We start from the raw sequence: 288,358 nt of genomic DNA, 5'->3' as shown, positions 1-288,358 counted from the left end.
AAGAAACAAAAATTACCTCAGTTTGAAACAATGAATTGTACCACTGAACCATACATTTGTTTTGTATTTGTTCATGTGGGAAGTGCATATTGTATTTGTATCTGTCTTTGACTCAGTTACACGTGTTTAATTTTACTTCTCCAAATCAAATCACAAGTCTTGTTCTTTGACTACATGGTTCCCTTTTTGTATAACACTGTATAAAGAAGGCTCTTTATGGTAGCCTAAATCTTGGCTGATGGATTTTATATATTTACATTTAGAAAAACACAATCTAGCCTACCTTGAAAGCATCCACTGATAAATAAGAGATGGCATTCTGTAATTACTTGAGTCTTTTACCTCCCTGAAAACAATAATTTGCATATTATCCAGCCTCTTTTTAACATCAACAACTGTAGTGCTGATGAGCATGTGATAGACCTGATGTCAGCCGAAGGAGACTTGCAGGGACGGGATTTAAAAAAGAGCCCTACACGTCCAAAACAACGCCAAGTGGTCTTGACAATTTTACTGGGCTACAGCATATTATGGATACACTGGCACGTGCGACGCCTGTGGCCTCACCTACCTCCCTCGGTAAGAACCGACAGGACAGACAGTGTCAGTAAACGCAGAGCGCAGCCGATCCCGACCATCCTCCTTCCTCTGCTGTGAATCGCGACTGTGCAAAAGAAAAACTCCTCGGTATATGGTTTCACGTGATAGGGTAAGCTTAGCCTAATTTTTATTTTAAACTTACAGGAATCAACCCCTTTCATTTCCTACAAGGCATGTGAAACCTGCACAATGCAAGTAGCGACAGATCTGGACAGAGAATCTCAGCCAGCCTCTACCAGTTTGAGATGTAATGGATGGCAAATATCCACTACATCTCAGAGGGAAATATTATGGGCTACTTTTTAAGCTACTTCACTGCATTTTATTTAACAGCTTCAGTTAATAGTTCGTTTGCAGAAATAGTTACAGTATTGCACAGGAGACAGCAGCAATTTTATTTTTAAAGCAAAATTCTTTCTTGCTCCCCTGAGCTTTGATATCAGAGCATCTCTCTCATCCCAAACAGGGCAGAACCTTCACTGTTCAGGCTATCTGCAGGGTGTAGCTGCCTCTATGGCCTATTTATTAGGGGTCCAAGCCTGAAGGTGGCTGGGGGTGATGCACATATTTATTATTTGTAAAAGTCTGTAAAAGTCATACTGCAGCCTAAACCATAAAGGTATATAATAAGTGAAATTCACAAGATGGTTCAGACACCTCAGATGCAAAGAATTACTTTTTATTATTTTTTAAAATATATTTAATATTGTGCAAGCACCGGAGTTGTAACATCATGAGTTTTGGTTCCAGCAGATCCTCTAAAAAGAGTTTCAGTGATTCCAAATAGGACAAAAGCAGATTTACTCTGTCTGAACACCTCTAGCCCCCGTCTGATAAGTCTATTGTTATATTTTCCAAAACAAGCCACCATCATTCGTCCAAATAGGAAAAATCAAATCACCAAATCTGTGTTCTATCAAACCACCTGTAATCTCTCTGAGAAAGAAGACTTCAACATTCTTTAAGCGTGAAATATGACTTCATCCTGTGTTTTTATTTGCAGAGATAGATCTTTACTCTTTACTTCTTTACTTTGGAAAACGCCTTTTTGTTTTTAAATCTTCTTTTGCAAACATGTTCATGTATAGAAACAGAACGTACACGCTAGTGGATTAAAAAATGAAATGAAAGTTCTGAAAAGTTTTTTCTTTTGTAAGTATTTGTATAATTACCACACACTTTGGCACTAAAATGCAAACATGAGAGTTAGTCGAATCACTGATTACATTAAACACTTGGAAAAGTCAACATTGTGCTATAAATATATCAGAAAAAAGATACTAATTTCAACAGTAAGAGTTTTTATAGTCTTAACCAGATGTTTATGTGTCCCTCAACAGCATCTGTCTTGACCTTATATATAGTTTAGAGCCTCATGTTTGTATTTAGACTCAACGAACAACGTTGAAGGTTGTTTTAAGCACAGATAAATACCTCGAATAACAAACAAGTAGCCCACTGTGTAACCCACTCGAAGTAGCCTCGATCAGGGTGAACTTATTTTCTTTGCCTTGTCTTTTTCTCATCTGCAGTAGCTGTTTTTGTTCAGCAGAGGGCAGTGATGGAGCTGCAGAGAGAGTGAGAAGCAACAGCCTTTCATTTGGAGAGGCAGTGAAGCAAGAGAGCAGGAAACAAATGAGCAACACAGATCAGAGAGTAGAGATGTAAGGAAAAGAGTCAGTTTTGGGGGTTCTTTTGAACGCAGTCCGTCCTGAGGGGTTGTGGGGAGCAGCTGCTCAAGGTTCAGCAGAGGATTTTGTGACAATTAGAGGAAACTGGGGTACGCTAGTGTCAAGGGTTTTACATCTGCAGCAGTTAAGAGGACTGTATAGTAAGCCTGAACACTGTAAATCCATTTATTAGTTTGAAATCGGGTCTCAACTTCATTTAAAAGAGAATAATTAAATGTTACCTTGTGCAGGTAGTTTTTTTTGTGTCTGATGATGTCACAGAGAGAGAGTTTGTGGGACTTATCCAATCGACATACAACAGAGCAGCAGATGACTTTCGACAGAGGAGCAGAGGACACACAGCGGGTGTGCGTTGTACACGTTATTCACGTTGTACAGATAAGAGCTGAGATCTCACAACACTCTATTCAAAGAATATGATTTAAAAAAAATACTACCTGGGTAGATGAACATTGGTTTTATTTAATGAGGTTTGTTATTTTTCTCAGAGCTCTGAATTTATTTTGGTTTATTTGTCCTTCACATGAGTTAAAAAAAAGTTTAAAAACAAACTAAACAAGGAGACAACAACTAAACTGACTAAGAATCTTAAACTATTTTGAACTATTTAGACCAAGAAACATCTTGTCCTATTTGAAGGACTGGTTAACCAATTAAATTACGGTATTGTAGTGTATTGGGTAAAGGTGTAAATGCACCAAGTTCTCTCACTGTCATACTTGCATATCACTTTTTTTTACGTAAAGACAAGTAGCTCGGACCTCAGCACATATCAAACTTTTCAAACCCTTGTGGATAAAATAAATCAGTACGTCATCTACAAACATAATTTTCTTAGTTTGTGGAGATTTGCACCCGACACCAACAACATGATCTTAAACATTAAATTTAAATAGGACAAGAGGAAATAATTAAAAATAGATTTTGTGTAAAAAAAAAATACAAAAACAATGAATTGTTGACTACTAAAAGTACAAAAAAGCACATTAATCTTCTCAGACAGTAAACCATAGTAGTTAATCCAGCACCTCTGCACACCATCTGCAGCTGCAGCAGGTGTTTCCAGGTTCGCTCACTAGCTAGTTGCCTTAGTTTTGATGATTCAGTTACTAGAGCAGAGAAACCTGGAACCCCACTATAAAAACTACACTGATTGTGAAACACATAACTGCTGCCGAAAACTACAATGTCTCACTTTCATGCTTGTTATTAAGGTAATTTCTGAAAAGTCAGCGAAATGATAATGAGACTCAGTGTTGTTTTTCTTCAGCTGTCATTACAGATTGTCATTGCTTCTTTTTCGCTAATACAGCATTTATATTTCAGTGAATTCATTTTTCTTTATTATGCAGCAATCTTACTATTTTTCTTATTTACTATTTTACTATTTTTATTTTAAGTTATATTTAGGAATGATGCACTGGCTGGTCAGCCCTTTAACATTTTCGTTATACATGTGACAATGACAATAAAGTTTTCTATCTATGTATTTATCTCTTAAGTATGCGGCAGGTTCTTCAACAATACCTGACATGTAGAAACCCCTCCCAGCTTTGTTTACTGGTGAAAATGTAGCCTTCATTTTATTTCTTAGCAGCATAATAAACTACTCCATCATAAATAACCACCATGCTTTTTATAGACAAACCAGAGCTGCCTCTGCTCCAGTCCAGCAGCCTCTGTGAGTCTATTTTTTATATTACTTCATCAAGACACGAGGTACTGCAGAAACAGCAGGCTGTACTTCATCAACCAAAGTCTGCCTAAAAACATCCCTGCAAAGCATATTGGAAGCAGTGTAGTGCAGAGTCTTGCAGTCTCAGAACAAAGTGTCCTTAATCTGTCTGATCAGGACGTGTTTAAACACAGAATCGAAGGTCTTGTTCTCAAGGTTTTCCATATTATATGAAAGTTTCCGCTCAGTTGAACTGCTACCCAAACTTCTTATTTCAGCCACCAACTTAATACTGGTCTGTCTTGGCTTCCACAAGGTAAAGACCATATATTTAATCCTTCAGTCCTCAGTAAGTGCCTTCTGTATCCACTTCTTCTGCTTTTGAGTCGTCATTTCCCTGAGGCAGATGGTCAGTGGTTGAACTGTCATAATTCAAGGTGTTGCTCTGTTCTGTTTCTTCAGCAGGAAGTTCCTTTCTTCCATTGTTTGACCGATTCTGCTGCTTTCTGTTTACCTAAGATGTTCAAAAGACAATTTGATCAATAGACAGGTTTCAGAGCAACATTATCAGTGAGGAGGTAAAAAATACGCCAAAGTGACTGAGAGAGTATGGGGACATCGACACAGGGACATAAACTACAAAGATCATAAAAGTAATGGGTGGAAAGTGTGATTCTGGAAAAAAAAAGTGTAACATGAGCTGTTTGCTCCAGTGATCTGGTCAGAGCCTTGGGTTTTATATGGTGCAAAGTACGCAAAGGTGGTGGATAGTTTTACACAGTTTAGAGTGAGGCAGCTGACACTGTTATTGTGTGTTTAAATGAATTGTCTGTACTGTTGGTGAGGCTCTGTGATCAGTGCTTTGGTCATCAGTTTGAAGTGTGTTTGAGGTTCTGTGTGTGAATCAAAGCTGATAAAGGTGGGCTTTAGATGGAAAATCCTTCACCTCATTACCCCTGCTGGCTGGAATGGCATCCTGGCTCTGGTTTAACCTGTTGACTGCAAAGTTACTATCTACAACCTGGATGAGTAACTAATATAAATGAGTGTATTAGTACGATAATGTGACTTTATATACTGTACAAATTGTATTGTTGATATAATAATATAATGTTTGAATAATATTAATGTATTCATTATTGGTTACACTTTATATGAATAGTCTTCCATCAGATAGTTTATTATTTTTTAACAACCAACATTTATCATTTTTGTATATTTTCTTCCTTCATTAAATCATTGAGTAATAAAAATTGGCTACCAGTGTATTTAGTCTCTAATTTGTTAATGCTAACCCGTTAGTAATACGTGAAAGCCCATGGCGTTTCAAACGCTGAACGGTACCTTGTGCATCAGATACTGACGCCCTATGATTAGAACGTGTTGCTCAATAAAAAGGTAAGAGCAGCTATCACTTTTTGGCTATATTGGAAAACTGTATTTTATGGGTTGTAGGACTATTTAACGCTTCTACGATATTCGTTTCATGTTTCAAGAAATGCCTTTGCTATTATTCAAGAACATAAAGTTATGTGTAGTTGCACGTTACAACTGTTATATTCAAAACACATATGCAAAATTTATTAAATTGATTAGAAAATTTGTCATTTTACTTTTTATTGTACAGGCTGCTATGCCGACTGCTCCTACAAATAAAAAGGCTGCAGCCACCACGATGCCTCTAGTTCCTCGACCTCTGATTGAACTCTCTGAAATAGAAAAAGAGTCGGATATTCAGTAATAGAGATACAGACAGGAAATGAGGACAGAGAGAGAAAGAGTTATCCCATCCCATCGTATTGATATTACAGGTAAAAACAGCTATATAAACTAAGAGTTTGTGACTTATGCTAACTTACCTGGACTTTTATTTATCCTTAGAAAGGTGTCCATTATATGGGTCTCCTCAGCATTGCTGAGTTCACAGGTGTAAATTCCCTCCTGTTTCAAAGACAAGTCCTGTAGTTTGAGACTGCCTGACTCAGACATACTCTTCACCTGTTGCCTCCACTCCTCTGAGACTGTGTAGGGGACGCTGGTCCTGGTCTGGCTCAGGATGATCTCACTGTGGTTGAATCTCCAGACGAGGCCCGTTAGGGGAGTGTTCAAGGAAGTGCAGGAGATTGTTGTTTCAGTGTCTGAACCGCTGATAATAGCTAATAAACACAAAACCACATGAACAAAAGTGGTCAAATCTGTTTTGTAATGCGCATCTAGTTCCAGGAATATTATCTATTATTATAATCACTCATTTTGAGGATAGAGTAGCCTTGGCTTTATGAACACATTATAGCAGCTGTTTGATACAACCTTACCCACCACATAAAGGTCCACAGTGACTGCAGCAGGTTTTCACTTACTTCCTTTAGACAAAGTGGCTCTCCTCCTTTTTCTGCCTGTGCTAACGGTGCAGCTGTAGACCAGATCAGTAACATTATCTGAAAGTATCAGATAACTGCTGATGTTGTAAAGCTGCTGCTCAGTCTGCTGGACTGTGGTTGTGTTCTTGAAGATCAGAGTGGATGGAGGACTGGTGGACCAGGTGAGCTCAGGCTCAGGGTAGATCCCCTCTGAGCTGCAGGTGATTCTGTTTTCCACCTGCTGAATGTCGACTTTACGGATCGGAGCTGCAGGAAGAAAGGAAAAAAGAAACTTCATATCAATTCCTTTAAAGAGATAATGTGGTAGAAAACAGTTACCTGTGGTGAAAATATAGATCTATGGGCTCCCTGAGCTTGAGCTTCTGTAGTTTCAATGTTTATAACTGTTCATGCTAAGTACCACAGTTCTTCTTCTCTTTATTCTAAACAAAACTGAACTAATGACCTCTGTTAGTTGTAAAGTTTTATCTGACAATGATGATTTTTTGGGAGCTATGCCACCGAAAGTTAAGGGAACTGCAGCTGCTGTCACTTCAACCGACACAAACCTTGAACCCTCTGGGGAAGCTCCAGAGGAGAGCTTCATATCTGCTGCTCCATCTAGACAGTCTGCTGATGTACCAGATAGCAACAGCTCCGGATGTAACGCTACTGCCTCAGGTGCCCCAACTAGCCACGCTGTGTCTGTTGTGTCTAATTCAGCCAAGAGTAATTGCTTCATCTGCCTTTGTTCTAGCTAACATTGGCCTCTCTGCCTGCTGGTCGTTGTCATTGCTGCTCCCCCTGGTAACATATGCCTCCTTCTGCCTTGGACATTAACGCTTCTGTCAGCTCTAGCTTCCACTTCTGCTCCTTCTACAAGCCTGGCAGAAGGCCACTACTCCGGTGACTGTTGCAGGGATCTCACCAACCAGACACCCCAGCTATTCTCTCGGGAACATGGTGTAACACAGAAAAGCCGTTCTGTTCAACCGCTGTGGTTCAAAGACTTCCTGTGGCTAACATTGTGTCAAAAGCGAGCAAAAATGTTCTGGGAACTGGGTTCGGCGTTAAGCAAAACTAGTGAACACACCTTTTCTGTGCTTGGATTCCAAAACTGAAAAAAATGCTGTGTGCTCTTTTCGGAAACGGGACAACAGCAAATATTACAACTACAATATGTACAGTATTTATCCCAAGAGCAGTCAATTGTGTCCTAGTTTGATCCCAATCATTTATCTCATGGGTCAGGGTATGGCACTAGAACTAACAACAATCTTTACAAGTTGTTGAAAGTTACCAGTGGTTAGCTCACAGAAATTACATGAGCCATGAGATAATCAATGAACTGATTAATTCGGTTTCTCGTTCAGGACTGTTCCAAGTAATTTCACTTATTTGTGGGGAATTTTATGCAATATTTGCAGAAATTTCAAATAAAGAGCAGATAGTTATTCTCTTCCACTGGGTGGATGATAGTTGTGTCCCTCACAAGGGTTTTATTAACTATTTGACTTACCTCAGACTGACGCTTCAACCTTTCTCACTGTGCACTAAATGACATTCTTGCCACATACTGCAATATTTTGCCCATTATGTGTCGTGGACCGGCATTTAATGGGGTTGCAGTATGTCTGGACATTGAATGGACTTGCAGCAAGCTTTAAACAGGACAATGGCCCTGGGCTACATTAACCTACACACTCTCTGCCCAACAGAGAGACTTGCATGTGGCAGCTGCTCTAGAGCAAATGATTGTGTCTGCAGCTGAAAGGGCCCTTTTCTGTCTTCCACAGTGGATCTTGACATGAAGGATTTTGACTTTGACACTCACCGTGCACAGCTGGATATTTTGCCAGATTCAGACTTCTGGGGTTTAAGGAGGCCCAACAGTATCCTCAGTAGCATTGGCAATGAATGCCAATCCTGTGGCAAAAATCCACTGCCCGAGGTGCATAAGTTATAACAAGTGCATAAGTTGAAGTTATTCTACACCATCCATCAGTGCTGAGAGGTATTTCCCAATCCCCCGTTGTATAAAGATATATCTAAGATCAACAATGACCCAGAGAAGATTAAATAGCTTGATGTGCACACACAAACAAAGGGATTTTTTGACGGCAGTGGTGGATGCTTTGGGGTTAGACAGGGACTTCATCCAGCTTAATGACAGATGACACTTCTTCTCTAAAATTCTTTGGTAGGCAATTTTTCATTATAAATTCTATGCAGCCACATCTGTCATGCTCAGTGACCACAGCCTATGAGAAACAATAAATTCTGCTATCTAAAAATATATTGGCTTGTGTCATGTGACGCAAATCAGTTCTGTGATCAAGGGGATGATGGTGTTTTATGCTGGTGCATTTGTGTGTGTCTGTGTGTGTGTGTGTGTGTGTGTGTGTGTGTGTGTGTGTGTGTGTGTGTATGTTGCCTAATGGGCTCAAACAATTTCAAATGCATTCCGCTGTCCATGCTGGACAGAAAACACACAAATGTTAATGTACTTGCTTGTTTCTTTCTCTCCTTGTGTTTCTCATACCGTCCACTTTTAGGCTGATAAACGACTCCTTGTTTCCAGTGATGGTGCTGGTGTAGCACTTGTATCTGCCTGGTCCTGAACCTGCACCCCTGTCAGCTGGAGCGAGGCGTTTCCTCTGGAGATCTGATCCTTGAACAGTGATGTCCTGCCTCCGAAGTTCTGGCCCTGGTGTGTGAGTTGGTCTTGGTTGTGGTAGTAAGAGTGGACATTAGTGTCTCCTGTTGTCACCTGTAGCCAGTGGATGACCAAATCAGTGCCGCCCTGGAAGCTGCACGGTAAGATGCAGCTTTGCATGAAAACACAGGAGACCTCAACATCTGCAACACATCAGGTAAAGAGACATCTGTCAAAGTTCAGCTCAATAAAATGACAGCTGAATCCAACTCAGCTGCCTTTAAAGGCCTGGTTATTATTTATATTCACTAACATAACTGAAATGTGCCTTTTATTAAGAGACTTAAAACATTAACTTTGTTTTAATGTTAGTCCTTGTAGAAAACGGGGTGGTGATGGTGCATAGATAAGATGCTCGCCTGCTCTTGCCTCTCTTCATTGGCTCCCAGTTAATTTTAGGTTTGATTTTAAGATTCTGTTGTTTGTTTTTAAAGCCCTTCATGGACCTCCAGCCTATATCACTGATCTATTGAATCTATTAGATTCTATTGATCTATTCTATTCTATATGATCTATTGATCATGCTCCTTCAAGGTCATTAAGGTCAGAGAACCAGTCACTTCTTGTTGCCTAAAACACAGCTCATGAACGGGGGGGATCAAGCTTTCTCAGTCGCAGCCCCAAGACTTTGGAATGAATTTCCTCTTCATGTCAGACTGGCCCCCAGCCTTCCAGTTTTTAAATCGTAAATTAAAACTCATTTTTACTCTTTGGCTTTTAATCCGAGATGAGAGCTGTATGTATTTTGTGTATTTATTGATTTATGTCCATGTACAGCACTTTCGTCAATCTGGTTGTTTTTAAATGTGCTGTGGAAATAAAGTTTGATTGGACAATGTACACTTATAAACTAGTTCTGTATATTCATGCCTGTGTCTCACATGAAAAACATACAGATACAAATTGAATGCTGTCATATGCACATACTGTACACTTACAGTACATACAAATGGCATACATTAAATTTCAATGAAGAGATGTATAAAAAATATTGCAAGTATAAATATCAAAATGCTATAAGATGAGTGACACGGGTTGGGTCTTGATGGCATCATTACATGACTTTTGATGATTGTTCATGATGATTGACATTTTGTTTTTCAGAAATGATGAAATGTCACCCTCAGGAATTTAAAACCTCAGCTGCAGGTGATAAATAGTGCAGCCCGACAGGTTCTGCAGGATGTTGTGCAAGATGATGCAGTCATCTTGCACAACATCCATACTTTACAGCAGATTACTTTTACACAAATCTGACTCTCATTAAAATGTTTTTGTTGATTCTTATACTGATAAAAAACAGTCAATGTGGACTTCACCACTTTACATTAGACCTAAGTTAAAATACACCTATTTTATCTATTTGTATATGTTAGGCACATTGTTTTTATGAAACCTCAGATTACAGTATGAGCTTGTTGTATTGGTAAGTTAAATATAAGTCTGAGTAACTAAAACTGTTACAGGGAAAACTAATTTAAACCTCAAACCAAACATTGTTAAAGTGGAGCTAATTAGCAGAGTTTCAGGAGCAAGGCCACACATCAAACACATCATCGCCAGCATTTCCATAAATACCCACATGTTGCAGCTCCTCTTCTTCGCTCTCGCATTCTTGCTAGTGAAACAGAACTTTAATTTAAACTCTAGTGGAGATCCTTAAGTGCCCAAAGATCTAAAATATGTCAGACTGAATTTGAGGTAAATGTGTCTATGAACAAGACATCCAGAATCAATCATAAGAAGTTTATTAGAGAACAATTGTTTTGGTGTTATGTGCGAGATCTCTCTCAGACTCCACCCAATGAATGTTTATTGTTTTCAAACAGCAGCTTGTGTTATTTTTCATGAACGTCAGACAGCTGTGAACAGTTTTAAATGTGAAAATTGTCACAAACAGTAACACAAATAATTTTCAGATAATCTTCAGATGATATTTTAAAACATAGTAGCAATCTTAATGGCTGGATACCACTTTCTTCTTTCTGTAACTTTAGGTCAACAGACTTTTAAATTTTATTATAAATTGATCTTCATTTAAGGAGGATCTTCTAGTCTCTGGTGAAAGTAACCATGACAACAAAAGGCACCAAGTTTAAACATATCTGTGATTATGTTTAGAGTGTAATAAGATCAGACGGGCTGTGAACCCCTCACTCACCTCCTCTTGTGAGACTCAGCAGAAAGGCCACGACCACCACAAACACGACACAACTGATCCCGGTCATCCTTCTGTTAAACTTCCTCTGTCGACAATGTTTGATAAACTGAAAGAATTAAATCCACAGTGACTGTCACACTAAGGCCAGACTACTGGTCTAACTTCATATCTGAAAATCTCAGGTGACGCTACTCACTGTGCGGAAATCATAAGTCATCAATGACATATTTTAAATACTTGTGTGGGAGTAGGCTGAAACTAGACTTAGATGCCTGTCAGTCAACATCAGCAGCTAAACTGCTTAAGTCAACCAGCTAATGCTGTTTGAGGGGTAATATGATTATTTACTTTATGTTTTACTCATTTACAGGTTTGAAAATATGTTTCATGTTTAAGTTTTCTTTGTACTTTTGCAGAGAAACATATTTTGTTTTAATGTGCAGTGGAAAATGTTCACTGTTATTGTGGAGAATAAGATTTGTAGTCAGTTGTGTGAACGTGAGACTGATATAAACTGTATTACTGACTATTGTTGTTGACTGTATATATAAATAATAATAATCTTTATTTGAACTTTTCAAAAACAAGTTACAAAGTGCTTTAACAAGTGTAAAGGCAATAGCTAATACCCAAAAGACAATAATACAAATACAAATACATGTTTATGATAAATATAAAATAATTAAAATAGAATAAAATAAAAGGGATAAATAAAGTCAAATAAGATCGGGAAAGGCTCTCCTATAAAAGTATGTTTTAAGAAGGGACTTAAGAGTTCACTGACTCAGCTAAATAAAATCTATGCAGAATATTTGTTATTTCAGGGAATAGATCCTGTAATGAGAACGACTGCAGTCCTCCTTTCTCAGCCTGACAGCGCTGCTGTGTTTCTGCTGGTTCAAGTAACCTGTACCTGCATTATCTATCAGTAAACATAAAGCATGAAAGAGCCTGAAAGGAAACTGTAGTGGTAGATCAAAAGCCAACACGAATGTAACTATAATTCTACTGACATTTGGAAAGTATAAGAATATCCCAGCAAGCAATTTCACGGTTGTAAGACGTCTAATAGTCATCTAAACAGACCCCAGCTGAATTTGGGCTATATATTATAAATACAAAACAGTTCATATATATGAAAATACAAAAATTTTTTATAAAAACATGATAAAATAAATTGGCGCCAGTCTCTCGGGTAAATGGGATCCATAACTGTTGAATATGTAAGAATATGAATATAAGTAAACATTATAATTGACTATGTTGACTGTTTTCCCATAAGACATGACTACTATCAAATGATTTTAAATGAAAACATACAGTATATTTAATTATCATTCTAATGAAGGTTAAAAAAAATAATTTATAACATTTTTTTCTTTTAATTTAAAAGTATTTATTACTGACCCATTTATCTCTATGGAAAATATAAAGATACTTGAACAGGACGCATGTTTTAGCCATGTTGCATTAGAACAACCAAATAGAGAAAGCTGCTTTTATTCTTTTGAGAGAGCTATGTGTTGTGAATGTAAGAGCTCTGTTCTGAATATTTATGGTTGTCTTTGCTGACTGTATGCTGGAGAATTTGCACTAAATGTTTAGTGTCAAAAGTCAAAAACTCATATTTTCATATCATAATGATCTAGTGAGTAAAATATGTGTGGCTTTCATTACAAATTATAATAGGTAAGGTTGTACATGTTTTATTTTCACCCCTCTGAATTCAGATAATAATGTAAGAGTTTGTAAGGGCACGAGGAAACCTGTGGGTATCATGGAGTAACATTAAGTTACACTTGCACGCAGCATGTTAAGCTAACTAGTGATGGCAGTGCGACACTGAAGCTTCGATACACGCTTCAAACCCCTGGACTACAATCCCATTGAACCACTGCTTCAAAGCTTGCTTTGGTGTGAAAAAAATCACGTGACATGTGACGTCCGAAGCAGCAACTGCACTGACTGAATAAATCACCAACTGGTTCGCAGTCCAATCACGTGATTCACTGGCACTGCCTCGATCGTCTCGAAACCCCTGTCATAGTAACACAAGCACATCCAACCTGTGCCATATTTTCCAGCACTCTCTCCTCAATAACAAAATACATGCATTCATCAATCTTTGTGTAAACATGATGTTCAGTCTTAATGTGTGTGCATCAAACAATTTTCAAAGTAAATATAATTTAAATCCAAGGGTGATTAAAGCAAAAATTCTTTATAACTAATGGCCTTTTCTACAAAAGTAAAGTAGTTTCTCCAGTACTGCATTCATTGAGGGGCGTGCGAGTATGTAATTAAAAGCCTCCTGTCCACCAGCTAGCCTGTCTAATTTGCCTGCAGCCTTGAACTTCGTCAGGAGAGGTCACTGTAATTGAAGCTTCGAGTAATGAACCCATTTTTGAAACAATTTGCTCAGGTGGTTCAGTGCTTCACAAAAGCTTCATTTGTCCATCACTAAACACTGTTACCAGGGGTTACATGGGCATAGAAAAGCAACAACTCCTCACTCAGTTTATTTCATGATAACAATGAGTTATTTTGAATGATCTCTGCTCTGGGAGAAGAGGAGGGTTGTTGTTTTTTACCTCGAATACCTCCATCATCAGCTCCATGGATTGCACTGTGAAAAACTAACTAGCCACTATCAACAAAGTACTGCTCACCTTCTTTTCTTCATCTAAGTGTTGTGTACGAGTAGGGAGGTCTGACGGTGGGTTTGCTGAAGCAGCATCTGCATGATGAGGGCAGAATATGGATTAAAATATCTTTCTGGAGATGTTTCACCACCAAACCTCATGTTTCATGGCTTCGTGTTTTTCAGCTGTGAGTAGCTCCTTGATTATTGCAGAATAGTACCCATCGACACCAGTTAGTACAAACTACATGGTGTATATTAGTATGGAATGAGTGTGTATGATAGTATATAAATTATTCACATGTTATCGGGGGAAAAATAAGGTTTATGTGTGGCAGTGACAGCAAAACACACTGTCAACAGTGAGGACAGGCTAAACAACAGAAACATCCTTCAGACTGATCATATAGTTGAATCAACACGTCTGAAACAGTTTCATAAATAACATCACGACCTTTCTGAAGGACGATTTATTACAGGACTGTTACTGTAAAACACACACCGGTTGAATTTATTTGTATTTGACTGTTTATTTCTTTCCTTGTGTTTCTCATACCATCCACTTTTAGGCTGATACATGACTCCTGGTTGGCAGTGATGATGTGGTGAAGCACTTGTATCTGCCCTGGTCCTGAACCTGCACCTCTGTCAGCTGTCAGTATCCTCCTTGAAGCTGCACGGTAAGATGCAGCTTTGCAGGAAAACACAGGAGACCTCAACACCTGTAAAGGTAAAAAGACATCTGTCAAAGTTCAGCTCAAAATGACAGCTGTATCCAAGTGATGTGTTTAACCACATTTGTATTCCCTAACATTACTGAAATTTGTCTTTTATTAAGCTACTTGCATGAACAACTAAACTTTTTTCGGTCCATGTTAGTCCATGTTTTAACAATAAAACAAAATATTTATTGATCACTTGTTACAATGTGCTGTACAGAAATGAAAGAAACCAGCAATGCAGCATAAATGACTTTTCATTCGCTTTCCAAACTAATCATCTCGTAGACTGTCAGATTTATTGCCTGTTAGAGTTACAGATTCAGAAACAGCAGGACTGCATATGATGAAATGTGCCTTTAAGGTGTTAAAATGCAGTGAAGGGCCTGTCAGTTTCAGGAGTGACCGTAGGGCCCAGCCTACAAACAGGTAATGAGACTATCCAGTAATGTAAATCAGCAGTGTAATGGAGACCAGGGGCGTTCATAAGACCTAATTGTGTGTATGACTCAGTGGGAACGGGTTTTCTCAGTGAGTAATGCGTTCATTTTCACGCATGCATGAAGGATCTTGGACTTGAGTTGTGGCTGAGTGCCCGGTCATTAAAAGATTAAAACACAGCCACCTAGCAATGTTAGCTCTGTAAACAGCTAACAGCTGATCCAGGTCCGCCAGAGAACACAACATAACTTTTACTTTTAATTTACCAACAGAGCCGTGCTGTTGTTTCACAGCTTGTGACTGGTGAACAACCTGCAGTGTTTGAGAGCGATGTGCTCATGTGTGTTTCTCTGTCTGCAGAATCCGGACCTGATGTGGCCCATTCTGCGTCCAGACCTGCCAAACTGCTGCGTTTATATAATGTTTAATATTTCTCTGTTACTCTCTGTGTGCTGGAGTTCTTTGGAGAACTTGGTGGCTTGATCCAGATTATTATTAAATTGGTTGAGTTTTAATGAGTGTGTTTATTCATATGGTGTATCAAGCTTATTACTTCTATACGCAAATCTGATATTAATATTTTACTCATGGATAGGGACGTTAGGCTGCTGTATGAATGAGCACGTCAGAGATAATGATGCTGGTCTGGTTGTATACTCGGGAAAGATTGTGAAAATGGAAGGATTTAGCCGGAGTAGTGGATTGCATATAGACAACATATTTCTGTGGTTTTTACATGGTTGAATTTGGTTGTGGGCCCAAGGGGGTTTATATAATGATGATAGAGAGTGATCAAGAGGTGAATGTTTGCATCATACTTTGTCAATTAAAGCAAGCCAGGCAGCCTTCCATGTTTGAGAACAGCGCTGTTTTTTAATCGCCCACTAGAGGGCTGCAGCGCCACAATAACCAGCCTAGTTCAAATGAACGAAATGACTCAAAAAAAGATTAGTTCATTTTAATGAACGAGATTTGAATGAACGAGTCTGTCAAAAAAGTCGAACTTGCCATCACTACTCCGTGGCTTTGAGGATTACCCATAATCCTTCGTCATTACTAGAGTTTGCTGCAGGTACAACTTTATGACAGCAGGTGGCACAGTAATCCCATTTAGTAGAATTTAACCTGAACCTTTGTAACTCTGTTACATGTGCATTTACTCCAAATGGTTCAAGAACTACATTCAATTTACTTTGGATATGCCTTGAATAGGCGTTTTGCATGAATTTTACAGGACTGTTAACGTCCTCTGTCAACAATGTTTGATTAAATCAGCTGTGGTAACTTAGTGAATGTCACACTAAGGCCAGCCTACTGGTCTGACGTTTTATACCTGGCAATCTAAAGTGTTTGCAATACATGGAAACCATGTCTCCGCCATCTACTAATTGCCTCAATCTTTAACATCCATTTAATTATCACCTTTAAAAAAAAATATTGCACCTTTCAGAAGCAAAGAACATAAAAGATAAAACTATTTAAATTACCACATCAAATACCATCTGCTAAAAAAAAAAAAAGCCTTCTTCTCTCCATCTGTTTCTGTCTTTAACCCCAAACTCCTCAGACCTGCCATCCTCAATCTGTCCACCAGAAGCCCTCAGACTTCCCCTCCTTTCCACATCACCTGACTGCTCTACCCATCTACACACCTGTTCCCACTTCACTCATCAGCCCTGCAGTAACCTGGCATTTTACTGTTGTGGCTGCTTGATGTGGAGCTAGTTTCATTACTTTATATACTATTGATAGTTGTATCCAGTGGTTCCCAACCTAGGGGGCCATCTCACTGAAGGGTCACCAGATGAATCTTAGGGGTCCAGAAATGAGATAAGGTTCTGATACAATCTGTGTAAATTTTTTGGACTTTTCTCTAGTCTTTGCTGTTTTGTAAATTATTGCTCATTTGAATTTTTTTTATTTTTATTTCTAAACTGTTATTTAAATGACACCATGTGAGACATTTAGAGGGGAAGTGTCTCTTTGGTGGAACTGCAACTCTGACACAAACCAAAAAGGTTGGTGTTAAATTCAAACAGTTGTAATTTATAAGCTTATACAACTAAAAAAGTAACTAGTAACTAAAGCTGTTATATATGCAATGGAGTGGAATGAAGTAGCATAAAATGGAAATACTCAAGTAAAGTTTAAGTGCCTCGAATGTACTTGAGTAAATGTACTTACACACAAAATATGTTGGTTCTTTGTGGTGGTTAAGGTGCTATATAGTACCGCTACCATGTAAAGAACCAGCTCAGCCCCTGTAAGGTTCTTTAGAGGTTTTATAAACTCTGTTTTTAGTCTTTTGAAGAAACAACAACACTTAAAGAATGTATGTTTCCTGATGATAACATATTAAAGCAGTGGTTCTCAACCTTTTTTCCTGCAAACTCCCCCAACATGTCTAAGGAAATATTCCAGGGCCCCCACAGGAGACTCTTTGACCTCAGAAAAGCATTGGCTTTATGTTTTTTAGGCCTAAATTAAACATTCTGTAAGTAAAAGTTTTAAGTAATTTACATAGGCTGACATAATATATATATATATATAGTTTTTTTAAAGCAAGCCTTACTCTGCCTTACTGTAAAGCACTGCACTCAAATATTCAGTAGCCTACTAATTTCCAGTGTGGCCTTTAATGTCACATACAGGACATAAGAATAATTCCACACATCCCCAGAATAAAATTCATTCTCAATATCCTCAGATTCAGATTGAAATTACCATTGTAATAAATTAAATACATTTTATTTATCTAGTGCCGATTCATAATAGTGAACATTGCACTTTTGATATAAAGCAGGTTTACACAGTAGCCACATCGTTGTAATAGTATTTACAGAGACCACCATCAAGGACTTGCCATTAAACCATAGCATTAAAGTGAGTTTTTGATCCGGAACATTTGACCAGCGCACGCAGAACAGGCGCTACATAAAAAGAGAGCACGTCTTCACAGTGACAACAAGCAGACATTTTTGAGGTGAGTGTTTTAGCGCCAACTGCCACAGAAACAGACTATTAACGTTGAGTTACTTGCTTATCAGGGGAAATCTTTCGTTGGTATTTTAATGATACAAACGTTAAAGATACTCTAATGTTCAATAAGATAAGTTAATATTATGTTGATACGATTAGGCATATTTGTTGCTGCACAAACCATTAAGTGTAACGTTAAATTAGCGTAACGAGGGTTATTCAGTTCTGTAATCCTCCCTTTTAATCTCTTTTATATCCTGATAGTGGTGACAGGCAGCAGATGGTGGTGGGCTAACGGCTGATAACGGCTAGCTGTTGCTAACTAACATTAGTTGACTCCAAGAAGGGATGTTTGTTAGTTCCCATTGTAACGGGCTTTAAAGCTGCACGTGTAATAATAATAATAATATAATCATCTTTATTTGTAGAGCACTTTTCAAAAACAAGTTACAAAGTGCTTTAACAAGTGTAAAGAAAATAATACCCAAGAGACAATAATACAAAAACAATACAAGATAAAAGCATGAAAAACATTGAAAAGACTAAAATACACGTTTAAGAAAATTGTAAAATACAATAAAATAAAGTCAAATAAGATCGGGAAAGGCTCTCCTATAAAAGTATGTTTAAAGAAGGGACTTAAAAGAGTTCACTGACTCAGCCGACCTGATTTCCTCGGGCAGGCTGTTGCAGAGCCTCGGGGCCCTGACAGCAAACGCTCTGTCCCCTTTAGTTTTCAGTCGAGACTCTGGAACAGACAACAGACCTCTGCCCGAGGATCTCAAGGTACGTGCTGGTGTGTATGGGACTAAAAGGTCAGAAATATAACAAGGCGAGAGGCCATGAAGAGCTTTAAAAGTGATCAATAGAATTTTAAAGTTTCAAAATTCAAAAACATACTGGGAGCCAGTGTTATGAAGCTAAAATAGGAGTAATGTGGTCATATTTCTTTGTTCTGGTTAAAAGCCTGGCAGCTGTTTATGGATAATATGTCCAAGGGGAAGCAGATACAAGGAAAACATAATGGGTCCTAAGACCGACCCCTGAGGCACACCATATTTAACTGGACAGAACGAAGAGACATAGTTGTTTACAGACATGCAAAACTTTTATTTTACAGGTAGGAGTGTCAAAAGCAGTAGTTAATTAATAAATCCTTCAGACTGAGGTAATGGACTTGGAGACTGGATTTTTTCCATCGGAGATATGCTTCCTGCTTTCCCTTTTTAGGCTGCGAATGCTGTCATTTATCCAGGGTTGTTTACTAGCTTTAGACGTAGGCCTAACCTTTAGAGTAGCAGTAATATTTAGTGACGACAAGCGGATATGATTTAAGTGATCGACCAGATTGTTGGTGTTGGAATCAGACAGGTGTTGGCTTTGGTTCTGAAAGACTGCGCAAAACTTTGTTCATTAAAGATGCGAGAACACACGGAGCTTGGTGAGGCGGTATGAGTAACAGGCGAATCGCAGCTAAAAACAATACATCTGTGGTCAGATATGGTCATGTCCACTAATTCCACAGAGGAAATGCTGACACCCAGGGTAAAAACCAAGTCCAGTGTATGACCACGGTTATGTGTTTGCCCTTTGACATGTTGTTTGAAGATAAAAGAAGTGGCCATATTTAAAAAGTCAGTTGCATTAACATTGTTGGGGTCATCAACATGAATATTAAAATCGCCACAAAGAACAATTTTGTCATAATTTAAAACCAGAGTAGATAAAAATTCAGGAACTTCTGATAAAAATCCTCCAGGCGGTTTTGGGGGGCAATAAATTATAACAAATATGATAGGTTGCAGCCCTCCAACTTTAAGAGTGAGAACTTCAAAGGAGTTAAATTCATCACAGCGTACTTGATGACATTTAAAATTTTTCCTATACACGCTCACTAGCCCACCACCACGACCACTGACCCTCGGTTGACTAAAACAATCATATTGAGGCGGACACAGTTCAGCTAGCTGGTTATAGTCATTCATCTGCAACCAGGATTCAGTTAAAAACATAAAATCTAGATTTGCAGACAAGATAAAATCATTTAAGATAAAAGTCTTACTTGAAAGTGATCTCACATTGAAGTGAGCCATTTTAAATGAGTTTGTTCTGGGTGCTGGAGTTGTTGCAGTTGTCCTAATCCTTAAGAGATAACTATTATTTCTGTGTGGGATGTGCACATTTCAGTTTACTGGTCTATGCGTGATGATGACAGGAATAGAAGTCTGTGGAACAGCGCAAGAGGCATATGTTACATTAGCTAGTGTAGCCTTATGTCAAACAATTCTATACAAGTGCACTGAAATGGAAGCAAACAATACTGTAAAGTTAGGTTAATTGTTGCTTTAATTTATATAAGCTATTTATCATTATTTATTATTATATATTTTAGTGAATTTGTGAACTTGTATTTTTATAAACTGTTAACAATTTAACATTACTGCTAGTGTAGCTACTCTTCTTTTTGTCTGGTATTTATATTATGTTTATTAAAAGTTAGCAGAAATTCTTAATTTATGTTTCTAATGTTTGTCATCACTAGACAGCAGATAGGGCTATCGGCTAATATTTAATTTAATTTTTCTCTCTCTTTGTGTGAAACCACAGCTGTGTTTCAGACAACATAACAACATAAAACTCTCGTTAATTAAAAATATGAAATGGTATTAAATTTGGTGAAGAACACCATGACTAATAAATGTGAGATAAGATGTTAATGCTGTTGTCCTCTCTTCCCCAGGGCCATGCGTAGACCGGCACTCCTGGCATCTCAATACCTAAGATGCTGCGTAAAGGCTTCAGGGAAGGTCATCCTATGCAGTGTGACCACATTTGGCTCAAACTCGATGGCCAGTTTAACACAGAAGAGAGCGAGGACATCTCCATGGCTCTGGGCCTCCTCCTGTGCGTATATTTTGTTTGGAATCCAGCATCCTAAAGGACTGAAGAAGACACTGACCTTTTTGGAGTGTGTTGTATTGAAATTAAGGATGCAGTCGGACTTCCTGTCACAGTAAAGAGTATACAACTTAATCTCTGAGTGGACTGTAGGACTCAATATTCTCTCTTTCTGCATGGCCAGTTGAAGAGAACAAGGACTTTTCCACTTAACTGGGCCTCTTCCAGTTTCTATTTTTGAAATCTTGAAGGACTTTTAAACATGTTATTGTGCTGTCGACAATGAACGATACTGCAGGACTTCAGCTGTATCAGCCAGTTGCAGTAATTTCACTAATTTACTAATTTAATGTTAATATTTTCTAAATATAGTGAAGAACTAAAGTAGGCTTATACATGAATAGGCCAAAAAGAGACCTGCCTACTGGGCTACAGAAAATGTTTGTTTTTACTTATTTTAAAATGTACACATTATAGCTTGTTATCTATATAAGGGGAGTATATTGTAATGTTGTGTATATATTTATCTATTTGTTTTTTTTCCCTGACTTGTCAACTCAGAATTTAATTTCTTTGGTTTTAAAAGGGTAATTTTGTTTCTCAGTATTTAGTACAATTATTTTATTATATTTTTGAACCACGATTTGGTAACAAATGATTATCATAACACTTTAAATTATGAAGTTGTCATTTAAAAGCATATTGACTTGTCTCTGGTAGTATCTGGCATGACTTAAGGGCCCCACTAGCTCAAAATGTAAAAAATATTTATAGAATTTGACAAATGTGCTATAAAACTGTTAAACTGTAAAATAGATGCTATATAGCACCAAAAAATCTTCAATTAAACTAGTGTAACTTAACGGACTGGTAACTTTTAACAAAACCAAAGAAAATAAAACGCAAATAAGCTGCTGAAACGAGTGGCTTGTTTCCGGTTTCCCGAGAGACTGTCTTTCTTTAGACATATTAAAGTTAATCAAAAATCTATTTGCGTGTATTGTAATCAAATACATTCCCACAATCAAACCTTAGTTTTCAGCTTTTGATAAAAGGAAAACAATTGTCAGTAGTTAGACCTTAAGAGGTTAGCATTTCATAGGAATCACAGATGAGAGGAACTTAACTAGCTTCCTGGATATATTGGCGGTTACACATTCATAGAGAATATAGGCAAGATACACGAATGGCATCAGATTATTGGACATGATAAATACCGAGTGACATTTATACATTAAAGGCATTTCAGACGATGGCAATACTTTTGTCCACTTGGGGGAGCTCGGGTTACAGCACGATGGCTCTGATTAATCCCAAAACAATCTTCTTAGGAGCTGTGGAATTTAGTCATTTTTAACCTTAAATTCAAGCTTGAAAATTAATCGAGTATAGGATGACATTTCTTTATCATCATTTCTAAAGGAAGTGTCAGAAAGTGTTGTGAACAAAGCATTGGTTACAAAAAAATGAATAAAGTCAGGTGACCTTGCTGAAAATTAAAACACTGCAAAATTAACTTATTTAGATTCTTTAACAACAAATACACCAACATGGTAACATAACTACTCAAACGGAGGCAAACGTAATCAAGTAACTAAAAGATTATTTAATTAAACAAGGTAATGCTTTGAGTCTTGAGGGGAGTACTCTTTTGTTTACACAAAGGAGTTCAGGGCTGTCCTCCTGGTGTCTGGAGTTTCCTCACACCTGGGCGTGAAGAGGAGAATATCCTTTGATGTGAGGTAATTAAACAAAGAGCAAGGTCAGTTGCCGTGGTTACGCGTGTGGGGGCAGTTTAGAGTTTCCTGCCGTCTGTTGAGTTGATATCCCAAACCCCTCCTCCTTCTCTCAGGGAGAGAAAAGGATTTGGAGTAGTCCAAACTTATTTGATATAAAATGCACGAATCCACACTGTTGGTTCACAACAATTGTTAAAATCCTAATTTAACAATGGCAAAACAGCAGCTGACAACCTTAACACAGGGTGCTCTGTAAGGAACAATATATCACGCCACTCCAGACAGGGAACCTTGAAATCAGCCAAACCACATAAAACAGGCAGGCAGCAGACTGCTAAACGTCACAGAGGGTTCATGTGGCAACCAACAGGCAGGGAACTACAGCTAATGAGGGTGTTTGATCTGGGTGGAGCTAATTTGATGCTCTAGAGGTGCGTTCAAGAGCAAGGCTAAACACCTATAAGCCTGCATAGAAATACACACCACTACACATGCATGTAGTTTTTGAGTATATTTTAGCATTTTAGCCCTCTGACTGACTCAGGCTTGCCTGATCTGGTCTTGTTCAGTGCAGAGCTGCCTTGCTTATACAAACTGAAGAGGCAGGTGTCATCCTGAAGTTTATTGAAGGTCTTCAGCATAATCTGAATTACTGTATACAACAACAACAACACTAACACGTATTAAAATAACTGCAAAAAATATTTATGCCCTCCCCCAAAAGGGCGCTTGCATAAAAGGCCTCTCCGTCTCAAAGTCCCAGGCTGAATTTCATCCCAGTACATCCCTGTCTGTAACCTATTACATTTCCACAGTAACCTTCCCAACAACATGCATTCAGAGTGAAAGTTAGATTTACTTTGTCACTATGGGGCGTTCTTACATTATCAGTTAATGTGTGAAGACCTTGTAACTCCAGTTTTTACTTCATCTGACAGATTAAATAGTTTGTGGTTTGATAAACTTGTTTGTTCTTTCCAGCACAAATGAAACCATTTAAATTCCTCATGGATGAAACCAGTAATCTGCTGCCCTCATCTAAGATCCATGTGGAGATATGAGGTTTGCACTCAACACCAACAACATGATCTTTACCATTTAATCATTCAAACCGGGACAAATAATTCAAAACAGATTTTTATACAAGTAAAACAAAGAACAAAAGTTTACAACAAAATGTTCATAAAAATAAAACATTAACTGTTCATTACTAAAAATTTGAAAAACAAAACTCTTCGTACATATAATAATAAACAAAATACAACTTTTAATTAAGGCGTCTTCCTTCATTTTTGACAGAATAAGTCTGCAGGAAAGAAAAGTAGTTACATGTTCTGCAACTTTTATTTAAAGAGGTGGTATTCTGCTTTTTGGCTTTTCCCTCTCATTTATTGAGTTATATATATTTGTTGTGCATGTAATAGGTTTGCAAAGTGAAAAAGCCCAAAGGGAGTTCCCATCTCCCACAGAGAAACTCTGCTCTGAACTGCCTGAAAACAGTTCATTTGCAGTCCAGCCGCTTCCCTTTCATCCCTGTGACGTCACAGGGATGAAATATGCACCTCATATAACGCTCGCCAATCTACTCCAACACGCCCACAAAGCAAGAAGGTTGTGGGTTCAAACCCCGGTTGCCCCGGCCTTTCTGTGTGGAGTTTGCATGTTCTTCCCGTGTCTGCGTGGGTTCTCTCCGGGTGCTCCGGCTTCCTCCCACCGTCCAAAGACATGCAGGCTAGGTTAATTGGTGACCCTAAAATTGTCCTTAGGTGTGAGCGAGAGTGGTTGTTTGTCTATGTGTGGCCCTGATGGACTGGCGACCTGTCCAGGGTGTACCCCGCCTTTTGACCGATGCCAGCTCGGATTGACTCGCCCCCGCGACCCCGTACACAGGATAAGCGGTTGACGATGGATGGATGGATTGTATAAAATCCTGTTTTAGCCTTTTTGAACATGATAAGTTTGTCTCCTACTTATCTGACTTGTGCTTTTTATAGACAAACCAGAGCAGCCTCTGCTCCAGTCCAACAGTAGAGCAGGAACAGCATGCTGAACTTCATCAGCCAGAGTCTCATAAAACATCCCTGCAAAGCATTTTGTAGTGCAGAGCCTCACAGTCTCAGAGCAACGTGTCCTCGTCCTCAGTTTGGATAAAATGTTTGCCAAAGGTCTTGTTTCAGAACTGAAGGTCTTGTTTCTTTTTTATCCTTCAGTCCTCTGTGGAGAGGTGTATTCCATTTTTCTGAGTCAGCTCTTGCGATCTGTAAACAAAATTAAGTGAAATTCAGTGCTGAAACACATCAAGCTCAAAATAATCTCTCATTTATGTGTCTTGAGTATGAATCCTCATCACAACTGTGTCGAGTTATTTAGGTCGTCCTTTTAGTTGAGCTAGAAGAAAACTTTTAATATTGATATTAACTGAAGGGAAGGCTTAATCGATTATTATAGAATAGAGCTTTATTGTTGCACCAATCAAGACAATAAAGAATAATAAACAAAGTGAAACAATGGACAGAACACAAAATAAATAATAAACACAACTTGTATCACAAGTCATCAGCAATATAGTCAACATGTGTAAAAGTAATTGATTAATGTCTAATGTCCTAAAACATGTTTTTGGGAAATGTAATGTCATTATAGTAATTAAATGACGACAGGGCTTAAACATGGTCATAGCTCAAACGGAGTTCATTACAGTGCAGAAGAGCTATTGTTTTCAAGACAGAGGAAATACTTACTCAGGTTGGTTACTTGTTCCTGTCTGATCTGTGGTCTCTCTGCCTTTTTTACACACATTGGTTTTCTTGTATATACAGATTGCTGCCAGCCCTCCGACTGCTAAAACCACAATGACTGCGACGACAACGACTGCAGTTAATATGTTGTCCTGCATTTGTCCTTCAGCTGGAGGGTCTGAAACAGAAAGAGTTTGTTTTTGTAATTGAACTTCAACAAGTGCAATTAGACCTACTGAAGCGTCACGATGTTAGGTGGGTTTAATAATGTTTATTAAAAATCACAGCAAAGTAAAAGTTATGTTTTGGCTCCATCTCAAAATATATCTAGTATTACAATAATATAAAAATAGAAAAGCGGCAACTCCTCACTCAGATTATTTCATGATAACAATGAGTTATTTATTTTGAATGATCTCTTGCTATAGGAGGGTTTAATCAGCTTCATTGATTGCTCTGTGTAAAACTAACTATTTGCAAAACACTGCTCACCTTTGTCTTCTTCATCTGTGTGTTGGGTAGGAGTAGGGAGGGCTGATGTTGGGTTCACTGGAGCTGCATCTGCATGATGAAGGCAGAGTCTTGATTAAATTATCTTTTTGGAGCTCTTTCACCCACAAAACTTCATCTTTCATGGCTTCATGTTTTGCTGCCGTTAGTAGCTCCTTGATTTCTGTTGTGGGACACCAGTTAGTACATACAGTAGTGTATGTTTTTAGTATGGAATATGTATGTGTATGATAGTATGCCATTATTCATGTGGCATAGGGACAAAACTTATGTTTATGTGTGGCAGTGACAGCACAACACACTACCAGCAAAAACAAAAATAAATTGTTTCTGTTACTTTTTTCTACCCATATAGAGTACATCAGTGAGGACAGGCTAAAAAAACATCTTTCAAACTGATCATCCAGCTGAATCAACATGTCTCTAAAAAATTTTATCAAAAACATGATGACCTTTCTGAAGGACGATTTATTACAGGACTAATAAACTGGAAAACACACACCAGTTAAATTTGTTTTGTATTTGATGGTTTGTTTCTTTCCTTGTGTTTCTCGTACCGTCCACTTTAAGGTTGATAAATAACTCGTTGTTTCCTCTGATGGTGCTGGTGTAGCACTTGTATCTGCCCTGGTCCTGAACCTGCACCCCTGTCAGCTGGAGCGAGGCGTTTCCTCTGGAGATCTGGTCCTTGAACAGCGATGTCCTGCCTCCGAAGTTCTGGCCCTGGTGTGTGAGTTGGTCTTCGTTGTGGTAGTAAGAGTGGACAGTAGTGTCTCCTGTTGTCACCTGTATCCAGTGGATGACCACATCAGCGCCACCCTGGAAGCTGCACGGTAAGATGCAGCTTTGCATGAAAACACAGGACACCTCAGCATCTGCAACACATCAGGTAAAGAGATGTCTGTCAAAGTTCAGTTCAGGTAAAAAGGCAGCTGAATCCAAGTTATCCAAGCTAGTAGTCCTTAACTAAGAACTGAGGGTGTGCAACTCCCAACAAAGATCATTTAGAGACAAGATGTATCACTCTATGGTTAAAACAAAGCCTTCAACACACAGGGTGAAAAGAGGAGCTGCAGCAATGTGCAGTATGACAAAAAAATATGATGTTTTTTGAAAATTAAACCATGTAAACCTGTTCTGGTACAACACATTAATAAGACTTTGAACCAGAAAGTGAGCATAGTCCCACCTCTTTAAAGTCAGACAAAGTTCACAAGTCAAAACAAGCATGGGTAAAGCAAAAATAAAACACATTTTATGCAGCAAAAATATGACGTTTCGTCCTCTTTCCAAACTGATCATCCTGCAGACTGTCAGAATTATTGACCTTTGGGAGATCTCATCTTCCAGGTTGGAAGCCTCTGATTTAGAAGAAGACACATGAAATGTTTCTGTAAGGTCATAAAATGCAGTGAAGGGCCTGACAGTCAGTTTCAGGAGTGATTGTAGAGGGCAGCCTTGTGATTTTAATTATGGAGGTTGTTGCAGTTGAGAGAAAAGTGTAAAGATGGACGAATAACATTTTCGAGTGGCCTTTTATTGTGGCCAGCCTGAGGCACACCTGTGCTATACCCATGCTGTCTGATCAGCATCTTGATATGCCACACCTGTGAGGTGGATGGATTATTTCGGCAAAGGAGAAGTGCTCACTAACACAGATTTTGACAGATTTGTGAACAATATTTGAGAGAAACAGGCCTTTTGTGTACAAAGAAAAAGTCTTAGATCTTTGAATTCAGCTCATGATGAATGGGGTCAAAAACAAAAGTGTTGCATTTCTACTTTTGTTCAGTGTACATTGTTTTAAATATAAATTTTTGTTTACATATTTTGCATAGCAAATTAGAAACACTTTCATTTTTAATAACCATAATTTAAAAAATGCTGCTCACCATGTTTTCAAAGCCTGCTCAAAAATATACAGATTCATTCAGTGGACACAGTCATATACTGTATACACATTTACTTTTATTTACGGTACACATGCGCATTCACTTTACTGCATAGCTAAATAATAAAATAACTAAATAAAAACTGTTATTACTTTTGGAAAGACAAAAATATAAAACACACTGAAAAAGGATTTAAATATAGAAATGGCTGAAAAACATTGACACAGATTTGAAAGTGGGCAAAAATCATAAAATGCTAAAAGATGAGTGACACAGGTCCTGGCAGCAACATTTAATGAATTTTTATTGATGGTGTTTCTGCACTTTGTTTTTTATTAACAGCTGCAGATTCTGCTACGTGCTGGTTTCTCTTTAACTCAACTGGAAAACAAAAGTATTCAGTTCAGGCTTCAGTCTGTTTTGGAGGAATGTATCAAGACAGGTTCAGCAGGATTCCAGTAAAAGTTGTAGACAAGATGATGCTCTCAGTCTTTTCCTCCTTTACAACAGATTTGTTTTTACTATAGTATATAAAAATAATTGGAACCTCAGTGACCTGGTGGGTCAGTTTAAACAAAGTCATACTGTGGAGCAAAACAACATTCAAGCCAGCAGATCTTTCTTTTAAAGTCTAGTGGAGATCCTCAAGTTTCCAAAGATATAAAATATGTCAGGTTCAGTCTTGGGTAACTCTGTCCAAAAAAGGAAACGTAATACTTTTTATAAACATCAGACAGACCTGAAGAGTTGTCACTTGTCATTAAGTAGCACAAATAAAATCCTGTTTATCGCCTATCGTTTCAGAGGAAAATATCTTAAAACAGTGGCACATAACATCAAAAATCTGAACAGCTGGACACCTCGTTCTTCTTTCTGTGACTTTGAGTCAACAGACCTTTAAGTATTTCTATAAATTCATCTTTGTTTATTGTTTTTCCTGATGTGCTTCCTTTCTTTAGTGAAAATAATCATGACACTAATGCACCAAGTTTAAACACCTCTGTGATTTATGTTTAGAGTAAGATCAGATGGGCTGTGAACGCCTCACTCACCTCCTCTTGCGAGACTCCGCAGAAAGGTCAGGACCACAAACACGACACACCTGATCCCCCCAGTCATCCTTCTGTTAAACTTCCTCTGTCGACACTGTTTGATGAACTAAACAAAATAAATCAGCAGTGCTAACTTAGTGAATTTTACTAAGACTGGCTAACTGGTCTGACTTGTTACTGTGCTGATGTCATGAATCAGCTGTCTAGGAAATATTTCAAATACTTCAGGCTCCCCGTTGAAGCTTGCGTGGGTCAGTCAACACTCTTTAACAATCAACTCTTTCATTCTCACTCTTTTTTAAAAGGTATATGCCTATAGCACCTTTCAAAAACACAGTTACAAGGTGTGTTGCAGTAAAAAAAATAATAGGCTAAGTAAATATATCCAAAACATAAAAGATAAAACAATTTAAACAACTACAACAAATACCATCAAAAGCCATGAGCTTCAATGACTAGCTAAGATTTTGTTGCATTAGTAGGGCCCTGCTGGAGGATCTGAAGCAGCGATGAGGCTCATAGGGAGTTAGCAGATCAGATTCTCTCAACTCTTCAGACCTGCCATCCTCAATCGGTCCACCAGGCCACCCTCAGACTTTCCCTCCTTTCCACATGACCTGACTGCTCCACCCATCTACACACCTGTTCCACCATTCGCTCATCAGCTGTTCACCATTTATACCAGTTCACTTCCTTGGTTCCATGCCAGATTGTTATGTTGCTGTGTGTTGATGTCTTAGTTTGTTTCTGCCTAAATTACCTGGATTTGAGCTTCCCCTCTTTGTTGGGACTCTGGATTCTTGTCTGCTCCTGAGTGGTTTTCTTTGCTTATGTTTGACTGCTCTCTGATCTTGTCACCTTCCCATAAGGCTTTGTAGCCTACCTCCATTTTGTATGATTAAATAATTAAACTGCAGTAGATCTGCATTTGGGTCCTACCCTGACCCAGATCTACCATATGGGCAACCTGGGCACGCGCCCAGGGGCCCTTGGGCAGAGAGGGGCCCTCTGTGATGGAGGTTGTTTACAAAAATGAAGTCTCATTGTAGGAAAGCCAGATGTGTGTTCCCAGATCGCAGAATAGCGACAAACAGTTTCGTTGTCCAGCAAGGACAATTACGCTTCTTGTTAACATGCAAGCCTTTGTATATTTCTCAGTTTCTCTTTTTTTTTGCCGTGTCTTTCCATGTGCTACCTTGAATCAGTGAATGCTATTATGGGTTATGTCAATAATATACGTTATTTGAACACCAAGTTTAAGGAAGTTTTCCATCAGATTTGTTGGAATATTTAATATTTATAATAGAAAACCCTTATTTGGAAGTATTTGTATATATATTTCTCCTTTATTAATTTCCAGAACCACACCCATTCACTGATGTAACCTGTTGCTGGAATAAATAAAGCATCCTCTCAGAATCGATTCTCTGGCCGGAATCATTTCATCCATAGTTGTCAGACCCAAACCAATTGTTTCCCGAGGTCCCCTTCCTCACTCTCATTATGATTGTCTGTTTTATATGTCAGTTTGATGACTGGAAGCAGGCCACAATGCACTGTGTAGATTGGCTACTGATAAAGGTGGGTGGGCATAAAGCAGGTGGTTTACACCGTACTGATTCACCATCGGTTTTTGTAAGAACAAGTTGAGATTAAAACATAGACGATGCAATCAGTTTGTAACTGATCCATGGTCAGATAGCATGTGTCTGCGAGTGTAACGTTAGTTTTGTGGAAATCGTTGCAACCGAAAGAGAAAGAAGTTAAAATAGCCTGATTAAGGTGGGCCTTAGCATTTGTGTGTGTTGGTTTAGTCTGTCTGGTGGGGCGAGGGTTCTATCAGGTGCCTGTAGTTTCATGAGTGTCAATAGCTTTGTTATCGAAAGTGTGGGGGTTAGGGATGGGAGAAGGGCCCTTCGGGGCTTCAGTGCCCAGGGGCCCCTGGGGGTACTAATCCGGACTTGGTCCTACCCCCGTATTCCTGCAAACCTGCTTGCACCAGTAGTAACAATAAAAAAAACACAAGCGGTAAAATCTTCAAATCAATCTGATAACACACAGTGAAGGGCATCAAGGATGTAGTCACTTATGTTTCAAAAGCTTAGCAGCAATGTTTTGTGGCAGATGTACTCTTTGGTGTGCACTGCAATAGTTGAGTCTGGAAAAGATAAAAACTTGGATGACATTTTCTAGATCTGCAGATGAAAGGAACGAGTACTGTAGCACTCAATTCACCTGAGCACCAGAAAACAACTCTGACTCAAAGTAGGCTCCACCTAAATTATGGGGCCCTTATTAGATAAGTCGACCAGAGAGTATGATGCTAGTGCTGAAGGGCTGGAAAGGTAATTGCAATATAAATATTTTTGATTCAGAGTCATCTGCAGGAAATGTTTGCACACCTGTTATTAATTTCTGTAAGGCTGAACATAATAAAGGTCACAGTACCTGGCTTTAAAAATACATACAGATCATCCACGTAGCAAAGAGCAATATTTTCTGACTCAGAAGATAAATTAACAAAATCATTCAATAATCAAAAACAAATGCTTTCCTTCCTTGTTTCAGTAAGATTGAAACAGATATAGAAGAGGTTAACTGAGGCAACAGAAAGCAACGACAGCAGTTTGTGCCTCCATCTACTGTCCAGACTTGGTAAAGGATATGAGGTATTTATAGTACTAGTAGTACCAGGTCTGCTCGTGCTGTGAGTCCACGCCTGTAATAAAACCAACGAGATTAGAATCCTGAAACAGAAGTCAGTCTACCAACCAAAGTTACACAAATAGATTGATAACTAATGTGGATAATCAACAATATATATTCTGAACTCCTTATTTATATAAACCTAAATAAATATGGAAAATGGATCATCACAAAGCTGAAAACAGGCCTGTTTAGAGATAAAAGTTTCTCACAGGACAGCGACTCTACAAACATGTGATGTCCTTAAAAACCCACAGCAGGAAAATGCAAAATACACAAGTACATTTTTCTGATGTACTCAGTGCTTCTCAACATTTGACTCAACATTTGACTCTACTTTATTTCCACCATACTGCCGGTGTTCTGTTTATTTATGATATCTATCGAGATGTGCTATTTAGCGGTTCTGCGCAAGCGTAGGACCCACAATCGTGGTCTGTTTCCACGGCCATAAATCTGTGCAACCTTGCTGTTGGGCATGCCGTCGAGACAGTGGCTGATCGTCAGCAATATCAAAAAATAAAATCTTTATTAGTCCATCAGAATATGCTACCCCTGATATCTTAAATGAAGATGTCATAATATAGTATTTCAACATGCTCCCCATCTCCTTTCAGTACACATGGAGTGAGTATAGTGGTACAATTTCTGTAGTGGGAGCATTATTTGATATCAGTGTATCAGAATATGCTACCCCTGAAATGATGTTAGAATATAATCAAAAACAAGACGTCATAATACTTAGCGAGTTATACCTTTATGGGATTAGAAAAGGGAAGACACTTTTCGATGGGGCAGAGCAACTCCATAGACTCTGCAACCGACCAATCACAGCCTGGATGGAGCGGGACATTTAAAAGTGTTGACACATAGCCTAGGTGTCATTTTCATTGGGGACGCTGGAGACATGTCAGAATCAGGTCAGTACTCGCACCTTATTTTGTTTCCAATTTTTCACATCTTCAACCACTGCTTGTGATAGCACCATCACAACACTAGCTCGATTACCTCATTTGTGTTGCCTTTGTTTAATTCATTTTCTGATTTAGGGCATGAATGGCATTGTTTGCTTTATCTCACTGTTCAGTAGGAGACTATTGCTGTGCAATCATTAATAATAACCAAAGTTGTCTGTTTACGTTGTACATTTACTGTGAGAGAACTTTGAACTATATAATTTAGTTCCAGTAAGGCTGAGGAAGGGGGTTATAAATCATATAATTAATAATTTGAATAGCTGTAAGGCTGCAAATGTCCATCTAAAGAAAAGAAAAATATTGTTGATTTGGACATGAATGATAACAGGCTGTGTTGTGTTCCGATGTGACCTGCAGTCTGCGTTAGGGCAGATTTCTAGAATTACAGTAATACAGTACAAGTAGTATTTCTGAGTAAATATGAAAATACTCCTTTACTGTAGTAAAGGTAAAGGTGTAAAATAGGTAATTTTACATGCATTCAGAGTAAAAGTTGGGCTTATTTTGTCAGAGTTATTGTGTGAAGACCTCATAACTCCAGTTTTTACTTCACCTGACAGTTTGTGGTTTGAGAAACTTGGTCTTCTTTTCAGCACAAAAAATTTTCCATTTCAAACCCTCCTGGTTAAAACCAATAATGCACTGCCATCATCTAAAATCCATGTGTAGATATGAGGGTTGTACAGAAGAGGATGAGGGCCACACGTGAAAGGTTTATCTGCCTCATAATCTTCACATGTGGCCCTAAACCTCTTCTGTAGCTTTGCGCCCAACAACATGATCTTTACCATTAAATTATTCAAACAGGACAAAAATGAATAATTCAAAACAGATTTTTTTTTATTTGTAAAATAAAACTTCTCGACAAAAGGTTCATAGACTTTTTACCTCATACAGCAAATAACGTATATTATTTATATTGTCCATCCATCGTCAACCACTTATCCTGCGTACAGGGTCACGGCGGGCTGGAGCCAATCCTAGCAGGGCAAAAGGCGGGGTACACTCTGGACAGGTCGCCAATCCATCACACGGCCTTATTTATATTGCATTACATCATATATTTTAGTTAGGGCTGGGCACGTTAACGCGTTATGATCGCTTTAACATATGATTTGTGCTGCGCGTTGCTACAAAAAGACAATTCAACTATCCCGGCGTGTGGGCGTGTGCACGAGGCGCGCACAACCGCAACAGTTTCACAGGAATGCACCGGCTTGTCGCTGCACCTTGTGCTCGAGCACTTCACCTCACTCTGACAGGGAAACTTGCAGCTGAACACAGACTGTTTCTGCTGCTCCCTGATAAAAGATACCTGCTGAAAACAAGAAAACTGGACTCTGACGGTAACTTGATTTGATTACATTAATGTTTAAGTTGAGATTTACCAGAAATATTTTATTGCTACTGTGTAAAGAGAATACTGCTGGTAAAAAGCACCCTTAAGTGTTTACAAACCACATGTTATTGCACTTTTGTGTATATAGCAGTACATTTAGATTAAACGTGCGCAATATACTACTTTAGAATTCATTATCAATTTGCACATAACAATACTATTAATCGCGCTTAAACATTTTAATCATTGCCCAGCACTAATTTTAGTGAATCAATTTACCAAAGATTTAATTTCAACCTTTTTGAACTTCTGTTGTTTTGCCCCAAATTAAGTGTTTTATGTCTTGATTTCTATCTTTTATTCGTGCTTTTTATAGACAAACCAGAGCCGCCTCTGCTCCAGTCCAACAGTCTCTGTGAGTCTATTTTTAATATTACTTCTTCTTTAACGTTTAGTCTGAGTAGAGTATCGGGAAACGAGGTAGAGCAGGAACAATATGCTGTACTTCACCAGCCGGAGTCTCCCAAAAACATCCCTGTCTTCTATACGGGTCTGCATTGTAATGAAGAAGCAGTGTAGTGCGACTCCTCCATTGATCAATTTGGATAAGATGTTTGCTGAACGGCTCCAAAACGCAGAACTGAAGGTCTTGTTTCAGCATGAACGCTCTTTCTTCAGGTTTATGTTCCCAGAAACAAATACGGTAAGTGCATCAAGTGTCATTTAATCGTTAGTGGAGAGGTTTGACTATTTATTTGTCTTCTGCTTATATTTTCTCCATTTCTTCTAGCCTTTCAGTGGCATTAACTCTGATGATCTGTAAACAAAATTGAAAATGAAAAATTGAATATAGATTTTTACTGAAGAGGGATGATAAATTGATTATTATAGAATAGAGTTTTATTGTTGCACCAGAGCAGAAGATTTGTCTTCATCTCACCAATCAAGACAATAAAAACAATGTACGTTTTGTTTATTATTTATATAATTATAATAATAATTATAATATAATATATTATATAAATATAAATAATAAATACGACTTGCATCACAAGTCATCAGCAATACAGTCACGCATAAAAGTTATTGATTAATGTCTAATGTCCTACAACATGTTTTTGGGAAATTCAATGTCATAGTAATAAAATTATGACAGTGTTCTGCTTTAACATAGTCAGTTAATTTCAGTAGAGTAGTGCTATTGTATTAAAGACAGAGAAAATACTTACTCAGCTTGGTCACTTAATCCTGTCTGATCTGTGGTCTCTGCATTTTTCTTGTATATACAGAATGCTGCCAGCCATCCAATAAGTGCTAAAACCACAATGATTGCAAACTCTCCAAGTAATGTGTTTTCCTGCATTTTTGAAGGGTCTAAAACAGAAAAAGAGTTTGTTGAACTTCAACAAGTGCAATTAGAACTACTGAATCATCACAATGTTAAACACACTTACAGAGAAAACAAAGAAATTGTTTCTACTATTGTGTCCAACCGATATAGAGCTTCTCAGTGACGCCAGGCTAAATAACAGAAACATCCTCCAAACTGATCATACAGTTGAATCAACATATCTGAAACAGTTTCAACAAAAACCTTCTGACCTTCCTGAGGACTGTTGTTTTAAAAACCTAATAAACTGGAAAATACACACCAGTTAAATTATTTTTGTATTTGCTTGTATCTTTTTCCCAATGTGTTTCTCGTACCGTCCACTTTTAGGTTGATAAATAACTCCTTGTTTCCTCTGATGGTGCTGGTGTAGCACTTGTATCTGCCCTGGTCCTGAACCTGCACGTCTGTCAGCTGGAGCGAGGCGTTTCCTGTGGAGATCTGGTCCTTGAACAGTGATGTCCTGCCTCCGAAGTTCTGGCCCTGGTCTTGGTTGTGGTAGTAGGAGTGGACAGGGGTGTCTCCTGTTGTCACCCGAATCCAGTGGATGACCACATCTTTGCCACCCTGGAAGCTACACGGTAAGATGCAGTTTTGCATGATATCACAGGAGACCTCAGCATCTGCAACACATCAAGTAAAGAGACTGTCAAAGAGGAGGAAGGAGATCAGGAAGCAGGACAGAGAAAAGGGTGGGAGGGAGGTATGCAGGATACGAGGGTGAAGGGGAGGACTTAGGACGTGTGGGTATTTATGGAAATGCTGGCGATGATGTGCTTGATGTGTGGTCCCGCTCCTGAAACTCTGCTAATTAGCACCACTTCTGGAGCTGTTTCACCCACAAAACTTCATGTTTCATGGCTTCATGTTTTGCAGCTCTGAGTAGCTCATCGATTTGTTGTGGGACACCAGTTAGTACATACAATAGTGTATGTCATTAGTGTGGAATATGTAGGTGTATAATGTATGTAAGTTATTCATATGGCATTGGGAGAAAACGTATGTTTATGTGTGGCAGTAACAGCACAACACACTGCCAGCAAAACCATAAAGAAATTGTTATTTTGTTCAACCCATATAGAGTACATCAGTGAGGAGAGGCTAAATATCAGAAACATCATTCCAAACTGATCATCCAGTTGAATCAACACGTCTCTAAAACATTTTTATCAAATACATTATGACCTCCCTGAAGGAGGACTGTTGTTTTAATAACCTAATAAACTGGAAAATACACACCAGTTAAATTTGTGTTGTATTTGATGGTTTCTTTCTCTCCTTGTGTTTCTTCAGCCACTTTTAGGTTGATAAATAACTCCTTGTTTCCTCTGACGGTGCTGGTGTAGCACTTGTATCTGCCCTGGTCCTGAACCTGCACCTGTCAGCTGGAGCGAGGCGTTTCCTCTGGAGATCTGGTCCTTGAACAGTGATGTCCTGCCGCCGAAATTCTGGCCCTGGTATGCGAGCTGGTCTTGGTTGTGGTAGTAGGAGTGAACAGGAGTGTCTCCTGTCACCTGAATCCAATGGATGACCACGTCAGAGCCGGCCCGAAAAGTGCACGGTAAGATGCAACTTTGCATGAAAACACAGGAGATCTCAACATCTGCAACACATCAGGTAAAATGACTGAATCCAAGTGATGTGTTTAACCACATTTATTTATATTCACTAACATTACTGAAATGTGTCTTTTATTAAGCTACTTTCATCAAAAAGTAAACTTTTTATTTTGCCCACTTTGCCCAAATTTGTGTTGTAACAATACATAACAAACCAATATATTTATTGAGCACTTAACAAAACAATGTAAAATGGTGCTGTACAGCAAACAAAGAAAATTATAACAACAAGAACATAAATTACAACAAACAACATAAAAATAATACAACCAAGAATCCTCAATAAAAGCTTTTCACAAGACAAAACACGCATTGGTAAAGTAAAAAATAAACCACATTTTATGCAGCATATGACGTTTCGTCCTCTTTCCAAACTAATCATCCTGCAGACTGTCAGATTGGGGAATCTCATCTTCCAGGTTGGAAGCCTCTGATGTAGAAGAAGACACAGATCTGGCCTGACTGATCTTTGCAGCTTTTAGGCCTTTTTAGAGTTATAGTTTTAGAAGAAGCAGGACTGCATGTGATGAAATGTGTCTGTAAGGTGTTAAAATGCATTGAAGGGCCTGACAGTCAGTTTCAGGAGTGATTGTAGAGGGCAGCCTTGTGATTTTAATTATGGAGGTTGTTGCGGTTGAGAGAAAAGTGTAAAGATGGAGGTATAAGAACTATATTGTTTTAAATATAGATTTTTGTCTACATATTTTAAATATAATTGAAGCTCTTATAATAACCATAATAATGCTGCTCACTGCTGCCAGTAATGATGAACACAATATACACATATAAAGTCATATGTGCATGTTTTCAAAGCCTGCTTAAAAACATACAGATTCATTCAGTGGACACAGTAATATATACACATTTACTTGTACTTACTGTACACATGCACATTCACTTTCTTGCATAGCTAAATAATAAAATAACTAAATACAAACTGTTAGTACTTTTGGAAAGACAAAACTATAAAATACACTGAAAAAGGATTTAGATATATAAATGTATGAAAAACATTAACACAGATTTGAAAGTGGGCAAAAATCATAAAATGCTATAAGATGAGTGACACAGGTCCTGGCAGCAACATTTAATTACTTTTTGTTGATGGAGTTTCTGCACTTTGTTTTTTAGTAACAGCTGCAGTTTCTGCTACCTGCTGGTTTCTCTTTAACTCAACTGGAAAACGAAAGTACTCAGTTCAGGCTTCAGTCTGTTTTGGAGGAATGTATCAAGACAGGTTCAGCAGGATACCAGTTAAAGTTGTAGACAAGATGATGCTCTCAGTCTTTTCCTCCTTTACAACAGATTTGTTTTTACTATAGTATATAAAAATAATTGGAACCTCAGTGACCTGGTGGGTCAGTTTAAACAAAGTCATACTCTGCAGCAAAACAACGTTCAAGCCAGCAGATCTTTCTTTTAAAGTCTAGTGGAGATCCTCAAGTTTCCAAAGATATAAAATATGTCAGGTTCAATCTTGGGTAAATGTGTCCATAAAATTTCCATTTGATTGCCTGATGCGACCATAAAAACACAGAGGTGTAGTATGAAGTCATCGGCATACAGTGGCTATATTACGTGCCAAGATTTTGAGACCTCACACTCCACAGGCATAAAAGGAAACATAATGCTTTTTATAAACATCAGACAGACATGAGAGTTTTCATGTGAAACTTCCTGTTTATCACCTATCGTTTCAGAGGAAAATATCTTAAAACAGTGGCACATAACATCAAAAATATCTGAACAGCTGGACACCTCGTTCTTCTTTCTGTGACTTTGGGTCAACAGACCTTTAAGTTTTACTATAAATTCATCTTTGTTTATTGTTTTTCCTGATGTGCTTCCTTTCTTTAGTGAAAATAATCATGACACTAATGCACCAAGTTTAAACACCTCTGTGATTTATGTTTAGAATAAGATCAGATGGGCTGTGAACGCCTCACTCACCTCCTCTTGCGAGACTCAGCAGAAAGGTCAGGACCACAAACACGACACACCTGATCCCCCCAGTCATCCTTCTGTTAAACTTCCTCTGTCGACACTGTTTGATGAACTAAACAAAATAAATCAGCAGTGCTAACTTAGTGAATTTCACTAAGACTGGCTAACTGGTCTGACTTGTTATACCTGGAAACTACAAGTGTACTCACAGTACTGACATCATGAATCGGAAATCTTTCAATACTTAGCCAAGTATTGATTGTTGAAGCTTGGGTTTGACTGTAGGTCAGTCAACATCCTCTCACAGTCCTTAACATTTCATTAAAATCACTTTTTGAAAATGTATTGCACCTTTCAAAAACACTGTTACAAGGTGTGTTGCAGTAAAAACAAATAAGTAAATAAATCCAAAAGATAAAACAATTTAAACAACTGGAACAAATACCATCAGCTAAGAAAAGTCATGATCTTCAATGACTAGCTAAGATTTTGTTGCATTAGTAGGGCCCTGCTGGAGGATCTGAAGCAGCGATAAGGCTCATAGGGAGTTAGCAGATCAGATAGAAGCTGGAGGTGTCACAGTTTGCTTCTCACTCTCATCCTCATCCCTCTGCATTATTCTCTCAACTCTTCAGACCTGCTATCCTCAATCTGTCCACCAGATGATGCCCTTAGACTTTCCCTCCTTTCCACGTCACCTGACTGCTCCACCCATCTACACACCTGTTCCACCATTCGCTCATCAGCTGTTCACCATTTATACCAGTTTACTTCCTTGGTTCCTTGCCAGATTGTTATGTTGCTGTGTGTTCATGTCTTAGTTTCTGTTTCTACTCCGTAACAATCAGTAAATTAGTGGTAAAATCTTCAAATCAATCCTACATCAAGGATTGGTGTGATGTAGTCACTTATGTTTTAAAAACTTAGCAGCAATGTTTTGTGGCAGATGTACTCTTTGATGTGTGCTGCAATAGTTGAGTCTGGAAAAGATAAAAACTTGGATGACATTTTCTAGATCTGCAGATGAAAGGAACGAGAACACTCAATTCACCTGAGCACCAGAAAACAACTCTGACTCAAACTAGGCTCCACCTAAATTATGGGGCCCTTAAAAAACAATAACATTGTTTGATAGGTCGACCAGAGAGTACGATGTTAGTGCTGAAGGGCTAGAAAGGTAATTGCAATATATTTATTTTTTATTCTAAGTCATCTGCAGGAAATCTTTGGAGACCTATTATTCATTTCAGCGAGGCCGAACATAATAAAGGTCACATCTGTGGTACCAGGCTTTAAAAGGACATACAGATGGTTAATGTTAAATTCACGTCTGTGATGAAAACCAACCCTCCACCAACACACAAACCCTCCTTGGATCAGCTGGAAAATGCTTCATCACACAGGCATCAAAACAAGCTGTTTTTCTGATTCAAAATAGATTTTTTAAATAGTAAAATAAATAAAACTTTACAACAAAATGATCATCAAAAATAATAATTAATTGTTCACTTCATTACTTCTTCTATTTCACTTTGGTTATTTGCAAATCAAAAGTGAATGAAATGTGGCACTGATGTTCTCGTAAATCAAAGTATTTCTCTGTAAGATTACATATTCATGACTAAATAAGCAACAACAGTTAAAGTTTTTGGGGAAAACTGCTTACTTATTATTGTTTAAAGCTATAGTTCAGGATTTTTGAATTGGAGCCGTATGAGGTATTTATTCATAGTGTTCTACCTGTAGTAGAGGGCTGTCAGCATATCTCTTGTTTGAAAAAGCTGCTGACAATGTCACAGCACTACATTGCTTAGTTTACGTGTATTATTGCAGCTACTACACTGACTATGGATAGGTACTTCATTCAGCCTTATACGTCAACTTCTAAAAATCCCAAACTATCCCTTTAACAGTCATAAATTCCAAACAAACAGCAGCTGTTATCAGATTTTTGAGTCAAATGTTGCTTAACTCTAAGTAGTCCATCGAAACATGTGACCTTTCTACTTCAAACCAGTGAGGAAAGACAGACCAAAAACACAAACAAACATATCCTTCATGTGAAATAACAAAAACTGTTCAAACGTTAACAGAAAATTCTGTAAAACCCCATCCTGGCTTTTTGTTCAGTTGTAAAAATGCTCTGTAATTTGCCCAAAATAATAAAGTAACCACCAGCTGGAAGCAAAGCTGTATACATTCAGTCTATGCCTGATAACGTATCTGGCTTGTGCTTTTTATAGACAAACCAGAGCCTCTGAGAGTCTATTTTTACAACATGCTGTAGTCTCGCAAAAACAATCCCTGCAAAGCATTTTGCAGTGTAGAAGCACCGTAGTGCAGACCATAATAGTCTCATAGCAAAGTGTCCTCATCCTTCATTAATCAGTTTTGATAAGCTGTTTGCCGAACGTCTCCAAAACACAGAACTGAAGGTCTTGAACGCTCCCTGTCAGAGTCTATGTTCACAGCAGCAAATAAGTGCATCAAGTATCATTTTATCCTTCAATCCTCAATGAAGAAGGCCTCCTCATTTGTCTTTTAGTGGATTTGACTCTGGTGATCTGTAAACAAAATTAAAATAAATTCAGTGCTGAATTGAACTGAAAAATAATCTCTCATTTATGTGTCTTGAGGATGAATCAATTGAATGAAAAAATTATAATATCGATTTTTACTGAAGAGGATTAATTTATTATTATAGAATAGAGTTTTATTGTTGCACCAGAGCAGGAGAGACACAACTTTCATCACAAATCATCAACAATACAGTAACACACGTGTAAAAGTTATTTGTTAATGTCCCACGTCCTACAAAGTGTTTTGGGGAAATTTAACATGATAATTTAATTAATTTAACATGGTCATAGCTCATACAGAGTTCATTACAGTATTTTTTGTGTCAGTGTATAATTGTTTTCAATATAGAGGAATACTTACCCATTGTTTTGTCTGATCTGTGCCTCGCGTTTTTTACACCACTTGGTTTTCTTGTATATAAATAATGCTGCCAGCCCTCCAATAACTACTAAAATCACAATGACTACCCCGACTACAATGTATGTGGTTTCCTGCATTCTCGCATCAGCTGAAGGGTCTGAAACAGAAAAAGAGTTTGTTATTTGAATTCGGCAAGTGCAATGAGAACTACTGAAGCATTAAAATGTTTTTTTAAATTGTAGTTTTAATCTCTAATATTTCAGGTAAAAGTTATTTTCTATAATTACAATCCTATAAAAAGAGAAAAGCAGCAAATCCTCATAAATGATGTCACCTAAAAAGGTTTCTTTATAAATTACTAACTGACTGGTGCATTTGTTGTTGGTCACTTTTCTGCCTATCTAATAATTTATCAATTTGTCAGCTAATCGTTTCTCCCGATTTTGTGTTACACAGGGGTTTTAAAAATTAAACATAATTATGTGCTAGTGAATCTGATCAAACACCTTAGCAATGAGTAAGAAACTCCCTAGCAAGCACTATAACCACCTCAAGCTGTTAAATGACACAATGACCTTCTTTATTTGATTGTAAAAGAAAAGAATCTTTGCGGCTCTTTGAGTCTTATAGAGTCTGAACCCAGTCCTGGATTGATAGTTTATGGTTTCAAGAAGTATCTCATTAAAGTGAATAAACATAGTAGAACTGCTTAAGCAAACGGTTGGTTTCAGATATAACATATGACAAAAAAAATGTCATATAAAAAGGTGAAATATCATTAATACACTAACTCACAGACCTCATACTTGTTCAATAGATTTATGTGCATCTTCTTGTACTCCGAGACCTTTTTTCATATTTGTTCTCTTTTAGCATCGTTTCAATATTTACTGTAAAAAATATATATTAAGTGATTAAAAAAACAAATGTGTATTTTTTAATGTATCCCTAGCAGGCTGCAGGGGACATCTCTACCTATCAGAGGGTCAGTCAGTAGCTTGTATGTAGCCTGTAAGGTGAAATTCAGGGCAAACTCAGCAGTTCTTGTTAAGCGCATTGCCGTGAGCACAAGGTACTGAGTGAAGGCGACTCAGATGAGTGCAACAACATTTTAAAAACAGGTGATTTTATGTTGATAGTTTAAATTATACTAACAATTCTTGCGTCTATAGACTTCCCTTATTTTGACTTTATCTTACCTTTTATAGTTTTTAGAATAGTTACATATGTCTCTTCAGCATCACTGAGTTCACAGGTGTAGATTCCCTCATGATTTGAAGACAAGTCTTGTAACGTGAGGCTGCCTGACTCAGAAACACCCTTCACCTGCTGCCTCCACTCCTTCGAGACTTTGTAGGGGACGCCAGCCCTGGTCTGGTTCAGGATGATCTGACTGTCAATCTGACTGTTGAATCTCCAGACAAGGCCTGTTAGGGGAGTGTTTGAGGAAGTGCAGGGGATTGTTGTTTCAGTGTGGGAACCAATGATAGTAGCTGAAATGATAAAACACAAAAATGTTAAAAATATGTGTTCATTTCTTTTCACAGCCTGACCCACCACATAAATGTTCACAGTAACTGCAGGTCTTCACTTACTTTGTTGAAACAAAGTGGCTGTCCTCTTTTTTCTGCCACTGCTGATGGTGCAGCTGTAGACCAGATCAGAAATACTGTCTGAATGCATCAAAGAACTTTTGATGTTGTAAAGCTGCTGCTGATTCTGGACTGTGGGTATGTTCAGTACGGTCAGATTGGATGGAGGGCTGGTGGACCAGGTGAGTATAGGTTCAGGGTAGATCCCATCTGAGCTGCAGGTGATTCTGTTTTCAACCTGCTGAATGTCGACTTTACGGACCGGAGCTGCAGGAAAGAAGATTCACTTTATAGAAACATGTTTCTGAATGTTGATGTGGGAGATCTTTGTTGTGTTTTTTTGTGCATCTAGTGTGTGATGATACCACTTATTAATCAAACCTTATGGGCGCTACTTTTAATTGAATTTGTTTTTATTATTAAGCATCCCTTCATTTTTTCTCTGCGCCTGAACCTTGAAGATGAGGTTTTATGACATGGACAAAAACAATCTGTCATCTCATATGTTAATGTGTTAATTATTAAACTGAAGGGACAGAATAAAGATCATGAGTAGGCAATGTTGAGGGAATGAGTTGAAATTTGAGAGCATACATTTAGGATGTGGTAAATCATCACTTGTACTTTAAGCCTGTGGAATTTACTCTCAGAGGATGGATCAAATTATATCATATTTTTTATTACTTTTTTTATTATGTACAAGAATTGGTTGCCAGTAATTAAAGAAAAAGCCCTGCCCTTTCTTTCAAATTGGGAGTTTCTCTAGGTGACAGATATCACTGCTCATGTTCATGCAGATTCCTCCAAACAAAGCAGAAACATAGTTTTTTTATTGTCTTTTGTTTCTTGTCATAAAGGTCCAATTTGCTTTTTTAACAACATTCACCAAGAGAAGCAAAGCATTTTTTAATAACTGGTCTGGTGGACAAATCAGGGCAAAGTACCTCAGATACTGCCAATTAAGAAAATCTTTTCAAACCTCTAAATATTCATAATCAAATAAACTAGTGCTTCACCACAGAAAGCCTTTTTTTGATTGTTTTGGGGGTTTTGCAATCAGCACAATAGATTTCTCACAAAACTAAGATTAGGTGGTTTGCAGGTGCAGGTATCCCTAATCTACTAGATGACCTTATTCTCTAACATACTGGTATAAATATCTGGATCCTCTTCCTGGGAGTGAAATGTTATCAGTCAGATGTGTTGTAGCTGAGAGAGTTCAACAGTTTTCAACATGATGAACCAAAAGGAGAAAATGTACATTTTCACCAGTTTGACAACACATGTTCTGCATTTGCTCTCTTAAACATGTTTAGCTCTTTGAGTCTTAAAACATTCTGTAAACTCACCTGCTGCTCAGTTGTTTTTGTAAAGGTCAAGTTCACTGAACTTAAGATAACAGTTTCAAGGATCTGTCACATGTTGCAGTCTTGTGCACTTGAGTGTGTGTCCATACGTTACTGAGTAAGTTGTTGGGATGGAAAATGCCAAAGCAAGACAGACATAACCACTGACTAACACTGGTTTTCCACAGACACAGTGCTGATCAAGAAGTAAGCATAAATGTTTCCACTGAAGCTATAAAGCACTGAGCACTGAGACGTGCTATTATGGCACTGCTTCATTGCAGGGCAAACCAGGTCCAGGTCTGAGATCGTTTTGTTCCTTTAAATCAAGCCACGTTTTGCACTAAACAGGTTTAATCAACACATGTATGGCAGAATTGGTCACTGGAGAGAAAGCACTGTCTCTCTGTTTGGCTCTCAGGACCTTTGTATATTTTAACTGAATATCTGAAGCCTGGAGTTTAAATTCTTGTTTTACTTTTTACTAGTCGCTCTCCTAACTGTATCAGAGTTGTAATTAACTGATTTTACACAACAAAGTGTTTACAGGTGGAAATGTCAAACAAGTTTGAAAATGGAAATTTCCCAGTTGAAATTTTCTTCTTCAGACCTCAAAGCGTTCCAGATGCATGATGGTTCATGGCTCCGCAAGTGAGCAAAAACAAGGCTGACTGTGACAAACTGATGTGTCTTTGTCAAGTGTGCACAGAATTGAACCCTCAGCAGTGCCCTTGGTCTACCTATAATAACACTGACAACATATTTCTACATAAATTTATATGCAGAACGGGTAGTTTGTGTAATTTTCATTAAATACAGGAAACTATTCTACTTCTTTGGTTTACCCTTTACAATGTGTTCTTCCATGGGAGCTGCCATTGTTGTGTGACTTCATTCAGCTCCTTCCCGTGAAGTCGGGGTACATATTTTTTCAGCGAATTCACAAGTTGGAACTCCAACGTCAATTGGCATTTCATGGTACTTTTATTATTTGTAGGTTTGAAATTTCAAAGTTCCAAGTCGTCTGGAACGCAGCATTAGTTTACCAAACCTCTGTAGCCCTTAGTTCCTTTCTGCTCCAGGCTAGAGGCTCTAGCCTGCATTAGCCTCTACTTGCATAACACACCAGAATATCAGATCGAACTGTTGCCAATCAGACTGCATTGCGGAAAATGTAGGTGCCAGGTTTTGAAAAAATGTGTGGAATAAAAAAGACTATATCTTTGCATGTCTTGTACTTTTGGTTATAACCTATTTATAGTAATGCTTAGTAAGTTATAGATTCTGAAATCAATAAATAAATGAAAAAGAAAGTTAACTTAATGAGTTCTTAATAGACAGTTACTGATTAGAAATTACTGCAAATATATACAAAACTGCAGCAAATGGCATTTCTTGTGATTGTGTTTCCTGTTTTAACTATGGATGTCATACCTTCCACCTGTAGGTTAATAAAAGACTCCATGTTGCCAGTGACGGTGCTGGTGTAGCACTTGTATCTGCCCTGGTCCTGAACCTGTACATCTGTAAGCTGGAGTGCAGCATTTCCTGTGGAGATCTGGTCCTTGAACAGTGATGTCCTGCCGCTGAAATTCTGGCCCTGGAATGCGAGTTGGTCTTGGTTGTGGTAGTAGGAATGAACAGGAGTGTTTCCTGTCACCTGAATCCAATGGATGACCACGTCAGAGCCGGCCCGAAAAGTGCACGGTAAGATGCAGCTTTGCATGAACACACAGATTTCAGCATCTGTAAAACATCAAAGAGACATTAATCAAGGTTCAGTTCTCACATTTATGTGTTCTGTTGAGATTAAGTAGAGATGGACGAGTCATTGGTTTCTACTGATATGTATAACTGTGTGTCATCTGCGTAAAAAGAGAGCAATAAATTATGTTGGTGAATGATGTGATCTTAGCTGAATGACCATAATAATAATTATCTTGTGCTGATATGTTTAACATTGTGTTGTCTGCGTAATAGAAGAATAGATTGTGTTATAAAAGGATTTTGAAGCTGTTGCTCCTATCAATAAAATAATTAATAGTAATAACAATAAATACAACTTATTGAGCAAGTTGTAAGTTGCTGCATGAAATAAAAGAAAATATATAGAGAGGATTAACAATGGATTTATTGTTTTGTTTTGACATGAGAACTGTTTGGTGTTTTCAGATCAATGAGCATTTGTTTTTTATTTTTGACATAAGGGCTTTTGGTCCAATAGGACATTTTTCAAACTATTAGGGTTTTGGACACTAGTATGGCAACAAAATGCCTGCTGCTGCTGAGACGAGTTTGAGATTTATATTGTATCCACTGTAAAAAACATTTTTAAAAAAAACCCACATCATTTAAAAGTCAGCATTGGGATGAGAAGTTTGGGTGGCATTGAGATCAATTGTTTTATATGCTTAGACATTTAACACAGAACACAAATTCAGTGTGAGTTACAACATATAACTAGTCCGTCTTCTGTCTACAGTACTCCATAACTGATTTATTTTATTGTTTTTCCTCGTTTAATAACCATGGTCACTCCAGACTTTGCGAAAGTTCAAAGTGTGACTCTGCTAATAATCAATCTCAGGTTCTATCTGTTAGCAATTATATGTTGTTTTTAAGACCTTAAGGAAAGGATTTGTTTGTTGACTCACACACTTTAGAAAGACATATTTACCACTTAGCTCTCGTGGTAACCTATTCAAGTTATGTGAGATTGTCAGACACACAGTTAAAGTGTCATTTAAAGCTTAAACCAGTGATACTCAATAGAAGCTTATATTTCATTAATGTTGTTTTTCAAAGCTTGGACAAAAGAAAGAGAATTCTCCTGAGGTGGAAGCTAAAATTTCATTGGATATATATCTAACCTTGGCACATATAACCGAAACTGAAGGTCTCTGTGAAAAGTGAGAAAATATGTTTGTTCTTAGGTGGATTGACTCCATAGATTTAATAATAGATCTATTAATTCTTTATGTTTCCTAGTATTCTTGATTTCTTGGATGAAAACAAACAGTGCACCAAGTTCAGACAAATCTATGATTTATTTTTAGAGTGGAATAAGATCTGACGGGCTGACGCTTCACTCACCTCCTCTGGTAAAAGTCCATAGAAAGGTCAAGACCACCAAAAACACGCTGCTTTTGCCTGCAGCCGTCATCCTTTTGATAAATATTCCTTGGAGAAGAATGGCAATCCTCAAGGAGCGTGACAAATAACTTGTCTGACTAGTCACTCAACTGAACAGCTGAAGCTCTAACTTTAGACCTGGAACTGACTGGGGTGGGTGTGTGTGTATGTGTGTGTGTGTGTGTGTGTGTGCAGGGCTAGGTAAAGGACTGCCCAATGAACATTGTAAGATATTAGCTGGTCTCGAGAGAAACAATTTTAGATAAGGAATTTGTATGTGAACAGTGACCATGACCAGTGACCTACTTTATTATCTGTTGTCTCAGTAAACGCGATCTTATTTAAAGCCAAACTAACTTTCAATCAATTTTATCAATCCTTACAGGAAGTGAGATTTAGTCCAGTTTTAGTCATATGTGTGGGTGGCGACGGGGTAGTGGATAAGACACAAGCCTTTGGTGTAGGAGACCTGTTTGATTCCCACTGTGACACCTCCACCAATGTGTCCCTGAGCAAGACACTTAACCCCTAATATGTCTAAGTTACTTTGGATAAAAGTGTCAGCTAAGTGAATAAACTTAAATGTATCCAGCAGTCAATTATTCATTACTTGTAAGTACTACGACTGCTACTACTTGTGAGTAATTGACAGTTTTCTTTGTAACCTTCACCCACAAGAGATATGGTATGGTGAACTTTGCCTTTGATGGATTAATGATTGGTAAATTTTTTGGGCTGGGGCTATGTGTCACCTTTGTGACTTTGGACTTGGGCACAGCACAACAGAATTTCAACAGGCACACAGAGTAAATTTAAAATTGTGTAATCTTTGGGAAAATGGGTTAGTTTCCTAATTTGTTCCCTAGTCTCTCTCCAACCACAGCGACAACACCGCAGCTAACGGCATGTTGCCCACTAACACCACAGAACAACCGGCCCCCAACACAACACAGACTCCAACATAAACTGCACGTGAGGATAAAAACAACAATAAAGGTTTATGTGCTGAAGCCTGTCAGGCCAAACGTGATTCAGATGATCTCGGTGAAAACAGTCAGCATCAGAAAGGCTGGGGTCACAGAGAGACATTAGCTCGCCGGCTAACACCTTGCAGTTGCTAATGTTATCCGGTGTGTGGGAGATAAAAACCCCAGTCCGGGCCAGAGGCCTAACGGGCCCTCACACACATTCTTTTGGATGTACCTGTAACTTAGACCTAGATGAACTGCTGTCCTTTCAACATAAATGGTAAACCTTTCAATGAGACAGATTCCAGTAAAGTTCAAATTAAATCAAGTTTAATGATAATTTCAAGCAAATAAACAAATAAACTAATACATGTGCATCCGAGCTGGTCCCGGGAGCAGACTCCCTAAACTCTGTATGACATTGGTTAAGATGTCCCGTCTTGCTCCTCCTATTGTGGGTCTCATAGTAAGACCTACCTTTTCCACCCCCACACATATTCAATATTAAAACAATAGCATATTCTACCCTACAACACTTCTAAAGAAATAAGAGTGAAACGTGACATCAGAAATAAGACATCATCTTGTAAAAAGTGTATGTGCATAAGACAAACAAGAGTTAACATCAGCACAAGCACAGGTTTGTGTGCTGTGTCACAGGCTGACCTTCAGAGCTGTAGCCTTCTCTCATTGGCCCCTTTGTATTCATAAATCTAGTCTTCCACACTTATCAGGCCCTCCTTACCAAGGCCTCTTATGTTTATAAATCTTAGTTTACTCTTATCGAGCCTGGACCCAGGTGCTATCAACTTTATGTGACAATCCAACAAGGCCCCATTGTTTCTTGTTTGGATGTCTTAATCATTTTGGATCATGGTCTTCACCCTGACTTTCGCTTTGACCAATTCGCAACACTGTTTGACTAGCCGGGTGTGTCTTGTGACGTGTGTCTGTTCTTTACAAAAATGTGAAGGCCACAGCCTGAGAGCAACAAGGCTGAGCGAGTCAACTGCAGCCCAGAGTTCAGCGTATCTTTCAATAAACATCTTCTAATAAACATGCTAAACATATCCTAATCAAGCTAGGCATATAAAATATTCAAACATCATACCTAACTAAAATATCTTCAACAGGTGCAATATATAATATGTAACGTTATGCCCCTCCACATTACTTCACCAGCTAACTCTGTCCACATTACAATGTGTACAACCAGTATCAAAGTGTTGATTTAGCCTGCAAGAAATGATGTAATGCAAATGTGGAGTGATTTGTTTATACTAATCTTAATGCAGGCAGGAGCTGCTTTAGCACAGATCTCCACCATCTCTGTACCTTATATGACCCTCATAATATACAATAATGGACCATAACAGCGCAGGCCAACAACACAGTGGAAGAACAGTAATGTCACTTACTGCGGTCTAACTGTTATAAAGTGTAGCAATAGTCTCATTATAATATTGTGTCCAGCTCACTAACTGTTTCATTATCTGCCAGTCCATGTAGCTGTGCTCACATTGCTGAGCCTCTGGTGAAAGATACACAAATGGTAAGTTTTTGAAAAGCAGACAGGCGAGCTAACGACGATGTAGCACGTCGGCTAAATGCAGTAAATGTAACGTTATCATGTAACGAGCATGGATTAGTTAAACCTGCAGCTGATAAAATATTACTGTAACGTTGCAGTGGGAGTTTACCTGAGTTTCCAGCATGTTGTGTGAAGCTGTCTCCCTGTCTGTCTATAACCGCTGTCACTCTTTATTTCCGGGAGGATTGGGCCGATATGTGGCTCGCTGCGCTGAATGAAAGGTACGGCGGTGGTGTTGATCTGCATATGAGCCGGGAACGTTGAAGTAACAGAGTCTGAACATGTCTGGAGAAAAGCCACAGCCTGCATGCTGATGTTCCTGTGTTTATTGTGGTATTTCTGTATGAAAGTGGTTGTGTTTCGGATTACGCTCGCTCACGAGTTCAAGCCTATCATTCAAGTACCGTACAAACAACTCAACTGTCTCTGTCATAGAGTTTGTTGATGACATTTTCACTTTGTGACAACTGAGCCACCTTCTGCTGATAAAGTCTGTGAGATGTGGTTAAAAGCTCCAGAAAGAAGCAAGTGGACCTTGATTGAAGATTGTTCTGAGGTAAAAAGCAAACAACACAGACACAAGGTGATTAGCTTTTTTAATAATGGTACATCATTTATGACACATTTGTGAAAGAAGTCAAGTATAATTTGTAAAACATGATGCATATTTACAACAAAGAGTGGCAGCGCAGAGAGAAGACAGTTAAAGTTAAACGTTAATCTCTTCACGTCAGAATGAAAGCCTATATAGTTGAGTCACATCAGTGATTAACAGTCACATTCGTATTTAAAGTCCAGGAAAAAAATTCCCAGAAGGAGCTTGACCTTTCTCAGTGTCCTTTAAGTTCAGTGAAGGTTTAAATGCAGCAGGACAGCGTAGGTAGTAGAACATGAAATCAGTCTTTGATTTTGGAAACCCAGCCTGTGCAAGTGGCTGAGAGCAGGATGCTGAATCTCGACCAGTGCCAGCAATGATTGACACCAACTTCAATAGAAAACATAATTTCTTACCTGGTTCAAAACATCATAAAATTCATACAGAGGCATGTGAGGCTTTTATGGCACACAAGCGTAGTGATGCGGCTTTTTGGTTCTCAGCCTCATTGTAACTTTGCAAATGGTCCCTGGAGTTCTTCAGGAAAGCCTGTTTTCTGCTAAATACTGCCAAGAACTAAGGAACCACAGGACCTTAAGCGTAATTTATACTTATGCGTCAAATCGCCGTAGCCTCTGCATAGCCCCGTAGCCTACGTGTCACCTACGCCTGACGTGCACCTCCTGAAAAATTTAACTACACATCGAGGCGACGCGGACCGTAAGCACTGTGATTGGTCAGTTGGGTAGCCCTGCAGTGCCTCCGAGCCGACAGGAAGTGCCCCGTGCTTTGAAGTGACTTTTACTAGTGGCCAAAACGGAGGCTGTAACACGATGGATCAATATATTTGACCGTCACAATACGAGCGAAATGACTCGTTTCGCTATCAGAATGTGATCCACTCGGTCGATAACATTTGAAAAGGCTACACCAGCCGCACGTATACAATTTTACCCCGGAACGCTAAACTGGAAGTTAGCCTGCTCGGCTGGCAAAAGTCAAGACAGTGGACGCTATAGCGCTACTGCTGACTAGCTTTTGGGGGTGTGATTGCAGAATGACAGAGACACCCACGCACAAGTATAAATGCATGACTATGTGCGGTTTTTTTTGCATTCCTGTTTATTTTCATCTCATCTGAAGAACCGTGCAAGAACATAAAACTTTAAACAACTTTAAAAATTACAAAACATTTCCTCCTCTTGTTCCAGTGTTTGCTTAGCCTGCTGTCTGATTAAAGGCCTCATCATACCAGCGTTTAAAGCAGATACATTTTGCAGCAAATTTCAATAACTTCAGTCTTGTTCTGAAACTTTGGTGACACATTTGCATCACTGACCAATTAAACCGTCTAAACAGAGATGACCTTTTAAGGGGAAGGAGAGCCGGAGAGTTCGAAATCTATCGTAGTTTGTAAGCTGTGTAACATATTCACATTTATTTAACCTCATCTGTATCACTTGCTCCAAAACAAAGCAATGGTTTACAGACCATTATGAGACAGCAGTCAATGGCACATAGACTTCTTATCTGTGTGAACGTATATGTCTCAGTAAGCTAAGCTAACAAGGTAATGAGTCTGCTAACTGTAGAGCTTTGGAAACAGGCTTTTAGGCTCAGCAGGAGCCGTCGTTAGGCTTCTCTACAAGACGACATTCCACTTAGGGTTCCTGAAATAACAAAAGATTCATAGCTGCACTATCAGGGTTCACAAACCCCTCATAAATACATTGAAAGCATCTGTTCTGTGAGTGCATGTTCTACACTTCAGCATATACACTCTAAAAAGTAACGTTATATCAGGGTGTCAAACGTTCTTCAAAAACACCCAAATGTGCCCACATAGTACTTAGAAATAATATAATACAATTTTAAATAAACTTTTTTCTAAGAAGCTGTTAGTTCCTTGTGTAGCTGTGTGTGTATGCATGTGTGCTTTGTTAATTTGTTAGTCTTGGGTGTTTCGGTTATCATGTTAACTGAGTGCTGGTCTGGGGGCCTGATTGTCCGTTGGTGTCGCCTGCAGTCAAAGGGCTGCTCTCATTCAGGTTACTGTCTGCTGTCGAGTCTGTAAGAAAGAGAAAAAAAAAAGGTTCTGGATAAAAGGATGAAGAAACAAAGGCCTTAATTTTAAGCAGAAAAACTAATTCTGATTAACAAACCAAGAAAACCAAACCAAGAAAAGTTTCCTAAATGGAATAAAAAGAAAAATCTGTGATTTGTTGATTCATGTGAACCTTTACTAAACTGACTGAGTGCCGGTGTAGGGGCCTGATTGTCCGTTGGTGCCACCTGCAGTCAAACGGCTGCTCTGGGAAGAGACGCCACCTTGATGGCAACATAAAGTATGTCTGTCTGAAATCTCAATAGCCAATATGCCTCTGCGTCAGTGGCAGGCCTGCCCACAGAAATGAATTTTGGTTCAAAATAAAATTTGGTTATCTTTGCTTATATTTAGGATGAACATCATTAGTGCAGGAATGCATGGGCCCCCCATAGCAGCTGGGCCCCAGAAAGCTTTCCCCTTTTTCACCCCTTATGGGCGGCCCTGGTCAACTCACCCACGCCGTGGGCACTAATGCATCCCCATACCATCACAGATGCTGCCATCACAGCGGTTTCCGACTTTGCCCTTTACAGACTGAGATGTCTCCAAATTCCTTGAATCTGTTCACATTATGAACTCTTGATTTTGAAAGACTTAAATTCTCTGCAATCTTGTGTTGAGAAACGTTCCCTTTGAACTAACTAACAATTTTCTTCTGAATTTTGGCACAAAGGGGTGAGCCGCGGCCCATCCTTATTTGCAAACATTAAGCCTTGGGCGAATGCGACTTTTAGATCTAATCATGACACCTGACCTGCTATCAGTTAGTTATCAGTACTGTAAGATATTATATTTCTTAGGTTATCTACTAAAAAGATATACACTCAGTTGCCATTTTATTGGGTCCTCCTTGCTAAGTCTAATGCACTTTAATAGAGTTTAAACTCATGTAGTAATAAGCAGATATAAGTGTTTATTAGTGTATTTATCAACATCTGTAAGTCCCCCTGTTGGCGTTTTTATGATGTCATAACATAATCTCAAAATATTTTACAGTATTTTTAAACTACAAAATACAAAACACTCAAGTACTTTGAACAAAACATGAAGTAACCCTATCAAATATAAAATCCTTTTTTTAAAATTAATTAAAAATACATATTTTAAATACATTTATCATAAATACTGCACATCCCTGTCTGGAGTAGAAACATGTTTTTTCAGCTTTCATCTTCAGGTAATCATCACACAAGCCCTCAGATTTATGTGGTGAACCATAAAGGTTGCGAATCATGGTTGTCATTCCAAAAAAAATCCACTTTCATGAAGGTTTTAATATTCAGTTTTTGTAGAAGCTGTTTTAGAGAGTGGAGGTTGTACTCCAAAGATAAATATTGTTATCTTGAAGTTGTAAAGGCAAACAACCTACAGTCCAGGCAACAGAGCAAAGACTTGACCTACGGCTCCATCTGTTTGCTGGTTTTGGTAGAGCAAGTAGTATTTACGATGACCCACCTTTGACTAAATGCAGCTCTGTTGGCACCTCGGTGTCATTTCTGCACTTCAGGTTGCGTCCTGAGAGCAGAGGGGAGAGACATAATGTTTGAGAACAGCTGAAATCAATAACGGATTCTGAAATTGAAAGCACCTGAAGCCTACAGACTGAGCTACTGAGCACAAAAAGCACACCCTAAAATGTGATTAAGCTTACATAAACTAATCCAGAATCACAACACTGACCAAAGACATGACCCAGATCCAATTAGTTATAACTGGTGTGACTGGTTTGGGTGTAAAATGACAGGTGTAACAATGGATGCTAGATTTGGATTGCCTTTAGGATTTAGTTTCTATTTCTTCATTACCTGTATGAAGAATGTTTTTTACTTACGGTATCTGTTATTTATGAAGCGGAAAGGACAGTGATTTTTTGTCTATGTATCCTCAAACAGATTCAGTATTGGGATCTGAACATTTGTTTTATTCTCCTGTAACAATCTGTTAAAGTTCTCTGAACATTCACCACAAGGCAGAGAAGCTTAGATTTTGTTTTAGGACTAGTGACCCTGAATCTGAGAAGATATTTAGTACCAATCAACAGATCATTTTTGATGTCATTTATGTTTTTCAGAAGGTTTTTCAAAAAAACATACTGATAACTTTTTAATTAATGCTGACAATTAGATTTTTTGAAATATGTTTTTAGTTGTTTTTAGCTGCATGTTTCAGCACGCAGTGGTCGAAAAAAAAAGTACTGTGCTTGAGTAGAATTATGAGGTATTTGTACTTGACTTGCGTTTTCAGATTTTATGCTACCTGCAAAGCTGCAACATAAAAATGCTGCGTACACAGTTATGTATCAGTAGTAATAAATAATAGACAGAGTATAACACTGGTTAGGGGCCATTCTGGAGCATAATGAGTACTTTTGCTGATAATACGTAATATGTACTTGTCCAAGTAAGATTCTGAATACTTCTGAAGGCTTTTAGTTGTAACAGTACTTTTTTACTTTTTCTGGGTAAAATATTTGAATTCTCTCCCATCATTGAATACTTGCAGCAGGACCATTAACCATTTAGCAGTTAATTTCTGCAATAAAGACTTTTGAGACTTTACCTTTCAGTCCTTGTACTTACATAATGATAAAAACCCACAGTTGTGAATTGCATTTTTAATTCAAACTACAGAGTCTAATAAAATGTGTCACTGACTGAATGTTCTGTATGATTATTTAGGAGTTTGGTGAAGAAACCTACTGAATAGCTGCTGTATAAAGTGATGTAATGCTAAAAAAAAGAATCACATTTTTGGAAGATGTTTTTCTGTAGTGGCCGTAAAATAAACTTTTTTTAAGAAACTGAAAAATTATATACTGACACACAAGATAAAGTGTATAAATTGTAATAGCAATAACAGTTAATAAAACTAAAAACTAATCCCAGATATCCCAGACAGTTTCTGCCCACTCCCAGTTTGAATGTCGGTATGTTAATGCAGGTATTTGTGATGATTGTTGGGTCTTGGATCTTTACCTTTCACCTTCAGGTAGGCCAGCAAGCCCACCAGCGCGAGAACCAGCAGCGCAATCACCAGACCGACAATCCACCAATAAGACGGTTCTTTTGAAAGTCTTTGCTCTTCTGCACACAGGTAACAAATACATACAGATTAATTAAAAAATACACACTTAAATACATGAAACAACAACTAACAGACAGTTTTTTTTCTGTTGTGAAAATTGAACTTTTTACATGGATGTCGTTGTCTTTATATGTCAAAGTGTGTTATATAATGCATATATAGTTGTTAGTTAGTTGTTAGTTATTATTGTTAGTATTTTTCAACTGATTTCATACCAAAGTTACTTAATATTAATTTTTGATTTTTAAGTAATATTAATTAACAACAAGAATTACAAGAAAAATCTCAAATATTCTCTGAGATTAAAGTCAGTCACAAAGTAAGTTACAAGAAAAAAAACCTCCAAACTTTCAGATCTCTTTGTGTTATTAAATGCTCTGTAATCTGTATTAATAGCAGGACATAATAACAAAAGCTACTTTCACATGTCAGTACTATGAAAGCATAAAAAATAGGGAAAAACTTCAATGAAACAATCATGTTAATTAGTGCAATATAATTTTCCTCCATAACAATCTGCCATAATAAATGTCTGATTTAATTCATTTGAATCAACAAATTTATTTCTTGTCATGCATTTCTTAAAAAAAGATTTTATCATATTTGTTTTGAATATTCTACCTCAGATATGTGAAGTGATTCATTGTTTGGCACGTGTTTGTCATTGACCATTAAGAAAAGTTTAACCATCTGGTTTCTTTTCCTTTCACACAAGAGCAAACTTCAAGAAATAAAAGATGATTTGACATTTATCAAGATAATAATCGATATCGAATGATATATTTTTTATCGTGAAAACATTTTGGGCCATATCGCCCAGTCCTAGAAGAACTTTAGATTTAGATTCTTATTGTTGACATGAGGTTTTCCTTGGAATATTAGCCAGTTCTGAAATGTCTTTAATAATTAATTTAGAAATTAGTAATTTGTTTTTTATCTACAACATGCCATCTTACAATACAACGCTCTGAGCACCGAAACTGTAATTCTATTCACCTTCACTGTGTTGTTGCAGAGTCAGAAATTTCAATCCCAGGCAGATAAAACCCAACTATCTGTATATACAACTAGAGGCTAGTGACAAGATATTTTATTTTATAATTTTCGTAAAATGATTTGATAAATGATCTCTTTTTTTTTTTTTGCAAGCAAGGAGCTTCTAATGCACTATTTGTTCCTATTTTTTTATTTTAAAAAACTACAGGAAGCAGCTGTTTGAGAAAATTCCTGAGCTTTTCTTGGAATTAAACTATTTAATTAGTTAGGTGTTTTTAAATGGTTTACATCTTCAGTAAGAACCAATGGGCTTGCAGCTTGGAGAGCTACAGACAGAATGTCAGAAAGTATTGACAGACTAACACAGTCTGCACACATTCCTCTTTGGTCTATGACAGCGTTTGTGGCCTCACCGGCAGGATTCTTGATAGTGACTTCAGTGCGTTCGGTGTGAGTGGTGTACGGGATGGAGAACACACAGGTGTAGCTGCCCGTGTGCTCCGAGTGCTTGGGGTCCATCAGTCGCAGCGAGCCGTCTCCAAACGGGACTCTGAAGCCGTCCAGCTCCACGTGGTTGTCCCAGTATGACGAGGATGTGCTGTCCCCCGACCGGCTGTTGTAGGTGAGGATGTGGGAGGGGTCCTCGCTGTTGGAGAAGCTCCAATTGAGGGAGGGTTTGTTCAGGTAAGAAGGGGCGTGGCAGGGGATGGTAAGGTCTCTTCCTTCAGTTCCTTTAATTTCTACTAGTAACAAGGATGTAGGTTTTGTTTCATAAGAGAGTGGGACACAAAACATTCAGTTTCTCCAGTAAGTAAATAAACAGATACAAATTAAAGCATGTGAAAGATAACACGTTATTTTGAAATGTGTCACATCATGCCCTCCAAATTAGAGGTAGTTCTGAAATGCTGTGTAAATTGCTGTATTATTAAAACACAACCCCTACTTAAAATCCCATTTAACTGTGTGGATAGAGACCTCTCTTCACTAAAAAGAGCTTTTACCTCTTTCCCTGAGTGAGGCGGTCCAGGTCGGACCACCGTAGGAACTCGTGACTTTACAGATGTAGATGAGGTCAGGGTGTCCGTTCAGCCTCTTGAGGCGGCTGTCGACCAAGTACAGCTTCTGTTTGTTGGCCAGAATGCGCGTGACCGGTCGGAGGTCCTCGAAAGTGGGTGGTTCGGTCGCCCAGGTTACACGAGGAGCCGGGAAGACATTATGGACCATGCATTTCATCTCCTCGTAGCCGCTCAGCCTCGACAGCTCCACAGACAGGCCTCTGATGGGTGCTGCACACACACAAAGACACTCACAGCATGCTAAAATGTTTCCCAGCAGCCCCTGATGATAGACTCTAAATGCCAGGGCCCAATATAGCCTGACTGTGGGTGATATCATTCTCATGCAGATAACATTAGAGCTCTGTTAACACAGGAGAATAGTACCACAAACATTCTTACAGAAACACTGTTTTTAATTTAATTTAAAAGTCCCCTAATGTCCCTTTAACCACAAAGCCACCCAGGGGGGTTGTGTGGTAGAAAAAAACTATTGGCATGAAAATCTGTGTGCAGAAAGGCTTGAAGTAATTTTTAAGTAATTATGCACCTGGCAATGAGAATAAAAGCAGGGAATTATAAAACAAGACAAAGAGTCTGCAGCCACGCTGGCACCTCTGTGAGACTATAAGCAGTGCAGTTGAGCTAAATGTGCTAACATCAGCCTGCTAACATGCTCACAAGGCTAAAATGCTGATATTTAGCGGGTATAATGTTTAAAAATGTCACCATCATACATTTGCTAATTAGCACTAAACACACACAACATATTTCTGCATTTCTGAGTTTTGCACGGGAGTCCAGAGCAGCCACAGCGAGCTGATTAAGAGCTACTCAGCAAGGTTGCCAAGTTTCCTACGTCCTGCTGTTGTGTGGAAAAGTACTCGTGTTCAAGATTATTATTGACTGTTTACTTTATTAAAACATGTGTCACAGTTTGCCTCTCTGTCCCTTCTTACAGCCACACTGTCTCCTCCCCAGACCTGCCATCCTCAAGCTGTCCACCGGATGCTCACAGACTGTCCCTCCTTCACCCATCACCTGACTGCCCTACACATCCTACACACTGGTTCCCACTTTTAGGTAAACAATAGGTAGTAGATACGTGTTGCACTGTAATATTATGGGATAATAGTTGCTATCAGTTAGAGTGAAAGGGTTGGTTTACCATCTTGAAAGCAGAGAGAAACCTTTTAAATAATGACGTTCAAACCCGCCTAAACAAACTGGGCTGAATCATCACAGTTTGTTTAAACTGTACCTAAGAGTGCTCTTACGTCTGACCTTATTTATAAACTCACCTTCCACCTTCACGATGACCTTAGCATTGTGTTCGCCCTTCGAGGTGTTCACGTGACACCTGTACGTGCCTCTGTCCTTGAGAGTGCTCCCTTTGATGATCAGTGTGGCATTGCCCCGCGAAATCAGTTCTGGGACAATGGAGGCTCGGTCGTCATCTGTCTTGTGCTCTTCACTGCTGTCATCATCATCTTCATCTTCATCATCATCATCATCATCATCATCATCATCATCATCATCATCATCATCGTTGTCGGCCCGCTTGAATTTGTAAAACTCTGCGTCCTGTTTGAACCACTCGATGGTCTCTTTGCTGCCTGGTTGGAAGCTGCAGGGGAGCAAGCACTCCTCGGAAACAAAACACGTCACAGTGACATCTGAAACAAGACACGGAGAGTCAAGATGAGGTCTCAATGTACCAATATTCTGATATCTGATATTCTGTTTGTGTGTTTTTAATTTTTCCAGTTTTCATATGAGTTAGTCTGAGGTTGTTATGCTGCTGTAGTTTAGCAACATGAACGACGAATGCCTCTGCATGACGGTGACTTGTGTGTCTCTGTGACCATGGAAAACTTGGTCTCCCAAGGCAAAGTGTTCACAAGTGAGGGGCAAGACAGGGTGATTGAAATACCTCTAACTACAAAGAACAACCCCAGGCAGAATTAGGAAACCAAGGATCCTCCAGGAGGCGATCCCAACAGGGGAGCAGCAGGTGACCTGCCCTGCATGCATGGGGCCCTAATTGAGCTAAGGCCAAAGAGGTAGGGACACCGGCATGTAGGAACCTGCAAGTTTAGCTGCAGGGATCTGGTGTTTGGCCAGTTGGGTGGCAAGCAGAACCATGGGTCCTTGTCTTGCTGACCCCTATCAAGCTCGTGCAGGAGGTGTATACCAAGCACCAAGGTGAGTACCAACTATACAGTACATACAGTAGATGAATGCACAACACCTGCACTGGAACCAAACTCTCGGATAGGGGCTGGATTCTGGGTATAAGGATACTGACCTGTGTGTTATGTTTTAACAGGCTGGACTCAAACAGGGGGTTATAAAGATGAAGGTTTTTATTGAGAATAGGTAAACGATTATTGGACGAAAGCCAGGGTTGGAGCTGGCAGGGAGTGTGGAGGTAATACCTGTCAGAAGAGAATGGGTTGAAGTGTGGCTGGCACACTGGGAGGAAGCAAATGGGAAGCGAATGGGGCACAAAGAACACACATTTTTGGCAAACACATAAGGAGCCTGACAGAAAACTAACGAGAGTAACTGCTACAGAGGTTGAAATAAGGAGGTTGATGGTGCGATTTGAGGCACGTGAGCCGACTGATGTGTAGGTGCAGGCTGACAAACACACAGAGAGAAACAGACAGGGGAAAACAGCAGATGGGGGAAGGGGAGGAAGAGCTGGAGACAGCCTTTAACACTGTCTAAATAACTGCTTTGGTGGGAGCGCGTTGCTTCAGGGATATGTGAGACAATGAAATACGATCCTGGAAGTTAAAACACTGCACGACGGTTTGTAATACTCACAAACAGAACTTTACAAAGCTGGAATTTTCCCACAGCGGCAACAATTTCATCTTTCAGTGCGAAGATTGTGAGGTATAAAAATGGGCAATTCATGATACAAAGTTATCTACCAGATATGTGCGTTTCTGTATTTGTGATTGACCAAGAGCAAAAGTTGAGGCAGGTTCAACTTCTTAGCCAGAAAACCGTTCGTTGTTCAGCCTGACTTCCCCTGTGTTGGCACCCCCACCTCACTGACGGACTGGCTCCATTCAAAGGAATGAGAGGGCTGCATTTTTCACACATGCTTCAAGTCAGTCTGAACACTGCCTGGAGGGGACACATATTTGCTGTTGTGGCCCCAACCCCACCTCTTGCATTCAGTGCAGCAGGTACTGTGTTGTCTACATGTTCACACTGAGTACCCTGCACACAACAGACTATACATATGACATATAAGACCGTTCCCCAAAAAAACCTCATGTTTGGCATTTCCCCTTCCAGTCCAGCGACAGGCGTACTGGACATTAAGTACGGTTGCAGTTTGGTGGGGTTTAAGTAACAAAACTGCTTGGTTAGGTTTAGGAAAAGATTGTGGTTTGGGTTAAAGTCAGCACATGATGTAAGTAAGTCATCTACAAAAAGTTATCATTCACATCATTTCTGAATTTCTTCCACACAGGAAAGACTCTCAATTCTTGGTCTCCTGAGTAAAAGAGTTTTCCTTCACTAATCCGTACACCCCGCCACCTTTTTCACATAGACTTTGTCGCTCTTTATACTATATCACCTGACTTCTTCTGCCACTAGAGGTCGTGGCTTAACAAAAAAAAACATATACTGAACAAAATTATACACGCAACACTTTTGTTTTTCTCCCCATGTGGCATATGAAGATGCTGATCAGACAGCATGGGTATTGCACAGGTGTGCCTAAAGCTGGCCACAATAAAAGGCCACCCCTCCTGACTGCAACTTCACACAGCCATTGAAGAGGAGTGAACCAACACTCCACAGGTCACAATCAACAACCTGATCAACTCTTTGCGAAGGAGATGTGTTGCACTGCGTGAGGCAAATGGTGGTCACACCAGATACTGACTGATTTCCAGAACCCACCACAATACAGTGAAACTGCACATTCTGGAGTGGCCTTTTATTGTGGCCAGCCTAAGGCACACCTGTGCAATACCCATGCTGTCTGATCAGCATCTTGATATGCCACACCTGTGAGGTGGATGGATTATCTCGGCAAAGGAGAAGTGCTCACTAACACAGATTTTGACACATTTGTGAACAATATTTGAGAGAAATGGGCCTTTTGTGTACAGAGAGAAAGTCTTAGATCTTTGAGTTCAGCTCATGATGAATGGGGGCAAAAACAACAGTGTTGCGTTTATAATTTTGTTTAGTCTAAATATGGATCGCAAAAAGCTATATAATTATCAACCTGTACCATGTTCTTTTCCGTTGAGGACGTGCTGGGTAATGAACTTGTTGCTGGGTAGTGCAACACAACATATTCGCTATTATCCAAATGACCAAAATACAATGTGATCCGAGAGCCTTTGAGGATGCTGGGGAAGTTGTCTGGCTTTGCCAGTTGGTAGTCCAGCTTTGCAGTTAGAAACACATTGTATTGTACAAGGAAATGATTTAGTGAGCATCACTGATATATCAGATATCAGCATCACTTTCCGTTTAGTTGGTTCAGATTACAATTTAACAAACAACTCTGCGAAGACCAGACATTGTTCCCACCTGGACAAACAAACCACACTAAAGGAGGAAACACTCGTTGATGGTCATGTTTGCTTCTTTTTTACCACAGAATAAATTAGGAATGTGCCGCTGCCTGTTATAATGTACATAGGCAGTGGTTTACATTTACAACCGAGTGGCACTGAACACATTTGCACTGACAGTGGAAGCAGAGAAGTATTGGGTTAATCAGAGTCGGCAATCGCTTCCCCAACACATAAATGTAGTCTGAAAGCACTATCTTTAAATTGATAATAACCCAAAATGATGACACAAAAGGATTTTTAGGTTTTGTAGATTATAACCTTTATTTTTATGGCATTTGATGACTATATATTCAACATATAACCATACAAAACGTTATCCTTTACATCCATTGCACATTATTATACACAGGTTACAGTGATACAACAAGAGCATGATTTGTCTGTAGCAACAGCGGTGGAGGCTCAATGTTACTGCAGTATTTAGAGTTCAGCTAATTACTGGTAGCCATGATATAATCCGATGGCCCCACAGACGGCGGCCTTGGTACTCCGCTCTCTACAACTTTTTTTTCTTCCTCATTTGTTCTGATTTCTGTCCCTCTCTGGTCACCAGAGAAGAACTTTTAAACATTAGACTTTCCCTTGCTGTCTACAAATGTTGTTGTTTTTCTTTATGTGTATGTGTGTTTTTGTACATGGTAGTTTGTGTCTGTTTTTGTTGAGCTTGTTCGTTCATCCTTGTTCTGTGAATGTGCAGTGAGAGCAATGTAAGAGGGGAGTAAAATTCCTCGTATGTGTACACATACCTGGACAATAGAAGAGTTTCTGATTATGATAACAAACAAAATATGTGTTACATGACTCCAGTTCAAGTAAATAAGTAACCAGGATATCGTTTAAAGGAAAAATTCAAATAGGAATACAGAAAGAGGAAAAACACATCCAGAAGTGAAGTGAACAGAACGTGCTAATTCTCTTTAATCTGAAACAGGGACCTGTTTTTTTGGTGAGTGTAACACAGCTGACAAGTATTCACCCTCAACTTCCCTTTATTGCCACACATCCAGGGAGGGGGTGGATTAATAATCTCAGCAGTTAACAGATTAGTCACTCCTTATTCTTGGGAAATACAAGTGGGCAAATTTACCAAAACTTTGTAGTTTTTACACGGCTCCCTTTGGTATCGTGAGAACCAGTCAGCCTGCCCGACTGAAAACAGATACCAGGGTTGTGATAGCAGTATTATCTAAACAATCATACATTAAGTTTTGTTTTTCAACAGCACTGAAGCTAATAGCACTGAGGACTTGTCTGAGCTTGTGTGTAAAATAATGAATCACACAGAGGTATTCATTTCCATTGCAGATTAAAGTGCACAAGCCTTTCTGATTGGTGAGCTGCTTGAGACAGAAAAATAATCAGGTTTTTTTTTAAAAAGTGTAACCACACGACAATGACGCTGGAGGTTCAACAGGCTCATATTGCTTACGTAAATGTCAACAAACCTCATGAAAAGACCAAACCCTACAGCTGTAGATGAAAGATCCTGCTCCGACCAGCAACCTGATATTGCGTAAAGGTACAAGACTGTAAGTTGATAAAACAGCTTGTGTGAGTAAACATGACCTCTGGGAAAATGTAACTGAAGCAGATTCTCTTTGATTCTCTGTTTATGTTTTTTTGAGTCTTTTTCCACAACAACAGTGTGTTAGTCCGTCTCTCTATACATTCAGACTACCTGGCTCTTAGCCCCAAGCCCACAGAAATATTTTATGTATGTATAAAATTTTATATATATATATTTTTTTTATTTTTAATTTTTTTTAAGGCTCAGTTATTCCAAAATAGTGCATTTTTCTAAAATGAGGCTTCAGCTGTCTGAGAGTCTTTTTTACTACAAAACTCCCCTTTTATGTGTTTACCTGTAGAGCTAGTATGCAGGAATATTAACACAAACAGGGACAATCGTGCAAAAAACTAAACTTTGAAAGCTACGTACTTGATTTGACCATGTAAGCTTCAGATTTGGACACATTTTTTTGCACAAAGCGAGGACAGAGCATGATGAACCTTTGAACCTTTCCTTCAAGAATGTTAAAATGCTTTTGGCCACACCCTTATACAAATAGTGACGTCATAGCTAGTGTCCTCATAGTTACCTTTCTGACACACAAGAGTACACTTTTTAGTAGCTGTCAAAAGCAAAACACCTACTTTGGCATCACTGACGGGGGGCGTGGACAGCTTAAAACATGCCTCACTGATCCCACAGAAAGCAGTGTTGAATTAACTCGACCACTCGACATCATTCCTGGAGAAATGACCAGGTCTTCATCTCAGAGAACCACTCCAAACCTGGAACCAGATCACTGGTTTGTGCCAGAGGGTGTCAGATTACCATTTGTTTGCTGTACTGCAGATACACATCCATGAGTTTGCATGAGTGGCAGTTAACGGCAAGACAACAGCTGAATTGATTGCTGTTTTTTCACCTGTGTTGTTCTGTGTTCACAGTTGTTCCTCTCATTCTCTCTCTCCTTGTGAATCACAGTTTTGACAGCAGCAGAGTAATGACTCACGCCTGCAAGGTGTCACAAAGCAGCCGGCCTGGTGACCTCCCGGTCGGCGCCTGTCACACAATAATGTGACATTTGGTGTCCTTGCAGAAAGTCTTGGCATTTAGCCTTTGTGCTTGAACAATCTGCTGAGCAAACGCGATTTCTTCAAGGTGGCCAACACACAATAAACATTAACTTTTAACTTTAACCATTTAAACACTCAACTTAATCCATGTACGTACTTTGACTGATAAATAAGCAGATGCGTACTTCTACATGAGATTACAAAATCAGCGATAGCACAATCTTAACTTTCCAGCCTGAATTCTTGTCCAGGAACAAAATCTGATAGCTCCCTCAAACAGAGTGTTCTCTGTCGAGTCTGTCTGAAAAACTGTTGGCTATAAATGGTAATTTGCTTGACCTCCTTCCTTGAGTGTCTCTAATCATCTTGGGGATGATAAGGTAAATGCAATGTTTCAAGATCTCAGGATTCAAATAAAACTGGGGGGAAAGCCTTCAGTGAAAGACAGAAGGAAGAGAGCTGAAAAGTGAGAAAATAAATGTGATAAATATGTGCACAAACAGGCACTTACTGGAGGTTTTCTTGGATTGGCAGCTATTCTGGTTTGCAACAGGTTTTTCTTCCTCAGGCTGCAGCCTTTTTTGTGTTTTTCATTAAGTGTCTGTGTTTGTTTACATGTACTTAGCATCTTATATTGTCTTTAACATTCGACATTTCACAGCTTCCATCCTTTTTTTCTTTCTGTTCCAGCTCTCAGCAATGCAGTTGATGAGTAAAAATGTACCCCAAGTCTTAGGAATGAACTTGTTAAAACAAGACCAGACAGACTTTTCCTTTGCCTGTGAAGTCCAGCTGCTTCACAGCCTTTTTCAATTGATGTGGAGGGAAAATATTTCTATCCTGAGTTCATACCAGACGTCAGTTCATACCAAACTGAATAAGCCATCTGACTAATTAGGGACAGTTCTCTGTTGCAGAAAGAAAAACCTTCCAACCTTGCAAAAGTATGATGCACCGATCGTATTTTCTTCCGAAACTGTATCTGTGTGTCAGGTTCTGTTAAAAAAAACCTTCTTTGTTTTTAATCCCTGTGAATGTTTCCCTGTTTACGGATCAGTTGAGGCTGCTGGACAAAGAGGTATTTGTGTCTTACCTGGGGTTTTGTTCTGGGTGGCAAAGCTGATCCAGAGGAGGAAACAGGCCAAGGTGTGTATCGCTGACATGATTTCCTTTCAGCTACGCAGATTTACAACTCAAACGGACACAGAAACCCAGCGCAGACAGGTCTGTAGCTCTGTCAGTGAGGCGACTTCAGGCGAGGCTATCCCCTCTCAAGCAGGGTCTTCCTTGCAGCTGTGTGGGTGGTTTGGCATCACACACAAACACACACACACAAGGAAAAAGGAAGAGAAAAAAATAATTAGAGGCACATTTCTGATGAAACTGACATGAATATACACAATACAAAACGTGACGGCACATGTGCAGCCTTCAAGGGAGTGAGATTTGCAGCTGAAGCCCTGCACTCTTTCATCCACCGCAAAAATCTGGAACCATTTTCTTCCGCGTCAGTCCCCTCTCTCGTTCCTTCAGCTAATCCCCTGCATCTTCCTCTTATCTCTCGAGTGGTTTAAGAGACAGAGAAGAAGATACATCTGTTGTTCATGCACAATAAACCCTTATCTTGAACACTATCTTAAGTATCCAAAGCAAACACAGGTGAACTTGGTACCATAATTCAAAGAGCGCGTGGAAATTTGAGGTATATCCAGGCCGCTGATAAAGCAGTAAATTAGTCTTAAAGGTTGAGGAAGTTTTTAGGGGGGGGGGGGGGGTGAGTCAGCTTCATGGTGATGAAGTGTTGTGACGTTCGTTGGCAGGAGGTGAGTCAGGCGAGCTGTGGGTGACATTGTTAGAGTCTTCATGTGTTTACACTGGATCCTTCCTGTAATGAAGCTGAAGACAATTCCCTTTTAAAGTATTATGCAGTGCAGACGAAGCACATTATCTCATCCTCACTGCTGATGGCTTTACGTTGGCAGAAGAAGAAGGGCAGCATTTTTGTTGGATTTTCTCCAAATAAATCCTCTTGGTCACAGAGAAAAAAGCACTGCAGCGGTTGATCAAATGCCACACTAAATGAGAAATGACTTTTGTCTTGGCTTGAGTCCATTTTTCGAAAGCAAGCTGACAGACGACTTTTGTCTCTTGGTTTGTTGTTTTGAAACAAAACATAAAATTTAAAAAAAAAAAAAGATAAATTTGGTAAATGTACTTGTGCAAATGTGCAGAAAACCAAATCAATAAATTAATTCTAATTCCAAATGAGTAAACTTTTAACAGAGAGGCCATTTACTAATTGCTGGAAAACAGGTGCACTGAAGCCCCATCAGCCCAAAACAGATGACTTTGCAAGGTCAAATAAGGTTAAGCAAGGCTACTAGCTCCAGAGCACAGTTCATTACAGCTAAACTGTGTTAAATTGAGCTTAACACTAAAATGCACACAGCAACAAGTATCATGTAGAGAAGAATATATTAAATAAAATATGGGAAATTGCAACAAGACGTCGATAAACGAGTGTGCAGGGACTGAAAACATAGAGCTTTAAAGAGAGGACAGTCTGTACGGTGTGTTTTTGTAAGTGTTGTTCACTTAAAGCACACAGAGTTTAAGATAAACTGGGACAAATGAGGCCAAAGAGATGTTGTTAGTGTCTTAATAACTTTGCATCCAGCAATGCTTTATAATATTAGGTATTAGTGACACCTAGATATTCTTTAAACACTAATAATAACTCTTTCACCTCTGGTGCGCTCCTTTGTTATCTTAAACTCAATGAGCCTTATATTAATAATGTTTACATGTACATATAGCCTGTATATTTGTTTCTCACCTGAACTTAAATGTTTGGTATGTGAACAGCCCACTCCGCCTCTATGTGACAGGTCCTTTCATGCCTCCTGAGGTATGTGTTTATGTCATTCATTCATCCGTTCCTTGTTTCCTGTTTTATTTTGTTACTCACCGCTCCTCTCGTTTCAGACCACTTCACTTCCTGTCCTTTTGTGATTCCGACCTGCGAGATCGTTGTCTCCCTCCCCGCCACTGATTGGTTTCACCTGTCCAGCATCACCTTCTACCTCTAGTGTTTGTGTGTTTTCTGATCCTGCCTTTGCTGATTCCCTGTCGGACTGTTTACCTGCTACCTGACTGTTTACCTGTGTACCGAACCCTCTTTTGAAGAGTAAAGACTGTGTTTCTGAGTCGTGTATTTCAGTATTTTTGCCGCTATGCAACTTTAAAACTTTTGCATTTGTATAAAATAAATGTCTTAATTGTTTATGTAATTAATAAAGTATTGCACAGTTTCCACTAAAAATAGGCGACAGCAAATGAAACACTTTTTTTAAATATAAATAATGACTTATTAAAACCTTTATAGCACTTACTCTTTGATCTCAGGTAAGCTCTGAGCTTATCTCGTCAAAAGCGGTGGAGTGAAGCAGCTTTCATCATGGACCACATGTGATTTAAGTTTGTGTTCAACCAGCTGATTCCTTTCATGAACAAACTCTTTCTTAGAAATTTCTGGGCAGTTTAAAGCTCATCCCAGCACTGAAAGTGACCTTTTAGCTGCTGACCCAAAAACAATAGTTTGGATTCTTCTAGACTTTAGAGCATTCAAAGTCAACAGTATACTAACTTTGCAAAATGAATGTATTATTAATTGTAGTAGTTTTACAGAAAAACATAGTACTTACAGTTGCTCCTGGACATCAGCAGTAAAACATCTCTTGATAACTACAATAAGTCACCGCTTCATAGTCCTGTGATGCCACATTGAGCTGTTACAGCACTGAAATCTGTCCCATGTCAGGAAATCTGAGAAAACACTTACAGTGATTCAGCTGAAGCTCCTAGTCAGATGAAATCCACGAGAAAGAGGAACAAATGAAGAGCCGAGTCTGCTGCCTCCTGAGACTGAGTGACTGGATCAACAGGTTATTTAGAGAAAAGGCAGCGCACACACACACACACACACACACACACACCCTCACACACAAACATTTCACCAGACACAGAAGGTACTTTAGGGAGGGTAAGGTCGCTCCTCACACACACACACACACACACACACCCTCTGACTGGGTGGAGTTTGGTTGTGATTGGCAAACACACACAATTACACACTAACCCCTCCACAGGAGTCAGTGTTTCCTCTGCTGTCCCATCAAATGTCAGTGGGGTTTGCTTTCAAAGTGTAGAGCTGTTTTAGTGTGTGCTGTGTGCCTTGTGCTATGTGCCGCTATGTCAAACAGCCAGCCAGAGACCAAACACAAGCACACGAGACTACAGGCAAGAACTGTCTTTTTCTCTGTGTTTACTTGTAATCACACGTCGCACACAAAACAAACAAGAGCTGCATCTAATGAGGCAGCACATCCAATGTTGTAATGTAATGTTCATCTTTTTTAGCACCAGGAGACTTCCTTTTACTCATGTTTAAATCATCATGTAGTCACGTTTCGTTGCAGCTGAAAAGAAAAGTAAAACATTCACAGATGACTAACCTTCAGTTAGTTTAGTACATTGTTCTTCTTTTCAGAGAAGCCACAGTTACATTCATCTGGAAGCTGGACGGGAAAAAGTCTGACCTTCTGGCTGCTTGGGTTAAAGGCACAAAGTGGTGGTAATGAGGGAGGGACAGGTGCTGCTCATTTACTTTGACCTTTTACCTTTTATTGCACAATTATGACTGATAAGACTTCATTCTTAACAATCCAATAAACAAACATAATGATTTTTTCCACTGTTCTTGTTTCACACGGCGGGGTCAGGCGGGGACAGGAGGGGCATCCAGCGAGAGGGAGGTTAGGCATGTAGGGCCAGAATAATTTCACACTTAACTCTGTGAATTAAAGGTTTATTTCTATCAAGCTATACTTAGTTACTGTTGGAACAGTTGAGATACTAAACAAGGCGGTTCTGGTGAGTTTTATTTTGTTTCCGTCATTTGAATAAAGTTTTACGATGCGTTAACAAGGCAAGTAGTTTAATGTGTAGGAATATTTCCTTTCTTCACATTTTGTGAAGTTTATATAGTTTATTTGTTGACTGAAAAAACTAAGAGAGCTTCCGTATCAGGGTGAACTCGCCGCTCCCAGCTGAAAGTACGAGGGAGGCCTGAGCTTTACTATCGGACTGTCGCCTCTTGAGGAACTAAGTTGTATTACAGCACAGGACGAGCCTCAGCAGATATCTCAACAACACAATACATACGCATCTCTTCACACACATGTTTTAAACTCAAATCATGGCCATATGTGACGCGTTGTACCTTTAAGCGGCACTTTGTTGGGCACAAAACTGATAAAACAAAGACAAGTACAAAAGTACAAACATCAACTTGTGAATGGCCTGATGATTTATTAAATGTTAATAAGTAGTGGATTACTCAGAATAGAGGACTCTGCAGTAGATAATGATGAGTTAATAGAGAACAGACTGGGAGATACTAAATTAATGAATCATTAGCAATCATTCTCCCGCGACCCGACCCAGGATAAGCGGATGAAGATGGATGGATGGATGAATAGTAATCATTCATTAATAAAGATCAACATGACGACCCTTCCTCTTGACTTGTTCCAGTAACAACTCATTAATTACTTAACATCATTTACTGTTTTGTGATCATACTGAGCAGTTACTGAGTTATCCCTGCTTACTTCATAATCATCCGGCAATCAGCTGCTACTTTTGTGCCCCAAAAGTAAAGTAAAGCGTCGTCCTATAAAGAATATCTTAATCTTAGTACTCAGACTGCAAAGTGTTTTGTTTGTATTTAAAACCAACCAATAACTGTTTGAGAAGCAACTTAAAGGTTCAGTGTGTAATATTTCTGAGGATCTATTGACAGAAATGCAATAAAAGATTCGTAACATTATTTCAGTGGTGTATAAAAGACCTTACATAATGAAGAGTTGTGTTTTTATTACCTCTGAATGAGCCATTTCTATGTACATACACCGCGAGTCCTCTTACATGGATGTCACCATGTTGCGCCTCCATGTTTCTATTGTAGCCCAAATGGACAAACTGCGCTACAGAGCGCGTTTCATCACTATGTTGAATACGTACAAAGAATAGGAACTAGCAGTAGTAGTCTTCTGGTTTGTTTTGAAATTTGGACAAATGGAGGACTACATGTATTATTTAGCGTGTCACATCCACTGTAGCTTCTCTTACGAGCTTGCAAAGGGAGGGGTGAGCGGCAGCTGAGAATCTCGTTTCCGCTGACCTCCAGTGGTTTCACTCCTCATACTTGCTACAGCGATGTGCAACACGGCAGAAACTTTACACCAGTGCGGGCAGTCAAACCCTGCTTCTCATACTGGTGTTGAGTAAAAAAGAACTTCTTGGTAAAACGATAATAACGCTGTGATGTGGACTTTAACACAACCAGCTTTGGTCTCTTGAGTATTTTTTCAGGTTGCGAGTCACTTCATTTCAACACCTCTGATGATGCAAGGAGATAATTCCTCAAATTTCTCAATTGCCAAACACCACACTGAACATTGACGCAACACCTCAAATTGCATTTTTTTTGTTTGTTTGTAGCTGCATAGCTCGTTAGGCTGCACATGCACGCGTGTTGTTATTAGTGTGTGTGTGTGTGGTGGATTATATCTTCTGGAGGTGTAAACTGAGGAAGGCGCTGCGTGAGGCTGGATTAGACGCAGCTCGTTCCACTCCGGCTCGGATTAAACCTCGGCCGATATTTACAACCTTTTGTTATTTGAGCTGCTTCCAAACTCCATGATTTATTTCCTCGTAAAAAAAAACACACACAAATACACACAAGTGGGAGGTGTGTGCTAACCTCATATAATCACACCAGGTGCCTGTTTTTTCATTGTCCGCTGAGAAAATCCTGATTACTGATGGATTCATGTGTGTGTGACTGTTTGTAGGTTAGTGAAAGATTGCTGTGGCTGTAGATAAGAGGATTATTGTGGAATTAGTGTCATTCCTCTATATCGCCGCGAGGAATAGATTCATATCGATTTTAATCAGAGATAGAAAGATCCACAAAACTGCAGATAAAACAGACGCAGACAAGCTGCGAGAGAGAGAGAAGCTGGAGGGACCGAAGAGAGATTCCTGGAGATCCGCGGGGATGTTCAGCTGGAGACCGGGGAGCTGCACAAACACCTGCTGCAGACACATGTGAACATACAAGTAGGAACATATGCATTTAAGAGAGAACTTCATGTATTTGCCATGTTTGGAAGTCTTGCCTACGTTCTGGAGCTCTCTGGTTGAGGAAAACTTCCAGCCACAGTGGGATGTTTGACCACCAGAGTTAGCCTGCCGGGTGGTCTGGGCAGCCGACTGCAGGGACGTGGAGCTGTGGCCGGGATGCTGGCGTTGCGTCAGTTGTGGCGGGGAAACCTGTGAATCATGAAAGTGGACGTGCTGACTTGCATGGCTCTGGCCGTGGCCAGCCTCGTCGCCATGGTGACCGGCGGCCGCAGCTCTGGACGCAGAAAGCACAAGGAGGTCTTCCTCGGGGAGAACAGGAAATTCAAGTTTGGAGGGTGAGACGCACAAACGGGACACTGACACATTTGTGACAGCTTAGTGTGAAATGATGTAAAACCAGCGAGTCAGCAGATGATTAGATTCATCTTTCTCAAACCAGATCTGTTTGTGCTTCTTAAACTGTTTTGGCCTCTTGGGGGCAGAGCAACACGCTGTAAACACAACATCGACATAACATCTAACAAGAAACGGCTGATGGAAAGTTTTTCCGTTCGCTTCAGGTGGTTTTCGCCTTTGTTGAAAAAGAGCTAATGCGCTAAATGGGAGATGCCGAGTAAGTTGTGACGTAGCGAACTTGTAACTCACGTCTGATCAGCTGTTTCCGCGGTCGGCGTCGTGCCGGATATTCCCGCTTAAAATTCACAGGACAGTGTTTGTGGCCACTATCTTAGTTTAGCATGTTAGCATGCTAAACTAAGCTGTTGAGGGGAATGTCATTAGGTTTGCAGGTATTTTGTATTTGGTCCTAAACCAAAGTTGGACAAATAATTTTTACATTTAGGTGTTCGACTGATTCTTTAAAAGAATTACTTTAAATACTTTTCAGGTGTGTTATACCAGAAGCGGCTAACGTAACCTCAAAACGCAGAGATGAGACTGATCGATTAATACCTCAAATGTTTTACTTGAGTACAGATGTCCTTCAGCCAGTTAGTAGTGGAGTGTAACTAGGCCAAGTATATTTATTCAAGCATTGTACAAAGTACAAATTCAAGGTACTTGTAGTAGAAGGATGAAGTGTTCCCTCTTGGGTTGAGAAAATGATGCCCCACACCCCAGGAAACTTTTGCTTGAGTAAAGGATCTGACTAACTCTTCCAGCACTTGTCAGCAAGCTGTGATTTCACTTCTAAGGAACACGTCCCACAGAGGTTCCCATGTTTCCCTCACTTTCATTTCCCTGTTTCACATAAAAACCACAAATGACCTAAACCACGTATTATTTTTATTTTTAAGGGTGAGCTCATGGCAATATCCTTCCCATGGTAATTTTAGTAGGACTGTGCTGATTATGATTGCTCACAGCAGACAACTAGCCACTGGAGGTTTGAAATATTCCTGCTATGGCAGAGTGCGCTGCTTACACAACCTTTTTATTTGAGAGAGAGAAAAAAAAGTTTTCCTGGTGCTTCTGGTGGAAAGAATGAGAGGATGAATGCAGCTTCAGTTCTGTGCATCTCTAACAAGCTGTGTCAGTGAGTAAAATCACTGAACAGATTTCTGAGTGCTGAGTGATAATCAGTCTCCTTAGAAAAATGTTTATTTTAAACACTAATATGAAGAATAACTTACAAATTAGACCCCGAAGCAGTGAAATGTAGTTATTATTTTTATTTAGCTTTAGCTTTAGGACTAATTCTAAAACGATAAAGAATATAAACAGTATTAGTATATTTATGAGGAGGGTCGAGGGTGGGGAAAATAGATTTAAACAAGAGAGGAGAAATTGAGAGTTTCTATCACTAATTAGAAATATTGGTATTAGCACTAAGTAAAGGATCTAAATACTTCTTCCAAAGCTAATGAGGTCAAACACATCACAGAGATTTGGTAAATTATATTATCCAGCTGACTCTCTAAAAGATGGTTAATTGGCATATTGATGGAGACTTAAATTACTTTAACCAACACATGCAGCTGTGTGTGTGTGTTTAGTGTAGTATTACAGGAGTGTGGTTATGGTTGAGCGCTGCTGTCAACAGTAGCAGCCAGGCTGCCCTCATCTGTCTTGCCTGACTTGAGGTTGGCGTGTGTGTGTGTGTGTCTATCTTTACGAGGACCAAGTGTTTCCATTTGTCATTATATTCGTCCTTCCTGTCAGTGAAATTATAGAGTTAATATTGTGGTTAGGTTTGAGTCCAGTGAGTTAATTGAATTAGCATCAGGGGTTGTTAAATGTTTGTTTGGTGGCACTGCAGCATTTGTTTCAAGGTTAATTTGAGGGATTACAGAGATTGGATTTGGCTCAAATAAATAGTCTGGCCTCACAACAACAGGAGACTAAAAATGTGTGTGTGTGTGTGTGTGTGTGTGTGTGTCAAGGTGTGTTACTTTCAAAGAGGCTTTTGATCCGTCAGCGGAGAAAATCTCAAACAGCTTTTATCTCTTTTCCCATCGTATGCTCACCTGTGAACGGCACACGTGTGTCTAGCCACTCTAAACGCACACACACACACACACACACACACACACACACACCAGCATGTGTTACAGCTGAGAGTCAGGCTGTAATTATACCTTCAACATCCTGAACGTCGCCTCGTCACAGTTTCCCTGGTTAAACATCAGACATATTTAACAGTTTATAGTTACTTTAACAGCACAGTGTGGTCACGTGTTGTCTGAGAACAGCACTAGTAGATACAAACTTTGCATTTGTTTTGCTTGACCCGATAAAACAGTTTGAGAAACTTACTTTGACTTTCAGGTCATTTCAGCCACACACATCTTGGTCTTCATCAGTGACCAGAGCAACCTTGAGCAGACACGGAGGCTTCCCCTGATTTACAACCTGTTATTATGTAACCGATTATGTTACATACATCCAGGTCAGGGGATAACAAGCTGTGGCTGAAAGCTCCAGAAAAACAAAGAAAGTGGACCTTGTGATGAAAGTTTTTTTTTTACCAATAAGACCTAAAAACCTCACCCACCTAAGAAATGTGTGACGAGCTGCCAACTAAACTCTGGTGTCTGATGTAGATGGAGATATTATATCACAATATTAATTACATTCATGTAAAAGCAGGATTTTACTGTTGTTAAGCTGGAGCTCATTTTGAACTTTAGTGTCTGACTGCAACTAATAATTATTTTCATTATGGATGCTGATTATTTTCTCTATTATTTGATTGATTTCTTTGTTTGTTTTTTTTTAATTAAGAAAATAGTGACAAATACAGCCAATTACCCAAAAAATCTTGACATTTTTGAAGCTGGAACAATGAAAGCTTTTAGCATTTTTGCATGAAAAATGACTAAACGATTATCAAAATAGTTGCCAGTTAATTTTCTGTCAATACCTTAATTGTCAGAACAGTAAATAACTCAACACCTCTATAACGTGAGACAGGTGCGTCGGAGGGGGGCAGCAGGAGAGTCAAAAGTAGCAGAGAAAAACTCCCGCACACGATCTAACTTGCAAAAAATATATATTGACACGTTTTCTTTTTGGGTTATATGTCATGTGTATTATGTTTTTTCCTCTGTTTATCTAGTGTTATGTTTATTTGCTATTTCCTCTAAGTTATTTGTCTATTGATATATAAGGCACCAGTAAAATTTGCGAGTATGTTTATTTATGAGTGCCCTTTATGATAATGTTTTGATGTACATTCAGTATACAGAAATCAACATTCATGCCATGGAAATATGAATTAATGTTTTGCAATGGCTGCCTTATTTCATGAGGAAGTAGGTGACTGGTGCAGACAAATAAGTCACCTCCTACAAAAGATGGCTTCTCACCATGTAGCACCATTTGCCTGATGAAGGTCTACCGAAACGTTGTGTCAGTATGTATTTTTCGCATGTTAGACTTAATTGTCTAATCGTTTCAGTTGTAATATTAAAGGTTCAGTGTGTAAGATTTAGGAGTATCTATTAACAGGAATGCAATGTAATATCCATAAAGTTAAAATTTTATTACCTTAGAATGAGACATTTCTATCTGTTTCGGATAAACAGCGCTACAGAGCGCTTTTCGTTCTGTAGCGCTGTTTGTCCTGTTGGGCAAACGTCACTACGTTGAATGCGTATGAAGAAGAAGAAGTAGCAGTTTAATAAAAAGGTTGGTGAAGAAAGGCCTCATGGGAAATGAACTGTAGCATGCATATTATCTGCATTACGTTATTTGCTCCCAGCAGGCTGTTCCATCAGTGCTGCAGTTGCACTGAGGATTGTTTTGTGGGTGAGATAGAGAACATGCGTGTTTGTTTGTTTGTTCATGGTGCCTTTGAGTAGGGTCATGGCTTTGGCAGGATGAGAACAAATGGCGAGGAGGAAGTGTGGGGGAGAGCGGAAGAGAAAACCTGCAATTACAGATGTAATAAACCAACTAATCCCTGAACACACTGTGTGTTTGTGTTGTTGTTGTTGTTGTTGTTGTTTCCGCAGACGTATTGACTACAAACTGAAGAGGCAGGACAGCACCAAAACGCTGCTGATAAAAAGTGAACAGCTGCTGAGGATCGAGGAGCACGACTTCGCTATGAGACCAGGGTTCGGAGGTCAGACACACACATTTGTCTTTATATAGGCTACATGTGAGGACCTTTGATTACGTAATGCATTCCCCAGCCCCTAACCTTACCCATCACAACTGCCTCAAACGCCCCAACCTCGACCTTTTAAACAAGTCTTAACCTTCAAACAGTCCTTTGAAGTGTTGAAGTAATATGTCCTTACAGTGCAGAAATGTCTTCGCTACAGCTATTTGAAACTGAAACTGGTCCTCACAAAGATAGCAAGACACGCCCACACACACAAAACAATGGGACACCTCATTTCATCCCTGATCCCTTTAATCCACTCACTCACACGTCCTCCCACAAAATAAAAAACAATATCACTCCTGTCCCGCGCTGATGATGCGTAAAGCGGTGGATTGATGATGCGACCATGGGCACTGGGTCACCCAGACATCGGGAATGTGTCAATCCAAAAGTCGGCAACACCAACACTGACCCAGATTATGCTATTGTGTGTGTGTGTGTGTGTGTGTGTGTGTGTGTGTGTGTGTGTATTGTGCATTTGAAATACAGTAGGACTGTGTGTGCTCACTCAGATGTGATTGTGTGTCCCTCTGTGGGTTTGGGCAATATAATGAGAGCGTGTGTGAGTGTGTATTGTGTGAGTCGAGGGGAGATGTGTGCATTAATCTGGATTATATTCCAGGTCTGGAGCAGATGGAGGGGTTGGAAACTAACTGACGTCTGCAACAAAGATCATCAGTATCAAACACACAACAGTAGACGCAGAGAGGCACATTTGATGAGAATAGTTAATAATAATAATAATAATCGGCATTGTGGATTTAAATGAAATTATGAACTAAAAGCTCTAGAGGAAATAAACATTGTAAGTCTGTGTATGCACATCAGAAGGAAGGAAGTAATTACGTACATTTCCTCATCATTTGAAGATTATGCTACTCGAGTATTACCATTTTAGGAGACTTTCTGCTTTCCCTTCACAACATTTCTGAATATTGTACATTTTTGGAACATTTATGAGGGAAATATTGTACCTTTTCCTCTTCTACATGTATTTGAAGGCTGGAGATCCTTTGCATATACATTAATTAATTAAAATATCTGTAATCAGGTAAAATTATTACCTAAAAGGCAAACTTTTCACAAATTATTTTCAGGAACAGCCTTGTTTCAGATCTCATTTTTAATTTTTAAAACCATCTGTCTTCCTTCCTGTCTAAACAACCTTGGCTCCTATAAATGACAATTATACACTACTTAATGCTTCTGTCTAATACATTTTGGTGTAAAGATGCAGGGAGGTGGTCCGGGTGGATGGTGGTCACGTGACTGAGAACAGGATTCAAACCATAATCCTATAACAACAGCACTTTGGTATGGGTGGAAAAAGACAGTGGTTCTGGTAAGAGTGAAAAACACATGGCAAATAAACACATATGTAACCGGTTAACTTCAACGTATAGTGCTTTGGTTGCACAAACACTTGCCGACTTTGCAGATTTGTGAATTAAAAGCACTTCCTCTTTGTGTTCTTTGAAAACACATTGCTGTTGCAAATTAGTAGTATAACCATCTTTTGTAGGCAATGACGACAATGCCTCTAAAATAACTTGTTTCCCCAGTATCACTTCTGTGCAACTTCTACTCCACCACATCTCAGAGGCAAATATTGATTTATCTGACAGCTTTAGTTACGTTTCAACCTTTCATCCCCTTCCTGAAAACCATGTATTTCCAAATGTGGTAATTGTTTTGAGTGTTTGTGATAAAGGGAAGTATTAATTTGTTAGTCTGTTTGCTGAGAAAATCCTTCTCCTTCTTAAGCTAAATAAACTATACTTTAGTGAAAGTGAAATTTTGTGTGGGGGTATGTTGTTTAGGGTACTGACGTGATGGTGAAATTCCTGTTAGGAAGGTTAGGGAAGGACTCTGGTCACGGTTGAAAGAAAACTGATGGTATAAACAGGATTCGACCTGTGGTCTGCAGTTTGTGCGCCCAGTCATTGATCTCTGCCTAAGAGGTGGGTCCTGCAATTATGTCAAAAAAAACGTAAACATAGTTCTTTTTAAGTTTTTGAACAATGCTGTCATTTTTTCTAGGGATGACAGTCTCTTCCTTTCATTCGTTCGTTAATCTCTAAACATAAAAATCTCTAATCTTTGTCACGACCTCTGCTTTGGACTGGAAATACCTGGACTCCCATCCGTGAATCTTTTTTGAACCCTTGTGTTTTATGGCAATAATTTTATTAAGTTACAGTATTAAATCCTTCACCTACCAGTGATGTAAAAACAAATAAATATAAATAAATACTCCTATAAAAATGATTACTTAAGTAAAAGTATAATCACCAAAATCTTTCTATCAGGTTTAAAGTTATATTATTATATATTACACAATTGGATTATTACACTGTCCCAATGTTGTAGTTTTTAAGGAATTTAAAGGATTTTAATCCAGATTTGACCTCAACACTATCAGTAGGCTACTCAATATTATTATTACTACTATTTATCATTAGACATCTTTTAATACTGTAAAATACTTTACACATCAACATTTATGTATTTTAATTTTATATTTTAATTTTATATTTTCATTATTCTATTCCTTCAATGCCTTGAAGTGCAAAGTGAGCAACTGTAACAAATAAATTTGCCCTTTTTTGATTCTGATATTATTACTGATACACCAACATATATGCAGCATTTTAATTTTGTAGCTGGCCGAGGTGAAGCTATTTCTACTTATTGTATACGGTGGTTAGTTGATCAAAATTGCCAACTATTCTGATAATCGATTAATCATTTAAGTTCGTTTAGAAGCAAAAATGCAAACATTTTCTGTTTCTCACATGTGAGAACTTGCGGTTTTTATTTGGTCTTATGTCACAACAATATTATATTGATATTTTTGAGTTTAGAAGAGTGATGGACATTTTTAACAATTTTCTGATGTTTATAGAACAAAACAATTAAATGAGAAAACAATCAATAATTTAAAAAATCGTTACTTGCATTCTATACGCTCATTATTGGTTCTTAAAATCTTAATCTTCATAGTATCTGTGTCACATTAATGAAGTGGAGTATTAAGCACGAAGTACCTCTGGAAGTCAGGGAAGTAGGATTACATTAAGATTTGTTGTGTGAAGCACCGGCACCTTCAGAAGTGCACTTACAGGAAATGTCTCTGACGCTCACAGTCACACACAGCCTCCTTGTGGCCGTCGTATCGCCGACTGTCTCCGTCTCGTCTGTCTATACGGTTGGTTGGCGTCCCGCCTGTCGCTCAGGGCGGTTGCAACAAAAGCACCACTGTCTGCCCCACGGGCCTGCGGCATTTCCGTGGACTATAATTTTACACAGAATGAAATCTCAGCTTTTTCTGCCTCAGATAAGCCTATAGCTGCTGTGTGTGTTTGAGACCCAAGAAGCCGAGGAATCAAAACCACCTCACCCCCCCACTTCTCTCCGGGAACCACAGTCCTGAAATACACCGTGTGACGTTTCTTTTCTGTATCATCCCTGCTATCCAGACAAATCTTGGTGGCCTCTAACGTAAAGCCCTCTACTTTGGCTTTGGGCCCCAACTATATTTCAAACTTACTTAGATGCTCGGCTAGGACCCCCCTGTTGTTTCTTAAAAGTTGTCCTTTTGCAGTAAGGGCCCCTGGTTTATGGAACTCCCTACCTGACGATCTAGACCTCAGTGTCCTCTTTTAAATCTCATTTCAAAACCTATTGTTATGTAAAAGCCTTCTTATAGTGATGACATATTTTCTGCTTTTTTTTGTTTCATTTTATCTTGTTGCACATTTCTTTTTCCACTGGATTTTGCTTTTACAAGTTCTTTATTCCCTTATTGACCGTTTACCCCGTTTGTGTCACAATCCCTTTCTCTGTCTCTCTTCCTGGTTCTCCGGGCCCTTTCATTGCAACACGTCCTCATACCTAAACAACAAATTAGGTCGATTGTCAAGTGTCAGCGACAGGCTTACCGGATGTTAGCAAGTCCTGTAATCTAAGTCACATGGCGTTCTCTCCCTCATCAGCCCTTGCGGTACTTAACCAGCCCTTTTCCACTTACTCCTTGTGTGTCATGGCTTGGTTCCCTGTTTCTGTCTGTCTTACCCAATATTATGTAGCTGCAGCACTGCAGACCGCAGTTCTAGGACCGTGGTTGTTTTGCGACAACGCCATCTAGTGGAGTGGAGTGGTGGTGGTAATGCACAGCAACACGAAGGAGGTTAACCCTGTCTGATAGCACGTCGGCCGTGAGGTTACCGGTCGACATACATATAATAAATAACTTAAGTTTAGGCACGCACTCGGTGATGGTTGTGGTAAGGGTAATTGGCTTCGCTGCTCAGATCTGTTTGCCTTCCTTCTCTGATTTGCCCGTAACCCTGTGTTCCTCTTATCGTGCAAATAAATTACTGAACTGCATCGGCTGCCTTGGGGGTCTGCATTTGGGTCCTACCCCGTGTTGCTGTTACCCTGCCAACTGAAATATATTGACTCAAGGACGTCTATAAACTTAAATAAATCCCTACAAACTTAGCGATAAAACTTCCCATCAGGTCTTTCTACACTATAGTTAGACATGACAATGCCAAATACTTGTAACTGATTTACGAGCAGGGCTGGCGTTGTGGCTGTAGCTCTTCACTGTATGAGATTCAAGGTAACAAACCTTGGATCTGATAGGCAGTTTAATTCCTGTCATAAAAAACAGGGTTGGCAGTTTTTTTAAGGTTGTTGTTGTTGTTGTTGATGAAAGGTTTGTTTACCGCTGTGATTCGACAGGAAGAAAATATTCATCACTTTACGTGTTTCACAAAAGGTGCAGAGTCAATAAATCTATTAAAATAATCCATCCCTAAATTATTATGTTTTCACCATGTGTTTTACTGTGGAGGTGTTGTACAAATGTCAAATACAAAGTACAGATCTGTGTTAGTTATAAATAGCTGTTCCTCTTTTTTTTAAACAAAGAAATAAAACCAGACCCCACCCATACCAAACTCTCAGAAAGAGACAGAGAAGTAAATGCACACATAGAAAAAAACTAAATAGTATAAATAAAACCCAGAGAAAAAGTAAATAAAATGAAATACAATAGCCTTTAAAGTGCATACTTCAAAGCCACATCTATCACACTTGTACTTTTACTAATCCTAACTTGTGAAATTACCTCTATGCAGGACCTTAAAGTGAATTAAACTTAGATTAGCTCAGGGAGATGTAGACTTGAGCCTGACCTTTTCACGTCAAGCTCAAGCTCCTTTTCCCAATTACTCCCTAACCACCACACGAGAGGCCACACCCGAGGATGATGTATGGTCACATAAGATTGAGAATGTACCGTGTGCCTTAGGGGAGAATGACACATCGACAAGGGAGCACGCTGGAAGCTGAGGGAAGGATCTAAAATATATGTGAGCGCAATCACGAGCGTCAACATACCAGAACAAATTAGATCGGAGTAAATTATACTTAACGCGTAGATGATTAAAACTGACAATTGAGTCATCTAAATACATATCTGGGAAACGAGCCAGACCTCTGAAAGCTGCATCCAAAAGAGAGGAAGGAAAAAAAGAGGTTATTACAACAGACTTTTTTCATTTGGGTTTCTAATATATTTTGGACAACAAGAGTCCCCGGGGACGATGGGCGGAAAGAACTGTCCTCCGATCAAGGTTGGAACAGCTTCCCCAGGCATGACTTTTTGATTGCTGGTATTAAATTACTATCGCAGATCTTTTCTCCTTCTCCTTGAAAGTCTGTCTAAAGGCAGCGTACAATCACATATCTCCACTTCCTTTCTTATAAAATTTGGTTCCCATTTTTTGTGTTTTAATATTTCAGCTCGTTCAGATGACCTGGGTAGTTGTCATGAGAAAAAAGGAAGTTAAAGGAGTACGCCTTTGACTTGTTATTTCACTTTCACAAAGTTGGGGGACTCCTGAGAGCTGGATTAAAAAAGAATGATCAAAATCAAATCAACAGACGCTGAGATATCCTGACTTTTAGTCTGTAGTGTGGGTTAAAATGATCATGATAAGAATCAGAGCGCCAAAATCCATTTGTGAATCTGAAACCATCAAATGTTGTTGCATGAAAAATTACTGAAACGATTATCAGCATAGTTGCAAATTAAATTCCTGTCAATTAACTAATTGAGAATCATTTCAGCTGGATAAACAGTTGGGTAGTTAATAGAATTTAATCATATTTTATAATCTCTTCAAGTGTTTTGTGTGCAAAAATCCTAATTTGTAAAGTAACTAGTAACTAACTAGGTAAAAAACTAACTAGTAAAAAGTACACTGTTTCCCTCTGAGATGTTGTGTGGTAAAAGTAGAAATACAATAGAAGTAAAGTGCGTCACATTTGTACTTAAGTAAATGCACTAGTTCGAGTAATTGTTTCAGCTGTACTTGTATAAACTCTTGAGTAGTTTAATTTATTAATTTATAAAAAAAGCATGATATTTTATAAACTCTTCGTTTTGTACGCAGAAATCTTAATTTATTTTACTCAAAAGTCACTAAAGCTGTAAGATAAAATGCTTTAGTACAATATTTCCCAGCTGATGAAGTAGGAAGTAGCATGAGAAGAAAGTACTCAAGAAAAGGACCTCAAAAGCACCTCAACTGTGTACTTAAGGAGGATAGTATTGCCACTGGAGAAATAGAAAAGAAGTACGTTGCTTTCAGTCAGCCAAATGATCCCAAAGTCATAAATATACTGTTTCCAAAATGGTTAGCTGTGATGTAAAGCAGGCGTAATTTGCAGTGTGCTTTAACATAGAAAACCACTGTTGCGGTTCTTTAAAGGTTTTGTAAACCTGAGTGTGAGCAGGCAAACAGTTCAGTCTGTCAGCTTACGCACAGCCGGGTTGAGTCAGTATGGATTGTGTAGGAGTCTGTTGTCATGTTCTCGAAAAAGCCGCCCAGAGAATCTCCCCTTAATCCCTCTCCATCTCTCTCACCTCTCCCCCTCCTTTGATTGCTGGCGAGGCAGAGTCAAAATCAAAACACTGGCGATGGAGCCCGGACAGAAACATCCTGCGACCTTAAATCTGCATTATGACTGCATGAATTGATCCATCTGTGGCGTTTGTGTTTAGGGATTAAACGACTCATTCTAAAACGCTGAGCACACAAACATTTTGGGACAAAAAACATGACATTAAAGCTGCACTGGGCACAGTTTTTTTTATGTGTCATTAAGGTAAGACTGCAGCAGCTCGCCCACTGAGATGGGGCAGATTTACTCAAATCCAAGTCCAGAGCTGGATTTATACTGAACAAAATTTTAAACGCAACACTTTCGTTTTTGCCCCCATTCATCATGAGCTGAACTCAAAGATGTCAGACTTTCTCTGTGTACACAAAAGGCCTGTTTCTCTCAAATATTGTTCACAAATCTGTCATAATCTGTGTTAGTGAGCACTTCTCCTTTGCCAAGATAATCCATCCACCTCACAGGTGTGGCATCTCAAGATCAGACAGCATGGGTATTGCACAGGTGTGCCTTAGGCTGGCCACAATAAAAGGCCACTCCAAAATGGGCAGTTTCACTGTATAGGGGGAGTCCAGGGGGTCCAGAAACCAGTCAGTATCTGGTGTGACCACCATTCGCCTCACGCAATGCAACACATCTTCTTCGCATAGAGTTGATCAGGTTGTTGGTTGTGGTCTGTGGAATGTTGCTCCACTTCTCTTCAATGGCTGTGCGAAGTTGCAGTCAGGTCGAGACCCCGATGAGGACGACAAGCATGCAGATGAGCTTCCTTGAGACGGTTCCTGACAGTTTGTGCAGAAATTCTTTGGTTATGCAAACCGATTGTTGCAGCAGCAGTCCGGGTGGCCGGTCTCATACGATCTTATGCTGGATGTGGTGGTCCTGGGCTGGTGTGGTTACATGTGGTCTGCGGTTGTGAGGCCGGTTGGCTGTACTGCCAAATTCTCTGAAACGCCTTTGGAGACGGCATATGGTGGAGTACTGAACATTTAATTCACGATCAACAGCTCTGGTTGACATTCTTGCAGTCAGCATGCCAATTGCACGCTCCCTAAAAACTTGCAACATCTGTGGCGTTGTGCTGTGTGGTGGAACTGCACATTTTTGAGTGGCCTTTTATTGTGGCCAGCCTAAGGCACAACTGTGCAATACCCATGCTTTATAATTTTGTTCAGTGTATCTGTGCAACACCCAGGAACCATGAACTTCTGCTGCCATGTGGGACCATACACCGAAAATAAGACCCTCTATTACTTAATGTTGAAATACCTGCACACACAGAAGAGTTAGCAGCACTGTTGCATGACAGATGCTTAGCAAACACAAATCAATTAAGCTGTCAATTACATAACTACACTCACTAATTACATTGCTTAAAAAACCTGAGGCTGTTCACTGATTTTCTCTGTTAGTGAAACAGGCTGAGCGGGAATACCCATGAACAACTTTCTTTTTTTTACCAGAACTAAAGATTATTTTGCGATATTCGATCACGACATAGTTTCTTCTTTCTATGCAACATTTTATTCTTATGATAAGTCTTCTGCAAAACAAAAACAAAAAGATTCACAGTAACTTACTCATCAACTTGTTTACATCAGCTAATTAGAAAAAGATGCATCTGTTGAAATCACAGCCATTATGCGCAGGGTTCAACCCCTGCAGTAGATAGTCTTGTGTTCACATCCAGTCAGACCAGAAAGTGTCCTTGTGAAATATGTGGTGCTGGATTCAGACCTCTGAATTTCTTCCACTGAGGGTTTTTTAATGAAACAGTTTAAAACAAAGAAATATTGACTAAACAATGCGCAGTGTTTATATGAGGGGGGCGTGTCAGTGGGGCTCCGGGAGCCAGCTGCAGCTTTCTTGTGGCGTGAGGTTTTGATCTTGATGGACCACAGCCCCCTGCCTGAGGAGAGAGTTTCTTCTCGGGGTTGGAGGGGTTGGCGACACTCCTTCCTGCTCGCCTCAGAGTCCTAAAGGCGTACAGGTCCTGGAGGGTTGACAGTTTACAGCCAATAACCTTCTTCTCAGATGGTGATGCAGGAGGTGAGGATGGACGGGTGGATTGACTTGTCTGCCGCAAATTGTGCTTCCTCTGCTGGGCTTCCTTGGTGAGGGAGCTGATGAGGTTTTGGGGCGATGATGGTGCCCAGGAAGTGGAAAGTGTTGACTGGGGAGTCATAAATAACTGCTAATGTTTTGGTAAATCAGGATGTTTTAATGATAAAAATACAAAAAGTCTGATGTTGAATCTTTGCATCAAATAACCTTAGAGAGTAGAAGCGGATCTCCTTTTGCACATGTGTCTGTGTTAAAATGCCTCATTCCTGATATGGGAACAGGAAAGCAGTAAAACTGAGTGAGTGACCTTCTGTTTCTGTTTTTTCCCACCAACAGCAGTCGTTGTTGGGGCTACGCTGAATGTTGAGTCTGCACTGCTGGTGATTTTGGGACAAAGCCGGTCTGCGTCCGGAGCTTTATGGTCCTGGCTGTCAGATAAACTTCATTAAATAAAGTGTTTAGCTGCCGGCCTGCTAACATTCATGTGGAATTAACACACTTTACATCCACGTTCACACAAAAAGCACACAGAAGCTTTCGAGTACTTTTTTTTTTCTCTTGTTGTCCTTGAGAGTGAAAACAGGAATGTAACCCTGTAAACCACGTTCCAGACGGAGGTCACAGACAAAACCAAACCAGTATCTATGTGAGACTGTTTATGTGTGTTTATGCTAACCTAGCAGACATGGTTTTGGTGATTTGCAGGTCAAAAGGTATTTTCAGTGATCTTTGAAACGATTACACCAATACCAGAAGTAACAAAATGTATGTGCAAGACTACAGACAACCCTTGCTAAGCATGAAGGTTAAAACTGAGTGACATTGATTTACTTTTAAATAGTTTTTAAGTGCAGCAACTACATGAAACTACAACTGACAAGAATAAAAGAACGGATGTGTCAAAGTTTTCTACAACTTAACTGTGACAAAACTTAATTTATTCCTATTGGCACAGATACTACTCAATACTCAACTTTACTCTTATTTAATCGATCCCAGCCTATATTTTGAGCTCCATGTATAACTCAGTTATGCTTTTTAGCCATGCTAGCAATCTGGACTAAAGTGGTTGGTCCACCACTTTAGTCCAGATTGAAATGTCTCAACAAGTTTCTAATGGACTTGCGTGAAATTTGGTGCAGACAAATTCACAGTGCCCAGAGGATGAATCCCATTGACTTTGGTGATGCCCAGAATCTTTCCTCTAGCGCCCCCATGAGGTCGACATTTGTGGTTTTCAGTGAAATGTCTTAACACTGGATGGATTCCCATTAAAGCATAGGTGTCATTACACTGGGGACGGTGGGGACATGTCGCTACTACTTTTTGAAGGCATTTGTTAAAAATGTTCTGAAAAATAGCTCGCACCAAGAAATGTTCAATAACAAATGAAAAAGATTTGAGTAGTTTATTTGCACAAAAAGAAAACATGCAATGCGATTTAAATATAAAAGAAACAAATGTGCATTGTCCAGAAAAGCTACACAAAAACAAGCTGCTGATTACTGCATTATTTTATGTTTCCCTCCATACAAGTAAAGACATTTCCACAATAAATTGGAGCAGAAAATGTGTCCAGAATGCAGGAAATTAAGTGTTTAATGCTGGGGAGAACCTCCAGACCCCCCGCCCAAGACTTTTTGTTCAGAGGGGGGTCCAAGGTCTGTGTTACAGCGGCACTGGCCTCTGTTGTCTCCCCCCAAAGCCGCCACAGCCTGGCTCCCTGTCACTTTTAACCTTTGACATTTGGCATTACATGATCAGGTTTCTCTAGCTTTGAAGTAATTGTTGACCTCTAATAGGACCTCCTGTCTTCTTGTCAGGGCGTTTGGTTGCTTTGCCAGTTGATGCTCCTCGACTCTTGAAGAGTTAGTGCACGGTTTATTTGTTTTATTAAGCTTTTCCTGTTTTTTTGAAATATGCTTTATAAATGAAACTTGTTTACTCGGGTAAATAGTTAAAAACTAACTGTCTCTCTCAACAGCATCAAAATATAACTATATTTCAATGTGCAGTTAGGACCATTATTATGTAACCTAGATGTTTAAAAGCCTTACCAGTTTTAGTTCAGTTTAAACTTGGATATCCAGACATCTTCTCAGATGCAGATCACCAGAATGTGTACGCTAAGGGCAAGTTTCAATTTCTCAGAAGTGATTTAGCAGTAAGCTGTAAGCTCCTTCTTCCTGTACACGCCCCTCATTGTTAACCTTTTAACATTGACTCTAAAGAAAACACTACTAGTGTTACAGTTTAGGACAGTAAAATCATTGCTGATGCTTGTGGTCAAGTCATGAATGAGCTTTTTAGCATGCAGTCCGCAGCGGTGGATAAATCCTAAAATAAGCTGAGTAGATTGACCACCAAACATCGTCTCAGGGTCCACAAACGTCCCAAAATCCTCTTTGACTAACCAAAGTTTGTCAGGTCATGATTGCTTCATGGATGCAGAGCAACAAACAAGGGGATTGAAGCTTGTTTTTTGGGTGGGTGGTGGGGGGGATTTGTGCTGTTTGTCTATATCTGCTCGGTTTGTCAGGTTGTTCAGGTTTAGCGCTTAAACAAGCTTAATCTGCTAATGAGATTGGAGGACAGATGTTGATGGCTGCGGTGAGCTGCTGGAGAGAACAAAGGATGTTGTTACCAAAATGATGTTTGAGGGCCGTTTGTTTGGTGTTTGAGACCGAAGCTGCTGAAAGACACGGACACATTTTATGTGTTTTTAAAAAAAAATAAAGGTTTTCTCATGCTAGGGTGAGTAAATGTATACCATCATGAGACAAAAGAAGTCTCTCAGTGTCTCTGATGCTGCTGAGAAAAATCATCTGATAAAAAGATGCAATTGCTCTTTTTTATTTTACGTTCTCTTTATTTATTTATGTTTCAGTCTGTCCTAAAAAGAACGTGGGCAAAAGTTTGTTTACTCAACTTTTAAATAGGAAATATTATTGACTTGTACTTGTAATTTGAATTGTTAGTAAAAGTTAGTAAGTAATTAATGTAATTAAGGCAGTTGCCACAAATATTTTAAGTTATTTGAGTTTTAGTGTTTTTGAGTTAGTAATAATTAAAAATATTGAACAAGAGACTAATTGTTCACAAATTATTTAGTTCTGTCAAACAATTTTCGAGTTGCATTAACTAAAAAACTGAGTTGGTCAAATCAGTAATTTCATCTAACAGTAATAAAAAAGTACATGTAAGACAAACTCCGAATATTTAAGCTTCGGTAACTTTTGACTTTTTAGTTTATAAAACTCAATAATTATGGCAACAGATTAAGTACTGCTTAATTGTTCGCGTTTACAGTGTTGATATCTGATTCCCATTGAAAAGTGAAATACATTTTTCCACCTACAGTTCTTTACTGAATATTGTATGAAATATTTATGACAGTTAACATTGTCATAGTTTCATGATTCTTCATACACAAATCCACATTTCTGCAGAACAGAAAGTACTTTTGACTGAATGTTCTCCCGTAGGCTGTTCTGGTGTACAGTGTCATTTCTTGCAGAGACTGTTTATTGATTTATGAGTTTTTTGAGGTTGAGGCACTGACTTTAAAACGAATGAAGTTCTTATCTTGTTCCAGGTGGAGCCATCCCTGTAGGCATTGATGTGCAGGTGGAGAGCATCGACAGCATCTCAGAGGTCAACATGGTGAGGAGTCACTGTTTAACTCAAAACCTTTAACTTCATTTCCAACCTATCCAACATATGATGACTGGTAAATATATGAATTACTTGTGGCAGAGAAAATGAGCTGGATATCAGACTAAGCGGCATATCTAGCAGCAGTGAATGAGTTACTTTTTACTTATTACTCCTTTAAAAAGTAACAGTATTACTTTGCTTATGGGTATTAAACTAAATAGTCACATTACTTGTTACGTTGCTATTGCTTTCAACCACAAAACGTTGCGCCACTCTCTCCTGCCAAGTGGATGCATCACTGTGTTTTTCTGTTAACATATGATTCTGTTATTGAAATTCGATCCTCACAAGTTCAGATGTTTATTTTATTTCTAAACAGCCCCTTCAACTTTTAATAATACAAATAATAATAAGTGACTTAAAGAGATAAAGCAATTGATTGTTAATAAAATCTCAAATTTCTTGTTCTTTGTGTGCAAATCTTTTCATAACATTTATACTAAGCTAAACATTTGGCAGGTTTCTACTTATTTCCATATATCATGACCGTTCATAAAATGGAGCATATGCTGCAAATGAAAGCTGCAGCTTCAGAGGGTTAAAAAGAAATATTGTTCTGACATCTCTTCCTGTTCGTCTGGTTTGTGACCCCTATTCTCTCTCTGCTTTCAACTCAACCGGCAACTTACTTACAAGTGCTTCATCGAGTTTCCCAAGCCGAGAGAGATAAATGGTGGAGAGAAAGGGCGTTGCCGGCTGTAACGGTGAAAATCTGCATGTACGACAACTCTTGTCCTCGGGCTGCTGCAGAAAAACTTCCATCTCATCCTTCACTGACACTGACTTCTGAGCCAATTCAGCTCCAGTAATCTCAAAATTAATGTGACGCCATCTTAGAGGGAAAAAATGGCAAACTCTGACATCAAATGATTTTTTTTCCTTCTCATTTTGTTAGACTTTAACATTTTTATGTTGGTTTTAATGTGATAGGCCGCTGATAAAGCTGTAGCCTCGCTAACCGTCTCCTTAGGTGACACACACTAATGTGTATATTATCTGTAACAGCAAGACATAGAGCTATTTGAGCTTGTGTCAGGTCTTTATGGAAGAGATATGTGACACACTGATCAATAGTCTCCTGTTCCTCTGACGCTGCTACACTGAATAATGTTTTCTGCAATCATTCAATGTACCAGACTGTGGTTTTTGTTTTCATGGAGATCTCAAGAAAACAAATTAGGCTGTAAAACATGAGAACAAACAAAACAAAGCATGCAGAAAAAGAAAGAAAAGAGACGATACAAATAAATAACTGTTGTGTAATTGTTAATGAATTCTGTGGATGTGTTGCAGACATACATACTATAAATCAAAAAATCAAGGCTGAGATAAAAAAAAAAACAAATATCAAATATCAAAACATTTCTTTGATTTTGCGTCCTGCAGGACTTCACCATGACTCTGTACCTGCGTCACTACTGGAAAGACGAGCGGCTGGCGTTTCCATCCAGAAACAATCTGAGCAGGACGTTTGACTCCAGGCTTGTTAAGAAGATTTGGGTTCCTGACGTCTTCTTCGTCCACTCCAAGCGCTCGTTCATCCACGACACCACAATGGAGAACATCATGCTGCGGGTCTACCCGGACGGAAACATCCTCTACAGCGTCAGGTACAGGGAAGAAACAGAGGAAGTTATGGAGGTAAAATGGAGGTTTAGACATGCAGACTTGAAGATGCTTCTGAGGACATGACTGGTAAAATCATGACAACCTCTGAAGCTGTGTTGGTCCAGATGACCGAAACACTCTTTGCTGTTTCTCTTCCTTGATTTATCCATTATTTTCTACTACTAGTATGAAATAGAAAGAGGAGGTTTCATTGGCAGAAGCAGGAAAAAAACGTTCAGGACCTGATACCTGGAGAGAAAGCTGTGATAATAATAATAAACTTTATTATTATACAGCAGTAAACATTATAAATTTATACAGAACTTTTCAAAAGAAAGCTAAAAGAAGGTGCTTTACATGATAAAACCAGGAGCAAAAACTATTCAGGGTTGCAATGAAATAAATTCAGAACATTTAAATAAATTTCATGGTGTGCTTGCATTAATAAAAAACTTGAGAAGTGATTTAAAAGATGTCTCAGGTCTTCAGGCAGTGAGCTCCGGAGCTGAGGGGCCCTGACAGGTCACCTTTAGTCGTGAACCAGGACTCAGGTTTTGAGGCTGAGCTTTGGCTCATAGGGGAGCAGCAATGCAGCAGTTTAACTGACCTAAACATGACGTGCTTTATAATCTGTAAAATGAATTGTAAAAGAACAGCCTTCTTGGGCAGCACTTACGGTCACGTATGACATCAGCACGGTGTCTCACTTCTCTTAGGGCTGTCAGTCACTAGCCTTTGAGTCAGCTAGCTAGCTATTGAAAAGGCAAACGGCTAACAGACGCCTCAGAAATCATACTAAACACACTTGGTTGGTTACAGTCATGGGCAGCGTCATCGTGTCAGCGTCGATGCTGCCTTCAAAGCAGATTGAAGGTCGATCCGTAGCGCAGAGCACTTGATGCTTCTCTGTCCTGTTAGACACCTTATGAGACAGCATTTTTACCCGTTTCAAACACAGCCATAATCTTGTCTTCTAGTGTTTGTTAAAAGAGCAGGTGTGTTTTGTACCAGCTGCTTTTGACCCTGTATACGATGAATTACAAAAATCTAACCGAGATGATACAAAACCATAAATGCGCTTATCAAGATCAGGCCAAGATAGAAATGAAAGGTCACTGTCAGATCTTACACCCTGGTTTCTTGCTACAGGTTTGATGTTTGTAGACCGGAAGATGTTTTTGTGAAATAGTTACAGACTCTGGATTTGTTTTCATTTATCTGGAGAAAAAGTTGTATTTCTGACAGACAAGATAATAAATAAGATAATGAAAATTCTTGACTTCTTTTCAGTGGGACACACATTTGCACATCATCAGCATAACAATGGTACGGGATTTTTTTATTTATGTATGTATGTGCCAGTGGCAACACGTATATACAGAATAACAGCGGGGCAAGACTGGAGCCTCGGGGAACCCCACAGGTCAGAGAGGCCACAGATGAGGAGGCATCACCGATCACTACAGAGAAAGTCCCGTTCGATAAATAAGATTTAATCCAGTCTGTCTTCGTGTTTCAGGGTCACTGTGACGGCTCTCTGCTCGATGGACTTCAGCAGCTTCCCTCTGGACACACAGAACTGCTCGCTGGAGCTGGAAAGCTGTGAGACACGCACACAATATATACATATATCTACTGTATATATACAAACTCCCCCCGGTGTTCTGACATCAAGAAGAGACACATGCAACAATAGAACAATGGCAGGATAAACTCAACATAATTCAACCAAAACTGAGTTCTCATCTTTACCCTGTTTCACATGACACCTCCCTCTCTCTCTCTTTTTTTTTTCTCTGCACAGATGCGTATAATGAAAACGACCTGATGCTTTACTGGAAGAATGGGAACGACTCTCTGAGGACGGATGAGATCGTCTTGTCTCAGTTCTTCATTGAGCATTTCCAAGCCTCCAGTGGCCTGGCTTTCTACAGCAGCACCGGTCTGTATGTGTGGGGGTGTTTGTGAGTGTAGGGGCATCATCTTTGCTTCTACTCAGGGGCCAAAACTATATGTACATGTGTGGTCATGTGTCTACAAATACTTGTGTACTTTATTTATTTATTTTTTTTTTGGGGGGGGGGGCTCCTTTACCTCCAATGAAGGGACAAATCTTAAAGGAGCAGCATGTAATGATATTTAACACTAGGAAATCTGAGGGGTCATTAGATAATAAACAGGATAGGCAAGCAGAAAAATGTATATTTCTACCACACAAAATCATGTTTGTTAATGATATACCTTAAATCTGTGTCTCTAACTTATATATTACGGGAGCATTTTACCTCTTCAGGCATTTAAAATGTATTTATATCAAATAAAATCACTCCCTAGTTGGGATGGTTAAATGTAAATACTCTGTATTACACCTTTCTAGTCTTTGCAACCACTCCACATTCTCACACTGAGTCTAAGTGCTCAAACAGTAACTAACATTCATACAGTGGTGGGTTTAGTATCTTGCCCAAGAACACTTTGACATGCAGGAGTAGCCGGGGATAAAACCGCCACTCTTCTGGTTAACAGGCAACCCTGAGCCACAGCCGCCACACGTTATGCTTCTTTAAGGTTTCTCATAAAAAAATGTTGGGAACAAAAACAGCTATTTTATTTTGTGCCTAGTCTATAAAGACATGGGAGCAGATCCCTGCAGCCAGGGAAAGACTGAAACCAGAAGCCTGTTGTAGCAGGACATGGTTTCAGCATCAGTGTCCTCCCTGTGTGTTTTTCTCAGGTTGGTACAATCGTCTGTTCATTAACTTCATCCTTCGGAGGCACATCTTCTTCTTCATGCTGCAGACTTACTTCCCCACCATGCTGATGGTCGTCCTGTCCTGGGTTTCTTTCTGGATCGACAGGCGGGCCGTCCCTGCACGTGTCTCGCTGGGTATCATCATATCTTATTTTTAATGAGAACCAAAAACAGGGTCTGAACACTATAATGTTGTGATTTACTTTGTGGGGAGCAGCTTTTTGTCCCTAAACGACACACATAATCTGACTGTGGGAACAGATATTTAATTTTGGGACAGACAGCAGGTGCACGTCAGTAATAAATATTACACTAGCATGTAAAACATGTAAAACTACATTTGTTTATGTCAACTTTATGTTTGTCTATGTGTAGCACCTCATCACTAAAGCAAATTCCTCCTATGTGTAAAAAACTACTTGGCAAAAAGCTCTTTCTGATTCTGATTCTGAAAAGATTTGTGTGTTCGTTTGGATGACTCGGGTAGATTTTTAGAAAAAGTGAATTCTCATTCTGTAGTTATTCTAAGTTGGACAAATAAATGTTTTTCAATTACACAATAATCTATAATAGGTTTAATTTAAAAGAAAAAAGATAATAAATTAAAGATGTTTTACTTTTCTAGAAAAATGCATTACTACTCTAAAGACACTTTGGTGAAACTGATTTAACCTTTAAGTGATCTGTCTTCACAAAACTCAATGTTTTAATTGAAGGTGTTTTCTAAAAGTGGATCCACCAGTTGTCAGAGGTTATTTTATGTTTGGAAACATCACATGCTGAGTGTAAACCATCACATGCTGAGTGTAAACCATCACATGCTGAGTGTAAACCAGCTCTGCTTTCTCCTCCTGCAGGTATAACCACAGTTCTGACGATGTCCACCATCATCACAGGAGTGTCCTCCTCCATGCCTCAGGTAATAACTGACTGGGCCTCTCTACACGCCTTTTAAGGCTATATTTCATGCAGAGATTAGTTGTCGGTTCCACATTTCCGACTTAAAACTAGGGGAGGAAAAGGGGCGCGTTCGCATCACGCTCTGGAGGAATCTGGTTATTGGAGAGATTTTCCTGATTTGACATGAGTTTGTTTGCTTGAGTTGTTTTTTATTTTCTATTTCACTAAATATCCTCTTATGCATTTATTCCCATACATAGGTGCCTTTGGAACTAGATCACAATTTCATAACAATTAGAACAAATGTGTGAATCCGCACAGCAACAATTTGATCGATGATGATATGATTTGATGATGATAAAAAAAATCACTTAAAAGCACCTGTTCTGTTCAGAGTACTAATGGAAAGATCTAAACATTTACAGTATGTAGTACAAAAAAAGAAATAATTAAATAAAAACCTGATTATGATATAGCAGCCCCCAAAAAGATTTGCTGTAATCCACTTATGTGTGATGGTGTCCCAACAAATCCCAAAGTTTAGTAGGTGGCGCTGTAATGGACACCATCATGAAGCTAATCAGGAATTGTATCTGTAAATATTTAAAGTGTAATAAAATCTTCACACAGGGAGCCAGAGAAACGTTTTGAATTAGTTTGAGAGGGTCCTGTGTGGGTTTCATTGACCTCCCCTTGTTTCATACGTGTTTTACCTCTTCATCTGTTATATGTGCATCGACTCTATGTCTGTTTTGTTTTGTCTGTTTCTTCTTCTTCTTCAATAAACCAGCTGTACATTATTTTCCCGTGTGTGCCTTGTGTGTTTGTCGTCCAGGTGTCGTATGTCAAAGCCGTGGACATCTACCTGTGGACCAGCTTCCTGTTTGTCTTCCTGTCTGTGATCGAATACGCAGCCGTGAACTACTGCACCACTCTGGAGGAGATGAGGAAGATGAAGAGGGGGAAGGTCAGCACAGAGGACACGAGGGGATTATTACACCACACGGATGAAACAGGGAGGGAACCTTGGAAACACATAATTTACTTAATGTCTCACTCTAGTGGCCAAACAGACACATTACAGTAAAGTAAAACGCAGAGTGCAGTGGTGGAAAGTAATAAGAACATTTTTTTAAGGTACAAATTTGAAGTACTTATTCTTTACTTGAGTTTTTACCTTTTATGCAACTTTATACTTCTACTCCATTACATCTCAGATGCAAAATAATGTACTATTTACTCCATAACAGCTTTAGTTACGTTTCAGATCACAATTTTAAAACCCTGTGGCAATGTTGAATGTGAATGTTGAGGATGAAGTGTTCCTGTATAGGGTGAGAAATTTCTCCAACTTCTTGTGGTATTTTTAAACCTGGGTCTTTACATATGTTGCTGAATGACTTATACTGCAGGTACAGAAGGTTTTGCCATTGGTCCAGTAGATCACCTCAGCCAGCAGCGATGAATCGGGCTGTAATGGCTGCGATGTAATCCTTGAGGGTAATTACTCTCGTCAAAAGTACGTCCACTAAAGTGCTTGTTTTTGCCACTGACAGGCTCAACATTATGGAAAGGCTCCCTACAGAGACAGGCCTTTATTTTAAAGCCTGTCAGTGGAAAGAACAAGCACATTAGTTGATGTGCTTTCGACGAGAGCAATTACCCGCAAGCATTATGTTGCCAGTGAAGCCTGTTTGGCAGCTGCTGGCTGAGGCTGATCTTCTGGACTAATTCCAAACCTTTTTGTACTTATTACACATTCTTTAAATATGTAAAAAGAAACTAGGGCCCAGGTTTAAAGCTAAATAAACTATTCAAACCCTCCTTGGATCAGATAGAAAATACTTCATCACAAAGCTGAAAACAGGCTGTTTGTCTGAATGTTTAGAGATACGTTGTTCTCACAAGTCAGCCACTCTACAAACATTAGAGACCCCTTTCACATTACACAGTCATTTCATTTGTTGTTGACGTGACATTATTGATTACAGCAACGTTAAACACAAAACCAAACCCCACATTTTATTTGAGGATGTGTAAAGACGCATGGATTTTGGACATGTATACATGCTGTATTGAACATTTTCTGTATACAGTATAATATTTAACAACATGTTCTGAGTTTCTTTCTGTACCGCTTCAGATCCCATCCACCTTTAACGCCAGCCAGGCGATGGCCTTCGACGGCTGCTTCCATGACAATGACATCGAGCTGTCTCCATTCCCACGCTTGGCACCCACCCTGACCTCTGACCCCCTCACCACGCCAACCCAAACCCCGGACATCCGGCCCACGGAGGGGACTCGCCTCCGCCGGCAGCGGTCTCTGCGTGAAAACGTAGACCTGCTGGTCAGCAAAAGCTACATGATTGACTCGTACTCCCGCCTCGCCTTCCCTCTGTTCTACCTGCTCTTTAACACCATCTACTGGAGCCTGTACTCCTGATCCAGCACTGCATGAACTCTGGTTCGCTTTAACAAGAGTCCAAGTGTTGGAGGAGCCCTCCTCTCCACGGGGCTCTAACTCTTTATCACACTTCAGCTCCAGCTTCATCTCTAATCATGAACAAGAGAGATAAAGACATAAAAGCACTCGACTTCTCAGAGTAGTAATTGTGCACATCTTCACCCTGACATTTGTCTCATGGGAGCGGGCTGAGTGATGGATCCTGAGTTGTTTTTTTTAATAATCTGTACATGTGACTCTTCTTTATGTGCATCATAAGAATCTTATACTTATTTCCAAAAGGTTATTACACTACTGTCTCTACCGTAATCTATTTTGCTTAGCTGCAGGGAAATACTAAATTAGAACTGTATGTGAAAATGTTCTTTTTTGATGAATGATGTAAGTGGAGCCAAGAAACTACTGTACATTTAATTGAATTTCTTTTCTCATTAAATTTTTATGCTGTTCATGACGATGTAAAAGAGAATTTATGTGTACTGCAGGACCAAATTGTCCTTTGTGTGTGTGTGTGTGTGTGTGTGTGTGTTTTAGCAACCTGCAGGGATGTTTCAATTAAAAACTAAGAAATTAGCTTTCATAAGCTTTTAAAAAATATATATTTGTATTTGACTCAATTTTGATTAACAAAATAAAAGTGGGAAAGACTTTGAGACATTTTATGTCGAGGAAAAATGTACAGAAAGTGTCATTTAACAGGTAATTAAATAAACAAATTATAAGTAATAAAACAAAATGGACTATTTCGAAAATCACGTCACTGCAGGTGTAAATATTAAAATAAACATTCAGATTTTACTAAAACGCACAGTTTCCATAGCGACTACAGTTACGTTAACGCGCGGTCTTGTGGAAGCAAACGGAAGAGAAAGTCACGCACTCCCCGCAAAATAAAGCGCAGAAATCGCCGCCTGCCTTCCACGCAAGCAGGAGGACAGGTGACAGGTGAGCTCTCTGAATCACAATCAATAAAAACAACTAGAAAAGAGCCCGTCTTTTTAAAATAAACCATATAATTTAAAGTCCAGGATGTATTATTAACGCTAAAGCTAGTGCTAACCGTTAGCTTCTTCTAACGTCTTTTGTTGTGGTTCGATTTGTGGACGTTAACCAGCTAACGGTAGCTGGCGCAGTTAGCGTTAGCTGCTGCTTTTCGGCTGAAATGGTGTTTACATTCAGGAAGATAAGAGGTTAAGAGGTCGGTTAACTTGTCTTGTGATTTTCCTAATTTAACTAACACGATCGTGGAAGGTTAATACAAGTTGTCAACCGAGAAGAAGTCTCTTAACGTTGCCGAATAAACTCGGATACGTGAAAGTATTACGGTAAACACACACCAGACCTAACGTTAGAAAACGATGTTTTTAGCCACAAGGATGTTTAGCTAAGTTAGTTAGACCTACATTTTTATGCAAAACTCGTCTATAAATTGTCGTGTTTTAGTCGTTTTGAAGTAGAGAAAGTTATTTGTTGGAAAAGTAAAACTAACTGGCTTGTAGCTTGCAAAGTTTGTTAGCCAGATGCTTTGGGAAAGTAGCTTAAGTTAAGGTATCCGTTAATGTTAACATGTGTCAGGAAAGTGGGGACAGACCAACAATGAAGTCACTGTTTTTTTCTCCACACCTTTTCACATTTAACTATTTATGGATTCTGTCATCTAATTTAGCCATAGCATTTACTCAATGTGTTTCTGATGTAAAGAAAAGTATGAAAAAAGGTTCAAGTTCATCTAACTTAAACATATAAGGACTGTATGGACAGACTCTGGCCTTTGTCACACTGGGTTTTTGCAGTGGGTGTTGAGCTGCCAAGTTGCCTTATTGTAAAAGACAAACTTCCATCCTAGGTGGAAAGTACTGTACTTGTACTTTGTGAGCAGTTATAACAGTAAGTCCACCGCTTTGCAGAGGAAAATATTGTAGTTTTTACTTCACTGCTGTAGTTACTTTTCAAATGGAGATTTTACATAAAAAAGAATATACATATGATCAGCTTATAAAATGCAATTTGTCAAAAGATTAAATCTGTCTAGTTTGGCCTCGTTGTCATGTCTCAGATGTCTATGAATTTGTTGAATGGACAATTTCAGATGGTTTCATTTACTTCAAATGAAATTAACCAATGTTTCACAAAAAAAATGAATTTTAATCATCTTACAACTCCTCAGATTTGTTTTGTGACGCTTTGAAGTGTCCCAACCCCTAGGCTGGATCCACTGGATTAAACTTCTGAACTTAACTCACTTACACAAGCGTGATGTCTTTAGTTTTGACATTTATGTAATAAAAGTAGCCAGCCTGTAGCAAGCGTATTAAGACATTGGCTTATTACAAACAAATTTAAGATTGTTACTCTATTGTTTACTTTACAGCAATTCAGTTTGCATAGTATTTACCAATACGGTTTCAGCTTCGGTCCATATAGAGCAGAATAGTGGTTGCAGTATTTCCTTCATGCCAGCTGGTGTTGTGACTCATTTTCCTTTTCCCCACTGCTCCCCCGCCAGTCTCTGTGGTGACTATCGACTGTGGCAGCACTCCTCCCGTTGAGTTACCCACCTGCCTGTGTCACATGACTTCAGATCAGAATCCACAGTGTCCAGCTGATCTACAGGTGCAGTTATCGGTCAGAGCGCTGGGTCCTGGATACTACTGCTTCTGCCAGGTACTTTAATATTAATACTTACTACACAGACACTCTGACAGTATTTATCTACCTAAATAACTCATACCTACCCAGCAATCTTGTCTGGTCTTCTCACTGCACTAGATACATTATGAATTATGAATCAACTTAATGTCAGATTTCAATCTGGGAACTAAAGTTTTGCTTGAAAAAGTAAATTTTATTTATATAACCCAATATCACAAATGTGCCTCAAGGGTGCTTAAAAACACCCGTGTCCTTGGACCCTGGATTTGAATAAGGAAAAAACTTTTTAAGAAAACCTCATAAAGAGCAACAGATTTATAGAATAGACATATTTTAATATTAAAAACCTGTAGTTATATAAATGTATTATTTTAAAAACAGGCCATTGACTGACTTCCCTTAAGTCATTTTGCGTTCCTACTTTTTAGCCTATTCACAACTACAGAATAATCTGATCGGTTTTTGAGGCCTGGACGCCCACTCAACCGTGCCTGGGGCCCGGGGGGGGGGGGGCCTAGTCAGGGAAGCAGGAAGGGGGGGAAGCTAAAGCAGTGAGGGCAAAACTGATGTAAGTGAAATGGAAAGGTATCAGTGGGAGGGAAAGAGAAGTGAATGGTGCGACGGGATGAAGGAGTTTCAGGGAGGGAGGAGTAGGAGTGGACACCGCTGCATTACTGCTCTGTGATTGGTCGCTGGGCCATGTGCTGACCCCTCTCAAACTGTAGCCTAACTAGGTCTCCGGCATACATTCTCTCACACACACACACACACACACACACACACACACACACACAAAGTGGTGTGCAGCCCTCTGTTGAGTGGCAGGGACATGTGAGCCCCTTCACATTTGCTATTCTGGGCAGGGCAGGGGAAAGGGGGGAGGGAAGGGGAGAGGGCGAAGCAAGGGGGAGTAGAGGGTCTTTTCTCTTTCTGCATGTGGCTGAGCCATCGTGAGGAGCTGCTCATGATTGTGTTTCTTGTTGTGTAGGCTCTTAGTGTGTGTGGCCATAGCAGTTTGTGTTTTACTCCCACTCTAGGCCGAAGAAGATGGGGTGCTGCTTTAGTAAGGAGCTCAACCCCGGCCAGCAGAATGAGAGGAGCGGTCTGTTACAGCCTGCGCTCCACAATGGGCTGAATGAGGTGACAGAGCAGGTCAGGCAACACGCCGCGGCTGTAGCTCAGCATGTGTGTTTAGACGAAGAGGACACGTGTGTGGCAGACGGGCCGGCCCAGAGGAAGCCTCCGGAAGATGAGGACAGACATCAAGGACTGGACTGCAAAGTTTGGACGGAGGCGGTCAGCGGGGACATCACCTCACGGAGTGAGAGGGACCTTAAACCAGCGAGCGCTCATGAGGAGAAGGGGGCTATTATTAACACAACCAGCACAAACATACATATAGACACGGACGCAGAGGCAGGCATGACACACCCTGCCAGGCCCAGCTGTGGACCGGCTCCGTATATGGAGGTGCTCACACAGAGTCCGGTCAGACAGAAGATTCTGGAGAACGCGACGGTCAGGGCTTTATGGTTCAATCCGCTCCCAAATGGGGAGAAGCAGCACAAACCATCCGGCTGTTTGTCAGCTCCCGCCATGTTGCCCTCTGCTAACTTCCAGGGTGACGTCACAGCAAGTGAAGTTTTAAGTGACCAGCCGCCGTCACCGGTCAGCGTGTGTCAAGGGACACTGCGGGATTTCCTCAGACCGGAGTATGAGGAGGAAGAAGGAGAGGAAGTCTGTGTCGTTGCAACAACGCTGGGTCAGGGTTTCGAAACGAGGACGAGGAGCTTCTACAGCATATGTTCCATTGACGCAGATGACCTTGAACACGACCATGTCCACAGCCAATCCCAAACAGCTGGAGCAACACACTCACCGCACACAGCTGAAGTAGAAACAGCTGCTCTGCCCTGCATAGTGGAGTCTCCGGTCTCCAGCCAATCACACGCAGAGGCACCCACAGCCTGTTACCAGCTGTATGTCACAGAATCTAAAATGACCAGCGAACCCGCTTCAGCGCAATCACGTGCTGCAGAACAGTCAGAAAAGTTATTCTCAGCAGCGCAGACCACCTCACCTCATCCTGTTGCATCTCCACAGCTGGTAAAGCCTCTGTGTGACCCGCTGCCTCCGGCCACCAATCATATAAAAGATCATCCTCAGGCGTCCACACAGGACAGCCCTCAGCCTGAAGACTTTTACTGCCAGACAGCTGCAAAGTACACAGATGAGTCCCGGGATGACATCCAGTTGACATCACACAAAGATGAAAGAGCATGTGTGGAGGCGGGGACTGTGAAGGGATCAGAGGAGTGTGTGTGCGTGGAGAGTGTGTGTTTAGTGGAAGAGAGTTTGTACTTAGGCGTCCACAGAGCAGCAGAGGGAGGCTTCAGTGCCACCAAGGTACCGGTGGTTAAATCCCAGGAGGAAGAATTGGAGCAGAGTGTGGATTCTGACTTTAACCCTCTGGGCAATCATCTGCATCAGGTTGCTTTGCCTCTCTCTGGAGGTCAGACTGAGAAGGATAAAACCTCCCTGCAGGGCGAGGCTTTCCCTGTGAGTATCTGCAGAAGCTACAGCGAGGAAGGTGATGTTTGTTACAATGACACAGCAGATACAACTCTTACCAACGTGTCTTCAGTTTCCACCGTCCCAGTTGTCTCTTCCCTGCCCACTGACCTGACTGCCTTCTCCTTGAAAACTACATCTTGCCAGTCTGACTCCATCACATCTGACATATTAGATGTTAATTCAAACGATCCAACATTTAACTTGAGCAGCACTAAACATCCTAGTCAAGATGCTGAACATGTACACACTGAATCTGAGCACAGGGATGCCAGGTCTAATGAGAAAGCTGATGATGCTTTGGATGACGAGCCTGTTCAGGAAGTCCTCATGAGCGGAGACGACAGACAGGCCGTCAAAAAACCAAAGCCAGAAATGTGTCAGAACAGCAAACATATTGAGGGAGGTGACGTTACAGTCGTTTTACCTGAAACAGGCCAAAACACACCTCTCTCCTAGAGACGAGTGATGGAAAATGTGACCTGTTAGAGTTACTTGATGACTGTGCGCCTGTAAATACAAGCCTCAAACATCCTCCTCCAGCTGAAAGTGAGCTTTCTCTTCCTACTCCCTTAACTCCACCTCCCTCTTTGTTGTCTCTGTGCACATTTTCTGAGGAAGGTGAGTGTAGTTTTTGTCCAGAGGCTGAAACTGATACTACTGGAAGTGGATGCAGACAAATCCAACTGAAGGTAAATCCACCAGAGAAAGTACTTATGTGTGAGGAAAGCGAAGAGACAGCAGCTGCACAGGGGACTCGTGCAGCTGATCTGCCCTTTTTCATGCCAATCAATCATGAATCGGCAGATACAGTAGATCAGCACCCCCGCACGCCTCACACAGCCTCTGAACCCCCACAATTATTAACCTACAGTGTTTCCTTTGAATCTTTGAATCCTAAAGTCGACACCGGCCTGCAGCATGAAATTGCTGACTTTTCACCTCAAGCTGGAGATTCATTAAATGTAATTCAGTCAGAGGAAATGAATGAGCTGAAGATGGAAATGACGCAGGAGGAGCACCCTGCACTTGACAGCGTTATTCCCCCAGAAACTCTCAATATTTCAGCCACAGAGACACCGTGCCAAAGCGTCAAGGTCCATGCTGACACCAGCGTCTGTGACTCACACGTGATTCCTAATGACTTCAGCTGTCTGAACCACAAAGCCTCGGGTTTGGACTACCAGGAGGACCACACCACGATCACTGTGGACCCAGGTCAGATCGACGTTTATGCCTCAACTCCGTCATACGAGATTCACTTCCCTGGTCACGAGCTCTCAGCGACCGCTGAGGAGGGAGAGAGGGAAGGAGGGATGAGGGAAATGGTGTCCGAGCTGCTGGGAGAGGACGCAGATTCCTCCATCTGCCGCCTCTATCCCCATCCCTGGATCAAGCTGGGTCTAGAGGAGAGCTGCGGAGGGTGGGCCCAGGGGGCGGCTGAGGCCGAGCCCAGCCAGGGTGAGAGCAAGGCGGGCACCAACGCGGAGCAGATCCCAGCCTTGGTCTCAGAGCTCCAGCCCTCTATGGCTCTGCTGGGAGCTTACCCCTTCAGCACTGTGATGCCTCAGGGACCCTGTGTGTGGGACTGGCACACCGATTGTTGTCAGTCTGTAAGTTTTCACTCAGCATGTGAGACGGTTGGGTTCAGTGAAAGCCTTCAATTTAATTAAAAAATAGTAAGGATTTTAATGTGATTCAGGTAAAGAAAGACTTGGCTTGAGGTTCGGAGGGGCTCAGTAGATGACTGTTTATTGATACAAACACACTGACTCTTTACAAAGATATATTACATAATGAGTGGTCATTGTTAACGCAGACGTCCTTGATATGTAGTCCGTTTTGTAAGAATGAGATAAGAAATGAAAATACAGTAATGCTGAGGGTCTATTATCTGAACCTGTAGACAAAAATCAGTTGGACGAGGTGTTAACACCTGATCTTTAAGCTGAATTAGGTATGATTTGATTACATCTGAGAATACTTAATGCTGATTTGGAAAAAAATTTAAGTGAGATTAAACATTTAGTTTGGTGGATTTTATTCATTAAAACCGCTGTCCTATCTGTTAACATGTATATTTGTTCTTTTAAAATGACTCTGTCACTCAAAGAATTCTTATAAATACATCTGACTTATCTTTTCATATTAGATTAATATTGTGCACATTGTGTCTTTTTGTTTCAGGGACCTGTTGCTGCCCCTAGCCTGAACCCTAATGCTGAGGTATGGACCAATCCCAACTTTACCGTGGACGTTCCTGGCCCCGCCTACCTGCAGGCTCCGCAGCCATGGCTGCAATTCGCTAACGATCTGACCAATCACGAAGGTAGGCTGGAGTTACTGTTGACTAGATGTTCACTCTATTCCAGGAGATATTTTGTGATGAAGAGCTTGTAATTTTTTATTTGAACAAGATAAAAACACCAAAATTCTGTGTGTTGATTTTTAGGATACCTGCCAGAGTTGCAGCTGGAGAAAATGGGCCTGGCCGAGGCTGTGGTGGAGGCAGATCCCAGCACACTAGAGTACCAGACGCTGACATCCGAAGCTCCTATAGTTAATGGAGAGCCCAGTGAACCACCTGTTACAGGTATCAGCCCAATTAAGATGCTTTGTTTCAGGGTTATATTACTGTTTTAAAAAGTAAAACTTTGTCAGCTCAGATGTGGTAATGACTTTTGTTGATTTCAGATGAGATCAGAGAAGAGCTGAGGACAGTTTTGGAGACCTGCCTGACCAGGTAACAACTCACAACCCCCATATGATTTTAAATCCAAAGCCATTTTTTTTTTTTTGTCAGGAAATTCACACAGTTATTTTTTTGGTGATTTGTCCAACATGTGCGACATGTCATAACCTTTGGTAACCTCCGCAAACATTCCTCGAGAGAGAGGTTGTTCTTACAGACCCTTCTGTCCCTTCACAGGGAGCACCTTGGCAACGACCTGTACCTCAACTCTCAAATGGACAGTGACCAGTACGTTTCCATCGCAACTCTGGCCAGCCTCGACAAGATCAAGAACCTCAGCACAGACCTGGACCTCATCTCCGACATTTTGAAATGTCAGTGTTCATTTCTGCATATGCATGTCTGATTGACATTAATTGTTAGAGTTTTTACTCTGGGGGAAACGTTTCGTCATGCTGCGAGTTCAACCACTCATAGTGATATGGAACAATAACAAAAAAAGTTTTTAATAATATTAAGTTGAGAGTGATAAATGTGGTTTATTGTTGCTCTTCTCTCATTGGCTGACAGCCCTGCCGCTGGTCCAGGTGGCTCCGTGTGGACAGAAGGTCCGGCCCCGTCAGAGTCGATGTGTTGTCATCCTGCGTGAGATCCCCAACAGCACACCTCAGGAGGCAAGAGTCCGCCTAACGCACCAACGCAACTCCTCTCCTTCACTCAGCTGCTGTTTTCACAAGTCAAAACTATTAACTGTCTTTACATCGTCTCAAACGGTGGAACGGCTGTAGATGCTGTGACTAAAACCTTAACTCATAGACAAAGATGAGTGTCATGTTTCATGTCATCAAGCTGGTAAAAAGCCAGACAGTTTCTGTGTGTTTAATGTTACTGTTGTTGTTTAGGAGGTGGAAGCTCTCTTTGAGGGCAAGGACCTGCCCAAGTTCCTGAGATGTGAATTTGTGAGCAACGATAACTGGTTCATCACATTCAAATCAGAATCCGATGCACAACAGGTAAAATACAGCCTAAAATGTTGGGACATTATTATTTGTAATCGATGCAAGTAATGCTATAGATTAGGGATGCACCAATTTGATAATGACATCACATATCGGCCCGACACTCACTCAAATAGCTGGATTGGGTATTGTGACAAGGGGGTCGATCTATTCAATTCAATTACGTTGATGCGACAACAGTTTTCTGGTAGACCTGAACATTTAGGTAGGAGAGCTAACATTGCATGGAGGGATGTAAAAACAAGGGGTCAGCCGTTCGGAGATATATTTGGAGATCAAGGCTGATGTTGCCTTACACATAAAAGAATAATTCCCAGTCTCTTCCTCACAGTATTCATTTTACAGTGGAATAGGATCAGCGCTCGGCATTGGCCGATATCCAGGCATTGGTATTGAGACTGAAAAGGTCAGATTGGTGCATCCCTGCTTTAGATGTTTGTGTCATAATCTGCTTTCTTCAGTCACATGTCACTGTCTGCGTGCACGCCATTAGGCTTATAAGTACCTCAGAGAAGAGGTTCGGGTGTTTAAGGGAAAGCCCATCATGGCGAGGATAAAGGCCAAAACCATGGCAGTCACTTCCTACGCTCCAAAAAATGGCTACAGACCCTCGAAGCTGGACCAGTGCAGCAATCATTACAGCTCCTACTTCCCCCTAAGCACCTTCCAGCAGCCGTGGCCCACCCACATGCCAGCACAACAGCTGTATGATTTCGCCAATGAGGTGTGGGCTTCAGCTCCGGCAGGATACCAAGACTGTGCGGAGGTGAGTCATTTCATGTTGACATTGTATGACATGAAGCTGTGCTTACTGCATTAACGTGGGACGGAGTAAGAATAGATGTTGTTGCTGGTTATGGCTCATTGAATGTGTGAACAGTCGCTCTGTTCTCCCTTCTTCAACCTGTTTTTGCTGATAGTTCATGAGCAGTGTGATTTAGCTGTTGTTTTTGTCAGCAGCCTTCAACACTGATGAATGACTTCATGAATGGATTCTCAGCAGCTTCCAACTTCAAACCTTTTAACTCCCACAAGCCAAGGTAGATACTGATCATTCTGTCTTTTGTCTGTTACTCTGTAAATAATTGCTGACTTTCCATTTATTAGATGTGAAAATATTGTTGTCATCGTGAATAATCACTGGCTGACGATCATAATTAATTTGTTCCAGGAGAGGCTCGAGGTGGTCAAACTCTGGAGAGCGTTGGCAGTCCCATCAGACTGATTCCTCATCGGAGCATGCACCACCGGAGCGCTCCTTTTCTCCGACAAAGCCGGGTCGAGCGCGGTCGCAGGGCAACGTGCGCCGTCAGAGCAGAGGGGGAAGGACGGAGCCCAACAGGCAAGTTGCGTCACCGTCTTCTGACCGGGGAAAGTAACGAAACTTCAGCCCTGTTTTAAGAAGTTCGGGACTTCAGTCTCAAGTACAGCTGTTAGTTTCTTGCACTCATATGACTAATACAGTTCATGTAGTTCCTCCTGACAGTCACATGTTGTGATGCCGGTTTTAGATTAAATATATTTAATACTGTCCTTCCACTGTCATGATAAATAATGTTGTGGAAGGATGTAGTTTATTTCATTTGTAGCAGACCAAAGGAAACAATATTGTTTCCCTTTAATTCTTCAAACCCATGTTTAACAAACAGTGGCTGATAGGTATCTCATTGATCGGACAGTTTTAATGATGTCATCCCGCCTCATCAGCGCTACATAGGGGTGTGACGAGACTAGGGCTGAAACGACTCATCGATGAAATAAAATGCTTCGACACAAATTCTTTGCATCGATTTGCTTCGTTTAACCCATGTAACTATACAGGGACATTATTAACTGTCGCACATCGCGCTTACGCTGTGAACACGACCTGATTATAATGCAGCTGTTTGCAAAGTGTTGGAAGAGAGAGAAAACGGCGAGGGACAAAGAAGAAAGTGTCCGAAGTCTGGGATTATTTCAAGCTAAAGAAAACAACAACAACAACTCTGTAATGTCACAGTCCGACCGCCATAAAACAAAACTTGTCGCCTCGGCAACAGCACGACGGCACCTGAACAAAAAGCAGCCGGCGTTCTGCCAGCGGACCCCAGACAAGGTAACAGTAACTTTAGCATTTAACTGCTGCCGCCAAGCAAAAGTACTTCTGCATCAATGAATCGTTGAAATAATCTATCGAAACTTTGAATACTAAAATCATCGTTAGCTGCAGCCCTAGACAAGACACTTAACCCACGAGACGAGATTCAAGATTGGGTTCACGAGGACAAGACGAGATTTCACACTATTTTTAAGAAATATTTAGTGCATTGCTGTGCATCGCTGAATTATATAAAAGATTTGAGTATTAAAGACTTTATTTCATACATTCTGATGAATTTTTCTGCAACGGTTTATGTTCCATCCATCCATCGTCAACCGCTTATCCCGCGTACAGGGTCGCAGGGTGCTGGAGCCAATCCCAGCTGACATGAGGTGAAGGCAGGGTACAACCTGAACAGGTTGCCAGTCACGGTTTATGTTGATTCTTTTAAATTTATGTAAAGAGAAACACACAATTTAGGAATAGCCTAACTGTAACAGATTATTTGCAGTGCATTTGCTGTGCTGCTGTCAGATCTGTCTCTCCTGTAGATCAACTTTTCTCGTGTAGAATCCCTGCCGAGTCATGATTTAGTCTGCCCTCATCTTTTGTGTTTTTGCTTGGGGAAGTAACCTCTTTAAATGTGATTGTGGCCCATTTTCACCTCAATAAGAAATTATTCAATTTTTATTCAGGTATAACTTCCTGTACTTTAAGAGCTCCTGTGTTTCAGCAGGTTTTCTGTTCATGTTCAACACTTTCTGCACATTCAGAATATCTCCCACATATGTGTGTTCTCTGACATGTGCAGAAAACATAATCATAGTCATAACGAGACTAAAGTCGTCATTCAATGAGAAGTCTACCTTCCCTATTCTCTGCTGTGCATTACGTTATTGATCTGCTAGTAGTAACGTTATCCCCTTCAGACCATTTTAGCTCTGCAAGTCTGTCATATCAGTTATACATTTGTATTTCACTGCGTGAGGAAATTAACGTGTGAAAAATGTCAACTGCGTGAGTCTCGCGAGACAGCTTTTTACTGATGAGAATTCTTATGATGATTTAATCTCTTGTGGCACGAGATCTCGTCACACCCCTAGCGCTACATGGCCCCACATGGGGAAATGACAGCAGGTCATTTTGCACTTTACAGTCTGAGTGTGTGTGTTTATCTTTCCTGGAGTCACAGAGAGCTCACAAAGAAACAACTGACTCTCTGAGCATCTCTAGTTGAGTCTGTAACCTTGTGTTTCATAATGATTAACAGGTAGAAACTGAGTGTGTTAGAACAGGACCAAACAGTTGTGGAAGAACCCAAATGGGAGATTAAAATCTTAACTCTTGTCAAGAAATTTAGGTGTGAGGTAAACCCCTGTTGAAAGGAGGGAAGTCAGGCCGTCGCAGCATCAAAGGTGTGACGATTCAGCTGGGAAAATATAAGCAAATGAAAAATATGAGCACACAAATAGAAAATTAAATAAGCAGAGAACTAGTAGAAACAACAAATCCTAAAACTTCAAAGACCATAAAATGAGGGTAACAGGGGCCGCTGGTGAATTCTTAATCATCCAGATGTTGGTGTAGCTAAAGCTATGGGTGCTGCAATGTAGGCTGTGGAGTCTCTGTTAAATGCTTTGTTAATGGATGTTTGCTCTGGGAAGCAGCACCTGTAAACAATTATATTACATTTCTTCAAGTGCACACATACGTCCCTCTGTGCCTACACACACACACACACACTAACATTTAGAGTACAGTAGGTGGAGTGACGCTTTAATGCAGAATTAAAAATCAGCCTTTAGTCTGAGCTGCAGTAACATCACTGCTCTGCTGTGCTCTTTGCTCCGAAGGAGAGGAAACTTCAGCCAGAGGAGGAGAGAGAACCCGAGGTCATGGGACAAATCAGCTGGAAACAATCCTGTAAGTCCCCAGTGAACATTATCAGTGTTTGTAAAGTTCTCTATGTTGAGACTGTGTGTGTTACAGAATGCACCAAGTCAGTCGCCTCCTCGTCAGCCGTCGCCTCCTCTGGAGCTCGGGCTGACGAGCTTCCCTCCTCTTCCTCCGGCAAACACTGCCATAGCAACGGTACCTGCAGCTAACGGCAATGTCAAGGTAACCAAGTCTCTTTCTATGTCTGACACACACGCACGCACTGTTTACAGTCTCATGCTCCACAGGGTAACAGAATCTCTTCTCATATTTAAAGCCCAGGCAGCGTAGAACCTTATCATGCACAGCACTGACGGCTGAACTCTGTTTTGTTCATCAGAGTCCAGTCAGAAGCAGCAGCCTCTGTGCAGCAGTGCCAACGATGTCACAAGAGCCTCCGCCTGTCTCACAGCAGTGAGTGTCCTGAGGCCGCAGCTGGATGATAATGATTTACATTTTGAATGTGTTATTTTTACTCTTCACTTTTACTTATAACATGATTAAATCTGCAGCCTTCCTGCTTGCCTCGCTCTTAATACTATTTCATATGAACTTGTATTAGTTTCCCAGTTGTCATGGTGCCAGCTATGTTCAGAGCTGTGCGTGTGTGCGCGTGTGTGTGTGTGTGTGTGTTGACATTGTTCTGCTGCTCTCCATAGGGAAGTGAAGGAGCGTGCAGAGACTACCGGTGAGGCCAAACTGGCTCAGCTTACACAGGAACCAGTCACAGTAAGACTTCCAACTACTTCATGGTGTTGAATTTCTCCTATTTTTATTCATGAGCACATTTCACCTTGAAATTTAACTGAAATTGAATTGGATCTCTGTCCATCTGTGCTCACGTCCGTCAGTCCCTCCAAAACATCCAGGTCAAACCCAAAAATGGAATTTAATACAGGAAATCACTGATGTAGTTTTATTTATTTTTTTACTATCATTATTAATGCCAGTGAAAATGATGCTGAGATTCATTATCAGTAAGTACTAAACAAAATACATTTATTTGGAAATGGCATCGAGCAGCCAGGTAACAATAATATAGTAATAAGATGATTTATTAATAACAATCTGATTTATATGACACTTTTCGGTGTACTAAAGTGTGTTACGGACCCGAAAAGAGAGAAAACTACAAATGCAACAACTCAGGTGATCTTTACTAACTTGTATTTCTGTCTGTGGATTTTGATGTACATAGTTATGGACCTCTGACAATACGGAAGATTGACCTGTGAAGCTCTATTTAAGAAGTCTGAGCATTAACAACAGGACAAATATTTTGATATTTGTTCTGTTGTTATCCTGTAAACTCTGACCCCACCTTGTGCTCTGATTGGCCAGGAGTCCAAGAAGCCGAGCTACGCCGAAATCTGCCAGAAGAGAGCATCGTCCAATGAGCCGGTGCGGCCCGCTGACCACGCCCCTCCTGAGGCAGAGCACATCCTGACCTATCCGGGCCAAGCGTCCGAACCAGCTCTGATGCCACGGTGATCAAACTGAGTGGAGAAAAAGACTGTAAACTTTTTTTTTTTTTTTTGCCAGCTGTTTAAGAACTCTGATCTGAGTGTAGAGAGTGATGTGGTTACATTCACAGTGCAGGATTAGGATATCACAGCCTTTAAATGAACTACATTCATGTCTGGATCTTAGAACTCAACCCTTCATTAATCCTGCTGTAGACTGAAGTGTGTGTCGGGGGTCTGGCTGGATCAGAACAGGACCGGCTGGTGTGGGTCTGCGGTCTCTAACCGTTCAGGAGGTTAAATCCCACTTTTTCCGTTTTTAGAGAGGAAGCTGGAAAGAATCTGTAAATGTTGATCTGCAATTTTAAGTTACGTTTTATTTCTTGGTTTGTAGTTCAGATCAGTTTATTGAGGTTCTCCTGATTGATTTGATTTAGTCTTGATTTGCTTTGACAGCATTGGCGCTTCTTTTCCTGCTGTCTGTGTGCATTTGATGTTGTTCTCGCTGTACAGGATGTTCCGCCATGACCCCCCCCCCATACATCTGTGTTATTCTTTAGCCCGCTGTGGGCAAACACGATGCTTTTTCTCTAAATATTAGTGCTAGTCACCCACTTTGTTTCCATTTTCAGACGTTGGTGAAGTCCAGGCCTGTAATGAACCAAGGTCCAGTGTGTTAGTGAGTACTAGGAGGATTAGAACTCTATTGATTTGGTCTCACTAGTCCAGGAATCCAATTGGACTTGAAAGTATGTTCCCCTCAAAAAAATTTTTTATTTATGTCTTATTTTTTTAATTTATGTTAGACAGGGGTGCTTTTGTGTGTAAAAGCTTTATAGTCTCACCGGCGTTGAGAAAGAAGTGTAGTTGATGTACGTCAGTGTCAAAACGTCCAGTGTTTGGGACACATTTCAGGTCGTCCCATGAAGGGAAACATGCTTTTGGCTGGTGTCCATAAACAGCACAACATGTTTGAGAACTTGAATTTGATTGAGTCCAGTGCTCTTTTGTTTAAAATATACAGTTTTAAATGTTGTCATGGAGAAAGAGCAGACTTGGTTGTGGCACATGTTACTTTGTACAGATGTACATAATGAACAAATATTAAAGAAGTGCCTTTGAAGTTAAAATGTTTGTTTTTATGTATTATTTAAATACCCTACAAGACACTCTCTGCTTCCTGCTGCACTATCACACCCAGAGAGTCACAGCAAACAGAAAAGGCCCGTTAACAGGTGAATTCACGGTTCTGGTTGTGGTTCTTTTTTATAACCAGCAGAGGGCAGATGAGCCACATCGTAACAGCCATTACTCCATGATGTGGCCCCTCCGCTTGTTTACAGTGAGGATGATTTGATTCCTGGAAGGCCATATGCCTAATGAATGTGATGCATAATACTAATGAAATACCCTGCGTTAAGAAGGACAAATAGATGCTCACTAATGTGTCACTGCCACATTAGCCAGTTCAGCCATACTAGACTTGATTAATTAAAGGAAGCTTGACCTTTTAATATTAATCAGATTATTCTGTTGAGGTTTAGTTTCCATATGCAGATGGTAAATAAAGAGTGGCAGCATTAAAAGGCAACGGCCAGAGCAACAGAGAAGACGGGCAGACTTGGCTTCACAAAAATAAACCTGGTGTTTTTCTTCTGACTCCATCCAGCAGGACGTTGGGCATGATTAGATCAGGTAAACCACACATAAACCAACATTGAGCATTTTTATTAGAACAGGTCAGCCTAAATATACAATGAGATTCCCTTGTTGTAAAATGATTTGAAAATATGTTTTCTTTTGTGTGCAGGCCTTAATGTTTGCACCATTAGGTTCTGTTTAAGATAAATGATGATGTATTTGTTATGTTTGTTAAGGAAGGTCGAGGCTGGAAAAACAGGGAACCAACTTTCACCTCCTGATAAAGGCCACAAGTTGTGTCTGAAAGCTCTGGGAAAACATCCAGTCAGTGACCTTGTGCTAAGAGGAAAACTTTTATATTTACTTATTTAGCTGACGCTTTTTTATCCAAAGCAACTTACAATTGCTTGAGAGAGAGAGGGAGAGATGCCAGAGGTCGCACGCCTCTGGAGTAACTAGGGGTTAAGTTGTCTTGCTCAGGGACACATTGGTGGATGTGTCACAGTGGGTATCTAACGTCGTGCTCTTACCCCAAAGGCATGTGTCTTATCCACTGAACCATCACTTCCCCGCTTTTGACTGATGAGAACACCAAAGGCACTGATTTTTTAACTCTATAGACAGAAAATTATTCTGTAATAGTCAATGAAACAATAAATTAAACCAATGAAAAATGGCAATATACATTTAATTCTATGTAATTGTTTTAATTATTTCAGCATCAGTTTTTCCAAGAAACTTTATTTATTGATTAACATATTGAACAAATATGATTTAAATGAAAATAAAGCAAGTCAATGAAACAATAAATTAAACTAAAGAAAAATGACAAAAACACATGTATTTTTATAAAATTAGTTTATTTTTCGCATCGGGTTTTTTCATTTTTATCCCCCCCCCCCTAAAATTATTTATTGACTTTTAAAGGTTTATAAAAAAAATTAAATCAATAAAAAGATCATACATTTAAAATTCTACTTTATTTTAAATGTAAATAAAAGAGTTAAATTCAGGTTTTGTGGTGCAGGTGTAAACGCCGATAAACACCCTCACTCCGGTCTGTAGGTGTGGCTGCTCGCCGCGCCCCCTGCCGGTGATGACCACGGACGGCACCGCCTCCTCCCTCCCTCCCTCCTTCCTCCGTCACGTGACACCAGCGGCAAGAAGCTGCAAACGGCGCTGACTGCGCGAGCCTCATCACCATCATCATCATCACAAGCAGCAACACAACCACCGCAGCGGCAGCGTAGAGAGCCGAGCGAGCAAACCGGGGTCTTCACCGATTCGAGGAGCCGGGCGTCATGGCGGGCCTCCGTTAAAACCGAGACCCAGATTTATCCTCTTTGTTCTCCCTCGACGCCTCGTAGTCTTCACGCGCCTCCGCCGAGGAGGGGCCGCCGAGGAGAAGCTCTCCCTTTCCGAGCGGAGGAGGAGGAGGAGAGGAGGAGTAGTAGCAGCAGCAGCGGCGGCGGCGGCGGAGGCGGCAGCAGCAGCAGTTCAACCGGGGAGGTGTTTTCTACGGTGCAAGCCGAATGGCGGACCGTGAGGCGTCGCCGATACCGTTGGAGATCCGAGCCCGGCTGGCGGAGCTGGAGCTGGAGCTGTCAGAGGGTAAGACGTGAATAATACTCCTTCCTTCCTTCCTTCCTTCCTCTTTCCCGTCGTTATCCCGTTATCTCATCACCACCACCATCATCATCATCATCATCTTCCCCATCCACACCGGCAGCCTTCCTACTAACGGAATCTAACCGTTCATTCCTGCGCCCCCCTCTTCTTCCTCCTCCTCCTCCTCCTCCTCCCGCTCCTCCCATCCAGATGTTTGTCAGCCAGGGACCGGCCTGGCCAGCTCTCTGTAGCCGGGAGAGGATGAGGGCAGAGCGGCAACACACTGCGGGATTCGGCCGCTGCTCTTTGTCTCCGCGGCGGTGCTGTTTAAAAAACACACACACACACACCCGCCCGGCCCGTCGGCCCGTCTTGGGTCCGAAAAGCAACCCGTTGTTTGACCTTGAGATGTTGACACAATCAGCCGAGCCTACCTGTGTGTGTGTGTGTGTGTGTGTGTGTCGGGTTTAATAATAGCATTGCGATGCAACGCAGCGTGACAGCACAGAGGGGCAGTTCGGCTTTTGATGCCCATGATCTCAGCCCTCTTGTGTTTTTTGGGCCTGCAGAGCAGCTGAGGATGAGGAGGATGCTTGGGAATATTGCCTGCCTCCCTCTCTCCTCCTCCTCATCCTCACCTCCACACACGCACAAACACACACACACACACACGCACAACAAACACTCCCTCTTGCTAAATGGACCGTTGAGTCTCAATCACAGCAGTCCACCCTGCTGTTGTTTCAGATAGGAACAGAGCATTTCTGCCTTATATAATGCATGGCATGGCATATTTTATTCATACAGGCTTGGGGAAGGCCTACATTGTGAGGGAGGACGCCTAGATACACGCTGGATGTGAGCCACCCTGTTGCCTCTGAAATGTCCATTTACTGTGGATGAATGCGAATGCAGAGGTGTTAATGAGAGACAGACCAGATGTGTGTAATTGTAACTTGTCGTAGCAAACGTGTTTTGTTTTTTTTATGTCGCTTTGCTTTGCTGCAAAAAAAAGATCACACGTTGTGCGGTTGAAGGTGGAGATTTAGATTCAGTTTTACTACGTCTGTCACTTTGAGTCAGGTCTGCAGTGAAACCTGCAGCGACGTGCAGCTGGAAAATACTGTCAGTGTCTCCAGGATGACGCTGTAGTAGGTGCAGCTTCAAAGGTGTGTGTGTTCTGGAGCAAATGCAGAATAATTTAGCCATGGAAAGTGTCACATTCATTCTTAGTTGATTAGTTGTCAACTATAAAACCATTTCCATAATGGATTAATCATTCTGAGTCATTTTCTAAGAAAAAAACTCATAATTCTCTGATTTCAGCTTCTTAAAGGTGAATATTTTCTGGTTTCTTTGCTTCTCTGTGACAGTGAACTGAACATCTTTGGGTTGTGGACAAAGCAAGACATTTGAGGATGTCGCTTTAGGCTTTGGGAAACAATTTTCTGACATTTTATAGACCAAACAACTAATCGATTAATTGTGAAAATGATTGACAGATTGAAAATAATCGCAAAGACAGGAATCTGATGCTTTAATCCAAAAACAACACCAGGACTAGCCTTTGAAATCCCCAGAAAGCAGTCGAACCTCGATACATCAACCGATCCCCTTTTTTTTTTTTTAAACTTCTGATCGGCCTCATCAATCATAAAAGCCTTTTTATTTTCTCTCGCTGCAGTGACACACACACACACACACACAGACACACACACACACACGCTGAGGTAAAGCTGTGGCAGCTGCAGGCCTTTTGGAGCTCCTAATCCAGCCGAGAGTGTTTATCAGAGCAGAACCTGCTGCTGGCAGATGTTATTAATGATGGAAACGGCAGGAGGAAGTGGAAACGTCACACCCCAACGTCAGACAGCATGAAGCACTCCAAACATTCAGGTGTGTGTGTGTGTGTGTAGGACTGTCAGGGGTGTTATTGGTGGATCACAGCGGGATGAAGTCCGACAGTCTCTTACTGCGATGGACGCGTCGGTGTTTGCTTCAGTCACTGGAGCTCATCGAAAAAACAGAGGGCGAGAACCTTGTCCGCTATGAGAGTGTGTGTATTACAAAATAAGAGCATGGTTTGCAGGATGTGAGGCTGTGTAAATGTAAATGGATCTTCTTCTTATTTTTTTTTTTTTTATCGTGCAGTTCACAACACAAGTTCCCCGAGCTCAGATCGATGTCTTCAGATTGTACTAAACTGAGACAATTAGCCGATCAGTCGATTAGTAGACTAACAGAAAATTAAACTGCAACAATTTTGATAATCAGTTAATCACTGAGTAATATTTAAAGCAAATAATATCTCCAGCTTCTCTAATGTGAGTATTTGCTTCTTTTCCTTTTTTACTGTGACAGTAAACTGAAATTATCGATTGTTGGTGAGACAAAACAAGCTATTTGAAGACGTCACCAAATTGCATTTGACATTTCTCACCATTTCCTGACATTTTATGGACCAAACAAACAAATCGGTTGATCAATACAATAATTTGCACATTCATCTGCGATGGAAATAATTGTCAGTTAAAGTTCTTATTCAGTTTACAGTCATGTAAAATTAAGAATTAGCAGTTGCACTTGATTAATGTTCACTTTATCGCCCCGTTGATGATTTCCTTGGGTTAAATAACATCTTGTACACAGATCAAGATGTTTCCAGCACCTTGGCCACTTATTCCAAGAAAATCCTGAAGCTCAGAAACAGTTTTGTAAAAGAAAGATTTGAAAAGCTAGAAACCAAACTATAAATCATCTCTTTGTTTGTGAAGTTCCTGATCTTGAAAATGTAAAAGATCAAGAAAATGTTTTGGGGGGGGGGGGGGGCTGCAAATTTGGACGATTGAGAAGCTGAAAGCAGAGACTGTTTGGTGTTTTTGCTTGTTGAAATGATTAATTGATCATGTTGACTCATCATTTCAGCTCCAGTACAGTCAATTCATAAGAGGAGACGTCCCGCGAGTCGACAAAACAACTACTAACAGCAAAGTTAAACAAGTCTTTTTGAAGGATTAACAAAGTTTTCAATCCACAAAGACGTCTGCTTTCAAATAAGCAGACTGTTTACAGACACTGATCCATCAGGGTTATTGAAATACAGAGTGATGAACCCCAGGCGACAATTTCCTGTCGGATTTGATGGGCGGCGACGGCGGCGCTGCGGGATGAAACTTTTCAATCTTCGTCTTTGAGAAGTCGAACCAGCGCTCCACCTGTTTATTAGATAAACGCAGCAATCAGCCGAGCTCTGGCAGATAAGCCTCTCTCCCGCTCCCTCGCTCAGTGTCGCCTAAATCACATCATCTCTGCCGTATTACTGTGACCTCTAGGCATTAAGGCGCTGTTCTGGAGCGCTTTGGAGCATTTAGCTGGCGCTCTTATGCAGACTGACTTGCAGATGGGACAAACGAGGCTGTCGACGGACTCGTTGGATGATAGGAGGAGGAAATCTGGGAGCTTTAACTGCAAAACTGCCCCAGCGGTTCAGGAGCCGTCTAAGCAAACAAAGTCCAGCGCTGAGATGTCCAGCAGGCCGCAAAGTAACTGTTAAAAGTCTTACTTGATGCTTACGTTTAATGTCCTCGGGAGATTCGTTTGTGCATTTTTTTGCCAAAAAGGAAGAATCTGAAGCAGGGTTTGTGTGAGGCGTGCTGTGGAAAATGACTTTAAACTGTCTGACCAGGAGAAAGAAAGTGATTTAAAATGAGGGGACGTCCACACACATGCATATTTAATCTGCAGCTCAGGCATGAAACTGACGGCACATTTCTCTCCTCCTTCTAAACATTTCACATCAGATTAAAGTTTTGGGATATTTATTAAGAGTTTGGAGCATTGTGGAGTTTCACTTCCAAAGTCTTGCACATTTGGGAAATTGCAACACTGCAGTTTCTATATTTCCCCACATTGACACCCTGGCAGCCCAGTTTCTGTTTGTGCATACTTACAACAACAACAACAACAACAACAACGTACATCTGTGGCCCGGAGCGGTGCATTTCAGGTCAGTGCAGCCTTGTTGTTCTGTATCTGCAATGCTGCCTCACACAGAAAAAAAAGAATCAACATCTTTACTAGGGAGGTTCATGAGCACTCTAATTATTCCATGTTGTGTTGTTAAGTTGATTAACAAAGTGGTTATAAAGCTGCTCTGGATATTTGATCAGTGATATTACCTCTGCAGGCAAAGCTGTGATAAGAGTAAGTGTGTAATTAGTTTATGAATAATAAGTAAATATAAATTTGTGGTGTAATAGAGTCAGTAGAGATCAGTTTTAGTGGTACTCTGCTGTTCTTATAAGCATCAGTGGATTTATTTTTATATAAAGTAGATGTTTTAAATTCAACGTCTGTCCTCATTCTGTAGCTTTCAGGTGGCGACATCAAAGATTTAACTCCTGAAGAATAAATCTCCAGTGAGTACTTTATTATTTCAAGAGGAAATCTGAAGATGTCAGATTGGACCTGAACAAGCGAAGGGCTCTTATAGAGTAGATGATTAAACAGAAAAAGTAACGTATAGATTAATTCAGAATGAAAAATAATAATTAGTTGAAGACCTACAGAGAAAACATGTCCTGCAGCTGGGAGTTTTGAGGAGGGGTTTAGATAATGATGTAACTTGTCTCTTGAAAATCAAAAAGTGCACAAACAACCAATCATCAAACTAGGAATGATCGGTAAATTTGACATTTGAATGCTTTTAAAACTGATATCTCAAAATCTGATTTATATAAACTCGTTTTTTAGATTTCATCTAAAAACAAGCAGCTGCACAATAACTTTGGCCAAATAAAATAGCAAAATTCTCATTTATATCTGATGAAAAGAAGTAAACGAGACATTTGGTGCGTGACGGTTTTCTGTTCTACCAGAGCAACAAAGGCGGTTTGATGTCGACCCCGGTTGGTCAGTAATGTAGGCTAAAATTTGACAGAACATGTCACAGAACAAAAGCCATGTGTTTCCAGTTTAAAATGGGAAACAAACCAGTGACAGCTCGGTGAGGGCTGTGTTTGTTGATGGGTTATTAAAATAGAGCAGCCGTCAGTCATTTGTTTGAGATGACGTCGGTCTCCATCAGACCACCGTGAGCGGAGCTGTATGCTGGATCTGTGGGTGTGTTGTGTAATGTGACTGAAAACTTGATCAAAGGCTTTCTGATTCACTGAAAATCAATATCCTGATTTAACGTTACATAGATACCAGTCAGTTAAATATATAGAAACTGTATGTATACGTTCCATCGGTGTGTTAGACTTGCTTAAACTGTTCTGTTTTGAATGAAGATGTAGAATAAAGTTTTTTCTAAAAGAGCAACTTTTAAAAACTTACCTCGAACATGATCATTTAGTTATTAAGATTTTTGATATTGATGACTATAAATTCATTGTTACGAAACACTAAATGAAAAAATGATTTACAAGTATTTACACATGTACTCCTCGGGGGTCAAGTTAGCCTAGAGTGTTAGAAATGTAAATCCTAATGTAACTCAGTGTACCAGAGGGCTAAATAAGTCATGTTGAGTTTATAGCACATTTAAAACAACCAGTGTACAAGTGCACAAAAATAGCAAGTAAATTTAGTGTCACACACCTTTTTTGTGCCTTTTAATATGTTTGCAAAGTGAAAAAGTCATCTCCAAAGGGAGATAAAAAAACACTGCTCCTGAACTGCCTGAAAACAGCTGGAATGTAGTCCAGCCTTTACTTCCGAAACCTATCCGCACCACTCTGGCTACGTTCACACTGCAGGCCTTAATGCTCAATTACGATTTTTTTTGTTCGACAGTTAACATTATTGTTTAAATGTGGCCCATATCAGACTCCAGTGTGAACTGCAGAAGAATAAAACGATGTCAGACGCAGCAGCACGCTGTTGTTACAGAAGTAAACAAGGAGCCACAGAGGTTAGCCACGGTTAGCTCATACTTGCTAACCCACCTGATTTTCACACGAGACTCCCGTATAGAGAGCCTAAGTCACTTGCTTCCGCTTCCGGCCCGTGGGACCTTATTTCGAAAAAAATATGTACGGTAGTCAACGGCGAGAGACATCTTATTTTTTTATCCTGTTTGAACTGTGCCCTGAATTACACACATGATGTTCGTCAATTTAAAACATAATTTTGTCAGTCAAGAAAGTTGCAGTTTGTCATAAAACAGTTCTACGAGCTACATCTCTCGGCTCGCACAATATACGTCACCAACGTGTTAGCGCGGTAATGCTAGCTAACGTTTATTGCTTGGTTGCTGCTAATTAGATAACTTAGCTATGTTCCACACAGAAATATGTCTCACTGTGTTCAATCCAACCCGGTCCTTTTATCACATCATCCTCTCATGTAAGTTCTGTGACATTAGCTTCAGTAACGTTAGGTTAAATCATTGAGAAAAAAAGTTACGACATCACATATGCAACTTTTGTGTTTGTGGTCTTTGTAATTATGTATTTTCACAGTCTTATAACTCAACGGTTTTACATCAAACTGCGACTTTCTTGACTGTGAAATATATATTTTAAATTGATCATAATATGTATAATTCAGAGCACAATTCAAACAGGATTAAAAAATTAGTTTTCTCTTGCCGCTGACTACCGTACATACTTTTTCCGAAGTAAGGTCCCATGGTGGTCCACCGGAAGGGGCGGGACTTAGGCTCTCTATTTAATTTTCCTCTCACGGTGTAGTCCTGGGCTCACATTTCTCCTGAATTATGACAAATGTTCACAACTTTCTGTCCTTCATTGTGGTTCCTGGCGCTGGACAACACATCTGCCCAACAGTTCACTTTCTCTCCATCTCTCTCTCTTCACTCTGTGAGCAGATGATAGCGGACAGAGAAGAAGGAGAGCCACATGTTTAATTATGGCATTTGTGGAGCCAGACTCGCATTTCAAAACATCCAATCTGTATCTCATTTGGACCACATATGAAAGTGGCCCAAATCCGAACTGGAAAAAGATTCGATTCCATGTGACTTGGGCTGTTCACACTCACAAAGTAAGGATTTGGGTCCTGCAGTCTGAAAGTCAGAAAGGACACAGGGCCTGAAACTCTTGCCACAGTGTAGTTCGGGAACATTTACAGCTGAACCAAAGCTACGTTTACCGGCTTGTCAGGACCCGCCCTACTCTGCTTCCGATTGGCTCGTGAGATGCTTCACTCTGTAGCTAAAACGGAGCGATCAACACACACGGTGAAAAGATGAGCTGCAGCAATGTGCAGTATGACAAAAACATGTTGTTTTTTGAAAGTGAAACCATGTAAACCTGATCTGGTACAACCCCTAAATAAAATGATGAAAGTGAGCATAAATATGACCACTTTAAAGTTATGAATGTGGCGAACATTTGATCGAAAGCAGATGGCTTTATATAAACTTTGGAGCTGCCACCGCTCCCTCACCCTGACGAGCCTCCATCGCTAACGGTTAAATGCAGTTTTTCTGGGGATTTAAGAGGCCTGGAGTTGCGGTGAGGGCAGAGCCTGCATTTAAAAACAAATAAAAGAACCATGACATCAATCGTGTGTAATATGTGTTTCCTTCACTGACTGCAACTTGGCAAACAATGGAATTGCACTGATTTGCTTCACTGCTCCCTCGCCAGCCATCTTTTATTATCAATACAAACAATAAAATCTGAAAAATACAGTGTGATAGCCATAGCCAATCAGAGTCGAGCTCTAACAGGTGAAAGTCAGAAATTTACAAGCCTAGTAAAATTTAGACAAATGTAAAAATTACTCAAAGCGGCTTTTAATCCCATTCTGGTCTTTTTAATGTTTAAAAGCTAATTTGCATATTTATTTGATCGACCTGAACCCCAAACTCATCAGCTTCAGTTTACAGACTCTGCGGTTTTTACATTTTGTGTCTTATGATCGCACGTCTTCTAAAACAAACTTCCAAACACATTTGATCAGTTTTACCACCTTTTAGTCCATAAAATGTGGGAAAATAGTAAATAATCACAGTTTCGTAGAGCCTAAAGAGACGTTCTCAATGTCTTATATCCAACCAACTGTCCAAAACTAAATTATAATTCATTTATAATGATGTATAAAACAGATAGAAGTAGAAAATTGACCTCATGTTGTGCTAAAGGGCAATGAAAATGTCACTTATTGCCCTGATGCTGATGAAAACAAGCAAAAGAAACATCAAGACGTTTAATACATCCTGCAGCTCAGAAACTGTTTGAATTTGACAGTTTAACCTTTTAATTAGAGCGAAGTGTGAGAGGCGGGGAGCGAGGTGTCACTAGTGCTGAAACAGTGAATGGATTAAGGTCTGGTTTTAATCATTAATGAGCCATTAGTTTTATTAATTGAGTGAAGACAGTAAACATTCGCTGGTTGTAGCTTCACAAAGCAACAAGCTGCAACGTGGGATTATTCTCACTACTGATTGATTGATTGGTTTCCTCTATAAAGTGTCGAAAACAAACATCACAAGTCATCAAACCGCTTATTTTATAACAAAAAACTCAAACGATCCAGAGAAAAGAAACAAAAAGCAACATGTTCTGTCACCAGCTAAGCTTATTAAAACGTATTGATACATTTCACTAGTTATTCACAGCAAACGCTGTCTTTTATTATCAGTTATGATTTGATTATTCTTTGACTAACTTTAAAGACATAAAGTGATTACTGGAGATTTGGAAGAGCTAGTTATTAAGCGTAGAGCTGCAACAATTAGACGATTAAAAGTAGAATTTCAGACAAATAATCTGCTACAGTGTTGATCCATTAGCCTCTTTAGGTTATTTCTTAAGCAAACTTGCCAAATATTTGCTGTTTTGTTGAGCTTTTCTTAGTTTTACATGATTGTACACTGATTATCTTTTTGGTTTTGGACAAATGGAGACACCTGAAGACGTCACTTTGGACTCTGTGATGCACAGTTTTCAATATTTACTGATATTTTATTGGCTTAATTGAGAAAATAATTGTCAGATTAATTCTTTTCAATTATTAGACTAACTGAAAAAGTAATTAGAGGAAAATTAGGCAGATTCTGGATTCTGGTCTGAACATTGTTGTCGGCCCAAATGATCCTGTAGTGTGTTAAAGACGTAATATTAATGTTACAGATTGGATAGTTGTTTCTAATCCTAATATTGAACATGTTTGATACTGACAACTTGAAATCCTGCCGTGTGAAAGGGACGGCGATGGAATATTAAGCAGAAACCCGCAATATGTTGTAAAAATGTACAAAATGAATCAGCCACGCTGATTCTGCCTCCTCGGCCGCACGTTCATCCGCAGTTTTTCTCTTTTGTTGTGCAACCAGCTGACGGCGCCAGACCGCCTCCGTGTTTGTTTTTTTATCTGAAGTCTCGTTTGATGCCGCGAGTTTCTCTGAGATCCCCACACTTGACCGTGACACTAGGCTGCAACTGTGTCTGCATGTGTGGCCCCTGGCCCTGCTGTGGACACAAAGCCAGTGGACGCTCCACAGTCCACACGGGTCCCTGCATGTGAGTGTGACAGCCCAAGGTCCCAACGCATGACGCATCCTTAAGTCCTCTGTGTGTGTGTGTGTGTGTGTGTGTGTGTGTGTGTGTGTGTGCGCCTGCTTGGAGGTAGGTTTGGTTACCATGGTGGCTTCGTGGGTGGACTGGCTGGTTATGATGATGTGATAAGAAAGAAAGAGAGAGAGATCAAATAAAAGCTGCTGAGGAAAGAAACAGAGAGACAGATGGGCAGAGAGACAGACAGACAGAAAGAGACGGACAGAAAGACAGACAGAGAGAGACAGACAGACAGACAGAGAGACAGACAGACAGATGAGAAAGAAAGAGACAGACAGACAGACAGAGAGACGGACAGAGAGACGGACAGAGAAAGACAGAGAGACGGACAGAGAGGCAGACAGAGAAAGACAGAGAGACGGACAGAGAGGCAGGCAGAGAAAGACAGAGAGACGGACAGAGAGGCAGGCAGAGAAAGACAGACGGACAGAGAGACGGACAGAGAGGCAGGCAGAGAAAGACAGACAGACAGACAGAAAAAGACAGACAGGCAGACAGAGAAAGACAGAGAGGCAGGCAGAGAAAGACAGACAGGCAGAGAGACGGACAGAGAAAGACAGACAGACAGAGAGGCAGACAGAGAGACGGACAGAGAAAGACAGACAGCAGACAGAGAAAGACAGACAGACAGACAGAGAGACGGACAGAGAGGCAGGCAGAGAAAGACAGACAGAGGGACGGACAGAGAAAGACAGACAGGCAGACAGAGAAAGACAGAGAGGCAGGCAGAGAAAGACAGACAGGCAGACAGACAGAGAAAGACAGAGAGACAGACGGACAGAGAGGCAGGCAGACAGACAGACGGACATAGAGAGAGAAATACAGACAGAGAGACAGACAGAGAGACAGGCAGATTGACAGACAGACAGAGAGACAGGCAGAGAGACAGACAGACAGACAGAGAGACAGGCAGAGTGACAGACAGACGGACATAGAGAGAGAGAGACAGGCAGGCAGAGAGACGGACAGACAGAGAGAAAGGCAGACAGATGGACAGACAGACAGAGAGAGACAGGCAGACGGACAGACAGAGAGAGACAGGCAGACGGACAGACAGAGAGACAGGCAAGCAGAGAGACACGCAGGCAGACAGACAGAGAGACAGGCAGACAGATGGACAGAGATGCAGACAGAGAGACAGGCAGACAGAGAGACAGGCAGACAGATGGACAGAGAGACAGAGAGACAGGCAAGCAGACAGAGAGACAGGCAGACAGATGGACAGAGAGACAGAGGCAGAGACAGACAGACAGACATAGAGAGAGGCAAGCAGACAGACAGACAGACAGAGAGACAGGCAGACAGACAGACAGAGAGACAGGCAGACAGACAGACAGACAGAGAGAGAGACAGACAGACAGACAGAGAGACAGGCAAGCAGAGAGACACGCAGGCAGACAGACAGAGAGACAGACAGATGGACAGAGAGACAGACAGAGAGACAGGCAAGCAGAGAGACACGCAGGCAGACAGACAGACAGGCAGACAGACAGAGAGACAGGCAGACAGAGAGACAGGCAGACAGATGGACAGGCAGACAGATGGACAGAGAGACAGAGAGACAGGCAAGCAGACAGAGAGACAGGCAGACAGAAGGACAGAGAGACAGAGGCAGAGAGACAGACAGACAGATGGACAGAGAGGCAGACAGAGAGACAGGCAGACAGAGAGACAGGCAGACAGATGGACAGAGAGACAGAGAGACAGGCAAGCAGACAGAGAGACAGGCAGACAGATGGACAGAGAGACAGAGGCAGAGAGACAGACAGACAGACATAGAGAGAGACGGACAGACAGAGAGAGAGAGAGACAGGGAGACAGAGAGAGACACAGAGACAGGCAGACAGATGGACAGACAGACGGACAGAGAGGCAGACAGAGAGAGACAGGCAGACGGACAGACAGACAGACAGACAGAGAGAGAGGCAAGCAGACAGACAGACAGACAGACAGACAGACAGAGAGACAGGCAGACAGACAGAGAGACAGGCAAGCAGAGAGACACGCAGGCAGACAGACAGAGAGACAGACAGATGGACAGAGAGACAGACAGAGACAGGCAAGCAGAGAGACACGCAGGCAGACAGACAGAGAGACAGACAGATGGACAGAGAGACAGACAGAGAGACAGGCAAGCAGAGAGACACGCAGGCAGACAGACAGACAGGCAGACAGACAGAGAGACAGGCAGACAGATGGACAGAGAGGCAGACAGAGAGACAGGCAGACAGAGAGACAGGCAGACAGATGGACAGAGAGACAGAGAGACAGGCAAGCAGACAGAGAGACAGGCAGACAGATGGACAGAGAGACAGAGGCAGAGAGACAGGCAGACAGATGGACAGGCAGACAGAGAGACAGGCAGAGAGACAGATAGACAGAGAGACAGGCAGACAGATGGACAGAGAGACAGAGAGAGAGACAGGCAGACAGAGAGACAGGCAGACAGATGGACAGAGAGACAGGCAGACAGAGAGACAGGCAGACAGATGGACAGAGAGACAGACAGAGAGACAGGCAGACAGATGGACAGAGAGACAGACAGAGAGACAGGCAGTGATGCCAAAGGTCTTAATAAAATAATTATTAATAATAAATTAAATATTTTTGGCATTTGAACTGTTTGTTAGAGGCTGAACAATAAATCATATAATTAAGAAAATAACCATCAAACTGATCGATAGATTGAAGCCCTGTACACGTCCGCTCAGCTGTCCGTGGTGACGTCGTTTCTCTGGGCCAATACCAAAACACCTAAATGACGCCTTGTTTGAGAAATATAAACACATTTTAAATTTAAAAACCCAAAGTTCTCAAAAGATGTCTAAAAACAAGCAGCTGAGTGAGAAGCTGTCGAGTTTTAACATCAGACCCTCAAAGAGCGAGGAGAAAGGAAAAAAAAGAAGCCCAGAATGCATTGCAGCATAACAAGACTGGATGAGGGTTTGAGTCAAGGCTGTGAATCTTTCTGGGAAATATAGAAAACAACCAACTGGAGCAGAAGTAAACAAGGCAGGTTAAATTAAATAATAATCAAGTTTTTATATATACGACCCAAAAACTTAAGCTCTTTATTTTCATTGTAGCTGAAGCACTTTCAGTTTATTGTAAATTGTGATTTACAGCGTCCTCTTGAAGCGGGAACTCAACAACGTTTTGAACTAATAATTCTTGTTTTAATCTGTTTTAAAGTGTAACAGAAACAATAAGTTGATAATTCATCCATCAGCTGACAGACTATATATCTTATTCGCCTTATGAGTATGTCAGCTAGAGCTGAAACTTTTGAACTTAAACTAATCCAAAGTATTTGGCTTGATTATTGGATTCGCTGACATTCCTTTGCTCCGGCTCCTCACGGGTGAAGATCTGCTGCTTCTTTTTCTCTTATATGGACTGCTGGTCAGACCAAACAAGCCACATGAAGACTTGAACTTTAGGAAATCGTAACGTTTTTCTTATCTTTCAGGGATGATTATTTATTCAATAGAAGAAAAAACCTGGCAGATTCTGTGTGTTTGTTGGTGAAAGCTCCTCAGCTTTATCTTAAAGGACGGAAGTTGTCCTTAAAGCTGAGGAGATCAGGGATGATGTGTTTACGACGGGCGACATCACAGGTTTGTGGTGAACTTGCTAAAATGAGTTTTCATTTCATTTTTTGGCGGCGCTGAAAGCTCAGACCATTTGCAGTCATCTGCAGTCGGCAGCTATCGATCCTCTCTCTAAAGCTGTGTGCCGTTAAAACAACCGAGAGCGGCGAGGAGAGGGAGCGAGGACGAGGAGGAGGTGGAAAGTAATCAGGCTGCCAGTACAGACTGGAGTGGCACAAACACACACACACACACACACACACACACACACACACACACACCATGGCAGGTATCATTAGCCCACATCTGATGCTCCAAATCCAAGATGGCCGTCTCTGGCCTTCTCCGGGAGAACCGTTGCTAGGCAACTCCCTCCCTGCTCTGCTGCGCTGCAAGTGGAAGATGGCGTCTCCCCGTGGACGTCGTGTGTGTGTGTGTGTGTGTGTGTGTGTGTGTGTGTGTTTGTGTGTGTGTGTGGCAAGAATCAAGAATGTTGTTATGCTGCAGTTGATCTGAGAAAAGGCCTAACTCAGATCTAACACTCGCAGATGAGCAGATTGGACCCAGATGTTCTGGCCGTCCTCCACGGTCAGATTGTGAAATACAGACTCTCGGCTTGTTGTTCTCTGTCTCTCACTCTGTTTTTAAAAATCTATCCATCGCTCTGTCTGAGTTTGAACACTCGTTCTTTTCGTTCGTTTTTCCGCCACATTTCATTCACTCAGTAAAAAAACACTCCCACTTCACACACAGGGAGGGAGTTGCTCTGCAGCAGACGTGCTTCCATATTGTCTTTTTGTTGTTCATTCATTTGCAACACTATTTTGCACGTTTGAAGAAATGGCTCGGCTGCGGGAAAGTGTATTCATGACGCCGACCAGAAGACGTTTCTCTCTCTAAGAAACGACTCTTTTGGAAACTGGATCTTGAAAGTCACGGTGGCTGATATTACATAATATTTGTTTGCAGCCATAATTTGTCTGTATGCGTTGATGCACAGCTGCAAATGTGTTCTGCAGCCGTGACGCGCCCCAAAAACCCCAGTGTGTGTGCAAACAGCTGACTTCATCTTTTAGAGTAATAGAGTCGCCGCTCAGGTGTGATCATTTCACTTAGTTCAGATGAAACAGCTTCAAATACCACTAGCAGCAACAAATTAAACTGGTGAGTGTTGATTTTTGAAAAAAGCAGATAGAAATTGGACATAAGCGAGCGACTTTCTCGCCCCGAAGGTCGATGTTTTTCTGTTGTTAAAGCAGAAATATGTTTTTACTCCTTAAACCAGATAGCTGTTATGGGATAAATGTGCTTGCAGCTTGTTACAAGGAAAGTTTGCTGTCAGTTAATCTTATTAAAAGATCTAAACCAATAATGAATGAATGAATTACTATAGACTCACACTGTAGAGCGCCAAATGTGGATTAATCCGCTGCTGAAAATAGTCCCAAACAAACGCACGTTTGTTTTGCCTGTTTGAGCATAGGGTTTAATTTTCCTCTATAACAAATGTTCAAAAAATGTTTGATTTAATTCATTTGAATCTCAAACAAATTAACAGTTAATTTTTCAATGATATTTATTTTGTTGAGGGACAGAATTTTTTTTTTACTTTTACTTAGTTTTACTCATGTACATGTGTTAAAAAAAGTTTTTTTCATAATAGTTTTGAATGTTCTGCCTCAGATTTGTGAAGTGATAAACTGTTTGGCATCAAGAGTTTGTTCTGACCATAAATAATAATTCAAAAACTGTTTGAGCCTTTAAACTTAATAATAAATAATTTGACAGTTATCGTGATAATAACCATCGATACTGAATGACATGAAGTTTTTGTCGTGGTAACATTTTTATGGCCCAGTCTTATTTGAGCAACTGTTTTAGCAAATTATACATTTTTAAAGATTGACATCTTAAGTAGGAAAGTCAGAAAGTATTGAGGGACAAACTAACACATCGTTGGTTTGTTGACAATAATAAAAAATCTCCAGTGGGGTGAAAAACACTATCTATCACTATCACTATCTCACCACCGCGAATTTCTTTCAAGGTCGTATTCGATTGGGGTCTCTGTTGTTTGGCGAGTAAAACATCTCTGTGGCAATAAAATAAAAATCAATAATTAGAAAACTGGTGCGAGGCAGTTGAGCAGTCCTTTAATGGGGACAAACAAGGAGGTATTAGCTCACATTAGCCCGACTGCGAGCACCCTGGGGGGCTGTGATTGACAGCTGGTAGTAGAGGTCGCCTATGCAGTGAAAACCCCCCTCAGGGATTGTAATGAGCTTCGCCACGGCCGCCCCCCCCTCACTGACCTCTCTGTCTGACCATCCATCTCTGCTGTCGTCACTGAGCTACACCTCACCAGTCACACTCACTCTTTAAAGCCATGTCTTCATATCAAACGTCTGCTGACGGTGTAATTCCACTTCTTTATCATGCACTTAAAGTACAGCAACAATGGTAATGTCGTATTTTCATTTTACGATTGAAGCTGTTTAGTGTTCTGTGCCTCGTGCCTGGTTGGTCTTTCCTCATGAGAAACTCCTCGGGGGGTCACAGGAGGAGTGGTTTGTATGGAGAGCAAGGGAGTTAGCATTAGCAGCAATAGTTAACAAAATGATTAACAAATAAACAGATGAACAAATATAAAAATATAAAAAGAAAATGGGACAACTCGTGGGCAGCGTAAGCTTGTTGGATAGCTTAGTCTGACTATTACGCTGCATTCATGTAATATGGGAGTTACTGTTATTACCAGTTTTAAAAAACGTTGACGTCAACGTTCAAGTCGTAGTTACGATGCGGAGGCATTTAAAATGGAAGCGCTTGATAAAGCAAATAAACATGGATTGTCTTACCGGTTGTGCAGCCATCTTGGGTTTACTTTGTAACCATCTGCAACTGAGACGGTTGTTGTCTAAGGTGAGGCTGGGGTTGGCTAAGGCAGTTGTGACATCATGAACACTTACCTGCTTTGACTGACCCGTAATTAAGGTAATCGATACAGCATAGTATCGCGATATTTTCCGAGGGAATATTGTATCGATCTTTTATTATATAAATTGTACATGAGAATTTTACTTTTTGGTACTATAATAAAACCAATTGCGTTTTCCTTTGGGGACACAATTTAAAGTTGGAAAAAAGGTAATAAATTGCAATATTTCGCTTGTTCGCTATGTTTACAATCGCAAAAATATCGTATTGTGATAATATCGTATCGTGGGCCCTCTGGTGATTCCCACCCCTACCTGTAATGTATGTATGTACAGTATGTTTCGAAACACACGTCGCTTGACCACGCCCTGTCTGATCTCTTTGTGCGAACTCAGTCTTTTGCATTTTTTTCTTTGCAGTGTTCAGGGCAACCTCTCTCTAGTTGTGCCCTATTTTAACATATTTTGGGGTCTAAAAAGCTAATAGGTAGGGGCGTGACGAGATCTTGCAATATTAAAACGTGACGATATTTCTCAAGGGTGGCGCAGGGGTGCAGTGGTTAGCGACAAGGTCTTGGGTTCGAACTACGGCTGCAGCTTACAATGACTTTAGTACTCGAAGCTTCTACAGATTATGTCATCGATTCAGCAAACATCAGACCGACAACCAGACAACTGCTTTATCAACACAAACATCACCCAAGTGCTCTACAAGTTATACTAAGCTGCAGCTTCCCGACACCGAGGTAAAAGTGACTCTGAATTGCACTTAGGTGTGAGTGTGAGTGTGTGTGGTTGTTTGTTTCTGTGTGCCTTGTGATGGACTGGTGACCTGTCCAGGGTGTGTGAGGGTGAAATTAGGCATTTTTAAATCGTTTTGTGGCAGCATTTTCGGTGGAAACAATAAACAGCGACAGAGTGACAGACAAGGCACTGACAATATGTAATCAACTTTTCAAAATGCACCTGCATTGTTTTGCATTTTGTGCCTTTAGTTGAATAAAAGACTATTTTTCCAGTCGTATATTTCATCACTGAAGATTTCGAGATGCCGCTGCGTATAGCTGCCTCGCCGTTAGGTGCGCTCTGTTTTGTTTTGTTTTGTTTTTGTTTGTTAATCCGGTTTTCAGCTATGATTCCCGGAGCTCTTTCACAAGAGCTCATGAACATCAGGGGAACAACTCCAGTGATTTTATTTCATGCACAAACCTGGCAGGTTCCACATATTTGTTGTTAATTGTTAATCACTGTTGTTTGCTTGTTATATAAATTGACAAAATATAAAAATATCAACAACCTGATCAACTCTATGCAAAGGAGGTGTTGCACCGCGTGAGGCAAATGGCGGTCACACCAGATGCTGACTGGTTTCCGAACCCCCCACTACAGTGAAACTGCACATTTTGGAGTGGCCTTTTATTGTGGCCAGCCTGAGGCACACCTGTGCAATACCCATGCTGTCTGATCAGCATCTTGATATGCCACACCTGTGAGGTGGATGGATTATCTCGGCAAGTGCTCACTAACACAGATTTGTGAACAATATTTGAGAGAAATAGATCAAAAAACAAACGTGTTGCGTTTATAATTTAGTTCACAGTGTTCTTTCTCTGCAAATAGTTGTATTATTTTTCTGTATTCTTTTATTATTCTTATATAACTTGCATTTGTTTATTCCATATCTATTTATTTCTACATTTATTTAATGTCAGCTGTATGTTTGTCTACGTGTAGCACCTTATCATCAAAGCAAATGTATAAAACACTACTTGGCAATAAAGCTGATTCTGATTCTTAAAAATTGTGTTAAAATATCATCTCATTCTCATGAACTAATGTCGTGTATCGTCTTGTGAGCTTAGTGTATTACAGACCTCTTACTAATAGGTAGAAAGAAAATTTTGTAATTGGTCCAGTAGCCGTGAAACAAGCTGCAACGGCCACAACGTAAAATAAAGGTCTGTCTCTCTGGGGATCATTTCCATAATGTTGTCAGACAGTAACGATAATAACAACCAGCCTGTCAGTGGCAAAAACAAGCACTTTTAGTGGACATACTTCTGGCGGGTACAAGGATTATGTTGCAGCCATTGCAGTCTGTTGCGTGGCTGCCGGCAGAAGCGATCTACTGGACCAAATCCAAAATCTTCTGTACCTATTAGTCATTTAGACCTTCATCCCTAAGACCCGTGGGACTTAATGCCACAGCGAGCTCCCTCCGTTGTTCCCGATCTTTGGATGATGGAAGATCGAAGTAAAATGAGTAACATTTTGTTGAGAATATCAAGCGTTTGTGTGTGAAATAAGAAAGCAGACAAGGTGACAGACATGTTGTAGACTTTGTATTAACGTCCAATGTGGGAAGAGACGCTGGTAGGAAGAGATCTGTTGAACTAAACAATCTGTGCATAGCCCTGTGTTATTATTCTTTTTCTCACGTTCTTCATTTCCATCAGTATTCATCACATCGTTTATCTTATGTTGCTTTTAGTTGTGTTTTACATTCTTATCTTTAATAGACATTTAAAAGACTGGGAGAGACAGAAGAGGTTGGCTGACTTGAGACTAAAAACTGAAGCAACGATAAAACATGTTTAATAAATAATTTAAATAATTTAAAACAATCAGCCCACACAGCCGTCACTGGCTCTCTCACTCTCTATCTATCTATCTCTATCTGTTTGCAGGGGACATCACTCAGAAGGGTTATGAGAAGAAGAGGCACAAGCTGATCAGGGCATATGTTCCACATGCTGGAGGTAATTTAGCAACCTCTGACCTCCCCTACACACAGCCGCCCCCCCCCCTCCTGGCTAAAATTTTCCCATACCACCATGAGGGTATCGATCTGGTATCATGACAAACACAGTTGCGATGATACTCCACTCTATCGATTCAGCCTTCAGCCGCCGCCATTAGTGAATGTAGGTTAGGACTCCCTAGAGCTCAGCTCGGGCTCGCTCCTCTGTATCTGAACGTGCTGTAGTCGCTCCCACAGGCCTCGCTGCAGCTAAAACACACACGCATCCATCACAGCCTGGGTTTATCTTCATCGTCCCTCACAGGGACGTAGCTTCGGTTATCACAGGTCACAAGATACTCAGGGATATTCTGTCGGAGAGCAGCAACACAACTACCGCATTATTATTTTATTTTATTCTATGTTGGTTTTTTTTTAATTGTTTTGTTTTATGAAGTCAGAAAAATATGATTTTTCTGCCGAATCAAATCATCCCCATGTTTGTTTTTCGTTTTTCTTGCACTGTAATTATTGCTTTTGTGAAACGTGTGTGTGCATATGTGTGTATGTGTGTGTGTGTGTGTGTCTGCATATATATATATGTGTGTGTGTCTGTCTGGCTGCTTGTCTGCTTGCCTCTGTAGGTATGGAAGGGCCCATGTCCCATCGGGCCCCACTCGGCCCCCCCTCTGCTGCCCGTTTCCACCGGCGGCGAACCTCCGGCACGAGGGACGAACGCTACCGATCAGGTACAGAGACCACATGTGCTGAACAACCACAAGAAGCTGTGATGGTGCTGAAAATGAGCTACATTAAACATAAAAAAGGCCAAGAAACCTTCCTACCTATGTAGATCATTAATACATGAAGATTAATAGATTAGAATAATATCTGGAGTGCTCGAGCTAATACATATTTTACTTTCATGAAGTTGGAGTTCGTCTTAGCTAATGTTTGCTTCACAGGTTGCTGCTCTAATAGGTTCATGTCAGTTGTGGAGGAAATATTCAGATCCTTTACTGAAGTAAAAGTACTAATAACACACTTAGAAGTAAAAGCCCTGCATTGAAAATGTTACTTAAGTAAAAGTATGTAATTATAATTAGGAAAATGTATTAAAAGTAAAAGCTGTAAAATGTCCCTGAGCTTGTTATTCTATCATCGGATTATTATGCATTAATCTAAAAGCAGTCCTCCCGCTGAAGGTGTTGCGGTAATTTTTGACTATTTTGTATCGGACTGCAATTAATGATCATTTTCATTATGGATTAATCTGCTGATTATTGAATGGAGAAACTCCATGTATCTATTAACTGATTATTTGGTTTGTAGAAATTCTACATAGAGTCCGAAGTGACACCTTCACAATCTTGGTTTTCAACAAACAGTCAATAATATAGATACTGTATAAAATAATCGAAACAATTCAAAGGTAAAGCTGCTGTACTACAACTTACTTTTGGGTAGTTTAATTTACAACATTCATATTTATGTTTATGAGCTCTCGGATGTTTGTATAAAAAAAATCTTAACTTGTAAAGTAACCAAAGTTGTCACACAAATGTAGTACAATATATTTCACTTTGAGATTGTGAGGAGTAGAAGTAGAATGTGGCGTGAAAAGATAATACTCGAGTATTTTAAATTTGTACATTTACTCAAGTAAAAGTTTAAGAAAAAATAATGAACTCAAAAGGTTAATAACTAAAATTCAGTTACTAAATTAGAAATTAAAACAAAAGAAAATGCAGCAGTGGAGTCCCTTTGGAGCCAGTTAGCTGAGCTGAGCTTCCACTTAGACCAGTCACACATAAGTTAACTTGCTAAACAGTTAAAATCTTGCAAGTCATTGCCAATTACAGTTAACTGGATAGATATTTTACTTCATATTCATTGCTGCTTAGTTAGCTACCGTAAGTGGCACTACATAAATTAATATTTGGCTCCTTCCATTAAGGTTTAACTCAGCCTCTGAGATTCGTATTTAAAAGTCATTTAAAAATCCAATCAGGTTGATTGAACACACATTTTGCAAAACAGTTCCTTTCTCAAACGGCTCTTTGTTTAGTACCGCTTCTGCCGGTCACTGCTTCAGTTACATTCTCAATAAATCGGGGGCCGGCTCCCATCGTTCACGGCCGTCACATCACCAGTGAACTCCAACTCCTCTGCCTTTTTGTGAATGAATCTTTCTCCCTCAGACGTCCACACCGAGGCGGTGCAGGCCGTGTTGGCGCGACACGTGGAGAGGAAGGTGGCCGTGCCGATGCCGTCCAAAAGACGTTCGCTGGTGGTGCAGACCTCCATGGATGCGTACACGCCTCCAGGTGACGAGACACCGCAAACATTAAACTTATACATCTTGTTAAGTCAGTTAGTTGGTTGTTAAGTAGCAGCCAAGGTGTTCATTGTGTGGAGTCAGTTCAACAGTAGAAATCATTTACTTAAAGCTACCAAGAGTTTGATTGTTTCACCAAACACACGTTGGTTATCTCAGCTGAGCTGGTTTGTACTAAAATGTGGCCCCAGAGAGGCCGCCCCTCTGCCCAGACGGTCAGAAGTGTTTTTTATTCTGACACAGAAACACTCATTTTAAGAAAAAAACTGCAAACTCACACACATTTTCTGAGACACGTAAACCCACTTATAAATTTACAGTGAAAAACAAACCACAGACAGCAGCAACGTTGTCCTCAGTCAACTACTGTAAACGTGGCCTGCCATGAAAAACAGGAAAAATACTGATTAGTGACTATTTTGAATGTTTCTGTGCTCGCTGTAACCACAGGAATTTGGCTGAAATTGGATGAAGGTTGACCTTTACCTCAAATATGAGCTCATTAGATTGAATGTAATCAGAGTTGATAACATCATTTGTGTGTTGATTGAATTTTAATGAAGGAAATGTAATAACTTTGTTCTCCGGGAATTTGCTTTTTAACCTTTCGAATAAAAAACCTTAAGTGAACCTGACGTCTCGCCAAAGCCTCACAAAACCCGTGAAGGCAAGTTAGAGAGATTTCTTAAATGCTCTGACAGCAAGATCTGGGTGGAAAGTTGAGTTAATTGGCCTTTTATGTTATTTAAATTTAAGATTTGTGTTCACATTGATGTTTACTGCGGCTCCCTGTGCCTGCTCGACTGCGTTCAGATGATTAACTCCTATTTAAAGAATTAAATTCAGTCTCTGCGGTTCTTTTCTGAAGTGCAGCCTGAAGCCAGTTTCAACTAAATTGGTTCTCGTGGCTGTTCTACGTAACCTGACTAATTATTGACATTTCGGGTCTGCGAGCTCGAGAACCTGCAGTCTGCTCTGCCACTTAGAGGTCATGAAACTTCACTGGTTAAAAGTGGTGAATCATAGTCTGCTGCCTCTCTTTGAATCATTGTTTTACTACAGTGCAACAATTACCTTTAAAACCCCCAAATGGATCTGTTCACCATTACAGTCCTGTTGTCTGAGGGATTCTTTGATTAAATCTCTCTTGGGACTTTAAAGTATAATTATTGTTCTATTTATGTAATAGTGCTTACTGAGCTTATCTAACAAAAGTAAGTGGACACCCAAAGATTGCACCCATATGTCATAGTTAAACATATCCTTCCACAACAATGGGCATTAGGTTGAACATTTTGGAACCTGCCTGCAGGGATTTGCACCCATTCAGCATCGAGAGCATTAGTGAGGTCCAACACTGATGTTGGGTGACAAGGTCTGGCTCACAAGTGTTGCTCCAGGTCGTCCCAAAGGTGTTGGATGGAGCTGAGGTCAGGACTCTGAGCAGGCTAGTAAAGGTTAGCTACATCAAACTGAGAAATACATTTCTTTATGGAATTGGGACAAACACAAAGTCTGATATATCACTGTATGCTGTAGCAATTTTTATTTATTAGAAATAGTCTTTATGATGTAAACCAGTCCCAGACGGAAAGAACAGTCTGAGGTGTCAACATACTGGAGAACAACGTCCGTAGTGTGCAAGTTCAAGAAAACAAAATAGCTGATGAATCCATTTGTCAAACTTGGATGTAGTGACAAGAAAGAGTCACAAGCTATCACATTGACTTGTTATAATAAAAGAAACCTAAAGATGATGAACTTTTATCTTCTTACCATTGTGTTAGATGAATCATCAGTGACGTCTGAATGTATAATAATCACCCGGACAGCTCATGCAGCGTAATGCACCGAGCCGAAAAGGACGATATTGTGGCACAATTTAGCTCAAGTTTAGATTAAAACGGATTTTTAAACTAACTTTTTACTAAGAATTTTTATGACTCTTAAAACCACACAACACTTTTTTATTTTATGGTGGTGGCGCAGTGGACATATGCCTTTGGTGTGAGAGACCCGGTTTCAATTCCCCACTGTGATCAATCTACCATTGTGTCCCTGAGCAAGACACTTTAACTCCTAGTTGCTCCAGAGGCGTGCGACCTCTGACATGTATAGCAATTGTAAGTCGCTTTGGATAAAAGCGTCAGCTAAATGAATAAGTGTAAATGTTGCCGTGTGAAATGTGCCACAAAGTTTATTCACACTAACTGTGTGACCTTTACTACAGCGCTCTTTGAGGTGTGACAACAGCACCTGCAGACCTCTGTATTGCTTTGTTTAACGGAAAAGTACAACATTTTGGAAAACACGCTTATTCGCTTTCTCGCTGAGAGTTAGAGGAGATTGATACCATATCTGTGTGGTAAATTTGAGGCTGGAACCAACAGCCGGTTAGCTTAGCTTAGCATAAAGACCGGAAACGGGCAGAAACAGCCGACAACAAGTGGCCATATTTACGGGGAGATATGTACGAGACTTTTTCTTAATTTGCCGCTAAGTGGCCCTGATTGCTTCTGTGCTCATGTTGTGTTCGTGTTGTATGATGGTTTTCTGTTAATAAATAACGGCGGGCACTGACTCTCACCAGGCCTGTCGCCCCTGTGCTCAGACTCGTCGTCGGGCTCAGAGGAGGAGGCGGGGCCAGGCGACGACATGTCGGGCATGGAGCACTGGATGAGCCGCCCGTCCCAGCTAGGCCCCGCCCACCTGGGCTCCACCTCCTCCTCTTCCTCGTCCACGCAGAGCGGAGGCAGCGGCAACGCCGGGCGGCTGGCTGACTCGCTGGCGCACGCGCACATCTCGCACCTGGCGCACACACACTTGGCGCACACACACCTGGGCCAGTTGCACCACCAGCAGAGCCACCTGTCACAGTCACACCACGGTAAGACTTTACTGGGTCACACTGGTGGATTGATTGTCTGCTTTTTTTACTTTGTTAAATTTAGATCTGTTTATCTAAAAACTTGCTTGTTGAGTGATTTTAGGCTCCAAGTTTTAAACTTATGTAACAGCACACGATGAAAGCACCTGTGTTTTTTTAATGGATGCGGGTCCTAAAAACAGGGCCAAATAAAGTGTAAAAGCAGACGTGAAGGAAGTGAGCATGTGTGGAGGCTTAATAGATTCATGTGTTTATATGTGTAAGAATACCTTTTAATAGAGTTTTAATTTAAATAACAGCATTTTATGATGTATAAGATTATTGTTCTTCATTTAATCTGTTTCCAAACGTGTGTTTTTCTCTCATTTGTTTTACAGTATACTGCATTTTATATTTACAAGCAACATATAAATGATAAAATAGAAACATTTTTTTTTGTAACTTTATGTATAAAGATATGAGTGTTTTTTTCATTTAACAAAAACAACTTATTTCACAAATGTTGTCTAAACAGAAACAGCAACAAGATTAACTAACACGTGTCCAAAAGTTTGATTTGAAATGGAAACTATCTGATCAAAGAACAAGTAAATCTCAGCTGAGTACTGCACTTCTTCTTCACCAGTTAGACCTACTGGTGCTTCTACTTTGCTGCACCCTTATTCCTCCAATCTGTTGTCATTCATGCCCAATTGATTTCCTTTCCTGCCCTGTCACAATACTATTGTGTTTTACTGCTGCATGTGTGCATTCAGGCATCGGCCACCTGTCTCTGAAGAGGAAGGGGGCTCTGAATGTAGCAGAGAACGGAGGGTCTCTGCGACGATCCTGTGAATTCGGATCTGACATGCTGTGGCCGCCGCCGCTGGAGTCAGACGGTACGTCATACTCATCTATCACAAGACATGGAAGCGTTTTAATCGATCAATTAATACCTTAAATACGGCGTTAAATCAAATATTAGCAGGCAAACAGACGTCGTACAGGTTCACAGCACACATTTATCTGAACTCTCTACTGATAGCTCCCAATAACTGTGATTTATTAGAGCAGCGTTTTGATCAGAGATCAAAGAGAGTGAAGGGAGAACTGATGAGTGGTCCAACAAGTTGTTTGATCCTGCATCTGTTTAAACGTTTTCAATCTGCTCGCTTCACAATCTGCTATTGATTTCACATTAAAAGTTATTGACAAGCCTCTTATGAAAACATGATTTGCTTTGTTATGTATTTATAGATAGTTTGTGTCAAATAAATCAGTTAAATGTCAAGTTTTGTGTAGAGATTCTAAACTTTGTATCATAAAATGTGCTTTCATGTAGTATAGAAAGGAAGTATTATTGTGGACCACATATTGTATTGAATGGATCTCCAGCTGAGCCGGAGCTCGTTGTCACTCCTGCGTTTGCCGGGGATGTGCAACATACACACAAAATGACCATCGTAAGGTGTTTAATTGTCCATAAGAGCAATAAAAGAAGGTTCTCGACAGACAGTTCAGTGATAAGTATGAACAATGAGTCACTACTGGCTGTTTGTCTCTCTCCATCTGTCTCCCTCTCCGTCTCCCTGCAGAGAATCACTCGGCCCCCCCGGACGTGACGGGCTACTCGTCAGACTCGTCCCACTCCCACACTGAGCGTCACCACATGGCCAATATGGGAACCATTGCCAGGAACACGCAGAAGTACGGCAACGCGGAGCGCATGGAGACGGGCGACGGTAAGAGTCATCTCCTCCGCCTTCAGCCTGCTCCCGACTGCAGCCTCTGAATAAAGACACTGAAGACAGTCGGATAAAAATAGAAACTCCTTAATCAGGAGGTGAGCTCGAATTGGACCACCGCCTTGGAGAAATGACCAATTAGACTGCGTCTGTTCATGTCACTCCCCTGGATGAACAGATTGGACTTTCTTTTTTTTTTGTACCCTTTATTGTTTTGTTTTTTAAAGCTGACTGAGCGTCTCTGTTCTTTTTCAGCATGCTTCACAATCATTCAGGCACAGTTAGATAACTAGACGACCAATGTCTGTGGTCCATTCAAGCTGAGAATTGAATGCCTCGTTCAGGAAATACAGTGTTTTCTTAGTCAGTTCTTTTTCCCCGCACAGTTTAAAAGCCATCTAGAGATTTGAACCAGCAGTCCTCTGATAACAAGGCAGGTTGTAGTCCTTAGTAGGTGTGTGACGATACACTTAGCTCACAAGACAAGACGATACACGATATTGGGTTTACGAGACGAGACGATTTTTTAAGAAATCTTTAATGACAGGAAAAATAATATTTTATTCCAGTGGTTCTCAGACTTTTCCTCTAAATTGACACAAATTAGACCACGGACCCAAATTTGATACGATGTTGTCCCAGGGTCGACAGGGATTTTGTCTTTCAGATGTTTTATTACCAAAAAGCGTAGGAAACCACTAATCAAAACAGTCATAAATTCTTTGTGTTACTCCTGAATGGAAATATAGTTAAAATATATTATTCCCCTTTTTGCTGGGGACCCCCTGGAGCCCCTTCAAGGACCCCTGTGGTCCAGAACCACAGTTTTATTTAACTGAAATACACAAAATGCCAAACCATGCAGGTGCATTTTGAAATAGGGCCGGGCAATAAAACGATAACGATAATTATCGCAATATAATTTTCCTCAATAACAATATAACAAATGTTAAAATGCTAAAATGATCCACTGTTTGGCATCAAGTGTTTGTTCTGACCATAAAGGATAGTTTAAAACACACAAACTCTTTCACTCAGGAGCAAAAATCAGCCTTTAAACTTGAAATAAAGAATGATTTGACATTTATTGTGATAGTTATCGTTATCCACTGATACGACCTTTTTTATTGCGATAACATTTTTTTGCCCAGCCCTATTTTAAAACGTTGAATGTCTCTCCGCTCACTCTTGTCGCCGTTTATTGTTTCCACAAGTACCCAAAATGCAGCCACAAAAAAAATTTACCAAATTTTATTACAAAAGTAAATATTGGCTACGTTCAGACTGCAGGCCAATGTGACTCAGATCTGATCTGTTTATGCCAAGTCACATGGAATCTCATCTGGGCCACTTCCATATGTGGTCCAAATCAGATACAGATTGGGTCTTTTTAAATGCGTCCTCAGTCTGGACGCTCGGGTCGGAATTGATGCGACTTTGACGCAGCTGTTCTGCTGCAGACGGAGCCGCGGTGGACAAAAAAGAGTCTCTCTTCCTCCTCGACCTCGCTATCATCTGCTCACAAATTCCCTTTCTTACACCTGAAGTCCACCGGGAGCTCTCTTCGTGAGTTACGTGCGAGCTACTTGTCCGAGCGGACACAGTAGAGCGAGATAGAGAGAGAGTTTTGGGGCAGATGCGTTGTACAGAAAGTTGTGAACAGAAATGTGACCCGTGAAAGGACAATGAAAAACGTCAGTCTCCCGTGAAAATTGGGAGGGTTTGCAAGTATGAGCTAACCTCTGTGGCTCTCTTTACTTTACACTTTTAGGCCGCGGACAGTTCACACAATTATGCGACCTGTCAAACAAAAAAAAACAGAATTGCGCATTAAGGCCTGCAGTCTGAACGTAGCCATTGTCACATTTTCATATCGTGAGACCTTGTTGCGTCCCAAACCCAAGTCGCTAGCTTACCAAAGTTGCCGTAACACTTTGAGGTTTGTTATTGATAAGATCAAGAGGACTGTCTTGTACGCCATCCAGGCCACCGCTTCCCTTTCCACTGTGGAGAATAAGCCCAAAATCCTCCTCCTCCTCACCCCGTGTGTATGTGTCTGGGGTTTTTACAGGTGTTCCAGTCAGCAGTCGTGTGTCAGCTAAAATCCAGCAGCTTGTGAACACGCTGAAGCAGCCTCGCAGACCTCCGCTACGAGAGTTCTTTGTCGATGACTTTGACGAACTTCTGGAGGGTTAGAAGCCGCCTTTGACTCTGCATGACTCGTTGTTCTGTCTGTCTGATTTTAAGTTAACAGTGTGTCATCCAATCTGTCTTCATACTCGGGAGACATGAGTGATTCTCTAAATGGTTCCTTTAAATAACACTTGTGTTATGACAGGTGAGAACCCCCCACGTGCCCCTTGTGTTCAGGTGTTCAGGCTCACTTCACCTCAGTCTCTCGAGGTGTAACACAAACCTTTGTCATGAGGGGGGAACACCTGGAAACAAGGAAATTTTAATTTCTTTCACTGCCACTTTCTGCTTCTACTCCGCCACATCTCAGAGGAAAACTTTTTTTACTTACATCTCAGACATAAGAGCTTCTAAAATGTCATGTTTTGTTATAAATTAACCCACCCAAAAGTACAGCCGAAACGATTCAGTTAGTCAGCTGACAGGAAATGAATCGGCGACTCTTTTGATCGTTTTTCACTCCCTGCAGCACACACTGCACAGAGAGAAGGATTTTGGAGAAGTGATGATAGCAGATATCCTCCCACTGGGACTAAAGTCGGAGCCTGCAGGTGGATGCTGGGGAGGCAGTGGGGCTGAATAAAGCAAAGGATCAGCAGCAACGAAGGTCGAGGAGATACCTGCAGAGCGGTGAAGCAGAGGGAGAGCTGGGCATGTCTGGCTGCTCAGATAGATTGCCGAATTTGAACGGATGTGTTGGATAGGTGACGCAGAGAGTGTTGCAGGGCAGGAGCAGTGCAGCTGAAGCGGACGGCCTGATCTGGCTCGCGGTTCTTTACTAAGCTTTTAAGGATTTTTATTAGTTTGTGTTAATGTTTACAAAAAAGTGTTGTTGATCAACCGATGTGGACGGAAAACTTCAGACATCAAGTCGTGGAAAGACAGAAAGAGTGTAGAAATATGTAGGAGGGCTGAACAATTAACAGAACATCGCACCATAATTAATTTAAAATGTTTCTCAATGAAAATGAGAATAATGATGTCCCCCCTAGAATCGCAAATCATAATGCGATATCAGTCAAAATAATTGCAATTAGATATTTTTTCAGCCGTCTTATGTAGGTTTTCAAGCATTTTAACTGCATAAACTGATCCAGAGAAAAATGGAAAATGTACTCTTCAGTATGTGTGCTACACTTCTTAACTTACTCACGCTCACATGTATCTCAGCCTGTGGAAGCAATGATTTTCATCTGAAGAGTCACATGGAGCAGTTAACAGAGACCAGATGATTATCGGTTCGTATAGAGCACAAAGTTCTTCACCAAGTATTTCAAAACGTACATTGTAGGAAATCTTGAGCGCAGAGATCTTTGCAGTCCATCACGTCTGTCTGCTGTTTGCTTGGCTCTCACCATCTGGCTGCATTTTCTATTTTTGTCTCTTCACTTCTAGGCCGTAGTCTTCAATTGTCTTCTGTAGAAACCGAAGTGTTTTTATAAAAAGTACTTTCTCGTTGACTGGGAAATAAAGTTTTCTAGTGTATTTTGGATTCATTTTACAACATGTTGTAAGTAATGGTGGTGTGGTCGTTCAAGATAAAGTATAGATTGAGGTTGGTTTAGTGGTTAAGAGCTCCAATTCACTCTGGATCCACATTTTATGACAAAGGCTCAAGGTTGAATCCTGCCAAATCCTTCCCTCTGCTGCTTCTCCGCCTTCTTTCTGTCAAAACTAGATATATATTAAAGGAACTCATCTGTCCAGTTACACATTTTACACATTCCCACAGTGCATCTGGGTTCATAACAGGTACGCCTAATTAATTATCAGCGTTTATTTGAGCGTGATGCTTCCTTCAGCTGTCTCACTGCCTCTGGCTTTGCTTACATGTGGTGTTTTCACGACAGACTGTGAGCAGTAAAAAGGTTTGTGAGCTGCGCGCTGATTATCCGTCTCTTCGTCTCCAGTCCAGCAGCCGGACCCTAATCAGCCGCGGCCCGAGGGGGCGGAGATGATGCCGGTGCGGGGAGAGGCGCTGGGGGTGGTCACCAACTGGCCCCCGTCCCTGGAGGCGGCGCTCCAACGCTGGGGAACCATCTCCCCAAAAGCCCCCTGCCTCACCAGCCTGGACACGGCGGGGAAGCCCCTCTATGTCCTCACATATGGTAACCAGACGCTCCTGCAGCTCAGTATTTATTCAAATAAGCTAAGTGAGTGTTTTGGTAGAGCTGAGGATCTACTGTTGCACTCGTGTCGAGTTGTTCTGGATGCTTAAACTGGAAATAAACAAAGGGAACATTTACATTTTAGGGGCCGCACAGACATCCTATGTTTTAATGCTGCACACCATCATGCACACAGTCACATTGGGTTTTTGTGACTTTTTTTCTGGAACACATTGTCTGCAACATTGCTTTTTGAGTTTTACCATCCCCAAAATTATCCACTGTTTTATTTTATTAGACAACAGCATTTAGAGAGACAGAGAACACTAAAACTCTGAGGCCTGTTTTGAGTTAGCAGACCCACAAACACTGGTAGTTGAGGATATGATTATGTGTCAGGCTGAGTGTCATTTGAACTGTTTCAGTACATCTGCAGATACCAGAAGCGGGAAAAAATCCATGGTTCGTTTTGTCTCGATACAAAGCAGCTTTGATCAGTTGAAGCTTTGAAACAACACACTGACACTGTATTTTTTTAAGGATGATCTGTCATCAGTGTTGGTGGAAAACTGGTGTGCAGCCCTTGTCTTTTTTACATTAATTCATTTTTCTTTGCACTCTTGTCCACCAAAAGTGCATCAGACGACACTTTAACCAATTTTAATCCTTGATAAAAACTAAACTGATTCGTCGATATATTGATCTCTTCTGATGCTGAAACCTCTTAAATGTCACTTCAGGAAGTTTTTTTCTTTTATCGACTGCATGTCCTCAAAATAGAAGTCCAAGAACACAAGTCATATCCTGTGAACTCAGTCTCTCTCCCTCCCTCGCTTTTCATTCCTCTCTCTCCCTCCCTCGCTTTCCCTCCTTCTCTCCCTCGCTCTTTTCATCTTCCTCTCTCCTTCTTCTCTCTCCCTCTTTCTCTCCCTCCCTTCCTCCCTCTCTTTTTCATCCCTCTCCCTCCCTCTTCCTCTCTTTCTTTTTCCTATTCTCACCCTGTTTTTATCTCTCTCTTTCTGTCACTCCCTTCCTCTCTCTCTCCCTCCCTCGCTCTCCCTCCCTCCCTCTCTTTTTCATCCCTCTCCCTCCTTCTCTCCCTACCTCTCTCTCTCCATCCCTCGCTCTCCCTCCTTCCCTCTTCCTCTCTTTCTTTTTCCTAATCTCACCCTGTTTTTATCTCTGTCTCTTTCTGTCACTTCCTCTCTTTCTCTCTCCCTCCCTCCCTCTCTTTTTCATCCCTCTCCCTCCCTTCCTCCCTCTCTTTTTCATCCCTCTCCCTCCCTCTTCCTCTCTTTCTTTTTCCCATTCTCACCCTGTTTTTATCTCTGTCACTCCCTTCCTCTCTCTCTCCCTCCCTCGCTCTCCCTCCCTTCCTCTCTCTCCCTCCCTCGCTCTCCCTCCCTTCCTCTCTCTCTCCCTCCTCCCTCTCTTTTTCATCCCTCTCCCTCCCTCTTCCTCTCTTTCTTTTTCCTATTCTCACCCTGTTTTTATCTCTATCACTCCCTTCCTCTCTCTCTCCCTCCCTCCCTCTCCCTCCCTTCCTCTCTCTCTCCCTCCCTCTCTTTTTCATCCCTCTCCCTCCCTCTTCCTCTCTTTCTTTTTCCCATTCTCACCCTGTTTTTATCTCTGTCACTCCCTTCCTCTCTCTCTCCCTCCCTCCCTCTCCCTCCCTTCCTCTCTCTCTCCCTCCCTCGCTCTCCCTCCCTTCCTCTCTCTCTCCCTCCCTCCCTCTCTTTTTCATCCCTCTCCCTCCCTCTTCCTCTCTTTCTTTTTCCCATTCTCACCCTGTTTTTATCTCTGTCACTCCCTTCCTCTCTCTCTCCCTCCCTCGCTCTCCCTCCCTTCCTCTCTCTCTCCCTCCCTCCCTCTCTTTTTCATCCCTCTCCCTCCCTCTTCCTCTCTTTCTTTTTCCTATTCTCACCCTGTTTTTATCTCTGTCTCTTTCCGTCACTCCCTCTCTTTCGCTCTCACACCCTCGTATCCTGTGTCCTGCTCTCTGCAGGAAAGCTGTGGTCTCGCAGCATCAAGCTTGCCTACAACATCCTCCACAAACTGGGCAGCAAGCAGGAGCCCATGGTGCGACCGGGTGATCGGGTGAGTCACACTCCTCCACCGCCTCGCACTGTTTGTTGGTTTCTGGCCTTTGTGGTTATTTCACTGTAACTGAGTTGGTAATGAATAAGCTAAGCAAGAACCTCATTGTTGCAGTACATGTTGTTGCTTTCTTCTCGTTCAAAATGATTTTCTATACATTTATTTGTTTAAAAATCTGCAATCACATCACATTTAAACGAGTAGTTTCACGTTCTGCTTCTTTGTTTTCTTGCTGAGAGATAAATTAGAGGAGATACGAAACCAATTTCCTGAAGCTACAGCTTAGCTTAGCATAAAGACTGGAAACAGCTAGCCTGGCTCCGTCCAACGTTAACTAAATCTGCCTCCCAGCACCTCACTAGTTAACACGTTATGTCTCGTTTGTGTTTCCAGTCTTTATGCTAAGCTAAGCTAACCTGCTGTCAGCTGGCTCCAGATTCATATTGAATGGACAGATTTGAGAGGGGTGTCGATCGCAAATTTGTTTGCGTCAAAAAGGTTTTCAGACTCATAGAAGGGAGAGTTTAGGGTTGGACATTAATAAACACCAGCTGTAATTAGCTGTGCTAAGGTTAGGAAATGGGCTTATTCGCTTTCCCAGCATCTCTGACCCCGGCATCTGTCTCCCCTCCTTCCAGGTGGCGTTGGTGTTTCCCAACAACGACCCTGTGGCCTTCATGGTGGCCTTCTATGGCTGTCTGCTGGCCGAGGTGGTCCCTGTTCCTATAGAAGTCCCCCTAAGTCGCAAGGTACTTTGTGAAATCCATCTAAATGTTGTTTCTATTGTGATCACACCCAACACCTGTCTAGTTTTCAGTTTGACACTATTCCACAGGAGTAGTCTCTCTGCGGGATGTCGGGTACTGTAATTTAATTTGTAATGTTAATCCTTTCTGGTTCGGTCACGTCTGTTTCACCTCGTACGCAGGAGCTCCAAACCCCTGCTGTGTTTCATTTCTGTTGGAGTGGATGCTGCTCTCTGTTGGATCTTAAGTCTCAGCTGTTTGCTAGCAACAAGTACTTCTGAGAGAATAATTCAACCTGCGTGACGAGCAACAAAACACGTCAGAAACCCAACAAGCAAGAAACAAGCCCTGCTGCTGCCCCGTGTCACAGAAGGAATACTGTCATCCATTAGGTGACAACTGTTGATCTTCGTGCCGTCACCCCCGGGGACCTAACATGTCTGCAGGATGGAAGTCCCTGCTGTGAAAGAAAAAGCTTTCTGAAGGCTGAAAAACCTTTTAACTGCCAATTATATAACTTTATCCTAGCCCAGCTGTTTCTGCTCAGTCTGGAGCCTCGTGGAGACGTGGCGGCCCGCCTGTGCAGCGCAGGGTCGGCGACGTGCATACACAGAGATCACTGCTGCAGTAGAAAAAGCCTTTTGCTGCACGTTGGCTGCCTCTCTTGAACCCCTTCCCCCCCATCCTGCATTTGTGCTGCAGGATTTTCCATAAAATATCTGTTTGTGAAACGGCGCAGCAGCAGTGCAGCAAACATCCCCTCTGTTACCTGTGTGAGCACCTGCGTAATGTTCTTATAGAAGGAGATGAAACGCCACAGGATTTATACATCAGCATTTAAACGATTGCCATTTTTTTTATTGATATTTGTGAACATGGTAACTTTCTGCTCCCCCCCCCCCTTTATCGTCCAATAGGATGCCGGCAGTCAGCAGATTGGGTTCCTGTTGGGCAGCTGTGGCGTTACCGTGGCCCTGACCAGTGACGCCTGCCATAAGGGTCTGCCCAAGAGTGCAACAGGCGAGATCCCACAGTTCAAAGGTGAGGGTGAAACTCATCAATCATCGCTGGATTGTTAAGGCTTGTGTCTCTGTGGGGGAGGGGTGGCCTGTCTTAGTGCACATAATGAAAATACCAGTAGAGTGTATCTTTGTAAAAAATGTGTGATTGAAACACAGTTTTTTCTGCTGTAGTTTTCTCTGAAGGTGTGAAACAACTGAATGTCTTTTTTTCCCCCCTGGTTTGATTATTCATATAAATAAACTCACCGTCTCTCTCCGTCTCCACCTGCAGGTTGGCCCAAGTTGCTGTGGTTTGTGACAGAGTCGAAGCACCTTTCCAAACCTCCCAGAGACTGGTTCCCTCACATCAAAGATGCAAACAACGACACTGCTTACATAGAGGTGAGCTAACAGACCAGCTGACACACACTATGATAGAGTGTCTCCTTTCATTGTGGACGTTTGAACAGAAGCTGAGACCTCTGACATTCTTCCGGTCACCTCACCAACCAGCCGCTGGGATACTGCTGATGCAGTGTAGCTATGCTTTATGCGATGCATTAAATAAAGTGAAGTTTCGTCCAGTTTCTTCTGTGTATGCAAAAAGAGGTTGCTTATGAAGAAAGCAAAATTTCTAAAGAATCAACAAATGAATCTATTTTAATCTTATTCAACAGAAGTTGCTGTTTGAACTGTTCCATCGGTGTGTCGCTCTAAAAATGAACCTGAGCTTAACCTTATTTCTAAAACAACTAACCAGCTTTTTCTCACCGTCTTTTAATTTAGTTAATTAGAGCATTAAGCATATTTTTACAGCAACTCTTTAAACACTTTAATTAACTCTAGGGCTCAAATTATTAATTTGTGTTGATTCTCTAGTTGCAGCTTCTGCAGCACAAGGCTTTGCAGTTTTTCAGTATTTTATTATTGTTTAGAAACTAAACATTTTTGAGTTTTTTGGGACTCTTGGTCGGACAAAATGAGACACTAGCTATGTCTTTGGACTTGCGATGGGCATTTTTCACCATTTTACTAGACTTTATAAACTGAACTAAGTAACTGATTAAACGTAAAAAAAATAATAATAATAATTGTTAGTCGTAGCCTTAGTGTATACTAATCTGTATTATTCTGTTAAAGTGCCCTCAAATCCTAAATTTTGACCCCCAGCTCCCAGTTTTTCTCAGTTTTATATCACTATAAATTAAACATTTCAGTGTTTTTGGAGTGGGACAAAACAAGAAATTTGATGACGTCATCAAGGACCAAACAATTAAACTAAAACAAATAATCAGAAGAGTTTTCAACAGCAGTCATTAGTTGACCTTCAGTTTATGTTAGTTGAGGTTAGTTTACCCTCATCTTAACTTAGTTTGGTTAAATTGACTATATTTTAATGGAAAACAACTTGTTGACATCTTAAAATGAACAGAACAACCTCCACAGTAAATTGTGATTGTTCACGATGACTCGCCTCCCTCTGCTGTGGTTTCACTGATCCGTCTGTTGTTTCCCTCTCAGTATAAAACCTGTAAGGACGGCAGCGTGCTGGGAGTCACAGTGACGAGGATCGCTCTGCTCACACACTGCCAGGCTCTCACCCAGTCCTGCAGCTACACCGAGGGTAGGCTCGCGCACACAGACACAAACACACGCGGTTCAGTCTCTAATTTAGCAAGTTAACCCTTTTCTCTCCCTCTTGTGTCTGTAGCGGAGACCATAGTGAACGTCCTAGACTTTAAGAAGGATGTGGGCCTGTGGCACGGCATCCTGACGGTAAGACCTGCCTACTAAAAGGTTAGAGGTCAGGGATCATGACCTTCATTTCCTGTTTGCTTTACACCCTCACCTCTGATAAGCAATAAAGGCAGGTTTACAATCTGTTTGTTTTTTGCAGATAAGTACAAATTTTAAACCAATTACACTCCTTTTCAAAGCTCCGTAGCTAATATTTTGAGACACATCTAGGTGAGAACACTTTGTAAAATAGACACAAATAGTCAGAAACTTTTAATTTTAACTTAAAAATGGATAATTACAGCTCATGACTGTTTTAAAAGTAAAGGAATGAAACCTTTTTCGCTTTAAATGTGTCGTTGTGTGTGTGTGTGTGTGTGTGTGGCGTGCAGAGTGTGATGAACATGATGCACGTCATCAGCGTCCCCTACTCGCTGATGAAGGTCAACCCTCTGTCATGGATCCAGAAAGTGTGCCAGTACAAAGGTCAGACTCACACTCCACCTGCCACTCAGCTCAGTCAATTCACTCCACTCCCTGTCTGTCAAATAGATTAAATGCTAATTTTCTCTCTGTCTGTCTCTATGTGTGTGTGTGTGTGTGCAGCCAAGGTGGCGTGTGTGAAGTCCAGAGACATGCACTGGGCTCTGGTGGCCCACAAAGACCAGAAGGACATCAACCTGAGCTCGCTGCGCATGCTGCTGGTGGCCGACGGATCAAACCCTTGTAAGGTCACGCTCAGCCTCCACAGCAGAGCTCTGTCACTAACGGGGGAGTTTAGAGAGGTGTATTTGAGATAGAGGCCGTCAGGGAAAGGGATCAACTCTCTTGGGAAGTCGGGGAAACTGGGTCACTTTACAGGAATAGAGCAGGATGTGTCCGACTACGCACATTTGGTACTATAGATGGTTTTCAGCCCAACTGGAGTGGAAACAAGTAAAAACAGTACGAAACCAGGAAATTATATTGTTTGCTGATCCATACTGGTAGTTTTGCATATTTAGCCCATATGTTGTTTACGTTACCGCTGACCACAACACGTTATTGTTCTGTGTACTAGGCTGCCATTGATTTCAGCTCAATTCAGTACCAACCTGCAGAGACTTGAAACTTGCTTGGCGTTGGTAATCCATCACCGTGACCCTTTAGTCGGCTGTATTCTTTGACAAATTTGCTTTAATTATTGTCACGTTGTGATGCAGCTGTTTTTAAACCTCCCCCATGGTGCCTTCATGTGCACTGCGACATCAGAGAGTCAGGCGCTAAACTGCACAACTTAGCAACAACGAAGCCATTTTTAAAATGTATTTAACCTGTGGCTTACCAGGAAAGCCTCATTGAAACTGATTGAAATCTCATTTTCCTGGCCGAGAGTAACAGTGTGTTAGAGACAAACATGTCTGATAACACAAAATGTGCCACTAAATCAGAATCAGAAATCAGAAAAGTGTTTTATTTTAGTTAGTGCAGTATGCAGTGAGACACAGCTTTGATTTTTGGACTTGTTACTGCGACACATTTTGGAAGCTGACTTGGACATTTGGATGTAAAAGAATACATGAAAGCACCACCAATGAACAGTGGTGGAAAGTTGCCATGGTGATGTACTCAGGTGCTGCACTTTAGTAAAGTACAAGTACCTCAAAATTGCACATTTTGCTTCTCTACATTTTAGAGGAAAATATTGTACTTCTTACTCCACAACATTTATCTGACAGTTGTAGTGACTAGTTACTTCAAGTTAAGATTGTACATTAAAAAACACATGATAAGCAGATTCATTTTAAACAAATACCACACATTTACCATGTGGCCCTTTGGAGGGGCCCGACCCCTAGGTTGGGAAACACTGGACTAAACTACAGTAGCTGTTTAAAGTTAAAAGTAGCTTCTATAAAACAACTACTGCAACAGTAAAATGCTGCTTACACACTGATGCATCAGTATTAATAAACTAATAATGTCTTACTGCAGAACAAGTACTTTGATACTTGAAGTACATTTTGCCGATAATACTTTTGTAGTTTTGCTTAAGTAGGATTTTGTATGTAGGACTTTTACTTGTAAATGTATATTGACATTGTTGTTTTGTTATTTTTACTGAAAGCATCCAAGTACTTCTTCTACCACTGCCCATGAGATCTTTTCAAAATGACCCCTGCTTATGACTGCGTTGCGCCTGTGACGTTACCTTAAGTAAATACATAAAAATGGAAAAAAAGACATCAGAAGTGATGTTATTTGGGAGAAAACACTCAAAACAAATCAGTCTTGAGTGTTATTTAATGTCACTTACCTTTTCAGGACTTCACAAATGGCTGTCTGATTTCTTGTTTCATGCCAGGGGTTTGTGTGAAAGTAGTTCAGCACCTGAACTGCAGCAGTTCTGACAGTTTGTCGCTGTTTCTGTCTGTTAGGGTCCATCTCCTCCTGCGACGCCTTCCTCAACGTCTTTCAGACTAAAGGGCTGAGAGCCGACGTCATCTGTCCCTGCGCCAGCTCCCCCGAGGCCCTGACAGTGGCCATCAGGAGGTATTTATATACACACACACACTCACATGTTTGTTCCTCTATCCCTGTGGGGACATCTCATTGACATAATGCATTCACTAGCCCCTTACCCAAACCTTAACCATCACAATGACATGCCTTAACCTTAACCCCACAGTAATCTGAAACCTAAAATTAAGTATTAACCCTGAAAACCTAAATTCCCATTGGCTAGTGTGCATTCAGGTTGAAGTCCCCACCAGAATATAAAAACATGTAGCACACAAACACACAACCCTGCTTTACCTATACAGATTATGCAAACATTTGAGCACGCATACGAACACAGAAGCACAAATATGCAGTCTCACGCGCACAGACTCACCTATGTAAACACATCCACAGAGAGTACACGCTGTAATCACAAAATATACAAATTCATACAAACAAGTGAAGCAAAATCCACTTTATTTTTCCCTCTTCAGAACACAACCTTTCATTACAGGAAGAAACAGAAGGAGCCTACATACAATAACTAATCATTCAATCACACATCAATGCAGACTGCTGCACAATAAACGCAAGACAACAAACAATATTGTCTGAGAAATAAACTCTCAAACAACTGTTGTTACTGATCGGCTGATATTTAGACATAGTTAACATCCCCCCCCCCATTAAATGTAGTTTAATGACAGCATGAACTGTGTGTTGTGTTCAGGCCGGTGGAGGACAGCAGCCAGCCTCCGGGTCGAGGCGTCCTGTCCATGCAGGGTCTGACCTACGGGGTCGTCAGGGTCGACACAGAGGAACGCCTCTCAGTGCTCACCGTACAGGACGTGGGCACTGTCACACCAGGAGGTACGTCTGTTTGTGTGTGGAAGTCATGTATATTTCCATTATTGTATGCAGAGTACAATCTAATATAAATGTTTTCGTGTTGTTTTAGATGGAAACTTTATTAATGAATGAAATAGAAACATACATTGGGGGTTCTGCTGTGGATTTCAGAGCGTGGCCGGTGTTTAAGGGAGTGCAGTTTGTCAGCTGCCTTATTCTCTACAGTATAACTATATATATTTTACGCTAGCCAGGAATTGGTTTAGGTTAGAGCTGCTATCTTGTTAACATTCAGGAAAGACGATGGTGACATTTAGGCCTCCAAACTAACTTTATTTCCATCTTCCAAAAACTCACAAGGGGGAGCGCTAACATCGTTCCACAGCAGCCACACTGACAAGGCTGCTACTTTTTATGCTATTTTTATACATACATTATTTTCAATCTTTCGTGTTCTCAAAATCTGTGATCATAATATTGGTCTGAATTTGTATGTTTTCCTGCTGGTGCACCATTAAATATGAACTGAAATGTGTTTAAAAGTATCAGCAATTGAAAATTGGCAATTACAGTTGCACCTAATATCTGGTCAGATTTGAAATCGTGTTTATCCTTTGTTTATCAGATAATTCCAGACTTGAATCAAAATTTTGTAAATTTTATTTAGATTCAGTTTTTAAACAGCTACTTAGACAAAATTAAAGAGGTGGTATTATGCTTTTTGGATTTTTCCCTCTCCTTTATTGAGTTATAAACCTTTTTTGTGCATGTAACAGGTGAAAAAGCCCAAAGTCCAGCCCAAAGGGAGTTCCCATCTCCCACAGAAAACTCTGCTCAGAACTGCCTGAAAACAGCTCGTTTGTAGTCCAACCGCTTCCGTTTCATCCCTGTGACATCACAGGGATGAAAGTTAAAGGGGCCTCATATAACGCTCGCCAAGCGACTACTCCGACACGCCCTCAAAAACAGTGCGCTGCAGCCCACAGCTCTCCTCTCCCTTCCAAACACCAGCTACCCTCCAGGCAGTCAGTGGACATAAAGTTGTTCCTGTGATGTAGAGACAGAGCTCAGTTAAAACTTTATGGATGAAAGATACTTTTGTTACAGATTAATAACTCACCACTCTGAAACTCTTGCTCCAGTTTCATGTTACCAAGCTGGTCGGCAACATGTAGCCTACAGCTTCTCTGCTTCTGATTGGCTAGTAGTCCTTAACGAGGAACTGAGCATGTGCAACTCCCAACAAAGATCATTTAGAGACAAGATGTATCACTCCACAGCTAAAACGAAGCCTTCAACACAGGGTGAAAAGAGGAGCTGCAGCAATGTGCAGTACGACAAAGAATATGGTGTTTTTTGAAAATGAAACCAAGTGAACGTGTTCTGGTACAACCCCTAAATAAGATATGGACCTAAAAATGAGCAGAATACTACCTCTTTAACATTTAAGAACTTTGTCTGCATTTCTTAATAGAGGTTTATAAATAACGGGTTTGTAACATATCTATATCATATTTTATGAGAGGTATCATCTGTTTTGTAAACTGAGGTATCTTATTGTAATAGTACAGACAAATTCTAATTTTGTGACTTAATTGTAGATGTTCGGTATATTGTAGATTTGAGAATTAAGGTGAAAAGTCACGCTTTATGTTACTGTGACATTCGTAGTTACAATTACGTTTAGGTTCATGTAAGAATTAAAGTTTCTAAAGTTAAGCTAAGTTTGGATTATTAAAACATGTGCGTTTGCTTTATGTTCCTGGTTCAGGTTTTCATGTGTGTATTCTTTAATACTGTAAGTAAATGACCATCTGAAGAGTTAAACCATCGGTCACGCACTGAATGGCAAAAAATCAATTAAGTCCATTAAATCGTAAAATTAGTTTTAAGGGTGTGTAAATGTGCAGCCTCTCATTTTCATCAATGTCCAATTTCGGGAGCGTTCCCTCTCTTCATGAGCGAGTGAGGTAAGTGGGTTCTGCTTAACGTTTTCAAGAGCCTTAACACCTGAAAAAAAAAAAAAAACAAAGCAGAGAGGAGAGTTTTCAATATGGCTGCAATCCATCCTAATGAACCCCAGAGAGTTTTGTCTCTGGGGACAGAGTCACATAGATAGTTTAACAGGGTTAGACAGAACATAAAAAAGCTTTTAGGACATAATACATCATCTGTTCAGGTCCTGGCGAAGAATCCAAAGACGCCAGTGACTTGGCAGACAATTCATGGGCCGAATTTAAACCTGTTTTTGATCATAAGAAACTGTCTTTAATTTCTTGGCGTATTATTTCATATACTTTTTCATCTGAGCTGTCCCGCTGATCTATGGTCAGAAGAACCTCAGAGTCCTCCGCAAGTTTAGTGTTAGTGGCACAATTAATACTACAGCTAAAAACAGAGCCATCAGAGTGTTTTCCCAGCATTGCCAGTTTCGTCTGGGAGTTTTTGTTTTCTCTGGCTGTGGTTCCAAAGCTGTCTCTTGCCACTCGTCCCCCAGTTCAGAGCGTCGTCTTCTGTTTTCAGGATCAGCCATTCTGTACTCCTTTCAGCCTTCCAGTCCCTCTTTTGGTCCTGTAATCCAGAGAGAGGTCTGTTTTAGCAGTTATTTAATGGTTGTTTTGTTCTTTTTAAACTTTTGGAACCATTTGTGTATCACCTCCGCCTCGGGTGCAGGTTTCCTGACATATTCAGGGCATGCTCTCCGCACTCGCCTTGCGTAGTCTCTGGACAGAGTTCACTCCATCATCTGGTGTGTCGCGGGCCCATGCTTCTGGCCAAGCGGTACAGATGGTAATATTACAATTGTTGTTTCACGTTTTAGGTCAAGATCCCTGTCTTTTCCATTGGGCCTTGGTCCCCAACATCACGCGGTAGTTTTTCCTGAATTCATCCTCCAGCATAATTATATTGCTTATCCTGAACAACAGGGCTTTCTTCTGGTCTGTGTTGGGAAACAGAGTCTCTCTCTCTGGCCCAGGCAGCACTGTTAGCTAAGTGCACTGTTTTACACACCTTTTGTCACTATTGCTCCCATTTCAAGCCCTGGACATTGTTCAGAAATTATATTTTGGAGCATTGAGCCAGGGGCAGAGGAAAGGTCCAGGTTAGACGTCCACACACCCTATAGGGTCCTTTTTCCGGTAACCCAACCGTCTGGCATGCTCAGGGTGCAAATTCTGCTCGCTTCTCACCAGCTGGTTCCCTGAGTGTAGCTGTGGTCCTAATGGGTAACTTAACTTGGCTGCCTCACACTGTATGATCCAGAGGGTTGTAGCACTGCAACCATAGTCCTCCTCTGGCAGAGGCAGAGGCAGAGGCTTACCCCAGCCTTGCACTGTGCACACCTGCCAATCTTGTACTGCTCCCAAGTTATTGGATCTTTCCACTGACTAACTTCATGTGTGCACCTGGCCCAAGATAGTTCCAGCATTTTAAAAGATCAGGAAATACGTCAAACAATTCCTTCCTTAATCTACCTCCGTCAGTTTCTCTATCTTTTAGAAAAACCTTCCTCTTGTTAGTCAGTAAGGGTCTAGGATTGCTTGTCTATTCACAATATCTTGTGTGACATGAGTGAATATTCCGTTCTGTGCTGATTTAAAATGATTATTGTAACATCAATAAGCGACGCATACAAGAGATATTATTACAAAAAAACAGTTGGGAAACTTACCAAGAGAATAAAGTGAAACTTTTTAACAATTCCTCTCCAACAAACCTCCTCTTAATTTGTCAATAAAACATCTTTCTTATTTAAAATTGTACTTTCGTAATGAGCTAAGCAGTTAATGGTTATCACTCTTAAAGCAAAGGCAAAGCATTATATATGAGTCAGGCAGTCAAACCGTTTCCAAACTGGACAATTGCACAATTAATCTAATCGCAAAGGCGTCATGTGCAATTACATAACCGCAAAAAGTGTGCGATTTTAATAAAACAGTAAAAGTGTATGTTAACGCTCTCTTCTGTGTGTGCGCTGCAGTCTGCTCATTATCTCAACCCACACCGGGCTCTCGAATTTGCCTCTTGTGCAGGACATTAAACAAGTTTGACGTGCTAAAGAAAATCATTAAATGTTGAACAATATGATTATTGACAAGTTAGTACTTACCATTAACCAAATAGAGACCAATGTAGAGCCTTTTGCTTGCACAATTTTAAAAAATAACCCACAAAAATGAAACAGCTGGAACTGGTTTTGATACTCAACAAGTCGTAAAAAGTATACTATTATATGAAATTCTAATGAATGTTGTATTTAAAGAGGTGGTATTCTGCTTTTTGGCTTTTTCCCTCTCCTTTATTGAGTTATAAACCTTCTTTAGGCATGTAATAGGTTTGCAAAGTGAAAAAGTCCAAAGTCCAGCCCAAAGGGAGTTCCCATCTCCCAAAGAAAACTCTGCTTCCTGTGACGTCACAGGGATGAAAGTTAAATGGGCTTCATAACGCTTGCCAAGCGGGCTACTCCGACACGCCCTCAGCGAGCTGCAGCACACAGCTCTCCTCTCCCTTCCAAACACCAGCTACCCTCCAGGCAGTCAGTGGACATAAAGTTGTTACTGTGATGTAGAGACAGAGCTCAGTTAAAACTTTATGGATGAAAGATACTTTTGTTACAGATTAATAACTCACCGCTCTGAAACTCTTGCTCCAGTCCATGTTGGTCGGCAACATGTAGCCTACAGCTTCTCTGCTTCTGATTGGCTATTACCGGCTTCTCATTGACCCGCCCTTCTCTGCTTCTGATTGACTAGTAGTCCCTAACTAGGAACTGCACATGTGCAACAAAGATCATTTAGAGACAAGCTGCGTCACTCCACAGCTAAAACGAAGACTTCAACACAGGGTGAAAAGAGGAGCTGCAGCAATGTGCAGTACGACAAAGAATATGGTGTTTTTTGAAAATTAAACCATGTAAACCTGTTCTGGTACAACCCTTTAAATAGGATATGGACCTGAAAATGAGCATAATACCACCTCTTTATTATATTATTGTTGTACTAACAGTAAACTAGTAACTAAACATACTCATGTACAGTTCCTCCTCCAGGCTGTGGATAGAGAATCTGCATCAGACAGATGTAGATTGAGCCGCCCCCTCTGTAGAGCAACACGCTCCCCTTGTTCTGTTTTACTAGTTATTATTATAAATATTTTTTTGTTCAAGTTGAGAAATACACATTTCAAAATGACAGTATTTCACGCATTCCTTGATAATTAATCAAGTAGACTCGTAGTACCATTTGATCCATTATAATCTAATTGCAAATCGCAATATTGTCCACAATAATCACAACATGACTTTTTCTCCATATCATGCAGCTCTACATCCTATCATCTCCGGTACATTCTTAAATAATAATTAAATTTGAGCATTTCAATACACTCTCAAAGCTGATTTCAAGCAAAATCATGTCGGTATATCTGGGTAATTCCTAAGTCAAAATGGGATGTGCTGCTGCGTCCTGAGCAGGCCGCCTATGCACTTGTGGTTACAACAATGAGTTGCACTTTTACTTCTCGTTTTCTCTTAACTTTAAAATCTATCGTCTTGTTTTTTCTGTCTGACACTGCTCTTAACCTTTTAAGGCCAGTTTCAGTTTCTATTTTCAGTTCGGCTCCTGACACACACACATTTTGTATTAGTTGTCAAAGACTTTGCTGTTTTCCCAGTATGAACAAATTTCTTTTTCTTCATCTTCAGAATATTTAAACATTATGGTGTCAAATCTTGTGAATAATCCGTTTCCCAAAATACTGACTTCATATAGAGTAAAAAGAGGTTTAGCAGACATTTATGTAACCAGACGAAATCAGCCCCCTGTGTGCAGGCCTTAACTTATTTTTATTTTGACTAGATGAATATTTCAGTTACAGACGTGTAAAACATCATGATTACACAACATTTGTATCGTGGTAATCAAGCATTTCGGCAGCTTCATAGCAGTATACGTATATGAGAAGATTTTAGCAGTGAATGAAGCCATTTTAGTTCAAACAAGGTTATTGTATAAAATACTTTGTGCCTAGTCCTCATCTTAATCAACCGAATTGAAACACATTTATCCATTTAAGCAATGGAGAGTTTATCCCCCAAGATGTTCCTTTATTCACCCTTTATATGTCATAGTGTGGGTCCGAGGATGCGATTGATGTACGTTAACATTTGTTTAGAATATTGGGTTTGAGTTTTTTCAACAGCCGGGGGACGTATTAACCCTATGGCCTATACAAATTGCCTGTCATACCTTATGAATCATGGGTCGCGTCCTTGTGCCAAGTTAACTAGCCTTTCTTGTGACCAACTCAAAAGTCAAAGTCAGTTGAGTGGATTGTTAACCAAGATAGAGTCTCAATTCGAAGCTTCTCAGAAAAGCGTCCTCCGTGCGGCTGCATCTACGGAGAGATAAGACCGGAAGAGCCTCTGTGTCTAAAAATTTGCAGGCTATGAAGACAGTCAGGCAGTATGCAAGCGTCCATGGTGACGCTTGCATACTGAGTCCTGTACACGCACATTACACTTTAACACAGCGGGAAGTACTTCTTCATCTGTCAATCTGAACCACACTCTCAATCATAGTTGACCATCATCTTTATACAGTTGATCAAAAAACAGTGAGTCCAAAAGATATGCAGTTTACTATCCTACAAAAACACAAACATGTTAATATTTGACGAGCTTGAAACCAGCGCCGTTTCGCCTAAGAAGTGCTTAAAAGATTAAAAGATTATCAAATTTGTTGCTGATTAATTTTCAGCAATCGACTGAAGTATTGATTGACAATTCGTTTCAGCTTCAGTTTACAAAGTAATTATTACAGTGTTTATCAACCCATTAAAATAACGAATACCATTTACTTAGCTTATCATGGACTTACATTGACTTAAATTAAATGTATGAAGACAGGGAATGCTGATTTAAATAAGTGATAACAAATATAATACTTTAGTACCAAATATTTGGAGACAAGCTGATACTAAAAAAATCATTTTTTTTATGGTAAATAAACAGATGAATACCCTGGAAAATAAAATTAGACTGTAGATTTTAATCTACTCCTGCAGTGAGTAATTTATACAAACGAATGAATGTAAGTGGAATTCACACATGAGGAAGTGAAGGTCTGTCTCTTATAATCCATAAAGAAGGCAGTAATCTGCAGAAGGGAACGTGTAAACCCTGCTGATCAAACACGCAGGCTGCCGCAGCTAATCAAACATCACTGTCACAAACTCTTGAGCTTTTCTTCTAAGCCGCACTCGCTTCCTGTCGCTGTCCACTCACACCACCCAGTGTTCACCACAAAAACTACAGGCGCTGTAACAGCAGGGAGAGTCGGTCATCTGTTAGGTTCACTGAGCTCAGCTGGACACCCTGTAATGAGCGAGGAGGTTTTCTTCCAGCATCAGCCTTAACACTTGATTTAAAAAGTAGAAATTGATCGCTGAGTCACTGGAAATTGATCAACAACCCTGTTACTCCCCTACAGACACAGTACATTATAGCCTGTCTGTCTTGTGGGGCAATAAAGTCTATCCTGATACCAAAGTTTATAATCAGCAACATCAGTAAGTTTTCAGATGTTGCCTGCTGGAGATATTCTCTTCTTTACCCAGTTGCTCAGATAACCTGGTTGTGTGGGTTGTTAGACGTCATAATTGGGTTAGAACAACCTACTTTATACTCAAACTGGGATGTTGGCCTGGATTTATTATGTATTTGGGGTTGATGTGAAGAATAACTTTCTAGGAGGTTTACTGAAGGAAATTTCAAAGGTGTTAACCCTGTGTGTTCTTCTCTCTCTCTCTCTGTGTCTCTCTCTGTGTCTCTCGCCCCTCTAGGCCTGGCGTGTGTGGTGAAACCAGAAGGCGTCCCTCAGCTCTGCCAGACAGATGAGATCGGTGAACTCTGCGTCTGCTCGGTCGCATCCGGCACCTCCTACTACGGCCTCACCGGCATGACCAAGAACACCTTTGAGGTGAGGTGGCCGGCGGTGTGACCTTCTGTCTATAAACTCTCGGACACTACAGGATTGTTGTTTGGTATTGTTGGGTTGTGACGTGGTATTTTTCCAGTAAATGCTTGTTAACACCAAGGTCCCCAAAGATAACACAGTGGAACAACCGGCTGGCTCTTCATCACATAATGAATCTTGCTAAGGACCCACTGACAGGGGGGAAAAATGCATTTCTGCCCTTCTTCTGTTGTCATTATGTCAGCACTCACAATCTTGGAGGCAAGACATATCGATCTCGTCCACAGATGTCTGCCTCAGTGTTTAAACTACAGTTGCAACAAACAATCAATTCATCTTCCGATTATTGTCTCAATTAATCTGTTGTTTGCTCTATATAATGTCACTGAACGTTGTTCCCAGAGTCTGAGGCAGCTTCTTCAAATGTCTTGTTTTGTCAGTCCGGAACCAAAACATATTCAATTTGGTGTCATTGAAGACATTTGAGAAGCTAGAGGATTATGAGCATTTATGTTTAAAGAAATCACAATAAATTATCAAAATAGCTGCAGATAATTTACTTTAAAGCTATAATATGTAACATTTCTGCATTAAAATATATTTTGTTAAGCTGTGAAGGTTAGAGAAAACCTTTGTCTCAGCTCTAAATGCTTTTTTCCGGATCGTTTGATATGTCGTGATATTTATTGTAATACTTCCTGAATGTCACCTTTTCATGGTGTCAAACGCTGTGTTACATTTCCTGAACTGGCTGCAGTTGATGATGAAATGAACAGTGGATGCCTCTGCAGCACCTGCTCGCTCAGAACGTCCGCTTCATTGAGACCGGCAGCGTGACATCGTCAATATAAAAGTCCTGAGTTAAAAATACTGTGATGTCTGCTCCATCATGCAGCTCTAGCGCTGGCTGGTTGCCGTGGCGACTCTGCAGCTGAAACGCCTGTGTGTTTTTTGTTTTTTTTTGCAGGTTTACCCGGTGAGCGCCAGCGGGGGGCTGATCAGCGAGTACGCCTTCGTGCGGACGGGCCTGCTGGGCTTCATCGGCCCCGGCGGCCTCATCTTCATCACGGGCAAGATGGACGGACTCATCATGGTGAGCGGGCGGAGGCACAACGCCGACGACATCGTCGCAACGGCGTTGGCGGTGGAGCCGATGAAATTCGTTTACAGGGGCAGGTGAGTGTGAGGTGGGAGGGGTTTATGGGACATGAGGAGAGTCCAGTTTGTTTTTGTGGCGCTACATGTCGACCAGAACTCCCCGGGGAGCGTTTATACGCCACGCTGAATAGTTTTTAACATCGTTGCCATCGACAGTATTTGAAAACCAGCCAGATATCGAGTACATGCGCTGTCACCCTGATAAATGAGCGATCCCATCTCTCCTAATAAATCTAATAAAGTAGAGCAATAGTGGATGAATCCAGAAACAGTAATAGAGTGAAGTTTAATTGTGTCCACGGCCACCGAGGAGGAAATTCATCTTTTACCTGACAGGGACTGATGATGTTTCCCAGAGATATTTAAGGTCCAAGCTGATGTAGAAACCAGCTGCAGAAACTGTGAACCACCCAGTTAACACAGGAAGGATTCAAACATTTTTACCGCAAGTTTGATTCACTGATCGAATGTAAAGCAGGCGGGCTGAAGGTTGAGAGGTGTCTGTCTGAAGCGTCTGCCTGTGTGTGTCTGTGGTTTATGTCTTTATGTTTTGTTTGTAAGTGCCGTCTGTTTGCCGACAATATGCTCAAATAAAATCAGACGAGTGTTTTTAGTAGAATTGTTTGGTGTGCACTATCCTTCCTTTTTTGTCTGCACGCACACATTTGCTGATCCTCTGCAACATCTGCTGTAGAAGTACATTAGAGTAGACGGAGTGAATCCATCTGCAGTGAAGAAACCTCCAGCGATTGTAATTCATCACACCTGTTTTTCAGGTTCCTGTTGCTCCTCTGATGTGACACCAGACACTTAAAACCTGAGGATGATATAAAAGAATCACATTTCAAGTCCGACATCTTTGTGTCTTCACAAGCTGCTCCTCGCGCCCTTTTTGTTGCCGATCACTGATGTCTTATTTGTTATTTTAAGCGACTTTTAACCAACAACGTTTAATCACTGAAGAAGTAAAAACCTAAAATCTTGGATCTCATACACAGAGATTTGATAAAGCTACAACAATGTGGGATTGTGTAGTAAAGTAAAGTGTAGTGGGGGAAATATATCAAGTAGTCTTTTTTTTTTTCTGTCAGGGTGGATAAGACCATAACAGGACACTTGAATTCTCCACTGTCACCTATTTATTTCGATTTATTTTATGGTGATGCCGGTGCGTCAGCCCAGCATTTGAGCCAGTGTTACGATCAGTAGCAGGTGAAATAAAACGTTGAAGAAGAACAGAAGATATGGTGGGAATGAAGGCGGCCTCTCAGCTGATGTGTGTCTCCTCTTAACCCTGCAGGATAGCGGTGTTCTCTGTGACGGTGCTGAGGGACGAGAGGATCGTGGTGGTGGCCGAGCAGAGGCCCGACTCCACGGAGGAGGACAGCTTCCAGTGGATGAGCCGCGTGCTGCAGGTAGACCACCTGCAGCACCTCTCACATCCCTACGTCAGATTGCAGACGAAGGGCTGCGACAAACGGTTGTTTTGTCCACAACCCACAGATAATAAGTTAACTGCCATAGAGGAGCCAAGAAACCAGAAAATATTCAAACCGAAGAAGCTGGAATCGCAGAATTTTGACTTTTTTTCTGTCTCAAACCGATTAATAGATGAAAATAGTTGCCAATTAAGTTACATTAATTAAGTTAATCGGTCGGTTAGTCGTTGCAGCTCTACATAGATGTCTTATTGCCGTCTTATTGGATTGGATAACATCATATCAGGAACATAGTGTGTTGCAGTTATTGTGTCCAAATCTGCAGATTTACCCAGATTCAGTTCTTGTAACAGATGCAACAATCTGGCATTTACTGTAGAGTTAAAACAGCTTTTTAAAATGTTCTCTGTTTCCTTTTTAGGCCCAATTTCTGCTCAGACTAGCATTTTTTATGAAAGATATCAAAACGAACAGAAAATAATAAGAATTGAAATGAATTCAGCAAGATTTTTATCATTCAGTCCCCAAACAAGCAGCAAGTGAGCAGTGTAGAATTTAAATATAAATAAATACACACGTTTTTTCAAGCTCTTGTACGGATTTCACTCTTTATAGCACCCGTCCTCACTCCAGGTCAAGAGACCTGATAACAGGAAGGTTCCCAGTCATTCGCCTCTGGTCCGCCGTTACACTGAAAAGGCCACTTGTCAACCCTCCCGTTTTTCCCGGGATTCTCTCGTATTTTCCTGTTCCATACCGCTGTTATCCTGTTCAAATATTTTCCTGTAAATATCCAACAATATTTCAACCTTTCATAAAAGCAAAACGCTGTGCATATTTAAATTGTTTGCCACGCGTCCCTCCAGTAAAGCAGGTGGCAGTATGTAGAACATTAGCTGTAAAAGTGACGGCGCCCGTCAATATAACAAGAAGAACAGCAGCGTGAGGGGTCCAGGATGGATGACGCATTGCTCTACAGAGGATTTCACTCGCATATGTGAGATAAGTGAACCGGAAAAATGATTGATGTTGAAGACTGCAACATACAGTAATTCTTCTGCATGAGTGGTCATGATTATTGACCAGTTAGTTCTTAGCATTAATAAATTAGAGACCAAGACTGTGCTTCTTGCAAAAGCTTTGAATGAATAGAAACAACCCAGAAAAACAGCTGTAACTAGAGTTAATATTATACCAAGTGCGTTTGAAATTATGATGAATATAACTATTGTAACTATTAGTAATATATTAACATTATGAAAATTTCCCTTATTATTTCCCTTATTTTCGAATCTCAATGTTGACAGATTTGTATTTATCGTAACCTGATCTCCCCCAGTAAGGGAGTACGGAGTAGGACAGCCTGGAATAAACCCTTCTTACAAATAAAAAATAAAATCAGTACGAGGTTCACTCACTCACCGAGTCAGGACGGGGAAGAAGAGTCCGTTGGAGAGGAGATTTAATCTGTTGTACCTTGAACAGTATGGCACACCCAAGAAAATTTTATTCAAATCCACTAAGTGATATAGAAGCAAAAGAAGTCTCACAATCGAGCTGATTCTAAACTAAAATCTTTTCTAAAAAAAGGAGTCAGTGCGTCTGCGTCTCCGGAGAGAGGGAAGACAAGATATGGAATAAGATAATGGTGTCCAGTGTGACGCCAGCACACACACGCACACATTGTAAGAGTAATTCATACACACACACGCACACATTGTGGTTAACTAAGCTTGCTCAAGCAAGTGTCAAGTGTTCCTCTGGTATTTCTGTAGGCAGGATATTAAATTCCTGTGAAACAGTCCGGACAGCACTGACAGGCTGCAAAAATACTTTCATTCTCTGCATTTAACCCTTCACTCAAGGGAGCAGTGGGCAGCCGGGAACGTACGGGGAGAACATGCAAGCTCCACACAGCCGGGGTTTGAACCTGGCAAACTTTCTGCACGTTGTGCTCAACGGCTCGGTTCTCGTAATATTTTAACCAAGCCATGAACTAAATCACTTGTTTGCAATATATTGACGAAGAGATTTTCAAAACCACATGCAAAGCCATAATTTCACAACAATTCCTCATCAGCAGATAATAAAAACTGTCCCCCGCCTCCTCTCTCTCAGGCCATCGACAGTATCCATGGGGGTGGGTGTGTTCTGCCTGGCTCTGGTCCCGGCCAACACTCTGCCCAAGACTCCTCTGGGCGGCATCCACCTGTCAGAGATCAAGCAGCTGTACCTGGAGGGGGGGCTGCACCCCTGCAACGTCCTCATGTGCCCCCACACCTGCGTCACCAACCTGCCCAAACCACGGCAGAAACAACCAGGTGGGCTGGCAGGCTCGTTTGAACCCACAGACGTGTGTGTCTGTCTGCACGTGCGTCTGTAAAACGGCCTCGGGGTGTAGCTCAATACTGTTTGCAGCTGTTAATGTTTGTGTGCCTGTGTTGCAGAGATCGGACCTGCCTCTGTGATGGTGGGGAATCTGGTGTCAGGGAAGAGGATCGCTCAGGCCAGCGGCAGAGATTTGGGACAGACTGATGACAACGACCAGGTGAGACACACACACACTATATAAATATATATATAAATATATACGAGGCTAGGAGCAGTGATGTAATGATAAATAAAAAGGCCAGATAATCTCACGCAAACAGCCACCAACACAGATAAACAAATATCATCCACAAGAAGAGGATTAGACAGAAATTTCCCCCTAGATGAGAGAAAAACATTTTTTTTAAAGAGCCTTTATTGTAATGACAACAAGACTGTAGATGAAATCATTAGATAATTAATTAATTAGTCGATAATTAGTAGACTGACAGAAAAATAATCTACAGTTGTTCTGATAAGATAAGTGAGGGTTTTCTCCTTTTCTCTGTTTATTTATTTTAAAAGGGACAGTGCACGTTAATTAACATTTCTGCTAGCATCATGTTGATACAAAAAAGACAACATAATAAAACCAACAAAAGAAATAGAAGGCTACAATACACCAGGCAAACATTATGTTTTACCGAGCAGGTCAAGAACTGGTTATCAAAGAAAATCAGTTATGTAATTTATTTTAAAAGATTAAAGTAGAGGTTAAAGTGCTGCCACAGTAAAATAAATGCCTCTGGGTTTTGGACTGTTGGTCGGACAAAACAAAACATCTGTAAATGCCAATAAAGGACTTTCCGAACTTGTGATGGACATTTTTCAAATGAATAATCGGCAGATAAATGGATGTTGAAAATAATCCAGACCAACATGTCCAGTTTTCCACAGGGTTAATAACACAAACAAGTGTGTCACGTTTAGGTTGTGCTTAACCTCTTGTTTTTGATGATAATGTATAAGCAAGATCTGTTTTCAGGTAACTTAAGTATGTTTTTATCTTGATTTCAAAATTACTCCCTCTGTGCCTTGAGAGACATTTTCGATGCCGCTTTTTCATTAACAAATTCAGAACTGCTGAAGTTTAGTGAAGGTCATGTCTGTTTCTTAGTAACTGACAGTTTGACATTTTCTAGAAACAACACAGTTGACAATCTTGACTTCATCATGAGCTCCAATTGATTTACAATCACAAACAGACAATAAACTTTCTGAAAAGGCGAATCAAGTGCCTGATGAAGAAAAGGTTTCAGTAACATGGTGATAAATGTATTACTGAGAGGCAGTTTGACGCCATCGGCAGGTCGTTTCTTACTTTGCCTCTTTGCTTTGAAATTTCACTGTGATATCGATCAAACCACTTTAATGTGCTGGATAGGAGGCAGAAACTCGGCTGCTACGGTGTGAAAGTCCTGCACTATCAGCAGCATTTGTAAATATGATAGATAAAACTAAAGATTTATTTACACGTGGATGAGCCAGCTCCAATATTGGCTGTATGAAAACTTTTACTACTTATGTCTTGTGTGCAGTTTTATATGATGTGCTGACAGTAGAAATCATTTTACGGCGCCTGTAAAGGTGTTTGATGCATCTTCACAGTGATTTTAGACCCGAAAGTCTGTTTCATAACATAAGTATGCAGTAATTAGGTTTATTTTGAACTTGAAGATGAAATGTGGGGAACTACGTGCAGGAATTAAACCTGACACACGCAGATTAAACAAAGTCTGTGTAAATGTGGGAAATAAAACGCAGTGCAGGGTGTTTGTGATAACCTCGGCTCTGATCGTGTTTTCCAGTTCCTGTTCCTGTCAGAGGTTTTGCAGTGGAGAGCTCAGACCACACCAGACCACGTCCTCTACACCCTGCTCAGCTCCCGGGTAACAACACACACCTCTGACCACGGTTACAATTCATATTACAGAAGATCAAGGACGTCTTTCCTTGTTTTTTTAATCAGCAGCACGTTGGCTAAAACATTTTAAAACTGGATATATATAAAGTACAAATGTGTTCTGGGTTCAATAAAATATTGACAGTCTTAAAATCCAGACATTTTACCGGACATATTAGTGTGAGAAGTGAGTAATGGACCGAAAGTTAATGAATAAAAGACGTTCGTTGTGTCGGTATTTGCAGCTAAGAAACAAATAGTGACGTTCATCGGTTTTAAAAGAGCGTCTTCACCCCGAGTGAGTGACACAAATCTGCGGGAGAGATAACTAATAAAGTAGAGGATCTGGCTGTATATAATTCATAACCCCTGAAAATCCATCCTGCTCTCCTGTCTTTTTCCCTTCATCAACGTTCTCCTCCTCCTTCTTCCCGTGTTCCCTCCCTCCCCTCCTCAAAGGGGGCGGTGTCCAGCTCCCTCACCTGCCTGCAGCTCCACAAGAGGGCGGAGCGAGTGGCGGCTCTGCTGATGGAGAGAGGAGGTCTGCAGGAAGGAGACCACGTCGCTCTGGTCTACCCACCAGGTCAGAGATGACGCACGCAGATTTGGAATGTTTGACAAAACTAATAATAATAATAATAATAAGCTTTATTTATTTAGCGCTTATCAAAACAGAGTACAAAGTGGTCATAAGATACATGAGAGTAAAATACGTAATGAAAGAACAAGGATCACACTAGAGTATAACAGATATGTTCCACAGGACTTAAGGAAAAGATAAATCAGGTAAACAGTAATAAAATGTCAGGCAGCTCAGATGAGATCAGGATTATTTCCAGTAAAAATAAAAAAAGAAGACACAGACCCCGCCAGCCTACTTTCCTCAGGCAACTGAATTGATCATTCACACCTCTGCCCCTCTGTGTGTCCGTCCTGCAGGTATAGACCTGATTGCAGCCTTCTACGGCAGCCTGTACGCCGGCTGCGTTCCCATCACGGTGCGGCCGCCTCACCCTCAGAACATCTCCACCACCCTGCCCACCGTCAAGATGATCGTCGAGGTCGGGGGTTTTACTATAAAATGAATGCTTGAGACAGCACTGCTCTGTTAGTTCAAGTTAGGGCTGGACAATAAAACAATAACAATAATTATCGCAATATAATTATTTTCAATAACATTATAATAAATGTTCAATAAATGTTTTTATTCATTTGAATCATACATTTTTTTATTGAGATGTTTATTTTGTTGAGGAAAAAGGAGTGAAAAAAGCTTTTACGTAAGTTTACTCATGCATAATAAGATTTTATCATAAATGTTTTGAATGTTCTACCTCAGATTTGTGAAGTGATCCACTGTTCTGACCACAAAGAAGAGTTTCTTCAGGTTTCTTCAACTCTCAATCAGGAGCAAAAATTTGGCTTTAATCTCTAAAGAAATAACGATTTGATACTTATCGTGATAATTATCAATATATATATTATATAAAGATATGAAACTTTTTATCGTGATAATTATCAATATCAAAAGATATGAAACTTTTTATCGTATTAACACTTTTGGCCATATCGTTCAGCCATAGTTCAGGTACAACACTGCTCTTAAATTGACTTTTTTTTTATTATTTTTCTTTTCTAAACTTTTAATAATTTAGATTTACCCTTTTTGTATTTCTCTCTACATATTTCTGCCCTAACCCCCTTACCCTGCTACAACACCTGATTCTCTGGGAATCAATAAAGACTTATCGCATTTTATTTTATCTAATCTAAATCGAGTTCTAAAACAAATCATTTCTTCATGAACTCAAAACATGGGAAACCTCTGTGACAGAGATAAGGATTGATTTTCATGTCCCATCTTCCTTCTGTTATTTTCCTTGTTTGCATTGAGAAGTAATTTTTATGCAAATATAGAAATATAAAAAGTGCCCTTAAGCAAGGCAGCCCAGCTAACCCTGCTTGCTGCAGGCCTGTTACTGTCTAGCTGACCTCTGGCCATCTTCAGGAACTGATAAAGATGGAAAATAATTATTATATATATATAACCACAAGCTGAAGATACTCCCTCATCTCTCCCTGCAGGTCAGTCACTCGGCCTGCGTGATGACCACGGCGGTCATCTGTAAACTGCTGCGCTCCAAGGAAGCCACGGCCACCGTGGACATCAGGAACTGGCCGCCCGTCCTCGACACTGGTACAGCAGCTTTTATAACAAACACACACTTGTTCTACTGTTCTTGTGAAGACATGAATGTGCGTTCATTTCCTAACCTTGACCGTCACAAGAACATGATTCCCGCTAAACCTCAACCCTGAACTCAAAGGTACGCAGAGTTTTTAAAAAGCCATTGTTTTCTAGCTAGCAGTCCTCTTCCCTGCATTTTGCTGACACATTGCTTTGTTTCTTGTTAATGTCACCAGCTGTAGCGTGAAACTGTCGACAGCACAAGATATTGAACAAACTAGGGCTGAACGATTAATCGGTATCAAATCGAAATTGCGATTTGAAAGAACGCGATTAGCTAATCGTGAAGATGGCGATTAAATTGTAGGTTAGTTAAACAGCACATCTGGCCCGTTTTAAACAGTCATGCAGTTAAAGATTTATTCAGTTGTCCTCCTTGTGTGACAGAGCTGTTACGGGCCTACTCACCAAGCAAAGCGGGCACAGGGCGTGTACTTTTTAATTTGTCCTTTCTTGTACTTCAGCTACGGATAACAGCTCTGTGTGAGCCCGTTTCGTGCCGCTCTCTGCTGGCTACATACCCAACATGCAGAATTTCAGAATAAGAGCGTTTTGCCTGTCTGATTTTGCTGACTTCTTCAGATTTTGCGTATTTGTTCAATTGTCCTTGGTTTTTGTGCTTCTACCGTGGTTAAGTAGCTACGTAGTTAAATTGTTTCAGTTTTTTTGGTCTGTTTTAACTGTGTTTATTGTTGATGTCTACAAAGGGTGTTTTATTTTGAAAATTGACCGCCTTCTGTGTCTGACTTCCTACCCGGTTCATCTGCTTGACGCGTCTTCCGTCAAAAATAAAACTTGCAGTGAATATTGAACTTTAGCTGAACTTTTTTATAATCACAAATCACAATTAGATTTTTTTCCCCAAATCGTTCAGCCCTAGAACAAACTATTGGTTCTACTGGTGAAAAACTGCAAACTGTACCTTTTAACCCTTTTTTTAATCCCATGTTTAGGGCAAAACACACCCCAGCAGCACAAAACACCTGCATTAATTTTATGCCCACACACACATGTCGTCATGTTCTTTCCGTTTAAGACATCCGTTACACTTGAAATATGTAACCGTGTGTGGATCCAGATGGAAGGAGTCCCTATAATGTGACAGGGTTAACTTTTGGTTTCTATCACAGAGTAAGATTTAGTTCTTCATAATCTTGAAACTGGATAGCTGTAAACAATCACACACAGTTACTTTTTACTTTTTTTCTTAAATCTCCATCAATGATTGCTCACAAGCTGCTGAAGTAACATTGTGGGTTCAGTGTGAGGTCAGTGTCTCTGAAATGAAGGCAGCCCAGCAGACAGTTCAGTGTAATAAAACAAAAATGTGTGTGTGTACCGCAGATGACCTGCCAAAGAAGAAGCCTCCAGCGCTCCATAAGCCCACCAACCCTGACGGCCTGGCCTATCTGGACTTCAGTGTGTCGACGACCGGGATGCTGGCCGGAGTTCAGGTCAGCTCGGTGCTAATCCTCGTCACCCGAGCCAAACCTCTTACAGCCTCTTGTCCCGTCGCCGGGACAGACCTCCTGTCTGTTCATTCAGCTGTCAGAGCGGCACACCATGTACAGCACATCCAGGAAACGTGATAAAAAGAGCAGAATAAAAGCACATTTGGCTCAGTGTATAAACCCCAGAGCTTGTTTAAATAAACACAAAACTGAAAGATGTGTCCTCTCCCAGTTTACATCAAGCAGATGCGAGTATGGAATAAATTTGAGCAAATGCAGATTGTTGCGTTTGGGAAAATAAGTCTAATAAGTTACAGCCTGAGTTACAGCATCTACCAAAACTTGTGTTCCTTGAAAAAGCATTACATTTAAGATTAACTGTCCGTCTCTCTGCCTTGTTTCCTGTGCGTCTGTGTTTGTGTGTGTTGTTGTTGTGTCTCTCTCTCCTTTCCGCCCTCTCTCCAGATGTCCCATAATGCCGTTGGAGCCTTCTGTCGGTCGGTAAAGCTGCAGTGTGAGTTGTACCCGTCCAGAGAAGTGGCCATCTGTTTGGATCCCTACTGCGGCCTCGGCTTTGTCCTCTGGTGTCTCTGCAGGTCGGCGCAACTCCTAAACGTGTCTCTGTCTACTTCCATTAAAAATTTATATTTTGAGTTATGCAGATTGCAGTCGTCTGTCAGTATAGTTCACCAGACAGCCTCTTTATTCACAGAAGGGTCGGCACATGTTATACTCTTCATTCTGATTTATGTCAGAAAGTTGTCCAGCCGTCCTTTAGCAACAAGGACAGATATTTTATTTGTGCAACTCTCAGTTTGAGACTCGACTGTCTTTAAATCTTTTCACTGTGGTTCCAGATCTCAGCTCTGCTTAGTTTTAAATCCCCAGCTCGTAAATTTTGATCTTGGCAAAGACAGATTTCAGCTGCCGAATGTCTCATAAATAAAGCAAGACTGCAAATCACCTTCGGGATGAGAATTTCTCGTCCACATCAGTGACTTTAAAGCAACAATAACTTTTTACCTGATTGTTATAATAAATGACAATGTTTCTCTGGAAAATACATCTCGATCTCAGTGAGACCAGCTGATTATAAAACAGATGAGTTGTCATTTTATTGCTTGAAGCCATTAAAAAGGTGCATGAGGAAAGTGTGTTGTGTTGTCTGCAGCGTGTATTCAGGACACCAGTCCATCCTGATTCCTCCGGTGGAGCTGGAGTCCAACCCGGCGCTGTGGCTGCTGGCCGTCAGCCAGCTGAGGGTGCGAGACACCTTCTGCTCCTACAGCGTCATGGAGCTCTGCACCAAAGGACTCGGCCTGCAGACCGAGGCGCTCAAGGTCAGCAAGACACTGACGCAAAATGTCAACTTATGTAATATTTGTGACATTTATTCTGCACGTTTAAACCATTTTCAACCACAGAACGTTTTCTAGGAAACCACATATTTATTTATTTATTTATATTTATTTATTTAGCTCCATTTTGACAGCAGGAACCCGGCTCAGGTTTTGGATCATGGGCCCCAAAAGGACGTGTACTGATGTTAAAAGTATAGTTATGTTGTTTGATTCCAAGCCTGTCTAAAAAAGAGAGAGAGCTTTGTGAACGAGAGCGAGCGAACATGCGAGTTAACGGGAGAAACCAAACTTAATTTGCTGATTATTTTGTACTATTGTTGTTGTTGTTGTGTGTTCTTTCCCACCTTGCATGTCTCCTTTGCATCTGTTTAGTACTGTACATTTTGTTTTTAAAAATCACTTATGTATTTTCTTATGTGTAAAAACTGCCCCTCAAACACAATAGTTTTAGTCTAATTTACTTATAAACAAACGGGAATTCACAAAAATACTTTTTGTTCCTGAGTTTAGTTCCTGTGGCTTCATAGTTCCTGAAACTATTGGGTGTAAAAGGCCTTTTTGTTCATCTTTGTTCGTCAACATTTTCAATGTAAAATAGCCCTTTTAATCAAAAATGGCTAATAATACTAATGCTGATAAATCAGAGCAGTAAGTGTGAAGTAAATCTTCTATAGGACAGGAAGTGAAGGGACCCACCAGATTACCACTGATCGGTCCTCAAACTGTCCTCAGTCACAGTCAGAAGATGATTTGTCTTGTGGCTGGGGACTTTTCCCAAAATGCATCAGTACAGTTGGACTGAACACTCGTGCTGTAGTTTAGAGGTAATTCACTCACACTGCGTCTGTGTCTGCTCAGCCCGAGGCCACATGTGACTGCTGAAGTTACAGACGCCTCTGATTGGTCGATGGTGGAAGCTGCAGAGTTTATTTCAGTGATTATCTTTCTTTTAGTCTCCATGGAAACTAACGGGCCGACCCAGAGTGAAAAATCTTTAGATCTTTACACACAAGCAGCCCCACGCTCCGTACGTTAACCTTAACTGAATTCTTACTTCAGCACTAAACCCTCAAACTGTCCTTCTTTCTTTAGAGACTATAAAACACAACTTTTACCTCGCAAAAACACTCTCATCTGCTTATGTAAAAAATTATAATGGTCGATGCCTGATCAGTCTCATAATAAGAGAAACCAAACAGATATGAAGGAGCCCCTCAGTCCTTTATGTGATATGTGTTCTTCCCCTCGTCTCTCGTCCAGGCCCGGGGTCTGGATCTGTCCCGGGTTCGGGCCTGTGTCGTGGTCCGCGGAGGAGAGGCCCAGGATGTCGCTCACACACTCCTTCTCGAAGCTCTTCAAAGACCTCGGCCTTCACCCACGATCTGTCAGCACGGCCTTCGGCTGCAGGGTCAACCTGGCCATCTGCCTGCAGGTGAAAACACACGAGCGGCCGCTGCCACAACGGAAAAGAGACGCATTTTAAATGGAGTCTTGTAATGAAGCACTGTTCATCTGTAGCTCTACATTTTGCCACCTCACAACCACTTTAGGACTGACACCGAATAGTCGAATAGACACAATAGTCGAAGATTCGATGCTTCGATGGGCGGAGCCTGATTCGACTGTCAATCTCACAGTCGAAGCTTTGCAGTGAAACAAGAATCACGCAGTTTTGGCGATATGGGGGTGCTCAACGTCTGATTTTACATAGAACTACAGTTTTTCGGACAATAAGTTAATATACAGCCTTTTACAATATACATTTCAACATTTAATGCTGTAAATAAACATGTAGAAAGAATAAAACTTTCTATAAATGTTTTTAAAGTGCATGAATAAATCCATAGATTGTAACCCTAACCCTGGTTCATCAGTGCGCATGTGTAGGCGTAGCGTGTATGTGTGTAGTGCCAGAAGAGACGGAGCCCCAGCTTCACTAGTGTTGTGCCGAAGTTGTTAGCCCCTCGCAGGACTTTCGGATAATTTATCACCGTTGATGAACCACACAAAGAATATTTTAGCGTTTTTAAATAGCCGGCTACTTTAAATAGGCCCGCGAGGAACCGCGACGTGCATTCAGTCGTCGGCATCTTGTTTACTAATTCTTTGATCATAAAATTCCAGATTCCTGATTTTGCCGGTTTTAGACTGTATTTTGCTTGTATTTAGACAATATTTAACATTGTAAAACTGTCACATGACCAAAAAAAAGAAGCTTTTGGATAAAAACATGTTTGTATTGCTTGTTAACAGAGGTATTGTTCTGGTTTGTGTGGGATTGTTTTGGTGTTGGTGTTGCCCAGTTTACCTCACTATTTATCTTCCACAATTTAAACAAACATTACGTTGCTTAAAAAAAGAAGCGGTTGTTGTCTTTATCTCTTCTCAAACGGGCTTTATCTTTGAGGAAACTGCTGCAGCAATAACCAGCGTGGCTCCTGGACATCTCTCTCATATCACATGCTCACTGTGTCTGTGTTGTGATTGGCTGCAGGGCACTTCAGGACCAGACCCCACTACTGTGTACGTGGACATGAGAGCTCTGCGACATGACAGGTACCACAGTTACTGTCAGCTTGTCATTCATAATGTTCCCTTCGCTGCCCAAAGCCGTGACATTTACACGTGTGTTTGTGTTTCAGGGTTCGGTTGGTGGAGAGGGGCTCTCCTCACAGTCTGCCATTAATGGAGTCTGGCAAGGTGAGTGAGATTCAGATCTATGTTAACGCTGATATGTTTCCAAGCTCAAGACTTTGTCCTAAACTGTGATTTCATGTTGGCCCGAACAGTGTTTTGTCTAAACAGATCCCATAAAACGGCCATCTAATTGGATTTCTCTCTCTCTCTCTTGAGACCTGAGAGCTTTGTTGCCAGATATGATTCATGAGCATGATGTTTGTGCACTCTTAAGGAGATCAAAATAAAACATATTAAACTACATTCATTTTGATTTGTCGAGGGTCCTTTTAAGAAAACCTCACGGACACAGAACAGATGCAAAAAAGGCAGCAATCAGAATGACAGACCGATTGGACTATTTCTGCTCTCGACTGCACATCCTCCCACGTTCAGTGAGTCATTAGAGACAGCAGGCTTGAGTCCATGACGAGCCCCGAAACATCCGTCCCCCCAGTCTGTGACTGTGGATATGTGGGTGAAGGAGAGATCGCATCGCATTCACCACATGTTCGTCTCAAATGTGGTAAAAATACACATCTTGTATACCGGAAAGCAGTGACGTGTACTGTCAAACTGCAAAGTACACATCGACACTATACTGCCATAAGTTTTAGGACACCCCTCTGAATCATTGTTTGTTCCAATCACTTTCATGGTGTATAAAACTAAGAGCCTAGGCATGCAGACTGCTTCCACAAACATTTGTGAAAGAGTAATAAAATGCAATAAATCCATTCGTGAAATTTCCTCACTACTAAATATTCCACAGTCTACTGGTATTTTAACAAAGTGGAAGCGATTGGGAACAACAGAAACTCAGAAGTGGTAGACTAGACCACATAAAATCACAGAGCGGGGTCAGCTAATGCTGAGGCGTCAACTTTCTGCAGAGTCGATAGCTACAGACCTCCAAACGTCGTGTGGCCTTGGGATTAGCTCAAGAACAGTGCGTAGAGAGCTTCATGGAATGAGTTTCCATGGCCGAGCAGCTGCATCCAAGCCTTACATCACCAAAGCGTCGGATGCAGAGGTGTAAAGCACACCGCCACTGGAAATTAGAGCAGTGGAGATGTGTTCTCTGGAGTGACGAATCACGCTTCTCTGTCAGGCAACCCGATGGACGAGTCTGGGTTTAGCGGTTGCCATGAGAACGGTACTACAGTGTGAAGTTTGGTGGAGGAGGGATTATGGCGTGCGGTTGTTGTTTAGGGGTTGGGCTTGGCCCCTTAGTTCCAGTGAAAGGAACTGCTAGTGGTTCAGCACACCAAGACATTTTGGACAATTTCGTGCTCCCACCGTTGTGGAAACAGTTTGTGGATGGCCCCTTCCTGTTCCAACATGAATGTGCACCAGTGCACAAAGCAAGGTCCATAAAGACCTGGATGGGCGAGTTTGGTGCGGAGAACTTGACTGGCCTGCGTCCTGACCCCAACCCGACAGAACAGGCCTTCTCCTCCAACACCTGTGTCTGACCTCACAAATGAGCTTCTAGATCAAAAATTCCCATGAACACACTCCTAAACTTTGTGTACAGCCTTCCCAGAAAAGTTGAAGCTGTTATAGCTGCAGAGGGTGGGCCAACTCCATATTAAACCCTACAGATTAAGAATGGGATGTCATTAACCTTCATGTGCATGTAAAGGCAGGCGACCCAAAACCTTTGGTAACATAGTGTATATCACTGCAGCAAGGTGAGAAGTTAAACCACTGGAGATCAGCAGAAACAGAAATCTCAACCACTGTTAAAGGGTAACTTGGGTTTTTCTAACACTATTTTCCCATGTTTTTTGTATCTATGTGACTAATTTTTCGAATTTCGTCCAGTATCAAGCGAACGAGCTGCAGTCTGCAGCAGTGAAACTGAGCTGCAATTGTGCCCCTCAACTTACATCCTCTAAAGTGCTTTCTCTTGCCACTGACGGGCTCAGATTGTTATTTTAAGTGTCTGACAACATTGTGGAAAGGATCCCTACAGAGATAGACCTTTTTTTAAAGAGTAAGATCCTTTTTGTTTAACCAGAAACCGTTGCTATATTGCTCTCGTCAACGCCACCAGACTCCCTTTACAAATATGGTCAATTTACCTCTCTGGTCTTCTGCTGCTGTTTTTTTGTTTCTGTGTGTGAGTCTATGTGCATTAATGTTAAATTTGTTAAGTTACACTTTAAGTTGCTTTTTAAGCGTTATCGTGTTGGACTAACAGTAACATACTAAAAGCATCTTTACTCCAGATAGTTATCACGATTACTTACTTTTGTTTTCCCCAAAATAACAAAATACTTTACTCCTTATGTGGAGATAACAAAGATAGAAAACAAAATAATATCACATCCTGGCAGATGGTGAAGGAAGAACATATTATAACCCGCAGTATATGACTCGCCCACATTCAGTCAAGTCAGTTTATTTATAGAGCACATTTAAAAAACAACAAATGTTGGGGCGTCCAGGTTACCATGTGATTCCAGCTCGTACATTTAGTTTCTGCTCTTTTCTGTCGTCAGAAAGAGACAGCAGTTTTACTAGAACCGGCGTCCTTTTTGTCTTCGACCTGCTGTAGAAATAAGAGATGCACCGATATTGAATTTAAGGGCACATAACTGAGAAGTGTCTGTTCGTTTCTGCCGATCCAAAACAACCGTCATTATATTTGTCTGGCAGAAATGTGAAGAGCAAAATAAAAGCTAACGGCATTTTATGCTGACTTGTGCCCCTAATATAAATGTAGTATCAGAGAGACAGCAAACAGGTAATTTGTCACACGACAGCTCAATTATCCGAGCAATAACTTTTTTAATTTATTGGAAAATAATACCTCAGCTAGTAGAAATACAAGACTCTGTGCGAAACAGAGTCAGACAACTTTCAAGAGTGTCAAGCCAACAAATTAAACGGATGACATGCTGAGCTAAACTGATCGCTGACCTGAAGGACGCACTTAAATCGTGCTTTTAGAGGAGTGAAATGAAAATAAGATGCAACGAGGGAAAGGTAACAGGGTGCTCCGACTCCATCTGCCTGATAAAGACAGGAAATGTCCCCTGAAACGAGTCTTTCTTCACTGACTTTTGAGTCTTTCTGCAGCACTTAAGATCTGCTGCTTTAATCCAGGAGCAAATTATAATGCAGAGCAGCACTTATTTCAGTTTCATTACACATCTCTTAGCAACTAACCAAACTCCAAACACCGCGTAATGTCTAAATATATAACACTGAGGAAAAATAAGAAACCAATTAGTGTTAATTGATTCTAAAACTTTGTAAGAACAGGTGAACTCTTTGTTCTGTTAAGGTGGACAAGTTTCTTTATACCTGAAAGATGCTGTTCAGATATATGCAAACGTGGAAGCTGCCAGAAAACCGTTTAAATCCCCTGAAACCCTTCAACGGCTTTTGCTTACTTGCCTTTTCCGTTTTAAAACAGGGAAATCCTTGAGTGCTTATGCAGTTGCTAAAAGTTTATAAACTCCGTCTGTCCACTGCTCCGGTCCAGGCTGAAATATCTCATGTGCTGGATACTCTGCCATTAGGCTACTTACTTTGGTGATCCCCTGACTTTCCCTCTAGCGCCACCATGAGGTTGACTTTGCTGTTTTTTAGTGAAACATCCTGACAATTGTTGTATGGATTGAGACTTGGGGTATGGAATAAATACTGTCCCAAATGTATTGGAGCTGGTTGGAAAAGTTTTATATTCCTGAAAATGACCACCCCCCAGAATCTGTGATTGGATGGTGAACTGATATTTCTGATTGGATATCCAAATGACATGTTAATCAGAACATCCCCATCGGTTATTCAGTAGAATGTGAGACAAAAGTACTTGTAACTGTAAGTTTGTTTTGTACCTGTAGATTCGGTACTTGTAAACTTAGGGTTTTTCTGATATTCGGATACACATTCAAACACTTCCACACAGCTACAAAACATTTTCACGAGTACAAAACTTTTCCACACATTCAAACATTTGAATGTACAAGTACAAAAGTTTTTCACGAGTACAAAACTTTTCCACACATTCAAACATTTGAATGTACAAGTACAAAAGTTTTTCACGAGTACAAAACTTTTCCACACATTCAAACTTTTCCACACAGCTACAAAACATTTTCACGAGTACAAAACTTTTACACACATTCAAACATTTGAATGACAAGTACAAAACATTTTCACGAGTGCAAATCATTTTCACAAGTACAAAACTTTTCCACACATTCAAACTTTTCCACACAGCTACAAAACATTTTCACGAGTACAAAACTTTTCCACACATTCAAACATTTGAATGTACAAGTACAAAAGTTTTTCACGAGTACAAAACTTTTCCACACATTCAAACTTTTCCACACAGCTACAAAACATTTTCACGAGTACAAAACTTTTACACACATTCAAACATTTGAATGACAAGTACAAAACATTTTCACGAGTGCAAATCATTTTCACAAGTACAAAACTTTTCCACACATTCAAACTTTTCCACACAGCTACAAAACTTTTTCACGAGTACAAAACTTTTACACACATTCAAACATTTGAATGTACAAGTACAAAACATTTTCACGAGTGCAAAACATTTTCACAAGTACAAAACTTTTCCACACATTCAAACATTTGAATGTACAAGTACAGAAGTTTTTCACGAGTACAAAACATTTTCATGAGTACAAAAATTTTCCGCACGTTCAAACATTTGAATGTACAAGTACAAAACATTTTCACCAGTACAATGAAGCATAGTGCAAAGGATGCTGGAATAAATAAGTATTTTGTGCAGGAGTAATGACTCGACGTAGGTGGATTTAGTATACAATATCTACAGTATGAACAGCACTGAAATAGAGAATGGTGAATAAATAATAAGTGGTAGCCAGTAAACAGGTGGCTGAGTAGAGACAGAGTTACTGGGTTATTGCACAAGAATTGTTTCTGACACTGAGTCAAGATCAGCTGTTGTGAGTGATGGCTTGTGGGAAGAAACTGTTCCTGAGTCTGTTGGTTTTGGCGTGCATGCTCTGTAGCGCCTACCAGAGGGGAGAAGCTGGAACAGGTTGTGTTCGGGGTGAGATGGATCTGCAGTGATGTTTCCTGACTCTGGAAATGTATAAGTCCTGAATGGAGGGCAGGTTGGCACCGATGATGTTTTCTGCAGTCCTGACTGTCTGTTGTAGTCTGCTCCTGTCCTTTTAGGTGGCAGATCCAAACCAGACAGTGATGGAGGTGCAGAGGACAGAAAATGTCAGCTTGTTGTTAGCACGCTGACATTAGCATTTAGCTCACACAGAGGTGGAAAGTAACTAACTACATTTACTGTATTTAAGTACAATTTTGATGTACTGTATTTGAGTATTTCCATTTTTTGCTACTTTCTTCTCCACCGGAGTTCAATGCAAATATTGTAGTTTTTACATTTATTTGTATAAGTTTAGTTATACTACTTACTTTGAATATTTAGATTAATAATACAAAATATAATCAACAAACACAATATGGTGTATTATTAAGATAAGACTTTGTTGAAATATATGAAGTACATAAAGTCAGTAAACTTAGCTCCACCTTTATCAGCTGCAACATTAAAGTCATTACACATTAATCCATCAGTAATTAGAATCTAATGATATATGTTATTCTTAAATGGGCCATTCTTAATGATGAGTACTTTTACTTTTGGTGCTTTTAAGTAAATTTTTGATGCTCATACTTTTGTACTTTTATTCTACTGAAATGTTTTGTACACTGTGGTTTTGCTCATGACTACTTTTGAGTTCTTGAATTATGAAACGAGTGACTGAAAGTGTTTATCATTAAATGTACTGTTTTATGGGTGGAGTCTGGTCCCGGAGGTTTAGAAACAGTCCTGATCTGTGAGGAAAGTGAGTCTTTCGTAGCTGTGTGAAGCAAAATTGGACTTGTTGGCGCTCGATGAGACGTTCATGTCTCTTCTTCCTCCACACTGACACACAAAGAGAGGACGTCATGTTTCAGGAGCTGGCCATCGATCAGCCCGCTGTTTATTTTGACTCACTGTATGTGGGAGGAGGACAGAAAATGTTTACCAGTCACTCCGTCCTTTTATCTTAAAGCTTCACGAGCACAGTGTGCGTGTGTTGGTTTGTGCATGTGGACGATTAAATCGATGAATCTATAAATGAACCCTGGTTGTGTGAAGCATCTGTTCGAGCTGATGAAGGTTTAAAGTGTAACCGTGTGTTCAAAGTAAACCACTGGGTCTATTTCTGGAGTTCATGCTGGATTCAAAGACGTGAGTGAAGCGGTAACTGATTATTTTTTCCCCCTCAGATCCTACCCGGAGTTCGTATCATCATCGCCAACCCAGAGACCAAAGGGCCGCTGGGAGACTCTCACCTCGGAGAGGTCGCCAAATATGAACTCTGTCTTCCTCTTGATTGTCTTTTAGTTTTTCCCTCTTTGCTTTTATTTCCTGTCTGTCTTTTTATTTTGTTTTGTTTTTCTTCTCTTTTGTGTAACTCTTTTGTTTCTTTTTCTTTCGTTTCCCTCTTTTAAATTTCCCTTTCTTTTCTTTTTGCTTTCTGAGCTTCTTTGTTATTTTTCTTTTATTTCTGCCTTTATCTTTGGTCTTTCTTTTCAGTTTCCCTTTTTGCTTTCTGCGCTTTTCTTTTATCTTTTCTTTTTTTTCTGCCCTTTTTATCATTTTTGTCTTTCTTCTTAGTTTTACTTTTTATTTTTCCTATCTTAGTTTTTCTGTTTTCTTTAATTTCTTTTCTTATCTTCCTGTCTTTCTTTTCTTTCTTCTTAGTATTTTTTTGTTTTCTTTTCCTTTCTGTCTTTCTTTCTTTTCCTTTTCCCTTTCCCTTTCTTACACCTTTATTTTTCCTCTTTGTTTTTGCAGCTTTTCTGTTTTCTCTTCTGTTTGTCGTTTCTTTTTCTAGTTTTCTGTTTTGTTGTCATTTCTTTTCTGTCTTCCCATGTTGTTTTTGCTCTTTGTTTCCTTCTTCCTGCCCGTCTCTCTCCTGGGTGTTTTTTTTCTGCTCCTGAAGACTTCTAGACAAAAAAAAGAACAATTTATTTCTTGATTTGTTGTTTATCATTTTTTATTTTTAGAATATTCTCTGCCTTATTTCTTCATTGAAGTTTCAGTTAAAATTCCCGGCAGCATCATAAATGTGTCTGATGTTGCAGCTGAAAAACAACAATAGATGATTTATTCCCTTCCTCCTGCAGATCTGGGTGCACAGCGCTCATAACGGCAGCGGCTACTACAGCGGTTACGGCGAGGAGGTTCTCCAGTCCGATCACTTCAACTCTAGACTCAGTTTTGGAGACACTCAGACAGTCTGGGCCAGGACGGGGTACCTGGGCTTCCTCCGCCGCACCGAGCTCACTGACGCCAACGGAGGTTAGTTTCCCCTCTGACTCCTACGTTTCCTCTCCGCCTGCTACAACAACACCAACAAGGCTTTTCTCTTCCTCTTGTTTCCAAACAGAGAGACACGACGCTCTGTTCGTGGTGGGCGCTCTGGAGGAGGCCATGGAGCTGAGGGGAATGAGGTACCATCCCATCGACATCGAGACCTCCGTCATCCGCGCCCACAAGAGCATCATGGAGTGGTCGGTCTCACTTACATAAATTAAGGGGTTTTCTGGTGGTGGAAATTTCCTGATTCATGTTGTGTTCCAGAAATATTCAAAGAGTAATGAAATTTCTCTCAGCTTGTCCCCATCTCCACGCCCACCTTTAGCTACGCCTGGGTGATATAACAACCGTACATTGTGATAATGATATACTGGGATATTGTCAATGTTTTGAAACTTGAAACTTATTCTTAAATTTTAAAAAGCATATAAGTACCCTAAACAAACCTCTGTGGATTTCATCACACTAGCGATGTTTCCATCTAATTGTTAAGCGTTTCCATCAGCTGGTTTGAAGCGAATAAACCAGCAAGCGTAGTTACGTCAGTAGTTGACGTTGCACATGGCAGAAACAAAATCAGTGGCATGAACCCGAGGACCATAGATATGAGATAAAATGGAGAGAGGTCCTCAGGAATGTGTTTCAAATGGGCAAACTGCTACCAACCATGTCTCCGCCCGTTATGGAAATATCCGTCAAGACACCGACAGCAGAAACAGCTGATCAGACGTGAGTTACATGTTCGCCACATCAGAACGTATTCGGCAAAAGTTTTTCCATCTCCCATTTAGCGTGTTTGACAAAGGCAAAAACCACCTCAACCGAATTTTGCCTTTTTCCGTCAACCTTTTCTAATGCGACACTTCAAAATGCGCATAAAAAAAACGTTGATGGAAACAAACCTCTAAGTGAGAGATTTTAACAGGGACAGATACTATACCTCAGCAAAATCTGATGGTTGACAAATTTCTGTTGCGTCAGTGATTTTCATCCTGCGGGACGACCCGACCTTCCACCAGTTCTGGGAATAAACATTTTTGCCCACGTAATCAGACTACCTTAATATAACATCATCAAATTTGGGCAAAGTGACCTTTGCAGCAAGAGAGAGGGCGTCTTACAACAGTGTTTATCTGCAAGTCTGACAACATTTATACTACTGATGGACTTCTCTAAGTTCTGTGAAGTTTATAGGAACATGTTGACATGCTTAATTAGTCTTTAAACCACCCTAATCAACATGTTACAAATTGATAAAATGACTCAGTGACGAAGATAATAATCGCCACTTTTGCCTCTTTTAGCTCATAGTTTTGGTTTTAGGTGGAAGTGGATTTGGTATTCAGAGCAACTGATACAACAGTTGGTACTGGCTTCAGTCGACTGCAGGGGCGGGATATATTGTCAAGTCGGACAAAATATTCTTCCCGTAAAATGCGTGAGCTTAAAATAATGACCAATCAGGCAAAAGGTGGTTCTAACTTTGTGCAGCCGGAGAGAAGCAACTGCAGCCGCCTTGCTCCTGCGAAGTTTAAATGTCACCTGACATAGCGACGTTTTTGCAGCGCTGGCAAAAGTCGCACAAAATTTCCAACCAGCATGCACCACGTTAAGTCAGCGCCCCCTGGTGGCCCGAACATGAATGAATGCAGCTTTAACAGTAGAAAACATAATGAATGAAATCTGTGTCCTTCTCAGTGCGGTGTTTCCCTGGACCAACCTGCTGGTGGTGGTGGTGGAGCTGGAGGGCTCCGAGCAGGAGGCCCTGGACCTGGTTCCCATGGTGACCAAGGCGGTGCTGGAGGAGCACTACCTGATCGTGGGCGTCGTTGTGGTGACGGACATCGGCGTCATCCCCATCAACTCCCGCGGCGAGAAGCAGCGCATGCACCTCCGCGACGGCTTCCTACAAGACCAGCTAGACCCCATCTACGTGGCCTACAACATGTAGCCTGAGTGTGTGTGTGTGTGTGTGTGTGTGTGTGTGTGTGAGAGAGAGAGAGGGAGAGAGAGCAAGCATGCGTTTGTATGCCGTGAATATCGCCGTTGTTGTTCATTTATTTCCCAAAATCAAGATGTACTGTATTTTTGAACCTGCATATGGTGTGGTCTTAAATCGTCCGTTTTCTTTAAAGTCGTGTTGTGCCGGTTGGTTGGTTGATTGGCTGATTGGTCGATCGATCGATTGCTCAGTGGTAGTATGATCATTTTTACACCCCCCGTTCAATTTCGTGACCGTTAACCACGAGCTTGTCACTGTAGAAAGCCTTAGGGGGAACACTGTGTACGGGGCGGACGCTCCGGTCGTCACGCCGCGTCTCGTTTTTTTTCTGAGGTTTTAGGAGGTAAAAGTAGAGAGAGAGAGAGAGAAATACTAGAGACTGTACCTGTCATCATGTTTTACTGGTCGAATCAACAAAAAAACAGACTTGTGGTATTTCAATTAGAACAGGGGCAGCCAGATTATTGTAAAAATATAAATATTGTACATAAACATAATAATCTATATGGAGAGGTACCTAAAACACGATGAGGTATAGTAGCCCCTATATGCAGCTCTCTCCACCTGCACCCTGTGTGAGTGTGTGTGCGTGTGCAGAGTGTGTGTTAATGCATTTTACATAGTTTAAATGTGATTCATGCAACAGATTTTAACCTTAGACGAACAAATAAGAAACTTTTCTTTTTTTTTTTTATGGAGAATAGAAACCGTAAAAGTTAAATCAGTTTAAACTGAAAACATAACAAAACAACAACTATATGTGTTTTCAGTGTCCAAAGTTTTAGTGGCTCAGAAAAAAAAAAACACACACACACGTTGATTCATCTTTTTCTGAATCTAGATAAACGGGCTTTATCTCACTTGAAGTTTCTGACCACTGAACTATTTTTAACACGCAAACGTTAAGTGCAATGTCTGTCAATAAAGTAACATGCACAGTAATCATCTTTCATCGTACCAGTCGAGCTATTTTTCAGTCAGCTTATTAAACGGCTTTCTGTCTTCAAAGCATCCAAAGCATCTGGTCGAGCAAAGTGCACTGTGTGAATATAAAAGAGGGAATATTGTTAATATTTAAAAGGGAGTTTATGGAAACAGCCTTTAGTTTACTTTAATCAGAGAGCGAAAAGACAAGCAGATGTGACAGTGTGGAGGATAAAACGCAGCTAAACATGCATGTAAATGCTGATTAACTGCGACCACATCTGGAGGCTGTCGGGGAGGAAAAGTGAACTGTAGACAAAGTTTACATGTGAAAGCTCATAATGTAGCAATAACGCCCGGAAAGGACGTTCTTCACTGCAGGGAGTCGAGTTTATGGTATGATGTCAGAGCATAAACTCTCACATTCGTTAGATATTTTCTTTTGGCACATATTTTCAAGTGAGCATCAGATGTTATTACCCCTTTTTTAACTCCACACTGTGAGTTCAAACCGTCTGGCTGTTCAACTTTCTGTAGGTTTGTTTGGTTTCTTCACCTCCAGATGAGATTTGCTGCCGAACTAATCGATGTATCTCAGAAAAGCCGCAGGATTGACTCTGTTTTCCATTTTCAGGATCAGTCTGTGCTGCGAATATTTACACCAAACTTGGCTTTTATTTTATGTCAATTTGTAACCGAAAGGATTTGGAAGGAGGAGTCTCTGATTATGAAACGAAGAAGCAAAGTCGCAGCATCGCTTTGTGCCGTCGCTGATCAAAAATAAAAGTATCTGCTCAGTGTTTGTTTCCTGAAAATAAAAAGTGTTATCAGTTGAATCGGTTTAAACAGAAAGTCGATTTGTTAAAATATTATTTGGCACTTATATGAAAGAACTCGAGCAGCAGCTGAGCACTGACTCCTTTAACACTACAGCTGCTAGCAGCACTACGAAAGGTTAAATATGGATCCACAAATCAGACTCATCTTCGTGGTCATCGGTTAAAGAAACTATAAATGCGACGTCTCAATTCAGATCGTTTTCATTTAGTTAGACCACACTGAAAAGACGGGATGGCATCTCTGTAGCAGACCAGTCAACACGCTTCTTTATCTGAATATTTAGAGTTTCACACATTAGGGTAAGTGTTAAATGAACATCTAACTCACTGTGGGAGAATAAAAATGCTAAACGCAACCATCTGGCAACTGAGATGTTGCTTTTATCGCCTCACAGTTAGCACATGTTGTCTTCACACCAAACCTAAGCAAAGAAACAGCTTCTTTTGGGTTGTTTTGGACAGGAATCCTCAGTGAAGAACGTCCTCTGGGCTTTGGTACAACAGTTACCACCTTATGTGCACTGCCTCAGACGTGAGGATACGTATGATTACATTAATATTAAGCTAAAATATCCGTTTATCCCCAGACGAGGTGCCGTAATCCACACCTGCTGGCTAGCTCTGAATTATGGGAATAATCAGCTCTGTTGGGAGCCGTCGTTTCCGGGACTCTGCCGAGTATCAACGGTATTTAGAATAATTCAGCATCGTTTGTTTGCATCCACGTAGATGAATAATGAATAATCATCTCATCGTTCTTCATCTTTGTTTCACTCCCTCGTCTTTGTATCAGAAGAAAAAGAAAAACTTTATGCATATCAGAAGTTGCTTAGTTGCTTTGTTTGGCTAACATAGCATTTTTGGTTTTGTTGGTAGCAGCGTAGCGGGTCATGTTTCAGTCGCTGTGTGTGTGTGTGTGTGTGTGTGTGTGTGTGTGTGTGTGTGTGAGGTGGAGGATGTTCGTTAAGAAGGAAACCCCATCAGAAACCCGGAGGACTCGTCTGTGTGTGTTCAGGCCTGGATGGGAGAGAGACTGCATGGTGTGCGTATGCGCGCACGTATGTGTGTATGTGTGTGTGTGTGTGTGTGTGTGTGTTAGGTGTGTGTATATTGTATGTAAATAGTGTTGATTTTGTACGGTACAGGTGTGTGTGACTTGTTTTGTACACATGATAAAAAGATTAAATGACACTTTTATAAGAGCCTGCTATTGGCTCACCGTCACACTATACAGTGCAATAAAGTGCTTTGATTGGCTAAAACTCAGACTAGTTTTTATTATTATTAATTTTATTATCATTGTTATTATGTGTTTGTGTGTCTCGATGCTTCAGGAGACAGGATATCTACTTCCTAGCTTTTTCTTCTTCAGTAACTAGCAATGTGCTAACATCCTGCTTTATGTTTTATCAATTAATCTTGTGCTCATACACAGCATCTCACAAAAGTCTCACATTTGATTATATCTTTTAATGAAGAAATGACACTTTGCCACAATGTGAACAGTGAACAGTGTAAATTTGCTGTCCCCTCAAAATAACACATCACACAGCCGTTAATGTCTAAACCGCTGGCAACTAAAGTGAGTCCAGCCCTAAGAGAAAAAGGCCAAAGTCAGGTTTTAACTTGCGTTCAGTAAACATCATTAGTAACATTATTTCCTCCTCTGGCTAAAAATACATCGTGGCTGAGCAGTGGTGCTTTGAGCTAAATGCTAACATGCTGATGTTGTAACTTAGCATGCTAACATTTGCCTATTAGCATCAGACAGAAAGGACAGCTGAGGCTGATGGGAATGTCGTCAGTTTTGCAGGTAAACCAAAGTACAGACAAATTAAAAGTTTCTGAGAAAATATATGTATAAGAAAGTTAGTAAAGCGTTGCTTAGAAGTTTGAATACTGTCGACAAAAGTGGTCCAGAAATTTAAAATGGATGGACTTGTGGGTAGCTCACTGTGACATCCAGGACGTCCACGGAAGGTAACACCTCGTTAGGGGGCTTTCTGATCAGAGAAGTTGAAGAAAACCAGCATGCAAGTTCAGCACAGTTGGCTAAATGAACATTTCACTTATTAAAACCACAAATGTCGACCTCGCGGTGGCGCTAGAAGAAAAGTCGGAGCATCGTTGAAGTCAGGACTCATCCTCTTGAGGAACATCTGGGCAAAGTTTCATGAAAATGCATTTACATACACAACCAGCAAGGCTAGAAAGTACTGAGCTGGACGCAAGAAACATGAAGAAAAAATAAGCAAAGAAGCCTTTCATTTGCATATTTAAATATATTTTTCACACGCAAAGGTGATTTGGTGAAAGTTAAAATAAGAATCTCAGTGGAAGATGTACTTACCATAAAGCTTCAGTATTATTATAAATTAAATCAAATACACACGTCTCAATTAGACGCCTGGGGCCGGTTTCAAAAGCTATTTCAGACCGGTCTATAGTGTTAGACTAGTCTAAAAAAAAAAGGTGTCTTATTTACCCAGAATTCATTGCAGTGTAGTCCTACTTAAGAGAGTCAGGGTCTCCAGTGCTTTGTGCAACGGTCTGATTTAGATGTCTAGAGTCTGACTTTCTATGTCTAAGCCATAGTCAAAGTCTATCTTTGTGAAACCGGCCCCTGGTCTGGGCTTTAAGTTCTCTGCATATATATAAGCCCACCAGGTCACTAGTCTCAGCTGATGGTGCATACAAATATAAATGTTTAAACTTTTGGATTTGCATTTCAGTCATTTTAAAGAAACAATGAGCACCAAAGTATAATTCACTCAGATTCACCGGCATGGTAAACTTTTTAAGCAGGTTTTTAGTCCCAACATGTGGCCGTTCCTTTATTATTTATATATTCCTTTAGTCTGTAAGGGTCCACTGATCAAAATAATCAAAAGGATTTTTCATAAAAATAAATCCAAGTTGGCTTTTATCCTTTCATTACCGGTGTTTGAGGTTGGATCAGATGCTGTGTCTCGGAGGTAGATCGATGCAAGTAATATTGACTCCGGTTTAAATAAATGATTAAATAGTTCACTATCACTATTGAATTTATATTTAGATATTTATTATTTCCCATATTTGCAGAGCAGGAGTTTTGTGGGACAGGAATTAAAGGCCTAGATTAAAGCCATTAGTTAAAGTTCATTCCAGCTCTGCTTTCTGACGATGTTCCGTCTTTATGACCCTGTCGCTGCTGCTGTTATCTCCCGCTTCTCTTTTTGTTGCCTTTCAAATGCTCATTAACGCAGAATCAGGTCTGAAGGCTGAGACGGTCTAACCGCATTAATCCCTTCATCAACACCATGGATTTCTTAAAGGCCAATATTGATCCTTCGTCCTCTATTCAAGTTCCTCCAGTTCAATCAGGCGCAGTCATCTCATGAAAAGATGTCTTAGTCCAAAATGATTTGCGTCTTTATCCCCACGAGATCTTCAGCAGTCAGTCTGACTTTAATAAGATTTCAGTCGTACAGAAAAAGCTTAGCGTCTTCCTCTCCTGTCTCTCCCTCAGTCCTCCTCCTGTCAGCGGATTCCTGCTTGTGAAAACATAACTGACCACCAAAGTTTCTGTCTTCAGGCTGTTTGATGTCTTCTTGAATGTGGAGACATGTCGATCTTTTCTTTCAGGACAAACGTCTTATCATCACACGTTTTTTGTTTTCATGGGAACTAAAAAGCTGGCACTTTTCAGGAGCAATTGTATTATTATGAATTGATTAGCAGCAAGGCAGCAGAAATTGTTGGGAAACATAGTCTTCATTTAGAAAAACAAGGGTCAGATTTTAGTTTTAGTTTTTTTGTTTTCTTGTGAGAATAATAACTTGTGCTCTAGAGAAAATAAACTGCGACTCTGTTTGTAAAAAGCAGTTATTCAGCCATTGAAATTATATATTATGTATACACTACATACACACATATTTAAGTCAAAGCAATAGATTTAATTAGAAAATTAGGTAAAGCAAAGACAAAAAAAAAATACATTATAAATTTTATAAATAAATTATATTAAAATAAATAAATATCTATATTATTTATTTATTTACATTTTTAATAAATAAATTATAATTTATAATAATTATAAAATTTAATTTTAAAAATTATCTAATGTAAGTAAAAGTTTGACTTTTTTTTGTGTGTAAATGTTAAGTAAAACATTTGAATATCTACAGTTGAGGATCATGTGATATGCTTGAAAGCTCCAGAACAGTCACTAAATGGAGGCGAGCTTCTTATACCAACTTTACTCTTGTAGCACTTTTCAAAGCAGTATTTGCACAGTTTGTTACGGGACGGAAAAAAGAAAGACAAGATGATATATGAACACGTGCACAAAAAGTTAAGATCATGAAAAGGCCAAAAGTAAAGACAACAAAGTTTAAGATGCTTTTCAACAGCCGAAGACCTGATTAAGAGCTTTAACAAATATTTATCTGAATTTAATGGCAAATATGTTTAATAACTTTTCCCCAAAGCAGAGTTACAAGTTTCCTTTTCATCTCCCAGTTTTCCCAGAGTCAGACTGGTTTTATTGGCTTCATGTCCAGCGTCCTCTCTCTTGCTATTTTTAATTTGCTGTAAACAGAAAATGCACACAAGTAAAAGCAGAGTTTACACGTGCAAACAATATTTACAGCGACTGCTCAGAAAAAGAGCGATAAACGGGTAAACAGACAGAAATAAAACTCTGTAAAACTGTTCAGCTTCTTTAAAGTCTGAATGTTTAACTTTTAGGTATAAATACAAACCAGTATCCCCCTTTTTACTCTAATCTCTGGCTCTGATTTCCTCTCTGGTTCGGTCTGATCAGACTGTGACTCTGCTGTAAAAGCATTCCTGATTCCAGTTTATGTGTTTAGACTCATAAATGACTAAATGAGCTGTGGGGGTCAGTCGATGGTTTCAGCTGATGGACGGAGTTTCTTTTCCTGCCTCATTTCCTCGAGCACAAGATGTTCATTCTTTAATAATCACACAAACAGGCGAAGGAGAATTTATTACCACAAGAGAACTGTTGAAAACTCATTTCAGGAGCAAGTATTCAGACACTTTACTAAAGTTTCTTTTCCACCAGGTTTATGTTTATATATTATACTGTATATTGTTCATGTTGTATTATTAAAACCCATTAGACATATTTGTATTCTGTTGGTTTGGTTATGCATCTAACTTTATTTCACATTAAAACTGAATGAAGAAGCAAACAGCTGAATTGCAAACCCTCAAAATGCCAAATACTTTGTTAAATGTGTATAAAATAAAGCAAAAGAAGTAATGATGCATCCCAGAAGCAAAAGAAAAACTGTGCATGAATATTTTGGAGGACAATCTCTCATTAGGAAGTTTTAGTCTGTCCATCCTGGATAATTTAAGTTATTGTTTTTCATTCTTTTGTGGTTAATAGATATATATAGGTATTTTGTTGTGGGACCGCAGGAGCCCAACTTGAGGGCCCTCTGAGGGCCTCTGGACCAGCGGTTGGAAACTATTTTTACCGACAGGAGTTCTGAGTTCAGCCACGCGAGGTCGCTGTTGGTTTTTCACCTTAACACACACTCGTGAAGCTCCTTCAGCTCCTTCAGGTCCGCGTGAGCGCGCATCAGCCCGGGGTGCCCTGAGGGACGACATGTGACGGGGACGCGCACTGTGAAAGTGAGCAGGGAGTGAACCGCACCGCGTCACTGTGAGTCCGCACACTGGACTCATCACAACACACCGTCTGTCCAGCAGTTTTACTAAGAACAGGAACCAGCTCGTGACTGTTTGGACTGTTTCAGGTGTGAATTTAGTATTTTTTTTAGTTGCTCCTTTGATTGTCAGCACGTTTTTTTTGGGGGGGGGGGGGGGGGGACATTTCACCCTTTTTTATGAGCCTCGGAGAGGTCCGAATGAATCCGTGCGTAAAGCTGCTGACCAACGTGCCAAAAAACTGATTGACATTTGCGACGTTTTGCGCAATAAAACCACAAACTTGATAGCAGCTCACCTGCACGCGTTTCCTGCTGCTGAGGATGTCAGTCAGATGAGCGCCGAGCTGCTGTTCAGGTGGCTTTAACGCTCCGCGGGAGGAGATGTGACCATGTCCTTTACGCACCGGCTCGCTCTGTTCCTGCTCGGCTTCACCTTCATCCACACGGTCAGTACCTTACTCATTGTGATTATTATTACCAGGCTTAATGTGATCATTTTATTAAAATATTAATAGGAGGTGTTTATATTGGTGTTTATTTGAATTCTTTCTGCAACATTACTCCACATGCTAATCTCTTGTGGCGCTAAATCTTTAGTTTTAATTGGCTTAAAAGCGTAATTAGGCCATCTAGTATTCCTAGAATAGTCACACAGCGAGTCTTTTGTGACCTTTATTCTACTTGATTTGTCTTTATTACCCCTAATATTCCTACTGACACACTTACACTTTTACATTTCTACCTTTTTTAAGTGTGTTTTATTTTCATCATATAAACATCTGCTCTGCTGCTTTCAGTCTCATTGCTGATTGAACTGTAAATCACCACTGATCAACTTTACTTTCTGCATCTCACTACTCTTTTACTCTTCCACTGTATGAAAATCAATTAATTATTGATTCATTTACTGGCTACTACTCATTAATTTTTAATACTCAGGTGGTCCGTTCACACAGTATGCTGGTCTCTATACTTAGACTCTGCAGCCTGGACCTTCACTTACAGATGTTATCATCTTTCAGTGAAGCTTTGAGTGTTGGACTGTTCCTTAGTGGGTTTGGATGCAGACAACTCAAGTGGATGATTAACTCATTTGTTACTGAAGTAGAAATGTTGTAAAGGTGACCTCAGTGTGCCAGAAATCCACTCAAAGTGACTCATGTCAAGTTTTCAGTCTGAAAAGAAAAAGCAGACTTTTCACAGCTGTCTTATCTGTAGCTTTTACCCCAGACTTTTTATGTATATTTACATGCAGAAAAGCTTCATTTAAAGTTAGAAAACCTGCATTTTTAAACTGATAATTTAAATTCACAGCTTGTCTAGGCTTTTCTACAGGTTTTGCAGACATAAAAAAAACAGTTGAAAGCATCAAAAACATAAAAAGAATAAACGGACAAGATTTAGTTTTTTTTGCTTCTGAATGTTCTTCCAGTCTTATGCATTGATTTTAGGTGATTATTGACTCTTTTACTTACCCCTCCACATCTTTTCCCTTTATGTTTCTCCTTTAAGTAGCTTTAAGGTTTGAAAGAAAAAGTATTTTGTTCCATTAAGTTTGTACACATTTCCTCCTAAATTCAGCCTGATGCGTTTGGTGTCTTTGAACATTTTAGGAGCTCCGTTGGAAATTTAAATAAGTCTGAACAGAATTTGGCTGCACAGAGTTTTTAATGACTTTAAGAGGCAAGATTGTCCCTCAAAATGCCTTTAACGTCGCATAGAGGGAACATTTTCCAGCTGAAACTGACTTAAAAACAAAAAGGATTCAGACTGTGACGGCGTTGCTACTTTCTGAGACGTAAATTTCACGTCAGACATTCGTAATCATAAAATAAATTTCTCGGCTGTCTGTGTGTGTTACAGTAGTTGTGTGTTACAGTAGTTGTGTATTTACTTATGCTAAAGGTTAATGACTTCTGCTTCATATATCTTACTGGAGAGCAGAGTCCTGCTGTTATCTGAGGCTACAGGAACATGACGTTAAATATGAAAACTATCAGTTTGACACTTACTGTGCTAAATATAGAGATTATACAGGATATTTACTTAAAAATAAGTGAGCCAAACATCCTACCTGTGATTATTGAAGCTAAGCTGCGATGGGCTGATTTAATCCTAGTTTTGTGTTTTTAATGTACATATTGTCTTGTCTGTTTAAAAGTCCTGCAGAGTCAGTACGCCGCTCTCATGTTGACCAACCCGGCTGATCTGTTAAAAGGCTTTTAAAGAGGAGCGAGAGACGAGGAGATCACTCAACTCGCTGCCGGTTAGGAGACAGGTTGATTCACTTTCTGTGTGTTGGCACTGAGAAGCGGCGTAATTTGATTTGCTCAAGTCGGGCTATTACTTGCAGCTGAGTTATTCCTCTTTGCAGCCTCTTAAGAGTTCAGCTGGGGGGCGTTTTATAGCGGAGTTTAAATGTCCTCTTCACGTTCCAGTGAGCACTGATTTAGTGATACGCAGGTGAAAAGACGTTCCCGCTGTTTTAAAACAAGACGTGTACCAAAGCTTTTATTAAGGACACACACACCCGGTTCAAAAAACACACTAAATAAATAGAAATATAGAAATCAATAGTTGATGACATCTCTAAATCAATATGTAAGGGGTTTCAACTCTCACCCAATGCATGCTGGGATATGTTCCACCACTCCTTAGATGGGATCCGTGTATGTGTGTTGCTTCTGACAGGTGGATTTTTCAGGCTGCTGCATCAAGGAAAAGGAAACATGTTTCTTCACTTCTTCAGTGACCAGTGAGCATCAGTCTGGTGGTTTCAAGGTGAAAAGATGTTGAGATGACCCTTCTTTCAACATTTTAAAAACTGTCTGCACGTTGAAATATAATCACTAAAATGGCGTAAAATGTAGACGTTTATAAAGTGTTAGACCTGCAAACCACAAAATCAGAGCTCACTGGCGTCCGTTCCTCTCCTTTCATGCGGTGGCCTTTTCTTTTTTAAGGAGGAAAAACTGAAGAACTGACAGGGAAAGATGGATCTCAGTAACAGAAGTTGATTATTTCCATACGTCTCCTTGTTACCGTTGTGTCCCAGATTTATTCTGGAGACTGATTCTTCTTGTTCTGAGCAGTGTGGTCACAAGAAATGTAAAGTAAAAAGAGTTTTTAACTAACAGATCTTAATCCCCGAGTTGAAATAACTGAGATGGAGCACATCTCCAGTTTGCGTCAGAAATCACACTCCTTCTTAGAGTCATTTGTCGATTCAGTGTAATTTACACTTTCCAGAGATATCGTCTATAAATCTTCTTGGAAATCATAGGAACAAAAGTTGCTTCAGAACTTCCGTGAGAATCACCACGTTTTTACGTTTTCTTCAGTATCAAAGTGATCCAGTGAGAGTTGTCTGTACATCTGTGGGTAAACTGCAAACAGGAAGCGATAACAGTTTATCCGGCGTACCTTTATTTGTGCCAATTAATTAAAAAACAGACTCATTATACTTCCTGTTTATATTCCCGAAAGAATTTTTGGAACTACGTTTTTCAAACGTTAGATCATGATTAATAAATTAAGAGAATAACAATAAATATAAAAGGTGTATGGAAAAGTTTATTTTCTTCTTTGATTTAATTCAAAAAGTGAATCTTTCATTAATTTTAGAGTCTTTACACATAAAGTGAAATATGTCGAGCCTTTTTTTGGTTTAATCTTGATGATTACACCATACAGCTCATGGAAATGAAAACTCCAGTATCTCAAAAGGTATTTTAATTTCAGAATGAAGACTTTATAAAACAGAAATGTCAACATGAGAAGAGCTCTAATCAGCTAATTACCCCAAATCGCTCGCAAAGCTTTCCTGAGCCTTTAATCTCTTGCCAGCTTCCAGATGCTCACTATGAACTTTTCCACGATATAAATTTTTTTGAGATGCACCGGTATATTCATTGACATCACTGAGGCTCAGAAGGTCGTCAGCTGTTGTCTTGATTTTGAGTCCCACAGTGTCAGACTTACCATTCAGTGCTTCATAAACCAACTGTATATATTAAAATCAATTTGACTCAAAAGAAACCAGCGCAAAGATTTGAGAGCTGGAGTCACAGTAGGTCAGTTTTGTTATCGTCTCAATGTGGATGTTAGGCTTTGTTTTGATTGGCTCGCGGTCAGTTTGAGCTTACAGTGGTCAGCGGTGCCAAAGGCCACGGGGGGGGCCAGAGAAAAAACAAATCCATTCAAATATGTCTTTAAACGTGGCCAGGCAGACGTGCCAGAGAGAGATTTCTGTTTTAGTATTTCACCACAGCATCAGTGACCGAGAGAAACTGTGGTGCTTTTATTGTTCTCCGTGAACGCATCGGGTCTAATCTGTGGTTTCTGGACGCAGTCGAGGTCAGACGAGGTTCAGGATTACAAACATCCTCTTGTTTTATTTAATCCAGAACATTTCATCCGTAATGGATCTGCGTGTTTCTCTGTGTGTTTGTATGTATTAGAGCTCATTAGATGACGGAGATTATGTTGTTTGATAGACAGCGGTGGGTTAAATCAGGTCAAACAGTTTAACCTCTGCCCTTTGCCACTTTCTTTTTATAGTTTGTGTTTTGAGAAGCAGAAAATGCAAAGAGGAAAGACAAATTTCCAATGAGATGTAAAACAATGAGGATCCCGGCGCCCCCATGAGACACACCTGGAGCTTAACGTCAGTATTTATCATCCTGGAAAATGTATTTGAATGTTTAAGTTTTAATCATTAAAGCTTTTTTCTTCTGAAATATGTCCAGCCGCTTCAGACAGGAAATTAAATTTAAAACACATTAAAATTAAACTGCAAATGTATCATCTGCTCACCCGAATGTCAGCGTAAACTTAATTAAAGTTGGCAGAAAACCAAAAACCAAACACACAGCTAGTTTACTCTTGGTGACTGTAAGATCTTCCAGAGGAATGATTCATCAGGACTTAAAAGTCAGGAGGCTCAGTTTCCTACTTTGAAGCCTTAGTGTTGCAGCAGGATTTATGGAGAAGGAAGCAGCCGAATACACATCATCCTTTTCTAAGATGTTCATATTTGACGTCAGAAGTTGATTTTCTGATCAAACAGCGTTAAGGTGGAAGCCTTCAACATCAGTTTTCCCACCAGTCCCTGAACGCACCAGATGAGCACCATCAGACTGTTTTCAGTCAACACATAAAACAATACAGCAAAAGAATTATAAAAAACAAACAATAATGAAGTCACTTAACGGAAAAACTGGTTCCTGCGGGATGTGAAGTCAACACAAACTAACCGATGGAGGCAGCGGGAGACGTGAGGAGTAAAAAGACTGTTTTTGTCAATGGTGTCTGGTGGCTTTGACTAGACCGACATAGTGTCTGTTTCTGGTTAAACGAAAAGGATCTTTATAAAAAGGCCCGACTCTGTAGGGATCCTTTCCAGAAGGTTGTCAGACACTTCTAACAACAACTTGAGCCTGTCAGCGGCATTGACCCCTCGCTAAGCTATGCCCCGAATACACAGCTGGCCAATCACAGCGCAGTATAGGACTCGCTCTAACTGAAGTCCGACACTTTCATGGATGCGCTCCACTGACTCTGATGCAAAGACTCGTTTTCTAGCTTATTTTGGCTGTTTTTTCTAAGAAATGGTCAAACGCCGTTCCTGGGGCAACTTGTAATTATTACAGTCGCTACCCAGAGAGGTTGAAAGGAAGTACGATTTATTCTCTAAAATAAATCCAGAAAAATGTGGGCTGTGGATTGTTCCTAATGTAATGTTAGTTAGCTAACGCTAGATCGGTAGGTTTTAGCTTCTTTCTGTCATTTTTTGTCAGTTTGACGGCCTGAATACAATCTTCAAATGTATAATGCAACTGTAAAACTGTCTTCTTCTTCTTCTGAGATCGCTTTTTCCAACAAATGTGACAATATTTCTCCAGCGCAGACAGTTTGTCAGACTTAGCAACAGTAACTAAGGGAGGCGGGGCTTAGCAAAGGGTCAATTGCCCGCAAGGATTACTTTGCAACCCTGTTTCACTGTTATTCCACTTAATCATGGAAAAAACATGGAAGTCCCAGTTGAAAAGTATTAAAGTTACCCTACGGAGAGCGGCAGGGTATCTCAGCGTCAGTATATCAATGAAGTGAAGTTGACACATGGATTTTGTTGATAGTGTTTGTCTTTGTGTGGATTGTTCACGCTGCCCTTTGTTTACACTGTGTTTGAGTGTGTGTGTCCTTGGTTACCGTCAGCTGTACCAGGACACACACACACACACACACACACGGCAGCAAGCGTTATCATTTATCAGCCGCACAAAAGTTTGGGTTGTAAGTTCGTCACACAGCGTCAATGTCGGCACAGCAGGCGCTAATGAGGTGAGGCTAATTAACAGTAAGGAGCTGAGTGTGTTCTAGATGAAAGAAAACTTGTTTTTCTTTTTCTTTTTTTCTAACAGAGCCGAGCCAGTTACTGCTCAGTGCCGGCACACTCTGGCATTATGGGCTGTGGCCCATATCTGGCTGCCGAGTGCAAATAGGTTTCCAGGACTCGATGTTTGGGTTGAGACTTTTGAATTGGGTCAGTATCGAAACCAGAAGTCAGATCTGGACTTTACATCAGTATCCGTAACCTCGAGTCCTGGGGGGGCTAATTTTTTGCAATCAAAATATTATTCTTTTAATATTTACTTCCAACTGATAATGAAGTTCTGCAGCCTGAGAGGAGGAATGAAAACTATTTCGGAACAGCCTGAAATTCAAATTGATATCCATCATCTGCTCTCAGGACACATCAGTGTAAACTTTTATTAAAGTGGGTAGAAAGCCAAGCACACCGAGGTTACGCCCTAGCAGGTCCAATAAAATGTTCATTAAATTTCAACAAAAAAACAAGGTATGAAGCCAAATAACTGCAGAGTGGGAACAGAAGTCTAAAAATAACTTTGTTAGTGGCTGTTTTACCCTCGCTGACAGTATCCAAGGACGGTTTAAATCAAGGGCAACTGGAGAGCCTCTCATCCAAGCGGGACGCAAATCCAATGCGGAAGTCCTTCAAACCTGCATTATATTGAAAATCCAGCAGGGGGCGACTCTTCTGGTTGCAAAAAGAAGTCAGTTTCCATTAGAAATAATGGGAAAATGTTTCTACTTCTCAGCTGATTTATTCCCTCAGTAAACACTTTCCTGATGAGTTTATGATCTCAGTCGCTAGTTTCAAGTCTTCTTCAACACAACATGATGTTCATTTAGTGAATTATGGTCCCATTTAGAGGAAAATAGACCATAAATCAGAGTATGATTAGTTTTAAGACTGTTGTTCGCTCGACAAAGTTATCAGCCCGGTTAAAATGTTTAGTTAACGTGAATTACAGATGCACCTAGCTAAGCAAGCTAGCTAGCTCCGCACACGGCCGTTAGCTCCACCGTCTCGTCCAAATATGGTCACGTCCGGTGCTGCTGGTTGAAAAAAACTCAACATGGCGACGCCCAAACTCGAGGTTTCAAAACGGAAGCCGACAAACCAGCAGGTGACGTCAAAATGACTACGTCCACTTCTTATATACAGTCTGTGGTCTCATCCAAGGGGCTTCTTCTTTAGTTCTGATTGACTGGGACGGGAATCCCAGCTGTTCAACCTCTGCGAGGTCGTTATCAACGTGATGGATACCACTCCCTTCAAATGTATGTAAACAGTGAGTCTTGGCCTGAGGAGTTGGCTCTTCTGTGCTGTGGCTGTTGTTGGGCTGAGCCTCTTGCGTTACTCTGAACTGTCCTCACTGCCAGGAAACACCACGAACATAAAAGCTTTGTTGGGCATAAGAGCTCATTCTTGTCAACAAAAAGCAGATGGGATATTTATTTCTGTATCTTCAAGTTTCCCCCAAATCGGTCGCAGTCACTTACTAGTTAATTTACTTGATGAAATGTGGTCTTTTTATCTACACAGTCAGCAGAAGCAGCAGAGGCAGTTGTAGTACTTCAAAACCAGATTGCCATGATTACTGTCAAAAATAACACGCCATCTCTGAGTTCTGCAGATCATTACGATCGCCGTGCATCACGGACAGTGTTGGGCAATAAGTTTCTAGTTAAGTAATAATATTACTTACATTATTATTATTACTTACATTATTTTTTTCAACCAATATTGCGATTACGATTAACATGCAATACATTTTTTTATCTCTTTACCGCCTGTATTATTCAAAACGGACAAGCAGTAAATCAGTGTACAGTATGACCAACACAATATTAGATAGATTAAACACACACTGTTGTTTCTTGTGGGTCGGGCCTGTGTTATGATGAAATTAGGTGATGCATGAATTATTATTATGAGCAATGGTGGAGTATCAAGTAAGTATCAAATTTTAATAATATGAGAAAGATAATTTGAATCTGGTCATGGCATTGAAAAATATGATATAGTATCATCAGGTTGGGCGGTGGTTAGCACTGTCGCCTCGTGGGTTCAAACCCCGGTTGCTCCAGCCTTTCTGTGTGGAGTTTGCATGTTCTCCCCGTGTCTGCGTGGGTTCTCTCCGGGTGCTCCGGCTTCCTCCCACCATCCAAAGACATGCAGGCTAGGTTGATTGGTGACCCTAAATTGTCCTTATGTGTGGCTCTGCGATGGACTGGCGACCTGTCCAGGGTGTACCCCGCCTTGCGCCCGATGTACGCAGGATAAGCGGTTGACGATGGATGGATGGATCATCAGGTTGGCCTACACACCACAAGAAAAACTAAGTTCACCAAGTGCGTAATACAGTAAGCGCTCAATACAAAACCCACAGTTCATCCACCAATTAATGAGTCTATCTCAAAAACCTCCAAAAATACTCAGTTTGAGGTTCAATTCAAAAGTTGGCCAATGAAAATAAAACCAAGTGACGCCTCTCGTGTTTAATAGACCAGCTTAGTAATTCACCACCGGAGTCCAGCTGTCAAGCTTAAGGGCATTGTAAAAAACAAGTCATGGGGACAGCGTTACGTGCAGACTGCTGTACTCTTGGGTGTCATGTGACCAGAGTGTAATCGCAGCCTTTTCATTAGAAAATCTCATTTGATCACATTGCGATAATATTGCAAATGCAATTAATCGTTCAGCCCTATTAGTGGATGATAAAAGTAACTAGTTACGTTACTGTATTACTTTCGTGCTTGCCCCACGACAGCAAGCAGTCTCTCCCGACTCCCACCTTTTGAACTAATAGCATATTCATATAAGCAGCAAGGATTAGGCTGTGGTTTTTACAAAACATATAATGTTTCTTAATGCCACCGTCTGAAACAAAAAACAAAGCAAGTAAATTTTTAACTACTGTTTTCTTGCACATGCATTTATCAGAGCAGTATTCAGGGTTTTTACAAAACATAAAACGTTGCTAAACGCCGCTCTCTCCCATTGCTGTGCTGCTTTAGCAGATGCTTCACTAAATTAAATGCAGATTTGTTCACGGTTGAAAGCTTTTTGCTGGTTTACCACGGACGACAATGTTCTTTGCATCTTAGATTGTGACACAATAATCGTGATACTTACAGCTGTGGAAAGAACACCTCTCCCCCTCGTTTTCCATTCATCTTTTCTTTTTTTACCTTTATTTAACCAGAAAGAAACTCATTGAGATTAAAAATCTCTTTTCCAAGAGCGTCGTGGCCAAGACAGACAGCAGCACAATTAACAAGGTTGCAGACATTAAAACATATAACATAAATGTAAAACATCTAACAATTGAGGATGGGAATAATTAGTGAGTTACAAGGTCATAAAATATTTTAATATAAATATTAAATATTTATATTTTAAGTAATAAACATCTACAGCCAGTGTGCACAGCCTCTATGTCATTTAAAAGTACTTTAAAAGCAACCAGTGAAACCAGCTCCTGAAGATTCAGGACATTTTGCAGCTGATTCCAAGCACAAGGAGCTGCTTACTTAAAAGCCCCTTTTCCCAATTCAGTCCGAACCTGAGGGACAGATAACAGTAATAAGTCCTCAGAACGAAGACAATATCTTCCTGTGCTTTTCTTTTTGAAGTAGGTTTGTAGGCATGGGGGAAGCAGACCAAAAATAGCCTTGTAAAAAAGAATGTGCCAATGATTAAGTCTACGGGTGGACAATGCAGACCAACCAACCCGCTCATACAAGGAGCAATGATGAGTAAGGGCTCTGAAGTCTGTGATGAACCTCAGAGCTCCGTGGTAAACAGTGTCCAGCAGTTTCAGGCTTTGAATGGATGCATGCATGTACATAACATCGCCATAGTCCAGCACTGACATGAACTGACGTGACCACTGAACTGTGGACTGATTGCAAAGTTTAACCATCACAGTATGAGAAAAGGTTTGTTTCACTAAAAGGATTCAGAAGCGGACACAAGGCAGATGATCACAACTCAGGCAGGGTTTATTAACAAAGCGCACAGGAAAAGCCGGAGGGCTGGGGAGAGAGCTGACAATGTTGTTCCAGAGCACTGTACAGGGCGGACAGATCGGCCGGCGGGTGACAGGCTAGCAGGCAGGTAACGACTCAGCACACGGGAATAACTGTGTCAGATGGAAACAGGACGTTAGGCACAGATCACAAAATACTCCACAAAACTAGGAGCATTTGGCCCGGAGCAATTTACCATAGGAGGCAAACAGACAAACTGGCGAAGAGTGGGAGCTGAACCAGAGTATTTCACTGCAGGAGTTGATTGTTGATGAGCCACAGGTGCGAGAAGCTGCAGGTGGCGATGAGCCTGGACCGGACGCGCCCACACACACACACACAAACACAGGACCTGACAGACAGGACTGACACCAGAGAAAACACAAGGGAGGGGGAGGAGGCGAACGTTTTTAGATTTTCTTCACCATCAGAGTTATCCTGTGATAGTCGTCTGTACATACATGTGTACGTTGCCAACAGGGACGGCTAATAGCTAAATGTAAACAAATATAAGCTTAAAATGAACAATGCTTAAGTTGTAGCCTGGGGGGGGTTCAGTTGTTTTTCTCCAGGCAGGATTGAATGATTTAAAACATTTCTGAATTAAAACTAACTTTTCAGCACAGGCTTGATGGCTATATGGTACACGTTATAATTTTAAAGTAAAGCAGTGGCACAAACAACTAAAATGAATAAATGAAATACGGCCTTTGGGCGCACAGGGGCAAGAATTTCTCATTTATCTGCAGTTATCTCCCTGAAAAGTTGCAGATTACAAAAACATGAACTTTAGTCCAGAAAACTTGAAGCACGTTTATCAAACACGAGCGTGAAAGCCTGAGACACGTAGAACCTGAGAGTGAACTTCTGACTGACGCAGGAGGTTTGTTCATGTTGGAGATAATACTCATAATATTTATTTCCTCTCGTCCCGACAGGTTAATGGAAAGTTTCCTCACTGCCAGTTCCACTGGGAGATGCAGCAAGCCAGGAGAGACTGTCAGACACAACTGCAGCAACAGACGCCTGCTAGCACAGGTACACACACACACACACACACACACACACACACACACACGTTTGTTCCTCTATCCCCATGGGGACATCTCATTGACACAATGCGTTCACTAACCTCTTACCTTAACCTTAACCCGATTGTGGCCTGAACACTAAAACAAAGTCTTAACCCTCAAAAAGCAAGCTCTACCTGTAGGGACCTCAACATTTGTCCCCATCGGTTAGTGTGCATTCAGGCAGATGTCCCCACCCAGATATAAAAACATGAAACACACACACACACACACAGTAAAGCTCTTAAGTGATATGAATGCAGGACCAAGAGTTTTACAGTGACTAACACTATTGGCATGTGCAAGCAGGCGAAAATACTCAGAATAGAAACACACACACTCACACCTCTTGGTGTGTGTGTGTGTGTGTGTGTGTGTGTGTGTGTGGGCATTGACTGAGGTCAGTTATGTGTATAAAAAGGTGTGTCTGCACGCCATTTCGGCCTGTGTTGCAACACACTCACTATCAGTCACTTATTTACCTCTCAGGTCAAATACTCCAGAGTCGTGAGGAAGTGCACACACACACACACACACACATACATGTGCATGCAATACTGGCCTGTTCTGTTTTTCTAAAAGGTCATGTATGATTGAATGTTTCTCCTCAGTGATAATAAAAAAGCGTTTTATCTGTGTGATCTGCAGCTTTTGGACTTTTTTTCTCATGCATGTGTGGGTGTGTTTGTCTGTGTGCTAGACTCAAAGACATTTGACCTTTTTAAAAGACAAACCACCATCTGATTCCTCTTTTAGACTTCATCAGGTAAATCAGCTCATTTAAATAGCAGCTTATTCTCATCGGTGGTGGAAAGTAACTGTTTTGAGTGTTGCTTTGTGCTCAACTTGTTTCACAGTATCTCTACATTGCTACTTCTACTTAAAGGTGAGGTAACAGGAACCTGTGGTCAAGATGAGGCAACTGCAGGATGCTGTATCCTGAAACAAACAAAGTGAAATATGTGCGACCTTTATGTGACAGCCCTATATTGGTGTATAAAAATATGCACATGAAGGTCTTTGCTTTTTGGCTGTGGAGACACTTGATCGCCTTGAGCAAATGTGAAATAAGCGTACTCAAAGACAGTTTTGGTTTGTCAGCTTTATTTTATACAGATTTCCCTAAAACAGTCTTTTCTTATACGTTTGACTCTAGTGCTGCTGTAACCAGTGTGGGATCAGTAAAGTTTATCTTACCTTATCTTAAATTGTGGGGATGCACTGAAATGAAAATTCTTAAATAAAGAAAAGATTTGCAGAACACTGAACAAGTACATTCACAGTTTTTCCCCCTCAGTGTTTCCCACAGGATTTGCAGAGACTATGGTGGGTGGGTCTGAGGCACGAGAGGGTCCGGTAAAGTAAATTACACGTGTCCATTTACTTTTAATGGATACGATTTGTTTTATACTTTCTGTGAATTTTAATCCAATTAATCCTGTATAGACACCTTATTTTGAAAACGGACGTTGTCAGTTTGATAAAAAATAAAATTGTATGTTGTTCTCGTACGGCGTAACACGAAGACTTCACAGGCTCTCTTCAGGTAGGACTCTCATACTGCAAAACTTGTCTTTGTAAAGAGAGAAACTGACAGGATAAAGTCTCTAACCTGCCTTTACCGTAAAGGCTTGAATACGTGTGCACTCCAAATGTAGGTGCGGCTGGCTTTATTGCCTTCTCAGAAACGAGTGACAGAAACACTCAAAGCGGTTCTTTTCTAAGAAGTCAGCCACAGATGGAGTGGATGTGCTAGGAGACAATTCAGCAGAACAGCGTCTCCTAACGGCGAGTCTTTCTTGGACACTTTAAAATGCTTCCACACTGCACGACATGTCAACGTAATTGTTCAGTAAAATTTAATTGGTCTTTTGACTTATTGATTCGAACACCCTAAGGGCTATTTTTACTATTTTTGTCCAATTAATTTCAGTGGCCCAACATTTGGTGCATCACTATTAAATACACCTTAGATTAAGTTATTAAAGGCTTTAACAACATTTAGAGCTGCACTTTGGTCTTTTAAGCATAAAATGTTGATGTTTTACCCCCCAAAGTAATCTTAATTTCAGTCTTAGTATGAGAAATAAGTAAGTAAAGGGCATGTAAGGTGTTAACTTAAGGGTTTCTGTTCCCTCCTGAGTGAACACGTGAGCCAAATGTCAAAACTTCAGAGGATTAAGATTTGCTTTTATGTTGATTTATATGCCGACTGTTCGCTCAGCAGCAGGCACAGGATCAGTGAGATTCAAACAAGTAGCTCAGCCAAACAGGAAGTTGTGAACAATATAATTTATACCTCCAATGTGTGTGTGTGTGTGTGTGCAGGATGTCGCGGCGAGTGGGAAAGTGTGTCTTGTTGGCAGAGCGCGGCGGTCAACGAGACGGTGACCCTCCCCTGCCCCTCCTCCCTCCTGCACCTGTTTGGAAAAAACGGTGAGTTTTAGGCTTCAACACACACACACACACACACACACACACACACACACACACACACACACACTCTCTCTCTCCACTACGTCATTGTCATATCTGATGTAAATGTTCATATCAGGGAAAATGCAACGCTCAATCTGTCACGAATTTTCAAATGGGGCTCTTATTTTGAAAAAGTGGTAAAAGGTTGTATCGTGTATCTTGTAAGTTGATGATTGTGATCTAGTTTTTAGCTCCTTTTTAGCTCCTTGGCCCAACAAACAAACTTAAGCAGTGTCACGCTCTTGTTTGGTTTGCGGTTGTTCAGTTTCTGGTCCAGAGAGAAACGGGTTGTAGCAATAATCGACGGTAATGCGCTGCATGTGACCTCTGCCAGATGTTTCCTTCCTCCCAGCAGTTTCCTTTCACAGCTAATTTCACAAACTCTCGTCTTTCAGTCGACTCATTCTGCTTCATCTGTCACGTCGATGCCTCTTGTCTTTTGATCCTCTCGAGCTTCTGTAATCTGGACAGGTCTTTCATCCCTCTGCTTCCCTTTCCTCTTGCATCATCCTCCTCTGATCGAGCAACCTTTCTCACCTGCCATCCCTTACTCCAGGAGTCTGCAAATAAGTCTGGCATCGGGCTAAATTTTTTTCAAGTCATTAGATGTCGGGCCAAAGATCATGAATTTATCATTTATAATCACTGTACCTGTTTAGCTCAGTCAGCAGTACATAGGACTCCCGTTTGAAGCGTTGTGTGTTCACTTGCTGCTGGAATTATTTTTCTCCCTTTTTAACAGATTGATTATGAAGAGATCAGTTTACGATTGGTCCACATATAGGTTTATATATACATATAATCTTATTTTCGTTTCCCCAGTGTCTCTGAATGTTTCTCATTCAGGGGAATCCAATCTCACGACTTTTTCAGAGGTGTGTCAAGCAGATCTTTAGAACTTTTCAAAGTAAAAGCTCTCATTTCTCAACCTGTTGCTGTCCTCTTACTCCCTCTGTTCTCTGTCCTTCCAAACTAAAATATTTAGTTTGAAAAAAGAAAGTTTTCCCAGAAGTGTTAACAGTTGCTAAATTTGTTTTGTTAAGAAAAGAGTTATTGAAATTGAAGCATTTTTGTGGGATATACAACTTGTTTTATGTTAATTCAAAACAGCTGAAAAGTGTCTTTGGCCACTTTTGTTTATAGAATATCTACAAACAAATAATCTGCCTTGTGGTTGTTCTTTGTTATTACAGTTTTGACAAAGAAAGTGATTAGGTTAGTAAATACTTTGGCGGGGCTGTGTGATTATTTCATGGTGCAATACAGTAAGGTCAGGTTTGGCCAGGACTCTCGAAAAAGAGCAACTGCGTCCTACAAAATATTTACTCATTTGGCAGACGCTTTTTATCCAAAGCGACTTACATTTAAGGAACAACATACAAGCATCAGATCTACAATACATTGTAAACGCTCTGTACAGCGCCACTCTAGTCTTTTTGACCACTCACACTAAATCACATTCATACACTGAGCCTCAAACAGAAACTTACATTCACATTTATACACTGGTGGAACAGCCAGGGGCAATTTGGGGTTCAGTATCTCGCCCAAGGACACCAACACGCAGCATGGAGGAACAGGGGATCGAACCGCCGACGTTCCCGATTAACAAGCAACCCGCTCTATCTCCACAGCCGCCCTTAGCAGTAAGAGCTAATAGCGTTTGTCACATTAATTAACATAGGGAAAGAAACAAGAAGTGCAATCAATACAGGACAGAAGTAGAAGAGCACAGGAAGTGCGTGTTAGAGGTAGAAGTGTTCATGGAAGAGATGAGATTGCTTTGTAATCTCAGGGGTGGCGTGCGCGGTGACCAAGAAGGAACGTAGGCTTGTATTATGGAGTGTAGGTAGATGGTGCAGACCCAGTAGTAGCTCTCCATGCAGCGTTACTGTCTTGAAACTTAAAACTACAGCTCTTTATCAATCATGAATCTCACCACCCTGGTTGGAGTGATGGTTGAGGAGCAAATTTGTAGTTTGATGTTATGGTGGATAGATTGCTTGGCTGGAATGACCAAGAGTTCAGTCTTAGAGAGGTTTAGTTGAAGGTGGCGAGCCTTCATCCATGCGGATATGTCAGAGAGAAAGTCCACGAGCCGCGCCGAGACGTTCATAACCGCTCTGCTAATTCACCTTGTTAAATACAGTGTTGGTAAAAACTCAATCGCTGCCTGGATTGTGTTCACTGAATGTGTTCAGTCCAGGAAACGTGACTGGAGATTGTCATGCATCCTGCGGTTCACCTGTTCAGTTTTAGGCAACTAAGATCTTGGTTTTGGGTGAAGATCACTTTGCAGAGATGTTCAATATAAATGCAATAGGGACGGTACGTGTTTTTTGCCTGCTGCTCAGTAGAGGATTTTCAAATCTTTACTAATTTTAAAAATGTGGGACACCACAGACATAACGACAGAATGTTTTTTTGTTTGTTTTTTAAACATAAGAACGCACACCAGATGATTCAGTCAAGATGCAGGACCACACACCGGGGACTTGGTATTTCACATAACTTGCAAATCGTAAATACTTGTTTGAAATCAGGGAGCCTCCCATCCAGTCAGCAACTTTACGATTATGTTTGTAAGCCCCTCACTCTGCAGCATCATTTGGGCCGATACATTCACATATAAATACTGTATATATAAATTGTTTGGCAGTGTAACTGTGCCGGAGGGGTTATGCCGAATTTTGTTTGCCTGCCGAGAATTGCATGAAAATGCATTGAAGTTCTGCTTTTAAACCCACTATATTCTTTGTGGGGTTCATCAATTGTGATAAATGATCTGCATGTATTTAATGAACGTTAACAATTGTTAACATATTATTACACTTAGTAAAAGTAGGCCATTTCTTGAGATTCAGCGAAAACATGTGGCGTTAACCGTGTTCAAACAATGTCAAAAGCAAAGTGTCTGAAAAGGACCTTAATAAGTGAATTTCATAATTCAGCAAAACGGATGTTGTAGGCTAGCTGCCGAAATTTGCATCCACATCTTTTCTCAGTATGAAAGAGCGTTACCTCCCGCGAGGCTGATTTTATTCCCCTATCTATCAAGTCAGCGAAAGTCAGCCAGTTATCTCGAACGCACCTGTTGACTACCAGTTATACAGCGTGCAACTTCGACAGCTGTTTTCCAAAGTTAACATAGGTCTCCTTATTAGCTAGGCTCCTTACATGCTTGCTATTAACTGCTTTGAAGATGGGTCTCCGACATTGACAGCGTTGTGTTGGACAGATTTGTGCAGCGGTGTTTATGATACCAACCATTCATTTACAGACGAGTCTGTTGTCCGTGTTTGCGCGAGAGAGAGAAAGAGCGACCGAACGAGAGGATGTGTGGAGCGAATATGTGCTGCACGGCGCTGCAATCAAAAAAACGATTTTAAAATGGGGCGCCAAATTTACTGTTAATCTACCTGGGCGGCCCGCCCAAGTAAAGCCTATGTGTGGGAAACACTGTTGTTTGGTTTCAAACCTGCAATGTTTGTTTGCTGGCATTACAGAATATTTTAATAAAAATACCAACTCAAAAACTCTGTCAGAAGCATCGTTTTTCTGCTTTGCATGACGACCCAATCAGAGAGCCGAGCGTGAGCGTCTGTGTCATCGTTTCCAAAGTCCTCCGTTTTGGCCCGTCTTCACCCGTCTTCGCTGTTTTAGTCTGGACGGGAGGTGCAAACGTAGCAAAAGGTCTCCGTTTTAATTTGAAAATGCAGCAGTGTGGATGGGGCCTAAGTGGGAAATAGAGAAGTAGTCGTTATCGTCTATTTTGAGTAAATATGTTGTAATCTTCACAAGAAATATGTAATGAAATGTAATGAAAGTAAAGTCTAATACAGAACAAGCTTGTTGTTGTATTTCGAGAACTGTATGTGTTGAATAGGTGGGCTGTATAAGAGGGTTTGTTCTTGTCTTTGTAAAATAAAAAATGACAAATGAGCTCACTGAGAAAAAAATAACTCCTGATGTGATTGTTTTTTCATGTTAAGGTTCACCCTCCCCCCTCCCTCCATCGCTGTGTTTTCCTCGCCTCCCTCCATCCTGCGCTGCTCACGATCTTTCAGTTAATGAGTCTAATTATTCGCGGGGCAGCTGATGACATCTGGGCTGGCCGACTTTCTCCGTGATTTCCCTCAGCAGCATCTGTCAGCAGCTCGGTTTATCCACCTCCCTGCTGCCCCTGCAGAGGTGGGAAGCATTAGGTCAGTTAAAAGATGAGGCGTGTGATCGGCACAACGGCGGCTGCTCAACATCTGAAGTCACTGACTGAGACTGCGACTGTTAAATATTCTGTCAACACATTAACATCTGTGCACGAGAGACTGTGAAATTAGCTGGCCAACAGCAAACTCTGCTGTTAAAGTTAAATCAGTTGCATCTTCACTTTTCCTCTGTGTTTTGCCTCCTGTAGAAGCAGTAACAACAGAAATGCGTCCCATTTCTGATATATATCAAATATAATACAAGGAATATATATAGTTTAGAAAATCTACACAGGCGGTGAAGTACTTTGCTTTGAGCAGTGTTTGCAGGTCATCCTGAAGTCTCCATACAGCCCCCAACAAACGGTTTCTTATAATTTCAAAGGAGCTTGTTTGCTTATTTTCTCTCCGTATTTACAGTTGTTCATGTCGGCTTGATTTGCAGTTTAATCAAGAGGAAGTTGTGTAACGTGCTGCTTGTTGTATCTGATGTGATGTCGTGGGGTGGATGATTACATTTACACAGCACTTTATCTTGATACCCACAGCGCTTTAGAGAGAAACTCACCTTAACCACCACTGATGTGTAGCATCCACCTGGGTGATGCATGGCAGCCATTTAGTGCCAGAACTCTCACCACACATCAGCTTGAGGTGGAGAGGCGGGGAGCGAAACAAAAATCCAGTTACCCTGGGGGTTAGGAGTTTTCACTCTGAACTCCCTACTTATGGGATCTTTGGACCTCGGTTTCACATCCCAAAGATGGTTTCTCCTACAACAGAGGCTCAGTGAATGGATGTGAAACAATATTACGTTAGTTATTGCATTTGTTATCAAAGGGAGATCACATAGAGTAGCCTACATGTGTGTGATTTGGTAAAAGAGATACAGTAGTTTTGGGAAGTAGTTTTCCCACTTTATCAGAGTCAAAACAATAAATGTCTCAGGACAGACCTTTTTTATGAATTTAGTGTAGTCTGAAGTTATGTCAAATAGTAAAATTAGGCTAACTTGGCTCATATGTTGAGTTTCTACGGGATCAAACAACATAATCATGATCCCTGGAGGAATTGAGTGAAACTAAGGGGGTGGTAGGAGGACGCCTTTTCCCAAGCTTTGTCTGAGGGTAGGCCCACAGTCTCAGAAAGCCCTTGTCCTACAGCATAGCAAAATATGTTTTTTTGATGTTGTTTGTTTAGTAAGACCAGAGGGAAGACTGCCCCCTACTGGCCCACCAACACCACTTTCCAGATGCAGATTAGTTTTCCCAGTAGGTCTCCCGGTCAAGTACTGTACACCTGTATAGCTTCAGTCATTCAGCAGCTGCTGTAGCTGCTGGCAGTTCACATCTGTAAATCTAAATGGTCTGGCTTTAAACTTTCAGGAACAACAGAACCCTAATTTGACTTTAATATAAACTTAAATGATTGTACTTTAGTGTTTAAAGGCCAATGTATTAGTCTTTCTGAATGAGAGCATCGTTAAGACATACAGCTGTCAGTTTTCACTCATAAATACTTTATTTAAACGTGTTGTCTCTTTAGAGCTGGTGCCCTCTTTCACAAATGTTTTTCCTCCACAGAAAAAGAGTCAACCAGAAATAATAATAGCAGTAATATGTATGTTTTTGCAGTGTGTTGGTCCCTCTTTGCCACCTTACTCGTCTGCTGAGAAGAGTTCAGCACAGTTAACGTTAACAAACTGTCAGCTAGCCAGCAGCCTCATTAACAAGCTCGCTGCTGTAGAGCACAAATCAAGTGTATTTACAATAAGACAGTTAAGAAACACAATCTGCTGCAGCCGCTGCCAACAGCCGAGGACCTCCAATATGGCCGACCTTTTCCAGTCCCCTGCTATGCTTCCGCTTTATTTACACTGAGATTCCTATTAAGTAAGTAAGTAAGTTGTTTGTTGTTGTTGTTACGTGCGGTTCGGACAGTCTTTGTGAATTCTGTAAAAACTAAATTAAAATAACTTGCCATTGTAGTTTTTAAAGTTAATATACATTTTAGTGCCTTCATAGTCTGGTTTCATCTCAAATATTTTTAGAAACCGTCAGGTGTGGGCTGTCAAGAGTGGGGGAAAAGCAGGGAAAAACTCCTATTATTCTTTATTCCAAGTTTGTTGCCTCATGTTGCAAGCTTTTTAAACACACCATATACATATATAAGCCTAGATGTTGAAATTTGACTTTGTGGTAGCTGGTTATTTAAAACGCCATGAAACATGAAGACCAGAGATTACAGTTTATTGTCCTTTTAAAGGATTTCCCTGAACTAGTTGAACTGCTAAAAGGCAAATAAAAACATTATTTAAACAAAGGTGCTCTAATAAATCTTAATCAAAGCACTCATTCAAGACTGAACAAAGAAACCTCAACCACTTTAACAAATAATGCATCCGGTGCAACTGGAAAGGACCGACTGTATTCGATACCATCTGCTTAATAACTGAATGTACTGATTTGGCCAAAGTGTAGAACGCAGTATGCAAGAAAAAGCAAAAAAACTGATTTGGAATAAATCTCCAGTACGCATCGGACCGCCTTTACCTTATATACTGTGTCCCATTATGCAAATCACTCTTTACTTCTTTATTTAATCAGGCAGTCTCAACAACAGGTCATCATTGCTAACCATGAAACGCAGTAGGCAGTACATATGTAGTGCAAACAAACCTGTTTGTCTGTCTGTGGGTGGCGATGGCGCAGTGGATAAGACACATGCCGTTTGTGTGGGAGACCGTCGACCACCGATGTGTCTGAGCAGGACTCTTAACCCCTGGTTGCTCCAGAGGCGTGCGGCCTTTGACATATATGGTAATTGTAAGTCGCTTTGGATTAAAGCTTCAGCTAAAAATTAATGTAATAAAATGTGATGTCTGTGTGTCCCAGGTGTCCTCAGCAGGAACTGCACAGAGAACGGTTGGTCTGACGTCTACCCCGCCATCACCATCGCCTGCTGGTCGAACAACACAGATGAACCCAGTGAGGTGAGTTCAGCGTCTGTATGTCACTTCTGTATAAGTTATGTTTGTACTGATGATTGGTGACCTGGAAAGGATAAGCTTTGTGTTCTGATCTGAGCTCTGTGTGCTCGGTTTCATATCCATATCATCATATTGATAGTTAGTTAATGCAAAATAATCAGTAACACTTTATTTAGGTAGGAACCAGTGGGTCATAAAATAATAATATAAAAAGGGGTCATGGGATAGAAAGAAAGTAAAAAAACAACCAATTAATTTTACTCTAATATTTGCTTCTTATGTGAAATATGGGATATTTTTACTTCTTCAAGCCTCATCCAGTTATTCAAATAAAACCATCAGAGATGTTTAAAAGAGACATGGAGAGACAAAGGGTCGCAGGTCAACATGGCTTCATTTTCACAAGCTAAAATGGTACTTGTCTAATTTCCTAGGAGGTTTCCTTGATAGCATTACGTAATTTTGAAACATGACAATCTAAGACAGTAACCAATAGAAGAAGAAACCAATTATCTTTTTGTATTTATATACAGTTTTTGACTTGAAAGGAACCTGAATTTTAGCAACAGACATCCGGTTATTTATTGGAAACTTTACATTTCAGTTGACAAAGCAATCTCACTTAAAGGACCGTCGGGTGTGTTTCCTGGTTAAAACAAAAATCTACAAAATGCTGCGTGCAGGGTTTAATACCACAATGGTTTCCTTTTGTGTTTTCAATCGGAACAAGTTTACATGTGAAGTCCCACGTGCGGAGGAGAACGTTCTCATAAGTGCAAATCACAGATGTCTGTGGTGTAGGCACATTAGAGGATCTTATCTCCGTTTCAACCCACTTTCAATGCAAACCACCCACAGACCCACTTTTGAAACAGGCGAGACTTGGCTGATCTGTTTTGAAAAAAGCCGACCACGAATTAGTTTCAGTTTGTTTGTTTGTGCAAATTGTGTGCGGTGCAGACAGAAAACCTCCTTTTGACAGGTCAGGTCAGTATTACACAATTAGGAGCAGGTTTCAGTTTTCTGAACTCATGACGCTTCAAGAAATCAGGAGTCTGAATGAAAATAATAAAACTACTAATCTAAACATTAATCCATCAGATATCTCCTAGCTGGATTTAGTTTGTTCTCACGGGCAAAATTAAAGGTTGGGAAAGAAACATAAGCACCAAAGATGCTCACAAGTCTCTGAGCTAGAGTCTAAGTTAAGTCTCAAGTCTCTCGTGGTTATAATGAATGTTGCCTGCTGCATTCAATCCAGGCTGCTTAAAAATCTGCATAGCTATAAGGGATCTGTAACTGTAACCTGTTTTTCCACAGCACAACCATGTAATGTGCAACGCAGTTAATGACAGAATAAAAGCTTATTAATGACTGTAAGTCAACTCCAACTGCAGGCTCTCAAACCAGTGTAACGTTAACTAAATGAAACTGTAACGTTACATGATCAACAATAAACCTGTAACCTGTTTTTCCACTTACAGAGCACAACCATGTGATGTGCAATGCGTCTACAACTAATGACCGCTTATAAACTACTATAAGTCAACACATCAGACTCTCAAACCCGTTAATCGACTACCACAAGTTTGGCAAGTAAACGCTCATTCATAACGAACGACAGTTGGAGTTAACCTCTGGGAGGTCGTAGCTAAAGCAACAAGCAAGCTAACGTTAGATGGCGAATGCTGAGCTAAACTGTCAGGAATTATACTAGAACCCAGATGCAGACACGGAGACAATGCAGCAGTTTATTGATTGAAGCAGAGTGAGCAAACTAGGCAGGGTGAGGTGGCAGGGAGTTTCCTTCTAAGCTGTCTGGACTGTGGCTGGAAGGGTTGCATCTTGGACTTCGAGAGACTTGGAACTGGCAGGCAGGCTGAGCAGGTAGAGCAGGCGATCTGGAGACAGGCGGAGAGAAACTATTTAAAGCAAACTGGTTACTTGATTAACAGGCTTAAAGCTAGACGCTAAGGCAAGACCTACGGTACACGACTTAACAATCCGACAGGGAATGGAAGTCTGGTCTCTCCTTAAGAAGAGGGAGGGATGGCAGATCAGGAAAGGTGCGCGATTACCAACAGGTGCAGCTAGTGCCAACTCAGGAAGCCCGACACGCCCAGGATTGAAAAAACTGAGAGAAGGGAGGGAAGAGAAACAGAACAAAAACACACCAAGCATGCCTCACTCACCCAAAGGAAAAAACAAATCGAAACACACTCACTCAGTCTCAAACTCAGGTGACAGATGCAGGAGTCATGCATGACATAAACATGTTTACAAACCTCATTTCCTAAAAATAAACATTGTTGATTGAGTCCCGCACCTCGAGTCTCGAGGAAAAAAATGTGTAATTAAATTCAGTTACATATGAAAAGGTTACATGATTACATTGGATGTTACATCTAAATATTTTCTGTAAAAAGCTCGGCTATATGTTTCTCATTGTTGCACATTGTCTTCCTTTGCCGTTTCCAGCCACAAAGTTTGATGCTGTTCTGATGCTTCTGATTGGTTCTCATGTTTGAATTTTCAGCGCCACCCGTCTGCCAGTTAAATTACCTCTCAAGCTGTCTTGTAAAAATGGTTAAGAGTAGAAAACTTTGAAAAGGAATCAAAAAGTAATTAAATGTAATATGTTACATCACTAAAGTAATTAAATTTTAAATAGGGTAACTTTTTATTGGTAACCTCCAAAGCAACACTGTTCACTGTCTCTACATTGTTATAAATGGTTTTGGGTCAGTTTGGGCCGTATGCACTACATAAAAGTAGATGTTTATAGTATAGTCCCAATGAAGGAAAATTTTATGTGTCAAGGATCAGATTTCATCTCCCCAGTTTCTGTTGCATCGCTTCTTATCCACCAATAAGTGGTGTATTAACAAGGCTGATTTCATATCAGCTCAGTGTTTCAGCATCTCTGCATGTGTCTTCATAGATGACACTGTGACCGATAAACCGAGAGGAAGCTCGGGGTTGAGAGAGAGTATATCAAATGCGAGGAAAGAGAGTTTTTTTCTGACCCCAAGCGACCTCTTTCTCTCGTCAGGCCACAGAGAAATTATCGTTTCCTCGTTGTGTTTGTGTTTCTGCACTTACAACATCATCAGGTCTAAACTTCAATCTTACCTGCCTACATGAATACCACCTGTAAAACTCCACATCAACCTCACGTCCCCAAATCCAGACTAAACACTAATTCTGAGCAGGTTTTGAGTTTGTCGGGTGTGAAAAAAATGACACCATGCGAAGTAAATACAGTCAATGTCTGAGTGTGTTGGTGATGGATACTATTTTACCACAACGCAAAGGAAATGGAAGAGCTTCACAAAGCTGAAAGAAAATTAAATATACTGCGGGTGATGGTGAAACAGCTCCAGAAAATATTAGTTTACAAAGAAATAAGTATTTTTAAATTTTAAAAAAAACCTTTGATGTCTCTTTGGTGAAGTTTTCTTGCTTAATTAAAGTTGCAGTTTGATAACGTCTGACGTTGCATAAAGCCTTGTATCATTTCCTGTGGTGATATTTTTTTATATTACCTGCTAAAACAGGATTTTATGATGATGATGATGTTTGTAGTTTATACTGTATTTAAATTATTATTATTGAGTGTATGGATTTTGGGACGCAGGACGATAAACATGTTAAACATTTAAAATTTTTGGGCAAGCAGCGAATACACAGGTCACAATACATGGACTACTTCAAGTAGATAAATAAATAAATAGATAATAATAATAAGTAATAAATACAGAGGTTTACGATGCCTGGCACATGTCTAGTTGCCGCTGTCAGCAATATTTAAAAGCCTGATGGCAGAAGGAATAAAATAATTTGCATATCTGTTAGTTTTCCTTGGGGGGGCGAGGTAGCGCCGTCCTGAGGGCATTAAACAGAATTCCTGACTAAGAACGTGGTCAGGATGACTCACGACCTGTCCAGCCTTCTGGAGCACCTGTTTTTTTCCAGAGGGAGCTCAGGTCTGTCAGCTGATCGCCACTGATGTTGGAGCAGATAATCCATAAAACCTGCAGATAAAAGAAAATGTTAAAAGACTTTCAATAAATGAATAATAAAAGTTGCATAAGATGCTCTGGGAAACATTAAAAGAATTTAGTTTAGCGATTGACTCTGTGTTTTTGTCAAACTTGAGGTTGGAGTCTAACATGGTTCCTAAGTACGTCTCTACAGTTTCAACATTTTCTCCATGAGTGATGCTGGCTTCTGGGTTAAAACGGTTCTTCCTAAAATCAATGATTAACTCCTTAGTTTTTGTCACATTAAGGTCCAGGTAGTTATAATCACACCATTTCACAAATGCTGATAAGGCACTCCCGTGGCCTGATTGAGCCCCCTGGTACTTTTTGCATCAAATAACGCTTTGTCAGCCTTTCTGAAAGTGTCAGTATCCGACGCCCTGAGATGAGAACAGACAACAACACGCGAGTAATTAACAGGCACATTAGTGGGAACCTTCTTTGACAGACAGGACCGTTTGGCAGGCAGCACGGATTTGGTACCTACAAGGAGTTAGAGGTTTTATAAGAGACAGTGTTCTCTTAAGAGATGAGGTTTCAAGAGCTTCTTGAAGTTAGAGAGGGACGCCCCTGCTCTGATGGCGTGTGGTAGCTCGTTCCACCATCGTGGTGTCACAGATGACAGCCGGGACTGGGATCGCTTTGTGTGAAGGGATGGCAAAACATAAATTATAAGAAGAATAAGATGACCTGCATGGCTAGATTTGTGCGAACCAACCCTTTAAAGAAAGAGTTCAGGAGGGCAGTGATGTGGACTCAAGACCTCTGAGTTTATGTTCCTAAGCTTTTAAAAAGGTTCCTGAGGTGGAAAAAGGGCATTTTCTGTTTTCACATTTAACAAAAAAGAACATTTGGGGTTTCACTGCTGCCAAAAACAGTGTGATCAGCAGACAGAAAACATCCACGGTACCAGGATTGAGAGTTTTACCACGCTGACCCAGTCTCTTGTTGTGTGGACTTGTGGCGAGACACTGGCTTAAACTCTCAGCTCCTCCAGCTGAGTTGTGGGGGGTTCAGGTTCTGGTCTTCTTCTCTCTGCTCTCTGATCCGCCCTCGGCTGTTCCCATATCTGATTCTTCACCAGATGAAGGCAAACAGGAGGCATTTCCCCCCCACCTCTTACTCCTTAGAGGAGAGGAGCAGAATGACACAGCTGAATATTTAACCCTGTGAATGTTGCAGATGGTTGTAGAAATTAAAAAACACCCCCCGTTGTTTTCTTTACTGTCTTTTACTCAGAGCTGTAAACCTGTGTTATCTGTCTACTCCGTTAGTGTGTATATGTATGTTTAGACCTTCCCGTCGCCCCGAGGCGTCCTGTTTGATGCCACAGAGCTTATTTTCTGACCTTCCCAGTTATTGCTTGTAGTCACGGCTGCATTCCAGGTTTATTCTGAGCTTTAAATAAAGAAAGTAACATCCAGGTTTAAGAGAATATCCGGAACCATTATTGTGTCCACACTGCGGCACACACTCCTCTTGCTCTCTCGTTACATTTGACATGGGAAGTCCGAGTTCAAAGTCGGAAACGGCCCTCTAAGTCGGATTTCAGGAGAACCGCACTACCCCGACTTTGTGATCCAAGATGGCTAGTTGTAAACAACGGCTGGCCGAGCACGAGGTTTTCCGACTTGTTAACTGGAACGCCGTCAACTCTGGTGTGCCGTCATTCCCAGCTCCGACTTCCGAGGTAAATGAAACGCACCGTAAGTGACGGTCCTCCATCAGGCGTCAGTGTCTAGTGATTGTGTGAATGTCTCTTGTTTTGGGGACATAAGTAGAGGAAAATAATCTATTTTATTTCCTTTATTGTCAAAAAAATCAAAAGATCAAAATCAGCAATCTGTTTGTCTGTCTTTCTATATTTTCTGACTTCCTGTCTGTGGCTCTCAGCTCCAAGGCCATTGGTTCCTACTGAAGATGTAACTTTCAAAGAACAGGTCACAAATATATAGTTATTTCTGTGTTTACACTTTTATATACTTTTCAAACACACAGGAGGAAATGGTGCATTTGTTTGGGACTATTTTCAGCGGCCGATGAATCCACATGTATGTGTGACCGAGTCAGAATAAACTACAGTGTGTGTGTTCATGGTGATGAAGGAACATGTGACCCAGTGCAGCAGTGAGGCTCACTGATGGGTTTTTAATAGTGTCTGGACAACAATGGCGCTCTACGGCTCAGAGGAAGAAAGGATATCAGTCTGTGATAAACACAGGACTTGTTTTATCAAGTAGTCTCCGTTTATTAAGCATCAAGCAAAGAAGAAGAACTCACTATGTGTGAGTCTGACCTTTATACCGTCAGCGCAGGTGGAGTGCGACTCTGTCTCTGGACAGAAGAGTTCAGTGTAGGTGTGTGTGTGTTGTTGTGTCCTCAGCTACTGGAACATTCGGCCTGTTTTTAGTTCTCGTTTTTCTTGCCTTAGTTACTATTTTCTTAGATAGGCGGCAGACACAGTTAAACCGCACTCCATCTGTCGACACAGTTAGCGTTTATAAGTAATGCATCTTTTAGCAAAGTTAAACTTAGCTCATAAGCACAACACGGGTTTTATTGACAAGAAGAAAAAATATAGAATATCACAAGACCGATCCTCTAAAAGTGAAAACTTTTCTGTGGATTTACCAGGCAAGGTGACAGAAATCATACAACTTCACAAGTGATTAAAAACATGTTGGTGGTAAAAGCAGCTAAATTAATAAGCTAGAAAGCACTTTAATATGGACAAAATTACATAATTCATTTGAAAATCCACAACTCATCAGTTATCAAAACTTTTAATGTAAAAAAAAAATGAATGTGGCGCGTTTAGCTCAGTTTCCTCGCAGTCCACTGTCCTGTCAATAAAGTCCAAAAAAAGGCCCACAAATATCTTTAAAAACAAAATAAAAAAATGAATCATAATGCGATTTGTATTTATGTCACAACTGCGTACGTAGCTGTTGGCTCTGCTGTTAAGGAGTTGGTTTGAAAAAGGGACTGATTTTGTTTTTACAGAAGTGTTTCAGTTATAACAGATCAAACAAATAAACACTAACATGCACGCAGAACAAAACACATCCAGTCGGGTGCAAGGAGAGGCGGAGAAGTGTGAGGAGAGCGCACGCATGTAGTTTTGTCTGTTGCTGCAATTTAATAACTAAATATTCCGAAGATAAGGAAGGCTCATTAAGTAAAACTCTGAAAAGCTGTGACCGGGAGGTCGCCGGTTCAATCCCACTGAGGTGCCCTTGTGCAAGGCCCATAACTCCTCCAGTGGAGCTGCTCAGCGGCCAGCAGGACTGGGCAGCTTCCAGATGTGAATGTGTAACAGTGTGATGGTGATCAGGGCCTTCCTGCAAGTGAAGCTTCCTGAATAAATGAAGGTTAAATAAAAAAATAAATAATGAAAGTAACGCCTCAAAAATTACCATCCATAATCGCAGCAGCAAGAAACCCTTCAAGTCTGAATTTATTCGCCACTTTCACTCACTCGACACTAGGAAGGAAGAAACGTTTGAATGATGAAGTGCTTCAAGCTCTTAAACTGTTATTTCTTTGCTGTCACAAGCTACAAAGTGAAATGACGTCTTAAATCCTCTGCAGACAAATGAAGTCTGCGATAACTTTCCTGGTCGAGCATCTTAAATGAGAGCAATATTCAAATTTGACCATCAGGTCTCTTAATTTAGCATCTCATCTAAGCTTTCTGTGGGTCTCTGTGCAGTTTCCTTTCCAGAGCCATCTTTCTTTTTAACATCTCTCTGTATTTCTCTGTTTACAGAATCTTTTTCCTCATCGCCGGACTGTTTTTCTTTCCTCTGTGTGTGTAAACATGCACACACACATGGTTGTTCAAGACGTCAATCTCTTTTATTTCTTTCCCCGCTTGCTGCAGTTTTCAAACTTCTGCTTTAGGAACAGGATGTGTGCATATCGCAGTCTTGCTTTCATAATCTTCCCCATGTACAATAGTTTAGATAAACATTTCATATCTTGGTTTATACCAATTAAAACTGTAACGACGCTGGAACTTAAAGCAAGATGAAGCGCGATGCGGCTGACCTACATCATCTGACTGCCTGACCGAGAGCTGACACTGCTGATGCTGTGGAGATTTACTGAAGCTCAGAAATAGATAAGGAGGCTGTTTGTGCGACGTTGCCTTGTATAGAAAAATGTACCAATGCTCCGTTCGACAGTTGTGCAAAGAAAAACAAATGAACTTCCTTTTATAAACTGTAGTGACAAGTGCTGGGACTTTGGCCCAACTGCTGCATGTGAACTGAGCACCGAATCTTAACATTTTTATTGTGTTGATTTGTTCTTTGCACATGTGGATGTCAGTAAATTCTCGTCAGGCACATTGTTTGGCTCGATTCATCCACATCATTGTTGTCAAATGTATTTATTTCCACTGCCACAGTCAGCCATACATGGATGTAGAGGCACTCACAATCACGTTTGCATATCAATGTCCCCTTCTTGGTCTTCATCTTCTTCTACTTAAACTTCCTTCTTCATCTTCTTCTACTTCTTCTTCTTCTTTGTCTTCATCATCTTTTTCTACTTCTTCATCGTCTACTTCTTCGCTTTCTTCATCTTCCTCTTCTTCTACTTCGATTTCATCTACTACTTCTTCCTCTTCTTCTACTTCATTGTCTTTGTCTGCTTCTTTTTTTTCTTCTTCTTCTTCATCTTCCTCTTTTACTTTGTCTTCTCCCTCTTCTTCCACTTCTTCTTCTTTTACTTATTTATTATTTCTTATTGTACTTATTATACATCTTCTCTTAATTCTTCTTCTACTTCTTTGTCTTCTCCTTCATCTTCCTCGTCTTTTACTTCTTCTTCTTTTACTTCTTCTTCTACATCTTAGGTGCGTTTGACTTCATGCGACGCTGCGTAGCGCTGACAAGAAATTGTGTCCGACGTTTGCCGAACGCCACCATGTCACGTCATTAAAACCTTACGGGAGCAAGGCGGCTGCACAAAGTTGAAACCACGCTTTTGCCAGGCCTCGCGGCACACAAGAAAAATGCCGCAATCAGTCATTGATCTCAGCTCACACTGGTAGAATGTGTCCGACTTGACTGCGCCGTTTTTATTCCCTGTCCCTGCAGTCGTCTGCCGCTCACGTTAGACTATGAAGTCAGCGAAAGTCAGCCGCAGTCATCTTGAACGCACCTCTTCTCTTTATTCTTCTTCTTTTACTTCTTTGTCTTCTACATCTTCTTCTTCTAGTTTTAGTTATTCTACATCTTCTCCTTATTCTTCTTCTACTTGTACTTCCCTGTAAATGAAAAGAACAGTAAAGGAACGCCTAATTTCACACTTTGTGTCGCACCAGCGAGGTTCTCCAACAGCAGCTGCTGTCATTACGCTGTAAGGAGCTGTCACAAACACACTTGCGGCTGTGGCTATTTACAAAATAAACTGCAGTTGTGATAAAAGTAACGCTGTCTTTTTGTCAGCATTGTGGTTGTCTTGTCTGAATAATGGACAAACATGCTCATGTACCGTGTGAGCATGAAAAGTGTAGCGTGAAGATCAATATGAACGCCAAGTTTAACAAGAGCAGCGATATCTTGAAATATCTGTTTATTTAAACTCACTGGAGGACCCAAAATCAAACATAATTTAGGGTTGAATGTTTAACAGTTTATAAAGAAGCTGCAGCAGACATCGCTTTGTTTTGCAAAGGAGGGACAGTTTTACTCTTGTGAGTATAAATTATGGTTTTGGTGTTTGACAATCAAAGTAGCATCTTGTTTCCAGCCTGTGTTGAATAGACAGACGCAGGATGAGCAGCATATTTAGGTTCTTCAGTTGAATAATGGCTTTGATCGTTTTGTTTTTTTAATTGCAAAGTTTAAAATAGAGCAGCAAACTGATGAAAGAAGAGAAAACAAAAACAAAGGGTTTTTGAGGAGGCGAGTTATGTAAGAATAACAGTAAAGCAAAACAGAAGCTCATGAATCATGTATTGTACACACATCTGAGCTGTGTGACAGAAAGCAGTTGAACATAAAGATGGATTTTAACAGCACACACACACACACACACACACACACACAGCTGGCTTGTGATCCTCTCCAGAGCCCTCAGGTGTGGGATTCCACCTCTTTGACTCTCAGTAGAGCTTTCTATTTGTTTCCTGTTGAAGAGACAGAGGTTTTCCGTCTGGGAAACATTCAGCTGAGACCAGGCGTCACTGCTGGCACTCAGATACAGATCCTCACACAGCAGACGCAGCTGATCGTCTCTGATCACTCTCACCGCCAGACAGAACTGATCACACACTTACTTCAAACACTAGTTTTCAAACCAACTTTGATGCCACGTGTGGACTCAAACACAAGATGACATTTCTTTGTGAAGTGAACCCCAAACAACATGCTGGCATCGTGTCCTTATGGAAAAGACAACTTGTTTTCTGCTCCACTCAACTATGTAAAAGAAGTCCAAACAACATGGAGGAAAAGCTCAAGCCTAACACTAAGACGTGCTATGTGTGGAAACACATCGCTCAGGAGATGAACTAATATGTCCTGCAGCAGCTTAACGGCAACGTGAGATAATAACTTCCCAGTGTGAGCGAGAGAATGTAAATTTCGTGCACAGTGCTAAACGTACCTGCAAGCGTCTGGTTTGTTGGAGAGGAGAGACTCCCACATCATTCGTCTTTTCTTCTTCACACAGCACATCTGCTGCTCACATAACGAACCTCTGTCAAATGTCTGTGACACCCTGGAAAATCCGCCTATGTGTCTCTTTGGTATTTGTCTCCGATAAAGAACTGATAAAACTGATTTTTTGGCCTTTATTGCCCCTGTGGATTAGGAGTTAAGATACCGACCATAAACCAAAATGCCCCCGGATAAATTGGGGGTTGTGGGCCTTGGACCCTCTCACCGGGGGGTCCAGGGGCATGCCCCCTGGAAGAACACTTTGTACATTTTAAAGTTAAATGTATTAATTTGGTGCAAAATTTAGAGGCTATCTATGAAGAACTTGGTACGCTTGCAAACAATGTTGTGCTCTAATAAACTATTTGATCATAAACCCATTGTATAGCTGTAATTGGTGATGAACATTAGTCATTAGTAGTGATGAACAAAAGTCGACAAATTCATTAAATTTTTTACCCAAAAACCCTAAATCAAAGAACAGAAGACAGAATAAGTAATTTCCCTGACATTTTATTGTTGTTTTTTTACTTTTATTGGAGACTTGTATCATGTTTTATACTTTCTGTGAATGTAATCCAATTAATCCTATTTCCATGCTGTATAGACACCTTATTTTGAAAACCGGCCGTTGTGTGTATCCTCGCGCAAAAAGTCCAACCAGAGTCTGACCCAACTTGATAAATAATGTGTGGTTCTCGTACGGCGTAACATGAAGACTTCACAGCCTCTTTTCAGGTAGGACTCTCATACTGCAACACTTGTCTTTGTAAAGAGAGAAACGGACAGGATAAAGTCACTAACCTGCCTGTCAGCTCGCTCTGCGCCGTTACAGTGGATGTACCATAAAGGCTTTAATAGGTGTGCACTCCAAATGTAGGCGCGGCTAGCTTAATCGCCTTCACAAACGACCAAAAACAGACCGTTAACGTTACCGTAGTTGCCTCAAAAGAAAAGTGGTTGTCTCGAGTTGGAGGCCAAAGTGCCTGAGCGCGGAGCAGCGCCCACAAAACACAGCGTTAGAGGTCTGTAATGTTATTATGAGATGTAAAAATATATTTCAGTTCATTTTGAAATTATGGCAGAGCAAATTAGACTATGGCGGGCTGCTTAATAAGCTTTTTCAACCGCGCTGGTTAAATTTACACTGTGTCGTGGGTACGAGTCACTCAACTTGTCAATCACGCCATAATAAATCCCGCCCTGAAGCATACTCTGCTTTCTGGTCTATTTTCCTCTAAATGGGACCATAATTCACTAAATGAACATCATGTTGTGTTGAAGAAGACCATAAACTCATTAGGAAAGTGTTTACTGAGGTAAGAAGTAGCCTCATTTTACCATTATTTCTAATGGAACCAGACTTCTTTTTGCAACCAGAAGAGTCGCCCCCTGCTGGCTGTTCGATAGAATGCAGGTTTGAGGGACTTCCGCGTTGGCTTCACGTCTCAGACCGGAAGCTTCCCGCTTGTGCTCTACTATATTTTGGAAGCCAATGTTGTACTTTTTACTCCACTACATGTATTTGACAGCTTTTTACTGCAGTAGTTACTTTGCAGATTTGTGTTATTATTACAAAAAAAGTAACCAAGTAGTAAATTATGATGTATTAGTATAGATTACACCACCTAGCAGTATGTAAAGTTATTAAAATTAGCCCCCACCTTTACCAGCTTCACTTAACTGTTTTAGAAATTAAAGATTTTAACAAATGAAAAATACACTTGCAGCTTCCTTCATGAATTTGTAACTTAATTGTGTGACAAATTTACTATTTGGGCAATTTGTTATACTTTGAAACGTATGCTTTTACACGTCTAAAAAAATTTTCTACATTTTAAACGTACAGCAGTGACCTCATTTGTGTGCACATACATTTTGCACGGGGGCATTGTCACAAACAGGAAAGGGCCTGCCCCAAACGGTTGTCACACGGTTAGAAGACCACTTAAACACCAGAACGCTAAAGGTTTTTTGTCAGTGGAACTTAGAAACTGAACCCAAACCCCTCTGTTTTAACTATAATGATTGTGCATTTCTTTGTAAATAATTTTTTCTTTTTGTTTGAAAGATTACAGAGAAAATTGTGTAAATTTTAAATCCTGGTCACAAAAACGATTTCGGTCATGGTCTTCCCATTCCTCTGGTCTCTGCCATGAGTCGGTCTTATTTAATACACAGCGCACAGGAGCAGAAGAAAAAGACAGTGCACCAGATTTAGACTTCTATCATGGCCAGGAAGCTGTTCAGCCTAAAGTTCAACATCGCTTTAATTCTTTGGTGTCAGAGAGGAAGACAGAAAGAGCGAGCGAGCCAGAGTTTATGGACAGAGGTGTGTTTGGACATAGAAGGCAGTGAGGCTGCAGCAGACCAAAGCCAGCAGGTCATCAGCTCCCAGCCAGACGGCCTGACAATCAAACTCAGGAATGAGACACGGATGCCAGGCTGTGACTGTCTGTTTGCGTATGTGTGTGCGTATTTATAGCGGACAGACCGAGAGTGGAAGACGTACTGAACCTCTTTATACTTAAGTAAAAGTAGTAATGCCTCAGTGGAAAAATACTCTGTTACTCTGCGTTCACTTCTTAAAGGCCCTTCTTAGAAGTTACAACAGATATTTCACATCAGAGATTTCTGCGGAAAAGTTGATGCCACATATTTCTGTTGCTAAAGAAGGATTTAGCAGTGTCTGAAGTCAAATGTGACAACAGTTTTTTGATTATTCATGTTGCCAGGCCGCTGGCATGTGTTCCTGATCACACCACACACACACACACACACACACACACACACACACACACACACACACACACCTGATGCAGCAGATTAGCTGAGTTTTAACCTCTTAATGATTAACAGCTTAGGGTGTTTTCTTTCCAACTTTAACTATAATTGTTGTGCACTCACTGTAATAATGAATATTTAATGTTATAGAGAATATCAGCAGCTTTAAAGTTAAAGAAATATGCAAATGTGTGGAAATTAGAAAGCAGTCGGGGTCAGTTGATGTACACCGATTAACTTTACGACCACCTGCTGGTCATAATTGTAGGTCTCACATTTGCCGCCCCAAAACAGCCCTGACCAGTCGAAGCCCTGACTCCACTGTGTGTGCGCTGTGTGTTTTGACCAGCATCAACGTTTTCCGCAGTCTGACCTACAACTAATGCGTCTGTTGGATCGGATCACGCGGGCCAGCCTTCGCTCTCCCCCTGTCAGGGGTCATAATGTTATGGCTGATCGGTGTACATTGACATGAAAATCCCCAAATCTGAAGATTGATGGATTTTTGTAAACCTTGTGAGAAGGAAGGAAAGACTAAAGCAGGATAGAACAGAGGGAACAAATGAAACAGATAAAAGGAAGAAACAAGGCAAGAGTTATAAAACAAAAACAAAGGAAAGACAAAATGTGAGAAGGAAAAGCAGAGACAACGAAGGACAAGACAAAGGATGAAAAAAGAAATATGGAAAGAAGGACAGAGAGGAGAAAGTCTCCAGAAATAGAAATATTTAAGTAAAGTGTCTCGAGATGATGTAAGTACAGCAGCTGCAGAAGTGGATGTACAGCACTTTCAACTTCACTGTTTGTGTGTGAGTGCTCTTTGACATCGATCTTTATGAGGACCAGTTAAGAGTTTGTACCTTGCGAGTCACGATATCATTGCAAAGAGAGACATTTTGGCTGGTCCTGTTGTTTGAGGATAAAAATTTGGGGTTAAAGTTAGAATTAGTTTTAGATTAAAGGTGACCTATTGTGTCAAATCTATAATGTCACGCTGTCGGATGTTCATGTTAAACATGGCCAAAGCTTCAAATAATGGTAAATATATTTAAAATAAGGAGACAGTTCTCCAGGGTCAGTTGCACGCAGCTCTATCCTCCTGGCAACCGCTACGCTCAGTCTGTCTATACCGCTCAGCGCGACACGCCGGCCTTTTGAAGTAGAATTTAAAGTTGTTCAATATGTCGCCAAGAAAGTGCTGCGTCAAACAAGATTGGATATAGGCAGTATAAGATAGAAAATATAGAACTATAATATAAGGCTGGAAATGCAGCATTATAGGTCCCCTTTAAGGTAACAGCTGCGGTTTGTAGAGGTTTGATTTTATTGTCAAGGTTAAGAATGGAGTTAGCTGCCGGGGGCATGCATGATGTTAATGAGGCTCCTCGCATATATAGAAGTACAAATGTGCTTGTTTAGAAATGAACATGTCAATGTGTAATAAGAGACTGTCCTCACCAGAAAAACGACGTGTTAGGGACCAAGCAGTCAGGCGGGAGGAGTCACGAGAGAATTTTTATTTTCCCAAAAAATTTATGACAAGGTTTGGGCCTGTAAAAAAAAAAAAAAAGGTCAAATAAACAGAACATAACTTAAGCTTTGAACTCAAAACTCAAAAATACAACTGACCTACTACAAGAGAAACAAAGGGGGCTTATATACTGGCTGATCAGACCAATTTTGACACACAGGGGGAGACTAACAACAACAACACTACTACATAAACTACAAATAACAGCAAAACCAACTAAAAACTTATTCCAAAAGAAATGTAATCTTATTTAACATTAACCAAACAACAATACTTCATATAATATAAATCTAAACCCAAAGTATCTCGGGAGAGAATGAAGCTACCCCCCCGGACATAACAAGCAGTGGTGGTCTCAGTTAGGCCACCTCCCCTATAAAGCCGCCCCTGCTCCAGCCGCCGTCCCTTTAAGCCAGCAGCAACGTTAACCACTTACTTAACGTTGGTATGCATAGTTTTGGGAGGCATGCACAATGTTGACACATGCAAATGTTTCCATGCGAGTGTATTTAAATGTGGTTAACAGTAGGTGAAAAGGTTTACAGTTGGTGTACATTAATGTGCGCGTGCTCATGCACGGTCTAAATATATTTACTGAGAGAGTGCGTGAGTGTGTGAATGTCCAGTTAATCGCCAGATGGTGTGTCAGACGGGGGGAATGTTGTTTATAGATGACGAGAGAGCGATGAACACCAGGCACCGACACACACACACACACAGAAATAGAGCAGTAATACACAACTCTAAAGTCCAGATCCATCTCTGTGTGTCGGCCTGAAGAGTTTATGGAGAGTTTGTGCTGTTTTGACATAGACCAGACTCATCCTGAATCCTGCTCTTATTGTAAAAGAGCGTCTCCACTCTTAAAAACCAGAAGCTCAATGAGTGCTGCTGTCTCGTCCTTCAGTCTCCTCGCAGTTGGGCGGTGTGGGAAAATGTGCCTGGACTTATGTGTGCTGTTTTAAAGGTAAAAGGAGGTTTTCAGGTACACTGAGAATACTTGTTTCTGATTGGCCACGGGGTTTTTATTATTCCCTCCTCTTCAGCTCTCAAAATGACCACACAAGGCTCCTCCATCTCTTCAGTTACCAGGCTGCAGCTTTGTTTGCTTGTTGGAGAAGTAAACAATAATTGTTCACACAGCCATTTTATTTGTTTAATGTGTAGATTAACAAAACAGAGAGCAGCGCCTCCAAGTGGCTTCAACCGACTGCCTTTACTGAAGTTTTCTACTTTTACTCCATGACATCTATTTGACAGCTTCAGTCACCAGTTACTAGTTAATAGAAATCAACTATTAAATTGCGATATATATTATTGTATTAGCTCCACCTTATCCAGCTGCACCATTAAACTGATGAACACATTAATGCATCTCTAATAATAATCCGGTAATATAATATATGTTGTTCTAAAATGGTCCATTCTGCATAATGAGTTTGTTTACTTTTGGTACTTTAATTTTGTGCCTATACTAACAGACTTTTACTTAAGTAATGCAGGAGTTTTATTGTAACAGAATATTTTTACACTGTTATTACCTCCTTTACTAAAGTAAAAGTTTGAGGTACTTATTCTACCACTGCCTACAGTGTGTAGCTGTCATGTTAAGACCAGTTTAATCTGGAAAAAAGGGTTTGTTTACTTTTAATTTTTTTAAATTTAAGCTTGGGTTCTGTCCAAACACACTCCCAGGTTCATTCATGAATTTGCAACTTAATTGATTGACACATTTACTATTTGAGCAGTTAGGTAAACATAGAAATGTGTACATTTACATTAAAATAAACATTTTTATATAGTTTAGTTTATTGTGATGCTGAGCAAGTTTGAATGCTAGTAGTCTCTATTATCTTTTATGACCTGTATATCTTGTTTATTTCATAATTTTTATATAGGTTTATGTCTAATAAAGCTGTTTCTGATTCTGATGCAGGTCTTTCACTTGTAACAGAAGAGTTTTACACTTTAGTGTTGTTTTTACAGAAATTAAAGAGCTGACTACACAACAGGAAAATATTGTTTGATTTGTATTTAAAGTGCTATTTGTATGTAATAAGATAGATTAATATAAAATTAAATCAAAGAATGCAATTAAAATGGCGAGCTTTGACTGTTAAGGAGCCTTTCAAGCCTTAGCTTTTCCTTTAACATTTATTTTCTGTGTTTGTGTGTCCAGCTGGTCTTCTACAAAGTGGTGAAGATACTGTCCACTCTGGGCCACAGCCTGACCCTCATCTCTCTGCTCACCAGCACCATCGTCATCTGTTTGTTCAGGTAGACACACGTACGCCACACACACCGCCCGCCATTCACACGACCACGCCGGTTAAACAAGTGAGACAAGGTGTTCAAACTGAGATTCTTTTCGCAGATGCTCGGTGCATCTTCAGGTATCTCAGATAAATAAATACAGTTTGTGTGCACACAGACAGACGCACCTTTTTCAAATAACCCAGAGCGAAGGCACTGTGTTCTAACAAATTAGGTAAAGGTTAATGTCCTTTGTTTATGCCTTTATAGAACCGATCGTTTGTTTACAATAACTTCCTGGTAGAAAATATACAATTTAATTGCAGCGACATGATGAATGTTTTCTTTTTTCATGATGTTATTTCAAAGTGTTTACATCTCATTCATCTAAAATGCATGTTGTATGCTTTCATATAATATTAATAACAACACTTTCACTTAAATGAATTTGGAGACCTAATTTTCCTAAATGAAAGCTTGAGCTTATCCAAAACTAGATCATGCTTTTGGGTGGATTTGATTTATCAGAGACGTTAGCAAAGCAACATAGTAAATACGTCAGATAGGTCGGATCACTGTGTTTAAATGTTGCAGTTAGGCTCAATCCCCACCTCCCCCAATCTGCATGTCTAAGTATCCTTGAGCAAACCCTAGGAGCCCCAAATCTCTGTGTGGATATGTATGAATGTTCGGCTGTGGATCACTTTCTGTCTGTAATATAAATGTATACTCAAAATATTTTTATTGCGGTATAAATAGCTATATTTTCATATCTAGCTGTGAAAACAAAAAAGAACACTGTCTTAAGTCTGAAAACTAATAATAATAATAATATAATCTGTTGAATGGATGTGTTCAGTGCTCCATGGTTGCTCCACAGTCTGCAGAATAAGAGGTATGTCATTATAAGATGTGATGATTCTGTCTGGGAAAGAGAGTTTCAAGAGCATCGATGTCAAGGTTGCATCAAGAATGGTTTCAAGATCTGCTCGTTTTAAACATCCCTCACACGTAAGACATCAAAAATGACCAATTATCATTTAGTTAACTATAACTCATCTGGCAGAAACAGTATCTTAAGCTCACATGTGTTTCTCCCCCATGTGAAGTAAATTAATTAAAGTTTTTTTTTTTCTATGCAAACACAGATAATTAAGGTTATTTTAATAGAAATGTATGATGATGGTCGACAGTTTAGAGTCGTCTCCCACATTTACTGAGGAATACATCAGGCTTGCTGTGCAAAGGTGTTAACCTTAGAACCTAACACTTTCAGGATTTGTTAAGGATTTACTCAGGATATATAATATAAACCTCAGTAGACTCTCTTAAACACATGAATGTCTCCTAACACACAGAGTACTCAGGGAGATAACAGCGTGTTGTAAAAATGTGTGATGAAAGCTGCAGCTCAGTCTGGATCAGCTCCAGCGGTTCACTCGGCTGCTATCAGCATGTTTAGATACCACATCCTTCAGTGGATTCACACCCCGACACCCTCTGTAAACACACTTCTACACATTCCTGTGTGTGTGTGTGTGTATGTACATGCAGGAGGCTGCACTGCACGAGGAACTACATCCATCTGAACTTGTTTGTGTCGTTCATGCTGCGAGCCGTGGCCGTGCTGGCCAAGGACACGCTGCTCTTCTCAGCCGATGAAAACACAGACTGCAGCACGCAGCCATCGCTGGTGACTTCATGCACACACACATTTATTTTTACCGTTCCTAAGAGGAGCTTTCCTAAAATGAAAATAGACAGTCTAATATGATCTAATACAATTAGTTTGAACCATATGTATATGTATTAATATGTATATGTGTGTTCGTATATATATGTAAATATAAACACATACAGTGTACATATATGTATATAGATATATGCATGTGTATATGTATACTACGGACAGTATATATGTGAATATATTGTATGTATGTATATATATATATGTACAGTATGTATATGTTAATATAGATATACAAGTATGTGTATCTGTATGTATTTATATACAGCACATAACTGTTTAGCTTGCCTTTTTATTTCTTCCTATAGGGCTGCTTGTATTCACTTTACTACTTTATTATTTTTATTCTTTTCTAATTTAAATTATTGTTATATTATTATTATATATATTTGTTTATGTGTACTATGGAGGGGCCTACCACTGAATTTCATTGTTCAAATCTGTATAATGACAACAGTTCCTTCAAGCTTTACTGTGTTCTCTATAAAAACCAGGAGAATCTTTGTCTTAGTATCTAAATTCAATATTTAATTATTCGTCTTTTTGATTCATGTCTTAAAAAACATTTATCATTACATTATTTATCATTACATTATTTATCATTACATTCAGCTTTACTGTTGTTGCATGTGAGTGTAATAAAACAAATATGTTGTTGTAGGTGGGCTGTAAGGCCAGTCTGGTGTTCTTCAACTACTTCATCATGGCCAACTTCTTCTGGCTGCTGGTGGAGGGTCTCTACCTGCACACGCTGCTGCTCGTCATCCACAACTACTCCATCCGCCTCTCCATCTACATGCTCATCGGCTGGGGTAGGCAGCTCAACAGCAGGAGCTTGGGTCTTTCTTAGTGTGGTTCTGAATACATTTCTCTAACCACGTTGATGGCTGAAGTCAGGGGATTCGTACAGCCTGTTTCCAGCAGGGCGAGCACGATTTGTAGAAAGTATTTGAAATCATGGAAATTATTCACAAATATTCTGCAACGCATACCAATATTTTGATTTTTCTTTAATTATATATTACAATAGTTTAGTTATTAATAGTTAATTAGGGCCCGAGCACGAAACGTGTGACGTCCCTGTTGTTAAAACAGTTATTTATATGACTTCAGTGTAAATGCTCAGATCTGTACCAAACTTTACATGGTCAATAACAGTCCCATCCTGAAAACATCTACATGAAAATATTCACTCAACGTCATAGGGCCACACACTGGTAAAAGGAAGTAAGCTGTTTCTAACAAAACATGGCCGCCTCACACCTCGACGCACTACACGTGCAAGGGCCCGCCCAACGCTGCTTGTTGTTATTTTTCTTGTCTTGATCACTTTTTATATGATGTACAGTACATCATATATAATAGTACATATATAATAAGATTTAAAAGATTAAAGCCACTATATGTAGAACCGTCTGACTTTATTTCCCACCAGTGGCAGCATCAGAAAAAAAACTAACGGCAACTAACAAAGGGAACACACAGACTAAAATACACAAGTGATAACAAGACACAGGTGAAAAGAGAGGCCCAGACAATCAAACAGGCGGGGAAACACACAAAGACAGGAAGTAAAGTAACACAAGACTGATGAGGAAGGATGCTTTCAAAATAAAACAGGAAATAATAAACAAAAACCATGACAAATATGAAGTTATAGCCAGCAGCTTGTTAGCTTAGTCTAGCATAGACTTGAAACGGGAAAACAGCAATCCTGGCTCGGGCTAAAGGTAAATTTATCCTCCTACCAGCAGCTCTAAAGCCCACTAAGTTATATGTTACACTTTGTTTGTTTGATTTGTACAAAAAAACAAAACAGTAGCTGTTTCCTTTTGTTACTTTGTGCCAAACTACGCTAACTAGCTGTAGCTTCATATTTACCACACGGGGACATGAGAGTGGTACCGTACAAAAACACTCACGTACATTGACACGTGCACAGACAGACAGACAGACATCATCATGCTGGTGAAGCAGATCAGTGTATTGCAAGAAAGGTCTGGTCTTAAACAGTCTCCTGGCCTCTCAGTCCCGTTCTGTCTCAGCTGCTGCCACCTTCTTCCACCATCCATCACCACTTAACCAACGCTTCCTCTTACTAATGCATTTCCATTTAGCGCCAGCTGTTTCATGTACCTGTGTGTGTACAGTAGTCGTCATAGTCCCTGCGTGGCACCTTGTGTGGATGTTCTGTGTCTGGCAGACGGAGAATCTAAACAGACTTTTCTCTCCTCTGTCTCCCAGGAATCCCTTTTGTTTTCATGGTTGCGTGGATCATATGTAGGATAAACATGGAGGACACGAGGTGAGTGTGCACGTCCTGCTCTGCACAGCTGCAAAATGTTTGCATTTTAATAAACAACCTTCTTGTTTATTAAAATGCAAACACTGTTGTCAGCCACTAGAGGCTGACAACCTCTAGATTTCATGAAATTATATTAAGTGTTGCTTCCCTTCACAGTATAAATAGGATTACAGTATGAGTATGTTCATATGTCTGAAAGGGATCTTTGATTCTTTGTAATATTATCTTCACTTTTCTTCTAAAAAAATCTTGCTAACTTGAACCTTTGCTAGCATGAAAGTACTCTCATTCGTTCGTGGCTCCCACATGAATCAGATTTACTCGCTCACCCTTTTGCCTGCCTTCCAGTTTGACAACCACTAATTTAACAAATGAGGCCCATTGGTTTCCCCAAAAGAAAACATTTTGGAGAACCTTTAGGCAACAGACATTTGGTGTTTTGAGTCGGTCCTTTGATGGTTGTTGAAGGCATTATAGCAGCTTGTTAGTTTACTTAAGAGGAAGCCAGCTCTGGTTTTACAAATACTAAAAAACTATAAAAACTTCACAGATTTATTTTCTTATTTTCAGGTGTTGGGAGATGAACGACAACCCTGTCCCCAATAGACTGATCGACTGGCCCATCGTGGCATCTGTCATCGTGAGTTTTGCTCCAACATCTTATCATAATACTGTAATTTTTTAAAGAGTTCAGTAACTTTTTTTATTTAAAAATGCACATTTTATATTATCAACTAAAGCACTTCATTGCAGTTGGAATTTATAATAATAACTATAACTATAAATAAATAACTATGAAACATATACAGTAGATTCACAAAACTATATAACAATTAACATTCAGCATCTTTTTTTGTGTGACTTTAATCAACCAGCTGTGTAAACTCAACAGTAACATCTGGAGACATTTTAATAACTTAATATGATATCTCAGTGCATGTGCGTCGGTCTTTGGCATCACATCTAAAAACAGAGATAACGTTTAGATAACGTTCAATCATTCAGCAGTTTGTTTCTAAACATGTTTGCAAGCAGATGATCAGTCAGAACACCAAAGCAAGATGTGGCGCTTGTGCCGCGGTAATAATGACGTATGTCAATGTCAAAACACTTTTATAAAAACATTATACATTAATATTTTCTACTTTCAATTACTTACAACATCTGCCCTGATCATAAATACCAAATAATCATTCATTTTCAGAATTTAACCCTTTAAATGACAGTTTGTTTTCACAGTGCCCTTGTTTTTCTTAATGGCGAAAACAAAAAAAAGTTTTAAAAAATGTTTAATGAATGCAAAGTGGATGTTTTAGAGCCTGGTATATGTCAAAGATCATGCACTTTTTTGTGCTGTGTCATATTACAAAGAAATATAGCTCTGGAGATGTTAAGGGACAAAAGAAAACTGCAATAAAACAATTATACATTAATATTATTTTCCACTTTCAGGGACTTAAATCTTTTGACCAACATCTGCCCTGATCATAAACACCAAATATCATATCATGTATTTTTCATCATTTTAACCCTTTTAATGCCAGTTTGTTTACATGATGCCACTGTTTATTTAAAAATCAGTTCTCTAAAAAGAAATTAAATTTCGTTGTTGTACTTTTACGATTTCACGTATTCTAAATTAGATCTTTGTGGTGTTGAAGACAGACATTTACTAACGGGGCTCTTTCTCCCTGTTTTGTGTTTCTCTACAAGATCAACTTCATTATCTTCATCAGCATCATCCGCATCTTGGTGCAGAAGCTGCGCTGCACTGACGTCGGAGGAAATGAGCAATCGCAATACAAGTACGCTCCCAGAACACCAGGACATATTTTACCTTTTATTTATTTGATTTTTACATTACGTTAGGCAACCATGGTGATAGCGCAGTACCTAAGACACATACTTTTGGCATGGGAGACGTTGGTTTGATTCCCGCTGCAACACATCCACCATGTGTTTCTGAGCAAGACACTTAACCCCTAGTTGCTCCAGAGGCGTGCGACCTCTGACATATATAGCAATTGTAAGTCGCTTTGGATAAAAGCGTCAGCTAAATCACTAATTAATTATCAAATATAAATAATACATTTAAATAAACATAAAGTCCACCTCACTCCGTCTTCGTTCTATGCCAGATGTGACTGTTACTAATCATACAATAAGCATGAAATATTCTGACATACTTTGGCTGTAAATGCAGTTTTTGGTTTTAAAAATGTAAATGTTGTGTCTTGTTTGTTGCTACTAGAGAACACTGTAAACTGTGGGTTACAATAAACAATGTCCTGTTACTGTTAGCAAAGACCTGAATGCTTCTGGTAATTAAAACCAGATTTTTTTTTTTATAAACACAGTTTCCTACATTTTTTTGGAGGAGACAAAGAACAAAATGCATTAAACACACTCAACAACAAAAAAAAAGTCAATAACTGAAGCGCTTCAAAACACTGTTTGCACAGTACTGACTGTGTGTTACTTTAGCTGTGGGTTCCTGATGTCTGCGCACCTCTGTCTTATGTTCTGTAGACGCCTGGCTAAGTCCACCCTCCTGCTGATCCCTCTGTTTGGGATAAACTACGTGGTGTTCGTGTACCTGATGAAGCCGGCGGACAAAACCATGAAGCAGATCAAGATCTTCTTTGAACTTGGCCTCGGATCATTCCAGGTAAACATATTGTTGGGTTGTGGCTTCTGTCCGCAGAGCACTTCCAGATATTATTACAGTAACCAAAGCATACTGTGGACCTCTTTGTACTTTCTGAGGTATGTCGAATAGATCGTTTGTTGTCTTGGAGGTGAACCAGGAATAAAGACAGAACTTTTTCAATATTTAATAGACCGGATCCTCTTCATTGATTGTTAAAGGGTTTTATTTAGAAGTCGTAAAAGTAGATAAACAGTATGATCTGTATTAATTGTTAAGACATTTCCTGAAGCAGTTTGTCCACATTTGGACCGACATGAACTCTTTTGATTGTTTGTTTTAGTCTTAATTTGTTTTTCATTTGTGTTCATCTCTTGGTCACTTTGAGGCTTTTAAAGGTCTGACTTTAAACCAAGTCTGATGCTCAAATGTTCAGTTCTTAAGTGCAGATGCCCTCTAAAATGTTAATGTTTTGTAGGTAATATACAGTTGAAAACAAAAACTTGAAAGTTATTGTCAGGAGCCTTTTTGTTAGTACAGAATGTGCCATTTTATTTTCAAATTGAAGCTCGTTTTGCAGAACTATAAGATGATGCTTAATCAGTAACAGTTGTGAATGTGTGTGTGTGTGTTTTAGGGTCTAATTGTGGCAATCCTCTACTGTTTCCTAAACAGCGAGGTGAGTCTACTCACACAGGTTTCCAGACATAATTTAGTGAATTAATTTTCAGCTTCACAGACACTAAACTCTTTGTTTGTGTATAAAAAGGTCCAGAGCGAGCTGCGGAGGACGTGGAGGAGTTTATCTCTCAAGCGTTACGTGGGACGGGAGTACCAGCTGCACGCCATGTCAGTGAGCCGAAACGGCACCGAAAACTCTTCTCAGTTTCCCAGGAACTCCAGAGCCCAGTCCATCCTGCAGACTGAGACCACCATGCTCTGACCGGGGAGAGAGATTGGCCTGTTTAAGTAAAGACATCCACAACTGATGCTCATATTTAGAGCGACTCAGTCGAAGTTCAAAGTCTTACTCAAGGACACTTTTATTGACATATCGCAGAAGTTTCTGAGGACTTCTGGTCGGACGGTGTATGCCTCCTGAAGATTTCTAACATCACTGCCCTTACAATGGTCTTCAACATTTTTTCAGTTCGTGACACAAATGAAACAGTGCCTGTTGAAACAATGCAGAACAACATAAACATAACACAAATATATATTCTCAGTTGTTAGATATTTCTAGGAGACAGCTGAGTGTATCAACTGCAGCGCTGTTGTTTTCATGCCAGCAGCAGATATATCATCTTTTTTAGGAAGGTCTTCAGCATTTACCAAAAAGATTACAAACATGCCCTAAAGAATTTATGCACAAGTATTATGATTTTACAAATGACTAAAAAAACGACATGTGGTGGAGAATTTTTAGATTTTGATGATTGTTTTTGAATTACAGTGAAGTGCAATTTATACTTCGGTGTGTCAAATCGACGGCGTAGCCCTGTAGCCTACACCTACGCCGTCCCCTACGCCGTCCCCTACGCCGTCCCCTGACGTGCACCTCCTTCAAAATGTAACTACACGTCAAGTCGACGCAGACTGTAAGGTCTTTGATTGGTCGGGTGGGTAGCCTCACAATGCCTCCGAGCCGACCGGAAGTACCCCGCGCTTTAAAGTAACATTTACTAACGGCCAAAACGGCGGCTGTAACACAGTGAATCAATATATCTGACCATCACAACCCGGGCAAAATGACTCATTTCGCTATCAGACTTGTGATCCATTCGGTCAGTAACATTTGAAAAGGCCACACCAGCAGCTAAACCGGAAGTTCGACCGGCAAAAGTCAACACCGTGGATGCTGTAGCGCTACTGCCGACTAGCGTTTGGGGGGTGTAATTGCAGAATGACGGACAGACCTACACACAAGTATAAATGCATGGCTGTACCTACGCCGTAGGCTACGCATGTAGACCCTACGCAGGAGTATAAATGGGCCTTAAGTCCAAGGGTGCAGACTAGGCAGACCTGATACCACGTTTATTTCACGTTGGATATTAACTACGGATTTGGAATTAAATGTTCCTGTCAGTCTCCTGTTGGTGAATTTAAGTAAGACATGATGCCACAGTGGTTCCCAACCTTTTTGGCTTGTGACCCCAATTTATACTTCTGCGTCGAGTCGACGCCGTAGGCTACATGCCGTCCTGAGCATTTGTGCATTGGTGTCTGCGTCACTCTGCAATTCCAACGCCAAAACGTTAGTTGGCGGTGGTTTCTATGTTCCACTGTGTTGAGTTTCTTCTTCTTCGTTGCTGTAGGCTACTACAAACAATGGCGACTGAAACTGATCGATGTTGAACAGCAGTCATTTTTAGTGAAATTACCAAAAACAGAAATGAGCATCGGACTGAATTTGGAAATGGCGGTGAAGAAGGACAAGCTGGAAATTCGTATTAGGAAATGTGATGATATCAAGCCGCCCAATCACAGTTCTTGCGGTCTGTGTTGTGTAGTTACATTTTTGGGAGGTACGTGTCAGGCTACGGTGTAGTGTACGTAGCAGATGTATAAATTGGCCTTTAAAATAAGCTACTTGTTTTTTTTTAACAGTTGTTACAGTATAAACAATCCAGTTGTTCAAGAAAAAAAGCTTTATGTAGCAGAAATACATTTCATGCTTTCCTCCCCTGGTCAATCATCTCACAACCCTTCAGATTTAGTTTGCAATCCCTTGTTTGCGTCCCGACCCCCATCTCCAGATGATAAAGAGCATTTTCATCTTGGAGTTGGGACTCATGTAAATAATGATTGTCCATTAATGTTTTTGTTTAATTGTTTATTTTATAACATGTATGTTTTTCTGCCAAAATACCACTGTGACCACTGTGTCTCTTGGGTCTGGGTGTCCAAAACTGTAGAACATTATGAACTCTTCAATATAGGAGAATTATTGCTTTTAAATGAATATACATGAATGAGTTAAATGCACTTCCCCAGTCCACACTTTAATTAGGGAGCATCTTCCATCATATCACAATCCTGAACTAAAAACCTACGACATGTGAAATTCAGTTACATGAAGAATATCTGCAAACAGACAGATCGGTCTGACCCTTTTCTGGGTTTCAGTTCTACTTAAAAACAGCCAAAAACATACCTGCCTTGTACAAAGAATGATTGTTTTGTCTTTCCTGTCTTGTTATTTACACAGTTGAGTGTATTAATGTTGATTATGTACGTGAGAGGGAGACGTGTAAGCTTTTGAACACAACTGTAAACCTGGGACTCCGTATGTTTTATGTATAAAAGCTTTAATCAAGGAGACTGAGTCATTTGTTCTTTCTCCTGCATTGTGCAGTATGCGTATATTATAAAATATGTTTGATGAATATGTCTATATCTATTGCTGTTTTTGGCAATTATTCTTTCGCAACATGTAAAGAAATAACTGAAGAGTTGGAGGCAAAGAATGGGACAAGTTTAATCACCGCTCTAAATTAATGCACAGTAGAAACAGTACTGAATACGTCACCAGATAAGAAGATATTGCTCTCTAAAGTTTACTAATAAAGAAAAAGAAGCCAGACTTACTCATGTATTATGATGCATCATGCTCACATAATTAATTAAATATCAAAAAGTAATTGCCAAATATGGATGTTTATGTATGCCTTGCTAAATCTAAGGCAGTCTAATCTAAGATCCCTGCAATAAATAGCTTCATGAAGGTAATGTCCTGTTTGAGGTGCTTATACTTTAGCTTTATGATTATTTTGGAGGCTGTAGTTTGTGGTGCTGTCAAATAATTGTGTGTTTACTGAGAGGTGTTTTTACATCAATGAGGGTAGACTAATAGATTCTGAGAAACACACATAAACGTTTGTCCAACATACATTTTTACAGACTACATATCCTTTACGTATGTAAAGCTGGGCTATCTTTCTTCGTGATAATTTTGGTCTTTATTGGAGTAAGATATGGAGTTTATATATTCAGTTTTCTAAATCTACCACAAACTGAAAAGAAAACCACTGGTTTAAACTCTGCATCTACGCACAAACTTTTCTGTCCTTATCTAGTGTTCTTGTTTCCATTGGCAAGAGTAAGCGCTGCTGTGTGTGTTTATCTGCAGTGGACAGCTCACACTGACCCGCGCTATCAGACGCCGGAGGTCAAAGAGAGAGCAAGTTGCTGCACTTGTAAATAGAAGAAAACAAACTCAAGTGTGAAACTAATTTATTGTTGGTAGACTGTGTTTTTCTTTTGGAGAAGGGGTGATATTTACTTTGGCGAAATGCAGAAATGCGAAGCATTTCTGAGAGATATGCGTTATCTGGTCGTTTGTAAAGGTAAAAGTCAGTCAGCAGAGCCACAGACAGACTGATGACAGGCTAACTTAAATGGGAAAAGAGGAAATACTTAAATAACAACGTTTCTTTTCTCCTGGGAAATGTTTTATAAATTCACGTAGTCGGTGCTCACAGGTCAGTATTAGCTCAGGGACTGAAAAAAGAGCACTGTGATGTTAATAGATGAATTGTAGTCCACTGTAACTGTTCTGTTTTGACGTAGTAATAATAATATACAATGGTACAGTAACGTGAGGCATATTTACTCCTAACGCCATATCTTCCATTGTTTGCAAGCAACTTTATTTAACAAGTCAACATACAGATGACTTTTAGAGCCAGTGTTGAGTTCACACAAGACAAATAAGAAAAAAGGTAAATGGGTACTTTAAACAGTGGGGGAATAAGTACATTTATGATGGTGCTGTACTTTTGTGGTCAAGGTGCTTGTATGTTTCTTGACTTTACATGTTATGTGACTTTATACTTCTAACTCCACCACATCTCAGAGCCAAATATTGTTCTTTTCAATCCCCTACATTTATCTGACAGCTCTGGTTACTTTACAGATTCCAACTAATTTATCCCTTTCCTGTCCAGTGAAAACCATGTAGGCATATCTCCTGATGTAGTGATTTTGAATGTTTGTGATAAACTGCAGGATGAAGAGAAAATCCTCCTCCTTCTTAAGATAAATAAACTATTTAACCCCTATTTAACCCATCCAATGCATGTCTAGTCCTATGAAATGTGGCAACGTTTAAAAGCAATTCTCGGCAGGCAGGCAAAACTCAGCATAACACCGGCGGAGGCAGAATCAAGGGAGCTATGTGTCGGACGTGACAGAGAGACGCCGGCTGTCTTGGATATCAGCCGTCGGACGTACAGACATCGAGTTTTCCAGCATCCCAAGATCGGTAAAAGTGTGTTCCAGACATTTTCATTCAGGTGAGTGTCAAAGTATTAAATAAATAAATTAAACTTGACTCAACACTGTCTGTCTGGAGCGTTTCCCACAGACAGACTTTAACATTTGGGCGGGTCGCCCAGGTAACGTTTTATTTGGCGACCCCTTTTAGCATTTTTCAGAGAGACACATAGAGAGCTGTTAACTATTACTATGTTTTTATTTTATATACAACCAACAAGACTATAGACTGTAAGTTATATAAAAACAAGACGCGGACACAGTGGAGATTTTATAAGCAGGGCTGAGGGGGCCGAATCAAGATGGCGGTTGGTGGTGACTTTATACTTTTAACTCCACCACATCTCAGAGGCAAATATTGTTCTTTTCAATCCCCTACATTTATCTGACAGCTCTGGTTACTGTACAGATTACAACTATTTATCCCCTTCCTGTCCAGTGGAAACCATGTAGGCATTTTTCCTGATGTAGTGAGTTTGAATGTTTGTGATAAACTGCAGGATGAAGAGAAAATCTTGCTCCTTCTTAAGATAAATAAACTTTTTAACCCATCCAATGCATGTCTAGTCGTATGAAATGTGGCATTTCTGCACGGACTTTTCTTAAATGAGCCACTTGTTGCCAAAGTAAGTGGATAGATATCTTTGAAGAAGACCTTTCCCCCTAATAATTCACCATTGTTTACAACGATGGAAAACCCGGGCGAAGAGGAGCTCCTTAGGCTGGAAGATATGGACGTGGCAGTTATTAACCAAAAAACGAAACATAAGAGAGATTCACTTCTCTGAAAATTATGAAGAATGCACTTCTTCTCAGAACACGCCGGTGAAACGGCCAACTAAAAGACCTGAAGGTAACCAAAAAGAGAACACACACTTTTACAAGGCTGTAAACGAGGAGCCAACACTCTGAGCTAACATACACTATAATTACAGCTGTCTTTGGGAAGATAAATGAAAGAGCTGACCAAACTGATAAAGCTGTCCACTACAATACTGTTAAGATAGACGGTCGTTGGACTTTTGCCATAAGGAAGTAGTGGGTTTGAAAAAACAACATTGCTCTCAGAGACAAATGTGAGCAACTCCAGAAAAAAGTCAGAGATAGAACTTAAAGTCAATGAAGTCTATTGTTACAGCCAACGTTATAACCCCAGCCTTCACGGCGGTCCTGAAAAAGAAGAGGATAACATCCGATCACGAGTCCAAGACATCTGTCGGGCCGTGCCGAGTGTCTCCGAGTCCGAGAAGGTAGTAACTACAATAGATGTGGTTCATAGAATCGGCAGACCCAAAGATGGAGGACCCAACCAGTCGGTGCGACTAGTAATCATCAGGTTCCTGTCACGAACGGCCGGAGATTTGTTGTGGAGAGGATCTAAGAACAACAATGACCTGAAGAACAACCGGCTCCACTTCAAAGAGGACCTGACTTCAGATGACAGAATCACCCGCTTATGGCCAGCTGTGGAGGCAGCAAGAAAGAGAGGAGAAACGGCATACTTTGTGGGAAATAAGGCATTCATAAACGGGAAGGAAATTAAAATGGACTGACAGAAAACCACTCTTCTTCTTAAAGGGCAACACAAACAAGGTCAGGTACTACACAGGACTTCCATGCTTTGCCATTTTATTGTCATTGTTCACCAATGTTAAGTGTTTCCTGCCAGTTTCCAAAAAGTTGTCATCCTTTCAAATGCTTTTGTTGACACTCATACGTCTGAGGCTTGATCTTCCTGTACAGCACCTTGCCCATCTCTTTAATGTTTCACGTGCAACTCTTTCCACTGCCTTTAATGACACCATAGATGTTTTGAATGCGCGGCTTAATCCATTGGTGTACTGGCCAGAGAGGCATTGCTTACAAGCCACAATGCCACATCAATGTTTGGAAGCTTTTGGTAAACGTGTTGCTATTATAGTCGAGTGCTTTGAAATACGCACAGAAAGACCGTCAAGTCTAAAGGCACGTGCGCAGGCCTTTTCTCATTACAAAGGTACACACACCATGAAATACCTCATTGGTATTACACCACAAGGTGCCATATCATTTATTTCCAAGGGATGGCGTGGGAGTGCCTCCGACAGGCACATAACTGAGAACTGCGGCCTTCTGAACAAACTGTTACCTGGTGACATAGTGCTGATCGAGGCTTCGATGTCAAGGATCGTGCGGGGTTGATGTGTGCAGAGGTCAAAGTTCCTGCGTTCAATAAAGGAAGATGTCAACTCGATGCTAAGGATGTGGAAAACACGCCAGCGATGGCACACCTGAGGATGCGTGTTGAAAAGGTGATTGGCGGTATGCGCAACAAGTACACAATGTTACATAAGAGAATACCAGTTAGTTCGTTACTGCCATGTGAGGGGGTGGAGACGACACTTCTTGACAAGATAGTGAATGTATATTTCTGAACATGTGTCCCAGTGTGGTTGTAAACCCAGATGAAAATGAATAATGTGCCTGTTAAAACTGTTTCATTTTAATGTTGTAAATATGCATATTATTGTTGTAGACATCTATATCACTATTGTAGATGTATATTAGTTTTTATGACATGTTTGTACACCTAAATACGTCTATTGAAAACAGATGATACAATACGAATATGTGGAAACTGGTTTATAATAAACAGTTGGTTTTTTTTTAGGAGTGGAAATTTAGCTGAACTTTTCCAGTGATGAATGTAAGTTTGTGTGATGCTTGGCTCTGGTGTGAAGGTAGGACTTTTGAGCATCAATCTCATGCTCTGTACCCCACCTGTTCTGGGTTGCACTTTTGTGTTTTAACAACTATCGGGGCTGGCTTTTCCAAACTGGTGGCAAAGACTGCAGGTATGTTTGAGGCAGTAATTCTTCCTGTCTGACTTGCATACCAAGCATACACTCACCTAAGGATTATTAGGAACACCTGTTCAATTTCTCATTAATGCAATTATCTAATCAACCAATCACATGGCAGTTGCTTCAATGCATTTAGGGGTGTGGTCCTGGTCAAGACAATCTCCTGAACTCCAAACTGAATGTCAGAATGGGAAAGAAAGGTGATTTAAGCAATTTTGAGCGTGGCATGGTTGTTGGTGCCAGACGGGCCGGTCTGAGTATTTCACAATCTGCTCAGTTACTGGGATTTTCACGCACAACCGTTTCTAGGGTTTACAAAGAATGGTGTGAAAAGGGAAAAACATCCAGTATGCGGCAGTCCTGTGGGCGAAAATGCCTCGTTGATGCTAGAGGTCAGAGCAGAACGGGCCGACTGATTCAAGCTGATAGAAGAGCAACTTTGACTGAAATAACCACTCGTTACAACCGAGGTATGCAGCAAAGCATTTGTGAAGCCACAACACGCACAACCTTGAGGCGGATGGGCTACAACAGCAGAAGACCCCACCGGGTACCACTCATCTCCACTACAAATAGGAAAAGAGGCTACAATTTGCAAGAGCTCACCAAAATTGGACAGTTGAAGACTGGAAAAATGTTGCCTGGTCTGATGAGTCTCGATTTCTGTTGAGACATTCAGATGGTAGAGTCAGAATTTGGCGTAAACATGAAACATGGATCCATCATGCCTTGTTACCACTGTGCAGGCTGCTGGTGGTGGTGTAATGGTGTGGGGATGTTTTCTTGGCACACTTTAGGCCCCTTAGTGCCAATTGGGCATCGTTTAAATGCCACGGCCTACCTGAGCATTGTTTCTGACCATGTCCGTCCCTTTATGGCCACCATGTACCCATCCTCTGATGGCTACTTCCAGCAGGATAATGCACCATGTCACAAAGCTCGATTCATTTCAAATTGGTTTCTTGAACATGACAATGAGTTCACTGTACTAAAATGGCCCCCACAGTCACCAGATCTCAACCCAATGGAGCATCTTTGGGATGTGGTGGCCCTGGATGTGCATCCCACAAATCTCCATCAACTGCAAGATGCTATCCTATAATATGGGCCAACATTTCTAAAGAATGCTTTCAGCACCTTGTTGAATCAATGCCACGTAGAATTAAGGCAGTTCTGAAGGCGAAAGGGGGTCAAACACAGTATTAGTATGGTGTTCCTAATAATCCTTTAGGTGAGTGTATTTACGCTGTTGTGCACATCTCAATAGCTGATGCCGGATCATCAGTCACATTTGCAGCATTCCTCTATTTCTCACAGTGTAGTTGGAAAGCTGAAAGTCATGGGAATATATTCTTTTATCACACAGAGATGTTGCAAGGACTTGAACACTGCAGAGGGCTGTACTGTGTCTGTGTACAGTGTGTAATAGTTCTCCATCCCTGACAAACCAACAGCCTTGCTATGCTGGTCAAGTGTAGTTGGGGGAATGTTCCTTCTTTGGCACGACTCCTTATGCCTGGCGCAAGAACTTTTTTTTTTTTTTTGCCTAGCAGATGAGGTGTTGTCAATCTTAATACCCCATTCAGCTGTTAATGTATTCTCTATGTAAACCTGCTATGTTTGCTTCTTCAAACTTCACTACAGTTTGTTGTTTAAGGGTTTGTTTTTTTTTTATCGTTAGCCTATACAAGCTAGTGCTGTATAATGACAAATACGACAGTGTTTTTTCCGTTGACAGGCTAAAAACTCTCCATGTTCCCAACCATTGGTAACTACGCTCAAATAAATAAATCATACAATCAACGTATCCTACGAGGTAAGACATCGTGTGTTGCTTGGTTACCGGTGTTGGTTACCGGCAATTCTCGGCCTGCCTCCCGGGTGCTTACGTCATTGACGCTGAGAGAAGAGGTGGATGCAAATCTGGGCAGGGAGACTAAAAAAAAATTTCATCTGACGAATTATGCATCTTTAGGTCCTTTTCAGACACTTTGCTGTGCTCATAGATCAAACGCAGTTATTATCAAATATGTTTACAGAATGTCAAGGAACGATACTTCTGCTAAGTGTATTAAATATTAAATACTCTAAACGTTCATTAAATATATACTTCGACGTTCATTAAATATATACTTCGAATCATTTAGCACCATTTATGAACCCCACAAAGAATATTATAGCGTTTAAAAGCAGTATTTGGAGGTGCGTGCAATTCTCGCCAGGCAGGCAAAACTCGGCATAACACCGGCTTGTGTTAGTGGCCTCACAATATGGCGGATACGCACTCTCGTACACTGCGTGATGACGTCGGTTGGTTGCCATCCTCAGTTATGGTAAGAAAGTACATAATAAGTCGTTATTTGGTTGATAGATATGTTTTCCCCCGTATTAATCTGTTAAGCATCAATCTATGTCAACATTACCTCGAGTTAATAAATAGCGTCAAAATCTTTAGCAAGCTTTATAAGCTAATGCGGCTAAAAACATGCTAGCTTGCTAGCTAGAAGTTCACGTTAGCCAGCTATTGGCTAACTGCTAGCTTAAATCACAATTTTCAGATGTTTTGAGGTTGCATTTTTTATTAGAGAAGTAAAGTAATACTGGACTTTTAAACACTGAGCTGTAACTAATTAATTTATCAGGACATAATTGTCTTATGTATGGGTGGTAACTTAATAATTTTGGTAACTTGCTACTATTCCTCCTAAAAGTCTAAAAAAAAATCTTTGAGGTTGAAAAAGAGTGATTTTTTTTCAGAATATTATATTATCAGCGTCTTCACAGCGAAGTTATTCTTGTGTGCAGTCTGAGAGATGTATAATCCACGTTGTTTGAGACAGGTGAGCCTTGTTTGTGAACATTAAGCTGTGCAATGGTTGGAGAGCTGCTCTGCTCTCTGTGTTGGGGAAGTCTGCATGTCTGATTAAGCTAAATGGAGAATTGCCAGTATTTTCTTTTACAGATTTTGTCATCTGTTGTATTCAGATATTTTTGCATACGCTGATCTGCACATGGTGATCTTTTTTAGCCATTTTCACATGTTGTAGTTACTTCTGCATTTGGGAAAAACTGAGCCATACTGTATTTGTACCTGTATACATGTGAGGACCTTCACTGAAATAGTGCATTCCCTATAGCTATCTCTAACCTGAGCCCTCACAACAGCACTCACCCTAACCTTTGCATTTTAAATTAAACCCTAAAGCCAAATCTAAACTCTTAAATAGCCCTTTTAAGAAGAACTGAGGGCCAAGGGAAATGGTGTCACTTTCCAATGTCCTCACTCTAAAGGACTAAAACTTAATTTAACACAAGGGCACACACATCCACTCACCTGAAACAATAACACACAGTCCTCCTGTGTCCTCCTCCTTCACCTCTATATTTTCAGTTAGCCTCCTGAAAGCCACCGTCTGCCTCCTCCTCATTTGGCCCTTCTTTCAATCTGTGCTCTTTGACTTTTCCTCCTGTGGTACATGTTCTTCTTTCTCTTTGCCTTCTTTCCATCTATCTGTCCTTCATCTCACCTCCATATCTAAGTCATACTGACTGTCAAGGCATGCCTCATGCTTCTCTGGTGTTTGTGTAGTTGGCTATATTAGATCCACACAAATATCTAGCTGTTGAGTAGTAGCCTCCTGCTCATGGTGCACATGGGGAAAGCATTCGCTATACTAGTGTTAAAGTTATATTTTTCTGGGTACAAAATCTAATTTCATTTCTTTGTAAAAGAAAATGATTAGGTGTGTAAGTGTAGAGGTGGGTACTATATAACATTTGCTTTCAGTGAGTCTCATAAAGGGCCAAAATTATTAGCCCCTCTTATGAAAACTACAAACTTTGTCTCATTATACGACCCTGTGTTGTAAAATGACAAATAAATCTACCCTGTGCATATGGGATTGGGACACACTCCCACCGGGTTGGCATTGGATTCTCTTGTAATAGCATAGTATTACATTTACTCATTTAGTTGGCGCTTTTATCCAAAGCAACTTACACACTGTCGCCACCCACTCAGTTTTGCAACTGGTCCGGTTTGTTTTGATAAAGGCAAAGGCAGAAAAAAAGGTCCTGAAATTGTAAACAAAAGTCACGAGGTGTAAACGTTGTTCGATTAGTTTCCATAAAATCAAACCCCTCCAAATACTCACATGCTACAGTACTTTGATATACTGTTGACGCAGTTTTTTTCACACAACACCGCTCAACAGATCCAAATCATTTTCTTTATCGCTAAATATTTACATAATCAAGCTCCATCAATTTAAGCTCCAGGTTGTTCTGAACACACCAGCTGTTCAACCTCCTGTCTGTATGAAGACTTATCACCGTCCTGAGTGAGGCAGATGAGTTTTCTGCAAACTTCAGGAGTTTGACAGATGGATCTCTTGAGGTGCAGTCGTTGGTGTAGCCTCACCTGCTGACTCATTTCGTCGTGAGTCCAGGTTTTTCCCCTACTAGTGGACATTTTGGTTGAAAATGTGCCTTATAATTATTCATTTAGCTGACGCTTTTATCCAAAGTGGGAGGAAACATCAGTGTGAAAGATTTGCTGAGTAAAGAGACCAAGTTAATAAACAATGTACCTAAACACAGAAAGGTTCAGACCAGTTTATAAGGCCAAGATACATGTGTAGATAGTACTTGTTCAAGGTTAGACGTCAACAAGAGGCAGACACACGTCACCATTTCTCTGCGCTCTGATTCATTTTAATTTCTTTGTCTCTGCAGGATCCAATCTTACACACTGCAGGACTCACTACTTACCACCACACAAGTGTGAGAGTCTAATTACTGTGATAGATTTTAGGTGATTTGAGGTAATTATTGTCTTTCAGGTCATTGACCCCACACCAAGATGCACAGTTGGTCTCCTGCTCTTCATGTCAAAGGTCACGCGGGGCTCCGGCTGACACGGCAAGTGAGATTTATTCTGCGTTTCTTCATGGTAATGTTGAATTTATTAAGGATTTTTGTAGGGTGTAGTTTAGGTGTCTTTCTGTCTATTTAAAGTTGTTGGTATAAATAGTGTGGACACAATAATAGAAACACCCGACAGCATAAACAGCACTGCAACCTTCAGCCTCCAAACTGCTCATAAAGTTGAAACAGTTTGAACAAAAGCTGAACATTTTAACCTTCATGATTGTAGGATGTATTGCAGGACTGCTGCATTAGACTGCAGTAATTTTAGTTATGTAATAAACTGGCAGCTGAGTGTGTAAACATAGGGGACGCTCCAGTTTTGATTTTCACAGTTGCTTCACATGTGCAGTTCCCACTAGATGGCACCAAAGTCCAGTTTAAAATTCAACAAATCTTCCACGTCAATGCTTCACAATTTCCCATCAACTCAGGCAGCCCGAATTAATAAGTGCATGTTACGTTCCCAAAATTTCCATAGCCTCAAAACACACAACTTTTGTGGTTTTGATTCAATTTTTTTTGCTCAGCAGAAAATAAATATTTGCAGAAGCTTGAAAAAACATTTAAAGACAAAACTTTGGGTTACTGGCAGATGCTATTACTGAGAGAAAATATTTATTTTTCAACATTTGACTTATATTTCTTGCTTCTTCTTGACACTCAACACAATTGCAGAACTTATTAACTTATTCGCATTGAAAAATTCCATCACATAAAGATGTATTACTTTTCTCTATTCTTCTGTTATTATGTAACTTGCATTTGTTTATTACATATTTATATATTTCTACATCTATTTATGTCAGCTGTATGTCTGTCTGCGTGTAGCACCTTAACACCAAAGCAAATTCCTTGTATGTGTAAAACACTACTTTGCAATAAACCTCCTTCTGACTCTGATGAAGAAAATATCTGTTTTAACCATTTAGTTTAGGGTTTGGTCTATTCCTACGGAGTTACCTCTTTAAGGAAACCAGGGGAGTTTCCAGGCTCTTGAAACGTTGGGGGCACAGTCCAGCCCAGAAATTGCTCATTTGGGGAAGTACAACACAAGAAACAGCTTGAGCAGAGGGGAGGGAGTGGGTGCTGTAAGAGATGTGATTGGGCCTGCCTAATGTCAGTATTGGCCATTTTGAAACATTTAGGCCTATATAAATAAATAATTGATTTGTAGCCTACTCGATGAGACGAGCGCACTGCTCTTCATCAGAGGAAGAAAGCCGAAACAGAAAACACTCTGATCAGACATAAATATCACCACAAATGTTCACTTAAGCACCTCCGATAAAGTGCAGTTCACAGCAGTATGGTGTTGAAGCATCCTGGAAACAGTTAAACAGTAGTGTCTCAGAGCGAGGGGGACGGAGACAGCAGGACACTGAGCGACAGGTGTCTGTATCGCGGTCAGGTGTTGTGATATTCACTCTCACTACTTTGCGGCGACTGTAACCGTTAATACATTGACTAGACACTGGCCCGACAGCATTTATATTTAAATGTGTTGATAACAAGTTTGCTGGGTACAATTCAGAAGACGTGGACAAGCCCTGAAGCTGCGAGCAGTGCGCTCTCTCTCTCTTCTCGTGCTCTCTCTAAACCCAGGCAGGCTGAGTAACGGTGGGGGGTCACGATATTGGATGAACTTCAAACTAAATGTACTAATATAATTGCGAGTAACCTCCGTTCATTGAAGACCTGAGAGAAAGGCTGTGGAATGAAGATTATTGCATATTAACATGGAAAATATTTTGTTGCTGTTGTTGAGTTGCATTCGGGGCTACAGTCAAAACACCCGGGGGGCTAAAGCCCCGTAAAAATGGCCTGGCGACGCTGTTGGAGGAAACTAACTCATCAAAGTTAGTAACAAGCTTCTGTTTTATATCCCCATCTTCTTTAGGGTGTCTATGTCAGTTAAGGCAGAAGTAAATTTCAAGGATTAGGTTTGATTAAAAATGTTTATAAATGTGTAAGTGCTGTAGCTTTAAATGACTCCAGTACACACCTGATGGGCAAAGATCATAAAGAAAACAAATAAATAAAATAACTTCATGCTTCATGATTTGGAGTACAAAATGTTTATTTTATTTTTATTTTTTACATGTTTGAGCATGCATGTTTGTTGGAAGAAAGAATGCATGTGACTTCAGGGTGATTCATTATTGAATGCACATTGCGTACACAGTTGAGGCCAAAATTATTAGCCCCCCTTATGAAATTATACAAAAATCTTGATTTCTCCATGGAAATGACGAAAGTGTTTAGTGTATTTGTTTCTAAAATAACAAAGACTACATGTCCACTAAGTTTGATTAGGATATGTTATTGATGCGTTGAGTTGAAACAAGAAAGGGCAAAAATGAGACGTCCAAAATGATTAGCCCCAGGCCTAAGTATAGTGTACCTTTCTGAGCCACAACTGACAATAACCTCTTAGAGTAGTTCTTTACTAAGTTGGCATAGGTCTCCCCTGAGGGATTGTGGCCCATTCTTCCATTGCAATTGTTCCAGCTGGTCCAAATTGCGTGGTTTCAGAGCACGGACATTCACTTTGAGCACCTGCCACAGATTCTCAATAGAATTGAGGTCTGGGCTCTGCGCGGGCCACACCAGGACCTTGGTTTAGGTATCCTTCAGGAACTGTTGGACCGATTTCGATCCAACAGTTCCTTGGCTCATTTCGATTCCCTGAAGCTCACCACGATAAAGAGCCCACACAACTGTGTTCCTTTAAACATCAACTCCAGAAGAGGCCAGTGATTGGCAATGATGCAACGTACAGCGGCGCTAGACACTGTGAAACGCATCAAGGTTATTATCGTAAACGAAGACGAACGAAATAACGAAAACTAGATGAGAAAAAACATTGTCGTTAACTGAAATAAAAATTAAAACAAAGCTTTACAAAAGAAACAATAACTAACTAAAAAATATGTTGTAGGTTTGCAAAACTAACTAAAAGTAACTAAAATGAAAGAGTAAAAGTCCTTAGTTTTCGTTTATTTATTTCAGAGGACCGAAGCCTACACTTCGAGTGGACATGAAGCTGGGGGAACTGACGTTGCAGGCAGTTTGTCTTGCCGGACCGGCAGTTTAGAGGTGCGAGCGGTGATTAGCCAATGGTAAACTCCGATAGGCACCTGTTGGTGTGTTATGCTTTTGTCCTCCGCTTGAAGGGCTGGCACGCAGCGTGTCGTGTGGCTGTCCTGCCACGATTGCTTTATCCATCAAGAGAGCCCGGGGTCAGGGCGGCGTCTGGCCGCAGCGTAGCAGCTGGCGACCGATGTTATGAGTAGAGACCCATGTAACGTTATGGGGATGCTAATTTAGTCGGGGAGACCCAGGTAGGGATCAGCTGGTAGTTGGTGGGATTTGAACATGTTTTCTATTATCTTATGTAGAGACATGTACAAGATAATATGAATGCAACAACTGTACAGAGCTGAGTTTAGTTTAGTGTGCAGGTAGTGAGTCACTGTCTTGGTGGTTTTTCTTTCTGATGGTCTGGCTTAGAGCTCATTCTGCATGTGTGATGAACAGCCTACATTGATTGTGTGCTCCCCTTGTGCTGGGTTAATGTGCTGGTCATTATATTTACTGCTAGTGTGTGTTTATGGGCTCATTGATATCTCAGCCAACCTGTCTCTTTGTGCTTTTAACATAGAATCTATTTTTTGATTAATACAGGTTTACATTTTAATATAGCATAACTCTTTTCCAGTTAGACTTGCCTTCAGGGTGCTAGGGACCTGTTCTTTGTGGCTTCAAGGGGGGCCTACACTTCTTCCTATTTCTTAGCTGTCCATCACCTCCATTAATTGTATTTCATCTATTTAACCAAGAATGATGATGTAATGAATTATTTCTTGGGACCACTGGGTAGGATTAGGGTAGTTTATCTCTTGGGGTTTTCTGTATGTAGGTTATAAATTATACTGTAGATGTAGGATGTGCTTCATATATTTGTAGTATTTATTTAGACAATGGGTTAGTACTTCAAACATATATATCTATATAGATCTATATAGATATATGCTTAGTGTTTGAGCCCCTACAAGCTTAAAAAGGTGCCCCTTTTCACAAATCTGATCTTGTATTTTAATTTTTGTGAATAAACTGAACTGAGCTTGGTATCCTGCAGGGACAAAGACTAACACTAAAACTAATAAAAACTAAACCAAATTCGCAAATTCATGTTAAAAAGTAATTAAAACTAAACTGAAATTAAAAACAAAATTTCAAAACGAAATAAAAATAAAAACTAATGAAAAATCCAAAACTATTATAACCTTGCTTATCATGAGCCTCCACTATCTTCTTTCTGAGATCAAGACTGATTTCCTTTGTCTTTGGCATGGTGAGTAAAAGTAGTCTTTTCAGTAGCTCTATATTTAATATAAAGCAAGCCTAAAAATGTATTCTATATTCCAAAATATAACAAAAGCTACTAAATAGCATTGGTGAGTGTTTGATTATATCAAATTGTATCAATGCTGCAAACATTGGGAAGAATTTTAGGAAAATGTTCCATAATCAGCGGCGGTTCTAGACCAATTTTGTTAAGGGGGCCAGGCTGGGGCCAGTTGTTTTGTGAGAGGGGCACATTCAATCTGGGACAAAAGAGACAAAGGCAAATGTTCAAGCTTTCAAAATGTCTTGTTTAGTATATAATGTAATGTTTTAGTTACTTACAGTTATTTGTTTCAGTAATAGGATCTTTTCAGTAACTTTAGTTATAGTTTTATTAAATTACTTTATACAAAAAAAACCCTTCCTGTTAACTTCAGGTCAAGTTACAGGACATTCTTTGATGCAACTCTTCTTTGTAAGGCTTAATGAACAGTAGAAGCTCTAGTGTACTAGACAGTCTCACAGTTTGTATTTTGTATCCCACTATAACAACAAACTTCTCCACATTCACCCCTGTTTTTAGTCCTGATTTGAAGTATACATAAAATTAAATACATGATAGTAGGCCATCATCTGTGCTTTATAAAGGGGGATACATATTTTGGTACACTGCATGTCCAGCCTGGTAGTACCAGTAGGCTACTGTTATTTCTTTTTGTGTATGAAAAGTGCTGTTTAAATGCAATGCATTATTAAATTGTTATGATAATAATTTATTTTCTCATGAGTTGGGATCATTACGATTTTATTGACACACTTGTATTGGTAATCCTTATTGGTTCAGTTCTTTATCAATGCTCTTATCAGTCCTATTTATTACTAAATAATTGCATTTTAATAAACTTTTTTATTAACTAAATGTTGTTTTTAAAGCAGCAACAGGATTTACAACAGCAACGTCACTAATAGCTCACTGGAAACAATTCTAACATGTCAGTAAAATAAATCCTATTCCTGACATCAACATACTGAGTGAAGTTTAGAAAGAATGAACAGCTCTTTCCCTCCTGTCCTCCTCCTCCCTCTGCTGCTGCTCGTAGAAAGGAGTCTATCTCAGCCACCAGCTGAGTTTATAATGTGTCATATTTTAATGTACGTGGCAAACTAAGCTGAACAGTTACTAAAGACAGACAGCTTTCACTTTAGCTTGTTTGTAACAATAAGCTCTTATCTTAACTTGCGCTGTGCTTGTGTAAAACCAAAATACAGCTGCCTTGGATGAGAGATTAGGCAGATTACAACATCCTGTTTTGCATGTTTATCTCTCTGTTAGATTCCATTCTCTTCTTTCTGAGTGTTCATGAACCGACTCACTGTTTTAACCACACCCTCGACCTTGTTTTGGTATATGGTATTGAAATTGAACATTTAATAGTGTTCCCACAGAATCCCTCTTTATCTGACCACTGTTTGATAACTTTTGAGTTTGTATTGCTGAACTACACGCCATTGGGATAAAATTTGAGGATGCCATCAGCTTTAAATTCATTATCAAGTCACAAAGTAACAGAGGACTCCTATGCTAATTTCAGTCCCTCCCAAATCGATCATCTTGTTGATAGTGCTGCAGGCTCGCTGCAAATGACACTCGACTCTGTAGCCCCTCTAAAAAAGAAAGTAATAAAACAAAGGTATAAAACTGAAACAAATAAAAAATATTTGCTAATTAAAGCAAATATCGCTTGAGAGGAATTGGCGTTCCACCAAACTGGAAAATTCTCGTTTAATTTGGCCTGATAGTCTTAAAACGTTTAGGAAGGCCCTCCGTAATGCCAGAGCAGCTTACTACTCGTCATTAATAGAGGAAAATAGGAACAACCCTAGGTTTTTTTTCAGCACTGTAGCCAGGCTGAGAGTCACAGCTCTATTGAGACATGTATTCCCATAGCTCTCAGTAGTTACGACTTCATGAAATTCTTTAATGATAAAATTACAACTATTAGAAACAAAATTCACCAAGACCTGCCCTCAACTGGCACCAACTTATCTCCAAACTCAGGAACCTTAGAAACAGCTGTCAAACCAGGTTTAGACTGTTTTGCTTCCCTCAATCTTTACCAACTAACTTCAATAATTTCTTCATCTAAACCATCAACCTGCCTCTTAGACCCCATCCCAACTAGGCTGCTTAAAGAAGTTTTACCCCTAGTCAGCACTTCTATACTAGATATGATCAATCTATCTTTATCAACAGGCTATGTACCACAGTACTTTAAAGTAGCTGTTATTAAAGCTCTTCTGAAAAAGCCCAAACTTGATCCGGATGTTTTAGCCAACTATAGACCTATATCTAACCTTCCATTTCTCTCTAACATCCTTGAGAAAGCAGTCGCCAAACAGCTGTGTGACTTTCTACAGAGCAATTGTTTATTTGAGGATTTTCAGTCAGGATTTAGAGCTCATCATAGCACAGAGACAGCACTGGTGAAAATTACTAACGACCTCCTTATTGCATCAGACAAAGGACTTGTCTCTGTACTGGTTTTATTAGATCTTAGTGCTGCATTTGATACCATTGACCATCAGATCCTATTGCAGAGACTGGAATATTTCATTGGCATTAAAGGAACCACTCTAAGCTGGTTTAAGTCCTATTTATCAGATCGATTTCAGTTTGTACATGTTAACGATGAGTCCTCCATGCATGCCAAAGTTAGTCATGGAGTTCCTCAAGGATCTGTCCTCGGACCAATCCTCTTCACTTTATATATGCTTCCTTTAGGCAATATTATCAGGAAATATTCCATAAGCTTTCGTTGTTATGCAGATGATACTCAGTTATATCCATCGATCAAGCCAGATGAAACTCATCAGTTAGCTAAACTTCAAATGTGCCTTCAGGCTGTTAAAACCTGGATGACCTGTAATTTTCTCATGTTAAACTCAGATAAAACTGAGGTTATTGCTCTGGGGCCTAAGCACCTCCATGACGCATTATCTAAAGATATACAGTGGGTACGGAAAATATTCAGACCCCTTTAAATTTTTCACTCTTTGTTTCATTGCAGCCATTTTCCAAAAATCAAAAAAGTTCATTTTATTTCTCAGTAATGTACACTCAGCACCCCATCTTGTCAGAAAAAAACAGAAATGTAGAAATTTTTGCAAATTTATTAAAAAAGAAAAACTGAAATATCACATGGTCATAAGTATTCAGACCCTTTGCCGTGACACTCATATTTAACTCAGGTGCTGTCTATTTCTTCTGATCATCCTTGAGATGGTTCTACGCCTTCATTTGAGTCCAGCTGTGTTTGATTATACTGATTGGACTTGATTAGGAAAGCCACACACCTGTCTATATAAGACCTTACAGCTCACAGTGCATGTCAGAGCAAATGAGAATCATGAGGTCAAAGGAACTGCCCAGTAACACAAATGTACAGTTGAGAAAATTATTAGCCCCCCAGGAAGGACTTTGGCGGTTTTGGGGGGGCCAACATGGGCTGTAACACAGAAAAATTTCCTTTAAGAGGCAGAAAACTCAACCGGTTGGGGGTGAGAGAGAGAGAGCACCTTAACATCCTGCAGAGATTCTGTCAGACCTGGGCCCTGACAGTAAACACAGCCAAGACTAAGATAATGATCTTTCAGAAGGAACACTAACGAACCAGCGGTATCGATGACCCGGGATAACGACCCCACTGAGGTTAAATAGCTGAGTTTCCCTGCCAGTCAGTCAGAACTGAAGAAGTCCTTTGGATAAGGGACGAAACGTCTTCCAGTAGCTTCAACCAAGTCCAGTTGCCCTTCATTTTAACCTTCGGATAACTATGACCTGGATGACTGAGAATCTTCATAGACATATAAAGGTGTTGTGTGTATGTGTGAACATGTCTCAACCAGGGTTCCCGCTGCTCCTTAAAAAGTCTTAAGAGGTCTTAAATTCAAGGACATTAAGGTCATAAATTGTCTTACATTTCCCTCAATGCTGTAGGTATTAAATTTGCTAATGGTGCGTTTATTGCTGGTGGGAAAATTTATCACACACAGTGGCCTATTGTAAAACATCTAATTAGGGTGTATTTGTTTGCTTAACTTACTATTAGACAATGTGAGACCCCACCATTAATATAAGTTTTGTGTTATGCTTACATTAGCTGCCGAGGTTGAAGTCTGAATGCATCATATTTTGTTTTCGTCTTTTGTGGCTGCAAGATGGGGAGATGCAAGTTTAATGAAAGGCGGTTGGAGGTAGACATGTTTCAGAGGTTACGTGTGAGGCTGTGCTTATGTCTGCGTTGTTAGTACGTAGCACACCTGAAAGTCCTGACTCCTTCGCAACTTCTCAGCTTTGAGTGCTGAGGTGACACACTGAGCAGGCACCATTCATTCATATCAAATGATGACATATTGCAGCAAGTTTGCCGCTATTCGGAATATGCATAGTAATTTACCTGTTATAGGAATTGTCTCTATCGGTCAAAGATATTGTTTCAACACTTTTTTGGGTCTTAAATTATGTTTTGTTGAGGTCTTAAACAGTCTTAAAAAGCATTGAATTTGACTTTAAAATTGTGCGAGCACCCTGTTAACTCACATTACAGCCTGCACACTGTGCGTTGGCCCACTGGATGCTGTTCAGGGTATTTCTGAGACAATGATATTCTTGACGATGTGAGAAAATTCTGAAAAATATTTTGGGTGTAGAACAATAGCTGTTGAGCTCTCCTCGCGTGACTTTTGGCTCCACGTACTCAACCAGGTGCTTCTGCTTCTTGTGGCATTGCCCATTTTGCTGTTTCAGTCTTTTTGCACTTGTTACATATCACTGTGGTTTGTTGTTTATCTGATCTTTTGTAACCAAACCACTTTGACACTACTGAATTTGCCCCCTCTTCCACTGTGCAGACGTTGGCAGTGTTACTTTCACTTTCAGCCATGCTTGTTGTTGCAGCGTGTAACGGTGTATTGTCAGTATGCCCACAAGTCAGAATATTGCCGTTTTCACAAACCCAATTTTTTTGAATGTATTAAAAGTAATACCAATATGGTATGGCGTGCACTTTCCCAGGATCTCATGACATATTATTCTTCCTCTAAAAAAGATATTTACTTTAAAGAAAAAACAATAATTTATCACAGTAAGCGTAAAATTTCAAATGGACTCTGACTCTGCATTGAACTTTTTTAAACCCCAGTAGTAAAAGGTGATATCGGCTAGATCACCCACGCTGGTAAACATTGCCTCAGCTCAGTGGTACTGAAACATAGAGTACTTATGTCTCCTGTGTTTTTACTTCTCCTTTGATGTTTGTAGTAGTGGTATCTGTGTGTTCTTACTGTTTTTTTTTTCACTGCTGCAAAACTGGTTTGACTTGACTTGATTTCAAGGGTTAGCTTTGGTGTAAGAAATAAGGAAACGACCTTTTTAAGAAGACAGTGATCAGCAAAGTACTTATTAACTTCGAGAAATCAAACAAAAACATGTACTCAGGGACACAAAATGTATTTATTGCTTCATCATACAGTTTCTGCAGAGACATATGTTTGAGCTCAGTTGCAGAGGCATGGAGGTATGTGCATTCAGGTGGATTATTATAGTAAGCTATATCAGTGTGAATACGTGTTGCTCTGCGTGCATAGTGGGGGATTTCAAACAGCAGCAGGAAAGCAGATTTTCTCGGCCAGGCGGGCGATGCTTTACTGCTGCTCCATACTGGAAATGACTAGAAAGCAGAGAGAGACAGAACAAAACAAACATCAGGGTTTATGTGCTTAAACTGTTGTATGTTTATGTGTGTGAGTGTTGGCACAACTTACAATTCTTGACCCAGTGAGCCTTTGGATCAACACAGACCTGTCCCTCTTGTGTGTTGAGACTGGAGGGGAGGAAAAAAGCCATCACAGAGTGTCTATGTGTGTATATTTAAAGTGTTGGACAACATGTCTAAACTTACATTATAGCCTCCACACAGGAGTTCTTGGCAGATTGTTTTTGGTATTTGTTCCCAACCACGATTTTGCTGACATCAGCAGTGGAGACCTTAGTGCAGCATGGATGTGACAATCTTGGGTTAGGGAAGCGCCCTGAGAAGGCCAAAGAGGACGTTAGAGATTGATATGTATGTATTTGGCCAAAGCAAATTAAGCAAATGAATTTGGAGGAAGATTGACAGGCGATAAAGAGAATAAGCATAAACAATAAGCTTTGCTGTTGCTCGTTCAAATCTCCATTGAGAAAATGTGTGCAGCATTTTTCACTGTGAAACAAAACATTATTTTAACCATTAAATCCTTTTTGATGCATTTTGTGCTGGTTTACAAGGTAATTAATAACCTGGGACTGATGCCTTCAATTGTACATTTTCTTGGAAAATAAATGAGCATTTGCAGCTTCTACTCTTCTTCTAAAGGGAACATAAGTCAACTGATGGAAGATTTTACCATCAGATGTCATTTCTAAGCTTTGTTATCTAAAATAGTATGATTGTTTAAGCTAAAATAACAACAATCTCACCGAAAAATAAATTCTATTTGAGAGTGAGCATCAGCAAGAAAATCATAGTCGTGTGATGTGTGACAGTTTGGAAGGTGGGAGATGAAAATGAGATTAAAGTCACAAAATAAAATCTAGTTTGTTTGTATGTGTGGATATTTGCAGATAACAGGATGAAGGTAAGGTTTTTGATCCAGAGATTAATGAACTAAATAAAATACATGCTGAAGTTACTGAAGTACTAGTCTGTGACATTTTCAAATAAGTAAATGTTTGAGTTGAGCAGGCAAGTAATTTGATTTTGAATTGTAACGTTTGAGTTGATTTTTCTTGCTTTTTGCAGGAATTATTATTATTATCATGTAGACTGCAAGAAGTACACAGGACATTATTACACAAATGATTCTTAACTATAATAATAAAACAAACAGGGTCTCCACAAGGGAGCACTATTTCTCCAGTCTTATTTCCCCTCTATGTAAACAAATGTAGAAGCAACACATCTGAGCGGGTACTTTTCAATCGCTGGTTTGATTCAAGGTGACGATGAAACCAGCCACCGGATGTGGGTAATCAGTTTGGTGCAGGTGTTCTTCAGCTGAACATCAAGTAAACTAAATAAATATTTTTAGATTTTAGGAATGTTAATAACACCCACAAACAAATGGCTGTTAAAATGGTCAGTGATTACAAATACGTAGAAATAATAATAGATGCTAACCTGTCCTGGAATTCTAACACAGACGTTATTTATAAGAAATGTCTGCAGCTTCTATATTTTATGGGTAAACTGAGACAGTTTGGTGTTGACAGAGATATATTGGTCCTCTTCTGTCGCTCCTTTGTGGAGAGCGTATTAACTTTTTGTTCCATCGCCTGGTATTTTACATTGTCAGTGAATAATAAAACTGCATAAGATAGTCAAGATGTCCAGTAAGAGTGCTGGACAGCAGCAAAACTGCACGACGATGACCTGTGAGTCCCGACTGGTGAGAAAAGGGCAGGCGATATTTGGCGTGTACGAGCTGTTACCATCAGGCAGACGGTATAGGGTGCCGTCTCTGAACCAACCGGGCCCGCAGATCATTTGTGCCTACCAGTATTGCATTGCTGAAACAAAACATTACTGAACCTCTGGGTGTGATTGTTAGATAATATGTGGAGCCCTCTGTGGATGTTTGTGTTGTATTGCATCATAGTTGTGTGTATGTTGGTTTGTTGTTGGTCCATTGCTGTATGGCACACTAATAAATATCTTAACCATAACCCGCACAGAAGCCATGCAGATGAAACGAGACTGAGATGAAAGACAAACAGAGTCACTCCAAACAGGCCGTGCAAAATGGAGAAGGAAGACAATAATGCAGCAGCAGCTTAAAGGACAACTTCTTCACAAACAGCAGGGTGTAGGATGATCTGCTGATGGGAAATAACAGTTACAGTTTAATATCTGTTTGTCTGTAGCAAGATAATTTAATACTTACTGTTGCCTTCAGAGGGCTGGAAGCACAGACTCACTGAGAGCAGGAGGAGAGTGATGACCAGGATCTTGGAGGACATTTTGACCAATGGGCTGGCTGGTGGACAGGTTGACTGATCAGGCTGCAAATACACAAGCTGATGGACGTTCAGATATTTATTGCCATATGCAAGATCATTTTCGGGGGGTGGGGGCGTGTTTAGTTGAGGGCAGTACTAATGACGTGCTTTCCAGTGTACATGCATATATGCGAGTATGTGTGGTCCTGGTACTTTCACACCTCCGCCCCTCACCAGAAAAACTTTTAGCCCACTGTGCAACTTTAAACCACCAACATCTCTTTCTGAGAAATAACCTGAAACCTGTTTGCTCACACTGCACACAGGCAGACACAAAGTGTGAAAAATATGCAGAGCATGGTGGGCAATGCTACCTGTTTCACACTGTCATGAGTGATATATTTATACTGCAGATGAGTTTTTTTTTTCCCAATTATTACAGAAAACAAGAGACTATAATTATCCACTGCTTCACTGGAGGTTTGAATGAAAATAAATTTGACATATTGTCTCATACATCCTCCTAAACCATCTCAGGTTATGAGTGACTCACATTCTGCAGTACAGTGGTATATACAAGTGTTAAATACTTTAAAATACACTTAAGTAAAATGTGCATGGAGTAAATAGAAGCACAGCACCTTAATTTGATCAGTAATAAGGCCTAAATGCTTATGCTCCTCAATCTGAATGAACATAAATCTATGGTTGTGTGCTTTACTACATAATTAAGTGCATTTAAGCAACCAGTACCCTAAACTTGCAAAGTTCTGGATGACGAAGCCATGAAATTAAATAATCCTGGGTCTATGTTAGGCCGTCATAAAAACTACAAAGAAACACTCACCATTCAAATACAATAAGTGCCGTTGCAGCACATCTCATTTTATTTAGTGAATAAAACAATGTGTTTGGCAGATGATCATGTCAGACAAGTAACAACTTGCTCTGGAGGAAATGACACATTTACACACACATAGATAGGGACTTGTGACATGCTTTCATTTTGATTATAACTAGCATACATTTGAAGTCTTAGTTACTCTGAAGCATCGTAATTATTCTTTTGTCTCTTATAGCTTGTATTTTATGTATGTATATATAGATATACAACGTAATTTATATGTATATTTTTTGTGTTTATTATGCACCAACACACCAGCAAGCAACTTCCTTGTATGTGTAAACCTATTTTGCAATAAAGCTGATTCCCCTTCTGATTAGACATACACAGAGCAGAAGTTTCAGTCATGAATATCACAAAACTTCTCAAACCAAAGCGAATGTGCTAAATGCTACCACTGGCAATTACATAGACTGGGGCAAGAGTAAATATATGGTAGTCACAACAACAACAAAAACAACTAAATGACACAAGCACTGAGAAAAAAAAAGGTTGTTCTTAACCTACCATAACAGTATACTATAGTTTATTAAGGAAGTAACACTGGCATGCGATAACAGGACAAGAATGGACACAGTTCCCTGTCACTTTCAGTTAAATTATAAAGACTTTTATTAAGGAGACATGATCTGAATCGCCGCACGACATATAGAAGGACAGAAAAGGAGAGAAATTGAAAAAACCTCATGGGGAGACTTGAGCTTTAAAGCAGCTACGACCCTTGAATTTACCGTCATGGCTCTTCAGCTTCCTGTGATTGAGGAAAACAAAGCTCACACATTTACTGGAAAGGAGAGCGTGACACTGAATGATTGACACAAACCTAGAAGGCAAAATGAGCTGGAAAATGAGCGAAGGCCCTTTCAGTCCACTAAGGCTGCAGCTGATTCAACCAGAATCAGCTGCAGCCTGAATCAGCCATGGTTAGTATGCAGTGGCAGAAAGGAGGTAAAGTGTGCTTGTTTCGATGGGTGGTAACCGCATCCTCTCCCTGCTGCTGCAGTGCGAGGCTGGGTGGCAAATTTAATAAGAGGATGCAACTCGCCACTTCCTAGTTAGAGAGGGCCTTGGGAATCACATGATTTATGGTACAGAGAAAATAAATGCTTTTGCTGAGAGTCAGCAAACTGATGTCAGCATTCATGAGAAAGAAAAGGGTGAAATACCCACTGCTGGTCAACCAGTCATGCAGAGAGGATGTGTGTGTGAAGAATGAAACTTATGAATGAAGTGATGGTAGAATGATAACAGCTGCGAAAAGCTGAAGACTAAGAAGAGAGCGACATGTCTGTTAAGATTCTCACTCATACCACTAAATATCTGGAAATATTAGCGTTAAAGCAATGGTTGTTTTAAAAGCCTTTAAATTTGGGGGGTGGAGGAGTGTGGTGGCAGGTTGGCTGGCTAGGTACGGGGGAAGAACCGGGAGGACGCCATGGAGGAGGTCCGACGGGAGAGGGCAGGGTGGTGAACCCAGCTGCCACGACGGGGGACGGAGCTGAGTGAACCTGGAGGGAAGACAGACAAACAGGGTTAGACACGGGGAAAACCAAGAACAGGCAAACAAAGATGATGCAGGGTACGCTAGCGCTTGAGTGGCGCCAGGTTTGGAAAAAACTGAATCACAAGAAAAAAGGAGAAATAAACAGCACACTAACAGTCAGCCGGGCTGCCACCACAACAGGGCTCCAGGCGGACCTCCCAGTTGGCTGGGAAGGGCTCAACAGATGTCTGTCGGGGGGGAGTTGCACTAGGATCCAGCTGGTGGGGGTCCAGGGTCCAAAATGGAAACGAAATGACAGGTCTTAGAGAGCAGGGCTGGAAAAAAAATATAAATAAAACTAAATAAACGGGATGAGGGCGAGGCCTCTTTAGAGGTTGGGCTGGGGACCGACGGGTAAGGTGGAGACCCTTTGGAGGATTCTGGGCGGTGCAGAAGGCCGTCAGTGAAGCAGGAGCAGGGGGAACCAGAGAAGGGGTTGCTGGGTTGGGGACTGTGGACGGGGAACAAGGAGGTGGTGTGGTCTGGGCCGCGGGCTGGACGATGGCCTTAGCACGAGGACCACTGGCGGAGTTGAAGCCAGTAGATCCACCAACAGAGCACACGGAGTGGGAGTCGGCCGGTCCACCAGCGAAATGGGTGTCGGTCGGTCCTCCGACAGGGGGGGGCAGGAGTCAGCCGGACCACCGACGAGGCACAAGGAGCAGGCTGGAGGCTAGTGGCGCTAGCAGCTTGGGGAACAGGCGGGGGGCTGCTGGGGAGCTCCTTAGGTGGAGGGGCTATGGCGTGGAGGAAGCAAGCGTCCCAGGGGGGCAAAAAATCCCTCAAACAAAGGTTCAGCCCACAGCAGCTGTTGAGCCCTGGCGCGGAAGGCTTCCTTCAGGCAGTCATTGATTGCTCCCTTCCACAGCTCTTTCAGCGTCACGAAGTCCAGGCGCCAGGAGAGGGGAGGGGTGAGCGTGCTGGGTCCATGTTGGCTTGATCGTTCTGTTATGGTGTGGACAGAGTGGAACCAAATGCAACGCTTACGATGAACAGGTTTTGTTAAGGAAAAGGGGGTTGAGGGAGTGGAGGTGAGGCGGATGCCGGCAGGCTAAAACACAATGGATAAAACAGAAACACAAGACAAAAGGAGAAATAAACAGGACACTCACAGTCAGCCGGGCTGCCACCACAACAGAGTGGACTTTATGGAGTATAATAATTCTCACTATACATTCGGACAGCACTACAAGATGGCAGTATAGTGGGTAGTGTGTGATTTCGGACACAGCCTGATTCATCATTAATTGTACTGCCATGCAGTGAGTCTCGTGACACGTCCACTCTACTGTACATGCATTTCAGAAAGTCATTTGAGTGTCAAACATGGTTCTGTCAAACTCACCACACCAAAGCAACAGGAAAAAAAAGACTTCTTCCTCTTCTTTTGTTTCACATGCAGCAAAATAAGGAACTGGTTAAGACTGAGGTGGAATGCATAGATAATTTTCACAAGCATGATCGGAGACTGCTCTTGGTCTCTTCAAGTTAAGGCTTGAATCAAACTAAAGCACTAAAACAAAGTTTGTCCCACCACATCTGAAGGTAGAAGTATTTACAAACCTGAAGGCGCCGCAAGAAGCCTGCAGTCATAGAGAGGGATGAGACGTGATAAATTGTTCAAATGGATATTGGTGCACACTTTTGGACGGTCAAAGTCAAGGTGTTGCGTTTGGTTGTTCACATGTAAAGTGACAGAAACCCTGCATACTTTCTAACCTCCACACCTGGCCAGTTGCTGCCATGCAGTTGGCGTGCTAGTTGGATTATTGGTTACAGAAACTGTCCGACGCCGTTTGATTATCCAACAAACACTTTATATGAAGCATACTGCAGCTCCAAACGTCATCGGACAATATACAACATAAGCATCAAACGGTCATTTGATAGAGGGTCAGAATACAGCAGTTCAGTTCAGACAACAGCTTGATTGTGGCATGGACTATATTGAAGCAGAAAGAAATGCTCACATTCAGTGGTGGCAGTTTGCTTTTTAATTTTGCATATAGAGGTGGAGAGGAAAACCGCTGTTTAGTGTGAACTGAAGAGCAAATCGGAAATTGAACAAAATTGCGTGATGATAAACTTAAAGATGCTGTGCATTAACATGTTTGGAGAAAAAGCTGTTACTAATTCAACAACTTCCTGTCTTTGTGGGTAATTTCATGTTCCAGCCACAGATGGCTCTTGATTTCATGGTTAATCCTTATCTGGATAAAACTCTTCTTCTCAAGTCCTTTATACAGTTTCAAAGCTATGAATAAAACAGATAAACACAGCATGCAGTGTGCAACATTTATTTCCAGTATTGTCATGCTTATACAACCTCTCCATTAGACAAGCTTTCAAATCAATCAGTGGTTCACCTCACATTTTCTCAGAACAATTTCATAACTTAACAGTGATATCTAAGAATAACATTACACTGATTATACTGGAACTATTTGAAAAATACACTTGGTAATAAATACATGAATACTTCTGCCAGCACTGCTCAATTAAATTAATAAATAATTTCACTCCAGAGGCATTGAAAGAAACTAAATATTCAACATTAAATAATTATGTTCTTCAAGTGCTATTTCAAACATGAGTTTGTATCAGGGTCGAGGCCATAATCGTTAACTTCTTGACAAATTCAGTCTGTCTTCATTGGCTGGAGGTGGAGAAGATGCAGGTCTACTCATTTTTGTTTTTCTGAAAAGGTTTCCCCATCAGGCTTCTCAGATGTGGAGAGGAAGGACCGGAGAGGGGAGGAGGAAGAAGGAGGAAGATTGGAGGAATGAGGAAGAGAGGAAGATGAAGAATAAAGAGAAGATGATGAAGTAGGAAGAGAAGAGGAAGGAGGAAGAGTGGAGGAGGAATGAGTAAGAGAGGAGGAGGAAGTAGGAAGAGAAGAGGAAGGAGGAAGAGTGGAGGAGGAATGAGTAAGAGAGGAGGAGGAAGGAGGAAGAGAAGAGGAAGGAGGAAGAGTGGAGGAGGAATGAGTAAGAGAGGAGGAAGGAGGAAGAGTGGAGGAATGAGGAAGAGAGGAAGATGAAGAATAAAGAGAAGAGGAGGAAGTAGGAAGAGAAGAGGAAGGAGGAAGAGTGGAGGAGGAATGAGTAAGAGAAGAGGAAGGAGGAAGAGTGGAGGAGGAATGAGTAAGAGAAAGGAAGGAGGAAGAGTGGAGGAGGAATGAGGAAGAGAGGAGGAGGAAGAAGGAAGAGAAGAGGAAGGAGGAAGAGTGGAGGAGGAAGAAGGAAGAGAAGAGGAAGGAGGAAGAGTGGAGGAGGAAGGAGGAAGAGAAGAGGAAGGAGGAAGAGTGGATGAGGAATGAGTAAGAGAGGAGGAGGAGGAAGAGTGGATGAGGAATGAGTAAGAGAGGAGGAGGAAGGAGTAAGAGAGGAGGAGGAGGAAAGAGAGGAGGAAGGAGGAAGAGAGGAGGAGGAAGGAGTAAGAGAGGAGGAGGAGGAAAGAGAGGAGGACAGAGGAAGAGTGGAGGAGGAAAGAGAAAGAGGAGGAAGGAGGAAGAGTGGATGAGGAATGAGTAAGAGAGGAGGAGGAAGGAGTAAGAGAGGAGGAGGAGGAAAGAGAGGAGGAAGGAGGAAGAGTGGATGAGGAATGAGTACGAGAGGAGGAGGAGGAAAGATAAAGAGAGGAGGATGAAAGAGGGGAGGCAGTGGATTGATGATGGAGAGGAGGGAGACTGAAGACGAAGGAGTGGCCTGAGATTTTGCTTTCCTGTGAGAAAGATAATAGAAGACAAAAAGATTAGAGACCAGAAGTTTGGGATTGAATGAGTGAAGAAACAACCAAGATGAGAAAATCAGCAGCAACAAAAAACTCACTCAAAAGCAAAAATCTTGCGTCGAACCCAGAGTGCGTTCAGCTGACTGCAGAAAAGACCTGTCTCTGTTTGAAAGCTGCAGGAAGGAAACAAATGCAACATTAGTACTCTGCAGAGTCTTAAATTAAAATACAAGCTGGCTTTACTTGGTACACGATCAACAAGCCAATAAATAATGAATAGTTTTTTTATTATCAGCCATCAATGTGTCCCTGAGCAAGATACTTAACCTCTAATTGCTCCAGGGGTGTGCGACCTCTGTCATATAAAGTAATTTTTAGTCGCTTTGGATAAAACCGTCAGGTAATTGACCAAATAATTAATTAGAGGCTGAAATGAGTCTTTCTTTCCACGTTAGCACCATCGACAGGATTTGACTACTTTTAGGTGCTGAGAGTCTTAAATATAATTGTCATAATGTGCTGTAGATATGTCAGTTTATGGCAAATACAAAGTAATTAAGTAGAGAAGCAAAAATATTGATTAATTAAAATTCCTGTTCTTGCGGCACCAAATTCTGAATGTTAAATTTTAATTTTTTTTAACATGGACATAAAGCTTTGCTCTTCTTACTTACATGACAGCTTGGACACATGGAGGCGCAGCTTCCTGGACCAAGTATCCTATGATTGGTTCGGTTATCTCCTGTTTGTTGACTGTCTTGCAGCATTCTGCCAGCTTCTCAGCTAAACATGGATGAAAGCAGAAAAGGGTTAATTAAATAAAATTGAATAAGAAGCAATCCGTTATATCTTGTTTATCTAAATTATAATCTTACCTGATCCAGCCTGAACCACAGCCGCCAGGACAATGGTGACCAGCACACTCTTCAACAGGCTTCCACAGTTTTCCATTTTTAAAAAAAGATTGATAAATATGATTCGCTGGATGAGTACTGAATAAATTTGGGCTTCCTTCCTCTCCAGAGAGCTCGGTGAACTGACAGCCGTCTGGAGACTTCAGATACTTAAGGCCTGGAAAAGAAGAAGTGCTCCCTCTGGTCAGTCATGCTCCTGCTTTTTTCTTTTTCCCTCCTCTATCTTCAACTAAATGAATGACCAGCTGATTAACAGGGGTTTCCATGCAGTGACTGGCCAGCATTCATACCAACGTGTAGCCTGCTTCTGCTGAAATTACTGAAGCTTAGCAGGTTCGGGCTTGGTTAGTACCCAGAAGGGAGACCTGGGAAGAACTGAGTTGCAGCTGGCAAGGGGTGTTGGTTGGTCCAGCAGGGGGCAGTCTTCCCTCTGGTCCTAATAATAATATTCTAATGCTTCAGTGCAGTGATGGGGACAGTATGCTGATGAGCGTTCTGGTGCAAACTGGGTGCCGCTCATTGGAGGTGGTTGAGATAAGTTCCCCCCACTTCACTGTGAAGCGCTTTGAGTTTCTATGATAAAGCATTAGAGAGGGATGTGACACGTTGTGTATTGTACTAATAATAATGGATAATGGCGCACACAGTTGGAGAGTCTCTCCTCAAGGGCGCTGTGTTGCACTTGGTTGTTCACACAAAAAGTGAACCCCTGCATACTTGCTAACATCCACACACCTGGCCAGTTTCTGCATGCAGTTTGTTTGTTGGTTACAGAAATTAAGTCAAACTGTGTCAGAAGTGGTTTGATGATCTGACAGAAAGGACACCACAGTTAAATTTCAGTGTTATGTAATGTAAGAAGTTGTTTTCGTGATGGCCCCTGGGCCTCTGCCAGGGTGTTTGTGTGTCTGTTGTGTGTCCGATTCCTGATCCTATACCAGTGTAAAATGAATCTACTTGTCACTGCGAGGAACAGACTGGGAGTCTTTCACCATGTGTAAGGTCTGTTCACGGAGCAGGTGACGGGTGATGAAATAAATGATCAGATCAACTCTGGATGCAGGATCGGGACATTTATTTCCACTGTTTTCATGGTTGTACAACTTGTTTTTTAAATGAAGAGCTATGACACGCTTCCAAATAAATAAATACTTCACATCACATTTCTCATACCAATTTCATAAATCTAAAAGTTGACTGTCAGCCAGGATGCACAGTAGTACCTAATAAAACATTACACATATGAGTTGTATTCAAATAACTTGTAAATATAGATAAATACACTTGGTAATAAATACATGAATACTTCTACCAGCGCTGCTCAATTAAATTAATAAATAATTTCACTCTAAAGGCATTGAAAGAAACTAAATATTGAACATTAAATAATAATTATGTTCTTCAAGTGCTATTTCAAACATTAGTTTGTATCAGTGTCGAGGCCATAATCGTTAACTTCTTGACAAATTCAGTCTTTGTCTTCATTGGCTGGAGGTGGAGAAGATGCAGGTCTACTCATTTTTGTTTTCTGAAAAGGTTTCCCCATCAGGCTTCTCAGATGTGGAGAGGAAGGACCGAAGAGAGGAGGAGGAAATAGGAAGAGAAGAGGGAAGGAGCAGTGGAGGATGAAAGAGGGGAGGCAGTGGATTTGATGATGGAGAGGAGGGAGACTGAAGACGAAGGAGTGGCCTGAGATTTTGCTTTCCTGTGAGAAAGATAATAGAAGACAAAAAGATTAGAGACCAGAAGTTTGGGATTGAATAAGTGAAGAAACAACCAAGATGAGCATGTGAGAAAATCAGCAGCAATAAAAAAAACTCACCTGAAAGCAACAATCTTGTCTCGAACCCAGGGAGCGTTCAGCTGACTGCAGAAAAGACCTGTCTCTGTTTGAAAGCTGCAGGAATGAAACAAATGCAACATTAGTACTCTGCAGAGTCTTAAATTAAAATGCAAGCTGGCTAGTGTTAATAGACCAATACATTAATTAATTAATCAGTTCAATTCAATCAATTCAAAAGCATTCGCCATTTGGAAATATAAAATGTAAACAAGACCACTAAAATGGGTGATAGATGTTGAATTGGGTTTTTCATTTCAGTAGGACTTCAGACTGCCTTTAGGTGCTGAGAGTCTTAAATATAATTGTTCATAATGTGCTGTAGATATGTCAGTTTATGGCAAATACAAAGAAATTACGTCAAAAAACAGTCAGGTTCAATTAAATAATTAAAAATCACTGTATTCCTGTTTTAGAGGCACCAAATTCTGATTGTTAATGTTCATTTTTTTTTAACATGGACATAAAGCTTTGTTCTTCTTACTTACATGACAGCTTGGACACATGGAGGCGCACGTTCCTGGATCAAGTATCCTATGATTGGTTCGGTTATCTCCTGTTTGTTGACTGATTTGCAGCATTCTGCCAACTTCTCAGCTAAACATGGATAGAAACAGAAAAGAGTTAATAAAAAATAAATAAATAAGAAGCAATCCGTTATATCTTGTTTATCTAAATTATAATCTTACCTGGTCCAGCCTGAACCACAGCCGCCAGGACAATGGTGACCAGCACACTCTTCAACAGGCTTCCACAGTTTTCCATTTTTAAAAAGATTGATAAATATGAGATTAGATGGATAAATAGTGAATAAATTAAGCACCGTTGGTCCTTCGTCTCCTTTCCTCTCCAGAGAGCTCGGTGAACTGACAGCCGTCTGGAGACTTCAGATACTTAAGGCATGAAAAAGAGGAAGTGCTCCGGTTAGTCATCTTCCTGCTTTTTTCTTTTTCCATCTTCTCTCTTCTTCTTCCGAATGACCCGCTTACGGGGATTTCTGTGAAGTGACCAACAGGAAGCACTTTCATCACAGCGTTTCGTCTGAAAAATGAAGTCACGTTTTAACTGATTACAGAGTTATTAGGAAACCCTCACAGGCCCGAAGTCATCCTCAATGTCTTTTTATCTGTACATTTATTAAAGCAATAAAAAAAGAAAAAAAAAAGTTAGGAATCAATCAGCAAACTTTATGTAAGCTGGTCACCTTAAGGCGGATTTATGCTTGAAACAAACTGGCACTAATACAAAATGTTGTCCGACCACATCTAAAGGTAAAAGTATTTAGACTCGTTCCAAAGGGCCAAACTTGAAGGTGTGCGAAACGTGTCATTTGTGTCAAACTGTGTCAGACGCTGTTTGATGATCCGACAAACACTTTATATAAAACATACCGAAGCTTTTAAGCCTCCAAACCTCCATAAACCATCAGACAGTTTCATAAGCATGAAATGGTGATTTGACCTTTTCTTTTACCTGCTGTCCGAATTCATTCACCCATAATTTTAATGATTTGAGTCTTCACCATATTTCTTTTGCATGCATTGTATAATAGGATGAGGACAAGTGTGTTACTTAGGGACTCTAACCCTTATTCCTTAGATACAGTCGTCACTGTAAATCCAGATTGTCCACGCTACAAACTCTGTTTAAAAGCGCCAGACAGCGGAACCTGTCAAGAAGTTAACAGCAGAGAAAACAGGGACCCCAACCCTTGTAATTCTACTTGGCCCTGTTAACTGAGGATCAGCCGTGTGAGATGGTACGTTCAAAAGAGCACTCCAAGCTTTTTAAATAGTGTTAAAATCTAAAAACAAAAAAGAAAACAGGACAGTTAAAGTTACAGTGCAGTGTAAGTTATCAATCTACAGCCGTTTAATTTGATTTAATTAAAGGCAGTGGTAAAAAGAAAAGTCTTCAGTCTTGATTTAAAAGAACTGAGAGTTTCAGCAGAGCTGCAGTTATCTGGGAGTTTGTTCCAGATATACGGAGCATAATAACTGAACGCTGCTTCTCCTTGTTTAGATTTGACTCTGGGGACAGAAAGCAGACCTGCCCCAGACGACCTGAGAGGTCTGGATGGTTCATAACGAAGCAGAAGATCAGAAATGTATTTTGGCCCTAAACCATTTAGTGCTTTATAAACTAACAGCAGGATGACAGACAGGAAGCCAATGTAAAGACCTCAGAACTGGAGTGATGTGATCCACTTTTTGGTCTTAGTGAGGACTCGAGCAGCAGCGTTCTGAATCAGCTGCAGCTGTCTGATGGATGTAAGGACGCTGTTACAGTAGTCAAGTCGACTGAAGATAAATGCATGGATAAGCTTTTTTCAGGTCCTGCTGAGACATAAGTCCTTTAATCCTTGATATATTCTTCAGGTGATAGTAGGCTGGCTCTTTTTTAAGAGTGGCTTAATGAGTGCAGTTTTCAGGGCCTGTGGGGAAAAAACCTGAGAGGAGAGACATGTTGACAGTTTGTAGTAAATCTGAGGCCATGCAGTTAGAAACATTTTTGAAAAAACCTGTTGGCAGAATATCAAGGCAGCATAAGGAGGATTTCAGATGTTGTATTATGTCCTCCAGGTTTTTATGGTTAATAGAATCAAATTGTCTCATGCTATATGAATTGTTTTTAAGTGGACACAGGGACAAGACATATCCTGTTACTGGCATGGAGGCACTGATTGCTTGTCTAACTGTTTGAATTTTGTCTGTGAAGAAGGAGGCAGATTCATTGGAGGCCCTGGTGGATAGAAGTTCAGAGGCTACAGACACAGGAGTGTTGATTAGCCTGTCGACAGTAGCAAACAGGGCACGTAAATTATTGGTGTTTTTGGTGATGATGTCAGAGAAGAAGGACCGCCTTGCATTTCTCAGCTCTGAATTATAAATGCGAAGTCTCTCTTTATAGATGTCATAATTAACCTGGAGATTTGTTTCCCGCCACCTGCGTTCAGCTTTTCGACGCTCTCTTTTTGAGTTCTAACCAGCGTGGCATTTCTCCATGGAGATCTTCTCTTACCAGAGACCACCTTCACCTTGGCTGGTGCAGGTGTCGTTGTTGCTTACAGTAACATTACCGATATCCGAGTGCGTTACCTAGTGAGTTTGCTAGTATCAACTTGAGATTAGCTAGCAGCTAAACCTCTGTCTATGGCTGATTTATCTTGAGTCTTCTAACATGCAAACATCAAGCAAGCACAACAACACAAGACACAACAAGCCAGCTTATAAGTTATTACTTACTAATCCAACAGAGAGAAGGCCGGCTTGGTAAATGTCCTGCATCCTTTCAGCTCTCTTAGATCAAGCCAAAGACTAAAAACCAGCCTGACATTTACTCTTCTCTGGTCACTTGACTATATTGAAACAGAAAGTGCTCACAGAGTCAGAGGTGACAGTGGTTTGCTTTTTAATTTGGCCTAGACTCATTTGTCAAACTGCTGCTTAGTGTGAGCTGAAGACCAAATAGGAAAATGAATGACAAGATAGCGTGATGACAAAAAGAAAATCAAAGATGTTTTTTTTTTTTTTTTTCCCCCGAATGCATCAACATGTCTGGAGACTAAATTGTTCCTAATTCAACAGCTTGCTGTCAGATTGATCCTTATCTGGATAAAACTCTGCAGCCCTTATACATTTTCATATCTTGTTCCTGTTGCATTTGAGAAAGAAATCAGATTAAATGAAGAATCAAACAGATAAACACTGGAGGCATGATGTACAAAATTTATTTGCAGGATTTTCATGGTTGTACAACTTCTCCTTTAGATTAAAAGTCATCTTTAAAATTAAATTTCAAATTAATAAATAGTTGACATGACTTTATCTCAGGACAATTTTCATAAATCTAAAAGTTGACTGTCAGCCAGGATGCACAGTAGTACCTAATAAAACATTACACCGATGAGTTGTATTCAGTAACTTGTAAAATATAGATAAATACACTTGGTAATAAATACATGAATACTTCTACCAGCGCTGCTCAATTAAATTAATAAATAATTTCACTCTAAAGGCATTGAAAGAAACTAAATATTGAACATAAAGTAATAATTATGTTCAAGTGCTATTTCAAACATTAGTTTGTATCAGGGTCGAGGCCATAATCGTTAACTTCTTGACAAATTCAGTCTGTCTTCATTGGCTGGAGGTGGAGAAGATGCAGGTCTACTCATTTTTGTTTTCTGAAAAGGTTTCCCCATCAGGCTTCTCAGATGTGGAGAGGAAGGACCGAAGAGAGGAGGAGGAAATAGGAAGAGAAGAGGAAGGAGCAGTGGAGGATGAAAGAGGGGAGGCAGTGGATGTGATGATGGAGAGGAGGGAGACTGGGAGACGAAGGAGTGGCCTGAGATTTTGCTTTCCTGTGAGAAAGATAATAGAAGACAAAAAGATTAGAGACCAGAAGTTTGGGATTGAATGAGTGAAGAAACAACCAAGATGAGCATGTGAGCAAATCAGCAGCAATAAAAAAAAAACTCACCTGAAAGCAACAATCTTGTCTCGAACCCAGGGAGCGTTCAGCTGACTGCAGAAAAGACCTGTCTCTGTTTGAAAGCTGCAGGAATGAAACAAATGCAACATTAGTACTCTGCAGAGTCTTAAATTAAAATGCAAGCTGGCTAGTGTTAATAGACCAATACATTAATTAATATTAATATAATCAACTTACTACTTGGAAATATAAAATGTAAGCAAGACCACTAAAATGGGTGAAAAATGGTGCTGATTTGGGTTTTTCATTTCAGTACTTTGCCCATGTGAGCACCTTCAGATGTAGGACTTCAGACTGCCTTTAGGTGCTGAGAGTCTTAAATATAATTGTTCATAATGTGCTGTAGATATGTCAGTTTATGGCAAATTCAAAGAAATTCCCTCGAAAAACAGTCAAGTTTAATTAAATAATTAAAAATCAGGAGGATTTTTTATTTAATCACTTTTTCAGACTGTATTCCTGTTTTAAAGGCACCAAATTCTGAATGTTTTTAATTTTTTTAACATGGACATAAAGCTTTGTTCTTCTTACTTACATGACAGCTTGGACACATGGAGGCGCACGTTCCTGGATCAAGTATCCTATGATTGGTTCGGTTATCTCCTGTTTGTTGACTGATTTGCAGCATTCTGCCAACTTCTCAGCTAAACATGGATGAAAGCAGAAAAGAGTTAATTAAAAATAAATAAATAAGCAATCCGTTATATCTTGTTTATCTAAATTATAATCTTACCTGATCCAGACTGAACCACAGCCGCCAGGACAATGGTGACCAGCACACTCTTCAACAGGCTTCCACAGTTTTCCATTTTTAAAAAGATTGATAAATATGAGATTAGATGGATAAATAGTGAATAAATTAAGCACGTTGGTCCTTCGTCTCCTTTCCTCTCCAGAGAGCTCGGTGAACTGACAGCCGTCTGGAGACTTCAGATACTTAAGCCATGAAAAAGAGGAAGTGCTCCGGTTAGTCATCTTCCTGCTTTTTTCTTTTTCCATCTTCTCTCTTCTTCTTCCGAATGACCTGCTTACGGGGATTTCTGTGAAGTGACCAACAGGAAGCACTTTCATCACAGCGTTTCGTCTGAAAAAGTCACGTTTTTTTCTGAATATTGGATCGCTGAGGTGTTAGGAATCCCTCGGAGGCCTGAGGTCATCCTCGTGCCGCATCTTTTTGTCAGTACATTTGTTAAAGTATTAACAAAGAAACAGTGTTTTTTTGTTTTAACTAATAAGTTAAAATCTTCCTCATTTCAAGACAGTGAAACATTTAATCTACTAACAACAGTGAGGAAAATAAGTATTTGAACACCCTGCTATTTTGCAAGTTCTCCCACTTAGAAATCCTAAGCATGTCCACTGTGAGAGACAAAATCCAGAAATCACAATGTCTGATTTTTTAACTATTGATACAGCTGCAAATCAGTATTTGAACACCTGAGAAAATCAATGTTAATATTTGGTACAGTAGCCTTTGTTTGCAATTACAGAGGTCAAACGTTTCCTGTAGTTTTTCACCAGGTTCACACACACTGCAGGAGGGATTTTGGCCCACTCCTCACACAGATCTCTAGATCAGTCAGGTTTCTGGGCTGTCACTGAGAAACACAGAGTTTGAGCTCCCTCCAAAGATTCTCTATTGGGTTTAGGTCTGGAGACTGGCTAGGCCACGCCAGAACCTTGATATGCTTCTTACAGAGCCACTCCTTGGTTATCCTGGCTGTGTGCTTCGGGTCATTGTCATGTTGGAAGACCCAGCCTCGACCCATCTTCAATGCTCTAACTGAGGGAAGGAGGTTGTTCCCCAAAATCTCGCAATACATGGCCCCGGTCATCCTCTCCTTAATACAGTGCAGTCGCCCTGTCCCATGTGCAGAAAAACACCCCCAAAGCATGATGCTACCACCCCCATGCTTCACAGTAGGCATGGTGTTCTTGGGATACTCATCATTCTTCTTCCTCCAAACACGGTTAGTGAATTATGACCAAAAAGTTCTATTTTGGTCTCATCTGACCACATGACTTTCTCCCATGACTCCTCTGGATCATCCAAATGGTCATTGGCAAACTGAAGACGGGCCTTGACATGTGCTGGTTTAAGCAGGGGAACTTCCGTGCCATGCGTGATTTCAAACCATGACGTCTTAGTGTATTACCAACAGTAACCTTGGAAACGGTGCTCCAGCTCTTTTCAGGTCATTGACCAGCTCCTCCCGTGTAGTTCTGGGCTGATTTCTCACCTTTCTTAGGATCATTGAGACCCCACGAGGTGAGATCTTGCATGGAGCCCCAGTCCGAGGGAGATGACAGTCATGTTTAGCTTCTTCCATTTTCTAATGATTGCTCCAACAGTGGACCTTTTTTCGCCAAGCTGCTTGGCAATTTCCCCGTAGCCCTTTCCAGCCTTGTGGAGGTGGACAATTTTGTCTCTAGTGTCTTTGGACAGCTCTTTGGTCTTGGCCATGTTAGTAGTTGGATTCTTACTGATTGTATGGGGTGGACAGGTGTCTTTATGCAGCTAACGACCTCAAACAGGTGCATCTAATTCAGGATAATAAATGGAGTGGAGGTGGACATTTTGAAGGCAGACTAACAGGTCTTTGAGAGTCAGAATTCTAGCTGATAGACAGGTGTTCAAATACTTATTTGCAGCTGTATCATACAAATAAATAGTTAAAAAAATCATACATTGTGATTTCTAGATTATTTTTTTTTAGATTATGTCTCTCACAGTGGACATGCACCTACGATGACAATTTCAGACCCCTCCATGATTTCTTAGTGGGAGGACTTGCAAAATAGCAGGGTGTTCAAATACTTATTTTCTCACTATTAAAATGATTGATAAATTATAACTTTTTCCAAGTTAAAGCTATTGTCATTTTGAGTCACTTCTGTGACGTTTATGCCACGAGGAATTTGGCAATCTTTCTGGGCAGGACTTGCTGCAGTGTGCAGTCATGATGCACTCCCGCCCAGTGACACACAGACATGTCACAACATTGACCTCTGCGCTTCCACACATATGTAAAATGCTGTCCAGAGCCATTATAGAGAGTGTTCATTATTATGGGCAGGACTTGATACTGTGTGTTTTTTGTATCTTGAATCACTGATTCAGTGCTTACTGTGCTTTTGCAGTCATCTAAGTGTTTCATTAATTCTGCTGCCATGTAGGCAGTCCCATGCCATGTCCACACACTACACCTCCTTAACATTATGTTTTTCTTGTTTGATTTTGTTATTTATTTAGTCTTTCTTATATCATGTGCACCGCCCAAGAGAAACTCTATTATACAATATCATAGAGAACAACTTTAGCGCATCAGATCATTGGCGCTCAACACTTTCTCACCACGATCAATGAATAAGAATGAACATGTCGGGCTTGGATTACCTGTGCTGCACCTGGAAAACAAAGGTGACAAAGGGAGCTAGAGTCGTGGGTCCAGTTCCTTTTTAGGGCTTACCAGCCTTCTGGCAAATGTACAGTGACTAGTTAATAAGATGGACGAGCTTACGAGCGGGATTGCTTTTCAACACGACACTAAGAGCCAGGGATACCACCAAAGATTTTTCTAGTCGACTAGTAGTCGTTCCAGCCATTAGTCACACATTTCTGACGTTAATTTAATTGATTAAATATTCATTTTCGGGGCTTTAGAAAATGGTTTGAGTTCCAGGGCTGAGAAAGAGTGTTACACGGTCACAGGAAAAAATATGCGAACCCTTGGGAATTATTTGGATTTCTGCATAAATTGGTCATAGAAATGTGATCTGATCTTCATCTAAATCACAACAATAGACAAACACAGTCTGATTAAACTAATACCACTCTAAATAAATGTTATTGAATACACAGTGTAAACATTTACAGTGAAGGGTGAAAAAAAAGTATATAGACACCTAATGACTTCTCCAAAAGCTTATTCGAGTCAGGAGTCAGCTTATCAATGAGTCGAGATTGGAGGTGTTAGTTAGAGCTGGCCTGAATTGTCTATAAATGGAGAAAGTTCAGCATTGTTGCTACTTTTTCCAAGGAGTGGCCGTTCTGTAAAGATGACTGCATGAGCACAGCGCAGAATGCTCAATGAGATTAAGATGGATCCTAGAGTGTCAGGTGAAGACTTATATAAATCTCTGGAACACACTAACAACTCTGTTGATAACTCTGATACGTCAAACGCTGCACAAGAGTGACGTTTATGGGAGGACACCATGAAGGAAGCAACTGCTGTCCAAGGAAAACTTTGCTGCATGTCTGACGTTTGCAAAAGAGCACCTAGATGTTCCACAGCACTACTGGCAAAATATTATGTGGACAGATGGGACCAAAGTTGAGTTGTTTGGAAGGAACACACAACCCTATGTGTGGAGGAAAAAAGGCACACCAACAATAAAACCTCATCTCAACTGGGAAGTATGGTGGAGGGGGAATCATGGTTTGGGGCTGCTTCGCTGCTTTAAGGGCCTGGAAGGGTTGCTATTATCGACAGAAAAATTAATTGCAAAGATTATCAAGAAATTTGCGGGATAATGTAAGGCCATCTGTCCGCCATATGAAGCTCAACAGAAGATGGATGATGCAACACGACAACAACCCAAAGCACAGAAGTACATCAACAACAGAATGGCTTCCGCAGAAGAAAATTAATACACCTTCTGAAGTGGCCCAGTCAGAGTCGTGACCTCAACCCAATTGAGATGCATGACCTCAAGAGAGTGATTCACACCAGACATCCCAAGAATTTTGCTGAACTGAAACAGTTTTGTAAAGAGGAATGATTCAGACTTTCTCTTGGCCATTGTTCAGGTATTATCTGCAGCTACAGGAAACATTTGAGGTTTTTGTTGCCAAAGGGGAGGGTCTGCTAGATTTTAGAATACCACGGATTCACATACTTTTTCCACCCTGCACTGTGAATGTTTACACGGCGTGTTCAGTAATAACATGAAAACATATAATTGTTGGTGTGGTTTTCGTTTAAGCAGACTTGAATTAATACATCCCAGCTTCACAAGAACCATTACTAGTACCAGATCAACTCGCCTCGACTCAACTGTCCTCGACTCAACTCTGTTTTGGCCCGCCGTGCTCTGTTTTTTTTTCCCCCCCTGTGCATTGACATGTTTGGGGTGTTGTTCTGTATTGACACACTAAATAAGTGCTCACAGAGAGTCAGCAGTGACATTTGCTTCTGAATTTGGCACACAGTCATTTTTACCCGGCCATATACGTGTGAATTTTCCTGTGTTTTTTCCTGTGCATCGATACGTTTGAAGACGAAGTTGTCACATATTCAACAACATCTTTAGTCAACATCCTTGGGGGTGGTTTAATGTTACAACCACTAACCACAGCTGCCACATGGTATGTTTCATGATTGATCATTATCTGGATAAAAGTCAATCTTCTTGCTTTTGTGTGTGAGAAAGAAACCAGGTGAGATGAACAGACAGATAAACACTGAATGGAAGATCACATGTGCAACATTTATTTCTGAGCAATGTTTTCATGGTTGTACAGCTTCTTCTTTGAAATGAAAAGTTATCACATTTGTTTTAAATAAATAAATAGTTCAACATCAAATTTTTTCAGAACAATTTCATAAATTTAAAAATTCACTTTATCAGCCATGATGTACAATAATAATTAAAACATTAAACTGATGAGTTGTAACTTGTAAACATTAATAAATACACTTGGTAATAAACACATGAATACTTCTACCAGCACTGCTCAATTAAATTAAATTGATAGATAAATAATAAAACAAAATGTAATAATATACACATAAAGTAATAATAATAATAATTATGTCTGTCAAGTGCTTTTTCAAACATTAGTTTGTAACTTCTTGACAGATTCAGTCTTTGTCTTCATTGGCTGGAGGTGGAGAAGATGCAGGCCTACTCGTTTTTGTTTTCTGAAAAGGTTTCACCTTCAGGCTTCTCAGATGTGGAGGGGAAAGAACGAAGAGAGGAGGAGGAAGGAGAAAGAGTAGAGGAATGAGGAAGAGAGGAGGTGGAAGGAGGAAGAGTAGAGGAATGAGGAAGAGAGGAGGTGGAAGGAGGAGTGGTGGATGAAAGAGGGGAGGCAGTGGATGTGATGATGGAGAGGAGGGAGACTGAAGATGAACGAGTGGCCTGAGATTTTGCTTTCCTGTGAGAAAGATAATAGAAGACAAAAAGATTAGAGACCAGAAGTTTGGGATTGAATGAGTGAAGAAACAACCAAGATGAGAAAATCAGCAGCAACAAAAAACTCACTCGAAAGCAAAAATCTTGCGTCGAACCCAGAGAGCGTTCAGCTGACTGCAGAAAAGACCTTTCTCTGTTTGAAAGCTGCAGGGATTAAATAAATATAAAATTAGTACTCTGCAGAGTCTTTCTATTAAAATACAACATGGTTAGTATTAATTTGCCAATACATTAACTAATTGTCAACTTAATTCAAAAGCATTCGCCATGTGGAAATATAAAATGTAAGCGATACCACTAAAACGGGTGGTAGATTTCATTTCAGTAGACTGCTTTTAGGTGCTGAGATTTTTAAATATAATTGTTCACAATGTGCTGTAGATATGTCAGTTTATGGCAAATACAAAGAAATTAAGTTGAAAAATGGTCAAGTTATTAATTAATTAATATGTTTTAAAAAAAAGAAGAAGCTTTTTTTTTTTTTCAAAACATTTCCAGACTGTTTTCCTGTTTTAAAGGCACCAAATTCTGAATGTTAAATTTAATTTTTTAAACATGGACATAGAGCTTAGCTCTTCTTACTTACATGACAGCTCGGACACATGGAAGTGCACGTTCCTGGATCAAGTATCCTATGATTGGTTCAGTTATCTCCTGTCTGTTGACCGTCTTGCAGCAGTCTGACAGCTTCTCAGCTAAACATGGATGAAAGCAGAAAAGAGGAGAAGAGTTCATTAGAAAAATAAAATTATAGCTTTCACAAGAGGAAAAGAAATCTGTGAGATCTGGTACCTTGTTTATTTAAATCATTATCTTACCTGTTGATCCTGGCTGAACCACAGCCATGAGGACGATGGCTACCAGCACACTCTTCAACAGGCTTCCGCAGTTTACCATTTTTAAAAAGATTGATAAAGATGAGATTCAATAGATGAATACTGAATGGATTAAGCACTGTTGGTCCTTCGTCTTCCTTCTTCTTCAGAGTGTTTGGTGAACTGACAGCCGTCTGGAGACTTCAGATTCTTAAGGCCTGAAAAGCAGAAGTCGTCACCCTTATTTTTTTTTTTTCTTTTTCCATCCTCTGTCTTTATCTGAATTAATGACCCGCTGATTTACGGGGCTTTCCATCAAGTGACCAACAGGAAATACTTTCATCATAGCGTTTCGTTTGGAAAATGAAGTAGTATCTGATTGCAGAGGTGTTAGGAATCCCTCACAGGCCTGAGATCATGCCACAATGACATTTCTTAAAGACACAAGTAATGAATCAATTGTCAAGTGTAAATCTGCATCATTTGAATATAATGAAACATTGAAGCTACCAATAACGGCTATATATTTTTTTGTCTTTTAGAATATATGATATACAAAAGATATTTCTGTTTTTAAAGTTGAAGCAATAGTTTTTCAAGTCACTTTTGCGGCGTTTATGTCATAATGATATTGGCAATCGTTCTGGGCAGGACTTGCTACAGAGTGCAGTCATCACATGCTCCAGCCCAGCGACACACAGACATGGCACAACATGGGCCTCTGAGCATTCATATATCTATCTGTGTACAGAAAAATCACCATTCACTAAGTAGTCCATTATATCCCAGACCCAAGAATTCATCTTCACTTTCCAATACACACCGAAAATCAGTTTTAACAACATATTTTTAACGATGATCGAAAGGACACGTACAAAATACACACATTATACAATGGCGACATGCAGCCAGTGGGCAAGTTTTAACAACAAATTTCCCGATATAATCCTGCATAGATGGACCGACAGACCACAGATGAGCCATAAATAGACATTTAACAGTCTGACTTGTTTATGTATTGTTAGATCCTGAGTTACCCCTGTTCAGGAGCTACTGGACCAGCTCTCTGTCCTCTAGGCCTGTGGGTATTACCCTATTAGGCATAACTGAGGACTGTTTAAGCTGGTGTCGAAGAGATTCGCATAGCCGAACGCCTACCCTGCTTACTCTGAAAAGGCACCTGACTGAATAGTCCTAGAGCCAAATACCACCTCAGCCACGCCCGTTAACGACAGCTCTCTTCTCATTGATCAGTGCACTTGGGATAGTTGCTAGGATTGTATTTAGTGGCCAGAAAAATAGGCCCCAAGGATAAGTTAATTTCGTTGGCTAGAGCAACCTATAAGAACCGTAAAGATGTTAGTATACAGTATGTAAATGGTACTCTAACAAAAGAATGGAAATCAGCACAGCTCTAGGGAAGACACACTAGAATAAGAGGAGTGTGGACAGATGTAAATACAGTAAATAAATGTGTAGCCTGAAGTTACTCTGCAGTAGAAGCAGGCAATACCTTTTGAAATGTAGTTTGCTGGTTAAAATATTTAGTGCAAATAAAAGCTAAATAGGGAAACTTAACAAAAGAGCAGCGAACACGCCTCTCTAAAAATAACCGACACCCACGTAAGTACTCACTGAGAGGACGCTGAGTGAGAAAACATGTAACTCATTCACCCAAAATGGAAAGATTAAATTGAAGCAGACAGGAAATTACTAGGAATTGCATCAGAGCAAAAGCAGAAGCTTCCAGTCCCAGCAGACTTTCGGTCTGTTGTGTTCTCATAAGATCTAAATGTAAAAGTAAAAGCATCTTTGGACAGACTGTTTTTACTCGAAAACAAAACTTAAGAGTAAGGGTGTAAAAGCCTCGCTAACAGCTAGAAGCCGTGCTGTTGTTTGAGCCCAAAGTGATTTGAACCAAGCGACTGCTTGGCTAACTGACCAGTATCCTTTAAGGCAGTGGTTCTCAAAGTGGGGTCCAGGGACCCCCAGGGGTCCTTGAGAGGGTTCCAGGGGGTCCCCAGCCCAAAGGGGGAATGATTTATTTTCACTATAATTCCTTGTATTAGTAACATAATGACTCTTTTGGTCATGAATTTTATATATTTTCTGTAATATCATATCAGATGGATGAATCAGATAAAATCTTATCAAATGGGGGCCTGTGGTCTAATTTGTGTCAGTTAAGGGGTCCTTGATGTGTTTGAGAACCAGTGCTTTAAGGTGCTTGTCAAAGTTTTTGTTGTATTTTGTGTATTAGAAGAGGAGCTGGACGTCTGTTTGGGCAGACATTACGGTGCCAAACCCTTCTTGGTCATCCTAATGACCTGACATTTAGGTCAGTCAGTCAGTGATTAATTTGCAGTCACATGCACTTCATGTCTTCTTTTCTTCAGAAGATATTTGTACTAAGCAGTCATCGTTATCATCACTGTGGAAGGAGTTGGGATGTGACAGAGGTTTCTGGGAAATAAGTGTTAGGGGGGAGGCGTGGGTGGTGTTGCACTTACTGAGGCTGTTAAACTAATGTCTACACAAGCTTACACACATCATAGTCCCACTAAAAAAATAATTAGGCTCGTGGAAGCAGTTTTTATGTTTTCAAAGAATCAGAGTAAACATAAGTTAAATAGATATAAAGAATGTCCACTGTTTTAAAACATACCTTAAACTGTACTTCAGACAGTGTAAAGGTTGTGATTGTCTCAGGTACAACAGCTGTTAAAGCTTTTTGCATTTTCAGTACCAAACATAAGTTTTTAATTTGCGGTTAGGAAAATAAGTTAGAGCAAGTGTCTTAAGACAGTAGCTAACATTTAGTGTTAATGTTAAGAAGATTAAAATAGAACAAACTTCCTTCCTACTTTCCTTTTAGCCCACTGCTCATTCACATTTGCAACACATTGGGTGTTTTTCCGCAGGGCTTCACATGCAGAGGGGATTATTTCTTACTTAAAGAGACTTTCCCACTTTAAAATAAAGCGTTATTTCTCAATCCGCATCTGCAACAGATTTATCTCAAAAATCTTAGTATTGTGAAAGCAAAGAGCTGATAAGAGAGGAGGAGCTGCATTTTTCAAATAGTGTCCTTTCAAATGGTGTTTGCTTACGTCAATATTAGGTATGACTTTTTAAGGTATGACTTATTTGACATGAGCAGCATCGAAGGAATGCCTCTGTTTGACAACAATTTAAAAAAAGTTGGACACAATATAGAGGTCGGTTAATGTGAGTGAGAATAAAAGTAATTTTATCGGCTGAAATTAGCAAAAGATAATATTTCTTTGAAATCCACCTTTCACTGCAGTGTCTCAACTAACAAGATGTACACATGCTTTTTCACTAGGATGCCCTTTCTGAGTGAAACATGAGAGCATCACAAGCACTTCTCACCTTGAGAGACAAGACTGGCGAGACAGTCTGAAAGGTATTTAGACGCCTGTATCCGTAGACTTCCTCTTTTCAACAGTTTACTTCCTCTGCATGAAATCATAAACCACTTCCCCTCTACCCTAGTGCAGGGTGCAGATTGTAGCTGTCTGACAACACTTCGCCATAACCACCTGATTGCAACTATTAGAGAGAC

At 40.5% G+C, this 288,358-nt stretch overlaps 8 protein-coding genes across 11 annotated transcripts; 5 read left to right on the top strand and 3 right to left on the bottom strand.

The window, feature by feature from the left end:
• Positions 1–23,227: 23,227 nt before the first annotated feature.
• LOC119913097 (programmed cell death 1 ligand 1-like) lies at positions 23,228–28,986 on the bottom strand. Its single transcript, XM_038732429.1, has 5 exons — positions 28,813–28,986; positions 26,426–26,743; positions 25,851–25,919; positions 25,362–25,536; positions 23,228–24,878 (listed from the first exon to the last, which is right to left on the bottom strand). Exons 1-5 carry the CDS (start codon positions 28,877–28,879, stop codon positions 24,827–24,829), a joined length of 681 nt encoding a protein of 226 aa, XP_038588357.1. The 5' UTR covers positions 28,880–28,986; the 3' UTR covers positions 23,228–24,826.
• Positions 28,987–50,935: 21,949 nt separating this feature from the next.
• On the bottom strand, positions 50,936–69,629 carry hhla2b.1 (HERV-H LTR-associating 2b, tandem duplicate 1). 3 transcript variants are annotated; one of them, XM_038732392.1, is made up of 8 exons: positions 69,240–69,629; positions 66,492–66,691; positions 59,498–59,872; positions 58,143–58,427; positions 57,552–57,881; positions 56,034–56,141; positions 54,514–54,573; positions 50,936–53,019 (listed from the first exon to the last, which is right to left on the bottom strand). In XM_038732392.1, exons 2-8 carry the CDS (start codon positions 66,559–66,561, stop codon positions 52,922–52,924), a joined length of 1,326 nt encoding a protein of 441 aa, XP_038588320.1. In that variant the 5' UTR covers positions 66,562–66,691; positions 69,240–69,629; the 3' UTR covers positions 50,936–52,921. The 3 variants fall into 3 exon arrangements, with proteins under 3 accessions (XP_038588320.1, XP_038588334.1, XP_038588328.1); XM_038732406.1 differs by having other exon boundaries at positions 57,552–57,878; positions 69,240–69,626; XM_038732400.1 differs by lacking the exon at positions 69,240–69,629 and adding an exon at positions 69,103–69,222.
• A 2,383-nt stretch (positions 69,630–72,012) lies between these two features.
• LOC119913068 (gamma-aminobutyric acid receptor subunit rho-3-like) lies at positions 72,013–98,151 on the top strand. Its single transcript, XM_038732385.1, has 10 exons — positions 72,013–72,942; positions 77,062–77,174; positions 89,854–89,921; positions 91,362–91,585; positions 93,103–93,185; positions 93,388–93,525; positions 94,318–94,470; positions 95,193–95,254; positions 96,071–96,202; positions 97,379–98,151. Exons 1-10 carry the CDS (start codon positions 72,806–72,808, stop codon positions 97,679–97,681), a joined length of 1,413 nt encoding a protein of 470 aa, XP_038588313.1. The 5' UTR covers positions 72,013–72,805; the 3' UTR covers positions 97,682–98,151.
• Positions 98,152–98,761: 610 nt separating this feature from the next.
• On the top strand, positions 98,762–103,402 carry LOC119913062. Its single transcript, XM_038732371.1, has 3 exons — positions 98,762–98,900; positions 100,209–100,366; positions 101,392–103,402. The coding sequence occupies exon 3, from the start codon at positions 101,402–101,404 to the stop codon at positions 103,382–103,384; it is 1,983 nt and encodes a 660-aa protein (XP_038588299.1). The 5' UTR covers positions 98,762–98,900; positions 100,209–100,366; positions 101,392–101,401; the 3' UTR covers positions 103,385–103,402.
• A 220-nt stretch (positions 103,403–103,622) lies between these two features.
• LOC119913043 (la-related protein 4B-like) lies at positions 103,623–113,244 on the top strand. Of its 2 annotated transcripts, none has more exons than XM_038732363.1 (15): positions 103,623–104,538; positions 105,113–105,254; positions 105,378–105,518; positions 105,620–105,668; positions 105,855–105,991; positions 106,188–106,291; positions 106,520–106,630; positions 107,130–107,402; positions 107,597–107,676; positions 107,808–107,978; positions 110,570–110,639; positions 110,706–110,834; positions 110,992–111,065; positions 111,311–111,380; positions 111,993–113,244. In XM_038732363.1, the coding sequence occupies exons 1-15, from the start codon at positions 103,642–103,644 to the stop codon at positions 112,140–112,142; spliced, it is 2,598 nt and encodes an 865-aa protein (XP_038588291.1). In that variant the 5' UTR covers positions 103,623–103,641; the 3' UTR covers positions 112,143–113,244. The 2 variants fall into 2 exon arrangements, with proteins under 2 accessions (XP_038588291.1, XP_038588290.1); XM_038732362.1 differs by having other exon boundaries at positions 107,594–107,676.
• A 1,676-nt stretch (positions 113,245–114,920) lies between these two features.
• On the top strand, positions 114,921–189,353 carry LOC119913035 (disco-interacting protein 2 homolog C-like). Its single transcript, XM_038732356.1, is given in 40 exon segments — positions 114,921–115,366; positions 134,125–134,196; positions 134,822–134,926; positions 136,379–136,504; positions 139,106–139,402; positions 140,158–140,280; positions 140,977–141,123; positions 143,198–143,317; positions 145,230–145,427; positions 147,433–147,524; positions 148,163–148,273; positions 149,188–149,311; positions 149,564–149,673; positions 150,793–150,895; positions 150,983–151,047; positions 151,401–151,494; positions 151,615–151,734; positions 153,426–153,540; positions 154,220–154,359; positions 162,181–162,317; positions 163,282–163,490; positions 164,773–164,887; positions 167,030–167,047; positions 167,049–167,232; positions 167,359–167,459; positions 169,090–169,170; positions 169,644–169,767; positions 170,124–170,245; positions 171,270–171,381; positions 172,777–172,886; positions 173,349–173,479; positions 174,055–174,223; positions 175,505–175,549; positions 175,551–175,676; positions 176,739–176,800; positions 176,887–176,944; positions 183,227–183,301; positions 184,130–184,304; positions 184,393–184,516; positions 186,021–189,353. Coding segments are annotated over 40 exon segments (4,872 nt in total). The 5' UTR covers positions 114,921–115,287; the 3' UTR covers positions 186,274–189,353.
• Positions 189,354–193,766: 4,413 nt separating this feature from the next.
• LOC119913026 (vasoactive intestinal polypeptide receptor 2-like) lies at positions 193,767–242,217 on the top strand. The gene is made up of 13 exons (XM_038732344.1): positions 193,767–194,217; positions 205,111–205,210; positions 207,571–207,678; positions 214,820–214,917; positions 232,123–232,220; positions 233,751–233,889; positions 234,605–234,755; positions 236,188–236,248; positions 236,819–236,888; positions 237,962–238,053; positions 238,778–238,916; positions 239,533–239,574; positions 239,665–242,217. Exons 1-13 carry the CDS (start codon positions 194,161–194,163, stop codon positions 239,836–239,838), a joined length of 1,329 nt encoding a protein of 442 aa, XP_038588272.1. The 5' UTR covers positions 193,767–194,160; the 3' UTR covers positions 239,839–242,217.
• Positions 242,218–261,784: 19,567 nt separating this feature from the next.
• On the bottom strand, positions 261,785–264,432 carry LOC119913018 (C-C motif chemokine 5-like). Its single transcript, XM_038732331.1, has 4 exons — positions 264,275–264,432; positions 262,252–262,381; positions 262,115–262,173; positions 261,785–262,020 (listed from the first exon to the last, which is right to left on the bottom strand). Exons 1-4 carry the CDS (start codon positions 264,348–264,350, stop codon positions 261,995–261,997), a joined length of 291 nt encoding a protein of 96 aa, XP_038588259.1. The 5' UTR covers positions 264,351–264,432; the 3' UTR covers positions 261,785–261,994.
• Positions 264,433–288,358: the final 23,926 nt, after the last annotated feature.

This window comes from Micropterus salmoides, unplaced genomic scaffold (genome assembly GCF_014851395.1).
Source record: "Micropterus salmoides isolate LMB-PRFRI ecotype aquatic unplaced genomic scaffold, ASM1485139v1 Ms_hic_scaffold_1, whole genome shotgun sequence".
Classification (NCBI taxonomy): domain Eukaryota; kingdom Metazoa; phylum Chordata; class Actinopteri; order Centrarchiformes; family Centrarchidae; genus Micropterus; species Micropterus salmoides.
Note: the sequence above shows the minus strand (reverse complement) of the source record. Positions and strands in the feature narration are given on the sequence as shown.

Coding starts and splice junctions, on each gene's coding strand:
- LOC119913068 (XM_038732385.1), top strand. CDS start 72,806: ATGAAAGTGGACGTGCTGACTTGCATGGCTCTGGCCGTGGCCAGCCTC. Junction 91,586..93,102: donor AACATCCTCTACAGCGTCAG/GTACAGGGAAGA, acceptor TTCGTGTTTCAG/GGTCACTGTGACGGCTCTCT. Junction 95,255..96,070: donor TGTCCTCCTCCATGCCTCAG/GTAATAACTGAC, acceptor TTTGTCGTCCAG/GTGTCGTATGTCAAAGCCGT.
- LOC119913026 (XM_038732344.1), top strand. CDS start 194,161: ATGTCCTTTACGCACCGGCTCGCTCTGTTCCTGCTCGGCTTCACCTTC. Junction 232,221..233,750: donor ATCGTCATCTGTTTGTTCAG/GTAGACACACGT, acceptor ATGTACATGCAG/GAGGCTGCACTGCACGAGGA. Junction 239,575..239,664: donor ACTGTTTCCTAAACAGCGAG/GTGAGTCTACTC, acceptor GTGTATAAAAAG/GTCCAGAGCGAGCTGCGGAG.
- LOC119913043 (XM_038732362.1), top strand. CDS start 103,642: ATGTGTGAGGAAAGCGAAGAGACAGCAGCTGCACAGGGGACTCGTGCA. Junction 105,669..105,854: donor TTGGAGACCTGCCTGACCAG/GTAACAACTCAC, acceptor GTCCCTTCACAG/GGAGCACCTTGGCAACGACC. Junction 110,835..110,991: donor CAGCTAACGGCAATGTCAAG/GTAACCAAGTCT, acceptor TTTGTTCATCAG/AGTCCAGTCAGAAGCAGCAG.
- LOC119913062 (XM_038732371.1), top strand. CDS start 101,402: ATGGGGTGCTGCTTTAGTAAGGAGCTCAACCCCGGCCAGCAGAATGAG.
- LOC119913097 (XM_038732429.1), bottom strand. CDS start 28,879: ATGACTGGGGGGATCAGGTGTGTCGTGTTTGTGGTCCTGACCTTTCTG. Junction 25,920..26,425: donor TATCAACCTTAAAGTGGACG/GTACGAGAAACA, acceptor TTCATCATGCAG/ATGCAGCTCCAGTGAACCCA. Junction 25,537..25,850: donor CACAGATGAAGAAGACAAAG/GTGAGCAGTGTT, acceptor TTTCTGTTTCAG/ACCCTCCAGCTGAAGGACAA.
- hhla2b.1 (XM_038732392.1), bottom strand. CDS start 66,561: ATGTCAGCGATACACACCTTGGCCTGTTTCCTCCTCTGGATCAGCTTT. Junction 59,873..66,491: donor CACCCAGAACAAAACCCCAG/GTAAGACACAAA, acceptor GTCTTGTTTCAG/ATGTCACTGTGACGTGTTTT. Junction 54,574..56,033: donor GGCCTACCTGAAGGTGAAAG/GTAAAGATCCAA, acceptor CTCTGCTCTCAG/GACGCAACCTGAAGTGCAGA.
- LOC119913018 (XM_038732331.1), bottom strand. CDS start 264,350: ATGTCCTCCAAGATCCTGGTCATCACTCTCCTCCTGCTCTCAGTGAGT. Junction 262,382..264,274: donor CCAGCCCTCTGAAGGCAACA/GTAAGTATTAAA, acceptor TGGCCTTCTCAG/GGCGCTTCCCTAACCCAAGA. Junction 262,174..262,251: donor TCCTGTGTGGAGGCTATAAT/GTAAGTTTAGAC, acceptor CCTCCCCTCCAG/TCTCAACACACAAGAGGGAC.